This window comes from Carettochelys insculpta, chromosome 26, assembly GCF_033958435.1.
Source record: "Carettochelys insculpta isolate YL-2023 chromosome 26, ASM3395843v1, whole genome shotgun sequence".
Lineage (NCBI taxonomy): Eukaryota > Metazoa > Chordata > Testudines > Carettochelyidae > Carettochelys > Carettochelys insculpta.
The window spans coordinates 15,575,478-15,809,669 of record NC_134162.1 but is presented as its reverse complement, the minus strand read 5'-3'; the positions used below and the strand labels follow the sequence as shown (position 1 = coordinate 15,809,669).

The following is a 234,192-nucleotide window of genomic DNA, read 5'->3' as shown; positions in this document are numbered from 1 at the left end:
CTGAACGGCCCTGCCCGCCCCGCCCTCCACCCTCGTTCTCTTCTACCAGGCTAAGGGAAGGCATTCGCACACAAGCGGATGAGAGCTCTGGCCTTGGTCAGAAATGAAGGATTCAGGGAAGGGTTCAGGCTCCAGCTGGTATTTACCTTGGGCCACAGACCTTAAATCTTCTCAAAGCTAAACATAGCCCTTAGCATGAGAACTTACCTCATAGGGCAGGTTTTCTAAGCCTCTTATTTTTAATAATTAACGCCCCCTCCCCCAATTCACTGCAATTTATCTACCTCTCCCAAAGTCGGGTGCAGTACTCCAGCTATGGTGAGGACCAGTGCCATGTAAAACAGGATATTTAGCAGCTGTGTATTACACACTACACTCCTAATAACATTAGTCCTTTTCACAACTGCATCATATTGTTGGCTCCTTAACCCCTTGAGCCTTTTCAGGAGCACTAGCACCTCACCAGCTACCCCCAATTTTGTCATTGTGCAAATTACTTAGGAACTAAAATCAAATGCATTTATCTAATGTCATCTTGGTGATTTCAGACCAATTCTCTCACTGGTCAAAGTTGTTTTGAATTCTGTTCCTGCTCTCCAAAGTACTTGAATCCCCTCCCAATTTTGTGTCATCCACAAATTCTTTGCGTACACTCTCCCCTCTGTTATCCCAAGTCATTATTGGACATATGGACTATTGGTTGAACCTCTGTCATCCAGCATGCTCAGGAGCAGACTGGTAGTATTAATTGGGGGCAAGGTCCTAGATCCCAGTGGAGAGAGAGAGACACACACAGGCTGTGGTCACACTAGTCCCTCCTTTGGGAGGGGCTTGGCTAATGTAGCACTTCAGGGTATGCTAATAAGGCACTACAATGAATATGCAGCACCTAATTAGCATACAGGCTTGTGCTTCCAAACAGCTGGTTTTGAAACGCAGCCGCCCCTGTGTCTGGGGGGGGCCTTTCAAAGGTGACCCCTGATTTCAAAAGCCCCTTATTTCCAAAACCAGATGTGAATAAGGGGCTTTTGAAATCAGGGGTCCGTTTGGAAAGGCCCCCCACCCCCCGGCTACACAGGTGGCTGCGTTTTGAAATGGGCAGTTTGGAAGCACAAGAGGCTGCCATTATGCTAATGAGGTGCTGCAGGTTCATGGCAGTGCCTTACTAGCATCTCCTAAAGTCCCATATTACGAAAGCCCCCTCCAAAAGGAGGGACTAGTGTGGCCACGGCCACAGAGTTTGACAACAACTGATTAACTCTTTCATGAAAAAACATGAAACAATTGTGTACTCACTTTACCATAATTTAATCTGGACCACATTTCTCAAATTTGCCAATGTGACAAAGTTTTACTAAAATCAAGATATATCAAATTTACTGCTTCACCTTTATCCACTAGGTCAGCAACCCTGTTGAAGATTATTAGGTTAGTATGACATGATTCGTTCTGAACAAGAACATGTTGGCTATTACTTGTAACACTATGGCCGTGTCTACACGTGCACGCTACTTCGAAGTGGTGGCACTAACTTCGAAATAGTGCCCGTCACGGCTACACGTGTCGGGCGCTATTTCGAAGTTAACTTCGACGTTAGGCGGCGAGACGTCGAAGCCGCTATCCTCATCAGGAGATAGGAATAGCGCCCTACTTCGACGTTCAACATCGAAGTAGGGACCATGTAGTCGTTGCGCGTCCCGCAACATCGAAATTGTGGGGTCCTCCATGACGGCCATCAGCTGAGGGGTTGAGAGACGTTCTCTCCAGTCCCTCAGCTCAATGGTGGCCGCGTGGTGCAGTCCCTTAAAGGTCCCCTCCCCCTCCCTTCCTGTGCAGGAAGCTGAGGGAACGTGCATGCGGCAGCCTAGACACGCGGCCAGCCTGCACGTCCCTCAGCCACCCAGAACAGGGCCAGCACCTGCCATGGCTGCCCGGCAGCCCCCCCAGCGCCCCCAGGGGAGCCCCCCCCCAGGGGAGCCAGAGCAGCCAGGCCAGCCAGACCGGCAGCCAGGCTGGGAAGCGGCAGCAGGGCCCCTCCTGGACGGAGGCCAAGCTGCGGGACCTGCTGGGGCTGTGGAGCGAGGAGGTGGTGCTCCAGGTAATGGGGAGCAAGAGGCGGAACGCGGATGTGTTCGCTCGGCTGGCCGAGGGCCTGGCCGCCCGGGGTCATCCTGCCCACACTCTTGACCATGTCAGGAGTAAGGTTAAGGAGCTGCGGCAGGGTTATGCCCGGGCCCGGGATGTGGCCAGCCGATCTGGGGCCGCCCCCGTCACTTGCCCCTTTTACAGGGAGCTCAGGGACATCCTGGGCCCCCGGCACACCTCCTCCCCTCCGGCCACCCTTGATACCTCAGCTGACGAGCCCCAGCAGGCCCTGCAGCCGGAGTCTGTCCCAGAGGTAAGCCCCGCACCCCGGGGGCCCCCCCTGGAGCCCACCCCCGGGCCATCGCGGCAGGAAGAGGAGAAGGAGGAGGAAGGGGGCTCCTCCTCTGCAGAGTCCGGGCTGCAGATCCTCCTCCCGCCCTCCCGGAGCAGCAGCCAGGCGTCCGCCCCCTGGGGATCTCCGGACCGTGGGAGTGGACCGACAGGTATGTACCCCCCTCTGGTGTACACCCCCGGGGTTGAGGGTAATAGATATGTGCCCAGGGCCCCCCACATGCCCACATGGCCATGGCCCCAAGGACAGCAGGGCCATGTCCCTCACAGCAGTGCATCAGCCCCTTCCCCCCCCCACACACAACAGGGCCATGGCCCATCCCTGGGGCAGGTGGGAGCGGAACCTCGAGGGTCCCCCGGGAGGAGGGGGTGGGACACCCTGCAGCAGCAGCATGTGATGGAGTGGGGGGAGTGCAAAACGGAGACTCAGGCTAGATATGAGCAACAAGTTGAATAGCTCCCAGGGGCAAAGGATGATCCTGGGGCTACAGCTGGCAGGTGACACCTCTGCCCTGAACAAAGAGGAGGGAGGAGCCGAGCTGGCTTTGAATCAGGGGAGGGGCCGCAGGTAGAGGCTAGGGGAATGGAGAGCTGGAAGGCAGCCAGCCTGAGGAGGGGGAAAGCCACACCCAAGAGGGGCACCCCTTGGGGTCTTCTCCCCAGGACGGGTTGGAAGGACTGTCTCTGACTGCTGTGCAGTCACTCCCGAGAGAAACCGGGCATCTGTGGCCTAAGAAACCTCTCCTGTCAGACCCTGCTGAGTGAAGTGAGAGTCACTCCCGCCAGGGGACGGGGTGCAGTGCAGGGGGACCCCTGAACCCCATCCATCCCAGTAGCATCTCCCGGGGACGGGGAACCTGCAGCACAGGGGTGGGGGGACAAGAGTCACGGCTCGGGGCCCACACTAACGCCTGTCTCCATTCTTCTTCCCCCCCTCCTCCTGTGTTCCGCAGCTGCACCATTGGAAGGACCGGAAGAGAGCGCCGGCGAGACATCAGTGGTCCCGGAATCCCCTCCGGGGCCATCGCTCCAGGCAAGCCCCTTGGCGGAGGACCGACCAGCCCCACGGCAGGCTATACGGCAGACCCCGCAACAGCACCCGACGGCACCGGACCCCCAGCTGCTGGCCATCCATCGTCGGCAGCTGGAGGTCGCGGAGCAGCGCCTGCGGGTGGACCAACGCCGCCTGGACCTGCAGGAGCGGGCGCTGGCCTGGCGCCAAGAGGCATGGAGGACCTACATGGAGACATTCAACCGTCTCGTGGACTACCTGGCCCCCCATGCCGCGCCGGCCGCCGCACCGCCCGCCCTGCCTGCTCCACCTGCTGCTCCGCACGTCGCCGTCCCATCCGCCGTCACCCCGCTACCCACCACTGAGGGTCGGAGCGCTGAGGGACCCCTGGAGCCAGCTGAGACTCGCCGGTCAAATCTTCCGGTCCGCCCGGCCCCCAGCCAGCCCCGGACAGGGCTGCGGCCGAGGTGGGGCTCCCGGCTGCCCACCCCCAGTGCCGGACTTTAGGGGCATGGGGCCCGGGATGTGCGCCCCCCTTGTATATAATTATATATGTCCGAGAAGAGGATTGTTTTATTGACCCATTTCATTTATATTTGTGCCCCCCCTTTGCTCCGTCCCCCCCATGTAAATAGTTCTCCCCTTCCTTATCATCCCTGGTTTTCTTTTTATTGACCAACGTATCCGTTATGTGCAATCCCTTTTATTATTGTTTTATTTGTACAGAATACTTTTGTTAGAAGAGGTCTTGTATATAGTTTGTTCTTGTTTTTATAGTTAAAAAAAAAAAATTCTAAAAGAAAAAGCAGTTTAAGTTCAGCCACAAGTGCGTGCTGTCATTTGTCCAGGAAAAGTGTGGCGGGGGTGCGGTTGGGTGCTCCGTGGGGTGGGCGTAGGGGCAGGGAGTGTTGTGGAAGGGGTGGGCAGTGGGGAGCCTGGCAGAGTTCACCCCATGGCCTCATCAAAGTGGGTCCGCAGGGCTTCCCCGACCCGGTTCCCTTCGGGGTCCACCTGGCGACTGGGGGCAGCGGGTGGCTGCAGGTCGGCCCTGCCGGCCTCCACAGCCCAGCCCTGAGAAAAGGTCTCCCCCTTGCTCTCCACCAAATTGTGCAGGGCACAGCAGGCACCCCCAATCTGGGGGATGTTGTTGGGGCCCGCCTCGAGGAAGGTGAGGAGACATCTCCAGCGTCCTTTCAGGCGGCCAAATGATCGCTCCACCACCTGGCGCACATGGTTCAGGCGCTAGTTGAAGCGCTCCTGGCTGGCGGAGAGATGGCCCGTGTATGGGTGCATGAGCCAGGGCTGGAGGGGGTAGGCCGCATCGGCGATGACGCAGAGGGGCATGGTGGTGTCCCCCACACAGATCTCCCGCTGGGGGATGTAGGTCCCCGCCTCCAGCCGGCGGCACAGGCCCAAGGTCCGGAAAACCCGGGCGTCCTGGATGCTGCCAGGCCAGCCCACATAAATGTCCTGGAAACGGCCCCGGCTGTCCACCAAGGCCTGGAGTACCACAGAATGGTAGCCCTTGCGATTGATGTAGCGTCCTCCACTGTGATGCGGGGCGCGGATGGGGATGTGAGTCCCATCCAGAGCCCCGAAGCAATTGGGGAACCCCAGCGTGGCAAAAGCCACGATGGTGGCATCTGGGTCCCCCAGCCTCACGAGCCTGTGCAGGAGCATGGCATTGATGGCACGCACAACCTGCAGGGGAAGCACATGGGAGAGCACCAATGAGGGGTGAGCAGGGTGTGCGTGGCCCTGCCCTGCCCTCCCCCCGTGGGTCCTCTTACCTCCATGAGGACAGCCCCGACAGTGGCCTTGCCGACGCCAAACTGCTGTCCCACGGATTGGTAGCTGTCTGGAGTGGCCAGCTTCCAGACAGCGATGCCGACCTGTTTCTCCACAGGGAGGGCACGCCGCATGGCGGTGTCCTGGTGCCTGAGTGCGGGGGTGAGCCACTGGCACAGCTCCATAAGTGTCTGCCGGCTCATCCTGAAGTTCCTGAGCCAGCGGTCGTCGTCCCACTTCTCAAGCACCAACCGCTCCCACCAGTCAGTGCTGGTGGGGTAGCTCCACAGGTGGCGGCGTGTGAGGCGGGGCGCTGCAGAGTTGGGGGTTGAGCCCTGCTGCCCTGGGGGCAGCTCCTCCTCCGGTGCAGCAAGGAGGTGCTCAGCTGCCTCACGCATGGCATGGATCAGGGCGAGCCCTGCTCCTGCCGGGAGGGCTGGGTGGACCTCTGGCTGCTGCTGCTGCTGGGGGTCCATGCCTGCGTTGCCCGGGGTCTGTGTGCCTATGGCTCCTCAGACCGCGTGCTGTGCAGGCTGAGAGTGTCTGGGAGGGGCCCTTTAAGGGAGCAGCTAGCTGTTGCCCCGGAAGTGCTCGTCCGCCCTGTGACTCTGTCTGCAGCTGTGCCTGGCATCCCTATTTCGATGTGTGCTACTTTGGGGTGTAGACGTTCCCTTGCAGCGCCTATTTGGATGTGGTGCTGCGCAACATCAAAGTTGAACATCGACGTTGCCAGCCCTGGAGGACATGTAGACGTTATTCATCGAAATAGCCTATTTCGAGGTCTCCAAATCGAAATAAGCTACTTCGCTGTAGGCTTCACATGTAGACGTAGCTTATGATTTGTTAGGTACTTATCAGGTGCTTGTTTAGTAATCTGTCCAGACATCTTTCCAGGTATAACACTTGGGGCTGTCTGGTCTATAATTCCCCTATCTCCTTGTCCCCTTTTTAAAAGACATTTATATTTGTTCTTCTCCAGTGTCCTAGGACATCATCCATCATAAATTCTCAAAGATGATCACTAAAGTTTCCAAAATTGCTACTGCTACTTCCATGTGTACCCTACGGTGAGCTTTATCAGGCCAACTTGAATACATCTTACAAGTATAAATATTTTTGCATCTTTGCCAGTAATAGGACTTGTTTAATACCTGGATATTTAGCAGCGCAATCCACTTGTTTAGATGTATTTATAAATATATAGATGTTGAGCAATAAAATTCATTGCCCTTTATAAATCTACCATTCAGGCCTCAATTTTATGGGCATCTATGAATACGTTAACTTAATTGTGACTATTCATATGCTTAAAGTTAAGCGCACACACAAATATTTGCACGAAAATGACCTAAAGGCTACCACTTCTTAGAGTCAAAGTTCGGGTACATTAGAGTAATTGTTTAATAACAACATTAGTAACAACTACTGTTCGCAAAGCTTATTCAAAATACACTTTCTCATTTATGTATTTGGAAGTGTGGAGGGGGGGGGTCACAATTTCAGACTGGTGTGACCCACCCCTCTTAATACATTTATTTTTTCTCTTCACTAGAAACTATATTTTCAATACAAACCTTTCTCATGCCATCAAAGGCATTTTAAGTGTACTTGTCCCTTTCTTCAAAGTAATGTTTTGCATTTACAAGCTGACTACATGTAAGTCTCTGCTCAACTCAAGAGATATTGGAATCTAAGTATCTTTAAAATTGTGTTTAAGTGTACATACTGTAGTTCAATTTTCTGTACCGTGAGGGTGTAGTACTGCCATGTTTGCAAAAGTAAAGGGGTGTGACCTTACATTCCTCAAACCCTAAGGTTCCTTTGTATAAAAGGAAACAGGAAAAACAGGTAGCTATAAATTCCAAAAGGTCCATGCAGTGCCACAGAAAACAATGAGTTGTTTGGTTTCATTAACCCACTTAGGAACTCTATGTCCTGATATTCACATAGATTTGCATAACAATTGAGACTCTTAGCAATAATGGCTTTGAACTTTGAATTCTTTCTAAACTACATGTTTAATGTTGGTAAAAGTTTAGAAAATGACTAATCTTTCAGAAACTGTCATAAAGTGCGCTCATAACACACATCTATATAATACCTTGCTGTTAGTGGCCAGAGATTTACAAATGACTGACCTCTTCAGGCCCATATATCCAGGTCATATGGGAACTACTACCAAAAAACAGGGAATCTACAAATAATAAAATAAATAAATAAATAAATAAAGTTGCACTCAGAAGAGCAGCTCCCTGAGGGGAAACAATGGAGTCTAAAAGTTGCATGAACAATTATGGAAACATTAATTGATTACTGGATGATCACATTCATCCACATTCATTTGTGGTGTAATTCCTCCAAGATTAATGGAGTTGCACCGCAGATTGATATATCTTATTATATTCAGTATCATTTAAGGTATATTTGGTTGCCTGTATGAGTTGTCCATAATAGTACCTCAGTCTTTTTCCTCTAAATTAAAATGACTGCTAATGCACACTAGAATGAGCAATCTTGCAGCTGTGAGTATTCTCTTTTACCTGGATACTGCTAGCTAGCTATGTCTGAGGGTTTTTTCTCAGTGTCCTGCTTTCCTGGTTGTGTAGAGGTCTGCAATCACAGATGACTTGCATAACTGCCAAACCCAAATGTTTTTGTAAAATATATGTACAAGACAGCCTCTCCTCCACTAAATCGCGTGTCGACAGAAAAGTTAGTAGATGTAAGAATACACTTGGAGGTTTTTTATTTGCATTCTGGCTTTTGAACCTTTTTAGGCTGCACTACACAACCATGATGCCTAGAAATGTATTCATTAAAAAAATCAACCAACCAACTAACCAAAATACACCTAAAGCTGAGATTCTGGTGAATTCATGTGACTTCAGGGCTTTAAGAAACAAGCAAACAAAAATGGGAGTTGGCTCATGAGATTAAAGTAACTCCCATACCAGATCATTTTAATCAAACTGTAAGAAAGCTGATATACTTTTGTCTTGCTTCCTTGTTTTATAAGGTCCAAGCAAAAATGAGTGGTCCAATTCCTTTGTCCTGGTGGAAAGAGGAAAAAAATTATTGTATCATAATAGAGAAACCAAACAGACCATAGCATAAAAATACGGGGATCATTTTGAGTGAATAAATTCTTGACAAATTAGTCTAATCTGTACCAGTTTCTGTAATCTGGGAACAGATTTGCCATATCAGACACTTGGGCCACATCTACAGTAGCCAGTTCTGTTGGAAAATCAGGCCCCTTTTCAAAAGAAAACACAGAGTGTCCACACACAAAATGCACTCTTTGAATTCAGAATTGAAAGAACACAGCTCTTCTTTCAGAAGCCCTCTTCCACTTCCGCATCAGAAAGAGCACCTTCTTTAGAAAACTTCTTTCCAAAAACAAGCATGTGGACATGCTCTGTGGACCCTTTTTCTGGAAAGAGCAGTCCTCATGGCGATGGATTTTTTGATCCTTGGCCCATTCTTTTTAAAGAGCAGGGGCTGTGTGGACACTGTATCAAAAGAGTGATGGATCTTTTGATCCGCTCTTTTGTGTGTGGACACACTTTCAAAAGGAGATCTTCTAGACCACCACCTTTCAAAAGATTGTTGTAGTAGACGCAGCCTTGGTGAATAAGTCTCTAACAGAAAAAGAAAGAATTCAATGATTTCAGATAGTTGAATTAACAAAACTTTGTTCTGTTCATAGGTACAGATTGAATCTCTCCAATATGAAACTCTCTCATTTGGCAAGATCCGTAATCCGGCATGATTTTAGTTTGCTGGACAGCCACTTATGAGTATGGCCAAGTTTCCCATGGTCCTATAAAGTTTGTTTACAGCCACCAGTCCTGTCTCAGTGTTCTGTGCTGTTGTTTAACTGTAATTTACCCATAAATGCCTTCTAAGTAAGCAATGGAAGTGTTAGAAATGTGCTAGACAATATTGATCTCCCGTGGTCCAGCAAATTCTCTCACCCAAAAATGGTCAGATCCTCAGTATGCTAGACAAGAGAGGTTCAACCTGTACCCATAAGGACCTGTCAACATTTCAGTGTCAACAGTCTTTATTCAAGACCAATGCTCTCAACATACTTCATGCATGCTATCAGAGCTGAATTCAGGAAAGCTGTACTATTGTAATGAAAATGTTGAAGCCTATTCAGAGAACTGTCTGACAACTTTAATTCTAATTTATGCCATGCTGCAATGAGTACATTCACTTTTAGTCCTCTTCCCCTTCTGATTTATTTATTACAGCTTGCAAACATGTAAGTATTTGAGCTCTCCTCTAGATGAGCAGAAGGAATGTGTTCTTTACAACCATCTAAACCTGATGTGCCTGGATGTCAAGCATTATGTATTCACTGAGTGCTAATGTTTGAAATCTCAGAGAGCTAATGCTCCATCAGAGCTGAGAAACGTATCCAGTTCAATGTGCATTACACAGTGGCTGCTGAAATCTATCAGCATTCAGCTCTCACACAAGTCTCACAAAAACAAGACCGCAAGTCTGGACTGGTATCCTAAGTCAGTGGAACTCTTTGGGAGTTGGGAAGTAAAATTTCTTTACAGCACAACTGAGGTTCAAAAGCAATCCAGATATTGGCAGTGTATCATAAGAATTGATTTCTAATAATCAAAGACAAGGTATTTCAGAGAGAAGAAAAAGAGAATATGGGCAATACATTAGGACAAGTCCAAAATAGTTGCATGCAGTGATGTGTCTGGTGCCTACATGGACCATGGTTGTGTCAGTTTCCTGCATTTCCACTCCCTTATCTCTACACAAGCCCTGCAGGAGGACAAATGTAGTTTTAATTTCAAACAGACAGACAGACTCACATGTTTTTAGTTTAGTTAGGAGGGAAGTCGGGACCTCCAGAGGAAATAGCCAAGCAACCCTCAAGTTGCATGTTTCAACAGATTGTCTGAAGCCTGGGTGTTAAGTCTGGATACTTGTGGGGATCAGAATCTAATTAGACCAACAACAGCAGAGAACACAATGCAAAGTGGAAGGAGGTTACCCATATGTGGGCCTATGCATGCAGATTCACGCCATGCTTCCTGCACGATCTACAGGGGCCAATGGACCACTCCCAGCATTGTTAAAGTGTTGTAAGAATGAGTGGTGTGGATAAGCACTAAGGGCAGCTTTACACTTCAAATGGTGTAGTGGCAGAGATTCAATAGTGCAGCTGTAGCACTTGAGTGAACATGCTACTATACCAACAGAAGGTGCTGTCCCACTGGCTCATTTAATCCACCTCCACAAGTGGTAGCAGTAGTAATGTAACCAGGAACAGCCCTGGCTTTGACGCAGTGTTCTCTACACAGGGGTTAGGTCAGTGTAACTAACTTCACATCCCTGAGTGATAGTTATATTAATGTAAGTTTATAGTGCAGGGCTGGCCTATGATGTGAACTGATATCAACAGGAGCCTTTGGGTATGGGGCGAGAAATACACTTTTTCACTTTGAGACATTGTGTCTCAAATGTAGGTTAAAAATTATTCAGTCCCTGGGGAGACCCTAAGGAATCCTAACCAAATGGCTGGTGGAAGGGATGGTTCAAAGACAGACACTTGCTAGTGTATGGCCATAACTTTCTGGGATGGTCTGTGACCATCGTGTGTCCCCAGGATACAGTTACTTCAAGGCAAACTTTTACTTGCAACATAGATTAGCTGACATGGTAAGATGCACTGTCACACAAGAAGATCTTACCAGGGGATTTTAATTAAGCTGTAAGGAAGCTGAGAAAATAAAACCAAGTATTAATAAAGATCTGTGTCAACTTGGGCTGACTAAGCTGCGGTGTTTAGAATCATCACACTGGAACGGAAAAGATATCATAATTTGTTACTGACGAGAAATTATCGCTCCGTTTTAGAAAGAGAAGTGGACGAACTGACATTTATGTTCAAATTCGGAACATTAACACATGGTTTAAATCATGATGGGAACTTTGAGTCACTACAGGGGCTTGTCTGCGTACTTGGCTCAATCTAATTCTTGATCTTCCCCCCCACCCCTCCACTCTCTGATTTGCTCACCTTGATTATCTTTTTCTGATTTGTCCTCCTTGCTTACTGTTTTTGGTTCTCTGTGTCTTAAATATTGAGTCTGTTCTGGTCTGGCTCTGGTCTGAAGAAGTGGGTCTGTCCCACGAAAGCTCACCTAATAAGCCATTTTGCTAGTCTTTAAAGTGCTACTTGACTGCTTTTTGTTCTGATCCTTAGCAACAGAGCAAAAGCTGTGCTAGTCTATATACTATCAAAACAAAAAAGCTCACCTAATACATTATTTTGTTAGTCTTTAAAGTGCTACTTTACTGCTTTTTTACTTCTGATCCTGTTTGCCAATTCCTGTAATGCTCACCCTGAAGAACCAAAGCTTTTTTAAAAATGTAATTGCAACTGGTTGACGTGTGTGTGAAAAAGGCAGTTACTGATGGCTGTAGTTCTCATTCCACCCCAGTTAAAAAGATAAACTAAGATTACTTGTCAAAATGAATGGAGAAGCCCAAGCAAATACGCCTTGGCCATTCATTCTGGGGCACACATTAAAGGTCTGAAATGTGATGAGATGATCTGGTACTTCCTGGAGTTGTTAGATACCAAGCAACGATAAAGGCCCAGTTAGCCAATGACCTCTGAGGTCAAGGTGCCCCAAAACATTGAGTTCTGAAAAACCCAACAAAAATCTGTATGATTGAAGTCTTATCTAAACAACTTCAGTGACCAAAATAAGGGCTTATTACTCTTTACCCTGCCTTTACCCTTGTAAAGCCAGCATAGGGGTGAGAGAGAAAGCTGCATTCTGTTCTTACTGCGTGTCCGCCATCCACCTGAGTGTTTGCTGAGTTCCAGTTGCAGAATATTTTCTTCTGGGGATGATGCACAAACAAGAAAATTCAGCAGCTTGATTTCCAGAGTCTGGAATGAATTTAGGATGCTGGCATTTAGAACAAAACATGCTCTTATTTGTGAGCTGATCTAACCAAGGAATCACTGAAGGCAAAATATTCGCCCCCAAGCAGAGACAATTACAAGCCTTGTATTACTTAACCCTCACTTAAGAGCACAAAACACAGCTTAGGATGTGCACAGGGATTGTGCTACCTCATTGCAACACAGTGAACCTCACTTCATGATTGAAATGTGGAATCCTAGGAAATACCAGTGTTAAACAGACACTCTTCAGAATGTCATACTGGTGGGGTGCAATCTTATACCATCTTTACGCTGGCATTAATGATTGCACGGTTCAACACAGTGGCGAGAATCAGACCCTTCAATGTCAGTTAAACTAAGCATGTTGGGCACAGAGGCATCTCTGCATTTTATGGTTCCTGCGCAACAAGTTTCAGGTACCAAGCCCCTTAGCTTCTTAGCCTTTTTCTAAGCACCTTATCCTTTCATCAATTCCCTGCATATACTCAATTATTTGAAGACCAAACCACTAGAAATGTGCAGGGATTGGCGCCCTGAGTGTTGTCTGACAATTTCAAATACAAGCACAAGGACAATCTATTTAGCAAACATACAGAATTATCTTCTCATTCTGTCTAATGCACTTATGGCTTTATATTAACACCCTCATCATGGAATCGGAGTACTTTGCAGAGTCATAATTAGAATGGATGAACAATATGATTTTCCTCCCTAGTTCATCCAAGACAAAATGAAGTTTTTTTTTTTTTTTTTTTTAAGAGAACTCAAGTTTTATGCATGAAAACAACCTTATAAGTCATCTGTTTCTTCACAGGCTCTGCCACACACTCTATGCAGAGAATCATACTAAATGGTCATGAATACTTTCTCTAGCCTGCTTCTGAATATTTACAGTCAGGATACAGGAGCCTCTAAGGATGTCTTCAGAAAACTAGTCCAAGTTCTAATGCTTAATGAAAGCTTTCCTGATCTCAGCTTGTTAGTTGCCCCTTAAGGAATTTCCTCTCATTTTTTGTGTGTGTCACAACTCATGAAAGCTTATGCCCTAATAAATCTTTTCATCTTTAAAGTGCCACCAGACTCCTTGCTGTTTTTGCTGAAACAGACTAACAAAGCAAAGTCTCTGAAACTGGGCACTTTTCCTGGTTCATCTTTGCCTGCACCATCCTGACCAGGAAGACTGATTTGTCCATCCATACTTACTAGCCAAGATGATCAGGGATGAAACCCCTTTTTCTGGGTGTCCCTAAACCTTTAACTGCCAGAAGCTAGGATTTGACAAAAGGGGATCAATCACTTGTTAAGTTTTTCTGTTCTGCTCAGTCTCCCCGAAGCATCTGGTACCAGCTGCCGTCAGAAGACAGGGTACTGATTAGATGGATCATTGGGCTGATCCAGTGTGGCCATTCTTAGTCGTGTTTGTCTCTCTTAGCCTTGCCTCCTACCTTTCAGGTATCTACAAGGCTTTCATCTGTTACCTCTTTTCCCATCAATACACACGCAGCTCTTTTACTCAACTCACAAATGTCAAACCCTTGTAAGGATGGATTTCTTGTATCTATCAACTGGAAACTGGCTGTGTCCACAATAGCAAGTAGGACAACCTGGGTGCACTGCACAGGTGAAGAGAGCTTTGTATGTTGCAAGTCTCAGTACTCTAAAGCAGCCATGGGCCTTTGTCACAAAGTTGGTGTGCAGAACTAGATTTTATAATTTCAGGGTTTAAGCCCAAACAGCTGTTGCCTCACTCTTCTGTTTTGTTCAGGCAACTGCAAGCTCAAAAAGCACCATCTGAGAGCCATTAGAAGAACCAGTGAGTTTGCATTTTCAGATATTGACAGATTTTGAGCAGATACATAGTTCAGATTTTAAATTCTATCAAGTTATAATTCAACATGATGGTTTCTGGAGTAAGAGTTGATTCAGGAGTAGAAACTGAACATTCCTCAATTCTGAACATTTCCTAAATTAGCAGAACAGATGCTGAAGAAATGTAATTGTTTCCTATTAAGAATCTATATTTCTGAGATTTTGCCATTTATCCTCTGCAAAATGGAGCTCCTATTGCAGGTGGTTAGTTTTTCCCAAGACAGGAAGCAACACAGATGCTACAGAACTGGGATTTTCCCTTTCACTACTTTACACATATATGCAAATCTTTGTATAAAGTCTGTATCTGACACTGTTCAAGTTTCTTGACATTCTCTTCCATTTTTGTCTTAATTTAGAAGATACTTAGGGAGAAAGAGGTAAATCCAACTCCAGAATAGAAACAGGTAAACTTCCAATAAGTTCATAGAGCAGAACCAACATACACCAGGAAGGAACTTTTCCCTAGATCTTTATTGCTGTTATAATCCATTAATTATTAATATACAGAGGGAAACGACTGACTACATGAATAAAAAAGGGCATGAAATGGGATATGACTAACTGTTCTTTCCTCTATCGCTTGGGTTATTAGTTCAAAAATTATGTGTAAAACTTATGAGCAGAGGTTAAGAGGTTATTATTGTTTTTATGGTACAGTTTGGACTCAACTTTGTTAGGAGCCCTTCTTTTATATAGTAAGCAAATAGTATCTAGAAAGCTGCTTTTCCCATTACAAATATTGTCTCTAACAACAGACCTGCAACACCTGAAATGATTCAGAACGATACTGAGACCAGTTCTAACTCTCGGCCTAGATGTAGAATGAGTTTGTTAGTACAACGTTAATTTCGATGGGCTCAGAATATCATTTCTGTCTGTTAAGTTGAAGAGTTCCCTTCTATTTTTTTATTAGTTGGTTCCTTACCATCATTTACCAAACCCCCTGTTCTAATCTTTCTCCAGGATCAGCCTGTTTCTCTACAGCATGCTCCAGAAGCAGGATTTACATTTGTTAACAAGTTAGTGGTAAGTGGTTTTACATCATTAATGGGATGTGAGCAATCTTTATAAAATCTGACAAATCTGTTCGTTTTCTTCACAAGGATAGAGGTGGTTCAAATAGCCTCCTGGTTTCCTCCTGATAACTAATCCAAAGCTCCTTTCTCCTAAGAGCCAGCTTGTTCCATTCCCACCATACTGTGTTTTCCCAATCATTGCACCATTCCTATCCTGACATCCATTAAAGCAGTAATGAAGCACCTGGAGAAACGTAAGAAATTCGCAGTTAGTGGAACAGACTAAGATCAGAGAACAGAACTAGAGAAGATATATTTATGTGTAGAATCAAACTTCTGTACTAAGTATCAAAAATCTGTTCTGTTAGGCCAGATGCCCACTCTGATAGTCACTACTGATCCCTCTTGCAAACTAGTCATACAACTTTAAAATACAACAACATATCTTGATACAAATTTACATGAAATCTTTACCAGTCCGGAACATTCTGCAGGAAAAAAGATTTGAAAATTATGTTTAAATTATTCAGTAACAGCACGTATACAGTAAAAACACAGGAGCAAAATCAAAATATTCTTCGTAAGATGTTTTCTAGCAAAGAAATAAACTCTGTTTTGGAACAGTGTTGGTGCATTAGTTTTACTTCAGTACCCATAGTACTGTCGGTCTAAAATGAGGAGATTTTAGGATCTGGAAAGAACTTGGTAAACTAGAGAAACAGGAATTTGAAAGATATGAAGAATTCTAAGTCAGACTATAAGTACTTATGGCAAGGACCTCTAAGTCTGTACAGTACATCATACAGCCAGCACCTGAGCCCAGCTGCAATCTTTGGGTGCTACCATTATATAAATAGTAGTTTGAGTAGGTGCCTTTCCTAACCTGATTTAAAACATGGTCCAAAGATTGGGTAGAGTCCAAATGCTTCCCCTTTTGGAGACTGGCTTTACATGGTCTTCTCTTGCAGCCTTGGCTGCTTGTAGGGTCACAGAATCACAGACTCACAGAACACTAGAAGTAGAAGGGACCTCAAGAGATCATCAAATCCAGCCACCTGGCCTCGCAGCAGGACCACGCAGAACCAGATCTAAGTAGAACAAGGAGGACCAGGTCCTTCTTCCTCGGCCCACACTCTAGGTCCTCTCAGTCCATCTGGCGAGTCTGGCCTCCTTTATATCTGAAAGAAGTTACAAGTTAGTTTTGGAGAATCAGCAGAATGCACTTAATCTTTTCCCAGCAAAGTCAGCCTCTGCTAGCAGGGTGGGATATTTCAGGCCAACATTGACAGTAAAAGTTCAGATATAAACATCACAGCATGTAATATAATCATAAAATAAGCGATAAAACTTTTTGAGGAAATATTTCCACAGCAGTAATTACAGCTCATTTTGAAATAAGCTGCTTTCACGGTCAGTTTACATTAATATTCATTTTAGTTCATGAAACTAAATCAACACAGATGGAATTAGCTTCACCTTAAGGCAGGACCATCTAGATAATGCTATCATAGCTTAAGACTTGTTGTGAAATTTGCTTAAGAGAAAAACAGAGCTTTGTTTTGTAGGAAGACTTATTTTCTTCTGTCTGTTTTCAACAAGTCATCAAAAAGGAACAGAAACTCAAGGATGAGGGCACCAATTCATTTTTCAGAATTACCACTCTGAGGCTGTGTCTACACGTGTCCCAGACTTCGAAATGGCCATGCAAATGGCCATTTCGAAGTTTACTAATGAAGCGCTGACATGCATATTCAGCGCTTCATTAGCATGCGGGCGGCAGCGGCGCTTCGAAATTGACGAGTCTTGCCGCCGCGCGGCGCGTCCAGACGGGGCTCCTTTTCGAAAGGACGCCGCCTTCTTCGAAGTCCCCTTATTCCCATGAGCTCATGGGAATAAGGGGACTTCGAAGTAGGCAGCATCCTTTCGAAAAGGAGCCCCATCTGGACACGCCGCGTGGCGGCAAGGCTCGTCAATTTCGAAGCGCCACTGCCGCCCGCATGCTAATGAAGCGCTGAATATGCATGTCAGCGCTTCATTAGTAAACTTCGAAATGGCCATTTGCATGGCCATTTCGAAGTTTGGGGCATGTGTAGACACAGCCTGAAAGTGCAGGTTCTTGCCTTTTAATGATGCTTCTGTAAATTAACCCAAGGAGCCTGGTGGTTGTTCCAGTCAAAGAGATTAGTTAAACTGTATCTTAACAGCAATCTAATCACATGTCGCTCCATCACCTAACCTCAGCAACTGTGCAGATACTGAAGGGCAGCAACCAAATGAGTCATTTTCTCATCTCTTGCTCCACTTTACAAGCAAATTGCACCCAGTGAGCCTTTTTAAAAGGGACCAATTCATGGTACGAGTTAACTGTAAAAGAACAGTGGAGACACAGTAGCTCCAGCTTTGCTAGGTCAAAGTTGCCCCTTTCAAAGCAATAGTGACCAGGAAAGTCGGTACCCATCATAAAGCAACAGTGTATTGGATTATGCTGAACTTCACTGTAAGCTCGAGGAAAGTGCATCTCCTACGATGTCAACCTCTGAAAGAAGTAAACATTGTACCTCCCTGGTCTGGCCTGGTCAGGACCAGAAGAAAAATTTGCCAGACCAGGGGATGTCCCCTACATAGGCGCCTAAGCCACCACTCCCCTGCCCCCACTGAGTGCTGCTTGCCCAGCTCCTGCTGGGCCAGCCTGACTCTGACCTTGCCCATGCTGCCTCAGGGAGCTCTGGCCCATGCTGCCTCCCATGAGGCTGCCAGGGGACACCAGCTCTGCACAGCTGCCCTCTGGGCCAGCCTATGCTGTTCCTTGCCCTCCATATATTCCAGCTGTCCTCACATATCTTAGAAAAGCCATGCTCAGGCAAGCGTGCTTAAATTATTCATGTTTACTGGCTGCAGTCAGACCACTGAATAATCAGGGAAGGAAAGCTTTGCATATTTTCAGGGAATCTCACTATGCAGCCCTAACAGCTGAGAGCTCAACTGCACTGAGCAAAAACCCCAATCAAAAAAAAAAGGGAAGAAGGATTCTTTCAAAAATGGGGTTTACTTTTGAAAGAACAGTGTCAACAACGCTTTTCTTCTTTCGAAAGAAGCTCTTTCAAAAGACTATGCCAATGAGATGCCAGATATGTAAATCTGCACCTCATTTGAATTTTCGATTTCCCACATTTGCATGCCTCTTTCGAAAGAGGAATGCAAGTGTAGACACAGCCTAGATATTTAAGCATTGTTACTAATTCTGTTTTAGGACTCCTTTGGAATACTTGGGATGTAATATGTAGCTCAGATGTTCTATTGTACTTCTTTTGCAGTCATTAATGAATAATGACAATATAATAAGAAACTTCAAAGCTCAATTCTCTGTCTCTGATCTCACAATTAAGATGTCAAAATTAATTTCTGTTTCAGAAAGATGAGACTTTTCTTGATTGACTGTAAACTTAACTTTTTAGATATCAATCCTCAGCTCTTCTGTATTAACCTGTGTCGCTTAATCCTCACCATAATGAACAAAGCACTGGAGTGGAAACAAGGACCTGTTTACTCTTTTGATTTATATACATGCCAATTTGAGTATCACACCTTTACAAAAATCCTTCTTATTAAAAAAAAACAGCAAACATCATCAAGGACACCAAGAACCTCCACTTCCCTAAAAACAAAATGATTTTATTGCAGACTAAAAGAGACTGTGTGGGCTTATTTTTTATAGTAATTTCCATGGTTATATTAATTCTGAGCCTCTCTCAGAAGTTCAAATACCTATTCAGCACAGTAAATAGGCACTGAAAAGCTAAGCTAAAAAACAAACAGAAGACAGACAGAAGTGGGTTCTGCTTCCATCCTGCTGGGTTTAGCTGTCTGCATTTGGATCCTGATGTTTCACACAATCATAGGACTGGAAGTGACCTCAGAAAAAGCTGGAGTGCTACAGCAGTGATCCATCTGAGAGAGGTCTACAGCTCTGGGAACAGGAGGCAACATCCAGAAATATGCAGCATAGTTTGGGGTTTGTAGAACCAAAGTAGGAATGGTGTCATAGAATCAGAGTCCTAGGGCTGGGAGGGACCTCAGGAGGTCATTGAGTCCAGCCCCCTGCTTCAAGTAGGATCAACCCCCACTAAGTCATCCCAGCCAGGACCTTGTCCAGCCAGGACTTAAACCTTGAGGGATGGAGAATCCACCACCTCTCTAGGCAACGCATTCCAGTGCTTCACCACCCTCCTGGTGAAGTAGTTCTTCCTAATATCCAACTTACACCTCTTCCTCTTTAACTTCAGATCATTGCTCCTTGTTCTATTATCTGACACCACTGAACAGTTTCTCACCATCCTCTTTAGAACTCCCCTTCAGGAAGTTGAAGGCTGCTATTAAATCACCTCTAAGTCTTCTCTTCTGTAAACTAAACAAGCCCAAATCCCTCAGCCTCTCCTCATAGGTCTTGTGCTCCAGCCCCTTAATCATTTTTGTTGCCCTCCGCTGAACCTGCTCCAGCACATCCACATCCTTGTTATACTGGGGGGGCCCCAAAACTAACAAAATATTCCAGATGTGGCCTCACCAGTGCTGAATAGAGGGGAACAACCACTTCTCTAGATCGGCTTGAAATGCTCCTCCTAATGCACCCCAATATGCCATTAGCCTTCTTGGCTACAAGGGCACACTGTTTACTCATATCTAGTGCCCTTCATCCACCATAACCCCTAGGTTGCTTTCTGTCATACTGCTGTTTAGACAGTCAGTCCCCAGCCTGTAACAATGCTTGGGATTCTTCTGTCCCAAGTGCAGGACTCGACACTTCTTATTCATAGGATCATACAACAGTAGACCTGGAAGAGACCTAAAAAAAGCCATCGAGTCCAGCCCCCTGCTCTAAGCAGGACCAAACCCACCAGATCAGCCCCGCCAGGGCTCTGTCGAGGCAAGACAAAACACTTCCAGGAATGGATACTCCACTACTTCCCTGGGTAGACCATTCCAATGCTTCACCACCTAATGTTCAAGCTGGACCTTTCCAACCACAACTTGAGACCATTGTTCCGTGTTCTGCCATCCGTGACCACTGTAAACAGCCTCTCTCCAGCCTCTTTGCAGCCTCCCTTCAGTAAGTTGAAGGCTGTTATCAAGTTCCCCCTCAGTCTTCTCTTCTGCAGACTAAACAGTCCCAATTCCCTCAACCTTTCTTCCTAAATCATATGCTCCAGCCCCCTAATTATTTGGGTCACCCTCTGCTGGACCCTTTCCAGTGTATCCACATCCTTCCTATAAATGGGGGCCCAGAACTAGACAGTACTCCAGATGTGGCCTCACCCAAGCTGGATAAAGAGGAATAATCACTCCTCTGGATCTACCGGCAACGCTCCTCTTGATGCAACCTAATATGCCATTAGTTTTCTTAGCTACAGCGTCACACTGACTCATGTCCAGTTTCTCGTCCACTACAACTCTGAGGTCCTTTTCTGTAAAACTACTACGGAGCCAGTCAGACCCCAGCCTGTAACAATGCTTGGGATTCTTCTGGCCCACATGCAGGACGCTACACTTGCCCTTATTGAGCCTCATCAGATTTCTTGTAGCCCAGTCTTCCAATTTGTGTAAGTCAGTCTGGACCCTGTCCCTACCCTCCAGTGTATCTACCTCTCTCCCTATCTTAGTGTCATCCACAAACTTGCTGAGGGTGCAACCCAACCCCTCATCCAGGTCACTGATAAATATGTTGAACAGAACAGGACCCAGAACCGAACCTTGGGGCACTCCACTAGAAACCCACTGCCATCCCGACATCAAACCATTGATCACTACCCTCTGGGCCCGACCTTCTAGCCAGCTTTCTATCCATCTTACCATCCATTTATCCAATCCACATTCCTTTAACTTGCCAACAAGAATATTGTGAGAGACCATATCAAAAGCTTTGCTGAAGTCAAGATAATCACATCCACCTATTTTACCCTATCCAGAGAGCCAGTTATCTCATTGTGGAAACTAATCAGATTGGTCAGGCATGTTGAATCACATGGGATTTCTTTTGGACCAATCCTCCAATTTATCCAGGTGACTCTGAATCCTATCTACCTCTCCCCCGACCTTTGTGTCATCCATAAACTTGCTGAAGGTGCAATCCAGTCCCTCATCCAGGTCATTAATAAAGATGTTGAACAACACTGGCTCCAGAACTGAGCCTTGCGGCACTCCGTTTGAAACCAACCGCCATCCAGATATTGAGCCATTGACCACTACCCATTGGGCCCAACTGTCAAGCCAGCTTTCTATCCATCTTATAGTCCAAGGACCCAATCCATATATCCTTAATTTACAGGTAAGAATGTTGTGGGAGACTGTATCAAAAGCTTTGCTCAAGTCAAGGTACATCACATGCACTGACTTCCCCATGTCCAGAGTCTGTTACCTTGTCACAGAAACTAATCAGATTAGTCAGGCAGGACTTGCCCCTGGTGAATCCATGTTGGCTACTTTTGATCACCTTCCCCTCTTCCAAGTGCTCCAAAATGGATTCCTTGAGGATCCCCTCCATTATTTTCCCAGGGATTGAGGAAGGCTGACAGGTCTATAGTTCCCTGGATTGTCCTCCTTTCCTTTTTTACAGATGGGCACTACATTTGCCTTCTTCCAGTCATCCGGTATCTCCCCTGATCTCCAAGAGTCTTCAAAGGTAATGGCCAAAGGCTCGGCAATGACATCTGCCAATTCCCTCAGTTTTCTTGAGTGCATTAAATCTAGACCCCATAGATTTGTGTACATCTAGTTTTTCTAGACAGCTCATAATTTGTTCCTTCTCCACAGAGGACTGCCCTCCACCTTCCCATACTGCATTGTATAGCACCATAATGTGGGAGCTGTCTTTGTCCATGAAGACTGAGGCAAAAAAGCATTGAGTACTTCATCTTTTCTGAGATCACCTGTCACTAGGTAACCTCTCTCAGCCAGTAATGGCCCCGCCCCTTCTCTGATAACAATAAGCAGGTTAACATGCCTGTAGAAACCCATCTTGTTACCCTTCACATCCCTTGCCAGCTGCAGTTCCAATTGTGCTTTTGCTTTCCTGATTACTCCCTGGCATTCTCCAGCCATATGTTTATACGCCTCCTTAGTCAGCTGCCCATGTTTCCATTTCTTGTGTGCATCCTTTGAGTTTAAACTGACTAAGGATTTCCCTGTTAAGCCAAGCTGGTTGCCCACCATGTCTGCACTTCTTACTGTGCAGGGGGATGGTTTGTTCCTGTGCCTTCGGTAAGACTTATTTTAAAAACTGCCAGTTCTCTTGAACTCTTTTCCCCTTCACTTTTGTTTCCTAAGGGATCCTGCTCATCCCTTCTCTCAGGGGCTGTGGCCACACTTGGCCATTTCAAAGATTACTAATGAGGTGCTGAACTGAATATTCAGCTCCTCATTAGCATCAGGATGTTTCTGGCTGCGGCTTTCAAACGTGCATGGCTCGGTGTGGCTACATGGGGGTTCTTTTTGAAAGGACCCCGCACATTTCGAAATCCCTTTATTCCCCTCAGCTGAGAGGAATATTCAATTCAGTACCTCATTAGTAATCTTCGAAATGGCCATTTCAAAGTTTTGGCCAACTGTGGCCACAGCCAGGGAGTTAAGTCTGCTCTTTAGAAATCAAGTCTTCATGTTACTGCCCACCCTTCTTCCTTTTGTCTGGATCCTGAAATCTACTATCTCATGGTCACTGCAGCCCAGGTTTCCACCCACTTCTATTTCTCCTACTAGTTCTTCCCTGTTTGTGAGCAGCAGGTCAAGTTGTGCACAGCCCCTGGTTGGTTCCTTCAGCACTTGTACCAGGAAGTTATCCCGAACATTCTCCAAAAACTTCCTGGATTGTCTGTGCGCTGCCTTATTGGTCTCCCAACAAATGCCTGGACGATTAAAGTCTCCCATGAGAATCAGGGCCTGTGATTTGGAAGCTTCTCTCAGCTGTCTGAAGAAATCCTCACCTACCTAATTTCCCTGATCGGGCGCTCTATAGCAGACACCAACTACAACATCACCTCTGTTACTTCTTCCTCTAAGCTTAACCCAAAGATGCTCAACTGGATTTACTCCCTCCTTATACTGGAGCTCTGAGCAATCATACTGCTCCCTCACATTGAGTGCAACTCCTCCCTTCCTCCCATCTGTCCTTCCTGAACAGTTTTTAACCTTCCATGACCATGCTGCAGTTATGCAGATCATCTCACCAAGTTTCCATTATTCCAACCACCTCATACTTCTTTGGGTCTGTAGTTCTTCCTGTTTGTTCTCTTAGCTTGCACACAAATGCCAGAAGCATCTTAGACAAGTGACTGATTGGCCCACTTTCTCCTCTTCACCCAGGAAACCAACTTGATTGTTCCTCTCCTCCTCACCTCAGGGCTTTGTCACCATCCCCCGATGAACATAGTTTAAAGCCCTCCTCACGAGATTTGCAAGCCTGCTTGCTAAGATGCTCTTTCCTCTCTGTTAGGTGGATCCCACCTCTTCCCAGAAATCCCTGGTCATGAAAGAGAATCCCACAGTCAAAGAAACCAAACCCTTCTCTGCTACACCACCTACACAACCACACATCTACCTCTGTGATTCGATGATCCCTGCCTGGACCCCTTCCTTCCACAGGGAGGATGGATGACAACACCACTTGTGGTCCATATTCCTTGATCTTTAGGGTTACATAATCTACCGTGATCTTGTCAAAGTTGATCTTGGCGGTATCATTGGTTCCTACAGGTATTTTTATATTCATAACATATCTACAGAAATATTATTGGCCTGATCCACAGCTGGAATAAATTGCTCCATTGTATTTAACAGTTTGATAACCATAAGCACTCTGAATCCAAGAGAGATTTTAGGAAGTGGTGGTATTTTGCATATACTTTGAGCTGGGAGTATTCTTGTTTCACTTGTAGTGGGTTAATTATATTCCCAATATAACTGAGGGAACACTAGTGTGGCTGACTGTGACTGACTACTATGACTCTATCAACGGAGATGAAAGAGGTATGGGAGGAGAGGCAGCTCAGCATAGCAGATATGGCTCCTGGGCCTAGTCCAGTGCCTTTTGTTTACTTCGAGCTTTGCCAGTGACCTGCACTGACCCCTTAAAGCAAGTAATTTCTCTTCTCTGTCACCTGTTTCTCTCACCCTCTCCTCTTCAAAATGGGGATGAAGATACTGCCTTCTTTTGTAGAGCACTCTGAGGTCTGCAGATGAAAAGACCTATGTAAGCACTGAGTATTGTCATTGTCCCCTATTTTATGTTCAGTAATATTCTTTGGATCATCTACGAAATAGCACAATTTTTACTCTCCCTTTATGGGCATTTGCATCCTACTTAAAACCTCTCATGTAATGGCCTTAACAGCATCCATGAAATCTTTTTGTTGTAAATACCCTAACATCATACTTATACACTTGCACTGAGGCTAATCTCAGTCATGGATGATCCTGAGAGGACACTAGCACTTTCTTACACATTTATTAGGGAAAAGATTTTTGCTACATAATACTGGAACAAAAATCAACTCTCTTTATACACTAAAATCTTGCTTATGAAACAGATTTATTTACAGAAAAATGCATCTGTTCCTTTCACCATTCTGGGTCATTTCTTCATCAATGAATTTTTCCACAGAATTTAGAATTCATCTCAATATTCGTGCCTTCCAGTCTTCAAAGTGCTACATGATTGCTTGTTTTTTCTTCGTATGCCTCACTCAAGCTATCATTCTTGCTGGGGAGAAAAACAGACAAGAGACTATGTAAGCCTAAAGCATAGCCCAATCCTGGTTCAACACCACTCTGAATAGCAATGCCATTTCCATGACTCTGAATAGGAAATACTTCTGTATTTTTTTCCTTAGCAGGGATCTAGCATGTGCTTTCCTGGTAGGGCCACTTAGCCTTTTTTACATTTACCTGCACCATCAATCTACTTCAGTTACTCAAATTGCATAGTTGAAGTTGACTTACCTATTGTGGTGTCTTGCATGTAGTGAGGTCAACAGAGGCTTCTCTCCTGTTAATGCTGTCTGCTCTTCTCATCTTGGCTGAGTACCAGTGTTGATGGGAGTGAGCTCGGAGATTGATTTATACCATCTGAAGTAGATAATAAATCAGCCAGCAGAGCGATCACTGCTGCATCGATCCAACATACAGTGGAGGCAAGGCCTTGTCTCCACTATGTGTTGGGCTTCCAGTGACAGCTGCCATCCAGCTTCCCAGCCTCTCCTCACTAAAACTCCCTGCTGCATCCTTTACAGTACTTCATCTCAGACATCTTGCTTCCCATTCATCTTTACTACCCTCTAGGTCCCAGTTAGATGCTGAACGAGCAATGCCATTTTCATGATTTTAGTAACGTTTCCGCAAGCCTTAGGCATTTGGGCTGAGCTGTGGCCACTAGGGTTACATATTTGCAATGGGGCCAGGTGATTTTTAACCCTGAATTCCCAGAGGCAGAAGGATACATACTTTTTGGTATGGTCTTTAATTATAATTGATGGAAAGATCTTGTGCCATTAAAGATGGAATTTATTATATGAACCTCCAAACACCAAAGTAACCTAATTCTTTCTACCTGCTTTCACAGTCCCATCACATACCTTGTGGTGATGTAATAAGGCATTACCAGTCTAGGCAAGTCTAGTTGTACATAAGCTCAAGCAGGCCAGAAATGAACAGACGGAGTACTTAAAGAACAATTCCCATTTACCAAAAGCACGTTTGGAATCAGCACCTCAAGCTCACCCTGCAAGTGAGAACTGATAAGCTGATTGGATGCATTCTGCATGCTAAGACTTAAGAACTGTCAGTGTTTCACCAGATGGCAGAAATGCTGTAATCCTTTTGTGGAGATAACCCTGGAGAGAAAGTATTGTATGTGGTGCACAGGAACAGAGAGAGACACACCTGTGTTATAAATAAACAACTTGAACAAAGATGGAGAACAAACCAGGCATCCGAATCAAACAGCTGTACCTGGACACATGAGGATCTCATTGAGCATTTCAGTTGGGATGAGGCAGCCTTGCAGTTTGTTACTTTCTCACTCAAAATACATCTACTGGACAGATATCAGTGATCACTGCAAAGGGCAGGAAAGCAACATGACAACTTTGCAAGGCTGTGGAGCAAAGAGATGAGCTGTTGAGCAAGGCTGATCAGCTTGTGTTGCAAAGACAAAATTAACCCCTCCTGGGAGGCTGACAGGCAGGTGATGTGCACTAGGGAGCAATTTTAATTCCCAGCACTGAATACAAGCAGCTAGCCTGAGTAATGAAGATATCCCCTTCCCTGTCCGCAATGTAGCAGAGGAGCTGCTCTTCCAACATCAATGCCTCAGGAGACTGCGAAATCCTAATTTCCCATTGTGTCAAGGTGATAGACCTGTACCAAGTTGCTGCACACACCAATAATGGCCATCTCTTTATGGAACAGAGTCCTTGGCTGGCTCCCAGAATCGACCTGCATTCATGTCACCCTGAACCCAGACATACAATGGGGCTAGAAGGATGGGATTTGGCTCCTAAACTTTTGCCTTCTTATTTAACATGAACATGTTTAACCTATTCAAAATTTTCTATTCTGGAAAAAATAAGCTCCTCAGAGTAATTCCTCCTTTTGTAAGAAATGGGAGCTTGCTAAAATCAGAGCTGTGAAATAAAGGTGATGGGGTGGGGGGCGAGGGGGGACCAAATCAAAACAAAAAAATCTTAAAGCCAAAGTTGGGATACTTACATCCCACTGTGCTGTATGGGGCTCCTCTCAAGCACAAGTTAAATTCTCAGGGACTTCAAACTAGCCATGGAAGAGGGCCAGCACAAGGCCTGTGCACCACTTCGTCCTCAAAATAAAGATGGAGTGATGCCAGGCGTCAGCACAGGGCACTTTACCTGTCCATGCATTAAAATAGCCCCAGTAAGAGAAATAAGGACACTCACAGTTTGAAGATGATCAGAATATTCCTAGAGCAACACATGCTTGTAAAGATTCTTTGTAAACTGTGTCTCAGGCTGCTAAGAAAAGAGGGCTTATTTTTTTTAAAAAAGTGCCCAAATGGGGAGAAGGCTCCCCATGTAGTGCCTCCTCCTGGCACACTGTCACTGCTTTGACCTTCCAGACAAACAAGCAATGAGGTGGCAGTATACCATAAAGGATGTCCTTATATCAAATATTCATGTCATCTTGGTTCTCTGTGCTTTTATTACTAACAGATTTTCAACACAAAACAAAAGAGCAGTCACACTGTATTTTAAAGACTAACAAAATAAGTTATTAGGTGATGACTTTCTGTGGGGTAGACCCACCTCTTAACCTACCACATAATAAATTATTTAACCTAACTTACTAACTTCTGCTCCTTAATTTTTCCATTACCCTAACATACTTCTGATGTTCATTACCAGGGTACTTCAGCCTTCTTCTATATTTGGGCTGATGCCTCCTGAAAGGAAACTCTGTTGTCTCTAGGATGCAGAGGTGGGATTCACCCAATTTAGAGCATAAAGCAGTAATCATCTGTCCTTTCTGGTTCTGGTCAGGCATGAAGTTGATGGAAGCCTCTCCCTTCCAGGAGCTCATTAGCTTCTAGTACAAGTAGAAATTAAACAGTGAAAGATGAACAGTCCAATGATTAGAGTCAAGACTTCTAAATTCTATTCCCAGCTCCACCACTGACTAGGTTGAGGAGTTTGCAAACAAGTAATTTCACCCATCATTTATGTAGATTTGGACTGTTTTCACTGTGAACCACTGAGGCAGGGATCTCTGAAGGTTAAATTACCAAGCATGTTTCTGGCACTATATTAATAGTACTACCACAATAGTAAATCCCTCTTTCTGCCTCCCAGTACATACCATAAGAATAGAAATTATCTCTGCACCTCACAGGGGGGATTGTGATGCTTATGTTTTTAAATATTTTGTGCTGTCCAAGTGCAATACATTTAGTTCAGATGTTAGTGCATAGTTACCATATAGTTATTAATAGCATTGTTTAGTTGTACTGCAGCAGCACCCAGAAGAGACCAGTCCCCACAGTGTTAGCGCTACACAGAGAGGGAGAAACAGCGTCAGCCCTGAGGAGATTTTAGTTTAAATAAACAAACCAAACAGAAGCAGTGAGAGAGGAAGGGACTTGCGCAGGGTCACACCCAAGGTCATTGGTGGAATTGGGAAGAGATTCAAGGGCCCATGAGACCCAAGCCCCCTGTTCACTAGACCAACTGCCTTCCTGTGCATAGAATTAAATTCCACCCCTCACACCAAGACAACAAAACCAGGAGTTCATAATGCTCAGGAAGAGGAAGGAATATCTTCCAACACACTACCCATGGATACTGTTACAGCAGTCTCTGTCCCACCCTATGGCCCTGCTCTGCAGGAAAAAATCCCAGTGGGTCCATGGAGCAATTTCTGCCCTTGCACCTCGATTCTCTTGAGGCAGGAAATGCGTGAACACCCCTCCATGCAGAGCTGGTCTCTGTGATACATAGAGAATATGGACCACTGCCTCCCCATGGATACTCCACATCTTTTGCAAGCTAAAACTACACAGTGTTCTGTGGAAGAGGGACTGACACCATGTCCTGCAGGACCTTGGCGAGTGTTCACCTGCACTGAAGAAGAGAAGGGGGGTCCTGAGATGCTTCAAAACCACTTTGCTGGCATAGGCAGGCCAGGCACAGAAATATGGCAGGGCTGACAGGTGCCAGATCATTCCTGTTCACCTGGCTGCACCTCTGTAGTGTTGGGTGACCTTGGGTAAGCAGGTTTCAATACCCCCATTTTGCAGCTGAGGTGCAGAGAGGTGAAGCACCTTGCCCCAGGCGATCCAGTGAATCAGGGAGCATGCTAGGATGCATGCATCAGTCCTGCACTTAGACCATCAACTCTTCCTATCCTTCACCATCAGCCAGGGCTGCAAATGGGTGCATGTGGCAATGGTGAAGCACCTGCCTAACCTGCCAGCTACAAGATATAGCCTGGCCTTAATTGAAACCCTAGGACCATGGAATGAGCAGCTGCCCCTACCACCCATGCATACCTTGCTTTAATAGCATGGGCCTGAGAGGTAAAATGGTTTTCAGTCAGTCACCTCTAGCTGTGTGAACTGTATCTCAGGTACCTCAGCCTACCAACCCTCCCTGATTTTGCAAAAAGTTTTTAAACTCAGCAGTAATTCCACAGGACAGCCTACAGCTCCAATGAACAAACGCCAGTGACATCAGCCACCTCCACTTTCTCACAGCTCAGTGCCAACTCCTGCAGCAGACACCAGCCTTTTGCAGGGAAGTTGGCTTTGTCACAAGAATACTCTGCCTTGGTCTGAATCCATGCAGCATTTCAGTTCACTACACAAGAGCGCACACTCCATACACATCCCTGCCCCATCACCTTATCTCGCAACCCATTTTCCCTTCCTTTTGCTTTAAAAAGGCACTTGCAACATTTTCCCCTCCTCCAGGGGAAATATGTTGTGAAGAGGATAGCTGCACCATTCTAGTTATGTCAAATGGTGATGGGGCATAAGCAATACACGCCATTCCACAGTTCTCCAGGATAAGGACAATCTGTTTTTCCTTTCAGAACACAGCAAGGATGGTTCTGAGGTCTGCCATCACCTGGCTTTTCTGTTGCATCTGTCAATGGTCCAGAACATGCAACTACAGTACATCTGATCGACAGCCACCTCTGACCAGCATGGCCCCTGGATGAGCAATTCAGCATCAAGTACTTTTGCCAATCACAGACTGTCATACTGCCCTCCTTTCCAGGTACCAATAAATCATTAAACTGCAGTCTTATCATCAAAAGGTGATAATATACCAAAGCCATTGCCTATAGCAGCACTGACTGCTTGGAGAACCTTTGCTTATTGAAGAGTAACAGAGAGAGAGCCATGCTAGTCTATATACTATCAAATCAAAAAAGAAGTCCAGTAGCACTTTAAAGACTCTTTAAAGTGCTACTGGACTGGATTTTTTTTTGTTTTGCTTATTGAACACGGCACAGGAATTCCCATTCACACGCTCTGTAGCGGGTACTAAAAACTGCTCACGTGCTGATGATTCTACCTTGGACCTCAGTGCCTTTCTGGACACTTTCAAATCCTGATTCAACCCTGTGTCATTTTCAGATGCTTTGAAATGGAAAGGAAACACTGCTTTTCATTCTAAAGTTTCCCAGCACCTTTATGAACTGCACAGAATGATCACTCACCTGCATCTGAACTGCATCTTCCTTTGGCTTAGGGCATGGCAGCCATTCTGGAACGCGATTGCTTGGAATGAACAATGAGTTCTTCATTCAGCAGCAGCAGAGTAAAACGTCAGTGAATGGGACAGTAACCTTCAATGGTGAAACAGTGGTATCTTCATTTGCTCCTGCACGGGTCGTCTTGTGCTTTCCCAAAATCTGAATGGAAGTTGCAATACTTTGTTAATTCTATTCCAGGCAATATGGCTGCTACAGACTGGGAACTTGACAGTTAGGGGCAACAACACTTCTGTAACTTATTTTGAATGAACAAACAAACAAGCAAACGGGAGGAGGGATAGCTCAATGGTTTGAGCACTGGCCTATTAAACCCAGGGTTGTAAGCTCAGTCCTCAAGAGGTCCATTTAGGGGCCTGGGGCAAATACATTTAGAAAAATAAAATCTGTCAGGGATGGTGCTTGGGCCTGCCAAGAGGGCAGGAGACTGGATTCAATGACCTCCTGAGGTCCCTTTTCAGTTCTACAAGATATATATCTCCATTCATTTATATTTAAACAAACAGAAGAAAAAGGCAGATTTGGCAACACATTTTGCAAATTCACATTGGTTTTGCTGAATGGCTCATTTCAAGAGCAATCCAAAATCTCAATGTTTAATTTTGACACTTTCAAAACATTTTTATTTTTCAGTTTGAAATTACAGCTTGCACCTCCCTCCTCCAACACTATTGGGATCTGACAGGTCCCAAATAAGGGAATTTGCTAGATGTAGGAAGGTCCCCTTCCTTTGGCCCTTCTCACTGGCTGTGTCCTCTCCGCTGGAACCCCCTAACTGAAATCCACACACCTCCTGCCCCAGCAGCTCCCTCACCTCTGCCATGCCCCAGACTCTGGCCCTAACCCTGGATGTGGCTAGGCCCCCAGGCACAGCCCTGGCCCTGAGAATACCAGCTCCAACCACAGCCAGGCTGCCAATACGTCCCCAGCCCCAGGGACACTAGCATCAGCTCCAGCACTGGCCCCAGAGATGCCTGCTCTAACCGGGCTAACCAGTGTATGCCCAGCCCCAATGCTGGGTCCAGTCAGGCTGCCAGCACTACCCCCGGCCCGATTGCTGACGCAGCCCCAGCCCCAGGGGCACTGGCCCTGGGGACACAAGCCCTGCTGGGGCCTCTTGTTGCTGGGCTTCCACCTGGAAGGGCTCCCAGGCATCAGCCTTCCTCCTAATAGCCTCCCACCCCTGGGCTCTCTGCCCATTAACACCCATAGTACAGCTGGAACACGGATGTTGCTGAACCAGGGGACCCCAGTTTGGGAGGTGCAACCTGTACTTTGTTTCAAACTTTCATTTTTAAAAAACTTCAAAAAACTGAAAGTTTAACTTGACCCAAAGTGATTTTGAAAAGCTTTGGTGACCCATTTATGGTCCAACACAAAAAGACTCTCACTAACTTTTAAAAGCTGCCAACTAACTGACAAATCCGTTACCTGCACAGCTTAAACGTCACCACCAAGCCTGGCTGGCAATTATATGTCAGATCCTCTGGTAGATGAGCCCATACTGATGGTTATGGCTATGCTACTGAGATGTACTCTTCTTGGCATTACTCAAACACTGGTTCATGCAAAGGACATAAGCAACACACTTACATATTTACACACCTTTTTATACTGTAGAGCTGCCAACTGTGCTGCAGCCAACCTTGCTGAAAACAAAGTGTTAAAATCCTGCTTGCTGCTCTGCATCACAAGCCTGCGGGTCAGGCTGAAAGGAACTGCTTGGATAAGGTGGGATGTCATAGCAAAAGCTGGAAAAAATAAAAGAAATAGCAAATACTTCAGCTGGAGGATGGGAATAAGCTGTTGTTTTAGAGGGTCTTCTCATCCAACAGAGCTGAGCACCTTCCTGCAATGCACTAAGTATTTCCTACACCTTAGATTTAACGTTCAGCACTTTGCAGGCCCTGCTGTTACAGCTGCCCCTTTAAAAGATGACACCCACATGGGAGGGAGCTTAGCTGAACTGTTTTTGGAGGCCGTGGTGCTAGGAGGTAATTTCAAGCCAGTGCTTATTTGAAGACAGCTTTCATGCTTAGCTGCTTAAAGACCTATCAAGACAAAAGTTAAACAGGCCATTAAGGAGCACTCCAGTGGATTAATGTCAGGCTGTCTCCCTTACCTTGTAGGATTTCAAAATTCCTTTGAAGTTTGTGAATTAGAAAATCACTTTCCAAGCCACATAACTTTGAGCCTTAGACCTTTCCTAGCAGCTCATTAGTGGAGGAACAGCTGACTAATCCATTAGGATTTAATGAGGTTAACTCGCATGCACAGTTCTGTATGGGTGCTGTAGGTAGTATTTCAGTGACTAACATGAAAAACAACAACAAACAGGTCGCTGCAGAGACCAGTCAGAGGAGGGACCAACTGTCTAGTTTCTGGAGAAGATGCTCTTTTCCCCATAGGACATTTATAGGGATTCAGATTTTCCACATTAGTTATTAACGACATTTCCATGGAACTCCTCAAGTCAATAGCAGTCTGCATTTCATTTCAAGACGTTCTTTTTTTATTTATACACCCCCATATGTAGTTCATATCCTCACTGATCAGGGAACCACCTCTCTCCCACCACATACCAGTGGGACAGCGGAAGCATCTTCTCTGACAGCCCACAGCTTTCAACATATGGGACCACGTGGTACAGCACAGGGCCCTTGACTCCAGAACTTGTTTCTTGCTCTTAGTCCATCAGAGCCCAAACTGACTGGCTTTCAAAGAGGGTGAGAGACCGGCCTGTTTACTCAGGCATTACCCATGGGAAGACAGCATAACAAGGATACTGCTAATACTGAGCTATTTCAGTTCCAGAGACTGTTTAATATGACATTGGTAATGAGCTATATTTATTGCTTTAAACATCTGCAGATGTACTGAGTTTGTTAGAAGTAAACGAACAAACAATAGGCCTTAGAAAACAATCCACACTGCTTTGTGGGTACAGGCAGACTATCCAGGACTTACAGGAGAGAAGTTGCAGGGCATTTCCCAGTTGGATATTGTAGGTTTCTGTATGTTCCTTCCAAGTGCTGACAGCACTCCCTCCCTCCTGCCCCCTCCCATTCCCACAAGTCATGAGACTGTTGCTTTCTAATGTGCAGGCAAAGGTAGGTGGAAGAGAATGGACAGCCAGAGATCTGTCAGCATTCTTACGTATTTATTAAGTTACTGCTTCATGTGCTAGAGACTGTACAATGAACTTAATTTGATATTTACAGTAGAAGCTGAAGTCGCCCATAACAAATGGGTATATAAATTCATTAGGCTGGTATTACGCTGATCAAAACGTGGGCTGCCCAATTATTTTTGGCAGCTAAATGTATTTAACAGCTGAGTCATGTCAAATGCTGCCTGATGCCACCAATCAGGTTCTGAGAGTCAGCTGAATGGTGCATTTTTAAATGAAAGCAGTAACTCCCAAGTAGGAGAAAGAACGCAGGACCAGAACATAACAGCCCATCAGGGAGTGGAGGTTTTGTTTTAGGGGAAGGTGTTGGTCTGGCTTCGAAGAAGCAAGCCAGCTGCACTTACAATGTGAGCCTGTAGAACTGAATACCTATCCTGACCACCTCCCTTATGAAGGCATGTTAGAAGGACACCCACCATTTGATTGCCTCCAGGTGCCAAAGTGTAACCATTACATTGTAGGCTCCCTTAGCTCCTGCACATCCGGAAGACTGTCTGCCTCTGCCTGGGTCCTCCAAGCCAGGCTCTTTGGTCAAGTCACATACAGATTTAAAGATTAATCCCCTTCCAAAGGTACTTAAAATGTCCAGCACAAATACTCAGACTAATTCTTCTCTCTTCTCTGTCTCCATTTGTGGCTCTTTCTGGGCTGCTGCCCAGCCCCCTGGCCCTTGTAGGCCCTATCACCAGTCCCTTCCACAAAAGGAGCAGTTTGTGGTCTGCGTTCTGAACCAAGAGCCCCAGAACTGACTTCCTGGATGCCTGACTCCATGTGACAGGGCCTCACCTGTCTCCGTTCTCCAGCCAGCTCTCCAGCTATGGGCCATCCTTGCTGTTCTCTCTCCATGTTACCTCAGGCACCTTATAAGGCCCGGGGGGACACAGCTCATTTCCTAGCTCTGCCCCAACCAACCAACCAGAGGAGTGTGGCGCATGCCTCTCGTCAGGGTAGAGAACAGCCAGGTATGCTAGCAGAGCTGTGCTGGGAAGGGAACAGTGCTTGAAGGAAATAGCTGGTCAGCTCAGACCTAGCTCACAAAGGTGCATAGAATGCTGATGGCAGGGTGGCCAAATGCCAAGCAGTCTGGAGGGAAGATTCATTCACTGTAACTGGTGTTTGAAGCAAAAAGAGAGAATGCTTTTTAGTCAGGCACAAAATGAAAACAAAAAGGAAAAACATTATTGGAGACGCTAGTACAAGTAAGGTTCTTAGCTGTGCCAGTCTCTGACAGCACCTGCTCCATTGCTCTTTCAACCAAGAGATTTCAGCCCGTTCACAATGTGGCTTCGTGGCCAATTTTCCACAGGTGAGGAAAAAGTATGCAGCCCAGCTGCCCTCTGTAACTGATGTATAATCAGTACTCAGCCATGTCTCCAGAGCTGGAGATGCCATGTAAAATAAAGCGTGTGTGAAGATGAAAAGTTCCTGCAAGCAACCCCCAAACTCTCCCGCACCTCTGCATGACCAAACAAAGCAGCATGGACAGTGTTCAGATGTCCTCTCTTTCTACACCACAGAGTTTCTCTGGAGCCATGGCTGTAGTGAGCCCTTTGGGCTGAGACAGGGTGGTGGCCATCTTTATTTCAGAAGACCTGCAATTGTTCCCATTTATTCCAAGGTTTTAGTCTCAGCTGCAGCCTGAAGCCTTAACCATGGACCTGTGAGCATGGTGCCAAAACCCGAAGTGTCCACGCAGCTTTTGGAACGAATGACGGTTGTTCCAGTGTTGCTGGAGAAGGACCAGCCTAGCGTGGAGTGCAGCAGACTGCAACTTTGCTGCAAGCCTTTTCCCCACATCCTAAATTGCACGAATCTCCCCAGAATCCTGTAGAAGTTGCTACCTTAAGCTTCCCAATGGAAGTTTCTTGGTTAATCAAAACTGTTTAGTTAAAGCCATTACAAGTTCGTTAGTCCCTTCTAACAAATCTAGATCCAATTAATTGACCAATCACATTAAGTGAACACTAAGGCCGAATACTGCCCAGCTTGGCTTGCAGTGACACAGCCAGCCAGAAGGTTCAGGCACAGATACTGTACTACCAGTTCAGCCCTTATGTCACAACTGCAGAGCATGCTCTGGCTTCTGTCAGAGTCATTGGAGGGAGGGAGGCTCATGCTGAGCACCTCTGAAAACCCAGCTCCAAGAGTCCATCCATCCATAGGCACCTAAACAAAAGCCTGTTTAAGTGCTTAGCACCCAAGTGAGTGGAATTTGCTGGGTGCTCACATGCAAGGATGGATTAGCACTTTCAGAGCCTAATCCTGGACACTCATTTAAGAGCAGCATCTCGGTCAGGGTGTTTAGGGTTCTCAGAACTTCTCTTGTGATGCATTAACATCTCATCTTTTCAGGCATTTTGGTAATAATCAAGGGGGGGGGGGGAAAAAGACGAAAAACCTTGTTTCCCTCAAGTTGGGATTTAAAAAAAAAAACAAAAACAGAAACAAAAACAAAAAAAAACAACCCAGCTGGAATAATTACCTCCATATACTGCCTTCCTATTCATAAACAGGGCTTTTCAGAAACTTATTTCACATTCACTTAGTTGGGGTCCGAACAGGACACCAGACATGTACATGCAAACAATTTCCCAGGCCCCTACAAACTGCCCTCTATTGGCACATGCTATTGAGAAACAGCTTTGGACTACCTCACCCCAAGAATCGCTCCGATTTTGACTCTCCCCATATAAGGACGTTGTTCTCAGTGAGGTCCCATTCAATGTTAATAACCTTTGCTGGTGATCATATGGAGAGAGATAAAGGTGGAGAAGGAGAGGCAGAAGGTAAGTTGGAAGTGCTGTCAGAATGAAGGAGCATTTGCAGCACTATATACCTCTAATTTAGCCTAGAGAGGACGTCCAGTTCCTGGAAACTCCTATACATGCAAAGACTGGGATGAGAGGAATGGCCTTTACATTCCTGCAAGGGGCAGGGAGGTGAGAATGCTACTTAGATGCTGGCAGTTAGTGGGACTGCATGCACTCAGGCCTCAGCCCAGCACTTCAAGGAGGAACAGCAAAGATGTCAAGTCGTCATATCAAGCCAAAAGCAGAAGAATGGTGGGCAAAGGACAAGGAGAAGTGGAATGGCTTATCAGGGAGGAAAGCAACAAGGTCCTGTGACTTGAAACATATTTTCATGGTCACCTAGGATTTGGACCTCGGATGTTTCTGATACAACCTACACCGGAAATCTTCAGAAGACAGCATCAAATTCAACATAACGTGGCTGCCAGAGTCCTCGGAAATTTAAAGGTATAGTACCAGGAAGCAAAAAGGCATTAGAGTTCTATTGCAAAATGTACCCTCATGCAAAGGAAAGTCCAGTTCATGGACCATTGCTCACCTGCTCAGAACACCATCTGCTCAATAAGGTCCCCTCTGAGGAGATGCTGACAAACTGAATAAGAACCAAAGCACCGTTGCCCATTACCCTGTGCTCGGATGATGTTGCATCTGTGTCGCCTGGATCTTGGGCATATTCTTGTAGCTGCATAGCATGTTAATAGTTTTCACTGACACTCCTTGTGCATGGACAACTTTTTTTTCTCTCTCAACTATGCCACGTCACCTGTCCCTTGCTCCTGACTAGAACTTGACACTGGGGAACAAGAAAACCACAGTGAGCTTTAAATTGTGGAGCTCTTTGGCTCAACTGGAAGGTGCAGAGCCTACACAGAATGAGCTGTACATCATCCTCATGAGGATACTGTCACAGCCAGCAAGGGAAAGAGTGCTCAGAGTCCACACGGATCTCTGTTGTACACCTAAAATTCCCCCCAACACATTCAGATAAACTAACCTTGTGTGGCTACAATTTAAAAAGTTACAACCTGCTACTGTAACTGAACCCTGAGAAATATGCCACAAGGCACAGCCTGCATCCCAATTCCAGGCCAGTGGCCCAGGATCCTGCATCAGAGATTCATGAATTTTCAGTATCAGCCTCTAATGCGCCGTGGTTGTCATTCAGTGCCAGCTGAGTGCACTGATCTGCTAAAATGTTACTCCCTCCTGTTCACTTGCACGACAGCTCAGCACTGCATTGCCCCTCCTCCTCCTCTCTTTCTGGGGCTGCTATGGTCACAGACTGAGATGACAGACTGCCTCAGGGTGACACTGTAACGGACTCACCAGAGGAAGCCTTGGCTTATGAGTCCACCCAGAGGGCCTTCCGTACTCAGGCATCAGACAATGGGAACCCTGGGGCTGCCGTCAGAGCTGGTTGGGTCACTCACCTGGGACACAGGAGAGCCAGATTCATACCTTGCAGCACACAGATACCCAGGCCTGAAAATGTGCAAACACCAAACCAAACTGTGATCCGGCTGCAGCATCGCAATCGTTGCCCCAGAGCTGCCTGGCTGCCAGGAGCTCGTGACTTACCAGGCTCCCATGCCAAACGCACCATCTACTTTTTAGATCTTTGGCTCCTTTAACACAGGTGGTGAAAAATTCAGCTGCATCTGCTCTGAATTCTGGGATTGCTTGGAAGGACTAAGGACTTAGCTTGCAGCAGTGGATGCTCCTCAGCTGAGCCAGTGACTATCCCCAGGCTTGTCCAGGGCTATGATGCCCCAGCTGACAACTGCAGTGCCAGGCCTCTCCTCTCACCTGGCTCATGTTTACTCTGGGTCTGGCAGTCTCTCACTCCAGTCTTTTCCCCACTTGCCTTCTCTAGGCAGCACAGAAGGATTAGGTGCCGGGAGCTCAGAGCGAGGAACATGAGGGGGCTGCTCTCTGGCTACTCCTGGGAAGTATGCAGAGTGCATCACAACTGGGCTGAATATTATTTCCTCTGCTCTATGGCTGCTTCATGATTAAATGCCCATAAATATTTATGATTTATTACAGCTGCTTTGGAAGAGATCTGCATGAGATGGCTCATATATCACAGTAGCACTGAAAGAAAATAAAACTATGCAGAAACTATGCTTTGCTGTTGCTTATTTATAGCTCTCTCCTATACCTCATGCCAACCAAAAGACAGCAGTGATGGCTGCGAAGGGCAAGCTGGGCAGCAGCAGCAGCAATATTCCCCCACCTTTCCTTTTACTTCTCTTCTTCACTGAAAAATTCTTTTAATCGGAGATTAATCTTCCTGGGCCTCAGTTCTCCACTGATGCAATGGGGACCATTATCCTTCCTTTTGTTCTTCTTATCTGTCTTGTCTATCACCAGCTTCTCATGTCCTTGGATGTTACATACAACCTAAGACAGCAGGTCCAGGTTGCTCTTGGGCCAACTAACCACTTTAGGAAATAAATCAGACAGGTCACAAGACCTCTAGGGATGTAATAGTTAAGTAATTATGTAAAAAACAGTTCAGTAAAAAACTCTGCACTTTGTCTAACAATAGCCAACATCCTCTTTGTGCCAGACTTGCAGAAGGAAGAGGGCCTTTAAAAACAGAATTTAAAACTCCATGCTGGTAGCAGCTCCCTCATGTAAATAAGCCAGCATGCACTGCCAGATGGGAACTGTTTAGGTAATGAACATTCTCAAGTTCAAGCTGGCCTCTATGGAGCTCTTGCATGCAGTGATGAAATGAAATGAAAGGGGTTTAAAAACTTGGGGAACACACACTCTGACAGTGTCCTCTTAAAGTTCTTCCATTTCTGGAGTATAACTCTTCTCTTGGGCTGGGGATAAGGTATAACAGCCCCCATAAAGTACAATGATGGGTATTCTACAGATACAGACTCTGGCAATCTCTGAAATATTCAGCACCTTAGAGACACAAATAGCCAAAGCTTATTAGCACCCAGTGCCAGTGGAATACAAGACTGAGACATGCACACAACCCATCCAGCACTTACTGGCGAGCTGGGAACAGGAGGCAACTACCCAGCAAGAACAGTTTGTGTGCCACCTGCTGCCAGCCTGACTCAGATCCACAAAAGCAGAACATACCAAGCTAAAGCGCCGCTTCATGCGACACTCCTTTGTGCTAGCCAGTGTGGGTGATCTTTATGCACCACTAGCCAATGTATTCCATTGCTGCATAATTCAGGCCTTTTTAGCAAAGAATAAAACTTCCATGGCTAATGCGCAGGTGTTTATTAACGTGGAGACTTTCAGAACGACCTTGGATTTGCAGAGAGCTTTTGAGGAAGAGCCAAAATATTTCCTCTGTAAGCAGCTTAGGAAGTCTCGTCACTCCACTTTGAGCGGATGCTAGTTCCATTAGGTCACAAGCACCAAGTTGCCTTCTGGGAGGCAGAAGTGCTGCACATGCATCTTCGTGCTCTTCGATGAATTTGAAGCATTGTGAAAACAAGGGGCTGGGTTTGGGGAGAGGGGCCTGCATTTTTCAGTGAAGTGAGACATTCCTCTCTCTGATGGAGAAAGCCACTAAGCAGAGTTGGGTGACATAAGAGCGTTCATTCCTATGTCGCCTGGATGGCACGAGAAGCAGATTTGTCATGCTCTCTGTGTGACTGTTTATGATGTCAGTGTATGTGTGTGAAACAGGAAAACAAAGCGCAGTTAACTCCCAAGAGACCTTGAGGGTGGCACGTATTCACAGATGGGCAAATAAGAATGGACACACGACTTCCTGCATCCAATGGAAAGGGCCTACATCACAGCCATCTCTCACCTTGCCTTGATTCCAGGGGCTGAGCCAGAAATCCCCTGCCAGGCAAATAAATCGCTCTCGAAGATTATCTGTTATGATATCTCCAGATCTGAGGAAGTGGGTCTGCCCCATGAAAGCTCATCACCTAATAAGTTAGTTTGTTAATCTTTAAAGTGATACATGACTGTTTGCTTGTTTTGTTAGAATACAGACTAACACGGCCACCTCTCTGTTGTTACAATGAGAAAGTTCTGAGTCTGAGATACTGAGACAGAAAACTTATGCTGCAGCAAAAGTCCATTTCTGGAGTTGATGGCCAGGACAGACAAGAGCTTTAGGAGAAATCTGGGGGAGTCTTGAAAGGTCATGGCCTGAAAACTGTTCTGCTTTTGTTGCTATGGTCCAGTAGTTCTCTGCAGTGCTCTCCTGGATACTGTGCTGTAGGCCAAATGCTGCTCCTCCAAGGGAGTGAGTAAGATGCAGCTCCACGGGAGCTACAGTTTGGGAGTGGTGTCCACCCCATGAAGATGCCAGGGCATGAGGGCCCAGGGAAAGGCTACACTTGACCAACAGGTCACTACTGATGGTGGCTTGGGAAATCCTCAGGCTGGTGCCAGAAGGAACATTTGTGTCATTGGATAAAAGAACACAGAGCCACAAGGCTGTGAAGCAACCTAGTCATCCCAGGTAGACACCAGAAGGAGCAAACCCAATGATCTGGAGGCAGAGATGGGGTTGCTGCTGGTGTGGGCCACACAGAGACACTGATTCTGAACCTGGAGACAATAAGAAATCCATTCCCAAAGCCAGAAACCTGATCTCCAGCTTCTTGAACAGGTTGGAGACTAGTTGTGCTCATGGGGTAGCCTGTCAAGACACCTTGACCGAGTTACAGCCCTGTAATGAATCTTCCCATAGACCTTATCAGAGAGACTCCAACAATGGAGTTTGCAGAACTCGGCAATTGCACGGCTGCGCAACTGTTTCCTACAGGACTCAATTTAGGCACATCAGACGACAGGATCCTAGCCTCCTTTAAGAGCGCTACTGTCATTGCCTCAGCAAGCCTAAGTGTTAGGAATTAAAAATAATATTATAAATCCCTTCAATTAATTGGATTCATAAATACTTGGCTGGCAGACATAATGGGTTGTCTATATTATATATATATATATATATATATATATATATATATATATATATATAATGTTATTGATTAAATAATAAGTTAACTTTTATCTGTAAATTAAAAAACCTTATTGAAATGAAGGCTGATTAGAAGGCAAATTTCTTTGCTCTAATTACCTTAATTACCGACTTTTAATGGCAAGTAGCTGCAGAAATAAAAACATGTAAATGGCATCTTAGCTGCACCTGCTAACATTTCTCCAGTTTGATGGGGGTGATTCATGTCCTGATTTCTGCTGAAAGAGGAGGGATAATGCATATGAATGGAGGCAGACCGAGTACAAATGTGTGTGGAGGCCTCATGTGAAGTCTATGACAGGACCACTGGGAGAATCCGCTTTCAGATGCCACCCCCCTACAAAGGGGGGAAATGCTATGCCAGCAGCATTCACAAAGCCAGGGTGGGTGTGGGTCCCATGCAGAAAGAACTGCAAAAGGAAGCATAACTGGTATAGGTGTGTCTGCCAAGAACATTTTCCCTGTAGGTGCTTCGATTATACATCCCTGTGGCAGGAGCCTCCTTTTTGTTTGTTTAGGCATCTGTGCAGCCCTTAGTGCACTAGGGTTAGAGCCATGACGAGGACTTGTAGATTTAACAGTGAAATGAGTGATGAAGAGGTGAGTGGCAGTGAGAGACCAAGCTCTAAACTCTCCACCCATACACAACCTCACCGCATTCAGGCAGGGCTATTGCACTCAGAGCCTTGGATCATCTTCTGCCCAACACACTCCAGTCTTGCCTAGGACTCAGGCTGGTGACTCCTCTGTCTCTCTCATGCCCTGATGGATGGCAGAGAATTCAGCATCTTGGAAAGGTGTTTTTTTCAGCATTCAGAGGTCCAGACCTGGGGAGTTTGCTGCTAGGGAACAGTGGCAGTCAAGTGGGAGTGACTTGGGAAGCAGTTAACAGGCTGTTCCATTAGTGTCTTCTTCTGTTTTCCACTGGGCATCCTGGTGATGGTCTAATATATGTACCCATCTGTGGGCTCAGTTTTGATCATGGGTGACTCCAGTAGCAGCAGGGAGAGAATAGTAGGTGTCCCTCCATAACCAACTTCCTCGCCAGCCCCTGCACTTGGAGGTTTCTGCAAAAGTAGGGCAGGTGCGGAAGAGGGAAAGGCTGAGGGACCGATGCTCTTGTGTTCCTCTCTTTGGCGGAACTCACACAGGTTTGCCATATTATTCACCATTCAAGCTGGTTCAAAGTGGATTTTCCACCCTGTGAAAAATATGTGAAGCTTTTAAAAAAAATCCTAAATTCAGATGAACTCCCCCAGATTTTGAAAACTTTGACAAAATGAAGTTCCAGAAAATGTCTTCTTCTGGACCAATCAATCTGTTTTGATAATTACTAAACACTGCTTTTATTTCGTAAACAAACATTTCAAAACAGGCTGAAAAATCAAAACAATTAGGTGTAAAAATTCTGAAGTGATATAGACATTCTTTCCAATTCTTCTCCTAAACTAAATTTTGTCACCCACCATACCCTGTTCCCAAAATCATCTCTTTTTGTTCAGTTTTCTGTTTTGACAGAAATTTTCGGATCAGCTCCATTCACTGTCTGCTGCAAAAGCAGCCTGTGGCCTTGTCTACCTACCTTCTTGTCTGTTCGTGTGCTACAGTAACTGAGCATTGATGCAGGTGGGGCTAAGTCATTAAGTTTGAAGCCACCCTTAAACATGACCAAGTGCTAATGAGATCAGGAATTTTGGTTCAGGCCCATTTTAGCAAAGCATGGGCAGACCTCTGTCTCCTCAAAAGGTGTTGAGACCCCTCACTGAGGTCTTAAGGTGCTTAGTGTCTTGTAGGATTGAGCCCACATAGGACATGCCCAATGAGACCATGTAGAGTGTGTGTGGGGGCAGGGGAGAGCAGGGGCAGAATTCTGCACCTGCCCAAGGCTTTTCCCCCTAAAATCATCAATCAGCACCTCACACAGGAGCTGCAGATGGAAAATTCCTGCAAGAGACTGGGACTGAGCCCTTTGCTGCTACCCCACAGAGCAGGTTCCCCATTACCTTCAGCGCTCCAGCCTGACAACATCCTCCCCAGACCCTGTGCCTTTATCCAAGCAACTCTGCCAGAGAGCAGCAACGTTCCAGTTTCTCTGTCTAAGAAGGATGAGCTTTCACTTGCCCCTGTGACAGGATCAGCTGGGCTCAACATTTTAACATAATTAGCCAATTAATTCATCATCTCAGCCTGGCTGGCTGGTGCTCTGGCACAGACACTACAGCCTGCCTGGTAGAAATGAGGCCCTGTGCCCTTTTGGCAGCAGAGAGGAGAACTGTTGTCTTGCTTGAGAATTAATCACAGACAGAACGGTCTCCCTGCCCTGATGCTGCATGCCTCCATTGGGCCCCGCCAGCCTTGTGACTGTGTCCTGAGCAACAAGCCACTTTTCCTGCCCTGCTTGCTAGGAGCTATCACAAGCTGGCTCTTCTAATTTGCCTCGGCTGGTGATCTGCCATACACGTCATCTAATGTAGCGCTCCCGCCATCCTCATTCCATCTCTGGGGGCTGCATCTGGGGTTTGGGACAGAGTAAGATGGAGAAAAACATACACTGAGGCAGACAGATCTATTTGGACTACGAAGAAGGTTGACTAACTTAACGGATTCCTGGAAATAAATAATCCTCCATTTTGGTTCAATTCTAACGCACAGAGGAGAGCAAGGGATTCTCTTCCAGCAAAGGCCCCACAGCAGCATTTCCCTGGATGTTCCTGGTTTTCTTGGTGTTGTCTGGTACCCTATCCCAGGGTAGTATACAGAACTGTCCCTCTGCCATATTGGACTCCCAGGCACAGCTAGGCAGCCCATGTTATGCCAGTGGTATTTTAACTTGTCAGGCAGAGAAAATATAAAAATAATTCACCTGAGCCTGCTGCTGCCCCTTTGGCAAGGCAGGACTGGCCTTACATTGGGGTAAGTCTTGGCTGATTGGTGGAATGTTGGCTTGGGTTTTTCGTTTTTTTTTTTTTTTGTTTTTTTTAAATAACTGCTAATGAAAGCATAAGGCTGAGGATGAGAGCTAGAGCCAAACAGTGCCTGCAGATGCCGCTGGAGCATCCCTTGCACAGCTCTTCCAATGCTCCACAGTCCTCGCATGCAGCTCCTCCTGCTACCCAGTCCTGGCCCTCCCCATAAGCTCTCTCCACACACCTCAGTCCTTACAGCTCAACTCTGCTGCCCACTCTGCAGGGTCACCTCATGCCTGTCCTGTTCCATCTACTGCCATGTGCAATAAATCAATTTCCTTTTTCAAGTTGCACAGCAGCACAGATTGAGGGGGAGGGTGTACCTCCGAGTGCTGGGACGAGGCCCTTGTAAGATTAGAATTAAAGCAGGGCTGCTTTCCATGAGTCATGGTCTCCAAGTGACCCTGGGAAAGGCTAGAGGTCATTTTCAAAAAGGCTTAAGTGAGGTAGGAGCACAAATCCCATGCCCACCTTTAAACTGACACTCATGGAACATTTGGATTGATGTCCTAGGCCCACTGGTGCCATCTGTAGGCCCCCTTGCCTGGCTCCACAGAAGCCATTAGCTAACATGGGCTCAGAACAGCACACACTACTATGGCTACGGCTATCGCCACCAGCCCCGACGCCAGTGCCAAATAAGCCCGAACAGAGAAGCAACGCTGTCGTCAACTCCACCAGATGAGCGGGGCAGAGAAAGAGCCTGCTGCCTGCCACGTGGAAAGGGCTAAGCCTCCAGACTTCACACAAAGTGCTATCAAATGAACCAAGCCACCACAGAGACATGGTCTCTCTCTCACGCTCTCCTTTCAGGTCCTGTCACCTCTGGCAGGGAAGTCCCCAGACGGTAGCACAACCCAAGTTCACAGGGTGCCTTTAAAGCCTGAGCCCTGGCAAAAAATGGGGCTGGTAATTCCCCATCCGCGGCAACAGTGGAAGCGCTCGTGTAGGCCAGCTGCAGTGCAATGCGGTAATCGCCCTTCCACAGCACTGTGTTAAATATGTCTGAGCCCCTTCTTCTCAAGGGCTCCCTGCAGGGAGCTGCTCCCAGTCCAATGCTTGTGGTGAATTCTGGCTCCCATTAGACGCTGAACAGAGGGGAAAAAAGGTCATAAGAAATAAACATCCAGGCAGCCTGGATGGCCCCCTGCAACAGCTATCGGAAAAGTCGCATTTGAGGACAAGAAGTTCTCTCGACTTGAAATGGAACTCCGTGCTCTAGAAGTTCTTGGGGCGTAACTAGGAGTTAAAGGGACCTTACCTTTCACCCATTCCTGCTTTCCCAGTCTGCCACTTGACTAATCCGTGCAAGGGGTTAGTAGTCCCAAGCCAGTACTGACTGTTGGTTTGGCATTCCTGCCTACTGCCATGCCCCAAGGTCTATTTTTGCACTGCAGCTTGATCAGAATTGAGTGCAGGCCATGTCTTTCCGTTTCCGAAGCTGAGCTTTCGCTACGTCAGACAGGAGACACACTCACAAGACATGAATAGCCCCGCTGGCTGCATGCTGAAGAGCCAGAAACCTCCATGTCTCTGAGCAGGACTTAATGACAACTGGACATGTATGGTCCAGAATGAAAAGTACTGTCATGGGCATTAAAGATCCCCAGGTGGTGTAATGCAATGCAGCTCCATTCAAGTAGCTCATTGGTACCATGAAAATCAATGGACAGGGCACATGACTGACACAACCCATTTCCCTAACGGGCTCCTGGAAGCTGGTTCCTTTCTAGCTAGCTTATCAATAGCAGATCTCATAAGAAGCTGTTTGGAACCAAGCTTTACAGAACAAGGCCAGAGGTAAGAACTCAGACAAAGCAGCACAGCAATGGAGAGCTGCCCAATACATTTAAAGTTAAGAGTGTACAGGGGTGAATCCTGCAGAAAATGCACACGTCTGCGTGCACACATGTGGGTGTGGAAGAAATATCAAAAGGAAAAAGGTGTGTCAGGTCTGTGTGCAGAGACTGATGTCAGCAGGGAAGAACATGTCTCCCCAAATCATGTTACAATAACCACACCTGAAGATGGCAGCAGCACCATGGCTGCTGTAATAATGGCATACTCCCTGAAGGTGCTGGAGTGCGACAGTCACAAGTTACATAGCCTGCAGAAGAGCTGGTCCAAAAGCAGAGGAGCAGGCCAGGTTCAGCAGCTGCAGGCTCCTAGCGCAATCTGGTGTGGCACAGCACAGCGCATGGTAAGGGACCAGCCTGCTGGGTGTCTTGGCCAGCTCTGTGGGAGTGGATCCAAAGCGCTCTCGGCTGGTACAGCTTTGCTGGTTTTCTCTGAGGAGAACAGGCCCAGGGTTGAGCCTGAAGCCAGCTCTGCGAGCACTGAGAAAACAAAGCAGCCGCCAACAGCCAAATGGCTGTAGCCGCATACGGCCTTCCTAGTGCCAGCTGGAAGCTTAGGTTTTGCTCGTGTGCCTGGCGGGAGGAGCAGCAGCAGCAAAGACTCACAGCCAGAGAAAAGCGGCTCCCACTCCAACGGCTATGCTGCCTCTGGACGGAGTCTTGCTTCCATCTCTGCCCACTGCTCCATGGTGCACACAGGATACCAATTCACTACTGGCAGGACAAGCTGGGCCAGCTGCACCACTGAAGTCTGCCCTCCCTGACCCAGGCAACCAGCTCTGCTCAAGTGCCAGATCCCCGTCTATGTGCCTGCACCAGACCAAACCTGTGGTCATCTTGTAGCCAGAGGTGCAGATAAAATAATAAAATGCAGGAGAGCATGAAGCTGATAGGAAAGGTTATGTGTGCTGAAGAAATTAACTGTACAGCAATCAGAGCTCCCCACACTGTTGAGTTCTCCATGCCCCTTCTGTACAGGATGCTTCCTGCACTACATCTCTGGCGAGGTGAGGGGTTTGGGATACTGGTCAGCAACGTTACTTCACCACCTCATCCCCTGGAAAGCTCTGCTGCCTGCAGTGTGCCCCATGCCATGGGGGGCACACAGCACACCAGGGACAAATGCTGCTCTGTCCAATGCAAACTGCCTGCTCCATTCGATGTTTTAAGCTATTTTACCCCTGTGAGGGGAAAAACTCGCCCTCCTACACACCCCATTCCAAACAAACAATCAGCCTCGGTCATCGTCCATAATGACGAAGCGTGGCTTTCCACTGCCACTTCCCTGATGGGGTGACAACAGGCACCAATCACAACACGTTCATCTCCGCAGTGTGCTCCAGGGTAATAAAGCAGTGCAGATGCTTTCACAGTTACATCTGGCTGATAAAAGGTTTATGGCCCCGCTCTATATTCATCAATCTCTGACAGATTTTCTAGCTGGTAACACGATTGCCCTGAAACTGTTTTGGGGATTCTCATTTTTCAGTCAGAACAATGATGCAGATATTTGATGTCAATTACATTCTATAGACATCTGGACAAGTGTGCCCTTCACCTTTACTCTGCATTTAGCAAGACTAGAATAAGCAACTTCTAGGCCCAGGAATATAGAACAATTCATTCCCACTGCACCTGATAAAGCCATTAATATTTCAGACGCTTTCTTACAAATGCAACTAGAGCACAGATTTGTGGCGGTCTGGCAGCTGGGACTTTCTGCTTACTAAGCGTTATAATTTCTCAACAGCACAAGAAATAGTAACTGGAATAAAGACCCTCCCTGTTTATGGTTCATTTTCTCTAGACAGCGGGAGAGCTGCAAAAATGAACCCCATTATGTTTCATGCTACACAAGTGCTTTCAGCAATTCCCTCCTAAGGAAAAAGCTTCATTTCTGCAAACAGATGCTACCAAGCAGTCCGAGAGGAAAGCTTGAGGGGCCCAGGAAAAGTGACATATACAAACATTGGATAGGCATGTAGCATACAGGGCTGCTTGCAGACGAACTAAGTGTAGAAATGAGAACTTCACATGCCCCAATGTCTCCAGCTCAGAGTACACCAAGAGCAAGCCAGCCATTGCTATTACTATTCTGTAACTGCATTGCTGTATAACTAGCTACTTTTTCCATGGGAAGGCAGCTCAGCCCTTCTAAAGATATGTTACACGTGGAGCTGGGTGTGTGATTCCCAGCTCCAGGAGACATATCTGCACTCTGACCAACCTCGCTTGCAAAATCTGTCACCATGACAGGCCAAGGATGTAGCAGCCCTGACCACGTACCTAATTAGATTAATTTTCAGATTATCCAAGCTATTATGTACCTAGTGCTGGGGTGGCTTGCCCTGCCTATTGCCACCTCCCTAGATTGATCAGAGTGATCGCAGACTTGTCTACTCTAGGCAGGAATCACATGTCCAGCTCCCAGTGCAGACGCCGCAAGGTGCTCTGATTACCTTCTTGACAGGAGTGGCAGCCTGCTTGCTAGGAAGGGGACCTACCACTGCTCACGATACTAAGCAACCGTCCCATGAGAAAAAGCAAAAAAGCATGCAGAGGCCCTGTCTCCATCATGTAATGCAGTACTTTCCAGAACTATTCCCCAGTGCCACCCCTGCAGGCACTTTACCATGCTCCTTGGTGGTAGGGAAACATCCCACAGGCCCAATGTAGTCATGAAACCCAACAGCCTGGGGTGGCAGCTGCTCATGCTCTTTCTGCTATAGTATAGAGAGAAGCTGCCACTGGCCTAGCCCTCTGGCATGCCTGGGCCCTCAGCATGCAAAGATTTACGCACATGCTTTATTTTATGGCAACAAGGAAGGGTAGGTGGATGTGTAGCCTATGCAGGACTAGGGGCTTAGTTAACAAAATCTCTGCTGACTTACGACAGTCACAGCCAGATGGTGGTTTTTTGTTTTTTTTTTGCACAATGTATATGGACTTAAATCTCCATGTGCTGATGAATGCTCAGGAATCAGGTTACAACATAAAAGTGATTTACCAAAATGCTCTGGGTCAGACTTCTCCCCTACAAAGCAGGTCTGTACAGGAAGGATGCAGCATGAAAGAGAAGTTACTCACCTGTAGTAACTATGGTTCTTCGAGATGTGTCCCCGTGGGTGCTCCACAATAAGTGTCTGGCTCACCTGGCGCTGCAGATCGGAAAACTTCCAGCAGTTTCTCCTGGATCACGCATGCGCCGGCGCGCCCTGCCCCCCTGCGCGCCCCCGGCCGTGTGCGCGATCCAGTCCCCGCCAGTTCCTTGACCAACCGACTCGGCTGCTCCTGAAGAACACTAGACAGATCCAAAGCGGGGAGGATGGGTGGGTGGTGGAGCACCCACAGGGACACATCTCAAAGAACCATCGTTACTACAGGTGAGTAACTTCTTTCTTCTTCGAGTGGTCCCCGTGGGTGCTCCACAATAGGTGACTACCCAGCAGTAATCCAAGTAAGGAGGTGGGTAATCAGTTGATGTGCAGTTTGCCCCCAAGAGGACTGCTGTCAACAGACGGGTATCCTCTTCGAATACCCGAGGCAGGGCATAACGCTCGCCAAAGGTGTCGTAGGAAGACCAGGTCGCCGCTCTACAGATGTCTTTAGGTGCGATGCCCTTGAAGAAGGCTGTTGACGACGCCACCGCCCTGGTGGAGTGAGCCCTAGGTGGGGCCAGCAAAGGAGCAGTTTGAAGCTCGTAACACATTTTTATACAGGACACAATGTGCTTAGAGATTCTGTGTGAAGAGACCTTCTTTTGACCTGGGGGAGAGAGAGAGAGATTAGGAGCCTGTCCATATTCCGGAAGGACTTAGTTCTGTCTACGCAAAAAGCCAACGCCCTCCCCACATCCAGGAGATGCAGGCGTGCCTCCGTGCTGGAGCTGTGAGGCTTCGGGTAAAAAGAGGGTAAAACTATTGGCTCGTTAAGATTGGACTCCGAAGAGACTTTTGGAACAAAGGCTGGGTGCAGCCTTAAGGTTACCGCCTCCTTTGAGAATACTGTGCAGTGCGGCGTTGCCATCACCACCGCGAGCTCACTCACCCTGTGGGCTAATGTAGTAGCAAGGAGAAAGGTTGGTTTTTTTAATCATAAGGAGACATATGGGAACTGTGGCTAATGGTTCAAAAGGTGGACCCGATAGTGTGCTGAGCACCAAGTCCAAATTCCACAATGGTGGAAGCTGTTTCCGAGGGGGGTACAGGTTTACCAGCCCCTTCTAGAACCTGGTAACAATAGGATGGGCGAATACCATGGACCCTTCCTCTGTATGCCGAAAGGCTGATATAGCGGCGAGGTGGACCTTTAGCGAGGACAGAGAAAACCCGCCTCTCTTGAGGTCCAATAAGTATTCTAGTATTACAGGTATAGGAACATCAAGGGGAGCTAACTGCTTGGAGGAACACCAGGCTGTTAATTGAGTCCATTTCTGCTTGTAAGTCCTCCTGGTGGAGGTCTTCCGGCTACGTTCCAGGACTACTTGTAATCCCTCCGTACACGTGCTCCTTAAAGAGCTGAGCCATGGATTAGCCATGCTTGTAGGTGCAGACCCTGAAGGTGCAGGTGCACTAAGGACCCCTGAGCCTGCGTGAGTAAGTCCGGTGCCACTGGTAGAGGGAGCGGTGGGCAGTCCGACATGCGCAAAAGCAAGGGAAGCCATTGCTGCCGATCCCAAGTGGGACTATGAGTATCACGCGAGCTCTCTCCCTTCTGGCTTTGTGCAAGACCTTGTGGCAAACAGATCGATCTGGGGAAACCCCCCCCATGTACCAAAAATGCGCCGTAGCAGATCGGAGAGGATCTGCCATTAGTGCGTGATTGCAAAGCACCTGCTCAGCTGATCTGCTTTCATGGTGTGAGCGCCCAGCAAGTATGAGGCTTTCAATGTTATGTTGTTGGCGATGCACCAATTCTACGATTGGACTGCTTCCATGCATAGGGCACAGGATCGTGCTCCTCCTTATCAACTGATGTAAAACATAGTGGAGATATTGTCGGTATTGAATCCCAACTACTTTGCCACGTAGGTAATCTGGAAAATGTTTGCAGGCATTGAACACTGCTCTGAGCTCCGGCATGGTTATGTGCAGTGTCTGTTCCGCAGGGGACCATAGCCCTTGCATTACCTTGTTGCCGATGTGCGCTCCCCATCCCATGTGGGAGGCGTCGGTAGTAAGAAAAAAATAGAAATTTGTGGTTGGTGAAAAGGCACCCCCACTAGCAGATTCTCGGGGTTTTCCCACCACGCCAGCGATCTGAGCATCTCTGTTGTGGGCAACACCACCCTGTGGACAGTGTGGGATGCCGGTTTCTAAACGCTCACCAGCCAATGCTACAGGCTTGACATGTGCAACCTGGCATTCTGTACCACAAACGTTGCTGCCGCCGTATGGCCCAGCAGCTGTAGGCACGTTAAGACCAGCACCGTGGGGCTGTATGTAATGACTTGAACCAGCGAACTGATTGCGTGGAAGTGGGTGTCGGGTAGGTACACCCTTGCTGTGATAGAGTTTATGCGTGCCCCTATGAACTCTATATCTTGTGTGGGTTCGGTCTTTGACTTTGCAGGGTTGATGACTAGGCCCAGCGAAGAAACGTGTCCACTGTGACGCGTATCATGCGTGAGACCTCTGCCTTCGAGGCCCCTTTTAGCAGGCAGTCGCCCAGATATGGGAAAAATCAACACCCCCTGTCTGTGCAGGTAGGCTGACGCCACTGCCAGGGTTTTGGTAAAGACTCTGGGGGCCCGAGGAGAGGCCAAAACGGAAGAACCCTGTGCTGGAAGCGCTCCTGGCCGACCGTGAAGCGGAGGAAGCGTCTGTGTGCCGGGTGGATTGTTATATGAAAGTAAGCATCTCGTAAAATCGAGTGCTGCAACCCAGTCTCCATCGTCCAGTGCCGTGAGTATCAAGGCAACTGTGATCATCCGAAACCGTTGCTTACGCAAGTAACTGTTGAGGCCCCGAAGATCTAAGATGGCCTCCAGTGTCCTGTTTTGTTCTCTGGTAGGAAGTAGTGTGAATAAAAACCTTCCCCTGGAATGATTCCGGCACTCTTTCCACCGCCCTTATGAACATAAGGTGAGTCACCTTCTGCTTGAGCCTCGCCTGGTGGCAGCGTCCCTGAGGTGAGGCCTGGTGGGAGGCTTCGTCGGTGGAAGCGACTGGGAGGGGATCGCGTAACCCGTGGCTATGATCTCCAGCACCCATATGTCTGTGGTGATCTTTTGCCATTGGGAGTGGAATGGTCTGAGGCGATGATGGAACATGAAATGAGAGTGGAATTGAGCAAGGGTATTGATAGTGCAGCCCCCGACCTACCCATCAAACTTGTTGCCTTTAGGCCTGACTTGAGGGCGTACGGCTTTGTGAAGAACGTCGCCTAGGAGTTCTGTACTGTTGCTGCTATTGATAGCGCCCTTGGTCGTAGCCCCATTGATATTGAGCACGCTGTGGTTGTAAGCGTAGCATCTTTGCTGAGGGTAAAAGTTTTCCCTCCTGTATGGGGGAGTATAAATGCCCGAGGTTCTAAGTGTAGCGCTCGAGTCCTTACTGGGGTGAGGGACTGAGTCGGTTGAGTCCGCAAATAGCTTCTGTGTATCAAAGGGAAGGTCCATGATCTTCGCCTGTAGGTCCCTCGAGATACCCGACATCTGGGGCCAGGATTCTCTACGCATGACCACTGCTGTAGCTGTTGAATGTGCCGCCGTGTCCACCACATCCAGGGCAATCTGGACTCCCGTCTGCGATGCTGCATAGCCCTCTTGAAAAAATTGCCTTTAACACCGGCTTTTTATGTTCTGGAAGTGAATCCATGAGGGGAGTAAGCCTAGAGTAATTATCAAAATTATGGTTTGCTAGGTGTGCCCATAATTTGCCACTCTCAATAGCAGGATAGGAGAGGAATATACCTTCCTGCCAAACAGCTCTAACTTCTTAGCATCTTTGTCCGATCCCCCGATTTGTACTGAGAAGCCTTTGACCTCTGCTGGGACGACCCGACCATCAAAGAATTTGGTTGTGGGTGACTGAAGAGGAACTCCATGCCCTTTGCCGGGATGAAGTATTTCTTATCCGCTCTCTTGTTCGTAGGCGGAACAGAGGCCGGAGTCTGCCATGTAGTAGTGACTGACTCCAGAATGGCTTCATCCACCGGAATAGCAGTTTTGGATGAAGCCGGGGGTCTCAAATTTTCCAGGAGTTTGTGATGTTTCTCCCGCACCTCTGCCATTTGAATGTCTTGCGTGAAAGCCACCCTTCTAAACAGCTCCTGAAACTGTTCAAAGTCATCCGCGGGAGAGACGTCCCTGGGGGCCATGGCCTCATCTGGGGAGGATGAGGAGGAACCACTAAGGTAAACCTGCCTCGAACCCTCAGGTTCCTGCGGTCGATGATACACTTGCTCACCGGAGGATCGTGAAGAAAAGTCTCGGGGTTCTAAAATTAACTCCCCTTTCGACAACTGTGTTTCCGTCCCAGATCGGGAGTGCCCACGGGGGTATTGAGCGGCCGGGGGGGGGGGGGAACCTGCCCCTGGGTGTAGGCCTGTGGTTTGTCTGTGTCCAGCCTGATAAGGATGACCATGGCAGCACGGGCAAGGGTCCGGGGATGGAGACCTAGACCACTCGCGGGGTGCGTACCCCCGATGTCTGGGAGAGCGAGACCTCCGCAACGACACAGAGGTGAAACTGGCTTGTGATAGTACTCCAGAGGATCCACTCCCAGAAATGGGGAAGGTGGCCCAAGCCATGGTGACATTGGTTGGAGGAACAGAGAAGGAGTTTTTTTTCCCTCTGCGCCCCCCCCCCCCCCCCCAGATGGGCCCGTGGAGACACAGGCCTTCGGTGCGGCGTGTGTATCACAGGGGGAGGGCTTGGTGCTAACAGCAGTGCAGCCCTGTCCAGAGATGGACTGCGGTGCCGGGTTTTTGATGTTGCCTTGCCCCTCCGCTGCGGGGCTGGCACTGCTCCCTTCTGTGCCAGGGATCTCGGCCCCACACGGGTATCCCCCTCCCGGGCCTGCAGGCTCCATGCCTGGCATCCCTGCACTGCTGGTGCCATGGGGGTCTATGCCACCTGTGGCAGTGCCGCCGGTTCTGGAGCTTGCCTGGCTCACGCTCTAGGCGCTGCGCGTGCCGGCTGTTGAACAATTGGAGGCTCAGCCTCTGCCATGTGCGCTGCCGCGCTTCCGCTTGCCTGAGTACGCGGGTGGTGGCTGCGTGCTCCGCTTGTCCTGCTCGCTGCAAATGCACGGCAAGGATCAAGCCAGGGAGAGTTTCCTTTGTTTCTGCGCTGAGGGGATGAGAGAGAAACTGCCATCTTCTTATGCAACCCAGAGGGCCCTTCTGGGCAAGGCTTCTCCGGCAAGGGCGGCTGGAGAGCCTTATCAACAAGAGCATTTTATGCCTCATCGCTCTGTCCTTCCTGGCCCTGGCTGTAAGCTTAGCACAGTGAGAACGCGTCTGGGTAAAGAGAAGTTACTCACCGTAGTAACGATGGTTCTTCGAGATGTGTCCCTGTGGGTGCTCCACGATAGGTGATCTTTCCAGCAGTTTCTGCTGGACCGCGCATGCGCCAGCACGCGCCGCTCCCTTGTGCGCTCCCGGCAACGTGCGCGATCCGGTCCCCGCCAGCTCCTTGACCAAGCGCCTCGGATGCTCCTGAAAAATACTCAGAGATCCTAAGCGGGGAGGATGGGCAGGTGGTGGAGCACCCACGGGGACACATCTCAAAGAACCATCGTTACTACGTTGAGTAACTTCTCTTTCTTCCTCAAGTGTCCCCATGGGTGCTCCACGTTAGGTGACTACCCAGCAGTAACCCAAGATAGGAGATGGGTAATCGGTTTATGTGCAGCTTGTCCCCCAGAGGACCGCTGTCGAGAGACGGGTATCCTCTTGCAATACCCTGTGAAGGGAATAATGCTTGGCAAAGGTGTCATAGGATGACCAGGTCGCCTCTCTGCAAATGTCTTTTAGCGCAATGCCCTTGAAAAAGGCTGTTGATGCCGCCACCGCCCTAGTGGAGTGAGCCCTAGGCGGGGCCAGCAAAGGAGTCTAAGTTCGGAGCACGTTTTTATGCAGGATACGATGTGCTTTGAGATTCTCTGCGAAGAGAGACCTTCTCCTTTGATTTGGGAGCGAGAGAGACTAGGAGTCTATCAGTTTTCCAGAAGGACTTAGTCCTGTCTATATAGAAAGCCAGCGCCCTCCTCACGTCCAGGAGGTGTAGGCGCGCCTTTGTTGGAGTTATGAGGCTTTGGATAAAATGAGGGTAAAACTATAGGTTCGTTAATATGAAACTCTGAAGAAACTTTGGGAACAAAGGCTGGATGCAGCTGTAAGGTTACCGCCTCCTTGGAAATTAATGTGCACGGTGGCGTTGACAGGACTGCCGCAAGCTCGCTCACCCTGCGAGCTGACGCGATTGCAAGAAGGAAGGTCGTCTTTATCGTAAGGAGACGGAAGGAAACCGTGGCTAAGGATTCAAACGGTGGTCCTGTTAGCGCATTAAGCACCAGGTCCAAGCTCCACGAAGGTGGAAGTGGTTTCCGAGGGGGGTATAGGTTTACCAGCCTTTTGAGGAACCTGGTAACCATGGGATGGGCAAACACCGTGCGCCCTTCCTCTTCATGTCTGAAAGCCGATATAGCGGCAAGGTGGACCTTCAACGAGGATAGGGAGAGTCCGCCTCTCGAGGTCCAGTAAATACTCTAGTATTACAGGTATAGGCGCAGCAAGGGGAGCTAATTGCTTGGTAGAACACCATGCAGTGAATCGAGTGCGTTTCTGTTTGCAAGTCTTCCTGGTGGAAGTCCTCCTGCTACTTTCTCGGACTTGTTGCACTCCCTCAGTACACGTGCTCTCTAGGGAGCTGAGCCATGGATTAACCATGCTTGCAGTCGCAGGCCTCGGGGGTGTGGAGGCACTATGGACCCCTGGGCTTGCATGAGCAGAGCCGGCTCCACCGGGAGGGGCATCGGTCCGACAGGCGCAGGAGTAAGGGGAACCATTGCCGTCGATCCCACGTTGGGACTACTAGGATCATTCGGGCTCTCTCTCTCCTGGCTTTCTGCAAGACTTTGTGGATAAGCACTGTGGGAGGAAATGCGTAGAGCAGGGGGCCCCTGCACGAGATCGCGAATGCATCCCCCAGGGACCCCCGTCCCAGTCCTGCCCTGGAGCAGTATTGTGGGCACTTCTTGTGTTGAGTGGCAAACAGGTCTACCTGGGGAAATCCCCATGCATGAAAAAATCGGTCGTAGCAGATCGGAACGGATCTGCCACTCGTGTGTGAGTGCGAAGCGCCTGCTCAGCTGGTCTGCCTTCACATTGCGAGCGCCTGGTAAATACGAGGCTTTCAAGGTTATATTGTTGGCGATGCACCAGTTCCACAATCAGACTGCTTCTGCACATAAGGCACGGGACTGAGCCCCTCCTTGCCGATTTGTCTTTGCTTTCTTTTTTTTTTTTTTGTTTAATAACCAAAACAAGTTACCCGTGGGGGGAAAAAAAGCCACTAAGTAATCCGACTCTGGCCTTAGCCTGAGTGGATTCCGTCTGCAGCTGATGGCGGTTGAGAAGGAACTGGCGGGGACCAGATCGCGCACACGGCCCGGGGTGTGCAGGGGGGCGGCGGCCCGCGTCAGCGCATGCGCGATCCAGGAGAAACTGCTGGAAGATTTCCGATCTGCGGCGCCGGGCGAGCCCAACACCTATTGTGGAGCACCCACGGGGACCACTCGAAGAAGAATGTGCTCTTCCTGAATGTCATCTCTAACCCAGATGGGTCTCATTTGTGTGTACATCTCCTGCACCACACTGAACATAACGCTGGGAGAGCACTGTCGTGTCACTGCTAAAAGTTGTTTGCTTCAGCAGGCCCCAGGGTACCTACTGCAATCTCTGGGGTTAAAAATGCCTGTACCACTACTGAGTGCCAGTCTTGCTCCTGCTGCTTACGTAACAATGGACAGCAGAAATCAACAGGTCTTTTTACATGAGTACAGATCAACTGAATGGCTCCATTGTTGTGACAAATATTTTAACTAGTGCCTTTCTTGGTTTATTAGAAGTTAAAACTTTTTTTGTTAAGCATCTGAGCAGTTCCTTCAGGAACAGGAAAAAGCATTGACTAGAAATAAATAAAACAAAGATCCCCAAAATAATAGAGTTATACAGGCATGGACATCCTTGCTCACTAGCTACCTATTAGCCTGCATGCACAGGGAATATGCACCTGCAGTCAAGCATTTAAAATACTAAAAGCATTAACAGCAAAGTGCTGTAGATATTTCGTACCAGTTACATCCATGCACTGCTTCTACAAGAGTATAGACAAGGGTCTCATCTTGTCTGATAGCCAGAGGCCACGTGGGCCAACTCCCTTGGATTCCACTAGGCTTTATAACTAGCTACCCTGGCCTAGCTTCACTTTATTATAGTGATAAAAAAATATTTCACAGATTCAGTCAATTTTGCTGTATATTTATGTGTCTTAGCTCAATGCTGGTGTTCTTTTGGGAGACAGAACAATTCCTGAAATTAACAATGTAAAACCGTTTAGCCCATGTTTCTTTAAAAAAATTGTTGAAATTCTTGCAAGATCAGCTTTCATAGGGTCTAGAAGCTACAATGAGGGGAACATTACAACCCTGCGACATTTTCCTACCGGTCATTAATCAAATTCATGCTGGAGAAGGGAACCTCCTAGGCAGCATCCTTCTAGCTGTCCCATCCATGAGGTTTGCAGCAGGACCCTGAGTATATACACCAACTCGGACATGCTCAGGGACATTTAATATCTTATTTGCATTGTTCATTGTCTGCACACCGTGCAGCAAGAGAGCCAGCACTGGAGTCCATCGGGAAACTAGATCACATTTGATTTTATTGGACATGCCGAGAAAAAGACTGAGAAAAACTTGGGGGGGGGAGACACATTGGGTCATGTCTTGGACAAAAAAAGCTTTAAATCTACCCCCAAAAGTCACCTTTTACAGCTAAGATTTTCAAAAGGGACAAATGCTTTTGGGTCTCCAAGTGGAGACATCTAAAAGGGATCCAATTTTCACAAGGAGAGAGCTCAATGCTATGTAAAAATCAGGGTTCAAGATGCCCTCCCACAAATGAGGCTACCTTAATTAGGGTTTAAAAGTCTTATGTGCCTCTCTATGTGCAGGTGCAGGGTATGGAAAGAAGGGGCACTTAGTTGACTAAAATATTCAGTAAGCTCCATGTGAACCCACACCCTGCATTCATTAAGTCAGAAATAACTTACTTGGCAGGGTAATGTGTTTATCGCAATCAAACCCCAGCCCAGAATTGTAACAAGTTTTTGACAGTCATCATTTTAAAAAGGATTTTACAAATATTATGGCACATTTTAAAAATGCCTTTAAAGTAACAAACACACTCAATCTCTCCTTAGCACAACAACAAAGCAACATTCTGGTAATGTGTGAGTAACTGGTTTCAGCACGTCTGTTCATTTGGACAGGAAATGATCATTCTGTTCCCCACGTACACAGACTATGTACGAGAGTCTTCACACACAGAGCCTAACAGAGTTGAACAAAGTTCCTCTCCTGTGCATCAGGTCCCTAAAAACAACTCTATTGTACACAGCTTTGGAACGTATGTTGAAGATAATTAGTTTATGGTGAGAGCAAGAGGGCAGATACTGCTCTAATTCTGCCTCAGATTTTTTTTCTGTCTCAACATATGGCTACAACAAATCTTTGGAGACCCTGAAGGATGAAGCTGGCTTACTCTGAGTTCCTTCCTAAACTGACTAGGCTTCTAAAAATAGACTCCAAAGGGAAAGTGAAAACAAGCAACATATTATATAAGTCAGCACTTTTACATACTGTGCAAGACTCCTGCAATTTCAGGAAAAATATGATCAGAGTGAACAATGAAAAAGTACCTGAAGGGCATTTGGAGGAGTGTGCCATTATATAGCATATTAGGGATAAGGCTAGTAAATACCATTCCTTCCCTTAGGAGTTCTCCTTCTGGAGGAGTGAGTGCCATTAATGTACAGGAAGGATAAGAGATACCATTCTCTACTACTCTAGGTCATAAGCAAATGAAGACAAGAAAGCTGATCCACCATTAATCTGCATTATGCATGGTTGACTAGTTCACCCATTTGATATTCACACTGGATATGCATAAAGGGGAGGGTTTAGGAGGTGAGCGCTTGGAATGTCATACCTTTGTCATCTTTACCCAGAAAAATCATCTCTTTTCATCTGGCTGGGGAACAGGCGAAAAAGGAAAGCTTTTCAGGGCTTGTCTGCACTGGGAAGTTTGCTGGTATAATGCCCTGCATGGGCAATCTTATTCCAGAATAAAAGAGTATCTTGCATCAGCATAAAAGTTCACATGGTACATAACAGTGGTAGAGCTACAGGGCTGTAATTATAGCAGGATACTTATGCTAGTAAATTTCCCTGTGTAAACTGGCAAGCAGCATGTTCAAAACCACCCAGAGAAAGAAACTGATCCATTAAGAGACAACAAAACTGCTCTGAACTGCAGATAGCACAACCTGTTCTAGGCTTAGTGCTCAGCAGTACAGCTACGAAGTCTCTTAACCCCTTTAGGCCCTTCTTCAGGAAGGCATTTAAACATGTGCCTAATTTTAAGCACACATGCAGATTCAGTGACTTCCCTGTAGCTACATGTGATCTTAAGCACTCTCCTGAATATGGGCCATGAGCCCAACTCCCCCAGCACAGCTGGATGTCAAACTCCAGCATACTTGTCTCCATCAAACTGTAAGGGGGAGCTGCTTTGCTGGTGTCATTTGATGGGAATGGGAGATTAGAACTTACCCCTGGCCTGCCTCGAGGCCTCAGAAGCAAGCCACTGGATGGATATTCGGGTCAGTGGAAAATACTCACACATGGAGAAGCAACAAGGCAAAGAGACAGTTTCAGAGAGGGTCATTTCGGGCCACAGGGAAATAGGAGCCGTGGTACCCATCAGAAGAACATTACCTGCTGGAGGAAGGAAAACAAGGCATCTGAATATTTTGTAATGTGTAATTAGAGGCACTCTGTGTGTTGGGGTTTTAGAGAAGACCAGTAGTGATCTTGGAGAAACCCAGATTTTTGGGTGAAAACAAGGAACGTAAGTGAGGCTGCAAGTGAGCTGAGTCTGAGGCTTTCAGGTGTGCCAGATGTGAGTGCCAAAAGTTTGGAATTAGTTTCCTAAGTGCAGCTTACACATGTTGTCCCCAATCCGCATGCATCCAGGCCCTTTGTCCTTCCAGCGGAGCGAGGTTCTCGTCACATGCAAATGCTCATGAAGTATACTTTCTGCATCACTTCTTCACAGACCAGCTGCCAGACGTCTTCACACACTTTGTCTTGTCCACTCCTGCTGCAGCAATTCCTGCCCATGCACACATCAGATTGCAGGATCGATCCCTCCCTCCCCCTCTCTCACACTCACACAACTCACTGTTGACTGGTGTCCTTACTGGCACCCTTATTAGGCACAGACAGGGGCTCTGCATACAACACCAGCTGGCCCTTTCAACCTCTACTCCTGTTTAGAATGCAGTTTTGGTGCCAGTATCACATTCAGCAGGCCTGGCTCCCCTCACAGATTTCGGTCTATATAAAATTAAGGAAGCCCTTCTCAGAGGCTAACATGGAGTAATCTTGGTAGGCACTGAGGACGAAAGCCTATTTTCCCTCTGCTGGAAACAATCCTTACTTCCTAAGAGCACACCGATCTCAAAAGGACAGGGCTTCGAAACTAACTAGTTGTCCATGTGATTGTTATACAACTCTCAGCCTGGGCAGGGACGAAGGATGCTTTCTTCAAAGCAAGCCAGCCCCCAACCTGCGTGGGTGCTGAGCACACATAATAACCAACAACAGAAACTGCTCAGCAGGATTAAGACAACTCACTCACTGGCCAGGATTATCAGCCAGCTGGGAAGTCGCTCTCTTGCAAAGGGACGCTGCTGCTGGTGGAGACTTGGGACATAGCAGCACCTAGCAAAGAGAGGTTCCTGTGAGGACTGAAAGGCAAAGTGTCTGGACCTGCTGGGCGCAGAAAAGCTGGGGTGCTACAGTAGTCATCCATCTGAGAGAGGTCTACGGATCTGGAAACAGCAGGCAGCACCCAGAAATATGCAGCATAGTTTGGGGTTTGTAGGAATGGTGTCACAGAATCAGACTCCTAGGGCTGGGAGGGACCTCAGGAGGTCATTGAGTCCAGCCCCCTGCTTCAAGCAGGATCAACCCGCACTACATCATCCCAGCCAGGACTTAACCAAGGAATGGAGAATCCACCACCTCTCTAGGCAACGCATTCCAAGCTTCACCACCCTCCTGGTGAAGTAGTTTATTGTAATATCCAACCTACTCCTCCTTCTGTAACTTCAGACCATTGCTCCTTGTTCTTTTATCTGACACCACTGAGAACACTTTCTCACCCTCCTCTTTAGAGCTTCCCTTCAGGAAGTTGAAGGCTGTTATTAAATCACCCCTCAGTCTTCTCTTCTGTAAGCTAAACAAGCCCAAATCCCTCAGTCTCTCCTCAGATCATGTACTCCCTGGCCTCTGCTTAGGAGAAGCGGGAATGGGTGACATGATTCCTTGTTCTGTTCATTCCCTCTGGGGCACTGTACTTAGCCTGGAAGCCCCCAGTCTCCAAACAGAAATCTGCTAAGAACAGTAGTCAGCTTCAAAACACAATCACTGTCCAGGAACCCCTCCTCCCCTCCCCTCGCCTGCCACACACATGCAGAATGGGGAGGCAGGTATCCAAAAAGTGAAACCAAACCAAACACACAACAGAACACTTCCCACCCCCGGTTCAAGTTTTTCTTCTGACTTCCATACACTCCAGTAAACCCTTGTTTTAATGGACTAATGGGGAGAAGGTGTGTCCGTTAATGCCTAAAGTCCATTATATCTGAATGGTTATACTGCTGATGATGCACTAACCTTCCCATCACTCACTTCTATCCTCTGTCCTGCCCTTCCCTCGCCCCCTTCTTCCCCTCGCACCTCCTTCTCCCTATCCCAATTACCAGAGAGGTGGCAGTGTTAGTCTGTACTCCAACAAAACAAACCAGCAGTCACACAGCACTTCAAAAGACTAATCAAATGATTTATTAGGTGATGAGCTTTCGTGGGACAGACCCACTTCTTCGGATCTATTATTCTTTAAATTGCTAAGACTGCTGTTTTGTTTTGTCCCAATTACCAGGAGACAAGCTGAATGCTGGCCTGGCTCCTTCCACCTCCTGCAGCTCTCAACACTATGGCGACTACAGCATCCCGGCTATGAGCCACCTGCATGAAGGTAGAGCATGCCAGGGTGGGGGGCAACAATCTCCAGCACCCCTGCTGCTGCTCAGTGCCACTGCATGCAGTGGCAGCCGAGTGCCAACACGTTCCATGTACATGGTGCTAAGGGAGCAGAGCTGAGCCTTACAGCAACTCCTCCACACCCCCGGCTCCTCTGGCCCCCGTGGCTCCAGCCACTGCAGTGGTTCTGGTGAGTGTCTGGCATTTATTTGTGGGGCAGCAGGGCTGGCAGACAGCATCCATTATTTCTGAAGTCCGTTATATCAGGGCCTTGCTGTACAGCCACTTTCCTAGCCAGACTACTTGTCTGGACATTGGGGTCACAATATTAAACTCCTAAGAGCTAAACCACTTTGAAAGCACAACCTACTTTAAAGGAGACAAGATTTAGACTAGAACTATGTACTCTAGTCCTGGACACAGTTCAACCCATTGTGTAAGTCAGTAGCCTTTAAATGAAGGCTCCTAAATATTCATACTACATAGTTCTTGTAAGTAGTTGTTGGGTTTTAACATACAAACTGTGCAACATGGAGAGTGTCTTGACTCTGCAGAGTGCTGCATTGAACAAAGTCAGGCACCCAGCTTTATTTCTAATGGTACAATTAATTTAACACTGTTGAAGGCAGCCAGACAGCCCTGGAAACCAACCCTCCCCCGCACACCACCTTCCAAAACTAGTAGTAATGCAGGAAGCAGTCATACAAGCTCCCCCTCCCAACCCTGTCCATTTGTAACTCCACTCTCTATGCCCAACTCAAACCTTGGCTTCTCTGCTGAAGGTGCAGACAAGGGGCCCAGCTGAGAGACTCTCCAGAAGTCAAACCTAGCAAAACAGTTACCAGCTGGCAACTCAAAGATTCTCAAGTCAGGAACCATTATACTTTGTTTGCTAGGCACTACTTCCCTTCCCCTTGCCCCATTCTCATCAACAGATACTACTGCAACAGTTTGTGGTCTATCCCATGTTGTCCAGAAGCCTAGAGATGCACCATTCCACATCCCATTATGCTTACGCCTTGAGATCTCATGCACGCATGACAGTTCACCCAGGATATGTTTTCTAAGACATTTGTAAGGAGTAAAACTAAACAAGAACAGGCTCCATATTTGCAAACACAGACTTTAACTTCAGCACTTGCAGCATTTGAGAGAAAAGGAAAATACATTACTGCTCTACAGATTTTGGCTGCACTGCTGAAAAAGCCCTTTTCCTTGTGCTGTGAAGCCAGATGCTCTGTTACATCACTGTTTTTGGTATTGAAGGACTGCTGCTGTCTATTAACCTCAGGCAAATGTCTTGCCTGTCGCTTCCATGGAATCAGAAGCCACTCTTCACTGTTGCAGTTCATTCGGCGGCTTTAAAAAGGTCACCCAAACACAAGGGGATGCCATCTGATTTTATACTTTTTCAATAAGCAATCCAAGCTTGTCATGTGATTATTTCAAGTGATTCAAAAGGACCTGACTATTCCAGCTCAGGGCCATTTGAGAAAAGCATAAATTTTATTACTGCTGGTTTGTCAAGGTAACCTCAATTTCATAGCAGAATGAAAACTCCAAACCTGCCCTTTTCATTCCCAGGAGCATATAACTAGTCATCTTTGTGCTCACTCTGCAGTTAAACGTGCCTTTCTTTGTGACCTGAAAGTTTTTTTTTTTTTTAACTACTCCAATCAGTAAAATGTTTAAAACCTTGTTTTAAAAAGCCACCCAAGCCCAAAGTATCAATAAACCCACTTACTGAACTTATGTGCATTGAACACCTAACTTCCCCAGTGCATAGAAGCAGATGCTTTAGCAAAAATGGATGCATTCTGGAGTATTGACTAAGGGGTGCAGACAACTGAGAACAGAATGACTGATATTTTCTGGAAAAACATATGACAGGAGAAATCACAGAAAAACAGGGAAGGGTAACATAGTGCCAATGTTTAAAAAGGGGAAAAAGGAAGAGCCAGGTAACTATAGACCAGTCCACCTGACTTCAATATCTGAGGAGCTACAGCAACAGTGTATAAAACATTCCATTTGTGAATACCTGGAGGACAAAAGGGATAATAAGTAGCAGCTGGCACCGATTTATTCAGAGCAAGTCATGTCAAGCCAGCTTGATTTCCCTCTTTGACAGGATAAATGGTTTGTTGGATATGGAGAATGTGGTAGACATAATATACCTGGACTTCAGCAAAGCTTTTGACACAGTCCCACATGACATTCTGATAAGTAACCTGGAAAATTGCAGGTTCAGCAGACCTACCATTGAAGGGTACATAACTGGTAAAGTAACTGCAAACCAAGAATCGAAGGAATGATGTTAGACTGGAAAGAGGTCTTGAGTGGTGATTCATAAGGATCTGTTCTGGGCCTGGTGTTATTTAGCATTTTTATTAGTGATTTAGATATAGGAATAGCAAGCATACAGATCAAATCTGTAGATGACACAAAGCTAGCAGGAGAGATGCAAACACATTGAGGAGGATCTTGCTAAATTGGAGGACTGGGCTATAGACGACAAAATTACATTCAAAAAGTGCAAGCTGCTACCCTTAGGGAATAAACAAAATAAAGACTGGGGCATAAAAGTTTTGGCAGCAGCACTGTTGAGAAGGATCTGAGTTGTGGTGAATCACAACCTCAGCATGAGTCCACAGTGAAACATGAGGCAAAAGCTCCAACTACAGCACAGCAGGTTAGAGGAAATCTCAAACACAAACAGAAAACCTCACCAGTTTGAAAAGACAATGGAACATACTGGTTTCTGAGGCTGTGGAAGCTCTCTCTAGGGAGACTTTCAAAAGGAGACTGGATAACTGCCTGTCTTGGAGGGTTTAGCCACAGCTAATCCTTAATCTTGTCAGGCAGTGAGATTTCCCCGGTGATCCCTTCAAACCCTTCTATTAGTCTACAACCGTCCAAATGGTATCCAGTTCTTTTGCTCAATGTAACCACAGTCACCTTCACTCAGCCAAGAGGGACCTGACAACCTCTCAGGAGTAGAGCAGAGCAAATCTATAACTTAGATTAATTTAAACTCCTTTGATTCATAGCTTGTCTGCTGACAGGCTGCACTTTTCACGTGTATTCATATAGCCCCGCTAATTATTCATCTACATGCAGCATATTTAATACTCAAAATTTGAACTTCTTCATTGGACACAGTTCACAATAGGCTTTTGTTATTCGATTTGATGAGCACAGCTCTTAAGAATAGGTTTCCATTACAGAGCTGCTTTGTAACAGTCACTTAAAATTTATCTTGGTTCTGCAAACAGACCCATACAGTAGACAGCCGGTGGAAAAACACAACAGAGAAGCAGGAGCACAGGCAAGGCATATTAACATTAACAATCTGAATGAATATTCACAGTTTTAAGTAGCATTCTCCTGGACTTGAATTCTGGTTCAGCCATCCACCACCTCAGAATGAGCACAGCAACCCCATTTACAAAGAGTTCATTCAGCTACCTGCTCTCTAACACTGGGGTTTTCTTTGAAAGTGACAACCAGAAATATTATATTCCAGTCCTTCATAACTAGGACATCTCTGAGAAAAGATGACCAAAGGGAGAGCAATACACTGCTCAGAAGTAACAGGAAACAACTACAGATTGTTTCCCTCCTCCGACAGCATAACTATATTTGACTTAATAAAAGGAGACATTGAGTGTCCATAAGTTATGCTTTTAATTATTTGTGTCACCAGGTTACATTACAGTGCCTGCCTAAGCACTTGCAATAACCTAGGGGATGTGGTGGTGACCAAACTGTACAGTACATTACATTTGATTGTGTCCATAAAAAGTACAGTAGGTGCAGCTGGCCGCAGTAATGCTCCTGTCACACAAGTGCAAGTGAGGGCAGGCGAGGAGACAAAGACAAAATAAATGAGCTAACTTTTGGAGCAGTGACCCCGAACTGCAGTGAGAACTCACTACCATTGCTGTGCTCATTCTCCCACAGGACTGGTGGGGATACGTTTGAATCCAGGCACTAGATTCAGTGCTGTATCTTCCCAGTGCGCTTCAGCTTGACAGCAGCAGGTTAAGGGGCTCAGTTTAGCAAGTGAAAGTTGACAGAAGGGATGTAAATTCTCCTCTTCAGGTATTAGCCAGGGTTAAGGAGATGCTTTTCCCCATGGGCAGATGGTGCCACTTGTACTATTCTCTGAAGCATGCAGTTCTGGGCATTCACAGAAGCAGGGTATAAGTAGTTAGGTCATTGGTCTGACCTGGTACAGCAAATCCTCTGCCGGCTGCCTCAGTGACTTCAACCAAATCCCAAGGATCCACTTAATAGGACTACTTGTGTTGAAGAAGCCTTGCTGGACTGGACCCAGACTAGTGCAATCAATATGGTATTTAGAGGCTCCTGTCCCATGTTTCGTGGGCCCACTGTGTCACCAAACAAGATAAATCAAACAACCTCTTAAGGCAAACAAATGAGCTGAACATGCAGAAAAAGGAGCTGTCACCTGTTTGATTTAGAAGAATGAAGCAGCCATCAGAGAAGAATAATTTTTACTAGCCAGCTCTTTGTCAGTATCGATTTCCCCCATGAGAAAGGAAACGCTTCTCTGGCTAGATGGAGGATGATTTATACTCCTGTCTAGTGTTCCTTCAACTGTGTGTGGGGGCAGCCGCCCAGGAGAGATTCAGGTGCCATCCAGCTTGTTCACCGACTGTCCACAGCTGCCCATAGCCAGGAGCATGTATTTCTACTGGTGCTGCACATATGCTCATGCCTCAGCACATGTAAAATTTTATTCCACACACGGATGGAAAAAATTAAGAGGGGACACTGGGAAGTAGCTGAGTGGTCTGATCAGCAGCCTGGGTGACAGTCTAAATGGAATCTCTTTGGTCCAACCTATCGCAATTACCCCTGCTCTCTTTTTCTTTGCGACTGAAGAATGCAGGAGCGAACGGTCATTTTTTCCCTAACCTAAGTCAAGGCACAGCCATTTCCAGTGGCACTTCTCCTAAATGAGCTCTAGGGGAGGCTTGCTTGGACGGCATAAATGTGAAAGGCACTACAGTTCAGGACACTGGGATAAAATGAAAAGACCAACTGCTTCCTTGGATGACTACAAACCACTTTACTCTTTTGCAAGCCGTCCTTTAATGTCACGGACACTCAAAGACTAATGGCAGCCTGCTGCTCCCTTTTCCAGTAACTAATAACTACTGCTACCTTCTAACTCTTTTGCAGCACTTTTAGTCAGCAACTCCCAAAGTGCCATACAAAGGAGGTTAGGATCATTACCCCATTTCACAAAGTGGAACTGTTGTCAGGGTACACCCTCCCAAAGCAGGCATGTCAGGCTGCAGCTTTCATCCCCTCTGCACCAGATGGAAGGTTGGATAATAAATCCAAAGCTAGTGACCTCGGTGTGAGTGACCTCTGAGGAGCTAAACCAGAAGCGGAAGAATGACCAGAGAAGAGCCACTGCAGACAGCTTTCAAACAGTCATTTTTCACACAGGGCGAGCAGTCAAACCCCTGCTATGCAGAGTGCTGGGACTGGAGAGCTGAGCGAGAGGAGGACACAAGAAGTTTCCCACAACCCCCAAAGCCAAGGAAGCAGTCAGAGAGACCAGACCAGACACTTACATTGTTAGGCCACTGCCCCGGAGGCTCAAAGCACAACATATAAAACAATCCTCATTTCCTGGGTAGGGTAATATCACCCTTATTTTACACAGAAATATTAAAAATATGATTTGTGCCCACAAGTCAGCCACAGAGCCATGAATCCAAGAGTCCTCAATTCCCAGGCCCCTGCTTTAACCATTAGACCACTCTGCTTCCGGGGGCAGGGAAGAGAGTCCTACAGTTCTTGGGCCTGGTCCCCTCTTCTGGCCACATGGTACCATTCCCTACTCAGACAGGGACCTCCACAGAGCTGAAAGAACAAAAGGACCCTGGGAGAATTCGAAAAGCTGCTGTTTTGTTGTCTTTCCCAGGACACCCCGCTGCCAAGTACCAAAGCCTTCATTTTCATCAGCCAGGTTTTTTGCCACCACAGATTAAGCAGCTGCGCTCAGTAACAAGATTTAAAAGGTTTCTCAGGAGAAGCATGTTCCAGTGAGGCAGTCCCATGGGTCTGAGCAAAAGTGGAGCCATTTAGGTAAATAAGGATTCTCCAAGCATTACTTGTGCACCTGAGTCTAATTGGGCTGCAGCTGCTCACTGCATCAATTTTATTTGTAAACACCCTGTCTCTTTCCTGGTTAAGAGGGTCTTAACTAATTGGGCATTTCCTCCAATGGGTTCCCACACTGTCCCTCATTCCCACTCCCGCACACTCCCCTCAGATATGTAAGCAGCTCCAACCAATCTTAGCTTCTCAACAATCCTTCAGACAAACTCCTTGTTTAAAAGTCCTGTTCTTTTTAAAAAGATGTGAATCCGTATGCGTAAAGCAAGGGTTCGCATGTGTGTATGTGTCCATGCCTGTGGTACACCTGGAGGAATATGGTGTAAAAAATTGTAACTTTTGTGCATAATGTTTTAAAATCCCACATTTTTCTCAAAAAGACAATATAACCCCCCAGTTTCAATCATTTTGGTAATTTATTTAGAAATACCTGTCATTAAGTATGTCTGTAGTAATACAGACAACACAAAAGATTCAGTCTGCAGCTCGGTGTCACCTGCCACCTCCCTCTCACTCACTGGGATGGGGGGCTAATTACCCTCCCTGTGCTCCAGAGAAGGCTGAGGGGCTTGGCTCCCCCAGCCCTATGTTCACCCACCACCCATGGTGACAATAGCCACATATTCTGTCCAATGTGCTTTGCTGCTGCACCACAAGGCAGAGCAGCTGAGTAGGAACCAGTTATTTTGTCCTGAGGATTTCCAGTATTTACCCTTCCAAAACAACAAAAACAAAACAAAATGGATATTTCCTGCACAACAAAAATCTGAGAACATTTGGGTTCGTGACTGGGAATGCTTCACTGAAGAAACCACAACATAGTTCAAATTTCATCCTTTTTACACTTTGAAAGGTTTAGATAGATTTAAAATAATTTTGTTCCATAGTTTTTAAATTAAAAAATTTAAAACATTCCATTCCAAGAATGTTGAAAGATGTTTCAACATTACTAAAACACTTCATTTAGCTTTCCCTCGAAATGAAATTCCCTAAAGAACATAACAGCCATAATGGGTCTGACCAAGGTCCATCTTTGCCTACATCCTGTCTACCGACAATGGTCAATGCCTGGTGCTACAGAGGGAATGAACAAAAAAACAGGAAATCATCAAGGGACCCATCCCTCATCATTCATTCCCAGCTACTGGCAAACCCTGAAACTGTCATTCTTCACAAATATTTTCACTTTAAAAAATGGCACTTTTCTTGGAAGTACCAATTCAGGTGAACAACTTCCAGCCAGATGCACAGGAATAAGCCCGCTGGTGCTAGCTATGGTGGTGATGTTGGAGTAAACATCTGCCTTCTGCCTCATTCAGTAATGCTGTTCTCGTCATTAGCTAACAGTCTGGATCCCATCTGAACTGACACCTGAGAACAAACAGCAGGGGCATATACTGGTGGCTGTAACCTGCTGTAGCATGGACAGTAATGGTGTGTGCCAGGTTTCCAACCCTATGGTTTGGAACCTAGGGTTTTGTGTTTCAATTTATGAACTGTGTCCAGTTACGGTGCACACTGAAGTGTAATACCATGTTAATTTCCAGAGACACAGACAGTGGTCCTGTTAGTGAAGCACAAACAGAATCAGTTATCAATCTATCCTTCAAATACATTTTAACTACATGAAAGCTGGAGCGTAATCCTCTATGCTTTTAGAGCATCTCGGAGATGTGGCTAATGCTACATGGGGCAACATGCAATAGGCTTTAGCATCCCAAACTGCCTCATGACGCAGATGGAAAGCTCAGGAACAGCTTAAACAGAAAATGAGCAATGTTTTCCTTGGTGCGAGCCGTAAGACCTGAGACAGCAAAGCAGACAGCAGTAACCTCAGTACACATTTTTGTCTGGTCCCTAATTAGATTTTACTGTTCTAGTCTAAATGGATAGGCATTAACTAACTCCTGAACCAAGGTGTAATTAGATGGGCATAAAAGAACACTGAAGGGATACTAATTACATTCTAAGAGACTAATAGAATTGAGTCAGAGAAGCAGAAAATTACCTTTGTGGGAAATCAGGTTAATAGTTTAAACTGAAGGAGCAGCAGCTCCACAGTCACCACAGATTCAGCGCTATCTCCCCAGCTCCTTATATTTATGGCTACAAAAGTCACGGTCAAGCATCCAGGCACAGCCAGGGCAACCGCAAGAGCTGCAACAGATGGGGCCTGTGTGTCACCCTGCAGCGGCCCGCACAACTCCTTTCCTTAGTGGAGATGCCATCATGCTGGCCTCCTACCAGCACAGTGTATAGTAACTCAGGTTCTACCCATGCTGTAAGACAGTTTGCTAGAGGGGGAATTTCCCAGCCACGTGTATGGACCCCCCCCATGACTCTCTGTGCTCAGATGCCTAGGACATGCGGAGTGAAGCCATGTGTTCCTCAGTATCGTGAGTAAAGTCCAGCAAACCCATCTCTGCCCACGTTTGGGAGAGACTGTTCTGGTCTTGAGCAGATGCAAGTGAAAGTCAGCACACACAACAGTGGACTCTTGAATTGGCAGGCCCCTCATTGATAGGCAAGGAATACCTGGCTCTTTCCCCATCTAATGGCCCCTGATGGGTGGTCCTTCCCTCTTTTGGGCCTCTGGCAGCGTCACGATTGGTTTCCACCCCTTCAGGAGTCAAAGTCCTTTGCTAAGAACAAGGGAAAATAGTCAACTGAACATTCAGACCCAATTGGGCACAGCCGCCTGCCCCTTTAGCTTACAGGTGAAGCTCACCTATAAGGCAACACCCTCTCCTCTGTCCAGCCCCATGCCCCACTCGACCTCAGAGCCTCGAACTGGCACCAAGCTCTAACCCTTCCAGGGCTCTTGCAGCCCATTGTTCCCAGCCACATATGATCTTCCAGCAGCCTTGAGGCTCTGCTCAAGCACACACCGTCATCTTCCCGCCCATCCTAGATCCGCAAAGCACTCTCTATACCCTCTGCCTAGTCGCAACCTCCCAGCTGACCTCCAGTTTTTCCTCTTTTAGTCCATCCTTTTCACATGACCACACCCTCTCAGGTCACCAGCATTCTTGGGCTTCTTCAGTCCTTTTGGTGCCAGGACTGACAGGCCCTGGCCCTTCACATATACCAGTTTTACCAACAACACTGATATTTTGTATGTGTGAGAAATTGGTTTCTCTGCCGTCAAAGCTGTATTTGAAATGTTAACATTTCTCTCTGCATTAAGCCTGCCAAAATACTTATGGCATGGGGAGGAATAAGAGGGATCGATTTTCACTGCTCAGATCTGTAGGTATCCACTCACTCATTCCTCCTCACTGTTGAAGTATAAACCCTCTTAAGTTTGGAGAAGGGCTACAGTTTTGCTGGAAAAAAACAGTGAAAATCTGCAAAAATACTGGTACTATGCATGCAGATTTTAAAGGAGATAGCTCTTCCCCCCCATTTAAATTTCCTACCACTGAAACGAAAGCTTGAAGAAAAGACCAATTCCAAACCTCATGTGGCAATGACTGCTGCTTTGATAGCTACTGGAAAGAAGAGAGTCTGTGGCTTGTGCTGACCTCATGACTTTGCATTTGAAATTGGGAAGCTTCGCAGCTCTTTCTGCTAGGAGCAAAACCTACAGCACAAAAGAAACTCTGAACTCCTGCTCTTCCGCAGCAGGGATGAAACTGAGAAGGATGTGATGGAGCACAGGAGGGGGAAGCTGGGCTGGGATTCATCCTTTTCCCTGACTGTGGTGAGCCCTGAGCAGGGGATTTTTCCCCATTTACTCGATTTCTGCTGGTCATGGTTTTGCTACAAGTACTGGGCCAAGATCATCGATTGGTGTAAACTCACTCAGTTTCAGTGGAACCACATCAAATTTGTCTGGCTATTCCTGAACAGCCACTACCTACCATCCGCACCTGCCTTTTCCGGCCGAGCCATTTCCATTGCAGCAGATAAGCCATTTTAAGATATTAGTTCAGATAACTGCAGTTCCTCCCTCCCCCTCGAAGTGCAGTTCACACCTGCATTTGGAAAATAATTCTTTACCATCATCCATCACTAGGACTGAGGCCGTGTGCTAATCATCTGTTTTCCACTGGTGCTTTATGATGCTGTTTGCAGGGTTTGCCGGGCTTCACTGTAAGGAGCACTGGATAGCTTGAATCTCAATGGACACAAAACCGAGAAGTCCTGTGGCACCTTATAGACTAGCAGATATTTTGGAGCATAAACACAAGGGCAAAAACCCACTTCGTCAGATAACGGACACTAACACTTTCTTCAATGAGTCTCCTTGCTCAATTGTGCTACTTGTGTAACGGGAGCAATTCCAGCCAGCACCACTGGCATGAGAACAGAGCCAGCTGTTAGTGCTACTGATACTTGGCCGTACTTCAGCAAGCTGGATCCGGAGCAGGTTCTTTTCTTCCCCCTCCAGGTGCTCAGTATCAGCCACTCCCCTCAGATGGGCTCTGGCAGAAACAGCCCTTTCCCAGTGTGCTGCTGCACCCCTGGCATGAAGTGGTTTCCATTATCTATAAGGATTACGGTTGGGCTCAATAACTCTCCACACCCCCACTGTGCAAACCGTTCCAGTGCCCTGCCCTCCGCTGAAGAGTAAATGACTCAGCCAGCCACACAGCAAAACCAATGTTATTTTTCACAATGTGGAATATAAGGGAAGTGAGCTGGTCCCAGGAGGTGAAAACCAACTGCAGGATCCAGTGGGAAGGGCCGTAGGAGGCCCAGATTTGTGTTGTGGTTTACATGACCTTGAGAAGATGCAACTCTCTCCATGCCTCTACCCCTGCACTGCCACAATCCTCCTCACAGTTAAAAAGCATTGAGACTGGTGAGGCATGCCTGTGATTAAGAAGGAGGTTCCTGGGTGGTTCCAAGGGTTTGCATGCAGAGGGGGTAGCATTCAGTGTTCCTCACTGTTACTGGTTTAACAGGGTGTGGAGAGAAGTTTGTTGTTGCAGGGACCAGTACAGAACAGGGGACCCCACCAAGTGGCCTGGAGAAGGAAGACCCCAGCAAATCGTAACCTCGTGACTGGATGACACAGCTGGATCCGGACAGACAACAGGCTGCAGAGAGAGGAGCCCGTGACCTTGTACCAGCCAAGTAGAACACAGGATGAGGGGAGTGGCAGGAAGAGAGGGGTCCGGGCTACCCTGTTTACCTGTACAGAAGACAAAGGATAGGGGAAGAGCTGCTGCTAAGAGACAGAGGCTTGACAGAAGGAGGTGGCTGCTGGACTGTGCAGAGGGAGTAGGCAGAACCCACCTGGATGCAAAGGAAACAAACATGCTGTACTGAGGGAGGCCAGGCTGGTAGCATAGGAACTCAGGGCCTATGTTCACATGATCCAACTCTCCTGTTTTATGCTGGCCGAGAGTCACTCTGGTCAAGAGAGCAGGGCTGCATTATTCTCTCTGGGGATACAGGCCCCAGGGCAAGTGGACTCCCTGTGGAGGCCCACAGCAGGAGACAGGCATGCTGGATGTCAGAGAGGTGCAGTCCCAGGAAGTGGAGTTGCTTAAACCCCAAGGGAGAGTGGACTGCCGAGAATAAGCTGTTGCGCTTAATAGACCAAGTGCTCAGCACCACAGCAGCTCAGATTATGGGTCAAGGTTCAGGTGGTTGGCAGAAGATACAAGTCCTACCACCCCCCGTCACACTTCTTTTTGTACAACTGTTTTGTAAGTACTGGGCTGACTGTACAAGGAAGTCATGTGGGGGAAATGGGGAGGCTCTGTCCATATGACTGTCTGCTGTCAGTATTTTAACAGTAGAATGCACTAGGATAGGCTGTCCTCATTACTGTTATTTACAGAAGCCCTTTCAATTTGCTGTGTGCTAATGAGCATGTGTTTGTAATACGATGCCTGAGGCATTAGTCACACAACTACTGTTAATGCCATGGGAATCACTTCCCTAAAGCCTGATCAAATTGACTTTCTACCCTTATCTGTATTATTAATTCAGAGCCATAAAACTCTTTCTTCCATGTATAGGTCACTGCTGGCTAAAAGTCAGTCAGTGCCAGGCAGAGGGATGGAGATAGGGACAGGAAATTTTATCTTTCAGGCAATAGTTTTAATTTGATCTAGGATGATCTCAGTGATCATCTAGGTATTTGTACCATGCCCATCACAGTGGACTCTGCCTGCATGCTCACCATTGTAATGCCTTCTCCAGTGGAACCTCAGTCCAGACAGTAGCCACACTCCACCTATAGTACCTTTCTTAGCAGCATCAGCAAAGGGTTTGGGGATACAGAGAGCTTTATGCTCCAGGGATGGACGCCTGACACCTGCTAAGCACCAGGTTTGATTTACAGATACATGCATGTGAAAGTCAACTAGAACAGCATCACCTGAGGTCCATGTGCACACACACAAAAAACCTTCTCCCCCACTTGAGCACACCAGCAGGCAAGACTACAGGACACCTGCATTGTGCTCTGAAAAATCTAATAAATGGAAGCTTGACCTGAGCAACTGAGCATACGGCATGGCTGAGAGAACTGTCAACACCGTGAGCTCAGGGACAGTCATCACACCCACCTTAGCTGACTTTGGCTCTCTGGGTGGAGCAAGGAGAGCGAGATGTGCTCAGCCAGCAACAACTGAAGGAGTCATGGATCAAAGTCAGAACTCTGAAGTGCACCCACAACTAACTGGAAACCAGGGCAACCTCCAGAGCCGAAGCATTGCCTGATCCCTCTTTCCTCTGTGCAATGACATTGTGGGCTGGGACACTGCAGGAAACTGGGAGGAGGAGCTTCTGCTGCTTGAACTAAAGGAGGTGGCAACAGACTCAAACCTCTACATGTGGCCTAGTCAACCAAAGGAGGTATGGCTTAAAGCTACTGTAGGAGATGAAGCCTGAGTGATTCCCCTGCCACCTCATGGCAGCCATCCATGGACGGCACTGCAGTGACCCAAGCTGGAGATGACCTGGGCAAGGAGGAGAGAGAAAAGTGAGAAAGAACATCACTTTCCAGTGCAGATGACTAACACTGAGCAGCTGATAGATTCAGGAGCAGCCCACAAGGTGGTTGACTGCAACCACTTGCCTCAGGGAACATTCTTTTATCATCTCTGCTGTTCACGCATGCCCCAAGTCAAACACAGCGCATTTCTTTTTGTATCAACCTTCTTGTACTAACAGCAATGACAGAACAGTTGGGATTGAGAAACCCTCTTCAGGAGGAGCAAAATCAACAGAGGAACAAGATTTCTGGTACTCCAAGTGAACACTGCCTTCTGCATTAAGTTCATAGCCATGGGAGCTTTATAAGTCTTAATGTACAGAGCCAGATTAACTTTTAGTTGAGCAAAGTTTCATGTAGGCACAGGGAGAATGCCACGTCCCTGCTAACAGTCTGCTGAACAAGCGACAGAGAGGGCTAGCAGCATTGCAGGAATTCATCCAGAATGCCAAAGAGGCCTCAGCGGCCTTGGAAGTAGAAGACAGGCTGTTTCAAGATTTATTACGATAAGGGCCTATGCAGCAGCTGTCTGCATACAGCCATTTTCTCTGATGCTGGGGCGCACACACACAAGGCTCTAGGACATTTAGAGAATTAAATGTAAAAATAGAAACTAAGACAGGCCTCTCTACAAAGGCTGACACCAATCTCCTGAAATGGAACTTAATTCTGTACTGCAGTCTGTCACAGGAGGAACGGGGGTCATTACTTAGTCCTCCAAGAAAAATGCTGGTATTTAAGGTTTGCAGAAATTATACAGCATACATTTCTTGAAGAACATTCCAGGAAGTGAGAAGGGAGGGAGAAAAAAGGAATTTTAAAGATGATTTAAGAATGACATCCTGCAAGTACCTTTTAGGCACCTATACCTGAGTGTTTTCTAGACCCTTTCATTCCAGTCCTGAAAGTGAAGACCTTAAGTCCTCCTTTGAGCTACAGTGTGCCCACACCTTGAGTATCCCATTTTGATTTTTGGAACCATTCCAGAATTCTCTTTAGCTATTAAATAGTCTCCAACCATTTCACAAGGTTCAGAAAGGCTAGCATGCAAAGTTCACACTAACAGCAAATTTCCTGGTATTAGCTCATAGCACCTTCCTGACTCATAATCACTCGCAGTACTGGCAGCTAATTTTTCACAAATGAAAATCTCCAGATTAAGACCCATTTGCAAGCCACAGAAGTGATCCAGTGTAGAGAAGTTACTCACCGTAGTAACGGTGGTTCTTCGAGATGTGTCCCCGTGGGTGCTCCACTTTAGGTGTCGGGCTCGCCCGGCGCCGCAGGTCGGATCTTCCAAGCAGTTTCTGCTGAACCGCACATGCGCCGGTGCACGCCGCTCCCTTGCACGCTCCTGGCCACGTGCGCGATCCGGTCCCCGCCAGTTCCTTGACCAACCGCCTCGGATGCTCCTGCAAAACACTAAACAGGGATCCGAAGCGGGGAGGATGGGCGGGTGGTGGAGCACCCACGGGGACACATCTCGAAGAACAACCGTTACTACGGTGAGTAACTTTTCTTCGAGTGTCCCCATGGGTGCTCCATGTTAGGTGACGACGTAGCAGTAACCCAAAATAGGAGGTGGGTAATGGGATCATGCGCAGCTTGTCCCCGAGAGGACCACTGTCAAGAGACGGGTATCCTCTTGGAATACCGTGTGTAGGGCATAATGCTTGGCAAAGGTGTCATAGGATGACCATGTCACCGCTCTGCACATGTCTTTTAGCGCAATGCCCTTGAAAAAGGCTGTTGATGCCGCCACTGCCCTAGTGGAGTGAGCCCTGGGCATGGCCAGTAAAGGAGACTTCTTGAGTTCGTAGCACATTTTTATGTAGGATACGATGTGCTTTGAGATTCTCTGCGAAGAGAGACCTTCTCCTTTGATTTGGGAGCGAGAGAGACTAGGAGTCTATCAGTTTTCCAGAAGGACTTAGTCCTGTCTATATAGAAAGCCAGCGCCCTCCTCACGTCCAGGAGGTGTAGGCGCGCCTCTTTGTTGGAGTTATGAGGCTTTGGATAAAATGAGGGTAAAACTATAGGTTCGTTAATATGAAACTCTGAAGAAACTTTGGGAACAAAGGCTGGATGCAGCCGTAAGGTTACCGCCTCCTTGGAAATTAATGTGCACGGTGGCGTTGACAGGACTGCCGCAAGCTCGCTCACCCTGCGAGCTGACGCGATTGCAAGAAGGAAGGTCGTCTTTCTAGGACTTGTTGCACTCTCAGTACACGTGCTCTCTAGGGAGCTGAGCCATGGATTAACCATGCTTGCAGTCGCAGGCCTCAGGCGTGTGGATACACTATGGACCCCTGGGCTGCGTGAGCAGATCTGGCGCCACCGGGAGGGGCATCGGTGGACGGTCCGACATGTGCAGGAGTAAGGGGAACCATTGCTGTCGATCCCATGTTGGGACTACTAGGATCATTCGGCTCTCTCTCTCCTGGCTTTCTGCAAGGCTTTGTGGCTAGCACTGTGGGAGTAAAGGCATAGAGCAGGGGGCCCCTCCACGAGATCGCGAATGCGTCCCCCAGTGGCCCCCGTCCCAGTCCTGCCCTGGAAATGTATTGTGGGCACTTCTTGTTGTGTTGAGTGGCAAACAGGTCTACCTGGGGAAAACCCCATGCGTGAAAAATCGGTCGTAGCAGATCGGAACGGATCTGCCACTCGTGCGTGAGTGAGAATCGCCTGCTCAGCTGGTGTTCCTTCACATTGTGGCGCCTGGTAAATACGAGGCTTTCAAGGTTATATTGTTGGCGATGCACCAGTTCCACAATTGGACTGCTTCCGCACATAAGGCACGGGACCGAGCCCCTCCTTGCCGATTTATATAAAACATGGTGGAGGTATTGTCTGTACTAATCCCGACCACTTGCCTTGTATATGGTCTCGAAAGTGTTTGCAGGCGTTGAACACTGCTCTGCGCTCCAGTACATTTATGTGCAGTGACTGTTCCGTGGAGGACCACAGTCTTTGCGTCACCTTTTCGCCCACGTGTGCTCCCCACCCTATGTGGGAGGCATCGGGAGTGAGAAAAACAGGATAGTTGTGGTTGGTGAAAGGGCACCCCTGTTAGCATGTTCTTGGGGTTCACCCACCATTGCAGGGATCTGTGCACCTCTGTCATGGGCGACACCACCCTGTGGACAGTGTGGGATGCCGGTTTGTAGACGCTCGCCAGCCAGTGCTGCATGCTGCGCCTGTGCAAATCGGGCGTTCTGTCCCACAAACGTTGCTGCCATGTGGCCCAGCAGCTGTAAGCACGTCAGAACTGGCACTGTAGGGCTGAAGGTGATGACTTGCACGAGGGAACCGACGGCGCGAAAGCGGGCATCTGGTAGATAAACCCTTGCTGTGATGGAATTTATACGTGCCCCTATGAACTCTATGTCCTGTGCGGGGTCTATCTTTGATTTTGCCAGATGGATGACCAGGCCCAGCGAAGAGAACGTGTCTCCTGTGACGCGTATCATGTGAAGTACCTCCTCCTTCGAGGCCCCTTTCAGTAGGCAGTCTTTTTCCTCCCCCCCCCCCCAGATATGGGAATATAAACACCCCCTGTCTGTGCAGGTAGGCTGACACTACTGCCAAGGTCTTGGTGAAGACCCTGGGGGCTGAGGAGAGGCCGAATGGCAGAACCTTGTACTGAAAATGTTCTTTGCCGACCATAAACCGGAGAAAATGCCTGTGAGCCAGGTGAATAGTTATGTGGAAATACGCATCTTGTAAGTCGAGGGCTGCGAACCAATCTCCATCGTTCAGTGCTGTAAGTATAGAGGCGACTGTGATCATCCAAAAGCGTTGCTTACGCAAGTACCAATTGAGGCCTCGAAGAGCTAGGCTGGGCCTCCAGTCTCCTGTCTCTCTCTGTGAGGAAGTATCTTGAGTAGAACCCTTTCCCTCGGAGTTGCTCCGGCACTCTTTCCACTGCCCCATAAGCATAAGATGGCCGACCTCCTGCTTGAGTCTTGCCTCGTGGGAGGCGTCCTTTAGGTGGGGTCTGGGTGGAGGTCGTGGCGGTGGGAGTGACTGGAAGGGAATTGCGTAACCCCTGGCCATGATCTCCAGTACGCGTTTGTCTGTGGTGATCTTTTGCCACTGGTCGTAGAATGGTCGGAGGCGATGGTGGAATAGTCGCTTCGGATGACATTGCGCGATGGTAGCGATAGTGCAGCCCTCCATCTGTGTGTCAAACTTGTGGCCTTTGGCCCTGCCCTGAGGACACACGGCTCTGTTGAGAACATTGCCTGGGAGTTCTGTACTATTGGTGCTGTTGATGTCGCCCTTGCTTGTAGCCCGTGGTACTGGGGACGCTGTGGTTGATACTTCAAACAGCTTCTGCGTGTCAAAGGGGAGATCAACGATCTTTGCCTGCATATCCCTCAGGATACCCAGTGTCTGGAGCCAGGACTGCCTGCTCATAACCACTGCCGTAGCTGTTGAGCGTGCTGCCGTATCCGCTACGACTAGGGCGATCTGAACTCCCGTCCTCGAGGCCGCGTAGCCTTCTTGCACAATAGCCTTGAGCACCGGCTTCTTGTCCTCTGGAAGCGAGTCCATGAGGGAGGTTAACCTAGAGTAGTTGTTGAAATTGTGGTTCGCTAGATGCGCTGCATAATTCGCCACTCTCAACAGTACGGTGGAGGAGGAGTAGACCTTTCTGCCGAACAGCTCTAGTTTCTTGGCATCTTTGTCCGTTCCCCCTGTTTTGAACTGAGACGTTTTTGATCTGTTAGACGATGCTACCACCAGAGAATTTGGTTGCGGGTGGCTGAATAAGAACTCCATGCCCTTCGCCGGCACGAAGTATTTCTTGTCCGCTCTCTTGTGGACAGGCGAAATCATCGCAGGGGTCTGCCATATCGTGGTGGCGCGCTCCAAGATTGCTTCGTCAAGCGGTATGGCTATTTTAGAGGAGACCGGAGGTCTCAGATTTTTAAGGAGCTTATGGTGCTTCTCTTGCACCTCTGCTGTCTGGATGCCTTGCGTGAAGGCCACCCTTTTAAACAGCTCTTGGAACTGTTTGAGATCGTCCGGAGGATGGACGTCCCCCGGGGCCGTAGCCTCATCCGGGGAGGACAAAGAACCACCGCTAGGGTACGCCTCTCTGGACCCCTCCGGGTCCTGTTGACGGTGGTACATCCGCTCGCTAGAAGCTTGCGAGGGAAAATCCCGGGGTTCCAGAACCAACTCCCCCTGAGATATATGAGTCTGTCCCCGTTCGCGATTGCCCTCAGGGATACGGAACCGTCTGTGGGGATCTGTCCCTGGTATATGCCTATGGTGTCTATGCCCCGCCTGATAGGGGCGACCATGGCAACAAGGGCACTGCTCCTGGGATGGTGACCTGGACCTCTCCCTTGGTGCATACCCCCTACGTCTGGGGGAGCGAGATCTTCTGGAGACCTGGGATGCTGGGGAGACCGATTTGTGATAGTACTCAAGTGGCTCGAAGCCCAAGAAGGGCGAAGGTGGTCCAAGCCATGGGGAGGCTGGCTGTAGAAGTGGAGATGGGGGCTCCGGATAGGCTAGGGGTGACCCCTGCCTTCTCGTTGGAGTCCGCAGCAGGAGCGGAGGGCTGAGAGAAAGCAGCTCTGCAGCCCTGTATGGAGAGGGACTGCGGTGCCGTGTTTTCTGTGCTGCCTTTCCCCTCCCTTGTGGGGGTGGCTCCGCCCCCTGATGTGTCGGGGATCTCGGCCCCGTAGTGTGCACTGTGCTCGGCACACTGCTGAGCTGTGCCGCGCGGACGGTTTCCCCCGGTGCCTGCAGGTCGCGTGCCTGTGTGCTCTGCGCCGCCTGTTCCCCAGGGGTCGGTGCCGCTGTTTGCGGTGCCGCTGGTTCCAGCGCTTGCTTGGCCGCCGCCCTGCCCTCGGTGCGGGACGGCTGTTTGATCATCGGAGGCTGAACCTCCGCCACGTGCGTCTCCACGCTGCCGCCGATCAGCCGTAGCTGCGGCTGGGGGCTGTGCGCTCCACCCATCCCGCTCGCTGTTGCTGCCAGCAGGGATAGGGTGGGGGAGATTTTCCTCCATTTTTGCGCTGATGGGGTTAGGGACACGGCTTTCCTTTTATGGGCCCCGGAGGGTCCCTCCTGCTGCGGCCGCTCCGGCACGTCTGGCTGGAGGGCCTTGTCGAACAGCAGCATTTTCAGCCGCATTTCCCTGTCCTTCCTTGCTCTGGCTGTTAACGTGGCGCAGAATGAACATTTCTGAGTGACATGGGATTTCCCCAAGCACCTTATGCACTGACTGTGCCCATCAGACGCTGGCATCGCCTCGCAGCATGACTCACACTTCTGGAATCCTGAAGAGGACATTGTGGGGAGTCTGAGTTGTTAATAGGGTACTTAGCACCTTCTCTGTGCTTGTTCCCCTCTCGGATAAAGCCTGCTGCGGCAGGAGGGCTAATGGCCCTAGGCTCCTGGCCTCCGGTACTCCGCTTGTTACTAGGATTGGAAGCTTTGAATTCCTTTCCTCTCTTTTTTTTTTTTTTTTTTTTGAAAACAGCCGACTAACAATCTCAGACTGAAGAAACTTTAAAACAATTAAAAACGTTACATACGTTAACTCTGGCCGTAGCCTGAGTGGATTCCATCTGCAGCCGATGGAGGTTAAAGAGGAACTGGCGGGGACCGGATCGCGCACGTGGCCGGGAGCGCGCAAGGGAGTGGTGTGCACCGGCGCATGCGCGGTCCGGCAGAAACTGCTTGGAAGATCCGACCTGCGGCGCCGGGGCAAGCCCAACACCTAACGTGGAGCACCCACGGGGACACTCGAAGAAGAACATCAAGTTTCCTTCGAGGGAGCATTCAGCCAAACTCCTCCTCAAAAGGTTTACCACTACCTAACTGCACTGTCACATAGGAGCCAGCCAGGTTAGTAACTTTTCCCACCTGCGTTGTACACATCCTGTGGATCAGCCATGAAATGCCTAGATAGCAGAATAATCTCCAGAGTTCCAGCATACAAAAGGGTCTGTTGTGGGGACAGGAAGTCCCAAGCAAACTGCATGCAGTACCCCTGGGAATATTCTCTGTGTTTGCTATGGGAGTGCTCTGTGTCTGTGCGTATGTGCCACCGGACAGCTCAAGAACATACAGCACAGCTGCCAAGCTTTAGAGGATCAGCAAAATGCACACAGTTAGAACAGAACAGCCATACTGGGTCACACCAAAGATCCCTTAGCCCAGAATCCTACCTTCTGACAGTGGCCAATACCAAACACCCCATTAGTGGATGATGCACACTGCTAAACAGCTGCTTCCAGCTGTTATTTTTATGTTAGAACCTTGGAAGAATGACACTACACTGAGCACTTTCCTCTTCACCGCTGGAGCCCTCAGAACCATGCCCGTCTCATACTGCAGAAGATTTCTCACCTACCTCATCACATGCAGCTCTACTCAGACACCACTGCCAAAATCTTGGCCCTGAATCAATGGGAATTTTACCACTCTCCTCAGTGGAGCCAGAACATTATCCCGTAACTGTACGGTGTGTTATATACACCCTCTCCCCTCCTTTTACTACCTCTGGTATCCCCATTAGCACATCAGCCTTTTCACCCATGGCCATTCCAAGCCTCCACCCTTGGTTCCAGCACTTCTGGACCTCCTTTAAGGCAGGGGCATAAGAAGCCATGAGGTGGTCAGCACAGCCATTCTGCTCCCTGTTGGACCTTGCAAACAGACTGACTTTCCCCATGCAGAACAGCAGTGGGAAGCAGAAGATGCTCTATCCAACCTGCCTGTCATGCTGTACCACTACACTGGGCCACAAGAGAATAAAGGCTGCCTGGACGCATGGCATCATGAGGTGGAGATGATTACAAGCTGATCAGCAGCAGCTGTCCACAGCAAAGCACCACATTACACTGCATGGTCTTCTGGGCATATGATGGTAATGAACAACTGGCTTTGCTTGACTCTGCCCTTAAGAGGCTACTAGGGTCAGACAGAAGGGGTTGGGAAGAAAATATGCACCTGAGTTTGAAGTGCTTCCTACCAGCAACGTGAGTGAGATTGAGTATCGGAGGGGTAGCCGTGTTAGTCTAGATCTGTAACAGCAGGACCCTTTGTTGCTATGAGTGAGATTGGCGGCTCTCCTTTTCACTTATCAGAGGGGTAGCTGTGTTAGTCTGCTTGAGCAAAAACAACCCAGTGGCACCTGAAGGACTAATCATTTTATTATGCCATGTCTTCCTGAGTTGCCACTTGCTTCATCTGATGCATGAATGGAAAGAAAAACAAGCAGATAGTAGGGATACATAGGTAGGAGTAGTAACAGAGAAAGTCCACTTATGTGGACTCCCTCCTCAAACCCTATGTCACCACCACTCCCAGCTAGCTCCGAGATACCACTGACTTCCTGAGGAAATTACAAAACATCAGAAAAGTTCCTGACAACGCCAGCCTTGCCACCATGGATGTAGAGGCTCTGTACACTGATATTCCACACGAAGACGGATTACAAGTGATCAGGAATACCATCCCTGAGGTCACCACAGCCAATCTGCTGTCTGACCTCTGTAACTTCGTTCTCACCCACAGTTGTTTCCAATTTGGGAACAGCTTATACCTCCAGATTAGTGGAACTGCTATGGGCACCTGCATGGCCCCACAATATGCTAACATATTTATGGATGACCTGGAACAAGGATTCCTCAGCTCTCATCCCCCTATCACCCCTCCTCTACTCACAATACATGGATGACATCTTTATGATTTGGACCCATGGTACCGAAGCTCTAGAAGAATTCCACAGAGACTTTAACAATCTGCACCCTGCCATCAATTTATGCCTCGACTACTCCACGCAAGAGATGTTTCCTGGACACTACAGTATAAATCAAGGATGGCCTCATGAGCACCCCACTCCACCAGAAACCCACTGATCGCTACACTTACCTACACAGTTTTAGCTTCCATCCTACACACAGGACACGATCCATCGTTTACAGTCAAACCCTTAAGTACAATCGCATTTGCTCTGATCCTACCGACACAGACAGAAAACTCCAAGATCACGACCAAACATTCATAAACCTGAATTATCCATTGGGAGAAGTTAAAAAAAAACAAACCAAACACCACAAATCGACAGGGCCAGATGAATACTCAGAGACCAGCTACTCCAAGACAGGCCCAAAAAGGCCAAGAATAGAACACCAATGGTCATTACCTACAGCCCCCAACTCAAACCACTGCAACGCATTACTAAAGACCTACAACCTATCCTTAATCAGTATGCCACACTGCAGAAGGCCCTGGGTGGCAGGCCTATTCTCTCCTACAGGCGACCTCCCAACCTTATGAGGAATCTCACCCACAACCACAGTCTATACCGCAGGAACACCAGTCCTGGAACTTTTCCTTGCAAGAAAGCCTGTTGCTAACTTTGTCCCCATATCTATTCTGGAGATACCATCAGTGGACCTAACCAGGTTAGGTCACAGAAACACAGGCACATTCTCATGTTCTTCAACTATCATATATGCCATCATGTGCCAACAATGGCCAGATGTTTTGTATGTTGGACAGACTTCAAATTCTTAGATGAAGAATTAATGGGCATAAAACAGACAGAAATACTTCTGATCCACAAACTGGTGAGTCACCACTTTAATGGAGTGGGCCATTCTGTTAATGGCCTGAAAGTCTGTCTTATTGAAGAGGAATTTTCACAACACTTTGGAAAGAGAGGCTGCTGAACTCTTTTATGTTCAAATTCAACACATGACGTGGTTTGAACCGGGATGGGAATTTTTTAGGTCTTTATAGGGGCTCTTTTGCATACTTGGCTTTATCTGACTCTTGACTCCCTCCACCCACTTCTGCCCCTCTGCTCTCTGATTTACTCACCCTGTTAATATTTTTCAGGATTTGTCAACCTTGACTACTATTTTTGGTTCTCTGTGCCTTAAATATTGAGTCTGGTCTGGTATGGTTATGGTCTGAAGAAGTGGGTCTGTCCCACAAAAGCTCATCACCTAATAAATTGTTAGTCTTTAAAGAGCTACTGCACTGCTTTTTTGTTTTTATAGGTAGGAGTGTTACATCAGAACTAACTCAATCAGGGTGGATGTGGTGAGGCAGGTCACAATACCTACCATGGAAAATTACTTATGGTAATGAGTGAGCCACTCATCTGTGATCTGCTCTGATTGTGTTTAATTTGCATATGAATTCCAGCTCAGCACTTTCATGCAGCAGCCTGTTTCTGAAGTTTTTTGGCTTGGAGTCTGTTACCTTTGGAGTCTGTAACTGTGTTCAGGGAAGTTAAAGTGGACTCCCACAGGTTTTTGTACTGAGAGTATCTGTGGCTCCAACGCCAGGGAGCACAACATACCACCAAAAGCACCACCAAGCCTTCTGGTGCAGACCCCACCTTTTTCCCCCCCGCAAACAGGGTATTTTTGCAAAGTACCTGTGCCTTCCAGCAGGAACTACACTTGATCTTGGCCAAAAGGACAATTTTGGTGGTGTCTGATTTGTGTCCATTTATTGTTTCATAGAGAGGGTCCAGTTTGTCCAAAGTACACGGCCGAGGGGCACTGCTGGCACACAATGGCATATATTGCATTAGTACACGTGTGGATGAATGAGCTACTGATGGTATGACTGATGTGGTTATGTCCTCTAATAGTGTCACTAGGATAGATGAGTGAACAGAGTTGGAAATGGGGTTTGTTGCAGGGCTTGGTTCTTGGGGAGAGGTCTCAGTTTCTACGACTTTCGCAGTTAGGGATTACATTTACAGCCAGGTTACCAGAGCTAGAAATTTCTCAGGCTTTTGGAAGAGGGTTTGATACACTTTGGACCAGTTCTCCGCTTTCCTACAGACACAACCATCACGTTCCTACTACAGCCTCTGGCTTACCTGGGCTTCTGAGAGAAGTGCATGGAGTTTGGTGTGCAAACTGACAAAGAATTTATACAACAATCCAGGAGGGCATCTTCTCCTCAGCCCAGCTGTCCCTTGTTCCATAGCTACATGAGAGCCGCAGCAGCAGCTCTGAGGTTAGCTGCAGCCTGGAGTCACACACTAGTTCTACTGATGGGACACCATAGCCACTGCTCCGACATGCAGCTATCTTAAAAATCAGATTCTTCAGCAAAGCACTTGGCTCCCTTGCCATGCCAGTGAGCAACATATTCAGCAAGAGCACGAAAGCTGAACAGACAGATTCTAGCCCAGACAGGCAGTACTTGGCATTGAAGTCCAATGAGATACAGACTGTGCTTAAATCACAACAGGCAAGACTGCATGGGTACAAAATTAGGCTTGCGAACTGGCTAGACAGGAACCTGGACCCGGGTCTGAAGAAAATGCTTAAAAAGGCTGGCTGTGACTTTTAGAGGCGAGAAGCCTGTTTGCTCAGCTATGCCACACCTCCCACCAGCCCCCATCCCTGCCCCCCGGTCATAACTGGGACCCTCTGGGACAGCTCCTGCTTCTTATGCCACTAGGGCTATGCTCCAACTCTAGTGTGTGAGAGAACTGGATCACAGGTGCAGGCATGTCTCCTTGAGGTGGGAACTCCCGCTCCAGCTCCCCGTTTAGCCACAGCCACAGTCAGTAGGAGCTTTGCCATCAAACCTGGAAGGAGAAGGGTTCATCACAACCTCCCACTGTCTTTGGTCCTTTTCAGCTACTTGCTAGCCAAGAAGAATGTACCATCTTTGCATTAGTGGCCATTACAGGTGGGGAGAAGCAGAGGGTTTGATACTCTTGACATCTCCATGGCTTTGAGAAATGGAGACACTTTTTGGCAAAAGAGCAGAGGTTAAAGACTGAACACGAACTCCCTTGTCAGAGCCTTGTGGCCATGCCGCAAAGGGATGGCCATGCCCACCATCAGTTTCTGCTGCACAGTGCACATCCAGAGAAGTCAGTCCAACACTTGGATCTGTACCCACTACACTGCTCTGCCTCGTCTATACCTGTGTTATTTCACTACTTACCATGGCAGGACATGCAGCGGCACAAAGAGAGAGGGAAAACCTTGAGATATCAGAGACTACAGGGGAACAGGACATTCCAACAGATCCAGTTATATTCCTCCCACATGAGGCTCCCTCACACAATACAACATGAGCTTGATTTCTGCTGCTATTGGAGCAGAGGCTTCATGATCCAGGACAGTTACACCAAAGATGGGTTCTGTTAAACACAAAGAAATCAAGTTCCATTTGCAACATCTCACAGAAGGATCACACCAGACTAGAGCTTCTGACTCTCCCACTCTTATCCAAGGAATCCTACTAGAGGCAGTGAAAAGGCTTAGATGTGTGATGCTTGTGACTTAGAAGGGATTTCCCTAATGTAGGAACCAAGTCATTTACCCATAGCGCACATCTAGAATATTCAGGCACCAACATGCTGCAAAAGCCTCTACAGCTGTGTCAGTGTGTGAAGATCTGAAAACACGCTTAGTGAGCCCTTTTGTTCTCACCCAAATTGTGGTAATGCTGGCAGGCCCCACATGTGATCAGGGACTCCGGGTCTCGTAATGGGCACACAGGGACTGCAAGACAGGCCCTGGCCCAAACAGCTTGCAGCTTGAACAGGCAAACCAGACAAAAAAGACAGGAGAACCTGAAGCAGAGAGCAAACAAGACTTGTCCAAGGTCGCTGGTGGAATCAAACCCAGACTGAGGGTCCTGCTTCAGTGCCCCTTCCATGAGGTGCTCCCCGCTATTGGTCTCTGGGGTTCCTGTAGGGCACATCTCTACTGCCGGGAACGGAGTTTGAGAGACCTTTACAATGTGGTTGTAATCTGCTACCAGAAGAGAACTGAAGCTATGCTAATGTGCTGGACATAGACCCGTGCCCCTATCAAAGGGGAGCGTCTCATGGCGCCCCCCTGTGCTTTTCCTCATGGGCTCAGAGTGAAACAGAACTCCCCACTCTGTACTTGTGGCGGGGGGAGGTGGAGGCAACAGCTACTATACCCCCACTGGGACCCTAGCTGTGCCCTCTGTCTCCAGGGGCTGTGATGAGAGGAGCACCACACAGAGGTTTTTCCTATGCACAGCTGGCCTCGGCTCTGAGGGAAGAAAGGGATGAGCAGTGGGAAGGTGAGCACACAATTGTATGTCTATTCAGAGAGGGAAGTCAGACAATGATGCATTTGGATGACAGTCTACTGTGGCAGGCAGAGGTGGCAATAATGCAGAAATAAGCATGGTAATATCATACCATGACACCCTTACTTCTGGGCTACTGCTTTCACAGCTAGGAAGCCAGAGTTTGGTGGTAACAGCAAGTCCCACTCTGCAGCAGCAGCACAAAAATAAGAGTGGCAATACCATACCGGGCCATCCTTTCTTATGCACTGCTGTTGGTGGTAGCTCTGTTTTCAGAGCTGGGCTCCCACTCAGCAAATGCTGCTTTCCAGCAGCAGCGCAGAAGTAAGGACAGCAGTACTCCAAACTCCTCCACAACTGTCTTGCAACTCCCTCCACAAGTCCTTTTTGGTCAGGACCCTACGATTACAACACTATGCAAGTTCAGGTTTTAATAAGTGAAACCCTGACTTTTATTTTAAAATCCTATTTCTGTGCAACTGACCAAAATGGACCATGAATATGGAAGCTGTTATACATAGGTTTCCCTAATCCCCACGAACATTTGTATTTGTTCCATCATCCTGATCTATCCTAACACAGGAGCAGCCCAGAAAGAGCCAGACAATTCCCATTTAATAGGAAACGGTTCCCCTCCTGCCCCATCACATGACAACTTGCCAGCAAACACCTCAGAAACTGCTAATCTGTTCCCTGTGCTTAATGCGTTATCAGTAGATACAACATCCTTGAGCTGAACAGCACTGGAGATATTGTACTAGTGCCAAGAGATTTTTAGTATGCAGCAGGGAATGTCAGCCATTCTACAAAAGGGACCACTCTGCATAAAGAGCTGAACGCAATCAGAGCTCATCAAGAGATCTAGATCTGTCTTCTTTCTTTCTCACATCTACTCTCTCTGCCCCTAGCCTCAGTTCTTTTCTCCCTCAGACCTGAGCCCTTTCCACCATTCATCTTTTTGGCTTAAAAACAAGCAGCAGTGTCCGACTGGAGCAGGAGCCATTCTTCCTGCGGTCCCTTCTCTCCCCCAAGATTTGCAGATTGCCTCCTTTCATTCTGCCATCTGCTGTGTACCAGGAAAGAGAAGTTACTCACCTGTAGTAATGATGTTTCTTCGAGATGTGTCCCCGTGGGTGCTCCACAATAGGTGTCAGGCTCGCCCAGTGCCGCAGATTGGACATCTTCCAGCAGTTTCTCCTGGATCGCGCATGCGCTGGCGCGCGCCACTCCCCTGCACACCTCCAGCCACGTGCGCAATCAGGTCCCGCCAATTCCTTGACCAACCGCCTCGAATGCTCCTGAAAAACACTAGACAGAGATCCGAACCGGGGAGGATGGGTGGGTGGTGGAGCACCCACGGGGACACATCTCGAAGAAACAGCGTTACTACAGGTGAGTAACTTCTCTTTCTTCTTTGAGTAGTCCCCGTGGGTGCTCCACAATAGGTGACTACCCAGCAGTAACCCAAGTAAGGAGATGGGTAATCTGTTTATGTGCAGGTTGCCCCTGAGATGACTGTTGTCGACAGATGGGTATCCTCTTCAAATACCCGATATAGGGCATAATGCTGGCAAAGGTGTCGTAGGACGACCAAGTCGCCGCTCCACGTATGTCTTTTAACGCGACGGCCTGGTGGAGTGAGCCCTGGGCGGGGCCAGCAAAGGAGTCTTTCGAAGCTCGTAGCACATTTTCATACAGGACACAATGTGCTTTGAGATTCTCTGTGAAGAGAGACCTTCTCCTTTTGACCTGGGAGCGAGAGAGACTAGAAGCCTGTCCGTTTTCCGGAAGGACTTGGTTTTATCTATGTAGAAGGCCAACGCCCTCCTCACATCCAGGAGATGCAGGCGTGCCTCCTTGCCGGAGCTGTGAGGCTTCGGGTAAAACAAGGGTAAAACTATTGGTTCGTTAAGATGGAACTCCGAAGCAACTTTTGGAGCAAAGGCTGGTTGCAGCCTTAAGGTTACCGCCTCCTTTGAGAATACGGTGCAGGGCGGCGTTGCCATCACTGCTGCGAGCTCACTCACCCTGCGGGCTGACGTAATTGCAAGGAGGAAGGTTGTTTTTATCGTAAGGAGACGTGGGGCACTGTGGCTAATGGTTCAAAAGGTGGACCCGATAGCGTGCTGAGCACCAAGTCCAAATTCCACAATGGTGGAAGTGGTTTCTGAGGGGGGTACAGGTTTACCAGCCCCTTCAAGAACCTGGTAACGATAACATAGGCGAATACCGTGGGCCCTTCCTCTGTATGCCAAAAGGTTGATATAGCAGCGAGGTGGACCTTTAGTGAGGATAGAGAAAGCCCGCCTCTCGAGGTCCAATAAGTATTCTAGTATCACAGGTATAGGAACGTCAAGGGGAGCTAACTGCTTGGTGGAACACCAGGCTGTGAATCGAGTCCATTTCTGCTTTTAAGTCCTCCTGGTGGAGGTCCTTTGGCTACATTCCAGAACTTGTTCTACTCCCTCCGTACACGTGCTCTTTAAAGAGCTGAGCCATGGATTAGCCATGCTTGTAGACGCAGACCCTGAGGGTGCAGGAGCACTATTGACCCCTGAGCCTGCGTGAGTAAGTCCGGCGCCACTGAGAGGGAGCGGTGGGCGGTCCGACACGCGCAGAAGCAAGGGAAACCATTGCTGCCGATCCCAAGTTGGGACTATGAGTATCATGCGAGCTCTCTCCCTTCTGGCTTTCTGCAACACCTTGTGGATAAGCGCTGTGGGGGGAAATGTGTAAAGTAGGGGGCCCCTGCATGGAATCATGAATGCATCCCCCAGGGACCCCCGCCCCACTCCTGCCCTGGAGCAGTACTGGGGACACTTCTTGTACTGGGTGGCAAGCAGATCGATCTGGGGAAACCCCCATGTACGAAAAATGTGCTGGAGCAGATCGGAGCAGATCTGCCATTCATGCGTGAGTGCGAAGCGCCTGCTCAGCTGATCTGCTTTCATATTGAGACACCCCGGCAAGTACGAGGCTTTCAACTTTATGTTGTTGGCGATGCACCAGTTCCACAATTGGACTGCTTCCGCACATAGGGCACGGGATCGTGCTCCTCGTTGATTGATATAAAACATAGTGGAGATATTGGCGGTATTGATCCCCACTACTTTGCCATGTAGGTAATCTCAAAAAATGTTTGCAGGCATCGAACACTGCTCTGAGCTCCAGTATGTTTATGTGCAGTGTCTGTTCCACAGGGGACCATAGCCCTTGCATCACCTTGTCGCCGATGTGTGCTCCCCATCCTACGTGGGAGGCATCGGTAGTAAGAAAGATAGAAATTTGTGATTGGTGAAAGGGAACCCCGACTAGCAGATTCTTGGGGTTTTCCCACCATGCCAGGAATCTGCGCACCTCTGTCGTGGTCAACACCACCCTGTGGACAGTGTGGGATGCCAGTTTGTAAACACTCACCAGCCAATGCTGCAGGCTTCACATGTGCAACCTGGTATTCTGTACCACAAATGTCGCTGCCGCCATGTGGCCCAGCAGCTGTAAGTACGTTAAGACCGGCACCGTGGGGCTGTATGTGATGACTTGCATGAGCGAACTGATGGCACGGAAGCAGGCGACGGGTAGGTACACCCTTGTTGTGATAGAGTTTGTGTGTGCCCCTATGAATTCTACATCTTGTGTGGGTTCGGTCTTTGACTTCGCAAGGTTGATAACTAGGCCCAGTGAAGAAAAGATGTCCGCTGTGATGCGTATCATGCGTGAGACCTCTGCCTTCGAGGCCCCTTTCAGCAGGCAGTCGTCCAGATATGGGAAAACAAACACCCTGTCTGTGCAGGTAGGCTGATACCACTGCCAGGATTTTGGTAAAAGACGCCGGTGGCCGAGGAGAGGCCGAACAGAAGAACCCTGTACTGGAAGTCCTCCTTGTTGACCGTGAAGCGGAAGCGTCGTCTGTGTGCCGGGTGGATTTTTATATGAAATTAAGTGTCTTGTAAGTCGAGGGCTGCAAACCAATCTCCATCGTCCATTGCCGTGAGTATCGAGGCAACTGTGATCATCCGAAAATGTTGCTTGCGCAAGTAACGGTTGAGGCCCCAAAAATCTAAGATGGGCCTCCAGCCTCCTGTTTTCTTCTCTGTTAGGAAGTAACGTGAATAAAAACTTTTCCCCTGGAATTCTTCCGGCACTCTTTCCACCGCCCCTATGAACATAAGGCGATCCACCTCCTGCTTGAGCCTCGCCGGCAGCATCCCTGAGGTGAGGCTTGGGGGGAGGCTTCGTCAGTGGGAGCGACTGGAAGGGGATCGCGTAACCGGTGGCTATGATCTCCAGCACCCATTTGGCTGTGGTGATCTTTTGCCATTGGGAGTGGAACGGTCTGAGGCGATGATAGAACATCAGATGAGTGGCATTGAGCGATGGTATTGATAGTGCAGCCCCCGACATACCCGTCAAACTTGTTGCCTTTGGGCCTGTCCCGAGGGCATACAGCTTTGTTGAGAACAGCGTCTGGGAGTTCTGTACTGCTGCTACTGTTGAAGGCACCCTTGGTCTTAGCCCCGTTGACATTGAGCACGCTGTGGTTGGTAAGCGTAGCATCTTTGAGGATAAAATTTTTTCTTCCTGTATGGGGGAGTATAAATGCCCAAGGTGCTAAGTGTAGCTCTCGAGTCCTTACTGGAGTGGAGAACCGAGTCGGTTGAGTCTGCAAACAGCTTCTGTGTATCAAAGGGAAGGTCCACGATCTTTGCCTGTAGGTCCCTAGGGATACCAGATGTCTGGAGCCAGGATTCTCTGCGCATGACCACTGCTGTAGCTGTCGAACGTGCCGCCATATCTGCCACGTCCAGGGCAATCTGGACTCCTGTCCACGATGCTACGTAGCCCTCTTGAACAAAATCGCCTTTAACACTGGCTTTTTGTCTTCTGGAAGTGAATCCATGAGGGGAGTAAGCCTGGAGTAATCATCAAAATTTTGGTTTGCTAGATGTGCCCCATAATTTGCTACTCTCAATAGCAGGGTAGAAGAGGAATATACCTTCCTGCCAAACAGCTCTAGCTTCTTAGCATCTTTGTCCGATACCCCCCCATTTGTACTGAGAAGCCTTCGACCTCTGCTGGGACGATTTGACCACCAAAGAATTTGGTTGTGGGTGACTGAAGAGGAACTCCATGCCCTTTGCCGGGACGAAGTACTTCTTATCCGCTCTCTTGCTCGTAAGCGGGATAGAGGCCAGAGTCTGCCGTATGGTAGTGGCTGACTCCACAATGGCTTCGTCCAGCAGAATAGCAATTCTGGATGAAGCCGGGGGGGGTCTCCGATTTTTCAAGAGTTTGTGATGTTTCTCCTGTACCTCTGCCATTTGAATGTCTTGTGTGAAAGCTACCCTTTTAAATAGCTCCTGAAATTGTTTAAGGTCATTGGGGGCAGGGGACATCCCTGGGGGCCATGGCCTCATCTGGGGAGGATGAGGAGGAACCACTGGGGTAAACCTCCCTCCAACCCTCAGGCTCCTGCGGTCGATGATACACTTGCTCCCTGGAGGATTGTGAAGGAAAGTCTCAGGGTTCTAAAACTAATTCCCCTTGAGACAACTGTGTTTCCGTCCCCAGTCGAGTGTCCACGGGTGTATTGAGCAGCCGGGGGGGACCTGCCCTTGGATGTAGGCCTATGATGTCTGTGTCCAGCATGATAAGGACGACCATAGCAGCATGGGCAAGGGTCCAGGGATGGAGACCTAGACCACCCACGGAGTGCGTGCCCCTGATGTCTGGGAGCGCGAGACCTCCGTGACAACACAGAGGTGAAACTGGCTTGTGATAGTACTCCAGGGGATCCACTCCCAGAAATGGTGAAGGTGGCCCAAGCCATGGTGACATTGGTTGGAGGAACAGAGGAGGAGGTTCTAGATAAGCTGGTGGAGACGCAAGCCTTCGGTGCGGCGTGTGCAACACAGGGAGAGCTTGGTGCGAACAGCAGCGAAGCCCTGTCCGGAGATGGACTGCGGTGCCGGGTTCTTGATTTTGCCTTGCCCCTTCCCCGCGGGGCTGGCACCGCTCCCTCCTGTGTCGGGGATCTCGGCCCCGCTGTCGGCGCTGCGCTCGGCACAATCAGCTGCGGTGCCGCATGGGTAGCTTCCTCGGGCGCCTGCAGGCTCTGTGCCTGGTGCCCCTGCACCATTGGTGCCGCGGGGGCCGGTGCCGCCGAGTCTGGCGCTTTCCTCGCTGACACTCTGGGCGCCACGCGTGCCGGCTGCTGTGTAACCGGAGGCTCAGCCTCTGCCACGTGTGCTGCTGCGCTGCCACTTGCCTGAGTATGCGGCTGGGGGCTGTGTGCGCCGCTCGTCCTGCTCGCTGAACCCGCCGGCAAGGATGGAGCCGGGGAGAGTTTCCTCCGTTTCTGCACCGAGGGGGTCAGAGAAGCCGCCTTCCTCTAATGCAACCCAGAGGGCCCTTCTGGGTGAGGCTTCTCTGGCAAGTCCGGCTGGAGTGCCTTATCAAACAAGAGCATTTTAAGCCTCATCTCTCTGCATCTCTGTCCTTTCTGGCCCTGGTTGTGAGCTTAGCACAGTGAGAACACTTCTGGGTAACGTGTGATCCTCCCAGGCAGCGGATGCATTCGCTATGCCCATTGGAGGCCAGCATAGCTTCGCGGCATGACTCACTTTTTAAAACCTGAAGAGGCCATTGCGGTGAGTCCTTTACTGTTAATAGGGTACTTAGCACTTAATGCCTGCCTTTCCACCCCAAATAGCGAACACCGGCCTGCGGGGCAGCGGGCAGACTAAATGGCCTTCACGTCCCCTCTTCTCTGCTCCTCTTTTTTTTTTTTTGCTGATATTCTTTGTCTTTGCTTTGTCTCTTTTTTTTTAGGTCACCAAAAACAACACATTACACTTCGACAACAACTATCTAATCTGACTCTGGCCTTAGCCTGAGCGGATTTCCTCTGCAGCCGATGGTAGCTGAGAAGGAACTGGCGGGACTGGATCGCGCACGTGGCCGGGGGCACGCAGGGGAGCGGCGCGTGCCAGCGCATGTGCTATCCAGGAGAAACTGCTGGAAGATTTCCGATCTGCAGCGCCGGGCAAGCCCAACACCTATTGTGGAGCACCCACGAGGGCCACTCGAAGAAGAGGATACATTCAAACTCCCCTAAGAGGTGAAGGAGATGAACACTAGGCCAATGAACGGCTGCTGGCTGACAAACCTGCAGCCTCCACAGAAGCCAAAAGCTGGAGATGGATGTCAGCTGGAAAACTGGAAAAGGGAAGTCATGCAGTTTGAGTAACACCCCTGACTAGCTCCCTCGAGAGCCAAAGGGCATGGCAAACACTGGCCCTGAGAGCAGGTGACAGATGTCATCTGCACAGGGGCAGGTTTTTAGCAACACATCACTCGCTGCAGAGCAGTTCCCAGCCAGTTCCAGCCTGTGGTGATGCCAGGCCTACTGTAAAATCCAGACTGATAGGGACTCTACTAAGAATGACAAATGGACTCTCAGCGTGAGCTCAGCTGTGAAAAGTGAGGGAAAGGCTGTAAAATGTCACTACCAGCTGTAACAGCACATGGTGATAGGAAAAGGTGCAAAAGGAAAACAGACTGAATTAGTCCAAACACAAAGGTCTGCTGCTATAATTCAAAGGATGGTGTTAAAACCTTGCCTGGTAAACCAGAGAAGTCTGGGCCTGGAAATCAATAAACCAAAATGGATGTGTCTGAAATTCAGCCTGTCTGGTGGACAAAATGAGGAATTGGACTATTGCAACCAGCATGTCCTCCCTGGTGCCCCTAAGAGAAGACTTTGGGATAGGGAAATATGGACAGGCAGTAGAGGTGCAACCAAGAGCCAAGCCTGCTGATGGAAAGATGAACGAAGGAGTGACTGCCACATTCACTCTCTCCTGGGACCCCTGCCTAATGCAGAGAAGGACCCAGGCCAGAGTAGGGCCTAGTTGACAGCCAGTGTCTACTGGCTCTAGTTAAATCCTATCCACCACCAGGATTGAGATAGTCGCCTTCCTGTGCCCCCCACCCCCTATGAGTGCTTTTCCCTTCCCTACTCTCCTTTCCTGGCCTGCTCCTTTTTCATCTGGTCTAATCAAAGTCTGGATCAGCTGGACAAGAGGGTGTATTGTGCAACAGTGCTCCCAGCCTGCAGCCAAAGAGCAGCGCCCTCACCTAGAGAGCCCCATGCAAGAGGGAGGTCGGTGGGGGTCAACCAGTCCTTCACACTACCTGGAGTGCACCGACAGCCCCCGTGCCAGCCCTCAGCGCCGGCTCCCCAGAGCTGCCTGGAGCATGCAGTGTGGCGCTCCAGCAGCCATTTAACAGGGCCAGGGCTCTGGCCACCACTGCCACTAGGCTAGCTGAAGAGGCATTGCAAGCTACAAGCCAGGGGACTGAGAAGAGACAAGCACTGGATGGACAAACCACAGTGCTACTGGCACAGAGCCCCCAAGCACTGCAACTAATTTTCACTCCCTCTCTCTTTCCCTGTGCTTGGCCTGGGGCAGAGCATCCTGTTCAGTGGGGTGCTCAAAGCATGCTGGATGCAAACGACAGGCTGGGGACTTTATTTCAACAGCACCAACTTCCAGGGGCACAAGGGGAAGGCTGGCTGCAGCGACTCAAGTGAGAGCTCAGTCCAGAGGGAGGAAAAAGCTACAAGGCTAATTTCCTCCAGTTGGCTGTAGGGAACAGCTCCCTCCGAGCGCAGGGACACTGAGGAAGCCCTGGAGCCCCTCAGGACACAGCTCTGAATTCTCTCTGGTCTCTTTCCAGTCTGTGTATGTCGTCATTTGCACCTTCATCTTTAGATGTGACGTACACTCACAGCAGCCACTGAGGGCACCTGCATTCCAGGTGGTCAAGCCCTGCAGGGGCACAGCCTGATGTCACAGCTTGCTGGCTCCAGCACTGCAACACCCAGGGCGGGTCTCTGGACATTGTTTTGCCTGGGATCACGTAGGCCACAATCAAAAGGAAACCAGGGCAGCTGCCAGTGCCCTCATGGAAGGGTGGGGAGCGCAGCATGAACTCGTCTCCACCAAACACCAAACAGCCACATGTGATAAGCTCCTCCATTCTCAGCCAAGGGACTCAGTAGTAGCCAGCCTGCAGTGACCTGTAGCTGAGGCCCTGCTGGTCCTGTCCATCAATTGTCTTGTTAGTGCAGCTGATCCCCTCTGCTATCCATGACCCCTCACTGGTCTTCTGGTGGCCTGAGATTTTTTGCCCTGTATGCAGGCGGGATGGGAGGAACCTGGATTTATTTACCCCAGTAGACTTTTCCAGACAATTGATCATCATTAATTACTGGCTGAGAAGTCTGGAGTCATCACTGCAAGGCAGTCCATTCAGAACAGTTGCATTATTCATACTCAAGGTCACACTGATGCAGCTAATTGCACAGAATCAAACTGTGAACGGAAGTGCCAAGTGCAATTTAAACTATTAGCATGAGTTCCTTTTGGCTAATTCACCTTCCCCAGCACTGATGAAGGCTCATCAATCAGCATCATGGCTCAGTCCCAAGCAGAACCTAGTGTACTGTGCAGAGATAAGCACAGGACTGGGGGTCCGTAGAAGAAGCTAACTCCCACTCTGTGCTGAGCACTTTCCCAGTCCAAGGGAAGTGAGGACCTCAGCCCTGGAGAGCTGTCAGACAGAGGGCAGAGCAAAACACTAAGGGGTTTACGATACTTGCCAACAAGTGTCACTCCAGGCAGCAAGTCAGTTGAGTCTGCCACAGAGGCTTTTACACATGCCATGAAGGAACCTTGTGGCAAGCTCAAGGAGGCTGTACCTCACCCCAAGAGGTGCAGCAGCATTCTGAAGGCCTGCAAACCAGCACCCCACTGCCCACCACACACAATGGGACAGGCCCTGCCTTTGGAGAGCTTCCATCTTTCCTGCACACCGCAAGTGCCTTTCTGCCTCTGGCCAAGGCAGACTGACCCTGTGCGCAGGGCCCTTGAGAACCTGCAAGGAGACCAACACAAGACAGGCACCCTTTCTTTATACTGCAACGTGAGGACGGAGGCCTTGATGACAGTCCATTTGCTTCTCCTGTGAGCACCTGCAGTCTGGGTGGCTGTGTTTCTACTGCACTGGAGACATCTGGCCCCTTTTGTTTAGGGTCACAGACCCATGAAGTCAGGGGGACCACTGATCTCCTGGGGTGAGAAATGCCCCACCTGGCTTGTTAGTGAAAGCCTGAGTTAAAAATGACAATGATAAGCCTGTCTGTCTGAAAAGATGACCCTATCCCCACCCACATGCTCACACCAACGTGAGTAACAGCTCAGCTCCCCTCTGTCCAGCTCACTTGTCATAAAAGTGCCAGAAACTTTGGGGGCTGGAGGTTTAAAATAACTGAGATCATGAGAAGAGACATATGGGAAAGGATTTTTACTGTTCCTTCCCCCCAGTGCCTATCACTCTTCTCTGCTGTCTGAGCTGCTTCACTGTGTGCGCAGCAGGAAGGAGACTGTCTGATATATTTCCATGCATTCTAGGGCATGCATCCATTTCTTTGCATTCCACAAGTCACGATCCCATCATCTCTTCTGCACCAGATGGGAATTCCATAAAACTCCCATCATAACTTAAACATGTACCCTGTGAATTCAGTGTCTAGCACAGAAACACAAGCCAGGGAAGAAGCAGCAAAAGGTTGGGGTGGAATGGATCCACGCACGAGTCTGACGCCTAAACTGCTCCTAAGCTCAGTGGCATCATTCACAGAACCCAGTTGCACAGCAACAGTACTGCCTTTCCTGGTGCCTGAGACATTCTGTTGCAGATGGACAGATAATGCTTATCTAGCTCTTGAGTTTACTAAAGAGAAGTGGAACTCAAGAATTCCCCCAGATTGCCAATCCCCTTCTTGAGCTGAAAAGCACACACACAGAGCATGGTCTCTCCTAGCATGCCTCATGCCTCTGTTGGTTGAAGCCAAACCATGCTGTCAATACTATTTCACCTTCAATGAATGGTTTCTCTTATTTTAGCTCACCTGCCCTCAACTGCCACACTGGGGCCAACCGAGATGCTTCAGGGCAAAAATTTGGAGGGAAAAAAAAAACAAACCACACATCTGACCTTAAATGACAACTGCAACAGCCTAAATCCTTCCATACATACAAGTAGCAGAGCCCCTCTTCTGGCTGACGCACTTGCATATTAGCAGGAATGTGGGTTTATTTAGTTTAGAAAAGAGAAGGCTAAGAGGGAACATGACAACACCTTTTAAGTACCTAAATGGTGTTACCAGGAGGTGGGAGAAAAATTGTTCTGCTTGACTGCTGCTGCTTGGACAAGAAGTAGGGGGCTTAAATTGCAGGATGGGAAATTTAATTTGGAAATTAGAAAAAACTTCCTAACCATCAGGGTGGTTAAGCACTGGGACAACTTGCCCCAGGAAATTATGGCATCTCCATCATTGGAGCTGTCTAAGAGCAGGTTAGACAAACACCTGTCCAGGGTGGTCAAGATGGTGCCTGATCCTGTCCTAAGTGCAGGGGAGTGGACTTGACAAGCTTTTGAGGTCCCTTTCAGTTCTATGACAATTTGTATGGCACTTGCCGGGTGTCTTGGAGGTGCCACTTGCCACGGCATGGACTGGGAACAATAACCCACAAAGCAATAGATGGAGAGGGAACATTCATCACAACCCCATCACTGGAACCCAGAAGGACAGACATGGATAAACATCAACAATGTCCAAGTGCCTAGAGCTGAAACTGGGTAGGGGGTGGAGGGTCTTTCAATGAAATCTAGACATTGCAACATTTGAGTGAACACTGCTTTCTAGCAGGAAACATTTCACAAAGGCAAGATCTCCTGCTGAGTGCACTCCAACCTGCCCCTTTCATTTCACTGCTTAGCGTCATGCCTGTCACCATCTGCTTCAACACCAGCACCCTGGTAACCACGTGTGGTACAATTTAAACACACTAACTCCAAGGCCAATATTCCCCTTTGCTGCACCCTTGACTGCCTATGACTGGGTAACAGGTGCAGTCACCCCAGCCTGAGCTGGTTCTACTTTGTTCCTCTCATGTTGTTCTATCTGCAGAAGTGCAGAGCCAAGCACTCCAGTGGAAAAAAAAAATGTCGAACTGCACAGAATCAGTAAGTCAGTCACCAACTTACTTGCTTTTCCCTACCCAGATGATCCTCAGGGCAGAGGGACAAGCACATACCTTGCACTGTGCATGCCCAGCCTGGCATTTGAGGTACCTACACCAAGCCTGCTTTGCAGGCAAGGTTGCTGCAGGGTGGGAGTCCATGGCCAGAGGACTGGTTCTCTGGGTCTTGACATGCATAAGCAGATGAGTTATGCTCTCCCAGAGCAGCATTTTCTTATCCATAACCAAAGGTAATTTCCCCACACAGAGGCTGGAGCCATGTCACCATTCATTCTCCTCATCTGACAGAATGGGAAGGAGACTTAATCAGATAAGATGTGACATTAACACCACCACCATAACATTAAGGAAAGAATAATGGCAAAGGCAGCTGTCAAAAACTTCCTGCACTGTAACGAGGCAAGTGAAATCAGAGCTGTCAGCGCAGGGCAGCCGAACACGAAGGAAGGATCGCACAGGAGAGACCAGCTACTACCGACTGCAAGAAAAAGAAGAGCTTTTGAGCTTCCTGTTCTCTCTGGCATGGCAGTATGAGATGTTTCAAGAGAATTCCTTTGTGCAGTGTGGAAACCTCCCTCTGGTGAGTGCTAAACCTAACCTGTAATCTTACCTAAAATCATCTCTCCTGTATTTAGTGCCTTGGCCTCAAAGGATCCATGAAATGCACCTGCATCACTGAAACGCTGTCAGCTCTGGAGAGAGCAGCAGTGGTCAGACAGGCTAAATGGTGCTTTGTGCAGGTGTTCCATGGTTTGATCTCTCAAGCAAATGTCACTACCCAGTGAGTTAACGGCAAACAGAGCAAGAGTGAATCCACAGCAGCGGAGCATGAAGCTAAGCAAGAGACAGCCTTTTTCAAAGAGGGCCTGGATGATCACGTAGATCATACCGGTCTTTAGAGTTCCAACAGGTTATGTTTAAATGTGTCTTGAAAAAGCTGTTACACCTCACGTTTCAGAGTTTAGCAATCAGACTACTAAGGATTAGGAGCATCTCTTAATTCCACATCTACACACTCCACACCTGCTTCTGGAGCAGCTGGTGAGCAGCTACTGGGTTTGGGCCTGACCTAGTCTGGCAACCACTACACCCCCTCATCTCTTCCAAACTCCTGGAGCACAAATGCCCTGAATTCTGTGCCTCTTGTCCACTGGTCACTTTTAGCCCAATAGATGTTGAACTCTCAGCGTCAGCACTTAGGACAAGGGCAACTTTTGCTAGTGTGTGTTCGAAGCACAATTGGGGCCCCATTACTACTTCTCGGTAGGCTGAGGTTCCTCATGCGAGTGGCTTGACGCCATACACCTAAGGAAGTCCAGCACTCAGGTTCCCAATAACTGCATCCCACATGCATCTTGCTACCAGCCAAGGCTGAAGGTACAGAGAAACAGAATTTGAAGAGTTTTCGCAGCAGCAACAGCATTTGCTACAAGACCAGTTAAGGAGTCAGCACTTCTCACCTGTTTCACTGGAAGGAAGAGTGAGAAAGCATGGGTTGGAAGAAGTCTATGGTCCAGGAGAGTAGTGATATCAACTGAGACTCAATTAAAGGGCTTGAAGGTGGTGAATACACCTAGAACATAATTCTTCTCACTCTACAGAGCAGATCACTGCTCAGTAAAAATCCCTTCATTCACATCTGAATACCAGTGCTATCACAACAGAATTTTTAGAAACCTCCTTGACCCCACTGGTAGCTTCTAGCACTCAGCAGCTGACCATTCAGTGGCCTGTCACATCTCTCTCTCCCTCACTGATCATTCACTACCACAGTGATCTGCCACTTTTCCTTCCACCATAACTTTGAGAAAGTCAAGTCCATCTCCATGGCTGATGTGATGCAAGTTTCTGCCTGTTGATTCCTGACAGCAGAGTCTGCTTCTCACCAGTATTATTTCTAACAAGTATTTGTTCTTCTCCATCCAGGCAACATGCAGGAACCTTCACCAGTACATCTCCAAAACTTTCGTTTTCTCCCTGTCAGCAACATTAATTCCCTATGCATTAATTGCTGTGGGAAAAATTAAGCTTATCAATTGAATCCTTATGTTTTTAGAAATCATGGCTTTTCCAGACTTTTGCAAAGGAAACCCTGATAAAGCAAACTATCCTTAAATCTACAAAGTGATCTCAAAAAAAGGGGGGAAGGGGCAGATAAAATTTGGTGTTGAAAAACACAATAGTGTTTATCAAACCATAATTCTAGCTATACACATAAAATAACTGCTAATTTAGACCCTAACATCCAAGAAAGTCATTGAAGATAGTTCTCTGAACACATGATTCCATACATAGCCACAGTGGAAAAAAAAAAGCAATCCATGTTGGGAATCAGTACAAAAGGTACAGATAATGAGACAGTAACTATATTGTTGCTGTATAAATCCATGGTGCACTCGCATTTGGCAACTGTGCACAAGGTTGCCTCATCTTAGAAAAGATGTTTGAAATTGGAAAAGGTCAGAAAAGGGCAACAAAAGCAATAAGGGGTATGGAAGAGCTTCAGTATGAGGACAGATTAATAAGAGGACTTTTGAGTTTGGAAAAAGATGACTAAGAATGGATATGATAGAGGTCTATTAAATTACGACTGGTGTGCAGAAAGCAAAGTTATTTACTGCTATAACACAAGAGGTAGGGGGTCACCAAATGGAATTAATAGGTAGCAGGTTTAAAACAACAAAAAGTATTTCTTCTCCCAACGTACAGTCAACTTGTGCCAGAGGATATCGTGAAGGATAAAGACCATAACAGGGTTCAAAAAGAACATGATAAAATTCACAGAGGACAAGTCCAACAATAGCTATCAGCCAGAATGGGCAGGAATCGTGTCCCTCACCTCTGTTTGCCAGAAGCTGGGAATGGGCAACAGGGGATGGAATACTTGATTATTTCCTGTTCTATTAATTCCCTCAGGGGTACCCAGCATTGGCCAGTGTTGGAAGACAGGATACTGGGCTAGATGGACCTTTGTTCCAACTCTTTATGGCTGTTATGTTGTTAATGTCTTCGGAACACCTTCCTTGGTTGGATACTTATGATCCCACATAACTGAGTAACAATTCCTATCACACACTTATTTAAATTTGTAATGAGCATTCTATGAAATGCCCATCTGATGCAGAAGAGATGATGGGATCATGAATCACAAAATTCATATTTTATCAAGTTAAAGAAACGTATATAGACCCTAGAATGCCAAGGAAACATGTAAAGTCACCTTTCCATTATAGAACATGAAAAGGCTCAGACAATGCAGAAAAGTGGTAGGTAAGAAACAGAAAAAAATCCCTTCCAATCTGTCTCGAGACTTTCGTTTCCACTAGACAGTAAGGAAGAGCAAGCCAGCCAGATCTGTACAGACATTTGCCAGATCAGAGCAATGGGACTTTCAGTGACACTACAGAACATTAAATCAGAAAGAGGACTCAGGCACAGTTAACATGAAAGTGTCTGCCAGAACATGCTACTGAGTCCAGGAGCTTAGTAGCATTCATGAAAAGATTAGGCCAGTGACAAGCTCATGAGAATATCCAGAGTCACTTTAAAAAGAGGACAGAGCATTTATGGGAATATGAACCTTCCTGCACCATGGTACAATCCAAATACAGCCTGTACAGGGTTTGCAAGAAATTCCTCTTAAGGGCAGGTTATTCTGTGATCATCCAATTGGGCATTTTCTTGCACCCTCCTCTGAAGCACCTTGTATTGGCCAGGGAAAGGAGACCAGACTAGAGAGATCAAAGTTCTGATTTTCTATGGCAGTTTTAATACTTCCCCCCTCCCCCACTTACACTCTGTCTAACTCGTTCTGTGCTCTAGGAACATAGCCTCTCTGCAATTACCAAAATGCAGCAAGTTTGAGCACTCAGCAAGAACCAAACCATCTTTCCTGGAATTACATAGTTCATGTGCAGCACTCCTGCGGCGACACTTCTTTAAGGTTAACAGCTGAATGAGCCGCAGCTGAAGGGGGCTGGAAGAGAATGGGAATGGCAATGGCATAGGACGAGACCCAGTATTTTCTAATACCTCTGGTGGTGATTTGCCAGCAGTCACTGGAAGCAGCAGCCAGAGGATGGCACTATGGGATTTACGAGCCAGGGACGTGTGAAGCCTGTGCTGAGACTGGAATGCTGATGAGCTCTGCTCAGGCTGCTCTGGGAGCTCTCTGTAGGTTGTTTTTTTCTGTAAGTGGGGATTTCATGCTGCCTGGACTCATTGCTAGCACAACCCCACACAAAGCCCCCTAGCACAACTGCCCACAGGGTGCCTCAGTCATTGCCCCGAGCCCCGGTGACTTCTCTGCTGGGACTGCCAATTGTGCCAGTTGGTACATCGTCTGAATGGCACAAATGAACTGGACTAAGAGCATCATGCTGCAGAACGGCCATCTTCAGAGCAGCAGCAGCTTTCGGTCTGGTAACCATTGCCAGCCTGGTAACCAAGCAGCACCGAGGTCCCTGCTCAATCGCTGAGACATGCGGTCCTGCACGGGGAACTGAGTCTTGCCTCTCAGCTCCTTACTGTGGAGCAGAGAAGACCCTGGATACAGACGTAAGGGAATATGCACAGGTAGCCCCACCTCATGCTAGAAAGAGGGAAGCCAATGTGTCAGCATCCCAATGGCTGAAGGACGCAGATCCCTCACCCGCCTGTGACAACGGAGCAGGAGTCTTTTTTACTGAGTACTGGGAAGCAGCATTTGGTAAGTGACCTTTCCGCCAGGCTCCAGTCTGAGCAGATGCTGTTACCATTAGTAACACTACAGCTGAGGCCAGTGAGTCCCTACATAGTCTCGCTGGCTATGCCCCTTTAACAGGTCGTTTGATTTACTCACGCGAGAACGTTGTGGTCGACTCAGCCCTCAATGCCGTCGAGCTCCTACCAGTAATGGACAAACTGGACCAGGAATCAACTGTGGATGAACTGAAGAGAGCCATCGACAACAGTGCAGTAGGAAAGGCCCCGGGCCAGAATGGTATACCACCAGAGGCAATCAAGTGTGCTACGGACACTCTCCTGGAACCCCTAACATGAGCTACTGTGCCTGTGCTGGAGAGAGGGAGAGGTTCCACAGGACATGCGTGACGCTAACATCGTAACCTTGTATAAGAACAAAGGAGACAGATGCGACTGCAGCAATTACCGTGGAATCTCCCTCCTAAGCATCACTGGTAAACTGTTCGCTCGCGTCATCCTCGGCAGACTCCAGAAGATTGCTGTGAGGGTGTATCCTGAATCACAGTGCAGATTCCGCGCAGAGAGATCTACCGTCAACATGGTCTTCTCTCTGAGGCAGCTGCAGGAGAAATGCAGGGAGCAGAGGAAGCCACTCTATCTTGCCTTCATCGACCTAACCAAGGCCTTCGACTTGGTCAGCAGGGATGGACTGTTCAAACCGCTCCACAAGATAGGATGTCCTCCACGGTTACTCAAGATGATCCAGTCTTTCCACAAAGACATGAGAGGAACCGTCCAATACGATGGCACATTATCGGATGCTTTCAGCATCAGGAGCGGCGTCAAACAAGGATGCGTGCTTGCTCCAACATTGTTCGGCATCTTCTTCGCACTCCTCAAATACGCCTTTGGATCTTCAACAGAAGGCATCTTTTTGCACACAAGATCTGATGGGAAACTGTTTAATCTTGCAAGGCTGAAAGCTAAATCTAAGGTGTGGGAAGTCCTCAGATATATGCTGTTCGCAGACGATGCTGCTGTCGTGTCACACAAAGACGACCAGCTTCAGAAGCTGCTGGATCAGTTCTCCCAAGCATGCAAGGACTTTGGGCTCTCCATCAGCCTAAAGACAAACATACTTGCTCAGGACGTTACTGTTTCTCCATCAATCGGCATTGACAACTATACGTTAGAGGTCGTCCACGAGTTCGTTTACCTCAGGTCCACCATCACTGACACCCTGTCCTTGGAGACTGAGCTAAACAGGAGGATCGGTAAAGTGGCCACAACTCTGTCCAGACTCAGCATGTGTGGAAAAACAACGAGCTGCACATTCACACCAAAATGCAAGTCTACAGAGCCTGCATCCTCAGCAGCCTCCTTTACAGCAGCGAGACTTGGACCCTGTACACCCGCCAGGAAAAGAGGCTCAATGTCTTCCACTTGCGCTGCCTCAGGCGCATCCTTGGAATATCTTGGAAGGATAGAGTGTCCAACACTACCGTCCTCGAGCAAGCTGGAATCCCAACTAGGCACACCCTCCTCAGGCAGCGGCAGCTCCGCTGGCTTGGCCATGTCCACAGGATGAGTGATAGAAGGATCCCAAAAGACATCCAGTATGGTGAGCTAGCCTCTGGCAAAAGACCTCCCGGACGCCCCAGCTGCACTACAAAGATGTTTGCAAGAGAGACCTCAGGGAAGTAGACATCAAGCCAAACGGCTGGGAGGAACTGGCAGACGATCGCAGCAGATGGAGGCAGGAACTATACAAGGGCCTTCAGAAGGGTGAGTTGAGGATCAAACAGCTAGCAAAGGAGAAGCGAGCCCACAGAAAGCACAGCAAGGACCTGCCAGACACCCCTTACATATGCAACAGATGCAGCAAGGACTGCCACTCTCGTGTGGGTCTTCAGTCACACCTGACACTGCAAATGAGGATGCCAAACGGAACTATGAAGGGCGTGTTCCATAGTCTACATAGACTGAAGGATGCTACTACCGATTTATCAATGTTTGCATACCCCCTGCCTTTAATACCATCTTTTGTCAGTGGCACAGCTTTGCTCACAAAAACCATCATGTTCATAATCGTACCTAGAAGAAATCTATTGCACAATTGAAGCACCCATCTCTTACCATTGGAATAGGGAGAGGGAAATGCAGATTGCTACTACAAATGAGTAACTTTTCTTGTTCGAGTGGTCCCCGTGGGTGCTCCACAGTAGGTGACTACCCAGCAGTAACCCCAAGTAAGGAGGTGGGTACTCGATTCATGTGCAGCTTGCCCTTGAGAGGACTGCTGTCGACAGATGGGTATCCTCATCCAACACCTGATGCAGGGCATAATGCTTGGCGAAGGTGTCGTAGGATGACCAAGTCACTGCTCTGCAAATGTCTTTCAATGCGATTCCCTTGAAGACTGTTGATGCCACCACCGCTCTGGTGGAGTGAACCCCGGGTGGGCCTAGCAAAGGGTTCTTTCGAAGCTCGTAGCAGAGTTTTATGCAGGACACAATGTGATCTGAAAATCATCTGGGAAGAGAGGCCTTCCCCTTTCAACATGGGAGCAAGAGACACCAGAAGCTTGTCTGTTTTCTGGAAGGGCTTAGTTCTGTCTATGTAAAAGGCCCACGCCCTCCTCACATCTAGGAGGTGCAGGCACACCTCCTTGCTGGAGCTGAGAGGCTTCGGGTAAAACGAGGGTAATACCTACTGGTTCGTTAATGTGGAACTCAGAGGAAACTTTCAGAATGAAGGCTGGGTGTAACTAAGATCACCGCCTCCTTTGAGAATATTGTGCAGGGTGGCGTTGCCATCACTGCAGCGAGCTTGCTCACCCTGCAGGCTGACTTAATCACAAGAAGGAAGGTTGTTTTCATGGTAAGTAGTCGGAGGGGTACCATGGCTAATGGTTCGAAGGGTGGTCCCGATGCGTTTGGAGTACCAAGTCCAACCTCCATGATGGTGGTATGGGTTTTCGAGGAGGGTACAGGTTTACCAGCCCCTTCAAGAACCTCGGGACGATAGGATGGGCGAATACGGTGGGCCCTTCCTCTTTGTGCCAAAAAGCTGATATAGCTGCGAGGTGGTCTTTTAGCGAGAATAGAGAGAGCCCATCTCGTCTGAGGTCCAGCGGGTATTCTAGAATTACAGTTATAGGGACGTCCACAGGAGCTAACTGTCTGGCAGAACACCAGGCGGTAAAGCGTGTCCATTTCTGTTCCTAAGTCCTTCGGCTACACTCTAAGACTTGTCTTACTCCCTCCATACACGTGCTCTCTAAGACGCTGAGCCATGGATTAACCATGCTTGTAGGCGGAGTCCGAGGGTGCAGGTGCACTATGGACCCCTGAGCCTGTGTGAGTAAGTCCGGCGCTACCGGTAGGGGGAGTGGTGGACGATCCGTCCTGCGCAGAAGCAGGGGAAGACACTTTTGTTGGTCCCAAGTTGGAACTATTACTATCATGCAAGCTTGTGGATAAGTGTTGTGGGGGGGAAACATGTAGAGGGCCCTTCTGTGAGATCATGAAGGCATCCCCCAGGGACCTCCGTACTATTCCTGCTCTGGAGCAGTACTGAGGGCACTTCTTGTTGCGCTAGGTGGCAAACAAATTGACTTGGGGAAACCCCCAGGTGCAAAATATGCGTCATAGCAGGTTGGAGCGGATCTGCCATTCGTGCGTGAGTGCGAAGCGCCTGCTCAGTTGATCTGCCTTCACGTTGTGGGCACCTGGCAAGTATGAGGCTTTCAACCTTTTGTTGGCAATGCACCAATTTCACAATCGGACTGCTTCTGCACATAGCGCATGGGACCGTGCTCCTCCTTGTCAATTGATGTAGAACATGGAGGTATTGTCGGTATTGATCCCGACTACTTCGCTGTGCAGGTTTTTCCGAAAATGTCTGCACGCATTGAACACTACTCTGAGCTCTAGTATGTTTACGTGCAGTGTCTGTTCCACGGAGGACCATAGCCCTTGCATCACCTTGCTGCCAAGGTGTGCTCCCCATCCTGTGTGGAAGGTGTCAGTTGTGAGAAAAATGGAAGTTTGTGGTTGGTGGAAGGGCACTCCCACTAGCAGGTTCTTGGGATCTGCCCACCAGACGAGTGACTTCTGTACCTCCGTCGTGGGCGATACTACCCTGTGAACGGTATGGGCTGCCGGTCTGTAAACACTCGCCAGCCAATGCTGCAGGCTTCGCATGCGTAACCTGGCATTCTGTACCACAAACGTGGCGGCCGCCACGTGCCCCAACAGTTGCAGGTATCTTAGGATCAGCACCGCAGGACTGTACATAATGACTTACACCAAGGATCTGATGGTGCAGAAGCGGGCGTCGGGCAGGTATACTCTCGATGCAATAGAGTTTATGCGTGCTCCTATGAACTCTATGTCTTGCGTGGGTTCGGTCTTTGACTTTGCAAGATTGATAACTAGGCCCAGCGAAGTAAAGCTGCTCACGGTAACACATATCATGCGTAGGACCTCTGCCTTTGAGGCCCCTTTCAGTAGGCAGTCATCCAGTTATGGAAAAATAAACACGCCCTGCCTGTGCAGGTAAGCTGATGATACTGCCAGGGTTTTGGTAAAGACTCTGTGCCGAGGATAGGCCGAATGGAAGAACCCTGTATTGGAAACACTCCCCGCCCACCGTGAAGCAGAGGAAGCGTCTGTGTGCTGGGTGGATTGTTATATGAAAGTAAGCGTCTTGTAAGTTGAGGGCTGCAAACCAGTCTCCATCGTCCAGTGCCGTAAGCATGGAGGCAACTGTAATCAGCCGGAAGCGCTGCTTGCGCAAGTATCTGTTGAGGCCCCGAAGGTCCAACCTTGGCCTCAAACCTCCTGTTTTCTTCTCTGTTAGGAAGTATTGTGAGTAAAAACCTTTTCCTTGGAATTGTTCCAGTACTCTTTCCACTGCCCCTATGAACATGAGGTGATCTACCTCGTGCTTCAGCCTCACCTCATGACAAGGGTCCCTGAGAAGAGGCCAGGTGGTAGGTTTCGTCAGTGGTAGTGTCTGGAAGGGGATCGTGTAACCTGTGGCTATAATTTCCGGCACCCATTTGTCTGTTGTGATATTTTGCCATTGGGAGTGGAACGGTTTGAGGTGATGATGGAACATGAGGTGAGAGTGGCATTGAACGATGGTGCTGATAGTGCAGTCCTTGACATAGCCGTCAAACTTGCTCCCTCTGGGCTTGCCCCGAGGTTGTGCGACTTTGTTGAGAACGTCGCCTGGGGACCCTGTACTGTTGCTGCTGTTGATGGCACCCTTGGTCATAGCCTCGCTGATATTGTGCGCACTGTGGTTGGTAAGCGTAGCGTCTTTGCTGAGGATAGAATTTTTCTTGTATGGGGGAGGGTAAATACCCAAGGTCTTAAGTGTGGCCCTCAAATCTTTGCTGGAGTGTAGGACCGAGTCAGTTGATTCTGCAAACAGCTTTTGCTTGTCGAAGGGAAGATCCATGATCTTCGCCTGTAGATCTCTGGGGATACCCGACGCCTGGAGCCAGGACTCCCCACACATTACCACTGCTGCGGCTGTTGAGCGTGCTGCTGTGTCCATCACGTCCAAGGCAATCTGAACTCCCGTTTGTGAGGCCCCGTAGCCCTCCTCGACGATAGCCTTTAACACCGGCTTCTTGTCTTCCAGGAGGGAATCCATGAGAGGTAAGTCTAGAGTAGTTGTCAAAGTTATGGTTTGATAAATGTGCCACGTAGTTTGCCACTCTCAGTAATAAGGTAGAGGACAAGTAGACCTTCCTGCCGAACAGCTCTAAATTTCTTCGCATCTTTATCTGACCCCTCCGATTTGTACTGAGGCTTCTTCAACCTCTGCTGGGACGATTCGACCACCAAAGAATTGGGCTGTGGGTGGCTAAACAGGAATTCCATGCCCTCGGCTGGGACGAAGTATTTCTTATCCGCCCTTTTATTCGTAGGCAGAAGAGAGACTGGAGTCTGCCATATGTTAGTGGCTGACTCCATAATGGCTTCATCCAGTGGGATAGCGATTTTAGATGAAGCCGGGGGTCTCAAATTTTTCAGGAGTTTATGATGCTTCTCCTGCACCTCTGCTATTTGAATGTCTTGTGTGTATGCTACTCTTTTGAGCAGCTCTTGGAATTGTTTAAAGTCATCTGGAGGGGAGACATCCCTGGGGACAATGGCCTCATCTGGGGAGGATGAGGAGGCGCCGCCAAGTCCTCTGGCTCCCGAGTTCGCTGGTATGCTTGCTCCCTCATGGGCTGTGAAGGAGTGTCTCGGGACTCTGGACCGAATTACGCCGGGACAGCTGCGTTCCTCTCCCAGAGTGAGTGTACATGGCGGTATTGGCGAGGAGTGGGAGGGGATCTGCCCCTGGATCTAGACCTCAGATGTCAGTGTTCCGTATGATGAGGACGGCCATAACATGGACAAGGGCCCGGTGATGGAGACACGGACCACGATCAGAGTGTGTACCCAGGATATCTGGGAGAGTGGGATCTCAGTGACATTGATAATGGTGCAGCTGGTATGTGATAGTACTCATAGGGATCCATGCCCAAAAAGGGTGAAGGTGGCCTGAGCCAAGGTGAAGGTGGTTGGAGGAACGGAGAGGGAGGTCCGAAATAGGCCGGTGGAGTTGCCGCCCTGCAATGTGGTGTGTGTATCTTGGGGGGGGGCTGGGTGATAACAGCATGGCAGCCCTGCCTGGAGATGGACTGAGGTGCTGGGTTTTGGCTCTAGCTTTCCCGCACCCCTGCAGGGTGGGCGCCCCACCCTCCCGTGCCAGGGATCTTGGCCCCGCTGTCAGTGTCGCACTCAGTAGCATCATAAGCGGTGCCACACAGGTAGCTTCCTCCTGTGCTGCCAGGCCCCGTGCTGGGTGCCCCTGCACCATGAGAACCAGTGCCGCGTGAGGTGGCGGCGCCACTGATTCCAGCGCTCGCCGCGCTGGCGCCCGCGGAGCCCTCAGTGCTACCTGCTGAATAGCCGGAGGCCCGGCCCTGGCCACGTGCACTCCCGCACTGCCACTTTCATCAGCCTGCAGCTCAGGGCTCTGCGTTCCACTTGTCCTGCTCCCTGAAACCACTGGCAAGGATCAAGCCAGGGAGAGTTTCCTCTTCTTTTACACAGAGGGGGTTAAAGAAGCCGCCTTCCTTTTATGCGACCCAGAGGGCCCTTCTGTCTGAGGCTTCTCCGGTGGCTCAGGCTGAAGGGCCTTATCAAACAAGATCATTTTGAGCCTCATCTCTGTCCTTCCTGGCCCTGGCTGTAAGCTTAGTGCGGTGCGAACACTTCTGGGTAACATGAGACTCCCCCAGGCAACGAATGCATTCACTATGCCCATCAGAGGCCAGCATAGCCTCGTGGCATGACTCTCACTTCTTAAACCCCGACGAAGCCATCGCAGTGTCTCTTTACTGTTGAGAGTATTTAGCTGCTCATCAGTGTGTTCTACAACCTAAACAACATTCACAGCCTTCAGGGTAGCGGATGGCTTAACCAGCCTTTTGTCCGCTCCCATTCCCTCCGTTCCTCTTCTCTCCTACTATTTTGTATGGTTTTTTTGTGTAATAGTAAGAACAACGAGCTAACAAGTAAAAACAACTCTCTTATCTGTCTCAGGCTTTAGAGCCGGAGCGGATTCCGTCTGCAGCTGTTGGTGGTTGAGAAGGAACTGGCGGGGACTGGATCGCGCACATGACTGAGGGTGCGCAAGGGAGCTGCATGCATCAGCGCATGCGCAATCCAATGGAAACTACTAGAAGAATTCTGATCTGTGACACCGGGCGAGCCCAACACCTACTGTGGAGCACCCACGGGGACCACACGAAGCAGCAGCTTTTTCCCCCCTCTAATTGGTTTTAGCTGCATGATCCTGACAGCCACTTGTCTAATTCTCGCATTGCATGGCCCAGGCCTGGAAAGAGCTGGCACTCCTGTCTTCCACTAACTGGAATGCAAGGTCCTTCTGGCATTGCACACTCCTGCTACTGTACATTAGGTGGTGTGGAACTAAAGCAGCAGCGAGACTATATGCACCTACTGGCAGAATGCAGTGGAGAGGCAATGCCTCAGGCATGGAACAATGTGATGAGAACCAGAGACTGTCCACACAAAAGGCTCCTTGCTCTGTGCAAGAGGGATGCTGCACAAGGAAGCATTGCAACCTTTAGACAATTAGGAAAACCCATCTGAAAACAGTAGAGGATGCAAAACACCTTGTTCAGGTTCCTGAGCACAGGAAAGGAGGAAAAGCATTTCCCTAAAAGGTAATTGTGCTTTTCCTGTACCGTATGACCATGCTGAAAAACCAAGCAGTCAAGTTCCATTTACAAGGACATTCCAAGCCAAGGTTCATTAGCACAGAGATCTTTACACTGCCTGGCAGCACAGGCTAGCTGGGAAATGTACTCTGGGATTTGCATAGCGAAGGCTGTGTACTAACGAAGTTGTTGTCTGGTCTCCATTGCCACTCACCCAGGTTCTAAATGCATTTATTCAGGAGTCAGAGGTAGGGTCATGCTATTATCCTCATTTAACAGGTGAAGCTCAGAGAAGTTAAGTGATTTCACCATGGTCACACAAGGTTTACAGTGGAGCAGGGAATTGAGCCGGGAGCGCCCTAAGCACTGCAATGCCATGTTCTGTGCCACAGAGTTGGCTCCATGGCAAAGACACAGACAGCTGGCCCACAATTCCAAACAGGGGCACATCAGAAAATGAAGGTTCTACTTCACACGTGTAAGGCTGGAAGAAACCACTCCAGTCATGATGTCCAACCCACTGCCTAACACAGGCAAGGAAATTTCATCCAGAGTCTGGCATTGAAACAACTATTCCTCCATTAAGCAAGTTAACACTTGAGTCTACAACTTTGAGGTAGTAACATATAGGTGAGTAACATGGGGAGTTTGCATTTAAATCCTGTGAAAGTGTCTCAAATGCTTCTTTGGCCCACTGCACAGCACCTGCTGAATGCCTCAATCCTTATCTTACCTACTCCTCAGCACTGGGAGGAAGTGCAGTTCTGTCAGCCCCACAACACAGCTGGAGGAGTGAGGTAGTGAGAGGCTCAGGGGCTTGCCCAAGATGACTCACCTAAGGGCTTGGGGCAGGGCCAGAAGCAAATCCAGAAAGTTTTATTTCCTGGATGTGGCCAAAAAAGTCTGTACGGTATGAGCTAACAAGTCACTCTTAACAGCTCACGTAGTCCGAGTTCTGCAGAGTGGGAACCCAGCTCCCAAGCCCAGTTTGGGTTTGCCCCTGTACCTGATCCTAAACAGAAATGATTGCCTCTCTCATTACTACCCCATGAGCCCTGCATGACAGCCACTGCAGGAGAAAGATTTCCCCTATGAGGAAGAGTTAAGCAAGCCCAGTGTTGATTTAAATGCTAACAGGAGCCTGAAAGGCAGCACATGAAATGCAGTAAAGAGTTAAATGGCTCACCTGTCTGGCAAGACAAACAGGACTTAATGAAAACTTTATAAAATATATTTTTAATTTAAATGCAAATAGGTGCTGCATTGTGTGCAGGTCACTCATGCTGTCATGCTGTGCAATTAGCAAGCCTGCTTCTCAGGAAGCCAAGAAAGCTAATAGGCCAGCACTTTCCAGGCATTTGTTTTAAGTTAACTTTTTTTTTCCCCCCAGAAACAGATCAGTCTTTGCAAAATGTTCTGACTCCATTCAGTGAAGCCTCCCCCACAGTCACTGATTTGGCTAGGAATACACTCACAGAAGCCCATTAGATATTAATCAAGCAAGACAATGATTTCTTTGTCATGGAAAGCTCTTTGGCACACCACAGATCACAGCCCAGTGGTCGATAAAGGCCACCTCTATGGACCCTGCAACAGTCAGCACCAGATGCAATGTTAAGGACAGTAAATCTGAGCAAGGCTTTGAGATCTTTTTAAATACTAAGATGAATTACATAATACTTCTTCTGAAAAGACATTAAACAATGTCCAACTTCACCTTCAAAGCAATGAACAGGCTAGTTTAGCTGCAGTTATGCCTAGTGCTGCATGTAAGTTATAGACAAGTTAATAAAAACCCTTTGGGGGGGATCTCATCTGGAGACAGTCTCTGTGCACCAAGAAAGATGAGCTGGAATTGGGCGATTGGGACCCATGCCCTCCAGGGACCTGCTGCAACCTTCAACACCTCAGCTGACATGTAGCAATTTGTCTTGATGGTCCAACTCTGCTTAGCTGCTGAAGGCACTGGGGCTGTCCAGCAGTGAGGAGTTTGGCAGCAGGGGCTAAGCAGCTGTGTGAGCCTTCTGCTCCAAGCCTGCCAAGCACGTGTCAAACGGCTGCTGGCATTTGAGCCAAGCAATGGCAGCAATGCATATTTACAGGAATGATCTGAGTTACTGGGAAGAGTGGCAAGGGACAGACTCCATAACTTGAAAACTGTGTTTATGGCTGCTTGAAATCATACTGTAGTTCATGTTAGTGCTACCAAGAGGCTCCCCCAGCCAAAGGAAGCAATAAGGATTATAACATTACTACGTAAGTAAAATACACCATCATTACAATCTACAGCTGCCTCCTGCTTTTCCTCCTAGGACAAGGGGCTAGGGAAATTGGCCGTGCCATGGAACAGGCTAAAGAGGGAAGTTCTGCTGGGAGTCCAGTTCATCCTCTACACTTGTGACTTTGGAGCACGAGGGATAGGTACTGGGGTCTCACATGGACACCTGACAGTGGTACAGGATGTATGACAGATGAGGCCTTGAAATGTTCTTGAGTATCACACACTGAAGACAAACTCATCCACAAACAGTGCTGCCTTCCCACTCCTCCCCTCAGACATGTGCTTCCTGAGCTGCCATTTCTTCCCTCATCTCTCACTTGCACGGGACAAAGCAATGAGCTCTCTGGTGTGGAACATTCAGCTCCACACATGTAATGGGGAGCTGCCCATCCTGTGCTGCATGGTACCTCAGGAATCTCAGAGGCAGCAGTGCCCCCTAGCTTCTGGGGACAAACAGTGAACCCTCCCACAGCTCTGGGACACAGACTCCAGCCCCACCTGGGTTGGGACGAAGTACTGTTTAACACCTCTCACTTGGCTCCTGGCCTGCATAGAGAAAGCTGGTCACCCCTAGTACCTGCCCACCTGGTAATACTGTAGTTAGAGCCACTGACCTCAAGCACCTCCTGCTGCTCTGCATAGTATAGCAGTCCTTGTCCTACCCCTACAGATTGAAGAGCCATCAAGCCAGGCTGTCAGTCACTTGGCCCTCTGGCCAGGTCACCCAAGAGCAAAAAATCCAACAAAGCTGCCTGCCCTCCCCAGTCTTCAGCATCCTTTCATTCAGGATTTCAAAGCAACCTTGTACCCTCCTCAGGGCTTGGCTTATGCTTGTACCCCCACCCTCCCTCAGGATTTACACCAATTTACCAATGGCTAGAGAAGGAGGGAAACCTGGATGCACCCACAACACTGGGTTCCAACCCTGGCACACTATAAAAACAGCAACCTTGTCCTCTTCCCATGAGGCTCTTCATCTTGACCCTTAGCTGAGGGCTGAAGCTCTCAGGACAGAAGGACACCACAGACAGAACCAAGCTCTGGTTGTCTCCTGAGCTGCCGTGGCCAGAGAGGAAAGGTGTGGTGAGGCACAGCCTGCCCTTCCTCTACATTTGAGTTCCAGCATGGGACTATCACCACCACCCGGTGGCTCCTGTTACCTGAGCCTACTAGGCTGAGTGACTGCTTCCATAAGGACCTTGAGCCCTCATCTCTGCTGCTCCTTTCCTTCAGTGGGATATAGGCCATATGGGGCCTCCATCAGAGGACACCCTGTCAAGCTCTTAAGTGTTTCACAGCTGTTTCCCAACCAGCAGACAGCTTCAGGAAAGAGCACAAGGACTGCTTAGCTCCACTTGAGGGAAAGGCACACCAATGGGGCAGCACAATCAAAAGCTGTACTTGTTGTATAGTTTAAAGAGAGAGGGCTTTACTCACCAGCCAGCAAATCCACCCAGCACTGATTTAGCTACCACAGGTACACGCCCTGAGATGGGAGCCGCACCTGCCCTCGCCAAGATGTTCACATTCCAACTAGAAATCGGGCATACCACAAGAGTGGTTCGTGTAGTATTCCTGCTTCATTGTCAACTCAGCAGCAAGAGATGGCTGAGCTCATCTCTAGGCTATGAGGAAGGGGATTAATCTGTTCCCATCAAGCTACCCCCTTCATTTACACAAACTTACCATGGCTTAGTGTAACTATGTGCTTGCTGTTTAAGGAGCTGCTTTAACTAGCATTATACAGAGGCTGTTATTGCTTTGCAACAGGCACTTGAAGGATAGCAGCCTTGTTCCAGAAAACAATTTAACTGGGCTTTTAGTTGGAGGAGAAGAATGCAGGCAGCACAGCTCCTCCAAGGGCAAGAATTCCTGCGGTTTCATGATCTAACTCTTCGGTCAGTTCAGCTTCCTGCTCCGGCAGCAGCTAAAATGGGCACTTGGCTCGTCAAGGCAACAGATCATTCACAGTAACACTGGATGAGTGAACAAGTGATGCACCCAAACAGCTTCTCCACATGGGAGAGCAGCAGAAGCAGCAGGCATAGAATAGCATGGCATTGATACTGGGGCTTCCCTGCCCACAGTATAAATGTAGTCAAACAGGAGACCTGTGCACACGTACCATGTAAAGTAACAGCTGAAGTAACTCTCACCCCGTAGAACCAGGTGTCATAAGCACTCTGATCTAACATAGCACAACAGGCAGTTGAAGAAACCAAATAGTGTTCCACAGGGAGCCACACAGATACCCAACTATTAGACCTTTCAAAGCACTAGTTGCTGCAACTTGTCATTTCAATTTTTCCCACATCAGACACTTCTTTGGAGCCTGTGCAAAGACAAGGCGGGCCCCCTGGGCTGGGGAGCATGAGACAGTCTCCCTCACCTTCCTTTACTCTGCTGTTTCTTTCCCCTCTCCTGGCCAACATGCTGAACTCAGGCTCACTTAGTGATCCTGGGCTACGGAACAGCCTGGGTCTGTGAGAACATTAGCACTGGGAAGTGACACTAAGTCTGATGCACCCTGTGGACATGAGAAACAATGGAACACCACAAACTCAAGGAGCATTCTTAATTACAGGAAAACAAGAGCCAGCTGCAGGTCACCAGCTTTGCCAGGGACTGTAATTAAGCAGAAAGATGCAGCACCCATCAGCCCAGGAACCTGCTCCCTAACTTTCACTTTGAGCTCAGAACAGGCCTTCCAAGTACAATGCCATCACTCATCTAAATAGCCCCAAGCAATTTGCCTGCTCCCAACACCTGGGTTGAACCCTGCCTGCTGCGAACCCTTCTTAGTGTTTGTGCTGGCAGATTGGTGTAGGTACTTTCAACTCCTTGACCAACAGAAAACAAAAAAACAACAAGTAGCTGTCAGGATAGTAACATTCCACTGCCACTAAGTCATGGGCTGAATACAGGCCACACTGTACCAGAGGGTCATATATGCACACTTCTCATTGGCCAGAGACTGGGAAGTTTCTGCACACCCAATACCATTTAAGCTCATTGTTCTGGGCCTCCGCACTCCAGCATTAGACTCCCCTAATGCTCCACAGGTGCCACCTGGCAGCATGCCCGGTGGTGGAATCCTAGCCTGTCAATTCAGGGAATGACTCAGGGCCTGCTGCTGAGAACAGAACATGGCAGTTATTGGCTCTGACCCTGCTCCTTACTCTCCATGAATGCACCAACACTGCTGGTATCTCTACACCTCTACCCAAGGATGGCAGTTTCACCACGACTTCCGCTGACGCTGGGCCCAATGGAGTTTGCAGAAACGACCCCTTCAGATAAATGTCCCGATGCTTTAGCTCGGCACGCAGAATGCGCTGGGCTATACTGGACACTACTTCAATGGCTTTTCTTCCTGAACATGTTTATCTGTAGTGCCTCTTGTCTCAGGGGATCCTGAAGCAGCACAGTGACCACTGCTCCTGCCACTGTGCAGAGCAGCCACGAAGTAGAACAGTAGCCACTGGTACCAGAGCAGACAGGACCCTGCCAAGTCATGTCATGGAGCCATCAATAAGCAGGTAGTGCAGAGGGCCTCAAGCTGCAAAGTACACGGAACCCAGATCTTCAGCCCCATCCACTCTGCTGAGACCCAGGCCTGAGTGAGGCTAGACAGATGCTGTACTCACAGCATCATCCCACCAGCTAAGTCATTGTCCACGCTCAGGGCTTAAGTCTTTACAGCAAAAGCAGCTGCACATCTCTATTGCCCCAGAATTCTGGGCTCTCAAAAGGGACAAAAAGGTTGCCAAGCACCCAGCTCAAGGAGCAGGGCCAGATGCCGTGCAGATGTGTGGGGGTCGGAGTGAAATACTGAAGAGACTGCTCAAGCCCAACGGCTGTGGAATTGTTCCACGTCTGAAAGATGCACATGGGAACAGAACTCAGCAGAGAAGCATGCAAGTCCTGGCATCCTGCCCCGCTGCCTTTGCAAAACAGCTCCAACAATTGTGGTGCAAAATGGGGAAATCTGCTTCTATTGCCATGACCAGGTCTATCCAATCCAGCAACGTGGGCTGCACAGCAGGCACAAGGGAGCTGCAGCCCTCCGTCTCCTGTTTGGGATTCTACCATGTTGAACACTGCAGGGATTGTTTCTCACTGCAGGACAAGCAGCTGTCAGCCTGCAAGATAAAGCCTGCTCTGAAGTGTTACTGGCTAGAAGGGGAAGTAGCCTGACAGCAGCGCATGTCAGACCCGGGCAGCAGCAGCGACAGCTCTCAGCAGAATAGAGATGAGGCTGAGGATGGCAGCTTTCCAGCACACACCCATCCACCTTGTCATCCTTTTAGCACTCAACAAACATTTACAGTTTAATCAACACACATCCCCCTATGGAGCAAATCCATAGCTGTGCACTGGGATGAAAATGAGATAAATAGTAGCCTTAGGAGTGTTTGTGTTCTCTGGTCCGAGCCCAGCCTTGTGCTGCTGGATGAAATAAACTTAAGAAAAAAAAAGACACAGCCTGACGTTTAGTAGCTCTCCAGTACAATGCTCTTCACTCTCCCATTTCAGGCAGCTGTTCTCATTCTGCTCAGATGCTAAGAGGAAGCATTAGTGCTCCAAGGAAGAGGTGAGTTTCAACTATGGAGATAAAGGAGCAGCTGTAGTCTATGGATTGACTACATTGGTGGGGCTCAGGCCTCCTGGGTTCTCACCCTGACTTTGCCACTCCCTTGTGTGCTTGATCAAATTCCTTTCCCTCCACTTCCAGGTGTATAAAATGGTTACTGAAGCTCATCCACCAGATGAAAAATGCATAGATTTATGCTTGATTCTGGTAGCACTGTTAGGTCTGAGAGCAAGGCATGGCTGTGCCCCACCTCAACTACCCACAGACCCTTGTTCTCTGAGATGCAATGCAACCCTTTTACATGAAGTAATCATGATCACTCTGATAAGCTTCCAGAATACATGCACTCACACACACTCTGCCATCCCATCAATAAGCATGCTTTTCCACAGCCAAACACACACCAATATACCTACACAATGGATAGCATCAAAGTCAGGGCACTTTCATGATACTGAAATCTGGCTTCAAACAGCTGCAAGCTTTCTGGAGTGAGGGAATCTGGTTTTATACATGGCAGCTCTTGCTTCAGGGTAAATGCCATAAAAATTAGGACTTCGGGTTCAATTTGTTCAGGATACTTTTGTCTAAAAGTCAGTTTCCGTCTGCAAAAGGACTGTCTCCCTCTGAGCTTCCTCTACATGCAGGGCAGCTACTCTGGTCCACAGGGCTTCAGTGCCGTGTCCCCCACCCCACTGATTTCTAGGGGGAAATGACCCCCTCAGCCCATAAACATAAGAACATAAGAATGGCCATACTGGGTCAGACCAAAGGTCCATCCAGCCCAGCATCCCATCTGCTGACGGTGGCCAATGCCAGGTGCCCCAGAGAAGGAGAACAGAAGACAATGATCAAGTGATTTATCTCCTGCCATCCATCTCTTGCCCTTGTTATGAAGGCTGGGGCACCATACTTTATCCCTGGCTAATAGCCATTTATGGACCTAACCTGCAAAAATTTATCAAACTCTTTTTTAAACCCTAATAGAGTCCTGGCCTTCACAGCCTCCTCGGGCAAGGAGTTCCACAGGTTGACTGTGCACTGTGTGAAGAAAAATGTCCTTTTATTAGTTTTGAACCTACTACCCCTCAATTTCATTTGGTGTCCCCTAGTTCTTGTATTATGGGAAAAGGTAAATAATTTTTCTATATTCACTTTCTCCACACCATTCATGATTTTATATACCTCTATCATATTGCCCCTCAATCGCCTCTTTTCCAGACTGAAAAGTCCCAGTCTCTCTAGCCTCTCCCCATATGGGACCCGTTCCAAGCCCCTAATCATCTTAGTCGCCCTTTTCTGAACCTTTTCTAATGCCAATATATCTTTTTTGAGGTGAGGAGACCACATCTGCACGCAGTACTCAAGATGTGGGCGTACCATAGGTTTATATAGGGGAAGTATGATATCTTTTGTCTTATTATCGATCCCTTTTTTTAATAATTCCTAACATCCTATTTGCCTTACTAACTGCCGCTGCACACTGCGTGGATGTCTTCAGAGAACTATCCACTATAACTCCAAGATCCCTTTCCTGATCTGTCGTAGCTAAATTTGACCCCATCATGTAGTACGTGTAATTTGGGTTATTTTTTCCAACATGCATTACCTTACACTTACCCACATTAAATTTCATTTGCCATTTTGCTGCCCAACCACTCAGTTTGCTGAGATCTTTTTGTAGTTCTTCACAATCCCTTTTGCTTTTGACTGTCCTGAACAACTTGGTGTCATCTGCAAACTTGGCCACCTCACTGCTTATTTTCTAGATCATTGATGAACAAGTTGAACAGGATCGGTCCCAGGACTGACCCCTGGGGAACACCACTAGTTACCCCCCCTCCATTGTGAAAATTTACCATTTATTCCCACCCTTTGTTTTCTGTCTTTTAACCAATTCCCGATCCATGAAAGGATCTTTCCTCCTATCCCATGACCACCTAATTTACATAAAAGCCCTTGGTGCGGGACCGTGTCAAAGGCTTTCTGGAAATCTAGGTATATTATGTCCACTGGGTGCCCCTTGTCCGCATGTTTATTAACCCCTTCAAAGAATTCTAAGATTAGACACGACTTCCCTCTGCAGAAACCATGCTGACTTTTGCCCAACAATTCGTGCTCTTCTACGTGCCTTGCAATTTTATTCTTTACTAGTGCTTCTACTAATTTGCCTGGTACTGATGTTAAACTTATCGGTCTATAATTGCCAGGGTCTCCTCTAGAGCCTTTTTTAAATATTGGCGTTATATTGGCCGTCTTCCAGTCATTTGGTACCAAAACTTCCCCTCCCCTGGGCTACATGCTGGGGAAGAGGCCAAAACCTTTAGTCTCACCTGCCCCATCTGGGGGCTCTCAGCTGCAGCATGTTTCCCAAGGCAGGTTCAGGCTCAGAAGCCTAAACAAGAACTAGTGTTGTAGAGACATGCGAGAACCTGTTCCTTTTCCACTGCATTACTGAAGTTCCTCTCATACAAGTCAAGCACCTTTCACCTCTTCCAGCTGTTGCCTCCTTCCTGCATTATTTTCCTGTGCAGTGCTCAGCAAAGATGGATCCTTTGTAACATTACATAAGCTGCTCATCTGTCAGTCAACCATTGCATCCACAATGCTCAGGCACCATCTAGGGGTCATCCTGCGCAGAACAAAGCCTCTCACCCACAGAGGTGAGCTAGTCTGACAATGTCCATATAGGAAGCCGGGGAGGAGACGTCGGAAGAGGATTAAGGAGCACTGTAGCTACATCTACAGCTGGTTCTATAAAGAGCCATAAAGCATTATAGGGATAAATGCAAGAAGCCAGAAATCAGGGAGAAGGAGTTCCCATAAAACATCCAACTGTTTTCAACCACAGATGAATTAAAGCATAGGTAAGTGCCGCAACACTAATCCAAAAAGTGAAAGAATCATTAACAAAACCCCCAAGGTGGATGCAGCTGTTGGTTGTCTTTCCTCTTTGGTGGCCCAGTTTTTTAATCTCATCCACACCAGGCTGCTGGGTTAATTTAATATACTTGGGTAACAGATGATTATGACCTTACCTTCAATAATTTTTGTTTCTTTGTCACATGAGGAACAAGCAGGCTCCTAACTTGCCAGAGACAGCAGTATCAGGACACATTTCTGGTAGACTTTCCTGCCATGTGTGCAAAGGTGGGGCTTTGTCCCATGGAAGTAGGCTTATGAAGGAACTTGGAGATACACTCAGACCAGTGGAGTCCTTATCACAGTAGGGCAGTCCTACTGCAATGGGGACAATGCAAAGTCAGCCAAGGGACATTAAAAATAAGGCTTTCAGGATGGTGCTATGGAGAGCACACATGGCTAATGCCAAGCACTGCTTTCTGCTGAGTATCTCACAGCAATATTGTTAAGCAAGTCAACCAATTTTTCAAACAGAAGCAGTAAGAGCATGTGAGGAACTGTCAGTCAGTAATAGAATCTGGAATCCCTGCACCCAGCTCTGCTCTGCCTTGCCCTCATCTGCAGCTAAGAATGGGACAAAGGCACACAGGCACCTGAGTGAACAGCAATTGTATAGTCTAAGTTTAGGCCTTGTTCTGCTTTCTACCTCAGAGAAGCCACCCTGGTGTTTAGTTCCCTTCCGAACAGAAAGCTGTGCCTGGGAGTCCAACGAGTCCTGTACAGACAGGACGACTACTGAGACATAGGTAGTGCAGTAATCCCACAGAAAACTTATCAAGTATGCTACAGACCAGCACAGAGACACAAGGCAAGGGTGGCAGCTAGCTGATTGCCTTTCTGAAACCAGAAAGTCTGCTGCAACAGCTGGCAGCAATGCTACGCCTCCAAGCAGGTGAGCTAGCACTGCTGGAAAAGCACAATGCAGGCCTCAGAATCTGGATTGTACTTCTGCCAAGTTAGTGCCCTTGGTGACCCTGCTGCCTGGCTCTGCTGCTACAGCAGCAGCTGTGGGAGGGGAAAAAAAGCCAAAGATTCCCATGTGTCACACTTCCACAACCAGTGACGAATACAGTCATGCACATCAACCGCTGCTCTTTGCAATAGGGCTTTGCTTCTGCAACCTTTGCTTTTAGGTCACAGCAGACCTTCACTGTCGAGTTAGACAATATCCTGCAGGATGAGGGGAGGGATTTTAGTACGAAGATTAGAGCAGATGAAGCTAGAGAAGGGCACAAAGCGGTGTCAAAGCAAGAGAGCACTGAAAAACAGCGTAGAAGATGAACAGGGAGAAGGCATGAGGGAAGACAGGATGGATAAGCTTTGCTTACCAGAACAAGAGATAGCGCAAGAAGGAATTTATTGAGAGGAAAAGAGTAGGGTAAGTAAAGGAAAATAAGATACCTACAGTCATTTTCCGAGAAGGCACAGCTCTGGGAGGTGTCCCATTTCCCCTTTCTGCAGTGAACAGCTGGGGGCTTGGTCCCAGGGACACTTGGCTACTGGAACCTGAAATGAGACCACCTCATGTCAAATCAACTGACAGTTGCCAAAAGGACACCACCTGTGGTAACAAGCAAGGGTAGCAGCAGAGTGACTTGCACTGGCCAGGCAGCCCAGATAGAGCAGGTGCCCTGGGCCTGACAGAAGTGTACCTGCATCCCTGCCCAAAGGAAAGGCTGGGGGAGTTTTAGTAGAACAGCATTACAAAGAGGACAGAATGATTTCTTCCCTCACAGACAGCAATTAAGAAAACAAAAGGCTGAAAAGCTAAGTGGTCTAAAACCAAAAGAAATTCACATTTCCAGAGGGAAGGCAGGAGACAAAAGCTGGTAATTAAGAATTATCTGCTATGAATACTAAATACCTGCCACAGCAGGCATGAGAAGGGCATACAAGCTGCAAGGCTGTAACTCTTCCGAAACTGGATCTTTCTATTTACATTAAATCAGACAGCCTAGTTACAATATCTCAGTTTTGCTACTGGTACCTTGCTGGAGAATTTGCTCTTAGGACTAGCGTGTATGGGCCATTAGCTAGCCAGCTTCAGCTAGAACATAACAAGCTGATTTCAGAAACATTACGATGACTAATACCATCTAAGGCATCAAGAGGTCTGCAAATGACCTTAGAAGAGGCAGACTGAGTTTGAGCGAAGATGACAACTGCAAGTAGCCTCACCTGTTTGGACACCTAGAGCCAAATCTGAGCTTTAGTTATGGTCAAGTAATTTGAATTTGTTGTGCTAACACCACATTAGAATTGTACGATCATGTAAGCACTTGTACATACATGAAATACAGCTGACTAATCCTACCTCAGTGTTTGAGCTGTTCTTCCACACATCTTGCCATCTTGAGTGGCTATCCTTGGACAAGGCCTGTTGGCAAACATCAGCTGGGCTTACTGTATAGACTACCTTCTTGTGACCGAGCAAGAAAAAGAACATCTTGAAAATACCTGCATCAATGCTAGCTAAGAGTATTCTTATGCTCCCACCAGGAAAACACATAGCTGTGGTATACCCTGCCACAGATGAGACCAGAAGACTGCAACTGTTGCTACCAACTATATTGAACTGGGTATGTGTGGGATGCATTTCACTAGTAAGACTTGCTCACTCCAGAGCAAAAGGTTTTCAGATGGGAGAGAGCTGTACCATGAGATTAGAGAGTGTCTGAACCCTTTGACTCTAACTATACCCTGCACTAGGAATAACGGACACCCTGCACATCGATGCCTACAGGCTCCACTAGCTGGGCTGTCCACACAAGTGCTATAGTGACAGCCTGTGTTGCAGTTTATTTGCATCTAAACTCCCATTTGCAGTCATTGCTTCCTAAACTATTCCCCCATGTTCAAAAACGGAGGTGGATTAAACCACTCAGCTTCCCCCAATGCTGTATAAGGCTGCAGAAGGAATCAGCACCTAACAGGGTCAACATTTAGGATTTCAGACCTCCCTTACTGAGAAGATGGCTCAGTCCAACCCAGCAGCCACTAACACATATGGAATCTAGCTCCAGATCCAGCCTAAGTCTCTTACCTCTTATCCAGGGACAGAAAGGATGGGAATTGTGGTGGGCACAATCTCCTTCCGCTTGTTCAGGCAAGAGTATGTTCATGGTGGTCATCTATATATGAAGAAAAATCCACTTTTCATATTAAGAGTCAATCCCTTTCACCTCTGACTTCCATTCCCACATGAAAGGATCTAGTTTTGCTGCATTTTCTCTGGAAGATTTAAATAGTTTAAACGTTGTGCGCCCTGTATGAGATGAATTCTGTAACAGACACTCGTTTTACATTGTTTTATTGAATGAAGGTCTATTAAAATACACAAATATATGTTACACATGCGATACAAAATATACATTCTTCCAAGTGAAAAAAATAGATACTAGGAAAGAGCAACTGTAAACGAGGACATCTGTAAACAGTGCCTTAGACATATCTATTATTACAGCTGCTTTATTTTGGCATTGACTGGCAAAGATACATATGTTTATGGGCAACATAACATCTTATTCTCTGCAAGTTAGACAACTCTTGATGAGCAAATGGTGAAAACCTTAGTAAAACACAGGTATCTGCATCATCCTGTTTCTAAGTGCATAATTTAGGAGCTGTTGTCTTAAAACTGCAGGTGGAAACTGTTTTTTCACAATGCAAATGAAGTACAATGTAAGATGCTTGCCCAGTTAGAAGTTGACTACATACAACTAGCTCACCATAACTTTAAAGAGGCCTGTGTTTACGCAAGGACACTAATTAAACCTGTTCTTTTGCTGGCACCATAGCCTACAATCCTGGGTCTGATTCTGCACACAAGACACTGCCTTTGACTTCATTGGAAATTCTGCCTAAGTACAAGGGCAGACCAGGCTCCATACCCCCATCACGCACACCATGTTAGCATCATTGGAAATGGCACAAGCAGAGAAGCCAATGCCACATTTACTTGTGTGCCATACAAAAAGGGGGGTGGAATGTTTAAACAAAGGACAAGCAGGAATTATTCAAGCTTCCCAGGGCAGCAATTTCATGATTGGCCCTTAGGTGAATTTTGGTTACCAGGCTACGCCAAACATTTGGAGCCACACCAACCAGCTCAAACGTGGGCTGCAGAGCTCAAGTAGCAGCTGTGTAGCCAGGACTTTGAAGTCACAACTTCAGAATGCTGTCTATACAACTAGATTAGAAAGGTAGCTGCAGTGTCGAGCCAGCTTGGGAGGCTCACTCCAAAATGCTGTCGAGACATACCCAGAGACAACAGCAGGGACATCTGAAATAAAGGTAAGTTCAGGTCTAACATGAACAATTTGCCTTCATAGCTGGAGTTCAGAAAGGAAACTGGTGGGGCTGAGGGAGAAATAACCCTAACAGTTACTTAACAATTCCTTTAGAGCTGTAGCGAGCATTACATTTAATAGACCCTAAGCATAAAACTTCAACGCACCAAACAACTAAAATGCCAGTGTTCAGTTCTGCTTTACCTGAAAGATTAAACAGACTCCCCAAACAAGTACAGCTTTTTGCCTACCTTTAGTTTGCTTTAAGAACTCTCGGTAAATGCCACTGATGACTCTTAAGCCCCCGTTTGCCTGGATTTGACCAGCCGCCATGCCTGAGAAGGAAAATAATGAATATTTTCAAATATGTTTGAGGAACCCAGTTACTTTCTTGGTGAACAGATCTCTGGCTCAAGTAAGCTCTGTGGTCTCAGACTGGCAGTCATGGGGAGCTGCAGACCACTCCCATCCAAGGAGTTAGCAGCAGGAAAAGGTCAGTAGTTCTTGCAGAGTTCTACTTTTCCTTCAAAGTCACGGTCCCGATTCCACTACTGACTAATTGATTTTTTTCTATAGACTGAAAAAAGTGTCTGATCAGGAAGAAAGCCCTGGGGGAATCTTTTTATTGTAGACCGCATACAGTAGGAAGGATAACATTAAGTGTTTCAGCTATAAGTTCATTGGGTGTCTTAAGACGCAGCAACGTAAAATGAGCAGCCATACCTCAATGACTTTAGCAGCACATGAAGGCTTTTTAGGTATGATATTATTCCTCTAAAGCTTATGCCCCGTAACTTAATATTATTGGTGACATTTTTCTGCCTGTGCTGCTGGGGAGAAGACATTTGTCAGTGGCATGCTGCTAGCATGTCACACAGTCAACCTGAGCACAAGGGCACCTGCTTTGAAGTCTAGGGAACAATAGCTATTAGGTTCAAAGTTACTAGTCATAGGTACATCTTCTACCCTTTGAACACGTAAGGTAAAATCCTGACTTCATTGAAAGCCAATACAAAAGTTTGTAACTTCAATAGGCCAGAGTTTCACTGCTGATATTTTGACAGCAAGGGTTCGTTAGTTTTTAGAAGTCCATATTCACCACTGTTGAGGAACTGTTTGCAGGAAAACCCACAGAATACATCATTACATCCTATACTTCACCATGGACATGCACTACACAGCTTGCCCCCGCACCCCCCCGCCCTGGGTCATCTAGTTTTCTAGATTGAGGTGAATTTGACTACCACCCTTTCACAATGGATTCAGTATGTTAAGTGCTCTTATAAAAGGGATGGTTATGAATCAATTCTGTGTACTCATGATAGGACAAACAGGCTTAAATTTGCAGCAAGGGAGATTTACATTAAATTACCAAGAGAAACTTTAGTGATAAGGGAAGTTACACACTAGAACAGGCTTCCAAGAAAAGCTGTGGAAATCCTATTGCTGGGGGTGTTTAAGAAAAGGTTGAACACACACCTGCCAGGGATGGTCTCAGTTTGTGGTCCAGTCTCAGTGCAGAGGGCTGGATTTTATCTCATGCGCTCCTGTCCAGCCTTACACTTAATATGATTTTATGTCCAGCCCAAGCAGATATGGTGAATAGCTAGAGTTTCTGGTACAGTCAGCATCAATTGTATGGCTGCATTTGTGATCAGAATTAGGCTTTGATCTTAATATCTCACTGAGATAAGGGAATTTCACCCTTGATTATTTTTTGCAGACTAAGGTCTTGTCTGCACTGGACATTTCAGCCATCTGTGACCAGTAACTGGTGCATACACCTGCTCAAGATTGGAGAAAAAGCTATAAACCATGATTTGTGTACCACTTTCAAGCAGGGAGGAAGCTGCAGTGGTGTAAACAGGAGCCATATTGTACGTCTACACTACCATGGTAATTCTATTGGTGCAGCTTCACTTTACTTGAAGCTGTGACTATATTAGGTGTCTATTGTTGCAGCTAAACTGATGGCTGGACATGGCTGGCTGTAATGGAGAGAAAGTTGCTCCTATACGAAGCGCTAAGAACATGTAGCAGATTATCAGATCATCCAGCCAGAGCCTTCTGCTATATGCAGGCTGGAAGACTTGAGGTCACTTTAGATCCTGGCAGAGTCTGAGGACAGCTGCTATTGTGTGCTCATTCATTTTTCCACACCTAACACTATTATCCCACATGACTGAGTTATTTTGCATATCTGGCAGGTTGCCAAGATAAGTCACCATTCAAGTCTTGTTTAGCTCACTGTTCACAAGAAATCCTGGAAAAGTCAAGACTAGGTTCTGATTTGTTACTTCAGGGTTTTGGTGAGGCTTCATGATACACTGGGAAACAGAGGTAGTGTTCCACACAAAGAATTACAGAACTTTTCAAACCGATTAAGTAGGACAAACTTGGGGCCTAAGGACCACAACCATTTAATTAAGAGGGAGTGTACTATCAAACCAGAAGCACACACAGCTGTATGCAAATCAGTGCAATTCATTGGGATCACCATTTCACTGACCCAACATGAAAGGCTAGCTCTATCCCTGAAGAAACAGGTGTTCAGACCCACAAAACCAAATGCATACAAATCTTAATGTTTGACTGCAATCTTTGCATCTGGTAACAATGTTATGGTATTCCTGGCATAATAAAAATATGTACATTACAGCCACACATGTATGTTTACTGTATACAAAATATTTATCAACATAAGTTTTACAACTAAAGCACTACTGAAATAACTCTCCAAAATGTTACTAGTCCTGACAACAAGGCAACTCTTGCTAGCAGACTAAAGGAACAGCAAGCTGGCCAAGAGCTGTATGCTTGCAATCACTGGAAAATTCTGAGGAGCATGAAAGGCAACATAAAATAGCTAATCCTTCTTGATACAATCTTTCAAACAGACACCCTGTCTTGGTATGGCATCACAATATTCATGCTTTCCAGTACTCTTGTAGTAGAGTTCACTTCCTTCACCAACATTGTCCAGCCACAATACGCTGCTTTGGATCCCCATCTTTCCAACACAAGTAAATCCAAGAGACAAGAACTTGTGCCATCATCCCATTTCTAGAAGAGAGTCTGTAGTGGTCCATTCAGCTTTTAACTGTAGATGGGTATGCGGTATATTTGGGCAAGGGATTAATACTGAGGTAGAACATACAAGTCAGTTCATCTCAATTTGCTTTGAAGGCCTCACTTCAATGTCTTTGTGGCTTCGCTATATTCCTCAATGTTCCGAGTCCTGTTAAAATCAAAGTTAAGTTCCCGTAACCTGTGGCAAGGTCTGGGTGAAGCGGCCTGTTTTCTCTCACCATCAGTGACCCCCTCACTTTGAAGGGCTTGAGGAGCCTCCTCATGGACTGGCTGCTGTTGTGGGAAGTGTGAGGGAGACAAGCCTAGGTCTTTGTTCAGTCCCCATAAAGATGGCTGTAAAGGTTCTGAGAAAACAAATGAATAGGTGTTTGAGTTCCCAGAAAAAAAAATCAAAATTCTAAACAAGAATACCTTAATCACTGATTTTTTTTATTTAGTTTTGAGAGCATATTTTACTTCAAGTCTTCCCTCTGTAGAAATCTGTCATGTTAACCAGCTATAACACGCCTGAAAGCTTCTCCAAAGGCTCTCAGTAAGAGTCACAAATACACCTTGATTCTACTAAATTCACATTTTTCCCCCCCTCAAGTGCTTGAGTTCTATTCAGTACACACAAAAGTGCTATCTGTGTGGCTCTAAACCAAAACATACTTCATTTTATACATACACACCCCCCCCCCACATTACGTCTCAAACTTTAAAGAGCAGAATTAAATTCAAAGATGCTGCTTTTCTAACACGAACAAGCACTTCTCAACTCCAGGAGCATTTGGACACTGGGCAAAGCTTCAGATTTCTCTTAATTCTACATACAGTTTGGAGAGGAAGTGTTCAGTGACTAGATTAGTTACCCTGCACAACAGCAACTTGACCAAATAAAATGGATTTTGTCAAGTACCTATATATAAAGGTAACAGGCAGGCGAGCATCTAAGTATGGGTCATGAACTCACCATTAGTAATCTGGTAGAATGAGTGTTTCTTCTCACTTATTCCGTCATGATTGGTAAGAAAGGCAGACGTTTCTCTGTCTACTATATGGCTATCCAGAGTGCTGGCTTCATGGTGGGCATGTGCTGCATAGGTCTCGTTGGGCACTTGTACCATGAGACTGGACAATGTGTGATCCAGTATGTCTTCTTCCGTGATGTATGCGTAAGGACAGTATTCACGGTTTCTGGAGTACATGTTTGCATTGTCATAACAATCTGAGCAGATCACTAATGGCCCTGTGCTACCTGGCAATAGGGAGAGAAAAATATTTTGTTTAGAAGAGTATGGTAGCCTGACCTCTAGTTGCTTTTATAGACAGGAATGATCATTCAATATCACCGTGTCTTAGTGACCAAGACACTGGCATAGGGTTGGTACTGAACTCCACTAAGCATGTGGCTTCTTTTGGAAAATGAGCTGCAGGAAAAGTGACATGTTCCCATGCAGAGCCACCCAAATTCATGCTAGCCCTTCTACTCAGAGCCTGCCTGGGAGAAGAGAAACTTAATTTGGTGTAAAGTAACCTCATATTGTATTAAGCTTCAAGAGCAAACATGTTCCAGTATTCAGCTAGCATGGACATCATCTTATTCACACTTATATTACAACAGTTCCTTACTCTATAAAAATGACGGTTCTTCGACTGCTTGTCTCTATTTCCCACTCTTGGTGCACATGCACCCCAGGACCAAAAGCTTTTAGCCAGTATCTTGAGGTCACATCTGCATCCTGGATGCCCTTTGCAACCCTCCCACCACCACCTGAGAGCATAAAGGTTGGAGTGAGACCAGCCATCCGTCAGTTCATTCACCAAAACAAAACAGATCCTGTAGTAGCAGAGCTGGAATACAGGTCATGGAAAATTTTTACATAAATAAAATGAAAAAACTGCATTTTCTTCAACTGCCTGACCATACATATTCCATTATTGGTGACTGATTCCCATCTAGCCTCCCATGCTAGTCCAAATGTCGTCTAACCACATCATGCCATTTTATAAAAATCCTACTTGGCCAGGAATGCCAAGTGGCAATCCCAATGTGGAGGCTGACAAAGGGAGGAGCACGCCTTGACTGACAGGTGATCCAGGCATTCGAGATCCTTTTCTCTAAGTACTGCCTTGCAGATTCTGTTCTACCCTCTCTTGAGCAGCAGTGAAAACCAAGGATCCGGGGTAGAATGAGTGTAAAAATACTAAATTTTCCAAAGATGGTACTTGGTACCTCCTGTCTGCCTTTTGGATGCTGGTGGAAAGTTATGTAGACATCTGCCTTGGGAGCAGGGTGGTGCAGTTGCTAACTGTCCATTGTTTATGGCATAGCCAGCCAACCAACCAGTCAGGCACTGAGGTATACATGATGATTAACAATTTGTGTGATATCTCCTGCTCATTGCCACTCTCTCTAATGCAGAGATCTCTTTATTTGATAAAGAAAGTCAATGTTTTAAAATTAAGACTGAATGCTACTCAAAGCTCTGCTTTAGGAATTTTGTCAGGGAAGTTCTAGGGCTTGTACTGTACAGGACATCACACCAGATGATCAAAATGGCCCCTTCTGGCCTTGCAATTTAAAAAAAGGCTTACAATCAAAAGAGGGCAATGGAGCTGATGGAACAAGGGCATCACATGAAGGGGAAATGACAGTTGGGGCAAGTTCAACTGACTGATGGACTTCAGAGTCACTAAATGACACCTGGGGGATGATGCTGTTGGATCCTGCTAGAGCTTGCAGGGAGGAAGATTCAGGCTTAAAGGGAGACTGGTAGTGAAGCTTCTTGGCATGATGGAAATTCCTCTGTGCCCAGTGTGGCCATGAGTAAGGGCTGTAAGCAAAATTAATTGGAAGTCACAGTAGAGTACCAACAGGGGCGTGTGTGCATCAATACCTTGTATTTACCATGATATCCAAAAATTTTGGATTCTCCAATGAGGGTTCATAGGAAAGAAGCCTTGGAGTACTTAGCTTAATCTTCCACTATGGAGAGGAAAGGAATAAGCCTCTTCCTTTGGTGGAGCTGATTTGGTGATTGTCACAGAATTGTAAGAATTAAGGAAGGGACCTTGAGTCATCAAGTCCCAGTCTCTTTACTTGGTTCTGACCCAGCACAATCTAGTCTTGACAGGTGTTTGCAGAAACCTTTTCTTAAAATCTTCCAGTGATGGAGAGTCCACAAGCTTCCTTGGAAGCCTGTTTCAGATAATTATCTTTATAGCTAAAAAAAGTTCCTCTTAATAACTAACTTACAACCCTGCAACAGACAGTCCACTACTTCTTACCTGTGGTGGGTACAGAGAATAGCTTATCACCATCCTCTTTTCAACCTTCAATTTATCTAAAAGCTTACCACATCCTTCACTCTTCTCATGATTAAACATTTCCAGTTTCTTAAAAAAAACAAACCAAATCTGATCTAAGAGGATGTCTAAACCTTTTGTTGACGTTGTCAGAACTGTCTCCAATTTGTCATCTTCCTTCAAGCATGGAGCCAGGCTTGGACAAACTGTTCCAGTTGAGACCTCACTAGCCCTGAGCAGAGGGGGCCAGCTATTTACCATGTCTTACATGCAACCTGGTAATATGTCTCAGGATAATATTAGCCCTTTTCACAACTGCATCACACTGATTCCATTTGCGATCCACTATAATCCCCAGATCCTTTAGAGCAGTACTGCCACCTAGCTTGTTATTCCACATTTTGTATTTGAAATCTTGATTTTTCAGTCCTAAACACAGTACTTTCCATTTGTTTCTTGAAATTCAGAGCAATTCTCCAATTTGTCCAAGTTGCTTAATTCTAATCCTGCCCTCTACACTACTTGAAACTCCGCCAGCCTGGTGTCAGTGGTAAGTACAGTTGCCATTTCATTATCCAAGTCATTAATGGGGCTATTGATAAGGTGACCATCCATCCTGTTTTCGGCAGGATGGTCCTGTATTTGGGACAGCAAAAAGGCATCCCAACTTCTTTTATGAAAGTGACTAATTGTCCTATATTTCCTGTGCATACACAGCTGCTGGCCGGAGAGCACACACAGTCACTACATGCTCCTGGCAACAGAGTGAGCCAGCAGAGGACCAGGGAAGGCGGGGGGGAGTGGCGCAGCTGCTCCATCCCACCCACTTCTCCAAGGCTCAGGAAGGGGGGGGGGGGGTGGAGAGCACCACAGCTGCTCCTTCCTTGCTGCTTCCCTAAAGTGCAGGGAAGGGGGGAGCACCCCTCCCATGTGAGGCCATGGGAGATATGGTCAACCTAGCTATTGGCTAGTACCGGATCCAGGACAACACTGTGCTTATCTCCACAGCACAACACTAGATATGACCTCCCACTTTGACTGCGAGCCACTGACAACTGAGTATAGTCTTTCACCTAACTGTGCACAAATTTTATTAATTTCACCTGGACCATATTTTCCTAGCTTGTTTTTAGTAACACATGGAACTGCATCAAAACCCTTAGTCTTGGAAAATCTGCATTATACTACACACATATGGTGCTGATGAAATATCAGTGATTGGTATTGCTAGGAAAATGTTTACAACGGATAATGGTGATTCACCAAACAAACTACTAGATCACCTGATGCTGTGTCTCTCAGAATCAAGACCATCGGTACCACAAGCAGCAGTTGCACGGTGGATGGACAAAACATTTGTGGTCAGCAGAAGCTGTGCCAAAGTAGCTCATACTGGCACAGAAAGCCGTGGTATCAGTACAGAGTGCTCAACAGGCAGCATGCCAGAGGCAAATGGAAACTGCTTGAGGATGCTACTTGGTCAATACTGGTCTATGGACAGTGTTTTTGGATGCAGAGGAAGCCACCTAGGGCTCTGGGCTACCCTAGAGAGGAAAGCTAAATGACCTATACCTCTGATAGGTTCGCAAACAGAGGCCTGTTCCAAAAAGCAGTACTCCACAACCAGCATGCTATGGAACACCACTTAGCACTCCTGATGTTCGGCTGAGGCACACTATCTGCCACTCTCTGCATGTGCCCCACTGCTTGGGGGGGGAGAAGTGCATAGAAGCAGCAGTTCTGGGGTGGCAGCAGCGGTAGCAGCAACTCTCGTGAGCTGCTGGCATTGAGTTAGAAGGTTGGTCGGGTGGGAAGAGGGCGCACGCTGGGGATACCTGACTGAAGGAGTGATGGGGGACTGGGTTACAGCAGTGGGTGCCTGGTGTGGAGCAGGGTAGAATGATTGGGTTAGAGCAGGAGACTGAGGGGTCCTGGCTCTGGCAGAGGGGGGGAGGATTGGGTTACATATAATTGGGTGTGATGTGAAATTGTAACAATTACCAAACTGTGCTAGGTGATAAATGTTGCTGAGCACTGCCCTAACAGGAGGAGGGCAACTGCATCCTATTCCTTTCAACAAAGGACAGCTTAGAAATGGAAGCAGCAGAGTAGTGCTTCTCAGAAGCTGGGGCTTTAGAGACAATCATAACCTCCATAGGTAACCGAGTACTTTGGCTGAGGACTGTTCATATATGGTGTACACTGTCTACCCTGATCAAACACTGACCTTAAACTTCTCTAGAAGGTAAGTTTTAGGCAAGGTTCCCTTGTCTCAGGTTCATTCTGAATATCTCAGATGGAGCACTTATGAAAATACCTCCCCAGAGATGTAGCACACTTGCATGAAGGACAATACTTAAATATCAGAGATTTTTGCTCAGTCATAAGGACTGAGGCCCAGTATCCAGAATACCCATACACTCTGGAGGGAACCCTAACACATGACTGTCAAGAGTAAATCAGCCATTGATCTATACTAGCTAAACCATGTTTCAAAAACAAAAACAAAAAAAACACAAACAGTTTGTATTATGACAAGTCACAGCAGCGTTGCACTCAGTCTTATGGGCGGCCTTGCCTTTCATGGTTGCGGGGCCAGGAGGACATTAAAGCACCAAGTCCCAATGGACACCAGTAGTAAATGATTTTGATAGGAAGCATCTGAAGAGCATGCAGCCCAAGAAGGAATTGGTATGTGGACCAGTACAAGTTTTTAAATTTAGAGTCTAAAACATTTCACCTTAAATGCTAAGGCCATTACACTTATTGCCCTGCTTTGTATAATGCTGCGGTGAAAAGGGGCATGCTTACCATCAGTCCCCTTGTGCACATAGCCATTTGCAGGAGGCATGAGCTGTTGATTGCTTCCTGCCTCTGAGTTGCTGTAGCCTTCTTGAGGTTCAGAAAGAGTTCCTTGGGAGGATAAATAACTGGGAATATCTGCAGGTAAATTCATCTCTTCTGAAAAAGAGACAGATTATTAACTCACTACCTCAACAGAATTATAGGATTTCCATGAAGTGCTGATGCTCTTCAGCAGACTAATGCTAAAATACTGAGGAAAAAAAAACTTCATTCATGAGCTCTCTCCTCGACATGGGTGGCTAAGACAGACTAACCAAAAAAGCTAGCAGAACCAATTAACATCTGACTTAGGCTGTGTCTACACTAGCGCAAAACTTCGAAATGGCCATGCAAAACGGCCATTTTGAAGTTTACTAATGAAGCCCTGAAACACATATTCAGAGCCTCATTAGAATGCCGGCAGCTGCAGCACTTTAAAATTGAAGCGGCTTGTCCAGACGGGGCTCCTTTTCGACAGGACCCCGGTAACTTTGAAATCCCCTTATTCCTAACAGCAGATAGGAATAAGGGGATTTCAAAGTTACCGGGGTCCTGTCGAAAAGGAGCCCCGTCTGGACAAGCTGCTCCAATTTCAAGTGCTGCGGCTGCCGGCATTCTAATGAGGCGCTGAATATGTATTTCAGGGCTTCATTAGTAAACTTCAAAATGGCCGTTTGCATGGCCATTTCGAAGTTTTGCACTAGTGTAGAGACAGCCTAAGTCTTGTGAGAAAAAGTTCTCACCCAAACAATACATTTCAAATTCTTATTTACTCCAAAACTGCCTGAACTTCATTTGTTTTCTTCATTTCAGTAGTGCTCTATGACTGAGAAGGTATATAAGTTAGACAATGAATTTAATGTTAGAGAACACACACTTGACTTCTTATCTCTCACCACAAGGAGAGTGAAATTTTAAGAGAATACTGAATATACCAAGTTCACTGAGTGTATAAAATAAGAGGAATTAAGCTGCGACAAGCAAATGTTTTCCCCTTATGTCCCTTGGCTCTCAGACGTCATAGGTTAACATACAAAAATAAGCTTGCCTTGTATTTTACCTACCTGTGTTAGTGATGCTATAGTCTTCATGTTTCCTTCTCATGTGATATATAACAATAACCCATACCAGAGAGGTGCCCACAATGCAACAGACTACCACAATGACGACAATGCCAACTGTCGTCCAGCCGTCTTCCTCATATATAATACCACTTTGAGAGGAATCGCAATTTGGGGAAGATAATACATTTAGGTAAATATGGCCACGCTCTGTGCCAAGCGTGTTGGACATAATGCATGTATATTTCCCAGCATCCTCTAAACCAGCATCCACAATGATAAGGAGTTGATTGGCAGCAGCAAAGAAGTGTCGTTCTGTTACTGTCAGAGGCCCATCATCTTTAGTCCAGTTCAGGCGAGGGGCTGGACTGCCACCAGCTATACACTGCAATACAGCAGTTTCACCTCGGGTTACTGTCCTGTCTTCCAGGGGTCTAACAAATGAAGGAGTTTCTGGTTTTGGAGAAGAGGAAGAAAAGTTTAGTATTGTAAAGACAACCTACTAAAGTGATAATTACATAGAATCTCAACTGCCGTCTTCCTATTTGTATCCCATGACATTTAGAATCCAATGACAGTTTGAAAATAGAAATGGCAAAGGAGAACAGGGGTCAAGGAAGATACTATGGCATATGTGATGTGATGAAAGACAACTATGAATGGTGGAAGTGAAACTGTCCCACCATTCCAGCTCATTGAAACTGACTGGACATAGCCTTGATGAATACACCGAAGGTAAATATGCATGGAGTAAAGTGAAGTCTTTTCCACATCTCTAGTTCCTTCATGTAATATACTAAAAAAGTCTAGAGGACCTTCCAAAAAAAAAAAAACACACACGACCCAAAACAGCTCTTCTGGTGCCATTTCCTTCATATACCAGCTCAGCATAGGCCAAGTTGCCTCTGATTATGTTGTTCTCTAAGTTAAAGCTGGAATTATCCTATCCACCCTAATGAAGTATCCCCTTAGTTTTCTCTCCCACATATCTAGTAGATGAAGCTGTAAACTGGCTACACAGTGAGTGATTACCAGGGGCTGTTTCATTATGCAGAGTGATATGAAAACAGAAGACAGCTGCATTAGAAATAGCTTCCAAGTTTGGCATTCAACTCCCCCCAAGAGAACATGAGTCAACAGTGCTCTGCTGTAGAGACACGCATTTGGGAGATTTAGGAAGTACTTTAAAGAATTTCAAACACATTTCTTTCATTGCTCTTTAAACGCAAGACGCCATCTGCAACCAGTTAACATATGAGCTTTTATAGCTTAAAACACATTTCAAGATGGCTCAAACCGCTACCTGAAGATCTGAGAAACATGCCACTGATGGGATATTAGCTCATATCCAATTATCAACTTTCCATGTAAGTCAGCTACCAGCATCAGGGGGAAAAAGGTGAAAGGATGTGTACAGTCCCAGAATTGCGGTTTGCTTACCTAACACAGTGAGTGTGGCATTTGCTGACAGGCCTCCTGCACTGTTTTGTGCCATACAGCTATAGATTCCCATATCTTCTATTTTCACATTTGCAATGAAGACAACATCATCTTCAGGCATAACATGCATTCTCCTCTCACGTGCTGCAGGGAAGTCTGTGCCACCATCTTTCTGCCATGAGATCTGGGGAGGAGGGTGGCCTTCTGCAGCACACTCCAGTCGGGCCATGGCCCCAGTACGGATAGTTAGATCCATGGGAATTTTCAGAAAGGAAGGCAGCTCTGCAATGGAGGAGGCATCAACTGAATGAACACATTTTCAGTTCAGGACATTCAATAGCAAAGTTCTTCTCTATACTAGATGAGACTGAACTGTAGCTGATCTTACACACCACTGCCTTTCTATCCCATAGGTTATTTTAAGGCATTATAGGAATTACAAATGAAGTATATCCTTTTAATTAAAATTCTAAGATGGAATACTAAATCTGCAATGGCCCATTAAGATCTAAGTGGGGGACAACTGGCTCAATCACTACCTTGCAGGCAAGAGGTAAAGCCAGCACTCCTTAGCTTAATTCACAAGTCTTTATTTGCTCATACTCCTCTCCCCTCATCCCCAGTAACAGAAGAGGTGAATTATACCTTACAGCCAACAAAATTATTATACATGGCTCTGCTACATGCTTAGAAAGCTCTCCATCTAATATGAGAATCAGCAACTTTGGAACAAGCCAGGTAATGGTGTCTGCTAGAATGGATGTCTGCCCCACCACTCAGTGTTCCCTAGAGACTTGGTTTAACATGTGGTTGTCTGCCATCTGCTTTCAGGCCATAATAAGAGAAGCCTTAATGAGGCTAAAATCTCAGGATAATGGTGGTTTCTTCACTTTATGCAGTTGATCTATTTTTATCTGCCTGCCTCCCAGCCTTTTGAGTGTTTTCAAGCAGAAGGGTGGGCCCACAGACCAGCAGAGGGAGCTTTCCATTTGGGAACAGTAATATTGAGATAATTACTCACAAGTTGCAACCAGACAGATCTTGAAGGAACAATTTCAGTTTTCTAAATTTGGGTTGTGGTTTTGTGTTTTGGCCACGAAGTATTGCAACATTATATCACTTAAGGAAAATGATAGGTTTGATAAATTGATGAAAAATGCTTACAATCTCACTAATTTTTTCAGGAAGCACAGGACATGACTTTCCACAAGCCCATTACAGAAAGAATCAGTACTGTTCCTGATTTTGGGAACCTCCTTATGCAGCCTAAACAAACATCAGAACAACTTCCAATGATGGGGAAATCAACCTTGGGGAAGTCACAGCCAGGATCAAAGCCATTTTTCTAGATGAAAGGGGTAATTATAACCTTGGATGAAAAAATTAAGTTCCTTTCGTTAGCACAGCTGCTTACCATTGACAGTCAATTTGGCTTTGTTGGAATAATTGGAACCAAACTGATTGGTGACAATACACTGGTATTTCCCTTCATCGGTGAAATTCACATTGAAAAGATTCAAGACGGTGGTATATTCAAGGACCTCTGCATCTTGTTGCTGATATCTAGCAAAATTCTCAATTTCTGCATCATACAATACTTCATTGTCTTTACGCCACACAGTGGACATCGGTGAATCACTGCTGCTTACTGCAGTGCAAGTCAATGTCACATTCATGCCTTTTAGTGCAATTGTACTTTCAGGATGTACTCTTATCTGTGGTTTAGGAAAGTCATCTGTGAAAGTGAGAGCAAGATGAATCAGGTTTTCCCTTCAGCAGGCAGCTGATGTTCCAAGAAAAATACTGAAAGGTATTTTAAGGAAACAATGCTGTTTGTATTGTAGGTAATATCTGCTTCCACTGCTTATTCCCCGCATTACCTTATTTGCAGTTTGGCATCAATCAGCTACTGGGGAAATGAACCTGTGGAAAATGACTATGGTAACAGGTGGGGCCTAGACAATAAGCAACAGTGAGGTCAAAGAGACTCAAGGTCTTCACTAGAGCCCTCCTTTTTTTAAGTTCTGGATTCGCTGCTGATTCTACACAGATGCAGTTGTCGCACAATTTTTATTTTATGAGGGACAGAAACTTACAGCAGCCATGACATTTTTACAGGCATCACAATGCAAACTGATGGCATAATGCTTGTTGAGTTAATCCATTGCAGCTATTAGGCTGAAGGCACTGATGTAGGAGCTCAAGACAGACCCACTGAAGACTTATTTCCTTAACCATAAGAGGAGGTAGGGTGTTGGAGAAACAAATGTGGATGAATAAGGATGACCATGCAGTTAGGGTGCTGAACTCAGGACACGAGGATTTAATTCTCAGCTCCTCCACTGAGTCCCTGTGTGACCATAGACTGCTCACAGCCTCCCTATCTCTAACATGCAGATAACAGCTCTTTCCTATCTGAGTCCTACTGTAAGGGTTAATAGGTTCAAGTTTGGGAGGCACACTGATATTTTAACAATGGAAGCCAAACAAGTGTACTCTTCAGGACTGTCTTGCAGTACCAAACACTTTAGTTACCCTTGCCCTCCTGAGTATTAAGAGAGCACATATTACAGCGTCCAACACCTTCTTCAGAGCAGACAATCCTGAACTTGAGCCACATCAGTTTTCATGGTAAACTAGGGATCCTGTCACAGGACTTCCTCTTACATGGAAAGAGCCAAACCAAAAAGCAATGATAGGTCAAATGATGCATGGACACACATTAATTCTTTGTCTCTGTTACTTAAGCCAATAATCTCTTTAATTCACCATCAAATATCTGCTCTCTGTTTTAGCACTGCCATACCCTTAAATCATTAAAAATACAGACCACAGATGAAGTCCTCAGGATCCACATTGAGAATGCTTTGTCCTGCTAGCCAATCAGGGTGAGCACAACTAACATTTACAGCATATTGTGAACGGCTCTCAAGAAGCCACTGAAGCAGCCATTTCAACTGGCAGTCACAGAGTAGTTTGCTGGTGTTCAACATCCTGCAGAAGTAAGGTTAAAAAAAGTGTTCAAGCACAAGAATTCTGCGTTTAGGTGGCTAACATTCAGCTTTATTGGATTTAATAAGGCAACAGATGAGCCAAATTGGACACTAGTAAAACCAGGTCCAACAAAGCTGCTTGATGCAGCTAACTCTAGTATTTAATACCCTTGCACAAATGAAGCCCAGTGTCAGAGGCAATTAGAGAATTGTAAATCACTTCTCAAAGAGAAACCGTTATCAGCTAAGAGAAACAGGTACTAGGGAGCTGGAGCCTTGACTCCAAACAGTTCATTAACGCATTCCATAGAGCTCATCCTTCCTGCTATTCCCAAACAGGTCAAGGAGAGTACAGGCTCTTGTGTGCATGCGGAAGTAAGGGATGTGAAATGGCTTCTTATACAAGATCGTTTCCACAACTCCCCCCTTTTAGCCTTAAAAAGGCTCTCAGAAGCCATTTCATGGATACAAGTATTTACATACATCTTTTTCTTTTCTTTGCTTATCATGCCTTCAAATCATTAGCTCCACTTCCCCCCTGGTAAGGGCCTGTTCTGTATTTTTCAGAGCACAGGAAATACATTTGATTAACAATAGAAACAGATACAAAGGACTATTGCCAATACTAATGCTATTCCTTGCAAAAATCCAAGTTCCCACGTGTCCAATCCAACCTTGCAACCAACCTCAGAAGGTCCAACTTTACGCCTGCTTAAGGCTCATCACAGCCTTTTCAATTTGAGGCATCTTCCTCCACTTCCTTGCCGGTGTCTGTAATATACACACAGCATTCTTTCCCACCATGGCACAAACCTCGCACTTGCTTGCAAGGAAGCAATCTAGGGCCATTCAGTTTTGGAGAACTGTTTACCTTACTTCTCCCCATTCCTTATCGATGGCTCAGAGGGCTTTGGTTGTAGCTTTGGCTACTTTCTCAAAAGCTTCCTCCAGCCTCCCTACTTCATCACCAAGGCCACACCCAAACCTGGGGTCATGACTCCCAATACCACTCCACCTTTGTTATCTCTCGGCAGTTTCGGACTGTTACCAGGAAGACAGTCTACTACCTGAATGGCTGGGAAAGCTGCCCCAATATGGCAGGTTCCATTCCAACTCATGGGAAGGGTTTTATACAGCCCTCAGCCACCTATGAAATAATGGCCAACCTTAGCTGTTAAGGCTTTACCGCATTGGGGTTTCATCATCCACTGCAAATCGTACCTGAAGATGTCAAGGTTGGCAAGGCCTTTATCTTACACCAAACCCCATTCTGGACAACTCTTCTCGCCTGCTTTTCCCACCCGGGCTCCTGTGCCATTGCATGTCCAATAATATTCTCCATTGGAGGTTATGGCTAAATGAACATATCCTAGGCCATTAAACCCTTTATCATACCATGTGTCATTCTGTCCCAACGCATCAACCCACATGCCATTCATCTGATTGTTTAGTGGGACTGGAATCATTGGGACACCTGAATGTACAGGGCTATGAGCACATATCCAGCATCTGTGGTGTTCAATTCTCAGGAAACTTGGTTCATTAAAAGCATAAACGTATGAGACATATAGGCTATAGCGACTAGGTATTAAAAACAAAACTAAACATGTTCAGCAGGATTTGTTTGGCCAGCTCCACTGGGCTCTTCTTCAGGGCTTCGTTGCCTTCTTCACCTATCGCCGGCAGGTTTTCTGGGCTGCAGTTGGTACCTTAGTCTTGGTCCCTCAGGTTCATCTGCTGCTGGGCCTGGATTGCCAGTACCGGGCCTGCGCTGATGCCCATCTACTTCTGGACCTGGGTTTCCAGCACCAGGTCTGTGGTGCTCCTCTTCAAGACCCGCCTCTGTAGGAGCTGGAACCAATTTGCAGTGGGAGGTGTGGATCCAGGTGGGCAGTCCCTTGCACTTCACTGCAGCATGGGTGGTCAAAAGGACTTGGTAGGGGCCCTTCCATCTTGGCTCTAGGGCAGTCTTTCACCGGTGGACCTTGACACAGACCCAATCTCCTGGTTGCAGCTTATGGCACAGTTCAGTCGGGGCCTCCAGGAAAGTGTCCTTAAACTGTGAATGATAGGACTGCACACCCCTCAAGTTCCTGACAGTACTTAACTATGCTTCCTTTGTAAGTGTGGTATTGGCCTGGTTGATCTTTGGGCTGCTCAGCTGTCTCATAGGGACTAAGTCCAGCAAAGTGTGTACCTCTATTACTGGAGATCACGAAGGGTATTCCCCAGGATGGAATATGACAACTTAAGTCTTTTTGCCACTGATGGTGTTAGCTTTCCTGCATGGATAAGCTTTTACCCATCCCAAGAACAACCAACCAGCACATATTCAAAAGATTTACATTTGCGTAGTTGAAAGGAGGAGTTCATTTATAAATTTAGGAACCGTCTTAAAGGCGGAGATCTGGTTGCCAGAACTGTCCTTACAAGTTTGCCCATGTTGTGGGCTTGGCAGACAGGGCAAGCCAGACAGTAGTCCCGGGCCACTTGGGAGAAAAGCAATTTTGTCTGAACAGCACTAATCATCCCCCACTTTTGCCTACATGAGCCACGCTGTGGTGCATGCAAGCAAGGTAAGGGAGAAGGACCTTGGGTGCAACCAGGCAGCCATCCAGGGAGTGCCAAAGGTGGTCAGGATGCAAAAGGGATTCATCCAGTCTCCAGGTGGTCTTTGCCAAATTCAGGGCCTGATCTTGGAATAGTGCAATATCCATAAGAGTTGCAATAGGAGACTGGGAGTCTGTAAAAATAGGAAATAGTGAAGTGACCCAAGAGAAAGGGCTGCAGCCTTAGCTGCTGAGTTAGCCAAGGCATTTCCACATGTAAGTTCATCATGAGCGGCACACTTAGTAACTGCAACAGCACATGGTAACCGCAAGACATTTAATAAGGCAGCAACAGACTTTGAGAGCCCATGTTTATTTTTGTTTACTTGCCAATTGACAATTTAATGCTATTAAGACAAGCACAAAAGACAAAAAACCACACTTCATTTTGAAAGAAAATTCATGTTTTAGGTTGTTCTTCAGTAACTACCAGTATTTTTTCTGTGTTTCTGAAAGAAAATTTTCTACCCCCCTTTGGGAGTGGCAGATTACATCTTAAAATACTCTATTTACAGATATGCTTAGTTCCTTTTAAACTCTGCAAGCTCCTTTGAATTTTTTTTCCAGACTCTTCAGAGTTAGTGATTTTCTTTCCCTCTGATCACACACTTGCTCCCTTAAAAAGGAAGCTTTAGTAGTTTAGATTTCACCATTTGAAAGTATTACAGGGATCAAACTTTCCCTTAGACTTTTATTACTCTCCTTTACTAAAAGGCAATTATACACATTGCACCTTATTATTACAGGGTCACTCATGTTAAGTGCACTTTTTTATTAATGCCCATTTCACTACTCTAATTTTACAGTGCTGTACACAGCTTATGTTCCCTTTATACATTTGGGGCAGTTAAATCCCAACAGAAACCCTTTATCTTCTTTTAAGAAGTTTTAGTGAATTATGGAGATTTACATTTAATTTTTTTTAGAACTGGCCAAATTGGGCTATTGAAGGGGCTCTGGGTCTTCTTAAGTACCCCTTCCCTTAGTAAATCTTGGATTTATAACACAGGGCTATTGGCAGATCGGTATTAAACCCTTCTTCCAACTTGTATATTTGGTTTACCAGACTCTGCAGACCCCTGTGGTCCCGCTGGGCATAACCCTTAGCAGGAGATTTCAAATACATCTCACCCATTATTTCTATATATTAATGTTCTCTATAATTTACTTAACAACAGAAGGGAAGATTTTAACTCTGATCTTAAAGTTTTACACAACTTTTGTTCTGATATTGGAAGGTGTCTACATCAGGTGTCCCCTCCTTATGGATACACCAGCAAGAGACAGACAAAACTACGCCAGACCGATCAAAAGCAAAGAAGCTCCAAACACAAACAGATGAGGAGTGCAGATTAGTACAGATTCTAATTGCCAGACACTTGGTAGTACAAAACCAAAACAGCTCTTTGTTGCTGCAAGGGCAAGTTATCAGATTCTAACACAAGCACATGTTAGCCAGACAATTTAAATAAAACTCCATGACAGATACACATAGTGCAACTGAAATGCTTGCATGACTACACTCTGTACCACACGGAGTTGGGCAGTTTCTTCAAGGTCTTATAGTCTGGGTTTTTATTCAATCAGCTGTTTCTCACAGCCCAGCTGCAACTGCTCCAATATTCCTTACTCCCAGTAACTTGTGTTTGAGAAGTGTGTTACCTTTTGATTCTAATGCCCTCCCAAGAGGGATAGTTTTTTTTCATTCCCCGTTTTGTAAGTCAAATGTACCCTCTTGAGGCAATTGCTTCAAAGGATCATTTCCGGTATACCAACCCCATTTATCTAAAAACTTGCAAGTAGACTGACCTATCCTCAAATTAATTTTCTCCCTATGAGGCACCGAACCGGAGTTCACCCAGCTCGCAAGATCTCCCCCTGCAAGGCAGCGAACCAAAGTTCACCTGGCTTACAGGGTGCAAGGCACTGGACCGGAGTCCACCTGGCTCACCAGATCTTTCCTCCCCCTCTCCTCCTGTGAGGCACCAAACGAGAGTTCACCTGGCTCGCGGCTGGGGGGTGTTTCCCAGCACCCGCTCCAGCCCAGCAGGACATCTGCGTCCCGGCACCTGGAAACGGCCTGGCAGGCTTCAAGTCGGCCCGGGCTTAGGGATATCATTGAAGGTTAGTCTTTCTTCAGAACAGAAAGAGGGAGGCAAAGCATCTTTCCACAGTTGTGTGCTGAAAGAGTAGTGGCACCACACCAGCCTTTAGCATCTGAACACAGAGGGTCCAGCCCATGGTTGCCTCACTAGAGGCACAGGTGCGCCCTGTTGGAACTGTGACATACAAGAAAGGCCTAACAGACAACGATAGACACAGACGAAGAACGTTAGCCACTCCACAAAGGTGGAACCCGTAGCTCCCCCTTACCCTGACGGCCGGCCATCACTCCAGTCCCAAGCCCCTGCTGGGAGATTTTGTAACAGGTATCCCCCTTACCTTCTATTGAGTGCTTGAGAGAATTGGAAGTGGGGTGCCGGTCCCTCCATCCGAGCAAGTGGTGTGTTGGGATCTTGGTGGAACCTCCAGATTGTTGAAGCACAAGACTTGTGTTTAGGCGGCTAACATTCAGCTTTATTTAATTCAATAAGGCAACAGATGAGCCAAACTAGACACTAGTAAAACCAGGTCCAGCAAGGCTGCTTGATGCAGCTAACTAGTATTTTATACCCTTACACAAACAAAGCCCAGTGTCAGAGGCAATTAGACAACTGTAAGTCACTTTTCAAAAGAGAAACCATCAGCAGCTAAGAGAAACAGGTACTAGGGAGCTGGAGCCTTGGACTCCAAACAGTTCATTAATGCATTCCATAGAGCTCATCCTTCCTGCTATTCCCAAACAGGTCAAGCAAAGTACAGGCTCTCATGTGCGTGCAGAAGTAAGGGATGTGAAATGGCTTCTTATACAAGATGGTTTCCACAAAAGGAACAGTTAGTCGTTTACTTATTCCACATCTCACATACCATGGTCACTCACAGCAGCTGCATCATATTGGCACATCCATACAGAAAGGTCACCACCATGTTATCTGGACCTTAGAATAGCTATGCTCTGCTGTTCAGAGGTGCCAAATCAGTAAGTCATTACTGGACTGGAAAAATTTTTCACCCCTTCCAGAAAAGGAACCTGGGTATTAATCAGAACCCCATATGGCATATACCAAAGAATAAGGAGTAGAAAGCCTCCCACTCATTTTAAAAGAAATACAAGCCAGTGAATAAAATCTCACATGAATGCCCAATGTAGAAAGCCTGTCTCACTACCTCCTCCTCACTGAAGCTTACATATAACTCAACTTGCACATCTGGCCAAGATCAATCAAATGGGTAGTTTTGTTCAAGGCAGATTACATAATATTCAGACCTCATCTACAGAGCTACAAATTATACTCCCATAGGAAATCACTGATCATGTGGGTCTGTCCACACACACACACACACACACACACACACAAAGTGTTGTGTATTTGACGATCACACCTAGCTCGAGAAAGAACAAGTTTATCTGCCAAGCTAATAAAAATCACTGGTTTTATTGAAATTTATACAAGCGCGCCCCCCGCCCCAGAAAAAGAATAAGTTTGTCAAAACATAAGGCCAGTCAAAGCCCTGGAAAGATTGCTGTTGGACCATTTTTCCGCTCACTGGCCCTGTATGAAGCAGTTTTGAGTTTATACAGACTATCATCTCAGGCTTTTTCAAAAACCAGGTTAGATTTCTGAGCAGAAAAGTTAACAGCTTTAATTTAACTCTGAAGAGCCAGATGAAGCATTTAATTTAGTAATGAGTGGGGTACTGCTAAAAGACACATTAACTAACCATAACAGCAGGTTGGACTATTGAGGGATACCAAGTCTTCCTCTGTTTATTTCAAGCAGACATGCACACCAAACATTACAAAATTTACCTTTCCCCACCTCCACATGCTAAAATATTTTCAGGAATCAGAAGATTCCTCACTTTATATTTTTAGACTTTTAGAACAGAGAAATCTGACTCCACCAGAGCCTGGTGGAATATGCTCCTGATCTGCAACCTGGTTCCATGCCATCATAAGGCACAGTCCAACAGAAATGCAGATAAGAATTTCCCAACACCCAGTGACAAAGCCAGACAGACAGCCAGGAAAGCTTGGCTCCTGACACTGTGGGGATAACAACAACTAACCCAGCTTTTTATCAGAGAACTACTCTAAATACATATATTCTGAAGTAAGAATTCTTACGGTTTTCAAGATGAAAGAGCAAAGGGGTTGGAAAAGACACTGTCAGTTCCAAGAAATAATTCATTTTAGCAATTATGTTCAGGATGACACACCACACACTTTAGCAGGTATTCAATAAATCTTTGATCTGACAAAGCAGATCTTGGCCCAAGAGCACTTGTGCTTCAAAACATGTGTTATTCTATAAAGGTGCCACTAGACTGCTTGTTTTTTCAATAAACCTTATAATCTTTGTAAGAAATTTCATTTTTACAGGGCAACCACCACCACCACCAAGGCCTACTTTATTTTACTGGTATTTTGTAACAGAAGTGGAACATTTTTAAGCAGCACTGCAGGAATGCCTGTAAGGGTCACAATATGTTCTAACTTGTAATTAAGACATACTTACAGCTCACTAAGGTGAATCTGAGCAAAAGCATTTTCTTGGATAGACATAATTGCGTTGTTATTCAAATCCCTGTAAATTAAGCAAGAGGAGTTACACTGAGGAAATTTCATATTCTATGTCTGAACAGCGGCAACATTAGCATGTTTGAAGAAGAGACATGTCTGAGGTTGTTAAACAGAAGAGGCTACAAGATAGAAATACTCACAGATGTTCAAGTGCTTCAAGACCAGAGAATGCTTTCTTTGTAATTGACTTGATCTGGTTTCCTTGCAAGATTCTGAAAAACACCCCCCCCAGACAAAGAAAAGCCTGAAAGTCAAAACCCATTCAAGAACATGACCCAGTAAAAATTCCCTGAATGTTTACCACAGAATTAGAAAGTTACAGTAATTATATACACATTACCTTGTAATTTTCAAGGTTCAAGTGTTTATGTGACGGCTAATAGACAAAATACTTCACCATGCACAGTGGTATGGGCCAATGCACACAAGGCTGCTAAGTCTCTCCTTATATGAATACAAGCATCCAATTCTTATAAGTTCTGCACACATACCAGTGACACCTCAGCCAACAACAACGTAACTGTTTTTCCAAAAGGATTTTAAGGTAGAATCCAAAAATACTGACTACCTGCTGAAGGGGGCTAATAGCCCTTTCAAAGGATACAAGTAAAAATTTCTTAGCTCTGCCTATGTTAGAAAGCCAAATCACCAGCAAAGCATTTACCTGAAAAACCTACGGGCATTTAAAGCTTTCTTCAGCATAGGCTAGACCAGTGTTCCTTCAACTATGTTCCTCAGAACACTGGTGCTCTATGAACATCTTGCAGGTGTGCGGCAAGCATTAGGAAAAATATACTGATAAGATATATTTTCTGTTATTAAAACCAGATGCAATGTTACTTCATTGCTATAACTGATTAAATTACTTCATTTTGGTTTTGCTGTGTATGTTGCTGTTTTTCTTCTCTTTCTGGGTGTGACAATTTTTTTAAAAACATTTGAGAGGAGATCAGCATAAAAATATTGTCTGACTTTTCATGGTCTCAGTAATGTTAAGAAACGCTGGCCTTAGACAATTAGAGAGCATAACAGACTTCAGGTCTCAAATCACGTCTGAAGTGATTTTATCCAACACATATTCCATCATTCAATACTACATTAGAGACTCCAACTCCCGAAGACTGTCAAACAGTTGAATTTCCTTGCCTAGATCACCACCTGGCATAGCATGTGGGCTGTGCTCAGCAGCACACAGCAGGCATTACTGAATACAAACACTCTTAACAGTAAAGGTTTTTCCTCAGAGTTAAATCACAGCTGTGTTCAAATGGTGCACTATTAAATACATTTCTTGCTTTGTTGATATCCTAATGCCTTGAAAAGTAGTAATTTCCAGGGCTTATAATACATACAATTTGTTGAGTCTGCTGAGACCTGCAAAGGCTTCACTTGAATCTTCTATGGCCCAAGAGATCTTGTTGTTCCGTATATCTCTACAAGAAAGAAAATTTATCCTTTACATGCCTGACCAATTATATTCATCACTGCCAGTTACTAATGGCTGGGGCTACAGAATTCCTTTGGGCAAAAAAGAGTGGTACTGCACTGTACTCCCCAAAGAATAGTTAATGTGCTTTACAAACACTGAGCCTCAACAAAGCCACAGGAAAACAAACCAGCAGTCATGTAGCACTTTAAAGACATTCAGATCTGATGAAGTGGGTGTGTTCCACAAAAACTCGTCACCTAATAAGTCATTGTTAGTCTTTAAAGTGCTATATGACAGCTGGTATATTTTGTTAGAACACAGACTAATAGGGCTACCTCTGTTACAACCCTCTAGGAAGACAGGCACCCCATTACACAGATGAGGAAACTAAGATGAAAGCAGAATGTGAATTTAAGCAATTCACATCATAACTGTCTGAATCACAAGTAGAACCAAAAAGCTCTGAGGTATAGCCTCTTGACTGGATGTTTGATTTAGACCTGTAGCCTGGCTAATAACTAACATTATTAAATGATTACATACAGGTTTGTAGTGGAAGGCTGACAAGCAGGAAGTCAGGTTTGCAGTAGAGTCCAGGTGTTCTGCTCACAAATTTTGTTAACAGGTAATAAGATTTCTGTATGAGCCCTGCACAGCTCCTCTTCCTCTATTATTTCATCTGCTATACTATACTAACAAGAGGGATGAGGGGAATTTATAGTTTCAGTAAAGATCCTTTTAAACTAAACAGTCAGATTTACCTAGGATTTCTCCTTTACAGAGACACTTCTAACATGCCTTTTAATATCTTAGCATATAAAGGATATTGCAGATACACCAGTGAGTTGAGGGAGAAATATTAATTGCAAACTTATGATTCATTAAGAAACTATTGACTGATAAGTGTATGTGCAACAAATCAACTGCTACAAGAGAGCTAAATCAAAGTCATGACAATGAGACCTTAAAATATTTCCTTTGCTCTATTTATGCAGAAACACCATTGTTAGCATTGCTTAAAATTGAACTTATAGTATAGCTATTAGACTGCAACAGACCAAATGTCTGCCTAGTTCAGTAGTTTGCCAATGACACTAGCCACTCATTTGTTTTGTAGTACACTCATCCCTTGTTAAATGAGTACTTGAGTATTCACTTAAACAAGGGAGACACATACCTCCCTTAGTTCACTCTACAAGTTAACCTCACCCCCACTAATACAAGCCTTACTCCCCACAGCTTCAACCCCCATCCGACCACCCTACCCCCACAGCCCCAACCCACTGCAGCCCAACACCCCACTGCCATCTACTCCCCCTGGGCCCTGTAGCCCTTAACTGCGGCAGCCTGATGCCCCGACAGCCAGACATGCCCCCTCGCTCCCTGACACCCCCACCCCTGCACTGTGGCAGCCTCACCCCCTGCATGCCCCAACACCCCTGCTGGCCATGCAGCCAGACCTGCCCCCCCCACCCCCCAGCATGTGCCACCTGTAACTGGTGCAACCAGACCATCCCCCCCCCACCCTCCCACTGCCTGAAGCCCCTGCCACCTGCAATCCCCACAACCAGACTCCCCACAGCACCGGTAAGCCCCACAGCCTGAGCCCCACCACCTAAACTGTGCCAGACAGGGCCTGCAGTCAGACCCAACCCCACCCCACTGTCTGATCCCTGTGGCCCCACAGCCTGACCACTGGCCCCACCAGCCCCAAAGCACAGCAGCCTGAACCTCCCCACCAACCCACCACCAGATTTTAACGCTGCCTCCTGCTCACAGCCCCAAACTACTCCCAGCCTTTAACCCGCCCCAAACCAAGGTTCATACTCCTTTCAAAAGCAGCACCACCTGCTGCCACTCCTTCCTCAAGTTAGGAACCCTAGGAGCTAATCAGACTTTTACATGTCATTTAATAGGTATTTAGTGTCCCTCTTACAAGTTTCTGCGTACGAGCAGAAACTCGGGAACCAGTTGTGCACATATAGCAAGGGATGGGTGTACTCAATTAGCCCAGCACCTGCAGAAACTTTGAGTAGTAGCCATCTATTAATTTTTATTTTACCCCTAGAATCATTGTAGAACTGGAAGGGATCTCAGAGGTCATGTAGTTCAGTTCCCTGCCCTCTGGGCAGGGCCAAACACCATCTAGATCATCCCCAATAGGTGTCTAACCAGCTCTTAAATATCTCCAGCAATGGAGACTCCACAACCTCCACAGGTAACTTATTCCAGTGTCTAACCACCCTGACAGTTCAGGAGTTTCACGATGTCTAATCTAAACCCCCCTTGCTGCAGTTCAAGCCCATTGCTCCTTGTCCTACCCTTAGAGGCCCAGGAGAACAATTTTTCCTCTCTCCTTGTGATTCTCTTTGAGGTACTTAAACCCCTATTGCGGCCCCTTTAAGTATTCTCTTTTCTAAACCAAAGCAGCTCAGTTCTTTCAGTCTTCCCTCATAACTCATGTTCTCTAGACCTTTGATCCTTCTTGTTGCTCTTCTCTGGAGCATTTCCAATTTCTCTATATCTTTCTTTAAATGTGCCCAGAACTGGACAATCCTCTAAATTGAGGCTTAACGAGCACTGAATAGAGTAGAAGAAGAATGACTTCATATCTTGCTCACAACACTCCTGTTTATAAATCCTAGAATCACATTTGCTTTTTTGGCAACAGGATCACACTGACTCATTTAGCTTGTGGTCCACTATGACCCTTAAGTCCCTTTCTGAGGACAGTCGCTTCCCATTCTATATTTAAGAAGCTAATTGCCTCTGTCCTTATTCATCTGGTTTGACTCAGACCATTTCCCCAGCTCAGTCTGAATTATAAGCCTATCCTTCAAAGCAGTTGCTGCCCCTCCCACCATGGCATCTGCAAACTTAACAAGCATACTCTGCATGCCAACAACTAAACTGTTGAACATATTGAACAGAACTGGTCCCAAAACAGACCCCTGGGGAAACCCATGTTATGCTCTGCCAGAGTGACTGAACTATTAATAACTACTTTGAGAACTGCACCCATCTTATTGTGGCCCCTTCTAAGTTGTATTTGCCTAGTTTATTGACAGGAAAAAATCAAGACTCCCTTTTGATTGAGAACATCTCATAGCTAAGCCAACGCAGTCTTTTAGTATACTTTCTAGCTTTCCTATGCAGCGGTATAGTTTGCTTGCACACCCTTAATAACATCCCTTTGAAAAAACTGCCAACTCTCCTCAGTTTTCGCTTAAACTTGCTTCCCATGAACTTTACCTACCAGCTTTGAGTTTAGAAAAATTTCCTTTTCTGAAGTCCATTGTCTCTATTTTGCTGTTCTCCCTTTCACTATGGCTTGTCTACACTTGCATTCCTCTTTCAAAAGGCATGCAAATGAAGGAAACTGAAAATGCAGATGAGGTATGGATTTACATATTTCTCATTTTCATATTCTTTTGAAAGAAAAGTAGTGTAGACATGGCTATCTTCGAAAACCCTTTCTTTGGGGGTGGGGGAGGAGAGTTTTCAAAGATGGGGTTAACTTTCAAAGTAGCTGCATCTACATTGCTTTTCCTCCTTTGGAAAAATATGCAAATGAGGCATCAGATACCTAAATTTGCACCTTGATTGCATTTCCCTCATTTGCATGCCTCTTTCAAAAGAGAAACGCAAGTGTAGACACAGCCTATTGCTTGGAATCCTGAACTCTGCAATCCCATGGTCACTTTCCTAAGTTAGTTTCGACTTTCAAAAATCAAAAATTGTCACCCATGCAATCTAAAAACTTTCTGGATATTCTGTGCCTTGCTGTGTTAGTTTCCCAACAGGTCGATGGTGGTGATGAGGGACTTCAACTAAGTCCCTTGTTTTGGATAATTCTGCTAATTGTTTAGAGGAAGTCTCATCCACCTCTTCTACCTGGCTAGGTGGTCTGTAGTAGACCCCTATAACAGTATCATCCTTGTTTTATTACCCCTTTGAACTTACCCCAGAGTCTCAACATATCTGTCTCCTGCATTTATCTCCATTTCAGTCCAGGTGTGCACATTATAATATATGAAGCAACACCTCCTCCCTATTTGCCATGCCTACCCTTTCTGATTAAGTTGTACCCTTCTACACCAATATTTCAATCATGCTTATTATCCCAAAAAGGGATCCCACCCTCTTTCAACTTAACTTGAACTCAGAATTCCACTACTACTAATGAAGAGCTGGAGCATGCAGCTTTACTCATGTTGGTGCACACAATAAGCCCACCAACTGCAAAGGGTAGCACTGCTCACCTTCGGGACCAAGGGCTGCATCATCTTGGCCCATAGTAAATTTTGATGCTAACTTAAAGCTTCTTGAAGACTTGATTGGGTGGTAGGCAACATACACATTCCTGAAGCGAGGTGCTAACCAGAAAGGTGTTAGAGATGACCTTGTGTTGTGCTACATTTATTCCCATGCAAAAAACAGTCTTAACTGGAAAACCTACTTCTCAACTGTTCTCTTGGTCAGCATCATATGGTTAATTGTAGTGTTAATGCTAAATCAGACAGTGAACCATGCGATATGATTTAAGACTCTTAATCCACCAAGTTTAAATTCCATGTATGATCCTCAGTTCTTGAGTAGTTTCAAGTTTTCTTCTTGTACAATAGTATTTAAGAGCATAAGGCACAAAGAATACCACTTAAGTCAGATGGAGAATAATGGCAAACAATTGTGTCTTGTGAGCATATACCTGTGCTATCTGGACCAATTTGGTGCTTTGTTTTGGTAAAATGCCAGGAGGGAAAGGAAAGGGGAGAAGAGGACTTCCTTGTGGGAACTAACAGAATTTGCTCCTAATGCTCCGTGAGCCATGAATGCTCAGATCCTTGTTAATCACCATTGCTCCCTCGTCTGCCAACATTTGGTGACCCTGAACCAAATGGCCTGCCTGTCAGCTCCTACGCCCCTTCAGAGCTAAATAAAACCTGCTAATTAACCAGCACTTGTTCTTTCTTGCTACTCAAAATCTAAGATCAGTTTTCATAGTTTCATTAAAAAGTGGCATTAAGGTTAACAGAATATGACTGCTTACATAAGTGTCCAGTGATTTTGCCTAAACAAGCACTCAACTGCGAAAAAGCTTATAAACTTTCACTCTTTCAGCTAGCTATGGGTGGAACCCTTAAAAGTTTTCATTTCAGGCTATTCTTACCAAGAACCAGGACAGTCCTTTTTGCTAGATACATCCAGTCAGTTACATATATAAATGAAGCTACAAAACTGTGCATAGTTGCCCATTAGAAAAGAGGTGGCAATATATCTCTGTAGCGTTCAATTATGTATGCATTTTGATGGTAGTGGTGCTGCAAGGAGAAGAGGAAGGCAGGCTTCAGCACTGTTTTTATGCTTAATATGGATTACGCTATAAACCAGCACTCATGTAGGACTTTAAAGAAATAAAATTAGGTGATGAGCTTACATGGGACAGACCCATTTCAGGAGTCTTTAAAGTGCTACATGACTGCTGGTTTGTTTTGTTAGAATACAGGCTTACATGGCTCTGTTACCATGGATTACTACTCGTGTGTCTACATATTTATTCCTTTGGCACACAGTCACTGTAAACTGAGTGACTTAAGTGACATTTGGGCTCAAGCTGACAAGGCATCCTCAAAAATGTATACTTGTTGTCTTACTGAATGAAAAGTATGATTACACCACCTTCAGTGGTCCCAGCCAAGAGGTAGCTCTGCCAGAGCATGTTTTCAGGTAACCTGGAAGGACAGTGAACACTGACTTGCTGTTGGTTGACAGGACACTCTTCAGCTATCAAGCTGCTGTCTGCCACCACTGCTAAAACATCAGTGGGTTGTGTGTTTCTGGGCAGAAATTCCTTTTACAGATAAGCAGCCCCCCATCAGAGTCCCACCCTCATTCTTTCAGAGAAGGCAAAATGGCAGCATGATGAGGGAACTAAGGCCTTACATGCTCATATAGTCAGTAGCTATCACAGCCTTTGCTTTACAACTGAAGACACTAACAAAAGTGAACAGGAATTTTTAAACTGGAACCTTTCTGAACTTACAGCATGTGAAGATTTGACAGCCCTTTAAAGACACCATCAGCAATGTGAATAATTCTGTTGTCCCCCAGATTTAATTTCTCCAGTAAGCCAAGTCCCACAAAGGCAGACTCATCCAGGCGGGTCAGTTGGTTATGCGACAAGTCTCTAGAAACATCGAATGTGCATAGTAAGGGCAAGACAACTCAAGGCAAGAATCAGACTGAGATCACCAGGATACAACATTCTGTTCTAATCTATTTTCACTTCAACATTCTATTATGTTTTGACAAAGGCTTAGCAAACATGTAATGTTTTCTGAAGAGGAATTTTCACAACAGTTTGGAAAGAGGCTGCTGAACTTCTTTATATTCAAATTTGACACATTAACTCATGGTTTGAACCAGGATAGGAATTTTCTAGCTTATTATAGGGGCTCTTTTGCCTATTCGGCTTAATCTAATTCTTGACTCACTGTACCCCCTTGTGCCCCTCTTCTGATTTACTCACCTTGATATTATTTTTCCGATTTGTCAGCGTTGATTACTATTTTTGTGTCTCTGTGGCTTAAATATTCTGTCTCTTCTGGTATGGCTATTATCTGAAGAAGTGGATCTGTCCCATGAAAGCTCGTCACCTACTCAATTATTTTGTTAGTCTTTAAATGCTACTGGATTGCTTTTGTGTTTAGATCATATATAGACTAGCATGGCCCTCTGTTAGTATTCAACATTTTCTGCATGTGCTCTCGCCAGTAGGTTCTTGGTAACATCATGAAGTCCCCACTGAAATGCAGCCCAGAACTTACAGTTCAGAAAGTCTTTGGCAGAATTCCCATGCATCTGGACTAATCCTGTTAATGGCATTTTGGCTAACGTAGAGTTGTTGCAATGTTCGTAAGCCATACAACCAGCCCTTGTTGATTTCTGTCAGGTTATTATGTTCCAGCTCTCTAAAAATTGAGAAAATATTTTCCAAGTAGACATTCAAGGAGCACCACATTTGTATAGCAAATCAGTAGAGAAGTGCTAACAGTAAGTCTTTTGTGAGCACACTCACTTCATCAGATGCCTGATGCTCATGAAAGCTCATGCTCAAAACTTTTCTTTTAGTTTTTAAGGTGCCACAGGACCCTTCGTTGCTGTTAGAGATCCAGACTAACACGGCTACCCCTCCGATACTTAACAGTAAGTCTTGTAGTACTCCCCTGAGATAGATAAGACCATACTTGTGTTAAAGGCCAAATGAGTAAGTAGATGCAGAAAGGTCAAGTGACTGATCAAAACCAGTGGTAGAATCCTAACCTGAGATTTTACTCCTAACCCTACATTCCTTTTTAGTCATTACAGAATACTGTCTCTTGTTTTAAATCAATGATTAAAATCTCTTGGTAGAGCTAGTTGGGTACTGCGATCTCTCTTGGTCAAAATGCCTAAGAGTCAAGAGCTTATAGTTAAAAACCACCAATGTAAATCAAGTCCAGGATTATTAGCATTCTTTTAATACATAGTGTTAGTGAGAACTCAGACTGGGGGAAGGAGAGGAGGAGGAGGAGAACGAGGAAGTAACATGCATGGGAATGATTTTTTAAATTAAGTAGTTTGCACAATTTCATTTCTTGGGTCTTCATATGATAGCAAGAGTTGTCAACTCAAGTGAGAGAGTCTGTATTTGAGATTCTCTTGTAAAATTTCTGGGAGACTTCCCAAAGGACACTGAACTTACAAGGACCACAAGCTTTAATTATCAACTGTACCCTAGCTGGAAAATGGTCCTATTCGTAAAGCCAGCAGATAACCAAATCAGACATAAGTGGTTTTGTATTTCTGAAGGCATAGGTTGGGAAGGCGAAGTGCATACCTAATCAATGCTTTGAGACAGCCACAATAGCTGGCGGCACAGTCAAACTGTTGGGGATACCGGGATTGCTATGTAACTATGTCAAGAGGCAATTTACTCAATAGCTGTGCATTATACTAAGATGGCTAGGGGGTGGGGGGGAAAAAAAGGAATACTAGAGACTCCAACAAGAGAGTAATGAGAGGGTGACACTTTCTCAACAAGCCAGGTGAATACAGCTAAGCTGGAAGAAGGGAGAGAGATAATACCTTTGCCATGCATCTGATGAAGTGGGTCTCTGCCCATGAAAGCTTATGTCCCTCTAAATCTATTAGTCTATAAAGATGCCACAGGACATTGTGTTTTTGCAGACAGACTAACATGGCTACCATTCTGGTACCAGTAATACCCTTACATCCTCTTTGGATTACCATGAAAGATGTAAAGCCATAAGCTTCTACAGTGAAGAATGGAAATGTGAACACTTACTACTCATCAAGAATTCTAGTTAAACATGGCACCATGAGAAGCACAGCAAGGATCCACTTTTCCTCATCTGTGCCTGAAGAGGCTGCCTAACAAAATGCCACGCTCAGTCATACTTACAGTTCTTCCATATTATCCAATCCAAAGAATGCACCATCCATTAGCTTGCTAATCCCATTGCGCTGCATTTTTAAGGACTTTAAGGATTCCAGACCCTGGAATGTAAGACTTTCCACTATTTTAATTCGGTTCCTTTTAAGTTCCCTTAAATAAAATAAGTTAACTGTGAGTGTCTAGACATCTTTCACTAAGAAGCACTTGCATCTACCAAAACCACATTCTCAAGTAAACAATACAATTTTAAACATTGCTCGTGAAGCTTAAGAGATGTCACTTACAGGAACTGCACATGAGGCAATTTGAAGATCTTTGGTGGAATCACACTAATTCGGTTTCTGTTTAGTTTCATCACCATTAGAGAACGGGATAAATTATCAAAGCAGCCTGCTTCTAGGGTAGTTATTCTGTTGTTACTCAAATTCCTAAGAAAAGGAGGAAAAAAGTTTCTCAGCATGGAAAATTCTACTTGAAATGTGCAGAAGAATATCAACCTAACATTTCCATCAGAACTAATTTCATGGACAGTTATTTTGTCTCACTGAATCTCCAGGATGACAAATTCAAGTTCTAGTAACATGGATTAATTTATTTAATACCGCTGTCATGTATTCCTTGTGCAGCCATGACAAAGACAAAAGGTAGTGAAATGAGCTGGCCAAGTTCACCAAAAACCAGCACAAGCCAGCATTGGGTAACTTGCTAGACATCAGATACTAGCATGTTAGTGCTGGAAACAGGGACTGCTAGTGTAGATGTGACAAAACCCATGGACATCTTGAGAAAGTTGATTATGGACTCGGCACCATTGTTAAGCAGCAATACTATTCAGAGGGACTCAATTGTATACAATAGGTCAGTATCTGACTATAGATGAGACTGGACTGTAAGGCTTTTTGAGGGAAGAGACCATGATTCCTAACTAAGTATAAACATAAGAATCACACGGTTAGTAAACAATTCAGCTTGGACAGGGAAAATGGCTCCTTTAGACACCTGAACCCAGCCACTAATTGTCATAAGCTTTTCATTATATGGGATGTTTGGTTGGACCTACAATGTAACTCTGCACTTTCCGCACCCTACAGATCAGCTAGCTCATTATACTCACAAGTACTTCAATTGCATTCGGGGGAATGAAGAAGCTTTAACTTCAGATATGAGGTTAGAGCTAAGGTCTAGGTTCTCTAATGAAAGGTAAAGTTGGAGCTGCTCAGCATTTATCTCAGGAATCAAGTTGTATACTCTACAAGAAACAAAAAACAGGCACATGAGGACTATCTCCAGACCACCAGTAAGAGTGAGCATCATACTTAGCTATGTAGTTATAGGGCCACAGATTAGGATTAATAAACCATGTTTTATTTACCAAAAAAATAATCTAACACCCATTTTGGGCCACTGATTAAGATATGTAAAACCCTATTTCAGGTCAGGCAATATTGGAAGTTCCCTCCTCTCAAACCTGACTACAAAGGTGCTTTTTCTAGCAGTCATTTTATCCCCTGTGGCAGTTCCTAAGCCTGGACAGACTCTCCCCCACTTCCCCCAGCCAGTTTCAAAGCACCTCAGGTTTGCTTACTGAAATGCATGACAGAAATCCCCCACAAGTTGCACTTGCTTAGAATTAACTTTTGGTGAATTTGGTCATTATTATTGTTTTTTTGTGGGCACAGGTATGTTTTTTCAAACTACTGGACATCTGCCTAGTAACATTTTAAATAAGGATATTTAAACAAGTTTAGCTTTTAAAAAATAAGCTGCTTTCAATTTCTTTTATAAGCAAGTGAAGTGTCTCAAAGGAAGCTTTTTTTCAAATCTTTAAATAATTTACTCACAGAGAGAGAATAGTAATATTAGACGTTGGTTCTCCAAAGTAGGGAATTTCACTTAGCTCATTGTAATTCATCTTCCTGAAAAAGAAAGATTTCTTTACCGGCACTTTAAAATTGGAAAGAAGCCATTCTATACAGCAGAACAGAAACATTTCTCTTAATACTGTAACATGATGAACACTTTCACCTAATGAATGACATTTGGAAGTAGACAGTGCTGGGGGCACTCCCTAAGAGCTAGTTACACAAGAGAAGTTTGGAAGACAGCCATCCAAAAAGCAACAAAAAAAGTCTAACAAGTGGTTAATTTAGTGGTTGATTTTCCATGAGTCCACAACTGATGAGCCTGTGCAAGCTCAAAATGTCAGACACAGACTACCTACATGTAATTTAGTGGCATCTACAAATAAACTACATTCAAAACATTGAGGTCCTATTTCTGTTTTAAAATCGTGGAATGGTAGCAAATTTCTACACTTTATGTTGAAATGTGGTTCTGACTCTACTATCTCTCTGCCTTACATGCAATGTAATACTAAAACAGGGCTGTTCATTTCTGCTCCCTCACAAGTATCTTTAGAATTTCATACCACCCTAATGCCTCAGTAGTGAGAGGTTAAAAAAAAAAATCGACAAGTTAAAAAATCCTAAACACCAATATGTAAGAACTTTGCAACAAAGTGCTTTAGATTAACTTACACTTCATGTAGTGTGTGAACAGACAAATCAATGCTCCAGTTAGAGGACAGTAAATGATTGTAACTTAAATCCCTGCAGAATGAAAAGAAATAAGTTATTTTACAAATTGAATTCAGGTAGTTGTATGCTACACCTTGCAAGTTCTCACCTAAAATTCACAAGCAGGACAAATTCACATTTTTAAATGGAATTCAAAGGAGAGAAAAGCAGTCCAGTAGCACTTTAAAGACTAACAAATAATTTATTAGGTGATGAGCTCTTGTGGGACAGACCCACTTCTTCAGATCACAGCCAGACCAGAACAGATTCAATATTTAAGCCACATCGAGAACCAAAAATAGTAATCAAGGTTGACAAATCAGAAAGTTATCAAGGTGAGCAAATCAGAGAGTAGAGGGTGGAAGGGGGTTGGGGGAGTCAAGAGTTTGATTAAGCCAAGTATGCAAAAGAGCCCCTATAATGACCTAAAATATTCCCATCCCGGTTCAAACCATGTCATGTGTTGAATCTGAATATAAGAGTTCAGCAGCCTCTCTTCCCAAAGTAGTGTGAAAATTCCTCTTCAGTAAGGCACAGACTTTCAAGTCATTAACAGAATGGCCCACTCCATTAAAATGCTGGCTGCCCAGTTTGTGAATCCGGAGTTCTTATGTCTGTTTTATGCCCATTAATTCTTTGTCTAAGAGTTTGAAGTCTGTCCAATATACACAGCATCCAGGCATAGTTGGCACACGACAGCATATATGATGTTAATTGAGGAACATGAGAATGTGCCTGTGATTCTGCGAATAACCTGGTTAGGTCCAGTGATGGTATCTCCAGAACAGACATGTGGACAAAGCCGGCAATGGCAATGTTGCAAGGAAAAGTTCCAGGACTGGTGTTCCTGAGGGATAAACTGTGGTAGTGGGCGAGAATCCTCATAAGGTTGGAGGTCACCTGTAGGAGAGAACAGGCCTGCCACCTAGGGCCTTCTGGAGTGTGGCATCCTGATTAAGAATAGGTTGTAGGTCTTTAATAATGTGCTGCAGTGGTTTGAGTTGGGACTATAGGTAATGAATGACCAGTGGTATTCTGTTCTTGGCTTTTTGGGCTCATTTTGGAGTAGCTGGTCTCTGGATATTCATCTGGCTCTGCCGATTTGTGGGTTTTTTTTTTTTTTTTTTTTGTTTTGTTACTTCTCCCAGTGGGTAATTCAGGTTTATGAATGTTTGGTAGAGATCCTGGAGTTTTCAGTCTCTGTCAGTAGGATCAGAGCAAATACAATTGTGCCTAAGGGCTTGACATGGAAGCTAGAAGAGTGCAGGTAAAGTACAGCAGTCAGTGGGTTTCCGGCAGAAAGTGGTACTGATCAGACCATCCTTGATTTGTACTGTAGTGTCCAGGAACTGTCTTATGTAGAGCAGTCAAGGCATAAGCTGATGGAGAGGTACAGATTGTTAAAGTCTCTGGAATTTTTTAGGTCATTATAGGGGCTCTTTTGCATACTTGGCTTTATCGAACTCTTGACACCCCCCCCACCCTTCTGCTCCTCTACCCTCTGATTTGCTCACCTTGATAATATTTCTGATTTGTCACCCTTGATTACTATTTTTGGGTCTCTGCAGCTTAAATAGTGAGTGTTCTCATAAGGCTATGATCTGACGAAGTGGGTCTGTCCCATGAAAGCTCATCACCTAATAAATTATTTTTGTTCGTCTTTAAAGTGCTACTGGACTGCTTTTTTGTTTTGATCGTTTATAAACTAGCACAGCTTTGTTACTATTCCAATTACAGAAGTTCGCTTTAGCTTGTTATAATACTTCTTTATTCCACTCATGAACTGTTTTAAAAAAAGCAATATTTGCCATGAGCATTTATGCAAGTTTAATGGCAGAGGTTTTCCAAGCTCACTAGGACAGGCACCACACCTTCAAAAACACCCTTTTAAGATTCCAGCAATGCCTCTAGGAAGGTTTCTGCAGTAGTGCCACTTTTTATCCTCCCCAAAAGGTAAAACTTTTGGCAGAGAGATACATATATCTTAGCAGTTAGGGTGAATTATTTTAAAGAACAATTTCTGTTCAAAGAGCTCATAAGCAAAAGGCAAACAAGGGGTGGAGGAAAAGGGCACACACAAGCATTGTTTCAGCTCCAGTTTGCTTTTGTTTACAGAGGACACTAATGAGCCAAAGAAAACAAATAGAACAGCAGGAAGGGAAAGTAAGTTTGGTAGATAGACAAAATACATCTTATCCCATTCCCTTCTTATTTTGTGAAATGCTCCTTTTGCCTTGGATCTAACACGCCAGTTGTTATAGGAGGCGGCATACAGACTCCAACTGACTGCAGCCCCATCATGCGACACTGTACCAGTCTATAGTAAGAAAGACTAAGCTCTTTAGAGCAGGGACTATTTCAAGGATGGTGTACCTTACACCACCTACCAAAAAAGGACAGCGAAACGTGGTTCTAGCCTTAACTCTGGAGATAACTGTCACTCCATAATAAGACTGTATTAAAGTATTTTACTACAAACAACCTAAGAATGGCCACACTGGGTCAGGCCACAGGTCCATCTAGCACAGTACCCTGTCTTTTGTCACAGAAAACCTGTCATGGCTTCTGGGAGTGAGAGAGACCGTCTGGGAATATTTCAAAGAAATTCATTCCCTGGGTTAAAAAACCAAAAGGAGTTGACTGTAAGATGTGCAAGATGATGATGCAGGAACAAGTTGAAACAATGAATCAATGTCAGGTAAACTGTTTATTGGGAGAAAATGATATGGATCAACTAGTGTATAACAAATTTTTTGCAATGCATTGATTAAGGCTCTCTATAGCCATTTAGTGAGAGTGTGATTCAACAAGTAAATTTCAAGCTTATTACCTTGGATGTTGCTAGAACAAATATGTTTAATTTTTTAATTAGGTTTAGACTACCAACCAAGTACAGAAATATGTAGTAAAAGAAATCTAGAGTTCCCAGTTACCACAGGGTGTCTTTTCTTATTTTTATCTCACATAATACATTCCTCTTACTTTGGAGCATCATGGCCACTAACCATAATGGTGATGCTGTAAGTCTATTCCCTATTTGAATGCAACATCCCATTCTAGTTCTCAAAAAAACTGAAGTATCATTGACTTCAATGGGGCTTATTCCAAAGTTAGTGCATTCTAAGTGCAGTCTTAGCATTTTTTGTTATCTTTGAACTGGATCTTTCTTTCTTGCTGAAAAAAATATAAACTACTAAGTGAATAATAGATTGAGAAGAACAAGTATTCAAAAATTTTTAAATCTTGTTTCAGTATCACATTTAAACCTAAGATACTGAATGTCATCCACTGGTATTTTTAGCAGCAGTGCCGCAATTGAAAATATTTCAAAGTATAGCAGTAAACACAGTAAGGACCAGAAAACTCCAACAAGACACCATAGATTAAGTCTGCTTGGTTCATGTATACCACAAATTCTCCTTTTCATATTAATAAAAAGCCTTCATTGACAAGGTTGACTGCTCACACCCAGGCCACACTTCACTTCTAAATACAGTGTATGAGATGGAACCTGAAACTGTGCAAGACCTTGAGGTGAAATTCACCACTTGAAGCCTTGATGGGTGGAGCAATGTGCACAATGATCCAGTAGTGTGCCTGTATGACGACAACACAAGAGAAACAAGTGATACACTGGGAAATGCCCCCACAGTCACTCAACTGTCACTGCTGCAAAAGGTAAGATACTTAGAAAAAATTGAAATATACTCTAACATGTGGCTGCAGAGCCCAATACATCTTTCACCCCAAGATACAGGTATGTTGTCTTCAGGAGTAAAAGGAAGTGCTTTTGAAATAACAAAATACTTCTGTAAAACATGCTTTTCCTTCGGCTTCTCTTACAAGAGCAGGAGGATCCAAACTAATCCTCTCAGAAGTTTGGATGGAATCTTTGGCTGATTTCGAACAATTTATTATGAATTGGCTCAGTCTCAAAACTGAAGAAAACTGATCAATTTGATGGAACTAGCTCATCCAGAGTGTATGCAAGTGATTAGGATTCAGTAAATGAATTACTCCAAGTCCAACAGCATGCATCAACTACAGCACATCTTTCTGAATGCCATCTATGCTCCTGAAAAGTCAAGTTAAGGAATGGCGAAACCACCAGCACCCCTGGTAACTGACTCTGGCTTAAGTGTCTACCTTATTTCTGACTATGTTGTGTCTCACCTCAATTTCCAGCCACTGACTCTTGTTACACCTTTGTCTATTATCAAATTTCTATTTTCCATTCAAGATCTTAGACTATTCAAATCACCCCTTGACATTCTCTGATAAGTTGAACACACTGCAGTCCTAGAGTTTTTCCACTATAGAAGGCATGTCCTTCAAATCTATTAATCAATCTTTTTTAAAAGCTTCCTTCCTAAGTTGGACATTAGAATTGGATATAGTATTCTGGGAATGTTTCACCAATGCCCAGATAGAGGTAATAAGATCATCCTGTTTCTGTTTGAGAGTCCCCTATTTATACAGCCAAGAACTATATTAGTCCTCACAATGTGAGTCACTCGAGAAACTCATCTTCAGCTGCTTATCCATCACAACTCCTTTCCAACTTTTCCCAGATGCTCCTGCAGGATGATTCCCCCACCCATCCCTATACATGTATCATACATTCTCTGTTCCCATACATTGGTCAAATGTCAAGTCCCATTCGGAAACCAGAACTGTGAGAAGAACCGATTTTTCAGTTAGCTAGCAATTCTGAAAAGACTAAACTAAGTTATTTCAAGCTGAACTGAAAGACTTTTACAAAAATTTCAGATAATTGAGTGAAAAAATGTGTTCTGGGTCAAAGTTTCATTTAAAAAAACTTAAGTATTTCAACTACTTTTACATCTTTAATATATAGAAAATTTTGGAGAACTATTTCAAGCAAAAAAAACACTTATTTGAAAACAGTGTCCCAATAAATATCCAAAATATTTTTCTCTGACAAATATGTCACTGAAACTGATATTTACAAAATGTTTTGTCACCCAACTTGTATTTTTCCTTCCAAACTATTTTCATTAAAAAAATGTTACTTCCACTGAAAATACCTTTCCTTAAAAAAATTGTGCCCTCTTGACCAAGCAATCCATATTGCTCTAAATCAGTGACCTCTTCATTATTTATCACTCACCCAATCCAAGACTTTTGCAAACTTTCTCAGCCATGATTGGAAGGCTCCATTTGAAATACACTATCCTGTAGATGATTCCTCATTAGTTACATTTAAGAGATCTAGTATTCAGTATTAATTCATTTAATGTGTGTTGATTGTCTAATTTTAGTTTCTAACACATGTCATGTCAACAAATTAAATGCCTAAGTCTACACAAATGACTAATTCTCTTTAATCAAACCTGCCATCTCAAAATGTGAGCTAGTTGGACCAGATCTATTTCCCATAAATCCACATGGACATTTTATCACCTTCTGAATTACTGCTTAATGGAGATCTGAGTCAACCATTTTATTAGGCACTCCGTATCTCAAGATTAAAGTCAGGCTGCCAGGAGTATGTAGCTTACCATATTTATCCTTTTCTTTATCCTATAGGCTCAATGTTGGTATTTTCCCAGTGTTCTGGGAGTTACTGGGGGGAAAAAAAAAGCGTTGTCCCTACAGCTTTTGAAAGTAGCTTTTAAAAAAAACTTTGGTGAGAATTAAAAGAACATGTTAAAAATCACTTAGAAAAGTTACATGTCTGCAAGTCACCAGAACCAGATGAAATGCATCCTAGAATACTCAATGACCTGACAGAGGAGGTATCTGAGCCTTTAACTATCATCTTTGGAAAATCATGCGAGACAGGAGAGATTCCAGAAGACTGGAAAAAGGCAAATATAGTGCCCATCTATAAAAAGCAGATTAAGAACAAGGCAGGAAACTACAGACCAGCCAGTTTAACTTCTGTGCCAGGAAAGATAAATGGAGCAGCTAATTAAGGAAATCATCTGCAAACACTTGCAAGGTGGTAAGGTGATAGGGAACAGCCAGCATGGACTTGTAAAGACTAAATCACATCAAACCAATGCAATAGCTTTCTTTGGCAGGATAACAAGCCTTGCCGCTAAGGAAGAAGCAGTGGATGTGGGATACCTAGACTTTAATAAGACATTTGATACGGTCTTGAACGATATTCTTATCACTAAACTAGGCAAATACTTCTTAGATGGGGCTACTATAAGGTGGGTGCAAAACTGGCTGGATAACCATACCCAGAGAGTAGTTATTAATGGTTCTCAATCCTGATGGAAAGGTATAACAAGTGGGGTTCCACAGGGGTCTGTTGTGGGACCAGTTCTGTTCGATATCTTCAACAATTTGGATACTGGCAGAGGAAGTTTGCTTATTAAGTTTAGAGGTTATACCAAGCTAGGAAGGGTTGCAAGTGCTTTGGAGAATAGGGTCAAAATTCAAAATGATCTGGACAAATTGGAGAAACGGTCTGAGGCCTGCAGGACGAACTTTAATAAAGACAAATGCAAAGTGTTCCACTTGGGAAGGAACAAAATTTCACACATACTCCTACCTAGACAATTACCTCCCATTCTGTATGGCAGAAGAGGACGTGGGGGTTTTAGTGGACCACAAGCTAAATATGAGTCAGTGTTATGCTGTTGGCAAAAAAAAAAAAACAATTGATTCTGGGATGCATTAACAGATGTGTTCTGAGCAAGACATGAGAACTCATTCTTCCACTCTACACTGCACTGGATTGGCCCCAGTTGGAGTACTGTGTCCAGTTCTGAGCACTGCACTTCAAGAAACACATGGAGAAATTGGACAGGGTCCAGAAAAGAGGAACAAGAATGATCAAAGGTCTAGATAACATGACCTATGAAGAAAGGTTGAAAGAATTGAGCTTGTTTAGTTTGGAAAAAAGAAGATTGAGGGGGGACACAATAGCCGTTTTCAGGCATCTAAAAGGGTGTCATAAGGAGGAGGGAGAAACCTTGTTCTTGGCCTCTGAGGCTAGAGGAAGAAGCAATGGACTAAAACCACAGCAAAGGAGGTTTAGGATGGACACTAGGAAAGAGTTCCTAACTATCAAGGTGGTCAAACACTGGAATAAATTGCCTAGGGAGGTTGTGGACTCCATCTCTGGAGATATTTAAGAACAGGTTAGATAAATGTCTATCAGGGATGGTCTAGACAGTACTAGGTCCTGCCATGAGGGCAGAGGGCTGGACTCTATGACCTCTCGAGGTCCTTCCAGTCCCAGTATTCTGTAAGTCTGATTAGTTCAAAACTTGCTGATTTTAAAATTGTTACCTTTAGTGCTTATCTTCACACAAACTGAAGTCTAATCATTACCAGGGATATTGCACCTTAAGTGACCACGTTCCTCCTCCTCTTCCCTCTTATACCCCATGAGAAACATTTGGGATTCTGGCTCTCTGAATACTTCATTATAAGCCCACAGTTTTAGGGCTCATTCACTTGCCGGGGCAGGGGGGAAGGCTGTGAGAAGCCTCATCTGCCAATTATTTGGAAAAATGTTATTTAGAGATGAAGATGATCACTCATGGGCCTTTAAGTTGTTCGAATTTAGACACAGCAGACCAGATTTTCAAAATGCATGGGTGTCAGCATTCCTTCCTGCTTAAGAGATTTAACTCAATTTATATAACAGTGTAAGTAAATGACTGAATATTACATGGCTTTATGCATTACCCCTTTTTGTTTGGATCCTGAATATGTTAGAGTGAGTTCTGGAAGAAGACACATTCCCCACCCCATATGCTTTTTGCCCCAAACTCCTGAAAGCTGTAACAGACAATACTTAATCACTGTTTACAGCCATTGTTAGCTTGCACAACCTCGCAAACAAGCCAGCAACACTTCTTCCCATTACATTCTGTGTGAAAGCTTTAAACACACTCCTTTATCTATTTGGAGTATGACTTAAGTAGTTCTTTAACTTAGAAAACTGGCCCTCATTAAATAAAACAGATGTTTTGTTTTTGTGATTAACTACCAGATGAATTCCAGTTATTCTTCACAAACAGAAAATTTCCTTGGAGAAAGTCTGATTTAAGACATCCCCAAAAAAACCTAGCAGCGGTTTCCAAGATTTGTTAAATCTTATGATAGCCTGGTTGGCAGGCTGCATTGGTGTACAGAATTCAGTTTCATGACTTCCGCTTATCAGTTCCTAGTCAAAGGGGGAACTTACCTGTAGTTAATTGACCATAAAAGGTAACTAGGCACAAGACAGAAAATGTTAACTGAGACATGCCCTACTTTTCACAGTTCTCATCCTTGATGCCTGTGAAAAGCCATAGCTTTGGAAAGAAAGTCTGGTCTGAGATTCCAGAATTTGTTATAAATATGATTTTTGTACTTATCTTTCAAATGGGTCTTATTAAACAGTTTAAAGAATTGAAATTTGCATTTCATCAACCCTATGTAAGTCAACTGGGCCTAAACTACAAAGGATAATTAAGACAAGTTTTGGTTCACCATAAGGCCTCCCTGTTCTATTATATACAAGGATATTTGATTTCACTCAAATTCTGGCCCAGAACCACAAAAATACTGAAATCCCAACTGTCCAGATTACAAACAAAGCTAGGAGCCTAAATACATTTGTGGATTTGGGACTTTACCCCTTCTCTTTCATATGGCAGACAGTGTTATGCAAAGATGACCAGTATGGTGTCTAAGAACAAGACTTTCAGACACAGTAGTCCTAACCCACTCTGACAGCCTCTGTGCTGTTAAGGATGATGAAAGTCATGTGCAAGGATAAGAACGGCCATACGGAGTCAGACCAAAGGTCCATCCAGCCCAGTAGCCTATCTGCCAAAAGTGGCCAGTGCCAGGTGCCCCAGAGGGGGTGAACCGAAGACAATGATCAAGCGATTTGTCTCCTGCCATCCATCTCCAGCCTCCGACAGTCAGAGGCCAGGGACACCATTCCTATCTTTGGCTAATAGCCTTTTATCGATCTAACCTCCATGAATTTATCTAGCTCTTTCTTAAATTCTATTATAGTCCTAGCCTTTGCAGTCTCCTCTGGCAAGAGTTCCATGGGTTAACTATACGCTGAGTAAAGAAGAATCTCTGTAGCCTCTCCTCATACAGGACCTGTTCCAAGCCCCTAATCATTTTAGTTGCCATTTTCTGAACCTTTTCCAGTGCCAGGATCTCTTTCTTTAGGTGAGGAGAGCACATCTGTATACTGTATTCAGTATGTGGGCGTGCCATAGATTTATATAGGGGCAGTAAGACACTCGTCTTGTTTTCTATCCCTTTAATACTACCCAACATCCTGTTTGCCTTTTTGACAGCCTCTGCATACTGCATGGATGTTTTCAAGGAACTATCCATGATAACTCCAAGATCTCTTTACTGATTAGTTATAGCTAAATTAGCCCCCCCATCATATTTTAAGTATAGTGGGCGTTATTTTCCCCAACGTGCATTAACTTACTCTTATCCACATTAAATTTCATTTGCCATTTTGTTGCCCAACCTCTCAGTTTGACGAGATATTTTCAAAGTTCTTCACAGTCTGCCTTTGTCTTGACTATCCCGAACAGTTTAGTGTCCTTTGCAAACTTTGCCACCTCACTGCTCACCCCCTTCCCCAGATCATTTATGAATAAATTTTACAGGATTGGTCCGAGGACTGATCCTTGGGGGACCATAACTGTCCCTCTAGAGTAGAGGGAAGTCATCTGATGGTTGCAATTCTACTTAAAAAGATGTGCTGGCATCCTCTTGCAATGAAGATACCTCTGGGGAGGGAACCCTAGTTGTTAGAAAGATTCAGGTAAGAATGATAGGGGAGTTCATTATCAGATGCATAAGTAGTTGGGTCTACGATAACCAGAAGAAATAAATGGTAAGTTGCCGCTCTCATGTGAGATCGAGAGATTATGCGCAATGCTGGAGTGGAGACAGTGGTCACAGTCTGTGTGGGTACCAATAACATCGGCAGAGTAGGAGAGAAGTCCTGGAGGACATCTTTAGGCTCCTAGAAAACAGACTGAAATCCCAGACCTCCGTGATATCGTTTTATGAAATAGTTACAGCTCCAAATGTGGAGCCAGAAAGGACAGACAGAATGAATTGCAGGGTCTAGATGCGTGGATGAGAAGATGGTATGGGGAGAATAATTTTGGTCTACGTCTATAGTAAACACAGAAGTCAGTTGTTGATAAGCGATTTCACCTACACCAATTGTAGCTAAAATTAACTTCAGCAGTCAATTTCAATGTCTGCATATACAGAAAAAGCATTTCTCCCATCAATCTTTCTTAATCCTCGCTGCTCACTAGGACTTCCAGGGTCGACTAATTCCAGCAGGCACTGTTCCAAACATGCATGAAATAAACCTCAGAAGACTGACCCTGACCATGTTAATCTTCTGAGGTAGCATAGACCGAGATTAAGAATAATTAGGGATGAGTGAACTTTCAGTACATGAGGAGCCGACAGAGGAAAGATGGGCTCCAACAAAACCACCACACCCTGGGTGGAGGGGGAGGAGGAAAGGTTCCAGACTGATGGCATGTACAATTAAAGATTAAGACACTTTTTCAAACTAGGAGCTTATGGTAATTTGACAGGTATGAAGCAGCATATGGTTCAGGCAGAAACTTTGCCTGAGGAATAGTTCATTAAAGGGGAATCTCTATACTTCGTAAAGAGGAAAGGAAGAAGATTGGTGAAATACAGGTAGAAGTGAAAGAGGAACAGCCAAAATAACTGCAATACCACACGTGAATTTGAGTAAACCCATGCACTGACTGAATAACTGCTTCATGAAAATGTTAAACACATTTTGCCACCTCAAGTGTGAAATCCATGCAAATTTTATCACGTACTCTGAAGCTTTACAGAAAACAAGCTCTTAAAGGCTATGCCATGGAAAACAGTTTTGGATAGTGACAGAGATAGTGTTAGTCTGTATTTTATCAAAACAAAAAAAACAGTCATGTAGCACTTTAAAGACTAAGAAAATAATTTATTAGGTGATGACCTTTCATAGGACAGATCTACTTCACCACCTAATAAGTTACTTTGTCTTTGAAGTGCTACATGACTGCTTTTTGTTTAGCTAGCTTTGCGTAAGCCAAAACTACCATTTTTAAACTCTTAAGAGATAACAAAATGCTCTGATCAGCCAAAAATGTACTTTTACATATTCACTGTGCTCAGTATCAGTTACCAATTAAAATCTGCTGATATCCAATGATGAAATCAACTGTATTTCTACTAAAACAAAACAGCAGAAATGTAGCACTTTAAAGACTAACAAATAATTTTGTTCATGAGGTTTCATGGGAAAGACCCACTTGATCTGATGTTTTGTTGGAGTACAGACTAACACCACTACCTCTCTGTATTTCTATTATACCTTTACAGCTACAATTCACAGGATCCCAGGGTGCTTCACAAAACATATGCATGCCACACCACTGAATTGCGGTCACTAATTGGCACAGTCCTTTATGGAGAAGAAAAGCTAAAAAAAGTCCAATCTAATTATTTAGAAGAGACCAGCAGCTTTCTAAAATATTCACATAGAATATATTGGGCCCTAGTTTTCAAGATGATAGACATTAACTGCATAAATCTAAGTTTCTCTTTCAAAAAGATGAAGGGCAGAATCAACTGGAATTAGAACTGGCATTTCAAATCTGATGCTCAGAACAAGTCATTAACTTGTACTATGGACTGTAAAAGAAAGTGGTTATTGAACAGTTTGGAGCATTTAAATTCTCCTTTCACCAATTCAATAAAAGACAATTGGAGCTAGTCTACATAGGGAAATTCACCCAATGCTTTGGTTCATGACAGGGCCTGTCCATTCTTTTACAGGCAAAGACAGCATTTATTTCCCCTCCAACCTCGGCCCAGGTTTATCAAGATAGTTAAGGCACCCAACCACCATTGACACTTGTCTCCATTGGACTAAAACCAGAAACTTCACACAATGCACTTTTCAGCTGTCAAGGAAAGAATGTGCACTTTATTGTCAATAAAATACTACTGATTAGATTCAGCTTCTCATCCACAACAATACAATCCCTTTTCTCACAGACACCAGATTATATAAGGTTCAGATTCTACAAAAGCATTATATACAAAATTGGTGTTTGGAAGTTCTATATTTTGGAAGATTAGGTATACTTAGTTAACTTACTGACCCACCATAGGATCAAAATGCAGGACACAGCTAAAAATGAAGCCATATCACTGATACTTGTCCAAAACCCAAATTAGCAGAATTTGTTCATTTCACAGAAAAGAAAAAGCTACCACCTTTAACAGCTGTGCAGGTCACTTACTCAGTTTAACCAGTACAGGTTGAATCTCTCTAGTCCAGCACACTCATCCATCAGCATCCGTAATCCAGCATGATTTTAGTTAGCTGGACATTCACTTATCATGAGTGCAGTCAATTTTCCCATGGTTCCATAAAGTTTGTTTGCAGCCACGAGTCCTGGCTCTCAGTGTTCTGTGCTGTTATTTAGCTGTAATTTACCCCTAAAATATCTTCTAAGAGCACAGCAAGCAGTGGAAGCAGGGGTACTGTTGCTAGACAATACTGACCTCCCCTGGTCCAGCAAATTCCCTCATTCAGCACTGATCAAGTCCTGAGGGTGCCCGACTGGAGAGGTTCAACCTGCAGTAGGAAGCATGCCTCTTGCTAAGCAGCTACTAAGCCCTAATCCCTTCATCAGAAAATGTGAACACGGTTTAAACCAGACTATGCTACGAATTGCCTTGACTAGTCTCCAGGCTGCATATATTCAACATACAAGTTATCAGAAACCAAATATTTCTGTCCTGTCTGCTCTCATTACACAGCCCAGGTCTTCCCGACCTCCAAGGAGGCCGAGTCTGCTCCATAATTCAGTGACTGTGGCAAGACCGCTGCCCTTCCCTGCAATCTCCTCACAAGTTCCAGGTACAAGCGCTGGCCAGCCCCCACAGGGCACCCAGGGCCTGTCCGAAGTTGCTTCGCTGACCGCTGCGTTGGTCAGGAGACGGTGGTAGCACGAATAACGGCCAGAGAGGCGCAGCTGGCAGCAGCCTCACCATGGAAGCACTCAGGCCCGCGAACGCGGCGAACCACGTATCACAGAGCATGGCAGGCTGGGCCAGGAGCAAGCGGTCGGGGAGGTCCCAGAGAGCCAGGCGGTGTACTCGGCCTGGGCCCAGCACACAGGGACCTGCCACTGCCAGACCTGGGCGCACAAAGGCCAGGCGCCCCCCAGCAGCGGCGCCCCCCCCCTCCCTCCCGCCGAGGGCCCGGCGCCCCCCAGCAGCGGCGCCCCCCCCCCTCCCGCCGAGGGCCCGGCGCCCCCCAGCAGCGGCGCCCCCCCCCCTCCCTCCCTCCCGCCGAGGGCCCGGCGCCCCCCAGCAGCGGCGCCCCCCCCCCTCCCTCCCTCCCGCCGAGGGCCCGGCGCCCCCCAGCAGCGGCCGCCCCCCCCCTCCCTCCCTCCCGCCGAGGGCCCGGCGCCCCCCAGCAGCGGCGGCCCCGCCTCAGTACTCACAGGCCCGTGGTGCCGGCGGGCAGCGGCGGCAGCGCCCAGCGGCCCGGTCCCCCCAACAGGCGCTGGCGGCTGCAGTCCAGCAGCCCGCGGCGGCAGGAGCAGGGCGCGGCGCAGGCCTCGCCGGGCGGCTCCCCGGCCGCGCACACCCACAGCAGCAGCACCAGGGGCAACGCCCCGCAGCGGGACCCCGCTCCGCGCATCCTCTCGGCCGCGGCCTGCCCCAGGCGGCTCCGGGCGAACACAGGGCGGCGCAGCCACCCGCCCCGCCCACAGCTGGCGGCGTCTGACCTCACACGCACGGGGGCGTGGCTAAATAGCCGCCGAGCGGGGCTTCTGGAACAGCCAGGTGGGCGCCCCTACAACCGAGCAGATAAAACGGGAGGAGCCAATGGCAGGAGGCGGAGCGTGATTGCTCTCGGGGTGGGGCTAGAGATTGACAGCTCAACGGGGAGGAGCCGGAGACAGGGTGGCGCGTCCAGGCGCCGGCGGGGAGAAGGGGGCACGATCCGCTCATGGGAGAGGAGCTGTACCCGGTGTGCCACGGGCCCGGGCCCTGGCCCTGCTCTGGGGCTGCAGCCACACTGCTGTCTCCAGGGCACACCAGCACCGCACTCACACCTGCCCCAGCACGTGGGCAGCGTTGCGTGAGCAGACCGCCGCCACCGAGCGCACAGCTGCAGCGATGCGCACCGGCTGCAGAAAGCATGCGCAAAACCCGGCCGTTGGGCAGAGCTGTAGTTAAATCTCTGCAGGCAAAGGGGATGGGTGGGTCATACAGAGCAGCAAGGGGAGGGAGGGCAGCAGCTGGGGCGCAGGAAGTTGTGATTTATCTATTTACATTATGGGCACATCTAAAAGCCCAACTTGCTACGTTTCATTTCTATAGCAATAATTTCCGCTGCAGGAATGCTGAGCTGAGCATAGAGTTGAAATGCAGTTAAATCAGTGGGCTATCGTCAACCTGAACACCACATTTCCACATGAACATTTTCCTGTATCTTGTCGTTACAAATAACCTCTGGATGAGAGGTCAGAGATCCTTGTTTATTTTTTCCTTTTTTTTTTCAGTGTGTTTGCTTTGTACAGTAAACTCTTTCATATCCAGCATTCTATTACCCAGAACTCACAAATAACCGGCACTTTAACCATAAGTGAATTGTAGTTATGTTTTCCATAAGTACAGTATGGTGAAAGTAAATACAAACAAATACAGCAAATAGAGTATGTTTACAGTGCACAAGACTACTGTTGTTGGTAAATACAGTACTCTGCACACATTTTTGTTTGTTTCTCAATATGTAATCTTGTTTTTCTTTAGTGTTCTGTTCTGGTAGGTATACCTCTCTATTATCCAGAATATTTGAAGACAGGGATGCCTGGTGTCCTGGAAGCCCTTTTTGTCGATGGAGGGTCACCCGCAACATCCACACCATCTTTTTGTCAACAGATCTCTGTTGACATAAGTGTTTTTCCTCATGGTGAGCGGGGTACTGCTGTCAACAAAAGTGCTGCACTCTGTTGACTTACTTACTGTCAACAGAATGCCTTTGGGAATCTGGATGCTCCATGAGTTTTGTCAACAAAATGGCCGTTCTGCTCATGGGAATAAGGGGACTTTGAACTAGGCAGGGTCCTTTCAAAAAGGAGCCCCGTTGGGACGAGCCGTGCGGCGGTGAGCCGCGTCAATTTCGAAGTGCCGCGGTCGCCCGCATGCTAATGAGGCCCTGAATATGTATTTCAGCGCTTCATTAGTAAGCTTCGAAATGGCCATTTGCATGGCCATTTCAAAGTTTGGGGCGAGTGTAGACACAGCCTATATGTGTACCCCCTTGTTTTTCTTATTTCATGAGGAGTAGCCCAGACCAATTATTTTATTGCTGTAATGACAGCTGCTGGCTTTACTTGATAGAAGGTGATATGGAATCATTCCCAGACAAGGTGGCAGCACCCAGCCTGGAGTGAGCGCAAAAGAAATGGTTGCTATTTCGGCGCACTAGAGGCCGTGCAGGAAGTGGTTGAACATGCTCGATAGCTATTTTGAATCTATTTGGGAAAGCTGTGTTAAGGACAGATATTCTTGCACGTGCACACATACCCCCTTAATTAGAAACAGAAAGCTCCTGGCCAATCAGTAATGAACAGCGGGGGCAACAGCCACTGTGGATCCCAGGGCAAGGTGAGAGGGACCCAGCTCCACACCCCCGAAGAGGCAGGGCCAAGAGTGAAAGGGACAGGGCCTGGGCAGAAGGGGCAGGGCCGAGGGCAGTTAGCTCTTTGGACTACCTAGATCATGGTGCTAGGCCCACGCCCTGGAGCCGTGCGAAGCGGTGCCTCAGTGCTGCGTCAGCACTGCCTGGAACTGTAAAGAGGCCCAGACCAAGGACAGGCGGGACAGGGCCTAGGGCAGTTACCTCTTAGTGCCACTTGGATTGTGGCCCTCATGTCTCCCTGCCCCCCATTTGAAGGCCTGGCAGTGACCACTGCCCAGGGAACAGAACTGGTAGTCTTTATGAGCACCAGTTGGCTGTAGCTTAGCTCTGCAGGGATAAGCTAAGAGCTGCTGTGGGTAACCACAGTGAATCCAGGAGTTGGATCCCATTACTGTTTCCTGCAGTTGCGCAGATTGTTGGGCCTTATACATCTGCAGTAGTTCTGTGTTGAGTGCCTGCACAGTCCTTAGTCCCAAGAAGGAAAATATGTATTTGTTTATATAGTATTGGGATAGGGAAAGATAGAAGGAAATAGTGAGAGAGGCATCATACACCAATGGACACTGAGCCCACTGTTGTTGATGATGATGATGATGATGTTATAGCTAAAGGGCCCATAGGGTGCTATGATTCATGGAGTTGAATAGTTTGGTCAGGTTGATGAAACTCATGTATAGGGTTTGGTTTTGTTCACAACATTTTTCTTGCAGTTGGACCCTGTGGACCATCCTCTCAAAGATCATCTGCCCCAAAAAATTCATTAGCATCTTGAGGCTGCTTCATGACAACATGACTGCCACATTATTGAGCAATAGCAGAACCCTAAGTCTCAGATCAAAACGGAAGTCAAACAAGGCTACATCATTGCTCATCAGCGTTCTGCATCTTCAATGCCTTGACCCTTCGCCTCATTGGTGGCAAGCTTTCAGATGGCATGAAGATTGTCTATAGAATGAACAGGAAGTCTTTCAATCTCTGGAGACTGAAGGCTAAAAGCAAAACCACCACAATCTCAATCACGGAGCTCCAGTCCATGGATGACAACACGGTTGCTGCTCTTTCACCCGCAGCCCTTTAGACCATCTTAAGTGCCTTGGCTGAAGCATAAGAGAATCTTGACCTCACACTGAACGACAAAAAGACCAAGATGCTCCACCAACCCTCACCAATGGGACAATCTGATGTACCTTCTTCTGAAGTCAATGGGTCCGAAAAATTGAGTTACTGTATGTGTGTAACTGAGGCACAGTGCAAACAATTATCCGAGAGCAAAGAACACACAGCTTTTCTCTCAAAACAAAAAAGCAGTCCAGTAGCACTTTAAAGACTAACAAAATAATTTATTAGAGGTGCATCTACACTAGAATGCAATGTCGAAGTAGCAAGCCCAACTTTGAAATAGCACGTGCTGCGTTGACACACGGCACATGCTACTTTGAAGTTGAAATCGAAGTTAGACAGCAAGATGTCAAAATCACTATTCCTATCAGAAGATGGGAATGGCACCCTGCATCGACATCTAACATCGACCCCCAAGGGCCAGAGCTGGGACCATCTACCTGGGCCATGGAGTGGTCCAGCAAGGAGGGGGATCTGGTGCTGGACATCGCGTCCCGCAGCTCCAGCCAGGCCTCCACCTGACGGGCCTCCCCTGACCATGGCAGTGGACTGTCAGATACGTACCGCACAAGGCACACACCCCCAGGGCATGGGGCGGGGGCATCACATGACCGGGGGCGCCCCACATCCCCAGCAGACCCCAGCCTGCCAGGACCCTGGGAGACCATGGCCCAGGGATGGTGCCACAGCCACCAGTGCCCATCAGCACCCTCACCCACAGACAGGGCCGTGCCCTGCCCCCGGTGGGAGATGGGAGGAGGTGGGCCACAGGAAGGGGCCACCCACAGGGCCACTGCACGCACCAATGGGGGACAGGGGATGGGGACCAGATGCCCATGGTGGGATGTGGGGATGGGCCATGGGTCAGGGCTTGGTACTCATGGCCTCCCTACCCCCTTGCCCCCTGTTTACGCAGCTGCACCAACCGAGGGCCAGGACAGCATGGCACCATCTGTGCTCCCGGACAGCCTCCTGAGTTCCCCAGACCATCACCACCTGGGAGCACCACCAGTTCCAGGACGTGCCCACCCCCACCGGGACCAGAGGCGCACCAACCACAACCCCAAGGTGGCCGCTGCCCTTTGGCGCCAGGTGGACATCATGGAGTGGAGGCTTCACTTCAAGGACCGGGAGGCCACCTGGCACTGGGAGGCCTGGAGGGACTTTATGGCCACCTTCAATCGTGTGGCCTCCACCTTTGAGGAGCTGGTAGCCTGGCTGCCTGCCCCCCCGTTGCCCTCCGTGCTGCCCTCCCTGCTTCCCTGCCTCATGTCCCACCTGCGGCCCCACCTGCCAGCTCTGCAGGGCAGGAGCCCACTGGGGCCAACGACCGGGCCGAGGACCCACCCCAGCCATACCTCCCTGTCCTCCCGGCCCCCAGCTGGCCTCGCCAGAGACCCTGGCTGAGGGGGGGACCAGCCACCCAGATACAGCGGAGGTTGCGCCTGTCTACCCCCACCCGAGAATGATGGGCCAATGGCTGGCCTGGCCACATCTCCCCCGTGTATATAGTTGTCTCCCACTGTAATATAGTTATTTTTTATGATGCTGTTTGTTATTATTACATGGACAGAGGCGAGGTTTGTGGTTATTTAGCAATGAAGCAGTTTTATTTTTCAAAAACCCCATGTCCCGTATGTTTTTGGTGGGGGCCGTGTGCGGGTGTTAGGGACGGTGCAGAGGGGACCCACCAGGGATGGCCTGGCTGGCGCTTACTAGGCCCCCTGGTCAAAGTACTCCCACAGGGTCTCCCGGATCCGGACGCCTTCCTGGGGGGCCTGGCAGCTAGGAGCAGCGTCTGGCTTCGGGTAGCCTGTTCCGGCCTCCAGCACCCAGCCCTGCATGAAGGCCTCCCCCTTGCTTTCCACCAGGTTGTGGAGCGTGCAGCAGGCACCCACAACCTGGGGGATGTTTGTGAGGCCCACATCCAGGCGGGCCAGGAGGGAATGCCACCAGCCCTTTATGTGCCTGAAGGCCCGCTCGACCAGTTGGTGGGTGTGGTTCAGTCGGGTGTTGTAGCACTCCTGGCTGGCATTGAAGTGCCCTGTGTTGGGGTGCATAAGCCAGGGCTGGAGGGGGTAGTCTGGATCCGCCACGAGGCAGACGGGTGTGGTGGCATCCCCCTAGAGGGATCTCTCTCTGGGGGATGTAGGTCCCCACTTCCAGCTGGCAGCATAGTCCTGAATTTTGGAACATACGAGTGTCATGGGTACAGCCAGACTAGCCCACATATGTGTCCTGGAACTGTCCACGGCTGTCCACCATGGCCTGCGGGACCACAGAGTGATAGCCATTCCTCTTGATATAGCACCTGCCACTGTGGTCTGGGGTGTAGATGGGGATGTGGGTCCCATCAAGGGCCCCAAAGCAGTTAGGGAATCCCATGGCGGTGAATCCTGCAACGGCCGCATCCAGGTCCCCAACTCAGATGACCCTCTGCAGCAGCACGGCATTGAGAACATGCACCACCTGTGGGGAGGGGACATGGGCGCCCATGAGGGTATGCAGAGTGTGCCCTCCCCACTCCCCCCCACCCGGACTCCCCACCCGGGCTCCCCACCCAGGCCCCCCACCCCCCAGTGGGTGCAGGCCCAGGTCTCCTTCTTACCCCCATCCCAACAGCCCCAACTGTGGCCTTGCCAATGCCAAACTGCTGGACCACAGAGCGGTAGCTGTCTGGAGTGGCCAGCTTCCACACAGCTATTGCAACCCTCTTCTCAACTGGGAGGGCGCAATGCATCCGTGTGTCCTGGTGCCTCAAGGCAGGGGTGAGCCACTGGCAGAGCTCCAGGAAGGTCTGCTGGCTCTTGCGGACGTTCCGCAGCCACTGGTCAACATTCCACTCCCCCATGACCAGGTGCTCCCACCCCTCGGTGCTGGAGGGGTAGCTCCGGAGCTGGCAAGGCACCCGGTGGGGGGAAGCAGGAGAGCCCGATAGCCTGCCAGGCGCTGGTGGCCAGCCACCAGTGCAGTGTCTAGGCAGGGCACCTGCCCTGCAGGAGGTGGCTTGGAGGGCTTCCAGCTGCTGCTGGACATCCTTGTCTGTGGGCTCGAGGTCTGTGAGGCTTGTGTCACCAACGCAGGGCTTGTGCAGTGCAGGCTGAGTGTGTCTGGGAGGGGCTCTTTAAGGGAGCGACATGCTGTTTCCCCAGAAGGGCTAGTGTGCCCTGTGACCCTGTCCATGGGCTTTTTTGGCCCCTTATTTCGAAGGGGGGTGCTTGTGTGTGTGACGCTCTGCTTTTCCTTCCAGGGCAGCCCCCTTCGACGTTCCCCATTGCTACTTCGATGTTGAACATTGATGGCACCAGCCCCGGAGGATGTGCGGATGATACGCGCTGACGTAGCCTATTTCGATGTTGTTATTTAGAAATAGCCTACTTCAATATAGCGTCCTAGTGTAGAGATAGCCTAGATGGTGAGCTTTCATGGGATTGACCCACTTCTTCAGACAAGCTTTTCTCTCAGGGGATTATGTCAGCTACCTGGCGATGTGTCATCTTCCTGTAGCAGAGGGTAAGGTCACTCCCCTAGTGAGGTCACTTTTACCTCTCTCCAGGATAAGGGTACACTGTGAGATCTGTGTGTGTCTTAAGCTGACTTCCAGAATGGAATGGATGATGTTATCCCCCTGGTGGGACATTGCTGGCTGCACTGTGCTGGTTGTAAAGACAGGAGTGCCATCTTGTGGCATGGCTGGAAAGCTATGTCTTCCATAGAGCTGGTCTGTTAGAAATCTTCAGTACATTCCCCCGTTTGCCCTTCCTGTCCTTGAGTACAGTGCAAGATAAGCCCAGAGTGAATTTCATGCTGGTGAAATTGCTAGTCCAGGAGACTGACTCCTCTCTTTATCCAAACAACAGATACAAGAGGGACAGCACCAGTGTGACCCCCACATCATTCACCTTCCTTTGCCACTGCCTCTCCCTGAGCTGTACGGACCCCTCCAGATGCGCAGTCCATATTTGTGCCTCATTCATTCATGGGCCTTTCAGGAAAGGGCTTACCAACTAATCTGAAACAAATTAGGAGGTGGCATTTGTGGATACTTGGCCACTAGGAACCGTTCTGTCACTAGTACAGTACTGCACTGCACACTCTAGATCTGGGCTGTAATCCATTACCAGTTCTGCAAACTCTCCCATCCCCTGTAAGGGGTCCTCCTCCGGCACCCTCCATAAACTTCTTGAGCTCTTCCTTGGCCGTATCCGATAGCTGCTGTTAGCTCTGTTTTCATACAAAGCACAGTCCCGTCTATTTTACTCATCGCACACACACAGGGTCACTGTTGTTAGCAGTGACACACTTTATCTGGCAGCCTGCGAAACAAGTGTTTGGGGCGGGTTCTCGTGTGAAGAAAAATCAGACCCAAATAACACTTCCATTACGACATTGCTTCCTAAAGAGTCTCATTCCTGCCTACATATGCCAGATGCGTTTGTTGTGTTATTGGGTGTTTTTCTCCTCATGTCTTAATTGGAGTGCAAGCTGACTGCATTTCAATTGTTTATGTTAAAACAAGAATGAACCTGCTTCATAACAAACCCACACAAATAAAGGTGCTTCTTTTCCAAGTGTAGCCCCTTCTCTTCACTAGCCGGGTAGAACGTTATTCAACATCAGGGAAGCCTTGTGACATTTTACACAATTTTGGGGATGAGGCCTTGAGGCTCCTTTGTGTGCTCTGTATTGTGGGTCGGTGTGTGCACCATAGGTCAGCCCCACTCAGACAAACCGCAGGAGCAGGCTTTGTTCCATACCAAACGTAGAACCAGATTACAGGTCAGCAGGCTCTTCTCCGCTTGCAGCCTTTGTGCTCCCGGCTCCATCAGTGCTGACACGTTGCCAGCTAGAGGTGGCATTCTGGCAAAAACCGGGAAGTCCTCCCAGCTTGCCGCAGTTTGTAGTTCTCAATTTGTAGTGCTGATGCACACCAGACCTTGTGCTGCACCTATAAAATCTGTCACCTTCCCTAAGCTGAATGACTCTTCATTGAGTTATTTACAGCCTGGGCACAGGTTTTCAAAGGTTCTCAGTGCAATGGTGTAGCGTTCATTAAAAAAACTGGCCCCCACTGTGGGCTTGGAGCATTTCAGAATCTAGCCCTGAACCCTTGTGAAAAATCAGACTCCCCCGGCCCGGTTCCCCTCTGCCCTGCACTTTGTGTGCTCATTCACACCTCTGCAAGGTGAGTCCCGAAGAGGCCAAGGCCAGGGAGAATAATGAGGCCATTGGCTTCAATGGAAGGAGGGTCAAGATCTCGGTTTGCAAGCTTGGGATGTGCAAGCAAACAGCGAAGAGCTATGTGATGAAGTGGTAAGAAGGTCAGGGCTTTGGGAAGAACTCTGTTTTTCTTAAGGAAAATACTGTTCTTGGGAGAAATTTCCCAACCCAGAGAACAAATTCCAGCTTCCGACCTCTTCTAGGAGCAGCGTATGGAGCTCTGGGTTTTGTTCCCTGGCTTCTCCTCTCAGTCACACCACCCAATGAATTCGCCCAGCCAGTCAGAGCCTTTGTATTGGAAGAGCAGAGCTTATTATAGCATATCTCCAGATGATCTCATGGATCCATGTGCACATCTAACACAGTGCTTCACCGCCTCACCATGAGCAGTTCTGAAGTGCAGGCTGGCTGAGGGCTGCTTCCGAGCCCACAGAGCAGCGAGGGTGCAGTCCTTTGTCTGCACGTGCCGTTCATTTTTCTGCTGCTGGTGTTTGTTCCCTTTCATTTTGTTGCTTTCTACCTCCATTTCACCTGGGAATTGTTATGAGAAAAACATCAGTGAGGGGTAGCATTAACAACAGCATTCCCTCGAGGGAGCTGGGGACATGCAGGTTGCTGTCTGCCCTCAGTCTGCTTAATTAGTTTTTACAGTGTTCCCTTTAAGCTGAGCACTTGGGTAGCCGGCCAGGAGAGAGTCAGGTGCTGCCCAGCTAATTCGCAAAACACCCACAGCCACACAAAGCAGGCAGCATGTGTTTCTATTGGTGGCGCACATCTGCACCTGACTTGGTGCACAGAACAAAATTATTCTGCCCTTGGATGGAAAAAATTAGAGGGAACCCTGAGAGGGCAATAGGCAACAGGCCGCAAGGCTCGGTTCTGGGGCTGGTGTTATTCAACATCTTCATTAATGACCTGGATGAGGGCCTGGATTGCACCCTCAGCAAGTTTGTGGATGACACGAAACTAGGGTAGAGAGAGGATCCAGAGTGACCTGGATAAATTGGAGGACTGGGCCAAAAGAAATCTGATGCGGTTCAGCAAGGGGAAGTGTTGAGTCCTGCACCTGGGGCGGAAGAATCCCAGGCATTGTTACAGGCTGGGGACCGACTGGCTCAGCAGCAGCACAATGGAAAGGGACCTAGGGGTTATGGTGGATGAAAGGCTGGATATGAGTAAACAGTGCGCCCTTGTAGCCAAGAAGGCTAACGGTATACTAGGGTGCATTAGGAGGAGCATTTTGAGCAGATCTAGAGAAGTAGTTATTACTCTCTATTTGGCACTGGTGAGGCTGCATCTGGAATATTGCGTCCAGTTTTGGGCCCCCCAGTATAAAAAGGATGTGGATTTGCTGGAGCAGGTTCATTGGAGGGCAACAAAAATGATTAAGGGTCTGGAGCACCAGACCTATGAGGATAGGCTGAGGGATTTGGGCTTGTTTAGTTTACAGAAGAGAAGACTGAGGGGTGATTTAATAGCAGCCTTCAACTTCCTGAAGGGGAGCTCTAAAGAGGTTGGTGAGAAACTGTTCTCAGTGGTGGCAGATAGCAGAACAAGGAGCAATGGTCTGAAGTTGAAGAGGGAGAGGTGTAGGTTAGGTATTAGCAAAAACTACTTCACCAGGCGGGTGGTGAAGCTCTGGAAAGCGTTGCCTAGAGAGGTGGTGGATTCTCCATCCCTCGAGGTTTTTAAGTCCTGGCTGGACAAGGTCCTGGCTGGGATGACTTAGCTGGGGTTGATCCTGCTTGAAGCAGGGGGCTGGACTAGATGACCTCCTAATGTCCCTTCCAGCCCTACGATTCTGTGATTTTACAGCCACCTTGGAGGAGATGAATGGGAGCTGTCATAGGAGCTTTGTCTGTGAAGTATTTTACATCCAGTTTACTGTAAAGGAGCTGCTGTCCCTTGCAGTTAAGGTAGCGTGTTTGTTCTGCAGAGTTTCCCATTATCCTTTGAACCAAGAAGCTGGGCATTGACATTCTACACACTCAAGCGTGGCAGAGAGCGCTTCCAAAAACCTGGTCCTAAGTGTGGGGCCAGGGAGGTTCTGACTGGCTCACACCTGGGAATATTAACAAAGAGGAAGCCGTGCTAGTCTATACACTATCAAAACAAAAAGCAGTCAAGTAGCACTTTAAAGACTAGCAAAAGGGTTTATTAGGTGAGCTTTCGTGGGACAGACCAAGATGGTCTGAAGAAGTGGGTCTGTCCCACGAAAGCTCACCTAATAAACCCTTGTGCTAGTCTTTAAAGTGCTACTTGACTGCTTTTTGTTTTGACCTGGGAATATGTGAGAGAGCAGAAATTGCAATCTGCACCCCCAAGGCCTAGCTCAGTGCCTGGGCCCAGAGCAGTGAGCCTTTCTAACCCAGTCCTCCTGCTTTGGCTGTTGCAATTGCTGAGGCTTTGGAGGCAGCGACAGGCCAGGAGGCTGCAGAATGCTTCTGTTCAAGGATTGCTGGTGATGTACTGCCAGCAGAGGGGACCCTTTGTTGTATGGCCTAGCGCAGGAGGAGCCCATCCCAGCAGGCAATGTACAGCATTACAGCCATAAGCAGAAGAAATTGCCTTATCATTCCCACAGGACTGGGAGGTTTGCCCGCTGGAGGCTGGCCTCAGCTGCTGTAGCCTCACGGAAGGCAGAGATGGAAAAGTGTGAGTCACACCTCCCCTCTGACAGGCGCACACGGCAGGAATGTCCCTGAAGGGGATTTCCTAAGGCTTAAAAACTTCAAAAGTGGCTTCTGGGTTTTGGGTGCCTCCATTTTTGGAGTGTGCAGAGGACCCACAGCCCCAAAGGCACTCCCGCTGCCCAGCACAGCCCCAAAGCATGTTCACGGCCCAGCACCTCCGAAAACCAGGCCCCATGGTATCTGAAAGCGTGGCTCTGTGTGTGTCTAGTAAGGGGCACATGAGTGTGTGTGGCGGGAGGGTCTGTAGTGGTAGCTCTGTGTGTGTGTGTGTGTGTGTGTGTGTGTGTGTGTAGCTGTGTGGCGGGAGGGTCTGTAGTGGTACGTCTCTGTGTGTGTGTGTGTGTGTGTGTGCACGCACGCGTGTGCATGTGTGGCTTTACCGGTAGCTGTGCCTGCCCTGCCACCTGGTGGGTTATTTAGAAATTACTGTAAACTATAACTAATCATGAAACACCTCTGGGGTTATCGTGGACAGTTCTCTGAAAACATCCCCGCAGTCTGCAGATGCAATCAGAAACACAAATAAGATGTTAGGAATTATTAAAAAAGGGATAGAAAATAAGACAAAGAATATTTTACTGCCCCTTTATATAACAATGGTACGCCTACATCTTGAATACTGCGCGCAGATGTGGTCTCCTCACCTCAAAAAAGATACTTTGGCATTAGAAAAGATTCAGAAAAGGCCAGCTAAAAGGATTGGGGATTTGGAATGGGTCCCATACGAGGAAAGGATAAAGAGACTGGCACTTTTCAGTTTAGAAAAGAGGAGACCAAGGGGGGATATGAGAGAGGCATGTAGAATCATGAGCAGTGTGGAGAGGGTGAATAAAGAAAAGTTATTTACTTGTTCTCATAATATAAGAACTAGAGGACACCAACTGAAATTAATGGGTAGCTGGTTTAAAACGAATAAAAGAAAGTTCTTTTTCCACACAGCACACAGTCAACCTGTGGAACTTCTTGCCAGAGGAGGCTTTGAAGGCTAAGACTATAACAGAGTTCAAAAAAGAGCTAGATAAATTAATGGAGGTTCGGTCCATAAAAGGCTATTAGCCAGGGGGTAAGAATGGTGTCTCTGTTCTCTGTTTGTCAGAGGCTGGAGATGGATGGCAGGAGACAAGGCACTGAAGTCAGTGCATCAGTGCTTGACACCTCAGAAAACCAGTCTCTCACACACTGGCACATTTAAAGCCATCCCTGAATGAGAAATGGGTCTGTAGCTGGAAGGCAGCTGATTCTGCTGGTTCCCCTTGGGTGCAAGGGGCAAGAAGCTGTTGCAAATATGCAGGTCTATGCTGTCAGCATCCCTGGAACTGCCAAGGGGAACAGCTGCCTTTATAGAGCCTCTGGGCTCTGTGCACAGAACTGTGGATGGGCAACAGCCTCGTGAGACATGGGTCAAAGGAACCCCTCACCCAGACTGATAATGGGACACTGTTGGCTCAGCCCATATGCAGCAGAAAGGTGGTGGGGTAATGCAGGTGGGAGCTTCCTTCTTCCTTCCAGTAGAATGTGCTCTGTCCTAATGCGTGTGGAATCTGCTGCTGCCAGAACATGCAGTGGCCCTTGTCTCAGCCTGGCTTTGCCTTGGTGTTGGAGCTCATGGGGGGCACCACAGGCCTACTGCTCCTGTTCTGGGAGCACCTGGCAAAGGCTGTGCAATGCCCAGACACATGGGACACGGTTCCCATTACACCGTGCTGCTCCCTCTTGCCCACCTCAGGACATTTCACTGGGGTCCTTTCCAGCTCCCTGAGTTTCTCTGATTTCCACACCCCAGTCCTCCCTTTCCTCTTGCAGCTGAGCTGGGTATGTCTAAGTGCAGACACCGTCAGTCACCCTCCCAGGCAGAGCACTCCCAGGTCCTGCCAGCATGCACAGCAAGGTTTTCTCCCTGGCTCCGGGCACTCTCTGGGCACAGAACTCCCAGCTTGCCTGCCGGGCAAGAGCCAAGTGAGACTCCAAGTCTAAGGCTCCCTCCAGCTAATGCAGTCACCGGCCAGTTAGGCTTTGTCAGAATCCCCCAGCCAGCACCTTCTCTGGGAGCTATCTTGGCCTGTGCCAGCACGGTCTGGGGCTCACACTCAATAAACTCTGACTCTTCCTCCCACTACAGCAGCCATTCAGATTTGTGCTTCTCAGAGCTGCATAAACGCACCACTGGCTTTTCCAGTGTGCAGACTGTGGGCTGGAAGAGCTGTACAGAAGTGAGCTTGAGCAATCAAAGAAAAGTCACTGCAGAGGAGCGGTGAGTCCCCACCCCTGGGTCCTGACAGGTATCAGAGCATCTGCATAAACATGCCCGCCCACATTGCAAAGGCAGGAGCTGCTCAGGGAGGGGCAAGGCCTTTGGGTTATCTGTACTAAGGAATGAGTTGCTGAGCTGAGCTGACCTGGCTAGTCATCCCAGGGTGGTCCTGCTTCTGGGATCTCACGCAAACAACCAAGTGTGGTGGGCCTGGGAGGAGAGTCTGGACCCAAAGCCTGAGGAGCACATGTCTCTAACAACCATTTCCTCCAGGAGTGGTGTTGATAAGTGCATGGCCATTGTTGCAGGAGTTTACAGCCTCAAGGAAACCTCACCCACGAGGGACCCAGCCTAGCAAGCTCCACCATGCCTGTGCAATGTTAAGAGACAGGGCTGCACTGTGGGGCAGCAGCTGGTGGCTTTGCTTCAGGCTCCCTGTGTAGGTTTGAATGATGCTCTGTGCCCACTCAGCTATTCATTGTTCTCAGTGGGACCAAAGTACATGTGGAGAACCAGACTTTCCTACAGATGTCTGCATTGAAACTGAGCACTAGATCCAGCGCTGACACATGCTGCCTCAGTTTTCCCCATTTGTGCAATGGGGATAATACTGCTTCCTGACTTAGGAGGGCTGCTGGGAGGTTAATACTATAACATTGAGTACCTGTGGTGAGGGCATTGGAGTAACTAGCCAGAAACAGGAGTGAAAAACCCAAACCCTGGCTCACAGTGAAGTGTTTGTGCTGGTGCTGGTCACCTCTCTGTGGGCATCTCCCTGTGTCACATCTGTATGCGATTGCACTTTTGCCCCCAGCTGGTCTGTGGGGCCCTGGGCGTGTCTCGCTGCCTGCCTCAGCCAGTTGGAATGACAGACATGGCTGCACTAAAGCCCATTGGCAGCTCAGCTCTACCTCTGCTCTGAGGCTGGCTGAGAGGTGCTGGGCATCCTGCTTCCCTCGTCTGTGCCCTGGTGGGGGATGGATGGAAAGGGGACCAGGAGGCACCCATTGCTGGACAGGAGGGGGTGTTTGTGTCCCTCCTGAGGTCCCTTCCAGCCCTACGATTCTGTGATTCTGTGCTTAAAAGTGGGAGCAAGTACCTGTCAATTCTCAAACTCACTGGTGCAAACACCAGGGCAACAGGGCCTGGCCTTCACCCACCCTGTGGCGAAAGAGACCCAGTTTGGGCCAGGATCTCTCTTGCCAGGAAGCTAACCACCTGTGGGGTAAGGGCTGAGGTGAGACCAGCAGGAGCCCCAGCTGCTCAGACTCTCTCTCAGCTAGGAACATTCGTCAAATGAATTATTTAGGCTGAGATTTCCAGGAGCGGCTACCAGCGTGGGGCGTCTTTCAGGGCTTTTCATTGCATGTGTGCTCAGTACTTGCTTGCAATTTGGTCTCTTTCAGCTGTCTCATGCTGGGCACTATTACTGAGGCTTCCAAGCCACTGGCCATTTTAGGAACCCTTGGCTGTGATGGTATTTATTCAGCCAGCTCTCGTGCAGGCTGCTGGGTTACCGAGAGTCGCATCAGATGAAACAATGGATGGCTTTAGTGCGTGCTCTTGACTGGTGATGGACAGGAGGTCAGACTAGTGGATCTGGCAATCTTTCCTGCCCTGAAACTCTGTGACTCTCTGGGGACTCCCCACAGCCCAGCCCAACCCAGTCCTGGAGTTCTAAGTGATATATGGCTGTGAATACATTCCAGTTACCAGTCATGGGCTACGTCTACACGTGCACCCAACTTTGAAATAGCTTATTTCGATGTTGCGACATCGAAATAGGCTATTTCGATGAATAACGTCTACACGTCCTCCAGGGCTGGCAACGTCGATGTTCAACTTCGACGTTGCTCAGCCCAACATCGAAATAGGCACAGCGAGGGAACGTCTACACGGCAAAGTAGCACACATCGAAATAAGGGAGCCAGGCACAGCTGCAGACAGGGTCACGGGGCGGACTCAACAGCAAGTCGCTCCTTTAAAGGGCCCCTCCCAGACACACTTTCATTAAACAGTGCAAGATACACAGAGCCAACAACTAGTTGCAGACCCTGTATATGCAGCACGGACCCCCAGCTGCAGCAGCAGCAGCCAGAAGCCCTGGGCTAAGGGCTGCTGCCCACGGTGACCACAGAGCCCCGCAAGGGCTGGAGAGAGAGTATCTCTCAACCCCCCAGCTGATGGCCGCCATGGAGGACCCCGCTATTTCGATGTTGCGGGACGCGGATCGTCTACACGTCCCTACTTCGATGTTGAACGTCGAAGTAGGGCGCTATTCCCATCCCCTCATGGGGTTAGCGACTTCGACGTCTCACCGCCTAACGTCGATTTCAACTTCGAAATAGCGCCCAACACGTGTAGACGTGACGGGCGCTATTTCGAAGTTACTGCCGCTACTTCGAAGTAGCGTGCACGTGTAGACGCAGCCATGCTGTGCCCAAGGGGACTAAGGTAGGCTCCTGTAGGTAATAGGTGAGCTTCACATTTCTTGGTTGATGTGGATTTACAATCTCAGCCCTCTGGAGCCAAATGGAACCTGTCCAGTACAAAAAAGGTACATGATGCATCTCCGTTCCTGTGAACACCACAAAATGACAGTAGCATGTTACAAGTTGGTGGAATGAGTAAGGCCATGCACACAGCAGCCGCCTCAGACTGGCCCCATTTATTGCTATGTCCATCAACATGAAAGTTAAGGAAAGCGTTTCGCATCATCCACAAAACCTGCAAAGAGCCCTTGGGAGCAAGGGAGCAAAATTCAGGGAAGAGAACCTGCATATCTGGGAAGTGGGTGGCAGCTGCCTGGCATGGGCTGCAGGTAATTTTGATTAAAAACAGTGCCAGAGTATGAAATTTGTATTATCTCCACGTCTGGTCCTGGGGCCTTTCATTAGGGAATTTGGTTTGAAGGTCACAGAATAAAAACATGTCAGTGTCCAAAATGTCAGTGTAACAGTATAACAAATATTGTTTTGGTACCACCTGGACTCAGTGATGTATGCAGCTGTCAGGTGTGTATGTGTGTCTTTACATGCAGGTGGAATACTTTAGAGCACAGAAACTTGTGACTCTTTGAAGCATGCTTTTTTCAGCAGGATGCAAAGCTGACACCCTTACACCTGTGGCCATGAAAGCTCCTATGACTTTTGCTGCAAGAGCTGGAATGCTGCGTTTCGGGCACATGCTGGATTTAGTTAAACGGAGGGAGACGGTACTATAGCTTTGAATGGATATGGTATTTTATGCTTTCGTTGCCAAATGGTTGTGTATCCTGTTCGCTGTTAATCAGCTGCAAACTTCCACCCCAGAAGGGGCTGCATCTCATGGGTAGGCCATTGCTTCTTGTGCATAGTTTGTCTGCTGGTTTGGATTCTTTGGGATAAAGGTAGATATTATTCACAGCATTGCTTGTAATGAACTAGGGGTTATGAAAAAATCAACCTGCCTTGCTCTTTTTCTGGCTGCGTCCCGTGTGTGTTCCTCTTCTCTTCCTGTTTTTAGCCTAACTTGTACCTGCTGACATCAGTCGCTTGACAATATCTACGCTGAGCTAATCATTGAAATGTTCACTCACTGTCATTCCCTGTCATCCTGACTGAAAGGTGATAGTCTCAACCCCTCTCAAAGCCTCTGCCCTTTCCTCTGACAAGTGACCTAGCCCTGGAATCCCTCCCCGTGCCTTGCCCCCCGCCAGGCCTTAGCAATGACTTAGCACTGCTCCAGGGCATAGTGTTTCTAGCAGTGTTCTGGGGCTGTGTTTCCCAGAGGATCATTGCAGGGTGCAAGTGTTTGTTGGTGCTGTTGAACCCAGCTTCTTGATTCCCCCATCCAGGAATGGAGTATGTTCACGTCCTCCAGTGATTGACATGCACTGACTACTGTCCGCTCAAGTTAATGTGGGCACATGAGGGAAGAGTAGAGCCCAGCATTTTGCCAATGGGCACTGGTGCCAGCAAAAACGCCCTGAAGAAATGCATTTGAAAGCAGAGCAGCTCCCCCAGCAAAAAGAGTTGGCGCTCACAGTTTTCCATCTTCGCAGAGCATGTGGGCGGTCACCCAGGAGAGATTCAAAGGTTGCCCAGATGATTAGCAGAGTGCCCACAGCAGGCCGCCTGTGTTTCTTCTGGTGGTGCACATCCACACTTGCCGTGGTGCACATAAAATGTATTCTGCACATGGATGGAAAACATTAGCGGGAACGATGGCTAGCAGTAAACCACCTGGGTACTGGAATCAGGGGACTGCTGCAGCTACCCAGTGAGGAGCACTGCCTCCCCTGTTTTCAGGGTCCCTGGCACAAATACACACAGGGCTTGTCTGCTCTCAGGACGCTGCATGGCAGATCTGTGTTGATGCCACCGTGCAGCAGTTGTGCTTCAGTGCAGAGGGTGCCTATGCTGATTGAAGGAGTCTCCCAGAGCATGAGTAACCCACCTCCCTGCCCCAAAGGGCACTAGCTAGGTGGGTGGAAGAGCTCTTGTGAGTCACTGCTGTCAGTGTGGGGACTTAGGTCGGCTTAATGGTGCCACTCCAGCAGGCAGCTTAGCACTCCCCGACCCATGTAGTTAAAACAACCTATAATCTAGTGCAAACTGTTCCTTTTCCTCCACATGTGCCTTTAGCCCTCTGCACACAGAATGGGACTAGATGCATGTATGCAGCACGAGGGGTCTGCACAGGTCTCTTCCTCCAGCTGCCTCATCTCCCCATTAGACACTGACAATGGCTCACATCCCCTGTCTGATCTGACTTGTTTTTTCCTCCTTTGATAAATACTGTTGACACTGGGCCATTTCCACCTTGCTAGATAGACCTTGTCAGCTCTGGCCCTCCCTCTTACTGGGACCCCACTCTTTAAATACCCCTCTGAAACCACCCCCCACTCATGCATCTGATGAAGCGGGTCTTTGCCCACGAAAGCTTATGCTCCAAAATATCTGTTAGTCTATAAGGTGCCACAAGACTTCTTGTTGTTCTCATCCTCTGAGTCTCCCATTCCTCCCAGATCTATATCCCACCATTTACCAAGCCAATGGTCCCTCAGCCTTGCAGTGTCTGGAATGCCTCCAGGGACAGGGTTAGCCTGCAGCCTTCTTCATGTTGCAACATCTTCTGCGCACACGTCAGTGCCCACAATCCCAGCTGCAAACTTTCGGGCACCAGGCACGGACATGGGCAGGGCTAGGAGAAAGTAGCTTCTCACTGCCCAGACATAGACCCCTCTCCAGCCCCCAGGCTTGCTCTCAGGTGCGGTGTCTGCTGGATAAGGACATTTTCTCCCTCTTAAGCAATCAGGCATCTCTGAGTTAATGGTTTAGTTATTTTTTAATGATCGCAATGACCCTCTGAAGAGACTATGAAATCAAGCATTAACAATCTGCCTAAATTAGATTTTATAAGTAATAAATTTGGCACAATTTAATATTTATCCCAGGGCTGTGACCAATACAGTGATAAACATAACAGTAAAACACAGAAGTTATTTTGTATCTTTTATGTGATGTTTAACTTTTGTGGCACTTCAGGAAATTAGCCTTTAAAAATTAAAAAAACCCAATCATTAAAACGTGCATTTCCAGCTCCAAATCAAAGCAAAGAATCTGTTAACAAGTTTGTTTTCAGGTACTCTCTAGACTTCCACACACTGCTCTGTGGTTCTCCGTTCCAGAGAGGCATTCACCTTGCGACACATGGGACTGTGCTTTTGACCTCCCATGTTGTTGTCAAGTTCCTTCTTCCTTGTTATCCAAGATGATTTTGCGGTTCAGAACTGGCCCTTTGCCACCCCTTCCTCTCCAAATCTGCTCTTTTGATTGGATCCTGCAGTGAATTCAGGATGTGAGATTGTTGACATTGCAATCATTTCATCACAATGAACTTGTGTCCTCACTCCTCGCAGGATCTGGCATGGATGGGAAGGAGCCTAGTTTGGATACGTGTCTCTCATGTCCCATGTGCCCCAATCTGACAGGCTCAGCATAGGGGTACAATGATCGCAAGCCCTTCCCATGTCTCAGCTCTGCTAAGATGGCCCCTGCATTTAGGATTTTCTGGGGATTCTTTGAAACGTGTAACGGACACGAAGTCCTCTTCTGATAGGCCCAGGGCGGGTGGGACAGGGTGTTACAGGGAAAGCAGCATTTCCTGCAAACCAAGGGAAGTGGGTTTGTTTGCTTTGTTTGTTTTGTTTCTGGTGCCAAAGGCCTTACTCCTACTAGCCTTGATCCTGGTCCCTGTGCGGCCAGGGAGAGTTCTACCAGCTGCTCCGAGGCCACAGGACCGGTGGTGTGAAGATGCCTGAACTTGGAACAGGATCCAAAGGCTGCAACCCTCTCCCTCCCTGAACTGAAGCTGGAGCAAAGTTCAGCACAACAGAGCAGGGGGCTTGCAGGGTGAAAGGCAGCGGCAGCAGCTGTGTCCATTATCTGTGAGTGCCAGAGCACAGGGCAGCATGCTCAGTGCTGGCCTGACTCCTCTGCTCCTCATCTTTGGTGGCTCACCCCATCTCTGGGCCTCCCCCTCTGGAGAATGGGAGCGGCCACACGCCAGGACTGAGCCTTAGGCAGGGAACAGCACGTGTGCTCTCTCACCCTGTCCCTACTGGGGCCGCTCAGAGCCAGACAGACGTGCGAGACTCATTCAGATTGGGTGTGCTCCTGGGATCTCTTTGCTGGGAGGGGGCTTCCCCTTGCCCTGCCAAATGGAAGCACTGGACCTGGCCTGGCAGTTTGCAGGCTGCAGGGCACATGCTCAAGTCCCTACATCACAGGGGAGCCAACATACTCGCTGGGCTCAGGCAAGCTGTGTGTTGGGGGACCTAGCTCCATACTCCCAGTGGAGGCGGGCAGGGCCAGGGAAACCATCCTCAGCACCACTAGGAGCGTGGCCGAAGCTGTGGCGGAAATGTGAAGGTCCTGGGGCTCGGAGCCCAGTGCCCTTTGAATCACCAGGCCCCAGTATAGTTGCCTCCTTTGTCTGTCTGTCCCTCCCCTCCCCCCGTGATTTGGCAGGCCTGCCACTTCATGGACATTTTCCTCCCTCTAGAACACTCAGACGCTGGCAGCAGCTGCTGCCTGCTCCCAGCACTTCCTGCCTCCAGGCCTGGCTGCAGTTGGAGGGAGGAGCCTCTCCAGTCTGCTCTTGAACATCCCTGGAGCATCCCGATCCCTGCCGAATTCTTGCGCCCACAGGGTCAGGGAAAGCAGTTCACAGACAGGGGCAGGCAGGAGCCTGGGTCACCTTTGTGCCTTTCTCTCCTCTCTCAGGCGAGGTGGGAGCTGAACCAGATGTGGCGTGTGATGGGGAGCCTCCCCCAGATGCTGCAGTGATAGTGGTGGCAAGGCAGACCATGGGACCAAGAGGTCTCCATTAGAATCTGTAGTGCAGCTGCCCATCACCATAGGATCTGGGCTCCTTCTGCGTAAGATCCGTAGCAGGAGTGATATCACTGGTGAGCTTTGTACAGTCTGACTCTTCTCTGGTTAAACCCTCTGTTGGGGTGAGTGGGTGAAAGAGGTGTTACATGGGAGCGTCTCTCTCTGCCCTCCTGGCCTCAGGCTGCAGATAAAATGCAGAGACAATAAATAGCAGCACTGGTACACTGCGCACCCCAGCTGGCACTGAGCTGTAACTTGACCCATCATTTGTCCTCTCAGGTGGTAGCACCTGTGCTTTGGCACAGCCAGCCTTCTTCCGAATGCTACTTCCCGGCCTTGGCATTGCGTGCCAGTAACGCTTCCCTGGTTCGAATAAAACAAGAACAACTCAGACGTGGGCCTGGAATTCAAATAAAGGCTTCTCTGAGCCTCAGTCAGGCCTGGGTCAGTTCCCCCTTATGCTTTTCCATTTTGGCACTGTCTCTGCCCTCCCTGTTGGTGCAGGGAGCAGATGGGCCACAAACCCTGCAACGAAGCCAGCCCAGTGTTGGACAGACCTTTCCTGGGAGCTTCCTCCAACCAAGTCCTGGAGCATTCAGGAGTTCAACCATCAGAGCGTCTGAACCAGACTGTGACACTGGCTTGGAATGGGCTCTGGTCTCTTGGCAATGTTCAGATACAGGACAGGGCTTCAGCACGTACTGAACTCAGTGGGACTTCCAGCTGACGTGTCCCAAATATGGATCAACTTAAGTGTGTGCTTAGAAGTGTTCCTGAGTCGTGGCTAGGGAAGGATATATTTCACCAATGTGGCCATCTTCACATAGGCCTGGGATGGGAATCTCTGGCCCACAGGCTGGAACCAGACCCCTGCTTAATTTGATCCGGCCTGTGGCAGCTCTCCGTGCCGCGGGCCAGAAGCCCCTAACCTCAGTGTCTCCATGTGGGATTGAAGCACCAGCACCTCAAGCCTGTTCTCAATACAAGCAGGGCGGGGGTAAGGAAGGGGCTTTTGGAGCTGCAGGCCAGGGCCCCAGACTAAGTGGGACCTCACAAAAAGATCTCCAAGCTGCCAAAAGTGCAGATCTTTTTGCAAAGCCCCTTCAATCCCGAGGCCCGGGGCTGCAGCCACTAAAGCCCCTGCATTTTATCTGGCCCTGCCTGGCTGGGAGGGTGGGGAGCAGGCTCTGCGAGCCGCAGTCCCTTCACTGGGCTGGGCATATCTTTACAGGAAGCTCTATCCCCTCCCTGCCCTTGCCTGCAGGCTGTGGAATACCAGCCAGTGGGAGCTGTGGAGTGCGGAGGGTGGGCGGGGAGGGCACGCCTGCGGGCAAGCTCAGAGCAGTGTGCCTCACGCTGAGCCACCTGCTTCCCCAACACCAAAGGGGATCTGTCCCAGGAAAGCACCCCCACACCCCCATCCCCAACCCCAGTCCTGAGCTCCTCGCACACCCAAACGCATAAGAACGGCTGTAGTGGGTCAGACCAAAGATCCATCCAGCGCAGTGGTTTTCAACCAACGTGCAGGGAAATGTTATCAATTTCCCATTGCTGTGCCTCTGGGCAGAACCACTACAGGGGGACCTGATGACCCCACGCCAGCTGGGGCTCAAGCAGCAAGGGAGGGAGGGAGGGCAGGAACCTGTTGGAGCTGGGACCCTGGCTCCAAGGGGCAGCATTTATGAGCAATCGATTCAGCTGAAAAAAGTGTGTGTGTCGTGACTTGTTTGTTTCACTGGTCTAGCCAGCTTGCTGTCTGCCGACAGGCCAATGCAAGGTGCCCCAGAGAGAACGAACAGAGCAGGGACTCATTGAGTGATCCCTCCCAGTTACCCAGTTCCACACTCTGGCACAGAGGCTGGGGACACCATCCCTGCCCATTCTGGCTCACATGTATGGGTTCATTCCAGGGCAGGCGCTTGAAAGAGGGCTGCATTTCCTGGGCACCCGGTGCTGCTGGAGTGCACAGAGAGGGTGAGGGGAGCTGTGCAGCAGTACTGGAGCATGGTAGCATGCCCTGACTCCCCCCAGCCCTCACAGCCCAGCCCTGAGCCTGCTCAAGCACCCTAACTCCTGCCCAGACCCTGCATTGCCCCACCCCAACCTCCTGCCCAGAGCCTGCTTTCCCTCTCCCAGCCTGGAGCCCCCTTCTGTGCGCTGGATCCTCATCCCGAGCCCCACCCCAGAGCCCACACCCCTGTTGGCACCCTTCCCCCACACCCATGCTCCTATTACAACTCGCAGCTTGCTCCTGCACTCTGAACCCCCATGAACACCCCATGTTAGGCCCCACCCCAGTGCCTAGCGGGCTCACAATGTCTAACAGCCCTGGGCCCTCAGAAGAGTTAATCTGGCCCTGACAACGGGTAAGTTTAGTAAGGGATCTTTTCTTTTGCATGTGAATGCCCCCAGCTGCTGATTTTTCTGTGGGTCAGGGACCCCTGAGGAAAAAGAGGTTTCCCAACCCTGGGTTAGGCAAAGTCCTCAGGAGGCAAAGGGGAATTTTGCAAAAACTAGAGATGTAGAAAGGAGAGGACGAGAGACAGACCTAAGATGAGCTGGGGGCAGGTAGTGACTCCAAAGTGGACCACGGAACCAGTGGATGAGCTGTGATGAACATGTCTGAGGCACTGAGGTATAAAGCCAGCTGGGGCAGAGTGTGGAGGAGATCGTCCCTCTGCTGGGTTCGCGTTGCGTAAGCTCCATGCAGGAATCTCAGCAGTAAATCAGAGAAATGGGAAGCAAAGCAAAATGAAGGCAGAAGACAGATGTCTCACAGCATAAGACCAAACTGGGGTCCTTTGGTGTCAGTAATAGGGAGAGGCTCCCGTTATTACTAGCAGTATGGAGAATGAGGCCATACGGTGCTAGGTGCAGTACAGACAGCACGTAAGAGACATGGCAGAGGGAAAGTGATTTGCCCATGGTCACCCAGCAACTCAGTGGAAGAGCCAAGAACAGAGTCTGGAGCTCCTGCACCTCCATCCAGTGGCTCACGCTGTGGCTCTTCGAGGCCAGTGAGCAGCCGTAGCTAGCCACTCTCCTGATCCTACAGCTCACTGGCACAGGCTCTTCAGCTCTGCCCCTGAGGCACTGCAGAAGGAAGCAGTGCACGTGGGAGGGCCCCAGTGCTCAATCTGGTCAAATGTGCTGGGCTTGGAAATAGCCAGGAATCTGGTGCTTTTTCTGGGGAGCCTGAGGAGTTGGTGTGATGCTTGGGAGGCGTGTTCCTAAAACGTCAGGGTGGGTCTGAGAAACGCTGCCGTGCCCCGTACTGCTGAGCGGCTCCCCTCGCCACCCCTTTGTGCTCCTGCAGCGTGGGGTGCCCGGGAAGTGCTGCACTCCTGCAAGGGCCCGCCCTGGGGTGAACGGCGCTGCAGAGGCCAGGCCTTCCAGGGAACAAGCGTGGGTGTTCCAAGACACCACCCTTCACGCGGCTGTAACCACACCGGCGTTAATTACATCAAGGTGTTCTGCCAAGTCCCTTCCCGTGAACCTGGGGCTTTATTCAAAGTGACAGGGGATCTGATTTATCAGACTAATGAGCCGGCGATCAATCAATATGACCTGAGAGAATCCCAGTCCCACAATTCCATTCTTGTTTGGTTCCATGGGGGAGATGAAAGGGTTCCTATGACTTCCCAGTGCTACCCAGAATCTGCCTCTCTTGGTCTGCCAAACGCTTTTGCTGCTCTCGAGCCAGGCGCTTGATTGAACTGACAGAAGTAGCTTATTAATTGTACTAATGAGTGGGTCAGGAACGCGGTGCAATGGGCAGAGATGGAGCGATTCCAACGTGGCTAATATAACGTGCAAAGCTGAACGGACCATCAGGTCACCCTGTTGCTACACTGCTAGCTGAGATGCCTGAAGCACTGATACGTGAATCAGTAGGTGACTCTGGGAAAAAAAGTTGTCCGTAGCTCACATAATTAATAGAACAGTGATGCTTTATTGTCTCAGACAGAATACAGACTAGGGAAGTTGTGACTGCACACATACCACCAGCTTCCAAGCTCTGACCTCAGTGCAGCAAGAACTTTGGATCTAAGAGCAGGTGTCACACTATTCACACTGTACTTACATGCAAGCTGGGTTACAGTCACACCAGCAGGCCAGGCCTAGCTGGGTCTGAGGTTTGCCTGGAGAATTCAGTGATACCTCACAGCTTCTCTTAGTTTCATGATCACAAGTTCTCTGGCGGTGCTTTCGCACAGGTGGTGTTCCAGATGCCAGGGGCAAGATGGCATTTGGTGCTCAGATCCTGAGGCTACTGAGGTCATCCACACTGGTTGCCCAATCCCAGTTGAAAGCTGAGGTGAAATTCCCGCGGTAGCTTCGTTGCCAACAGATCCATTCCAGAGACAGTGTCCTATTGCAGGTGTTGAGTGCAGAGCTGTGTCTGGTTTCCCTTCCTATTTTGTCTCTGGTGCTGCAGAAGAGTGGCATGGAGAGCATCCTGCTTCAGCACCCCTGTCCCGGGAGGGAGCAGAGACTGCAAAGCGCTTGGTGACTTGCCAAAGGGTCAGAATTCTGGCTCATGTTGCATAGCCCTTCGGACCAGCTTTCACAGCACGCTACCAGCCCTGCCAGTGCTGCCTGTGGATTCCAGGGGGTGGCTTCCCTTAGTGCAGTTCAGGAGTTGGCTCAGAACAATCCTGGTCCTCAAGGGGCCTTGATCAAGACTACTTGTCTCTTGATGGCTCAGTTCTGCCTCCACCCACTGGCCTAGTCTGGGTGTGGGGGTCCCTGAGGGAGGTTATCTGGCTTGTGTTTTGCAGGAGGCTGGCTTCAGTGCTCAGACTGGCCCTCCCACTGCAGGGTTTGAGCCGATCCCTGGTTGTTGAGGAGTAGGACAAGATATTTCTGGGGACGAGATGAGCCTACAGCTGCCTGCTGTGGAGTTCTCAAACCTTTCTCAAAAGCCTCTGGTGCTGCTTCTGTCAGAGGTAGGATGCTGGCCTGGACGGGCCCCAGACTGAGACGATCCGGCAATGCCTGTGTTTCGAGTGGGCTCACTTTTGGCCTGTGTCCGTGTGGCCTTTGATGACTCATTAGACTCTGTCTGCAGCACACACACTCCTGCTCAGCTATGGACCTGCCACTGCACAGTGGAGTGCAGACCCCTGCTGCAGCCGCAGAGGGGGCTTTTCCACTGCTGTGGTAAAGCCACCCCCTTGGGGTCTCCCACGCCTGAGCAACATGGCTTGGTCAACGTACGTTTTCGATGGAGAGCAGTCCTGAGGATCTGTTTACAGACAAAGCTGAACCAATTTAGTTAAATAGGTGCAACATCCTGTGTGGACAGGCTTATTCTGGTTGAAGAATGACTTATTTTAGTACAGTTTACACTTGTTCCCAGTGATCTTAAACTAACCTGGAATAAGTCTGGTTTGAAAAGCCTGGTTTGATTAAACTGGTGCAGTTGTGCACAGATAGGCCCTGAGTTTGCCAGAGGGGCCTGACTCCTCTCTTTGGCCTTGTCTTCCCTCATATAAGAGGGGTCCTCTTGTCTTGTGTTCACCAACATGTGATAACTAACAGCAGCCTTCAGATTTGGGCCCAAACCTTCCCACTGTTCAGCCTCAGGTGTCTCCAGCTGTCTCAGGGCCTGGCTGTGCACCACTTTAATCAAACCAGTCTTTTTAAACTAGGCTTATTCCACGTTAGTTTAAGATCACTGGGAACAGGTGGACCTTGGTGTCTCCCAACTGCCATTTCCTCATATTAGCCGCGTCTACACGTGCACGCTACTTCGGAGTAGCAGCGCCAACTTTGAAATAGCGCCCGTCACAGCTACACGTGTTGGGCGCTATTTCAAAGTTAACTTCGACGTTAGTCGGCGAGATGTCGAAGTCGCTAACCCCATGAGGGGATGGGAATAGAGCCCTACTTCGACGTTCAACGTCAAAGTAGGGAACGAGTAGACGATCCGCGTCCCGCAACATCGAAATAGCGGGGTCCTCCATGGCGGCCATCAGCTGGGGGGTTGAGAGACGCTCTCTCTCCAGCCCCTGCGGGGCTCTGTGGTCACTGTGTGCAGCAGCCCTTAGCCCAGGGCTTCTGGCTGCTGCTGCTGCAGCTGGGGATCCATGCTGCATGCACAGGGTCTGCAACTAGTTGTCGGCTCTGTGGATCTTGTGCTGTTTAGTGCAAGTGTGTCTGCGAGGGGCCCCTTAAGGGAACGGCTTGCTGTTGAGTCCGCCCTGTGACCCTGTCTGCAGCTGTTCCTGGCACCCTTATTTCGATGTGTGCTACTTTGGCGTGTGGACGTTCCCTCGCAGCGCCTATTTCGATGTGGTGCTGCCCAGCGTTGATGTTGAATGTTGACGTTGCCAGCCCTGGAGGACGTGTGGACACTATTCATCAAAATAGCTTATTTCGATGTCGCTACATCAAAATAAGCTATTTCGATGTAGCGTGCACATGTAGACGTAGCCATTGTCTGGTTCCCTGCCTGTGCACAGATTTTGCACAAGGCTGGAATCCTTTGTATTCAGCTTCAAACCCCTCTCCCTGAAAAGTATCACATTCCCAATGGGTTTCAGCATCAGCTGACCAAGTCACACCTCCTTGTAGGACTAACCATAGCTCAGGCTTGCAGGAAAAACAAGTACCAGGCTGGTAAGTTCCTTGAGCACTGCTAATGGCCTTCACTAATACTTTTGGATGCAGAAATGGGTCTATACTTCATGTTGCGAACTTCGCATACCAAAATGATACATGCACACCAATAAAATATACACGTTCAGGGGATTACAAGCTCTCCAGTCATAGGCTACCTGCCCTCAGTTGCATAAAATATTTGAGTTACGTATATTCATATTCAAAACTTATTTCCATAAAAATAAGAGGGCTCAGCATCACACATTGGTTAACGTGTGGGCTGCTCCACAGGAACCTATGCTACAGCTGTCAGCCATGCTGTCACCAGGCCACTGGCAGCTGTAATGTTGATAGGAATAGGATCCAGCTGTAACCTGCTGACAGCCCTGACTAGCTCCCATCTGCACTTGCCGTTCAAAGGGTCAGATGTGTGAATGGAAATGGATTCAAGACACTCCCTCTCCAGTGCAAAGAAGCTGCTTAGCTCCCCTGGCACCACTATTAAACTGCCTCATCTGACTTCCGAATTGAGTCACAAACAGGCCAGAACGAGAAGGGCAAATAGCTTTGCTTTGTATGTCTCCCCTGCCATCAGCCCCCTGGACAAAGATGACAGCTGGACTCTGGGCTTACCACCACCTGGCACTTTTTCACGTGCAGCGTTGTGAATTTACAAGCAGAGCCAACATGCTCACTACTGGCAGCCAGTAAAACGAGGTTAATAACTGCCTGTTTCCCAGGATGGATGAACCTTGTGGCAGGCAAGCTGATGGGGGACTTGAAATAACCAGTGGCCCAAGCAACCTGCCAAGATACACTGCTCTTGGCTGGGGCTGGTATGCCTGCCTCTTCCCATTACACAGGGTGAATTGGGCTGACCTGAGCAATCAGTAACAGCCCAAGCTGACAAAAGAACAAGCTGTGGATCTCTCTCTCTCCTACGATACTGCTGCATATGGGGAGCTTATCATGCAGCACACACAAAGTTACAGTGATAACAGGAATACTGAATTGTCGGGGGAGAAAAACAGAAGAATGAAAGGAAAAATTCTGACCCTGGTTCTTTTCTCTGTGTCTATTTGTAGACACCCATTTGAGGGCTGGGTCAGAGCGCCTCAGAATCAAGTGTTCCTGGTCCCTGCTCTAGTTAGGGGCCACAAACCCAGCCAAACTTTTAGGCTGGCAATGACACCTTTGGGATAGGCAAATATTAGAAGTAGTGTGGCTGTTTTCTTGACTGCTTCATGTCCCAGCACATGTGAAACTTGGTACAGGAACTACTTGTGCCCTCTGTCTGTTGGTAGCATGGTTGTTTGGGGATGAGTCAGGAGGTGAGTGCGTAAGATGGAATTAGGGTTAGGCCATGCGTCTCCTACAGACCTTGCACTGGCCAGTCATGCAGGTGGTTTTGCTGACAGAGTCCTCAGGAGGCATGTACCTCTGAACTACTGCTCTTGCAGCTCAGAGAGAAGCTGAGATGACAGGTGGGCTGCGAGCTGTCCCAGGTCATCTGGCTCAGAGCAGTGAATGACACCCTGGCACCTGCTCTTCTGGAGGGTGAAGATGGGAGAGGCTTTCACCCAAGTGTCTTACAGCAGACAAAGACATATGCTGGGTCACTAAAGCCACTCTGCCATCCATCTAATGTCTCATCATGGCACACACCATCACACGGCCATGTCTCTGTATTCAGTCTTGGACCTTCTCTCTTGAGATTGTGCTATGGGAACTGTGCTCACCCAGCAGCCTCTGCATTACGCCTGTGGCTCATTCAGGACTGCATGGGAATTGAGCTGCGGCTAAGTCACAGCAGTGCTTGCTGGGAAAATCTGGGCAGCTTCCCCATCAGGCCTCGGCTGGACCACGTCCAGAAATATGGACACAGTAAGAACATAAGAATGGCCATACTGGATCAGACCAAAGGTCCATCCAGCCCAGCATCCCATCTGCCGACGGTGGCCAATGCCAGGTGCCCCAGAGAAGGAGAACAGAAGACAATGATCAAGTGATTTATCTCCTGCCATCCATCTCCTGCCCTTGTTCTGAAGGCTAGGGCACCATACTTTATCCCTGGCTAACAGCCATTGATGGACCTAACCTGCAAAAATTTATCAAGCTCTTTTTTAAACCCTGATAGAGTCTTGGCCTTCACAGCCTCCTCGGGCAAGGAGTTCCACAGGTTGACTGTGCGCTGTGTGAAGAAAAATTTCCTTTTATTAGTTTTGAACCTACTACCCATCAATTTCATTTGGTGTCCCCTAGTTCTTGTGTTATGGGAAAAGGTAAATAATTTTTCTATATTCACTTTCTCCACACCATTCATGATTTTATATACCTCTATCATATCGCCCCTCAATCGCCTCTTTTCCAGACTGAAAAGTCCCAGTCTCTCTAGCCTCTCCCCATATGGGACCCGTTCCAAGCCCCTAATCATCTTAGTCGCCATTTTCTGAACCTTTTCTAATGCCAATATATCTTTTTTGAGGTGAGGAGACCACATCTGCACACAGTAATAATAGGAGATTTCAATTATCCCCATATTGATTGGGTGCATGTCACCTCAGGACGGGATTCAGAGATTAAATTTCTTGATGCCTTAAATGACTGCTTCTTGGAGCAGCTAGTACAGGAACCCACAAGGGGAGAGTCAATTCTCGATCTAGTCTTGACTGGAACGCAGGATCTGGTCCAAGAGGTAACTGTTACTGGACCGCTTGGAAATAGTGACCACAATATAATAACTTTTAATATTCCTGTGTTGGGAAGAACACCGCAGCGGTCAAACACTCTGGCATTTAATTTCAAAAAGGGGAATTACACTAAAATGAGGAAGCTAGTTAAACAGAAACTAAAAGGTAGAGTAATTAAACTAAAATCCCTGGAAGCTGCATGGAAACTGTTTAAAGACACCATACTAGAGGCCCAACTTAAATGTATACCCCAAATAAAAAAACACAGTAAGAGACCTAACAAAGAACCACCATGGCTAAACAGCCACGTTAAAAAGGCAGTGAGAGAGAAAAGGGCAGCTTTTAAAAAGTGGAAGTCAAATCCTAGTGAGGAAAATAGAAAGGAACATAAACACTCCCAAATTAAGTGTCATAATGTAATAAGAAAAGCCAAAAAAGATTTTGAGGAACAGCTAGCCAAAAATTCAAAAAACGATAGTAAAATGTTTTTTAAATACATTAGAAGCAGGAAGCCCGCTAAAAAAGCAGTGGGGCCCTTGGACGATAAAGATATAAATGGAGCGATCAAGGAAGACAGTGCCATTGCGGAGCGATTAAATGATTAAATGAGCACGCAGATGTGGTGCACGCAGTAGCACCAACCCTGGCCTCCAGGACACCCTCCTGCACAGAGAGCTGAGAGGAAGCAGGTCCCACCAGCTTGTCATATAGGCCTATGTGGGGACCCATCTGTCCTGGGCCATGGTTTGGGGTGATGTGCTATGAGCTTCCCAAGTTATGGGCTTTGTGTGCTTGGCTAATTCATTTAGAAGTCATGGAGTAGACCAGACCTCAGAGATCTGCCCTGAAACTCGCTCCTGTCTCACTCCTGTACTTTTCCTCTGGGTTTGGTTTGGATGGCTCTCCCCTCCCTGTAATGGAAGGCCCTGCACAGAGAATTATTCCCAGGGGTCTGGCAAGTTTACCTAAAAGAAAGCTGTGTTGTAAAGTCTGCTCTGTTGTGTGTGATTCTATGTGCAGAAGTAAAGCTGCTTTTTCCACAAAGAGTTATTGTCATCAAGCTATTTTATTTCTCCTTCTCAAGAGAGGCACTACTGTGGAATCTCTGGGCAATGAGGGCAGACAGCAGAAATCTATAAGCAATGTGAATGATCTGCTGATTACTCACTGAAAAGGGCTTATTTCAGAAAGCATCTCATTAGTGTCAAAGAGAAAAAATGATGTGAAATAGGAACAGGTTTGCCCTGCAATGGAATCACGGAGGTTTTATGAAGGATTGGCAGCAGGGCCATGCCAGCCCAGTGATTTCAGAGTGGAGAGAGCTCCTATCACAATGTTTCATCCATTCCAATGACTTTGCTTCCAATGTTTGGTCAGATAGGAATCAGTAATACAAGAAGACTGTCTTTGGGCTGGCGTGGAGAGGACAGGCTGGCCAACCAGAGCAGACCAGACCGCATGTCTGCCAAGCAGAAACCAAACTGCCTTTCTCAGCAGGCCATTTAAAAAAGATCACTGATTTTTTAATAAGCTGATTTCTGATTTTCCTTTTTATCTGCTCCCAACTTGCACCAGTATATGAGCTACAGAGGTGGCCTTCCTCTATCTAGGGCTGTCTGCATTCTTCACAGGGAGAGTGTGTAAGAGTTACTATTCCCCTTTTACAGATGGAGACACGGAGTCACAAACCAGCCTTTGCTGCAGCAACTTTGGAACAACCATTGTGGTCTCCAGGCAGCACCCTCGTGACCCCTGCGCATGGTTCCTTTGCAGCTTCCTAGTACAGTCCTAGGGCCCCACTTTTCATCCCTGCAATTAGCAGAGCCCTCCCAACCTGTCTAATGAGGGACATTTTGGTTACGTTCACATGAACCACCCCAACGTCAGCACATGTGAAAAAATAAGTCTGCTGAAGGTAAAAGCTTTATTAATCAGTATAGAAACGTGAATATGCAGACAGAACAACAGTGGCATAGGTTAACATTTAGAATGAGATGGATGAACCTGAGACCTAGCAACTGATTGTGCTGCACCTGCCTCCCAAGGAAGCCCACTGACCCACTTTGTGCACCCCTGGTGTATTGAAATCACAGCCCTGGGCTTTAATTCCAGAGGGGAAGAAGAAACCAAGTTCTTTGCTTTTGGGTAGGGGAAGGAGAGTGACTGCCCTTTGTGTGTGGCCAGGAGCCTTATGGGCATGATGGTGTAATCACAGCTAGAAAAATGTTAGGCACCTCTGTCTGATGGTCATTGTGACAAGGCAGACCAAGTGCCAGGTCTTGCCATGGCTTTCTGCTTCAGCCAAGCACTGAAAAATTCATTGGTGGACACCAGCCCAGCTCACTGATGTGCCAGAAGGTAAAAATTGGACTTATAATGATGTGCTTATTGTTTAGACTTTATGAAAGGCTTGTTGGTTGCTATATGTCTCACTCCCACTTATAACAGCTGCATTATGCTCTGTAATATAAACTTATGTGTTTGTGCTACAGGTGTTAAATGTTTATTTTGAACTATGTAACTCAACAAACAAGAAAAGTTTTTAGTTAGTGCAAAGTGCTACAGCTCTCATGCCTTTCTCATTCTAATCATTGTTTTCCTCAGCACCCTAGCGCCTGGAGTCAGGAGGGTATGTGATGGTGTCAGCCTTCATCCTTGCAGTGTACTCTAGGCAAAAGCTTCAAAATGTGACCCTGGTGGCTCCAAAAGCAGAATGCAAATAAACAGAACAACAAATCTATTATTTTACAGGCTCTCATGATTTTAAAGCCAAGGCCTTGCCCCATCAGCTTGAACTCGGGAAGTGGGCAAGACATTGTTTCATGTTATGGGCTGCCTGGCTCTCCTAGGGCTGGAACTAAGAACCAGATGCAGCAGTCCTGAGGGTCAGCTTGACTTAACCCAAAGAGCTGTTCCGAGTTAATAGATTGCTACAGCTCTGTCACCCTTTGGAACCATAGCCTGTAACATGTTTGCGACCATATGTTTGCCTGCTTTAACGTGTTAATAACAGTCTCATTTCTTTTTTCCTATTTAGTAAATCCTTAGTTTTCTCTAGGATCAGAGACAGTGAGGACTAAAATACAAATTGACCTGGGGTAAGTGACTGGTCTCTTGGGACTGGAAGCAAACTGAATCTTCTGCAGTCTTTGGGGGCATGCAACAAATGTCAGTCCATCTTGGGCCAAGACAGTCTGGAGTGACCCAAGGGACTGTCTGTGATGGTTAGTCAGGAAATCACACTTGTTACTGGGTTGGAGACAGCCGATTCTAGAACATACAAGCAGTTTGGCAGCCTGCCTTGAGGTTGGCATTCACAGTCATCAACCACAGACAAGGCCAGCATGGCTGGAGATTCTGGATCTGGTGTAGTTTCCCTATATTACATAATGTTGCCCTGTTACTAGGCATCCAGTCTGAAAATATTCACAGAAGGGGCCCAGACTCATAGACAGAAGTTTTCTGACCATTTTGGTCAAACTTAAACAATGTAACTGCAATTGATAATGCAACTGTGTACTCCAAAACAATACGGCTTTGGAAAGCTTGGAAATACGTATCCTCAGGTGATCTCCTTTGTGCATTTTCCTGTACTTTTCCCTTTGGTTAAAGCCAACGTCTGTAGCTATGTGACAGTATGAATTTGTTTGTTCCATGTAACACATCAGAATATTTGTCTTTTGTAGAATTGACTGATTTGAGGTAAGTTTTTCTGATTATCGCCGAATAAATAATAACATGTAAATTACTCATACACCAGTAATGCATCAGGGCTGCAGAATGCCTTATCTGAACACATGTGTGAATAATCAAGTACAAGCAAATACTCTGCTGGGTTCCTTTGCCTATACGGATGGGCAGCTCCCATACAACAAGCTTTTGAGCTCTGTTTTCTGACAGAAATAGTCACAATAATTTGCAGGTAATTGAAACATTTCTAGTCCCCCTCACTGTCTATGTCTTCCCTGTGCTGATACGGTGCTCCTCACAACCCTGCCTACACGTATTGTCGCACGAGAAGTCTTCCGTGCAGCATTTGCATCTCCTTGTTGCTCAGGTATGCGGACAGCTGTGCGGCTGGAGTGGTTGCAGGACCATTGTGTGGACCAAGATGATCTCTGCTGTGCGTGGCCGATCGGTTGTCGGCAAGGTGTGCTTGAAGGTCCTGAACTGTTGCATGAGTTCCTGTGAGTGGCTGATCGTTTGCACATTTCAGGTGCTGGCTGAAAGAGGCTTCTCTTGGTGGCAGTTTCTCACCTGTTGGGTGGTTTGTAGCAAACAACTCACAGTGCACATTAGCCAGTGGTGTAGCCATGGATGACCTGCACCTGTTCATAGTAGAGGGAGAAGGCAATGTAAAGCTTTGGAACAGCTCGAGTCCTCTGCCCCCGCACAACCTGCCCCTTGCCCTCAGTCACCCCCCTAGAAAGTAGGGCCCCCTCTGCAGCTCCTGTCTTTCTCCACATGACTCTGATGTGGACAGTGGCTATGCGACTCAGAGGGGCCTGTATTCCACACTCTCTCCCGCCATGTCCTGCTGGGTGTGGCTGTGTGACAGATCCCATCGAGAGACGGATAAATCCTATTGAGACACAGGATGTTGGCTCTGACAAAGGTGCAGTTGGGAGGCACTGCAGATCATTGTACTTGTGCTGAATGAGGACCGCTTGGTTCAGCCACCACTGGGGTCTCTGTTAACTCTTGGGTGAGGTCAGGTCTGTCCACACCATGAGTTTACCACAATGGTCCTGTCTGTAAAATACCAAGGCCGTGTCTACACTAGCCAAAAATTTCGAGATGGCCATGCAAATGGCCATTTCGAAGTTTACTAATGAAACGCTGAAATACATATTCAGCGCCTCATTAGCATGTGAGCGGCGGTGGCACTTTGAAATTTACACAGCTCGCAGCCGCGCGGCTCATCCAGATGGGGCTCCTTTTCAAAAGGATCCCAGCTACGTCAAAGTCCCCTTATTCCCATGAGCAGATGGGAATAAGGGGACTTCGAAGTAGCCGGGGTCCTTCTGAAAAGGAGCCCCATTGGGACGAGCCATGCGGCGGCGAGCTGCGTCAATTTTGTAGTGCCGTGGCCGCCCGCGTGCTAATGAGGCCCTGAATATGTATTTCAGCGTTTCAGTAGTAAACTTCGAAATGGCCATTTGCATGGCCATTTCAAAGTTTTTGGCTAGTGTAGACATAGCCTAAGGGGCAGAGCTGGGACTGCCTCTGAGGCTATCAGATCATCTGTTTCGTGGGACCCTGTCTGAGAGTTTCTGCTCTTTGCCTTCAGAACCAACGAGAGCAGCTGGTAAATGGCCTTGTACAGTGGGTCTCCCTGAGTCTGGCCCCTTGAAGATGGTCCACTTTAATTGGGCAGCCTGTTGAACCCTGTATCGTGCAGTATTTAGAAACTCTCTTGGACTGTTGAAGACAGGTTCTGTTGCTCCCTTTATGGGCTGAGGGGCAGGGATTGGAGCAGTGAGCAACATTAGCCTTCAACGTCATGGCGCTGTCCTACTTTAATTACTTAACCAAAGCAGTGTCCTGATAAGAGAAGCCCTCTGTAGCCCTGTGCCTGTGGTACTCACCTGGGACCTTGGAGGCTGTAGTGCAAGGGAAATTTGAAGAGTGTTTTTGTTGATTAACTATCAATTGGCCCAAAGGAAAAGCTTCAGTAGCAAAGTCTTCTGGGGTGCAGTGGTAGTGTTCTCACCCTTTATACTGGGAAATAGCCTGGTTCAGATCCCCAGCTGGCCTTGGGGGATGAAAGGGGGGCTTTTTCTCTTGATGGTCACACCACTTTAATTAACCACTAGTTGGGTCAGAGCAAAGAGTTGCAGAAACAAGTCTAGAGTGGTGCAATGGCTAATACCAGACTTGTGGTGTGAGAGGCCTGGGTTCAATTCTCCAGTTACCCTGCCAGGATTTCAGAAATGAAAGAGCTTTGCTTTTGAGTTGACTCCAGACTACTTTAATTGACTGAGAAGAGAGCCAAAGGAAAAGGGGACACATAATAGAGCTTTATCTGGTGTGGTGGCTCTAGCCTTGCTTGGTGCTGGTAACTAGGCTATGTTCAAATCCTCCTCTCCTGATAAAAGAGTTTCCTTTGACTAGGGAACAGCCTCTGTCTTGCCTGTTGGCACTTCTCCCCTTTACTTAAGTGTGAACTGGGGCAGCACTACTGTTAGGATCACTCTCTAGCCTGGTGGTTGTGGTGCTTGCTGAGGAGGTGGGAGATCCCTGGGTTTCCTAGTTCAAATCCTGCCTCTGCCCCTTTAGAAGGGGTTTGACCAGAGGAAATCCTCTCTCCCAGGTGACCGGGGGAGGTGGCAGATTCCTGTTTAGGCCCCCTCTCCTTCGCAGGAGCCATTATCTTCCTGGGAAAAGGAGGGGACTTGAACAGGGGGCTCTCACCTCTCAAGGGGGTGGTGGGCGGGTGGGCGGGTGGGTGAGGGAGGGTGGGTGGGGCTGGGGAGGTGGGCGGGGCGGTCCCTGGGAGGCAGGAGATCCCTGGTCCAGTCCCTTGGCAGAGGTGGGACTGGAACTGGGATCTCCCACCTCCAAGGCGAGCGCCTACCATGGAGGGGCAAAAGAGTGAACCGCATTTTACTAAATACGCCCAGAGGGGTCACATAATTTTGCAAAACCAACTGACTCCACAGGCCCCACGGGGAATAGAACTCACAACTCTGACCACAACCCCTCCAAACACCCAAACCACTGGGCTACAGAGGGCTTCACACCCAAAGCCTCTGCTGGTGCCTAATCAGTGGCTAACTGAAGGGCCTGGCTCCAAGAGGAAAGACTGAGGGTCTCTGCCGGCCCATGGACGAATGGAGGCTCCAGCTCTGCCACCCCAAGAACTGACCCTAGCCACACCCCAACGGAGGCTGAGCTAGTTCTTTAGCCTAACTGAAGCTGAACCACTGCAACAGGCGAGCCAGGACAGTTCTCAGTTACATCCATGTGCCTCCGTTGTAACAGAGAGGCTCAATCTGCTGTTGCCCACAGCCCAGCTGAGCCCACACACCCCTGTGCTGCAGGAGGCTCCTTGGCCCAAAGCTTTGCCCAATTAAGATTTCGGCAACAGAGGAGCACCGCTGCAGCAGGAAAGCAACTGCAGCTCACGTGCCCCCTCCTTAGCAGGCAGAGGGAGGGAGAGCCTGAAGCAGGGCTGCTGACAGCCAAGGCTGTGGGCTGACCTCTAGCCTACAGAGAGCTCCCTAAGCTTAGCTTTCCTTGGGCCCAATTACCAGTTAATTACAAGGGTTGGCTTCCCCAGGAGAGGCTGAGGGAGCCCCACTGCAGAACACCTCCAGGCCCTGCAGTTAGGCCATTCAACTGCCACGTAGGAGAATGCTGCTTAAAGCCCTTCTGGGCAAACAGAAGGCACCAGGTGGGTGAACCTAACTCTCCCTGGGCTGGGCTAGCTTAGGGCCCTAAATGCTGGGCCAGAGCGTGGTTCCTAGGTTCTCCGTGGCCCAGTTAGTAGTAGTAGTAGTAGGCATCCTTCAGTCTGCATAGACTATGGATCGCGCCCTTTAAAGTTTCAACTGAGGACTTCATTTACAGCGTCTATTGTGACTATGAAGACCCACACGAGAGTGACAGTCCCTGCTGCATCTCTTGCAGATGTAGTGGGTGTCTGGCAAGTCCTTATTGTGCTTTCTGTGCGCTCGCTTCTCCTCTGCCAGCTGTCTGATCTTCATCTCGCCCTTCTGAAGGCCCTTGTGTAACCCCTGCCTCCACCTGCCACGGTCGTCTGCTAGTTCTTCCCAGTTGTCCAGCTCGATGTCTACCTCTCTGAGGTCTCTCTTGCAGACATCTTTGTAACACAACTGGGGGCGTCCGGGAGGTCTTTTGCCAGAGGCTAGCTCGCCATACAGGATGTCTTTTGGAATCCGTCCATCGTTCATTCTGTGGACGTGGCCAAGCCAGCGGAGCCGACGCTGCCTGAGGAGGGTGTGCATGGTTGGGATTCCAGCTTGCTCGAGGACGGCAGTGTTGGTCACTCTGTCCTTCCATGATATTCCAAGGATGCGCCTGAGGCGGCGCAAGTGGAAGACGTTCAGCCTCTTTTCCTGGAGGGCATACAGGGTCCAAGTCTCGCTGCCATAAAGGAGGGTGCTGAGGATGCAGGCTCTGTAGACTTGCATTTTGGTGTGAGTGTACAGCTTGTTGTTATTCCACATTCTCTTGCTGAGTCTGGACAGAGTTGTGGCCGCTTTTCCGATCCTCCTATTTAGATCAGTGTCCAACGACAGGGTGGACCCGAGGTAAACGAACGTGCGGACGACCTCTAACGTATAGTTGTCAATGCTGATTGATGGGGATTCAGCAACATCCTGACCGAGTACGTTTGTCTTCTTTAGGCTGATGGTAAGCCCAAAGTCCTTGCACGCTTTGGAGAACTGATCCAGTAGTTTTTGAAGCTGGTCTTCTGTGTGAGACACGACAGCAGTCTCTGATGAGGACTTCTTGCACCTTAGACTTAGCTTTCAGCCTTGCAAGGTTAAACAGTTTCCCATCAGATCTTGTGTGCAGCAAGATGCTCTCTGTTGAAGATCCAAAGGCATGCTTCAGGAGGAGTGCAAAGAAGATCCTGAACAATGTCGGAGCAAGCACGCATCCCTGTTTGACGCCACTCCTGATTCTGAAAGCATCCGATAATGCGCCGTCATATTGGATGGTTCCTCCCATGTCTTTGTGGAACGACTGGATCATCTTGAGTAATCGTGGAGGACAACCTATCTTGTGGAGCAGTTTGAACAGACCATCCCTGCTGACCAAGTCAAAGGCCTTGGTCAGGTTGATGAAGGCTATGTAGAGTGGCTTCCTCTGCTCCCTGCACTTCTCCTGCAGCTGCCTTAGAGAGAAGACCATATCAACGGTAGACCTCTCTGCGCGGAATCCGCACTGCGATTCGGGATACACCCTCTCAGCAATCTTCTGGAGTCTGCCAAGGATGACGTGAGCGAACGGTTTACCAGTGACGCTTAGGAGGGAGATTCCACGGTAGTTGTTGCAGTCGCTTCTGTCTCCTTTGTTCTTATACAACGTTACAAGGTTAGCGTCGCGCATATCCTGTGGAACCTCACCCTCTTTCCAGCACAGGCACAGTAGCTCATGAAGGGGTTCCAGGAGTGTGTCCGTGGCACATTTGATTACCTCTGGTGGTATACCATCCTGACCAGGGGCCTTTCCTGCGGTAATGCTGTCGATGGCTCTCTTCAGTTCATCCACAGTCGGTTCTTGATCCAGTTCATCCATTACTGGTAGGAGCTCGACGGCATCGAGGGCTGCGTCAACCACAACATTCTTGCGCCTGTCCTGTCCACCTGATCAGCGCTTATGCTCCAACCCTGTATGCCACACCAGAAGTAAAAGACAATGGCCCAGTTAATGTTTCATTAAAGACATGAAGAACCACCTGCACCAGCACATTCAGGAGGCTCACTTGAAAAAGGACCAGTTCCACTCAGGTCAGGCAAACCCAGCTCCCCACCTCCTAGCTAAGGGCCTGTGCGTGAAACAGGAGATGCTTACCTTCTGCCTCCCCCCAGGTATGAGGGCTCTCCAGGCTGCTGCTTATGGTGCTCAGCAGGTACCTGACAATTGTCCAAGAAACAGTTTGTGCACCTAAGTCACTGGACTCCAGGAGAGGAGCACCTCGAGTTGCAGCTCATGCAGAGATAGTGATCAAACTATGTGAGAGCTGATTGCTAAGGACCCACAGCTGCTGGGTTCCGCAAGGCCCAAGCTCTGTGAAAGGCAGGGCTGCTTGCTGATGACCCACAGCTGTTGGCTTCCACAAGGCAGTCTTCAGTCTTGCTTTCCTGCATCGCACTGTTTGTTTCTCCCCTGGCATCTATTGTACTGTGCAGGACTCCTTTCCTGGGAGCCACTGGCCACTTTTTTTGTGGGTTCTGCATGGGAGCAACTGCTTCACAGGAGATTGCTGCATGCAGCCTTGGCCCAGTGAGCAGAACACATCCTGAAAATGTTTTCTCATGGTTAGGATAAACATCGGTTGCCTGTGAAGGGAGCATTAGACAGTAGCTTATAGTCGTAACCTGTAAAACAGCAGACAGAAAACTTTTTTCTCATCAGTCAACTCGTGACCAATAGTCGGATGTATTACATGGTACAACAGATACCAGCTGTCTTTTGAGTGCAGACTGTTGGTTTAACTGCAGGCAGAAAAAGTACAGGAAGCTGCATAAAATATGTCGCCTGGAGCCAAATCTTTTCCAGACTGCCCTATTTGGAATATCTAGCGGCATTACCTCTGGTAGTGAGATGCTTTCTGCCACTTCTGGGCAAAGTGAAAGTATGATTCCATCTCTTTTTTTCTGATTGGCTTATTTCTCAGCCTGGATGTCCACTGAAGGTTAAACTTTGTGATACAGAAATGCTGCATGACTTCCAGCAGCTCCCTCCCTCTGGTGATGAGCACCAGCAATGTGCCCAATGTGTAACAGCAATGCCCTTTTCTAGATGGGGTGTCCCTGACTCATTAATAAATTGATTTTAACTCTGGCTGGTGGAGTACAGGGTTTGGGCTGTGCGGGTAGGAGAGCCACATTCTGGATTGGGTTGCTCAAGAGCTGCAGCTGAAGGTGAGGGTCAGCAGGTTCACTTGGCTTGAGTGTGTCCCCTGGGGCTCCTGTAGCTTATGTCAGCCTTGCATAGCTGTCCTGGGCTTCTCTGTCTCTTCCATTTCAGCTTATCGTACCAACCTCCTGGCATGTCTCTGTTCCAGGTAGCTGGCATTAATCCAGACTTTCCCACTGTACCATGTGGTCACCAGAGCCATGTAAAGGGCATGCAACCCTGGCCAAAATGTGGCCTAACTGTTTACCCTGGTGTGAGTTCTGCACCACCCTGCAGCTGGAGCCTTCTCTCGTACTCTGCATTTGCGCCCGAGGAGCAGGTTGCAGGAGCCTTTGCAGCAAGGCGCTAACAGCCCCTGGGAAAGAGGTTGGCCTCACCCGCTACTAGCCCTGAGACAGCCGCTGGTACAGGGGGAAGCCCCAGCACATGCGCTCCCTGGTGGAGGGGAGAGGGCAGTGCATGCAGGCACCTGGACAGTGCAGGGCTGCGGCGCCCCGCACAGCCTCACAAGGAGGCTGCTGGGAAGGCTTCCCTGGCATGAAGGGTGGGCCTCTGGTGAGGGCGAAGAGAATGGCAGCCAGCATCAAATAGGCATTGGTTAGGGCTCTCCCAGGCTGCAGAGCAGGAGAGGGGATGTGCTCAGCATGGGACACAGGGGCCAGTTCTCCAGGTTCTCGCTCAGCTCCTTCCAGAAAATATCAGCATCTCCTGTCTCTACCCCCTGCCCCCCGCTTCTCTGCCCCCCTCCCAGCCCCCCGTCATCTCCCTTCCTGCTGCAGCACTCTCCTGCTCTCCTTCCACGGCCTCTCCCCACTCCCAGCACAGCTCTCCTGTCCCTGCTGGCTCGGTTCCTGCTCTTCTTGGTGGTTCTCCAGTCACATTCCCATCTCCTTGCTTCCCTTACAGAGGCAGGGCCACAGCCACAGTTTCTCTTGCTGCAGAGACACGAGCTGCACTCTCGCTGAGGAAAAGTGATTTCCTCTCTTGTAGATGGCTCCGGTTTTGGACTGACTAAATTAGGATCACCAACCGGCAAACACAACTGGCTTGGAAAGATCCCGCCAGCGAATGAGGCCTGAAACGCCATTGAAGGAAACTCAGCTCCCGTCCTTCTCTCCCAGCCTGGAATTCCAGACTCACAGCTTGTGTGCTGTGCCTTTCTGGGGCCCACCCAAGGAGGAGAAGCCTTTAAACAAGCAGACCCAAGGCTGGCTGCTATTTCCTCTGTGCACACGATATTCCTTCAAGGCAGTAAAATATTACAATGGAACTGCAGGGACTCCAGGGGGAAATTGCAGGATAGCACCAGCAGGGAAACCCACAAACAATGGAACAGTAAAACCCCTGGGAAGCAGAGACAGAATCTGGAGGCTTTAAGTGGGTCCATAAATGCCGCGTCCTTTGGGCTGAACCAAACCCAGCTGCTGAGGAGTGAGAAAGCATGTGCTCCTTGGCTGCTGGCGAGAGCAGCACAATGCAGAGCCTGGGCTGCAGAGGAGTGCTGGGGAGCAGAGGAGTGGAGAATGGGAGCTGGGATAAAAGTGTGGTGGCTACCGCCGAGTGTTCCTCAGCCCGGAGCGGCAGCTCCAGGGATGGAAAGCTCTGCTGGCCCGCTCTGGGGATCTCTCCACTTCCAGCTGTGCTGGAGCAGACCCCCAGTGTAGCGGTGGTAGGATCCTGGTCCTACCCTGCAGTGCACCTGGGCTGCTCTGGGAGCAGAGGTAGGCCTGGTACTGCTCCTGGCACAGCTGGGGGCTACTCCAGTTTCAAGCAGGGGAAAATACACCAGTGCCACGACCTGCTTTGCCTCTCTGCAGGAATGCTTCACAGGGGCACAGCTGCAGAGATGGCTGAGGCTGGTGCACCCGACTGTGGGGCGGGGCAGGAGGGCAGAACAGTTTGTGCAGTGGGGCTAGGCGGACAAGCTCTTTATAGAGCTCTGTGCAGCTCTGAGAGCCAGTGAACCAAACTGTAAACCCTCTTTGTGAGGCAACCAACTCAAGCCAGGGGTGCAGCCCGCCTCAGCAGCCCTCGCTCCAGCACCTGTGCAGCCATGGCTCCGACTGGACCCCTTTGGGCGTAAGGACCAGCTAGGGGGACTTGGCACCTCTTGAATCCACTTCCATCTCCCTTCTCACACCTGTGCGGTAGGTTCAGTCCACATCTGCCCCCAGCAAGCACCTGCCCCATTTGGAGGAAGGGCCAAGGACTGGCTGGGCCAAGGAGACTGGGTTTCCTTCTTCTCCCTTCGGATGCCCCTCCCCTCCTGGGCATGGGGAAGGCAGGGTAGATGTAGACTTGGCAGCTGGCAGTGCTCCCTGCTCTGGAGGTGGGGAAGAGTCTCAGAATCAGGTGTCCAGATCCTCCCCCCAGCATGAAATTCACTTGGGAGAAAAGCCCCCACAAAACTGTTAAAAGCACCAGGGAACAAACCTGGCAGGGCTCCGAAAACGAAGGCAGGAGCCTGCAGCTGGCCACGCTCCCGGCCTGGGCTGGCACTTGTCAGGGAATCTCAGCGACTGCCCACCATGGGGTCTATCGCACAGGTGCAGTGTTTGCCCGTTTCAGGGAAGGACGTTGGTGCTAAGAGCAGGAGTCTTGTGTTTTTCAAACAAAAAGGCCCTGGCTGGCGGGAACCTGTGGAGTGCTAAAGCAGTCGCTATGCAAGTCCTGCTCTCCTCGTGGGGGAGTCCCAGCCCCATCTGATTTGACTAGTATGCAATTGGACTGCTGCCACTGTTTCTCCACGGAGTGGGTTCTACCCCCTCCTAGGTGCATTGGTGTGGTTGAAAAGAGTCGCAGCTAAGCACCCAGCAGGCATCCGGAAAGGTCTATCTGAGCGCCCCCAGGAGAAGTGTGAGCCAAGCGGCAGATAAACCCACAGGCGGCAGAGTTGCCCAGCCACAGCAAGCGCAAGCGTCTCAGTTTGAACAGGAGGTGAAATGTTTTGCTAGCTGGTGTGAGACAAACAAGCAGCACTCCTGGCTGCACTGCCCACTGGGATAAGACAATAGAGCCCTGAGCAGGGAAAAGGGCTCTCCAAATAACACAGACAGCTAATCTCAAAGGACAGCCCAGATCGGAGAGAAGCAGCAGAAAACAGTGGGGAAGCCCCAGCAGGAGGGGGACTAGGACACATCTCACACTCAGTATGGACGCAACATGCTCATTTTCATATCAGGAGGTGATTGGACACCAGGGTTTATGGTACGATATCCTGGACTATCTCCCCACCATCACATCCCAGGGCAATTTTGTTCTGGGGCTGCACAACCACCCGGGAGCCCTGAGCTGTAAGCACCACCGGCTGATGAAGCGCTCTCACGCGGGAGCTTCCTGTTCAGATTCTTGGCAGACCTGTGTTGGCAACAGCCTGGTGCACCTGTCACAGAGCCAGCTACTGAGAAGGGACTCTGCTTTGCACAGGCACCAGCAGCCTTTCTGCTCAGCACTAGGCAGGTGTTGGCGCACTGCAGGGGGAGTCCAGCCTCTGGCCCAGGTCCTTACGCTGAGGCAGAGGGGCACCACCTCCCACCTGGGAAATGGAACTACCACCTCGGGGTTATCCCAAGTACCTCGCTGATGTCTCCCCACTTAGTGTTACATGGGCTGTGACTAACTCAGCGGTGTGAGTGCAGAAGCAGCACAGATGGGAAACATGGGCTACACGGGGGTTCCTTCACCCACAAGGGGCACAGATCCTCCTTTGAAGTGCGGGAACAAAGCAGAGCCCAAAATGGCAAATGTGCAGCTCAGAGTAGCCCTACAGGGCCAGTTTTGTGAGGAGACATGTAAAGTGCTTGTTTGCTGGTGAAGAAAAGAGCTTGCAACAGCCACTGTGCTTTGTGAACCGGGACTAACTTTTTATCTTGCCATTTCTCTGCTATAGACGCCACACCAACGGATCAGACATTCAGAAAGGTAAAGGGCAGCCCAAGCGGCTCTTCCAGGTGAGGGGAGTTTGCTGCAAGGAAGAGATGCATTTCTTTCAAGCTCTCAGTGCACTTGAAGCTATATAAATAGTGCAGTAACTGTGGCTTTCAATGGAGATGGAAGAGTCCCACCTCTATGAGGTGTGCAGACCTCTTTAAGGCTTGATTACACTAGTGTCTCTTAAACTACCTCCTGCAGCACACTGGTGGTCTGTGAACAACTCACAGGTGTGCTGTGAGCCTTAGGAAAAGTACACTGATGGGATCTATTTTCTGTTCTTTAAACCAGCTACAGTGCTACTTCTTCATTACTCTGATGAAATGACTTTGTTTTATTTTTGCTGGATGTGTTGCTGTTTGGTTATTTTTTTTCTTTTGGGCTGACAACAAATTTTTGAAGACAATTGCACATAACAAGTGTTGTTGTTTGATGTTCTGTGGTTTGAAAATGTTTAAGAAACACTGGCCTACGCGATAAGGGTTTACTGACAAACCTTATGTCGACAGCCAACAGTTGACAAAACAAACATTGCCAGAGGGTGTTCACATAGGCAACATGTGGGGGTGCACAGGGGCCATCTACACACCCCCCGTCGCCCATCCTGCACTCATCATGAGCACAGTGCTGCTTCCAATGAGCAGAAGGGCAGTCCTCACCCCACCACAAAGGGGTGCAGCCTGAAAATGCTACTGCTAGGCTGCGCCACTCCAGTTGTTGGCATTCTCAGGGCAGCTGCATGGGGAGCCCATCGCTTTTGGGCTCGGGAAAGCAGCATTGACCGGGGGGTTGCATTTTCTGCAGGTATGGGATAAAGAGCAGTGGGTGCAGAACTTTAGGATGCTCAGAGCAACTTTCTTGTGTGCTGAGCTGGCTCCTTACCTGCTGCACTGGGCCACCTGAATGAGAGCTGCCCCCTTGGTAAAGACGCATGTGGCAATTGCTAACTGGAAGCAATGTCAGACTTACAAATCAGTTTGGAGCAGGGCAGTCTGCTGTTGGGGCTGTATTACTGCTAGTGTATAGCTCAATAAATTGCATCCTGCTACAGAGGACCAAGATTCTGCGAAGTGTGCATGGAATGAACGGTGAGTGGCCTGCAGAGATGAGCTTTTGTTACTCAGGTTGGGCTATAAACAGCACACGCGTTTCAATGTTAGTGCTAGACCATCTTGCAAGAGAGTACCTCAAGAGGAAAGGGTACGTCTCTGCTGTTGCAGGTGGTTGCGGCTCACTGTGGACGTGTCATTGACATCAGGGCAGGATGGCCTGGGAAGGCACATAACACATGCATCTTCAGGAACACTGGCCTGCACGGAAAGCTGCAAGGGGGGAACTTTCTTTCCAGGCCAGAAGATTACGGTAGTGGATGTGGTCTCCCATAGCAGTCCTGGGAGACCCTGCTTGCCCCGTACAGCCCTGGCTCATGAAATCTTACAAAGGGCACCAGAACAGCAGGAAGGACTATTTTAGCAGCAGGCTGCACAGGTGCTACATGGCAGTCAAATGTGCCTTTGGCAGAGGAGACGCACGCTGGAGGTTAAACCTTGAGGATAATACCATGGTCACAGCTGCATTTGGCAATTTGCGTAAGCTGTGTGAATCTCAGCGTGACACGTTCGCTAAACTGGGGAGCATGGAGGCAGAGTGCTTTGCTACTAAGTTTGAGCAGCCAGAGGAGCCCAGAGAGCTGCTGTTAACCTCAGGGAGGCTTGGCAGAAGCACTTTGACGGTGAGGGGTGCTAACATAAATCTGGTTTTGGAGCTGCTTCCCTGGTGAATTCGGTGTAAGATCTGGGGGCCACATATCCATGCAAGACAATAATTAAGAAGCCTGTACAGGGGCTCAAAGTCATTGGTAGGTGAATTTGTGGGACACAAAATAGAACTGCTTTGTTGTTATAAACTGTCGTCTTTACTGTTTAAGAGAAAGTGCTGTGAAACACACCCAAACACCCGGCTTTCGTGGTGGGGCCGTCCCAAGGGCTCTTCTGGGACAGCACCCCCCACGAGGGGAAAAGCTCCCAAGTGTGTGTCACTGCTGCGTTGCAGGAGGCGTGCAATGAGGGGTGCCGAGGAGCCCCCACAGAGCAGGCACAGAAGGGGGAGTTTGACAAAGAGCTGAGCATGTGCCACAGTGGAGGTGGAGTTCAGATCTGCTCACTCTGTAGCATGATGAAAGGCTGGAGCACCTCCACTACTTTTGCAGTCCGCTCAGCTGCATCTCTAGCAAATGCTTAATTCACTTTTCCACCCTGCCGCTCAGCTTCCCAGCACTCTGTTTGGCCCCTTTTCTCGGTAGCGGAGGCTGCAGCATCTCCGGGCACACATCTTTGCTGCATCGTGTCCTCTTTTGTGTCTGCCACAGACGGCTGACAGGGCCCCTAGGGTGCACCTGCTGAAGCACAAGCAGACAACACACAGAAGAGTGAGTATTAAATTCCAGCACAGCATTGAAACATCGTGCTTACAAGCACCTTTAACAACATACCAATCACACGCGCATCTGACAAAGTGGGTCTTTGCCCATGAAAGCTTATGCTCCAATAGAGCTGTCAGTCTATAAGGAGCCCCAGGACTTCTCATTGTTTATACCAATCACTTTCTCACCTGCCCTTGTCAGGTGCACATCTCTACAGTCTTTGCACGGCTTGTAGTGCAGCTTAGCAGGGAGCTCATTCAACAGGTGTCACACACTTTTCCACAGGCGGGCAGCATTCTGGCCAACATCTCGCTGCAGTGGGTGAGCAGGGCTTGTGGCTTTCGCCCTGCTCCATATGCAGCTCCCCCAAGAGCCGCTTTGGCACCTGCACAAGTGATTGCCAGACTGGGAAGCTTTCCAGGAGATGTCTCTGGAAGATTCCCTTCAGAGCTCAGTGTCTATCCGTGTCCTGCTTGGCCACCCTGATTAGCTACACAAAGCAATGGTGAGGTCACCGAAACACAGACAACCTCCCACATTTCAATACCCTGAGAGCACCTCTGCAATCCACTGGCCAGCCACTTACCCTGCATTTCATCTTCTGCTTCCTGAAGAGCAGCTGCGGAGATTGCCTGTGCCGCTTGGGAGTGGAGAATGGCTGCCTGGCCCAGCAGAGCCCCAGAACCTTCTCTAGCTTTATCTCTTCATCTGTTATTTCATCCTCTGGGTTAGGTCTTCTTTCTGCCACTTTCCTGTCCTCGGAAGCATCCAGAGGGCTGTTGGGGATGGAGGAGGGATCTCCACTGACCATAGCGTCCAGCTCCTTACAGGGACAGCAGCTCTTAGATACATCCCTGGAGTGACTGTTGGCTTCCTTTGCCTGATGGGACACCTGCCTCAGCTCCTTTGTCTTTGCTCTGCACTGCAGCATGTCCCAGTTATGGCTCTTGTCTCAGTCTTGAGAAATTTCCCAGTATGTGTCAGACTCCTCTCCTCACACACTGGTCAGATCCAATAGTTCCAGAGCTCTTGGCATGATAGCCAGCTGCAGTCACCTGGGAAGATGCCATAAGATGTCTCCAAGCTGAGCCAGCAAACAGGAAAAGGAATTTAAAATTCCTGGGGCTTGTCAGGGGCAGGGGCAGATCGTTGTTTACTTGGCTGCTGGGCAGCAGCATTCAAACTGCTGATCAGAGCAGTTAGCATGGGCCTTGTGGGACTCCTCCTGGAGGCCAATAAAAGCAGGCACAGTGCTTCCACTGGACGCTCGCTGACAGTAAAGGAAGGGGAAAATGTCTGTTGTACGGGTGGGAGTTTATCACCAGAACCAGGCATTTTTTGCAGCAGGACACATTGCACTGTGTATGCTCTCATTGTCGTGCACCAGGAGGCAGACAAAACTTGGTAGAATAGACAAGGGCTAAGTCTACTCCTAGGTGGATGCCTGGAGGAATTTGCGCCCTGTAGGATCTTTTGAAAGTCCCACTCTGTAAGACAGATGTAGAGAGCTGGTGGAGCCAGTTCTTTCCCTCTTTGGATACACCACAGTAACAGAATCGTAGAATTCACCAAAGTTTAAAGTGCACGTGCAACACAACCCATCACATCCCATGCACATTTGCACTGCTGCAAATGGCAGCACAAGACTCAGTGCAAGGGAGAGTCAAGCCCTACTTCTCAGTCAGGCCACAGGCTGCTTGGGAGTCTATGGCCCTTTGGTGGCAGGCAACAAAAGAAGTCCTCCTGACATCCTGGGGTGGAAAGCTGTGCTGTGGCTGCTCAATAATGCATGTGTCGCCAGCTCTAGTTCAGCCTCATGGAATCTGTTTCTGCAGAGAGCCACGTGGCTAACGAGGGACGCTGCACTGAACTGGAGTCGAAACTGAACCCGGCTGCAGTTAAGACTGGTCACTGGTCTGAGCTGAGTTTGAACTGACCTGAGCTGCAAATGGAAGAGGCTGGAATAGCCTTCCCCCCATGGAGGTATCCTTTGGCTGCCCCTCTCAGTCAGGATCAAATGCCTTGCAGGCTGGGGTCTCTGTGCTTCAGTTTTGATGCTGCAGCTTGTGGCAGTCAAGACACCACATTTTCCCAACACCTCTTGCTTCCCCGGCCTGCTTAAAGACTGGGAAATGTCTACATGGGGAACACTCAGCTTATGGTACCTCACCACCTATCAAAGCACCTGGACTGTCCAAGTATTTGTAAGAAAAACCTGCTATTTGCTCCCTTCCAGTCCCCACAGCCCTCACCGCCCGTCTAGCTCCAGGACTGAGTTCCCACTGCCTAACTTTTGCTGCCATCAAAGAACAGTTTGCAAAAGGCTCTTTGGAAAAAACTGGGATAGCCAGACTCGATCACTGCTTCCCCTGCAAAGACAGCCAGGCATGACTCTGCTATGAGCCTGGGCCCTGAAGACCATATTCCGCCTGGGGCAGGCGGTGCATCAGTGCTAATGGTCATCATTGTTTAATTCCTAGTGACTTTCCACCTACTAAGAGAATTTTTTTGACCTGGCAGCAAAACGTTTAATCAAAATACCAGCTCCTATCTCAGTCATTGGCCAGGAGGCCAAATGCCAGACGGCAGGTTTCAAGCGGGTTAACTTTGTACTGAGATGATAACAAATTATCTTCCAAATACACATTTGAAAGCTGAATGATGTTGACATGTTTGACTTTGCATTAGCTGCTCCTACTCTATTCCCTGACATTTTGTACCACTCGGTGCATTTCTTCCCCTCCCCTGAGCTAACCTTGGAGCCAACTGGTTTTTGGCAGTGGAAGGAGACGTTGTCTTGAGATGCAATGTCTTCCTTCTTGGAAACTAGAGCTGAAAATGTTTGGTATGAAGTGAAGTTTGGGAATTAATAGGAAAGAGTATATTTCTTACAGCAGGAACAGACAACATTATTAACTGTTATTAGAGCAGAATGGATGACTTGGAGTAAACAATCGACCAGGCAATCTAGCCTCTTCTTCTGCACGTGGAATATTTATGAGTTCCTCAAATTGTTACTGAATTTAGTCAAGGCATTTTCTTTTGAACTTCTTTACTGTATAAATGGGTCACAAACAGAGCTCCACATTGATCAGACATTGGAGGATTTGAAATTCCAGCAGCACTGCTTAGTTGTGACTGGCTAGGTAGGTCAACCAACATTGTGTATGTCACCTGGGGGGTTAATGCAAAATAATTTCCTTCCCTGCATGAATTCTGGAGCATGTGGTGTAGTGATTTGCTTTCTGTGGATACTCATGCCGATAAGTTCAGTGACACCAGTGTTTGTGGAAATTGAACATGAAGAGATGTGAGCATGAACTGAATCAAATTCATTTAACACATTGAGGAATTCACAGACCTCTGTTTGTTGCATTTTGCCAACTCTTGCTATCCCTGCCCCTGCAGGATTGTGTCACTCCAGAAGTAGCAAACAGTCCAGTGGCACCTTAGAGACTAACAATGGATAAGGTCATGAGCCTTTGTGGGCAAAAGCTACTGCTTGAGATGGAAGAATGGAAAGGAAGAACAGACCTCAGGGTTTCTCTAGCTGGAGAATGTCCACACCAGGCAGGTGGGGTCACCTGGGACAGGAATAACTACAGTGAAGGATAATTACTGAAAAAAAGGGTCAGGGGACCAGCCGTGGGACCACTTGTATTGCCATGGTTACACTTTTTCCGATTGAGTCTAATGCTATCAAGGGGTCTCTGAATGTGAATGTGCTCCTAGCCCACATCAAGCAGAGGGACTGCCCTGGGGAGGCATGTGTGCCTTCCAAACGATAGTATGTTTTGGCAGCAATCTCTCAGGTCAGCGCAGGCCTAACTCTGCTCCCCTGCAAGTCAATGGCCATTCCCTGCTCTCGGCAGAGGCAACACTAGGCTCCCCCGGGGGCTTGCTTTGGGGTCTCGCACTGCTCACATCCCTAGGAAACACACAGTGGCACAGATGACCAGAGGCACATGATGGTGCAAGGGCCAGGCCCAGCAGCCGCCAAAGGAGAAGGGAGGAATCCAAACAGCTTGCTAGGAGGATAAGGCTCTGCCCCCAGGGCCAGGACACTGCCTGACTCACAGCTGGCTGAGCCAACGCCCCTGGAGATCAATGGGCCCCACTGAAGCGAATGACAAAATGGTCACTGCATTCAAGGGGGCTGAGACGTCATCCAAGAGAACCTTCCACCTTACATGAGTGGGTGCTGGATCTGGCCCTGTGCTCATCCAGGTAAGTGTCTTGTGTTAATCAGCTGGGTCATCCTGATGGAAGCCTGGAGCTGAGCTGAGCTTTCCAAGGGAAGCTCCTTCCACAATGCCATGGTCTCCCCTTTCCTTTCCTCCGCTCTGCATGCCACGTGCGTCCCCTCGCCGCAGGCCTTCCTGCTGCTGCGCCTGTCCCCGCCGCTGGATATCGCAGAGGCAAAGTCCAGCCTGTGAATGTTTAGCTTGGCAGAAGTAGTACAACGTGTGGAGGGCACCTCTGGCTTGCCCCGGCCGTGTGAGGTGATGTTTGTTATTCCCGTCCGCTGCGAACATGCACGGCCCCCTTTGTGTGCTCTTTTCCAGGGGTCATTTGATTAAACGAGAGCCGCCGAGCAGAGCCTTCCCGACTGTCTCCGCTCTTGAGAACGCGACCATGTGCCACAGGTGGGGCAAGCAGAAGGAATACATCCATACTCCTGTACAGCACAGCCCAGGCCTGCTGCCTGCCAAGGAAAGGATTAACGCAGTCACTGGTACTGCTCCAGCTTGAAAGATTCTTTCAACAGTGGCTCCTGTGCCACCTAGAAGCTGTGTCCACCCAGTGTTGTAAGTGACCAGCTCCTGTTACTCCTGGCCAGCTAGGAGGTGGCCTTGTGCTCACGTTTGCTCGAAAACCAGCTGGTGTCCCAGAGAGCTCGTGGGATGGGCACAAAGGAGACGGCAGAACACAGGGTTGTACAATGGGACAGGACAGCCAGGCCCAAGAGTCCCTCTGTGCCTGTCTCTGCGACAGAGGTGAGAGTGAACGTAGGCAGCTGCAGACTTGATGTCACCTTTGTGTAGCCTGGGGCTGTTCCCAGGGCAGAGCTGCTCTGGCTTTGTCGCTATTTCCCGGGCCCCCCAAGAGTCCTGGGGAGCAGAGTATTGCCCTAGGTCAGTGGCAGAGTTTTCTGACACAGACTCAGCTGCCCAAGCCATCTCCCTGTCCCTGAGGCTGGGAGCAGAGCTGACACAGAGCCCATACAGCACCAGGGGAGGCTTCCTGAGAAGGGGGCATTGCCAAAGGGCATTATGGACACCAAGCTCCTTCACAAATTGCCCCAGGGCAGGCTGGGATGCTAGTGCAACTGGGAGTCTAGCCCTGGGCGTGCAGGGCTGTACCATGTGAAAGGTGTCATACGAGGTGGGGGAGGTGACCATCTGTCCCATATTGCGTGGGACAGTCCTGTATTTGGGACGCTAAAAAGGGACTTGTTGTCTCATATTTGGGCCACCGCCGGCCCCCATGTTCCTCAGCCTCAGGGAAGCAGGGGGAACGTGGGCACCTGCTGCTTCCCAGGGGCTCTGGGGGAGGCTGGGGGCTGCTGCCTCCTTCCTAGCTCCCCAGGGCTTAGAGGAGCCGCCCTTTCCCCCATATCTCCCTGTCCTGTATTTGAGACAGGAACATAAGGTCGCCCTAAAGATGGGGCTACCCAGAAGAGCAGTCGGCAATGGGGCATGCAGGGGAGCTGGCATGCATGTTGCATCGAAAGCGACAAAGGCACCCTCTCCACACAGCTTATTACTAGTAATTATTGTTGCTTATCTGTATTACCATAGCTCTGAGCAAGCCTAGTCAACCTCTTGGGGCTAGTGGCAGCTTCTTGACAGCTCAGCCTAATACAATCCTGTTCTTTGTTGGGGACAGCTCCATACTCAATGGGCCCAGCTGAGCTCCTCTCTACTTCAAGTACCCCCAAAATGACCCTCCCTGGGATACTGTGAGTCACACGTACTGATGAGGGAGAAACCTGATCTGTTTTCAGACCCCAGACTCGGTGACACCCTCCCTGCCCCTTTGCAGTGCACACGCCCACTGTGTCCAGCCTACAGGACACTTGCTGTTGCCATGCTCGTCCTGCTCCCCGAGAGCGGCCATCAGTGACAGCCCTGCTGGCGACAGAGGGGAGTGTGCACTGGGTTGTCTGGCTCTGGGGGGTGCAGCCTGCCTTGTGGAGGGCTTTGTTCCCACAGCGCCTGCCAACAAAAGCATCTTGCTTCAGCTCCTTATGCTTGGTGTCCAATTTCCCCAAACATGCAAAAGAGCAGATTCTGTCCGGGACTACTGGGACCCCTGCAGTTCCTGTCGGGAATCCCAGGCCCAGCCAAGCGTGTTTGGCAGGCCGCAGGTTTGGAAATAATCCGTCAGCCTCAGCCAGGCCAAGAGAAAGGTACAAACTGCAGAGCAAATATTGGTGGGGCTTTGTTTTCATGAAGTGTGCTGCAGGCTTCAGGTCCCTCTGCCATTACAAATGGTCCATCTGGTTGCTGGGGACATAGGGAAATGGAGGAGTTAAGGGAGTGGATCGCTTCAAGGCAGGGCTAGAGACGTATCCTGCTCTGGCCGGGTAGAGCTTGGGGAGTTCCATAAGCTGCAGCCCCCAGTCCCCGTGCTCACCTGTTAAGGGGGCACAACAGGACAAGTTGACTAGTCTGCTGACAAATATATTCCAGCTAGAACATAAAAAAAATCTACCTATTTGAGTTTGCCTGTCTATAAATCTGTCTGGCTGTCCGTCTGTTCAAGAACTCCTAAATGGTAAGGGTTAGGACCATCAAATTTGGCCTGCAGCTTCCTTTTCTCATAATTTAAACAAGGACAGAGCTCGGTTGGACCAGGGCAAAGGGATGTACCTGGAATGGACTTGTTTCTCATAAAACCATAGAGAAAAGATTCAGAATCACCAGGCGACGGACTGGCTGGGGGCACACCCCTGTTCAGAACTGACCCAGCTCCAAGCCTCCAGCCTCCAGGCACCCTTTAGGGAGGGTAGGGTGAAGATTTCCCCCCATGCACACGGGAACACTGCTGACTGTTCCCCTTCGTCAGGGAGTGAAGGGAAAGTGTGCAGTGTGCTGTATTCCTCGTTCTGGCTGGGGAGTACCAGGGACAGATCAATCTGGACCTGCCCCTGTGAGGGGACATGCACCTTCCCCGAGCTGTGCCTGCCACTTCTCACCTGGCCCCAAGCTGTCATCTCACCTGGCCCCAAGCTGCTGTAGTGACAGAGGGCTGTGGGAGGGGGGTAGTCTTCTCTCTCCAGGGCAGCCGTATACGGCGCCCCACATTCCCAGCCCCACTCCAGAGCATCGATTGAAACGAAGCATGGACGTTTTCCAAAAACCAAAAACTGCATTGACGACACAAGCAGTGCCAGGTAAATCTTCACATACGGTCAGCGTGCATTAGGCCTCACACAACATGAAGCACAAACAATGTACCAGTGATGCAGCCTAAACTAGCCAATCCCATAATCCAGTTCACTTCTGCTAAGTATCCCATAACTCCTTGCTCTTGCTGAAAGAAGCACTCGGCATAAACAGATAGGAAACTTGTCAAAATCAAGATACATTCATCGTATGTCTTAGTACAGACATGCACAGTACCGTTACAGCCCCATATCTGGAATACTTGCATCCAAAACAAAGATAAGGAACAGAACAAGTTAGGGAACTGGGCCAAACTGAGGGGTTGAATTTTAGTGGTGTGTAAAGAGAGCTGCACCTTGTGAAATCAGCATATTACCCCCCACTCGTTACATCTGACGACGTGGGTCTTTGCCCATGAAAGCTTATGCTCCAAAATATGTGGTAGTCTATAAGGTGCCACAGGACTTCTTGTTGTCTTATAAATAATGCCATGTGAAATATGTAACTGGGGGAGCAGAGCTTCTGTGAAAGGGTGAATGTGACGTTAAATGGGATGGGTCCTCAGAGACTTGGAGCATAGATTTTTCCAGCACCATATTAATAAACCTGATTGACACTGGTTATTTGGTCTCTTGAAGACTAGAACTGGAAGGGACCTCGAGAGGTCACTGAGGCCAGTCTCCTGCACTCACAGCAGGACTGAGCACAGTCTAGACCATCCCTGACAAATGGTGCAAAGTATTGTCAAAAATTGACTATTCTATTGATCAATACGATCTCTTCCCTCACAACTTCTATTTTTTGTTAAAACAATTTATTTGAAAAAACATTGTGTCCATTTTGAACTGACTCATGTTGGATAATTAATACATCTAAAACCAAATTTCTGGATTTAAAACAATCGAAGAATACCTCACATTCTTAAATACACAAAATACTACCAGCTGTTACCCATCATGGCTGAATGGTGGGCTGTCACATGCAGGAATCTTGATCGACTTGAAATCAGTAAGAGACATTATCAGGTTAAAAAAATCTTGTGTACCTTCTATTTTCCACCAATTTCCTTGGGAGAAAAGGTAATTCCTTAAAAGGCCACAAGATGGGAAAGTATGCCTAAAATGCAAAATTACTAATTAGGTGAGCTTTTTTTTCTGTGTCCTAGAAAGAAAGCCAAGACACTTGCACCATCCTGTGTAACTCCTCCTGGTTGGCATACAGACCTGCTAATGGAATGCAGGAATTTTTGCTCTGAAAACTTGACAAACTAGATGGGAATAGAGAACAACAAGAAGTCTCTTCATGCATCTGATGAAGCGGGTCTTTGCGCACAAAAACTTATGCTCCAAAATATCTGTTAGACTCCAAGGTGCCACAAGACTTCTTGTCGTTCTCAAAGCTACAAACGAACACGGCTACCTCTCTGATAGATGGGAATAGGTCACAAGTGGAGCAAAACAAGGGGAATCCAGGGCTGCAATGAAGTGTGCAAGAGAGAGGCTTAATGCTGAAGAGTGAAATTCTGAAGAACACAACAGCCTTTTACAGCAAAAGCTATAATTCTGGAACATAACACAGGTAACAAAAGCGTTGGACTCCCCAGTGCCTGGACACGGTGGGGAGGTATTTATCAGAAATGCTATGGAGTAGATCAAATTGGATCCCTAGCGAGGGGAGAATGGATCAAATTGACAATGCAAGCTCACTGGGCCTCCATTTCAAGTAAGAGTGGTGTGATGCTTCAGAATGCTGTACACAAGCCCTCCCTTGTTGGGTAGAGACAGAACTTAGTATTAACAGCAAAGGCCCTCACCTTGAATGAGCGAGAAAATTCTAAGCTGCTATGGAAAACCTGAGAGTGAAATACAGAAGTCTGAAAATTCTGGTTTTCCAGCCACTCACAGCAAAAAGCATGACCAGCCATCAACTCACTAAAACAATAATATAGCTCTACGGTACAGCCCCACCAAGTCTCTGAAAACTGATGCACAGAGGCAAAACTTTCTTGCTTTTAAAATGTATGTTATATTGTTCTTATTTTCCTTGTAAGCAATAACACCAGCAACATGTTAGAGTGGCATTCTGGAGCAAGATGGGAAGACATGATAAATGTTATTTTCCAATGAGAGGAAAAAAGGAGAGAACAACATGGTTAGGGCCTCACTTCTTCGTCATTTATGACATTTTATTTTGTTTCTCCATTTCACTCCATTGTTCTGTTTAGAGAGTAAGCAGAAACTCTCTTTTCCATCTCTGTAAAGTGCTCAGAATGTTGCAACTTACAGACAAATAAAAAAATACTCATGTGGCATAGAAATTTGACATTTAAAGTGCCCCATAGCCAGCTAAAATATTATAAACCATTAACTCTGAGGGATGCAATTAGATAGTAATATAACAGGGAATGAGTTGTGCTGATTCTGATGTGGTAATGGAAGTATTAATCTCCCTTCATCCTGGGTACACAAGCCTGATCTGGTCCGCTTTTGCTTCAGGTGCAAATCCAAAAGAATATATGATGTACTTTAATTGCAGACAGCTAATACTTATGCCTTTGTGAAAGGCTGCTATTAAACTATTAAAAACAAGGATTCCTTAAACCTTTTGTTCAAACTAGTCACTGGAGCACTTTCCCCTGCTTAGCGGCATCTCTTGAAAGGTGCCCAGCAGCACATCACCAGATAGGAGTTCATTGCCTCCCCCGCAGTAGAAGATCAAATGTAGAAGCTCCTTGATTAGCAACCGAGCCGGACTGGAAGGCTGGAGGATAATTCAGTGGTCCTTGCAATGCATCTGAGACTTGCTGTAAATCAAAATTCAAACAACAGGTTGGCTTGACTCTCCATTCTGTCATGTAGTTAAAGTAATTAAGACCTGGTCAGGAAGGTTTTCATTGGCAAATGCCAGTTTGTTGAAACAGAAAAACTACACAGAAATGTATCAGTTATGACAATATTTTTACTGTAAAATGTTTCTAAATGAATTCCTGGTCAAAGCAAGAGAGGGGAGAACCCTGCTGAATAAACAATGGCCAAGGGGCTCCAAGACCAGAGAAGAGGTGGTGGGTTTTTTTTTTTTTTTTTGTGTGTGTGTGAGAGAGAGAGAGAGAGATCCCAAAGGAAAAGATTCAAATACTCACTAGCTGATTAGCAGAGCACCCACAGCTAGGTTTTGTTTCTATTGGTGTTGTACATTCATAAGTCTCACTGCATGTTAAACATTATTCTGCACGAGAGTGGAAAAAAAATCCACACCTGGATGTAAGAGTTGAGACAAAAAGCCAAAAGCCTCACTCCACACTGGTCCTGAACACGAGTTGCAGCATCTGATGAAGTGAGTCTGTGCTCACGAGAGCTCAGGCTCAAAACTTTTCTGTTAGTCTATAAGGTGCCACAGGACCCTTCGTTGCTGTTACAGATCCAGACTAACACGGCTACCCCTCCGATACTAGTCCTGAAATACTGACTCTCAGGTTTTCCCTACAATTATCTATCAGTTAGAATATCAATATTGCCCTAACATGGCCCTGTCTACAGAGAGGGCCGGATAAACAAGGAGGCACGGACTTTGCCAGGGCTTTCTGCACCAGTCCCTTGATGTAGCCCCAGGTGACCCGAGGGGCACAACACCCCAGGGAGACCTGCTGCCCCAGCCACAGGCCTGGTACCGGTCACTGGCCGCTCCTTGGTGTCCGAGGCTGTTTGCTCGGCACAAGACACCAGACGTTTTCTGTTCCCCTCCCACGCCGGAGCCAAAGCAGCCCAAGCCCCCAGCCCCCGCCCGGCTCTGCCCAGGCTGCTCTGGCTCAGCTCGGCCCTGCCGGAGGCCCGCACTCCTGGCCCCC

The 234,192-nt window shown here is 47.6% G+C and overlaps 1 protein-coding gene across 15 annotated transcripts; it reads right to left on the bottom strand.

The window, feature by feature from the left end:
• Positions 1-14,516: 14,516 nt before the first annotated feature.
• On the bottom strand, positions 14,517-176,082 carry LRIG2 (leucine rich repeats and immunoglobulin like domains 2). 15 transcript variants are annotated; one of them, XM_074977340.1, is made up of 31 exons: positions 175,824-176,082; positions 162,274-162,345; positions 161,578-161,652; positions 160,851-160,985; positions 160,021-160,164; positions 159,743-159,886; positions 158,106-158,249; positions 157,322-157,465; positions 151,202-151,282; positions 149,990-150,061; positions 149,785-149,853; positions 142,394-142,557; positions 140,978-141,298; positions 139,564-139,845; positions 138,127-138,576; positions 137,030-137,179; positions 131,883-132,167; positions 128,092-131,274; positions 126,595-126,682; positions 125,866-125,928; positions 124,957-125,057; positions 60,081-60,179; positions 37,697-37,800; positions 36,909-37,163; positions 31,976-32,121; positions 30,317-30,511; positions 25,067-27,682; positions 24,665-24,827; positions 24,226-24,297; positions 15,963-16,257; positions 14,517-15,323 (listed from the first exon to the last, which is right to left on the bottom strand). In XM_074977340.1, the coding sequence occupies exons 1-18, from the start codon at positions 176,021-176,023 to the stop codon at positions 131,030-131,032; spliced, it is 3,177 nt and encodes a 1,058-aa protein (XP_074833441.1). In that variant the 5' UTR covers positions 176,024-176,082; the 3' UTR covers positions 14,517-15,323; positions 15,963-16,257; positions 24,226-24,297; positions 24,665-24,827; positions 25,067-27,682; positions 30,317-30,511; positions 31,976-32,121; positions 36,909-37,163; positions 37,697-37,800; positions 60,081-60,179; positions 124,957-125,057; positions 125,866-125,928; positions 126,595-126,682; positions 128,092-131,029. The 15 variants fall into 15 exon arrangements, with proteins under 15 accessions (XP_074833441.1, XP_074833446.1, XP_074833438.1 ...); XM_074977345.1 differs by lacking the exon at positions 24,226-24,297 and having other exon boundaries at positions 25,067-25,192; positions 26,075-27,682; XM_074977337.1 differs by lacking the exon at positions 24,226-24,297 and having other exon boundaries at positions 25,067-26,219; positions 26,834-27,682.
• Between the last annotated feature and the right edge of the window lie 58,110 nt (positions 176,083-234,192).

Coding starts and splice junctions, on each gene's coding strand:
- LRIG2 (XM_074977335.1), bottom strand. CDS start 176,023: ATGCGCGGAGCGGGGTCCCGCTGCGGGGCGTTGCCCCTGGTGCTGCTG. Junction 138,577..139,563: donor TGCCACACTCACTGTGTTAG/GTAAGCAAACCG, acceptor CTCCAAAACCAG/AAACTCCTTCATTTGTTAGA. Junction 137,180..138,126: donor CTATAGCATCACTAACACAG/GTAGGTAAAATA, acceptor TCTCTTTTTCAG/AAGAGATGAATTTACCTGCA.